This window comes from Colletotrichum tamarilloi, assembly GCF_030869305.1.
Source record: "Colletotrichum tamarilloi strain Tom-12 chromosome Unknown Scaffold_51.1, whole genome shotgun sequence".
Lineage (NCBI taxonomy): Eukaryota > Fungi > Ascomycota > Sordariomycetes > Glomerellales > Glomerellaceae > Colletotrichum > Colletotrichum tamarilloi.
This window is the reverse complement of record NW_026849434.1, coordinates 1-232,951: the sequence shown is the minus strand read 5'-3', so window position 1 is coordinate 232,951 and position 232,951 is coordinate 1. Positions and strand designations below refer to the sequence as shown.

At 52.9% G+C, this 232,951-nt stretch overlaps 85 protein-coding genes across 85 annotated transcripts, besides 1 other annotated feature; 35 read left to right on the top strand and 50 right to left on the bottom strand.

Moving 5' to 3' along the window:
* Positions 1–1,306: 1,306 nt before the first annotated feature.
* CTAM01_10737 (HypE protein) lies at positions 1,307–1,690 on the bottom strand (the record flags this gene model as incomplete). The annotated part of the gene is made up of 1 exon (XM_060526751.1): positions 1,307–1,690. One exon carries the CDS (start codon positions 1,688–1,690, stop codon positions 1,307–1,309), a length of 384 nt encoding a protein of 127 aa, XP_060378691.1.
* A 715-nt stretch (positions 1,691–2,405) lies between these two features.
* Positions 2,406–3,773, bottom strand: CTAM01_10736 (peroxidase; the record flags this gene model as incomplete). The annotated part of the gene is made up of 3 exons (XM_060526750.1): positions 2,406–2,645; positions 2,711–3,118; positions 3,195–3,773. 3 exons carry the CDS (start codon positions 3,771–3,773, stop codon positions 2,406–2,408), a joined length of 1,227 nt encoding a protein of 408 aa, XP_060378690.1.
* Positions 3,774–7,006: 3,233 nt separating this feature from the next.
* CTAM01_10735 (S1 RNA binding domain-containing protein) lies at positions 7,007–12,436 on the bottom strand (the record flags this gene model as incomplete). The annotated part of the gene is made up of 3 exons (XM_060526749.1): positions 7,007–7,540; positions 7,595–11,977; positions 12,029–12,436. The coding sequence occupies 3 exons, from the start codon at positions 12,434–12,436 to the stop codon at positions 7,007–7,009; spliced, it is 5,325 nt and encodes a 1,774-aa protein (XP_060378689.1).
* A 614-nt stretch (positions 12,437–13,050) lies between these two features.
* CTAM01_10734 (uncharacterized protein) lies at positions 13,051–15,896 on the top strand (the record flags this gene model as incomplete). The annotated part of the gene is made up of 4 exons (XM_060526748.1): positions 13,051–13,263; positions 13,327–15,061; positions 15,123–15,402; positions 15,458–15,896. The coding sequence occupies 4 exons, from the start codon at positions 13,051–13,053 to the stop codon at positions 15,894–15,896; spliced, it is 2,667 nt and encodes an 888-aa protein (XP_060378688.1).
* Positions 15,897–16,559: 663 nt separating this feature from the next.
* Positions 16,560–18,305, bottom strand: CTAM01_10733 (insulinase; the record flags this gene model as incomplete). Its single annotated transcript, XM_060526747.1, has 1 exon — positions 16,560–18,305. The coding sequence occupies one exon, from the start codon at positions 18,303–18,305 to the stop codon at positions 16,560–16,562; it is 1,746 nt and encodes a 581-aa protein (XP_060378687.1).
* An 892-nt stretch (positions 18,306–19,197) lies between these two features.
* Positions 19,198–21,186, bottom strand: CTAM01_10732 (FHA domain-containing protein; the record flags this gene model as incomplete). Its single annotated transcript, XM_060526746.1, has 3 exons — positions 19,198–19,845; positions 19,912–20,005; positions 20,057–21,186. The coding sequence occupies 3 exons, from the start codon at positions 21,184–21,186 to the stop codon at positions 19,198–19,200; spliced, it is 1,872 nt and encodes a 623-aa protein (XP_060378686.1).
* A 3,383-nt stretch (positions 21,187–24,569) lies between these two features.
* On the top strand, positions 24,570–25,277 carry CTAM01_10731 (uncharacterized protein; the record flags this gene model as incomplete). The annotated part of the gene is made up of 3 exons (XM_060526745.1): positions 24,570–24,646; positions 24,840–24,926; positions 25,061–25,277. The coding sequence occupies 3 exons, from the start codon at positions 24,570–24,572 to the stop codon at positions 25,275–25,277; spliced, it is 381 nt and encodes a 126-aa protein (XP_060378685.1).
* Positions 25,278–25,587: 310 nt separating this feature from the next.
* On the top strand, positions 25,588–26,112 carry CTAM01_10730 (uncharacterized protein; the record flags this gene model as incomplete). The annotated part of the gene is made up of 1 exon (XM_060526744.1): positions 25,588–26,112. The coding sequence occupies one exon, from the start codon at positions 25,588–25,590 to the stop codon at positions 26,110–26,112; it is 525 nt and encodes a 174-aa protein (XP_060378684.1).
* A 1,458-nt stretch (positions 26,113–27,570) lies between these two features.
* On the bottom strand, positions 27,571–30,460 carry CTAM01_10729 (uncharacterized protein; the record flags this gene model as incomplete). Its single annotated transcript, XM_060526743.1, has 4 exons — positions 27,571–27,822; positions 27,979–28,060; positions 28,197–29,439; positions 29,500–30,460. 4 exons carry the CDS (start codon positions 30,458–30,460, stop codon positions 27,571–27,573), a joined length of 2,538 nt encoding a protein of 845 aa, XP_060378683.1.
* A 687-nt stretch (positions 30,461–31,147) lies between these two features.
* Positions 31,148–31,940, top strand: CTAM01_10728 (autophagy protein 16; the record flags this gene model as incomplete). The annotated part of the gene is made up of 3 exons (XM_060526742.1): positions 31,148–31,232; positions 31,309–31,703; positions 31,785–31,940. 3 exons carry the CDS (start codon positions 31,148–31,150, stop codon positions 31,938–31,940), a joined length of 636 nt encoding a protein of 211 aa, XP_060378682.1.
* Positions 31,941–32,295: 355 nt separating this feature from the next.
* CTAM01_10727 (histone methylation protein DOT1) lies at positions 32,296–33,855 on the bottom strand (the record flags this gene model as incomplete). Its single annotated transcript, XM_060526741.1, has 2 exons — positions 32,296–33,229; positions 33,287–33,855. The coding sequence occupies 2 exons, from the start codon at positions 33,853–33,855 to the stop codon at positions 32,296–32,298; spliced, it is 1,503 nt and encodes a 500-aa protein (XP_060378681.1).
* A 1,711-nt stretch (positions 33,856–35,566) lies between these two features.
* On the bottom strand, positions 35,567–36,646 carry CTAM01_10726 (F-box domain-containing protein; the record flags this gene model as incomplete). The annotated part of the gene is made up of 1 exon (XM_060526740.1): positions 35,567–36,646. One exon carries the CDS (start codon positions 36,644–36,646, stop codon positions 35,567–35,569), a length of 1,080 nt encoding a protein of 359 aa, XP_060378680.1.
* A 1,130-nt stretch (positions 36,647–37,776) lies between these two features.
* On the bottom strand, positions 37,777–39,064 carry CTAM01_10725 (uncharacterized protein; the record flags this gene model as incomplete). Its single annotated transcript, XM_060526739.1, has 2 exons — positions 37,777–38,149; positions 38,295–39,064. The coding sequence occupies 2 exons, from the start codon at positions 39,062–39,064 to the stop codon at positions 37,777–37,779; spliced, it is 1,143 nt and encodes a 380-aa protein (XP_060378679.1).
* Positions 39,065–40,541: 1,477 nt separating this feature from the next.
* On the top strand, positions 40,542–41,472 carry CTAM01_10724 (alkaline phytoceramidase; the record flags this gene model as incomplete). Its single annotated transcript, XM_060526738.1, has 3 exons — positions 40,542–40,627; positions 40,691–40,764; positions 40,823–41,472. The coding sequence occupies 3 exons, from the start codon at positions 40,542–40,544 to the stop codon at positions 41,470–41,472; spliced, it is 810 nt and encodes a 269-aa protein (XP_060378678.1).
* A 256-nt stretch (positions 41,473–41,728) lies between these two features.
* On the bottom strand, positions 41,729–41,961 carry CTAM01_10723 (uncharacterized protein; the record flags this gene model as incomplete). Its single annotated transcript, XM_060526737.1, has 2 exons — positions 41,729–41,835; positions 41,907–41,961. 2 exons carry the CDS (start codon positions 41,959–41,961, stop codon positions 41,729–41,731), a joined length of 162 nt encoding a protein of 53 aa, XP_060378677.1.
* A 1,368-nt stretch (positions 41,962–43,329) lies between these two features.
* Positions 43,330–44,816, bottom strand: CTAM01_10722 (glycosyltransferase family 2; the record flags this gene model as incomplete). The annotated part of the gene is made up of 5 exons (XM_060526736.1): positions 43,330–43,513; positions 43,573–43,683; positions 43,759–44,190; positions 44,273–44,719; positions 44,788–44,816. The coding sequence occupies 5 exons, from the start codon at positions 44,814–44,816 to the stop codon at positions 43,330–43,332; spliced, it is 1,203 nt and encodes a 400-aa protein (XP_060378676.1).
* An 884-nt stretch (positions 44,817–45,700) lies between these two features.
* Positions 45,701–46,270, bottom strand: CTAM01_10721 (uncharacterized protein; the record flags this gene model as incomplete). Its single annotated transcript, XM_060526735.1, has 1 exon — positions 45,701–46,270. The coding sequence occupies one exon, from the start codon at positions 46,268–46,270 to the stop codon at positions 45,701–45,703; it is 570 nt and encodes a 189-aa protein (XP_060378675.1).
* A 1,622-nt stretch (positions 46,271–47,892) lies between these two features.
* Positions 47,893–48,957, bottom strand: CTAM01_10720 (parallel beta-helix repeat protein; the record flags this gene model as incomplete). The annotated part of the gene is made up of 1 exon (XM_060526734.1): positions 47,893–48,957. One exon carries the CDS (start codon positions 48,955–48,957, stop codon positions 47,893–47,895), a length of 1,065 nt encoding a protein of 354 aa, XP_060378674.1.
* Positions 48,958–52,873: 3,916 nt separating this feature from the next.
* CTAM01_10719 (uncharacterized protein) lies at positions 52,874–53,207 on the bottom strand (the record flags this gene model as incomplete). Its single annotated transcript, XM_060526733.1, has 3 exons — positions 52,874–52,945; positions 52,993–53,101; positions 53,161–53,207. The coding sequence occupies 3 exons, from the start codon at positions 53,205–53,207 to the stop codon at positions 52,874–52,876; spliced, it is 228 nt and encodes a 75-aa protein (XP_060378673.1).
* Positions 53,208–54,154: 947 nt separating this feature from the next.
* On the top strand, positions 54,155–54,646 carry CTAM01_10718 (uncharacterized protein; the record flags this gene model as incomplete). Its single annotated transcript, XM_060526732.1, has 1 exon — positions 54,155–54,646. One exon carries the CDS (start codon positions 54,155–54,157, stop codon positions 54,644–54,646), a length of 492 nt encoding a protein of 163 aa, XP_060378672.1.
* Positions 54,647–56,095: 1,449 nt separating this feature from the next.
* On the top strand, positions 56,096–56,644 carry CTAM01_10717 (uncharacterized protein; the record flags this gene model as incomplete). The annotated part of the gene is made up of 4 exons (XM_060526731.1): positions 56,096–56,296; positions 56,371–56,384; positions 56,439–56,542; positions 56,601–56,644. The coding sequence occupies 4 exons, from the start codon at positions 56,096–56,098 to the stop codon at positions 56,642–56,644; spliced, it is 363 nt and encodes a 120-aa protein (XP_060378671.1).
* Positions 56,645–59,274: 2,630 nt separating this feature from the next.
* CTAM01_10716 (uncharacterized protein) lies at positions 59,275–59,451 on the top strand (the record flags this gene model as incomplete). Its single annotated transcript, XM_060526730.1, has 1 exon — positions 59,275–59,451. The coding sequence occupies one exon, from the start codon at positions 59,275–59,277 to the stop codon at positions 59,449–59,451; it is 177 nt and encodes a 58-aa protein (XP_060378670.1).
* A 713-nt stretch (positions 59,452–60,164) lies between these two features.
* Positions 60,165–60,755, top strand: CTAM01_10715 (Mpv17/PMP22 family protein; the record flags this gene model as incomplete). Its single annotated transcript, XM_060526729.1, has 1 exon — positions 60,165–60,755. The coding sequence occupies one exon, from the start codon at positions 60,165–60,167 to the stop codon at positions 60,753–60,755; it is 591 nt and encodes a 196-aa protein (XP_060378669.1).
* Positions 60,756–60,934: 179 nt separating this feature from the next.
* On the bottom strand, positions 60,935–63,742 carry CTAM01_10714 (uncharacterized protein; the record flags this gene model as incomplete). The annotated part of the gene is made up of 4 exons (XM_060526728.1): positions 60,935–62,353; positions 62,434–62,635; positions 63,400–63,653; positions 63,725–63,742. 4 exons carry the CDS (start codon positions 63,740–63,742, stop codon positions 60,935–60,937), a joined length of 1,893 nt encoding a protein of 630 aa, XP_060378668.1.
* Positions 63,743–65,871: 2,129 nt separating this feature from the next.
* On the bottom strand, positions 65,872–67,387 carry CTAM01_10713 (uncharacterized protein; the record flags this gene model as incomplete). Its single annotated transcript, XM_060526727.1, has 7 exons — positions 65,872–66,235; positions 66,298–66,393; positions 66,453–66,829; positions 66,882–66,955; positions 67,014–67,047; positions 67,127–67,146; positions 67,204–67,387. 7 exons carry the CDS (start codon positions 67,385–67,387, stop codon positions 65,872–65,874), a joined length of 1,149 nt encoding a protein of 382 aa, XP_060378667.1.
* A 2,520-nt stretch (positions 67,388–69,907) lies between these two features.
* Positions 69,908–71,727, top strand: CTAM01_10712 (FAD binding domain-containing protein; the record flags this gene model as incomplete). Its single annotated transcript, XM_060526726.1, has 6 exons — positions 69,908–69,991; positions 70,063–70,327; positions 70,394–70,557; positions 70,638–70,809; positions 70,862–71,174; positions 71,229–71,727. 6 exons carry the CDS (start codon positions 69,908–69,910, stop codon positions 71,725–71,727), a joined length of 1,497 nt encoding a protein of 498 aa, XP_060378666.1.
* Positions 71,728–72,439: 712 nt separating this feature from the next.
* Positions 72,440–74,073, bottom strand: CTAM01_10711 (uncharacterized protein; the record flags this gene model as incomplete). Its single annotated transcript, XM_060526725.1, has 3 exons — positions 72,440–73,252; positions 73,289–73,913; positions 74,018–74,073. The coding sequence occupies 3 exons, from the start codon at positions 74,071–74,073 to the stop codon at positions 72,440–72,442; spliced, it is 1,494 nt and encodes a 497-aa protein (XP_060378665.1).
* Positions 74,074–75,109: 1,036 nt separating this feature from the next.
* CTAM01_10710 (uncharacterized protein) lies at positions 75,110–76,099 on the bottom strand (the record flags this gene model as incomplete). The annotated part of the gene is made up of 1 exon (XM_060526724.1): positions 75,110–76,099. One exon carries the CDS (start codon positions 76,097–76,099, stop codon positions 75,110–75,112), a length of 990 nt encoding a protein of 329 aa, XP_060378664.1.
* Positions 76,100–76,947: 848 nt separating this feature from the next.
* Positions 76,948–77,358, bottom strand: CTAM01_10709 (uncharacterized protein; the record flags this gene model as incomplete). Its single annotated transcript, XM_060526723.1, has 1 exon — positions 76,948–77,358. The coding sequence occupies one exon, from the start codon at positions 77,356–77,358 to the stop codon at positions 76,948–76,950; it is 411 nt and encodes a 136-aa protein (XP_060378663.1).
* Positions 77,359–78,148: 790 nt separating this feature from the next.
* On the top strand, positions 78,149–78,654 carry CTAM01_10708 (uncharacterized protein; the record flags this gene model as incomplete). The annotated part of the gene is made up of 3 exons (XM_060526722.1): positions 78,149–78,304; positions 78,365–78,538; positions 78,595–78,654. The coding sequence occupies 3 exons, from the start codon at positions 78,149–78,151 to the stop codon at positions 78,652–78,654; spliced, it is 390 nt and encodes a 129-aa protein (XP_060378662.1).
* A 251-nt stretch (positions 78,655–78,905) lies between these two features.
* On the bottom strand, positions 78,906–79,631 carry CTAM01_10707 (uncharacterized protein; the record flags this gene model as incomplete). Its single annotated transcript, XM_060526721.1, has 4 exons — positions 78,906–79,053; positions 79,169–79,328; positions 79,400–79,493; positions 79,557–79,631. The coding sequence occupies 4 exons, from the start codon at positions 79,629–79,631 to the stop codon at positions 78,906–78,908; spliced, it is 477 nt and encodes a 158-aa protein (XP_060378661.1).
* A 2,429-nt stretch (positions 79,632–82,060) lies between these two features.
* On the top strand, positions 82,061–83,994 carry CTAM01_10706 (FAD dependent oxidoreductase; the record flags this gene model as incomplete). Its single annotated transcript, XM_060526720.1, has 8 exons — positions 82,061–82,208; positions 82,263–82,307; positions 82,367–82,470; positions 82,527–83,076; positions 83,133–83,380; positions 83,434–83,649; positions 83,701–83,793; positions 83,848–83,994. Coding segments are annotated over 8 exons (1,551 nt in total), but the record flags the coding sequence as incomplete, so codon positions are not given.
* Positions 83,995–84,815: 821 nt separating this feature from the next.
* CTAM01_10705 (uncharacterized protein) lies at positions 84,816–86,683 on the top strand (the record flags this gene model as incomplete). Its single annotated transcript, XM_060526719.1, has 5 exons — positions 84,816–85,370; positions 85,436–85,845; positions 85,906–86,137; positions 86,185–86,366; positions 86,422–86,683. The coding sequence occupies 5 exons, from the start codon at positions 84,816–84,818 to the stop codon at positions 86,681–86,683; spliced, it is 1,641 nt and encodes a 546-aa protein (XP_060378659.1).
* A 953-nt stretch (positions 86,684–87,636) lies between these two features.
* Positions 87,637–89,566, top strand: CTAM01_10704 (tannase and feruloyl esterase; the record flags this gene model as incomplete). The annotated part of the gene is made up of 4 exons (XM_060526718.1): positions 87,637–88,102; positions 88,156–88,565; positions 88,668–89,268; positions 89,340–89,566. 4 exons carry the CDS (start codon positions 87,637–87,639, stop codon positions 89,564–89,566), a joined length of 1,704 nt encoding a protein of 567 aa, XP_060378658.1.
* A 2,261-nt stretch (positions 89,567–91,827) lies between these two features.
* Positions 91,828–92,661, top strand: CTAM01_10703 (fungal cellulose binding domain-containing protein; the record flags this gene model as incomplete). The annotated part of the gene is made up of 1 exon (XM_060526717.1): positions 91,828–92,661. One exon carries the CDS (start codon positions 91,828–91,830, stop codon positions 92,659–92,661), a length of 834 nt encoding a protein of 277 aa, XP_060378657.1.
* Positions 92,662–93,385: 724 nt separating this feature from the next.
* Positions 93,386–99,035, top strand: CTAM01_10702 (uncharacterized protein; the record flags this gene model as incomplete). Its single annotated transcript, XM_060526716.1, has 8 exons — positions 93,386–93,576; positions 93,647–94,517; positions 94,590–96,280; positions 96,344–96,733; positions 96,787–97,101; positions 97,493–98,408; positions 98,498–98,840; positions 98,929–99,035. 8 exons carry the CDS (start codon positions 93,386–93,388, stop codon positions 99,033–99,035), a joined length of 4,824 nt encoding a protein of 1,607 aa, XP_060378656.1.
* Positions 99,036–99,231: 196 nt separating this feature from the next.
* CTAM01_10701 (heterokaryon incompatibility protein) lies at positions 99,232–101,435 on the bottom strand (the record flags this gene model as incomplete). Its single annotated transcript, XM_060526715.1, has 2 exons — positions 99,232–100,931; positions 100,991–101,435. The coding sequence occupies 2 exons, from the start codon at positions 101,433–101,435 to the stop codon at positions 99,232–99,234; spliced, it is 2,145 nt and encodes a 714-aa protein (XP_060378655.1).
* Positions 101,436–101,622: 187 nt separating this feature from the next.
* On the bottom strand, positions 101,623–101,886 carry CTAM01_10700 (uncharacterized protein; the record flags this gene model as incomplete). The annotated part of the gene is made up of 1 exon (XM_060526714.1): positions 101,623–101,886. A coding segment is annotated over one exon (264 nt), but the record flags the coding sequence as incomplete, so codon positions are not given.
* Positions 101,887–105,315: 3,429 nt separating this feature from the next.
* On the top strand, positions 105,316–106,958 carry CTAM01_10699 (major facilitator superfamily transporter; the record flags this gene model as incomplete). Its single annotated transcript, XM_060526713.1, has 3 exons — positions 105,316–105,469; positions 105,543–106,546; positions 106,611–106,958. 3 exons carry the CDS (start codon positions 105,316–105,318, stop codon positions 106,956–106,958), a joined length of 1,506 nt encoding a protein of 501 aa, XP_060378653.1.
* A 1,309-nt stretch (positions 106,959–108,267) lies between these two features.
* CTAM01_10698 (uncharacterized protein) lies at positions 108,268–109,328 on the bottom strand (the record flags this gene model as incomplete). The annotated part of the gene is made up of 4 exons (XM_060526712.1): positions 108,268–108,461; positions 108,541–108,774; positions 108,830–108,955; positions 109,010–109,328. The coding sequence occupies 4 exons, from the start codon at positions 109,326–109,328 to the stop codon at positions 108,268–108,270; spliced, it is 873 nt and encodes a 290-aa protein (XP_060378652.1).
* Positions 109,329–111,914: 2,586 nt separating this feature from the next.
* Positions 111,915–113,243, top strand: CTAM01_10697 (uncharacterized protein; the record flags this gene model as incomplete). The annotated part of the gene is made up of 3 exons (XM_060526711.1): positions 111,915–112,022; positions 112,088–112,156; positions 112,224–113,243. 3 exons carry the CDS (start codon positions 111,915–111,917, stop codon positions 113,241–113,243), a joined length of 1,197 nt encoding a protein of 398 aa, XP_060378651.1.
* Positions 113,244–114,014: 771 nt separating this feature from the next.
* On the bottom strand, positions 114,015–114,266 carry CTAM01_10696 (uncharacterized protein; the record flags this gene model as incomplete). The annotated part of the gene is made up of 1 exon (XM_060526710.1): positions 114,015–114,266. The coding sequence occupies one exon, from the start codon at positions 114,264–114,266 to the stop codon at positions 114,015–114,017; it is 252 nt and encodes an 83-aa protein (XP_060378650.1).
* A 527-nt stretch (positions 114,267–114,793) lies between these two features.
* CTAM01_10695 (Mov34/MPN/PAD-1 family protein) lies at positions 114,794–115,894 on the top strand (the record flags this gene model as incomplete). The annotated part of the gene is made up of 2 exons (XM_060526709.1): positions 114,794–114,818; positions 114,885–115,894. 2 exons carry the CDS (start codon positions 114,794–114,796, stop codon positions 115,892–115,894), a joined length of 1,035 nt encoding a protein of 344 aa, XP_060378649.1.
* Positions 115,895–116,697: 803 nt separating this feature from the next.
* Positions 116,698–116,907, bottom strand: CTAM01_10694 (uncharacterized protein; the record flags this gene model as incomplete). The annotated part of the gene is made up of 1 exon (XM_060526708.1): positions 116,698–116,907. The coding sequence occupies one exon, from the start codon at positions 116,905–116,907 to the stop codon at positions 116,698–116,700; it is 210 nt and encodes a 69-aa protein (XP_060378648.1).
* Positions 116,908–117,347: 440 nt separating this feature from the next.
* Positions 117,348–118,211, top strand: CTAM01_10693 (uncharacterized protein; the record flags this gene model as incomplete). Its single annotated transcript, XM_060526707.1, has 3 exons — positions 117,348–117,375; positions 117,612–117,636; positions 117,908–118,211. The coding sequence occupies 3 exons, from the start codon at positions 117,348–117,350 to the stop codon at positions 118,209–118,211; spliced, it is 357 nt and encodes a 118-aa protein (XP_060378647.1).
* A 2,733-nt stretch (positions 118,212–120,944) lies between these two features.
* CTAM01_10692 (uncharacterized protein) lies at positions 120,945–121,490 on the bottom strand (the record flags this gene model as incomplete). Its single annotated transcript, XM_060526706.1, has 1 exon — positions 120,945–121,490. The coding sequence occupies one exon, from the start codon at positions 121,488–121,490 to the stop codon at positions 120,945–120,947; it is 546 nt and encodes a 181-aa protein (XP_060378646.1).
* A 961-nt stretch (positions 121,491–122,451) lies between these two features.
* Positions 122,452–123,078, top strand: CTAM01_10691 (uncharacterized protein; the record flags this gene model as incomplete). The annotated part of the gene is made up of 2 exons (XM_060526705.1): positions 122,452–122,526; positions 122,593–123,078. The coding sequence occupies 2 exons, from the start codon at positions 122,452–122,454 to the stop codon at positions 123,076–123,078; spliced, it is 561 nt and encodes a 186-aa protein (XP_060378645.1).
* A 484-nt stretch (positions 123,079–123,562) lies between these two features.
* Positions 123,563–124,039, bottom strand: CTAM01_10690 (uncharacterized protein; the record flags this gene model as incomplete). The annotated part of the gene is made up of 1 exon (XM_060526704.1): positions 123,563–124,039. One exon carries the CDS (start codon positions 124,037–124,039, stop codon positions 123,563–123,565), a length of 477 nt encoding a protein of 158 aa, XP_060378644.1.
* A 255-nt stretch (positions 124,040–124,294) lies between these two features.
* Positions 124,295–126,019, bottom strand: CTAM01_10689 (uncharacterized protein; the record flags this gene model as incomplete). Its single annotated transcript, XM_060526703.1, has 1 exon — positions 124,295–126,019. The coding sequence occupies one exon, from the start codon at positions 126,017–126,019 to the stop codon at positions 124,295–124,297; it is 1,725 nt and encodes a 574-aa protein (XP_060378643.1).
* Positions 126,020–130,168: 4,149 nt separating this feature from the next.
* CTAM01_10687 (uncharacterized protein) lies at positions 130,169–131,189 on the bottom strand (the record flags this gene model as incomplete). The annotated part of the gene is made up of 3 exons (XM_060526701.1): positions 130,169–130,261; positions 130,506–130,711; positions 131,105–131,189. Coding segments are annotated over 3 exons (384 nt in total), but the record flags the coding sequence as incomplete, so codon positions are not given.
* Positions 130,551–130,778, top strand: CTAM01_10688 (uncharacterized protein; the record flags this gene model as incomplete). The annotated part of the gene is made up of 1 exon (XM_060526702.1): positions 130,551–130,778. The coding sequence occupies one exon, from the start codon at positions 130,551–130,553 to the stop codon at positions 130,776–130,778; it is 228 nt and encodes a 75-aa protein (XP_060378642.1).
* Positions 131,190–134,345: 3,156 nt separating the features above from the next.
* CTAM01_10686 (uncharacterized protein) lies at positions 134,346–143,303 on the bottom strand (the record flags this gene model as incomplete). Its single annotated transcript, XM_060526700.1, has 1 exon — positions 134,346–143,303. The coding sequence occupies one exon, from the start codon at positions 143,301–143,303 to the stop codon at positions 134,346–134,348; it is 8,958 nt and encodes a 2,985-aa protein (XP_060378640.1).
* Positions 143,304–146,085: 2,782 nt separating this feature from the next.
* Positions 146,086–149,181, bottom strand: CTAM01_10685 (uncharacterized protein; the record flags this gene model as incomplete). The annotated part of the gene is made up of 5 exons (XM_060526699.1): positions 146,086–148,008; positions 148,382–148,614; positions 148,666–148,782; positions 148,840–148,953; positions 149,058–149,181. The coding sequence occupies 5 exons, from the start codon at positions 149,179–149,181 to the stop codon at positions 146,086–146,088; spliced, it is 2,511 nt and encodes an 836-aa protein (XP_060378639.1).
* A 1,101-nt stretch (positions 149,182–150,282) lies between these two features.
* Positions 150,283–152,378, top strand: CTAM01_10684 (RNA recognition domain-containing protein; the record flags this gene model as incomplete). Its single annotated transcript, XM_060526698.1, has 6 exons — positions 150,283–150,286; positions 150,364–150,420; positions 150,540–150,581; positions 150,713–150,811; positions 150,863–151,159; positions 151,213–152,378. The coding sequence occupies 6 exons, from the start codon at positions 150,283–150,285 to the stop codon at positions 152,376–152,378; spliced, it is 1,665 nt and encodes a 554-aa protein (XP_060378638.1).
* A 1,430-nt stretch (positions 152,379–153,808) lies between these two features.
* Positions 153,809–157,116, bottom strand: CTAM01_10683 (elongation factor Tu GTP binding domain-containing protein; the record flags this gene model as incomplete). The annotated part of the gene is made up of 2 exons (XM_060526697.1): positions 153,809–156,997; positions 157,054–157,116. 2 exons carry the CDS (start codon positions 157,114–157,116, stop codon positions 153,809–153,811), a joined length of 3,252 nt encoding a protein of 1,083 aa, XP_060378637.1.
* A 1,135-nt stretch (positions 157,117–158,251) lies between these two features.
* Positions 158,252–159,869, top strand: CTAM01_10682 (eukaryotic translation initiation factor 3 subunit L; the record flags this gene model as incomplete). The annotated part of the gene is made up of 3 exons (XM_060526696.1): positions 158,252–158,563; positions 158,667–159,707; positions 159,786–159,869. The coding sequence occupies 3 exons, from the start codon at positions 158,252–158,254 to the stop codon at positions 159,867–159,869; spliced, it is 1,437 nt and encodes a 478-aa protein (XP_060378636.1).
* Positions 159,870–160,996: 1,127 nt separating this feature from the next.
* CTAM01_10681 (uncharacterized protein) lies at positions 160,997–161,245 on the bottom strand (the record flags this gene model as incomplete). Its single annotated transcript, XM_060526695.1, has 1 exon — positions 160,997–161,245. The coding sequence occupies one exon, from the start codon at positions 161,243–161,245 to the stop codon at positions 160,997–160,999; it is 249 nt and encodes an 82-aa protein (XP_060378635.1).
* A 791-nt stretch (positions 161,246–162,036) lies between these two features.
* On the bottom strand, positions 162,037–162,533 carry CTAM01_10680 (uncharacterized protein; the record flags this gene model as incomplete). The annotated part of the gene is made up of 2 exons (XM_060526694.1): positions 162,037–162,253; positions 162,301–162,533. The coding sequence occupies 2 exons, from the start codon at positions 162,531–162,533 to the stop codon at positions 162,037–162,039; spliced, it is 450 nt and encodes a 149-aa protein (XP_060378634.1).
* A 175-nt stretch (positions 162,534–162,708) lies between these two features.
* Positions 162,709–162,786: a sequence feature (Short protein (CTAM01_10679, KAK1490390.1) was converted to a misc_feature.).
* Positions 162,787–165,141: 2,355 nt separating this feature from the next.
* Positions 165,142–165,891, top strand: CTAM01_10678 (uncharacterized protein; the record flags this gene model as incomplete). Its single annotated transcript, XM_060526693.1, has 2 exons — positions 165,142–165,250; positions 165,287–165,891. Coding segments are annotated over 2 exons (714 nt in total), but the record flags the coding sequence as incomplete, so codon positions are not given.
* A 1,014-nt stretch (positions 165,892–166,905) lies between these two features.
* CTAM01_10677 (uncharacterized protein) lies at positions 166,906–168,339 on the top strand (the record flags this gene model as incomplete). Its single annotated transcript, XM_060526692.1, has 4 exons — positions 166,906–167,501; positions 167,787–167,852; positions 167,981–168,085; positions 168,141–168,339. 4 exons carry the CDS (start codon positions 166,906–166,908, stop codon positions 168,337–168,339), a joined length of 966 nt encoding a protein of 321 aa, XP_060378632.1.
* A 441-nt stretch (positions 168,340–168,780) lies between these two features.
* On the top strand, positions 168,781–169,961 carry CTAM01_10676 (universal stress protein family; the record flags this gene model as incomplete). The annotated part of the gene is made up of 2 exons (XM_060526691.1): positions 168,781–169,197; positions 169,272–169,961. 2 exons carry the CDS (start codon positions 168,781–168,783, stop codon positions 169,959–169,961), a joined length of 1,107 nt encoding a protein of 368 aa, XP_060378631.1.
* A 907-nt stretch (positions 169,962–170,868) lies between these two features.
* CTAM01_10675 (uncharacterized protein) lies at positions 170,869–172,515 on the top strand (the record flags this gene model as incomplete). Its single annotated transcript, XM_060526690.1, has 1 exon — positions 170,869–172,515. The coding sequence occupies one exon, from the start codon at positions 170,869–170,871 to the stop codon at positions 172,513–172,515; it is 1,647 nt and encodes a 548-aa protein (XP_060378630.1).
* Positions 172,516–173,284: 769 nt separating this feature from the next.
* Positions 173,285–174,477, bottom strand: CTAM01_10674 (amidohydrolase; the record flags this gene model as incomplete). The annotated part of the gene is made up of 2 exons (XM_060526689.1): positions 173,285–174,306; positions 174,435–174,477. 2 exons carry the CDS (start codon positions 174,475–174,477, stop codon positions 173,285–173,287), a joined length of 1,065 nt encoding a protein of 354 aa, XP_060378629.1.
* Positions 174,478–175,497: 1,020 nt separating this feature from the next.
* CTAM01_10673 (uncharacterized protein) lies at positions 175,498–175,770 on the bottom strand (the record flags this gene model as incomplete). Its single annotated transcript, XM_060526688.1, has 1 exon — positions 175,498–175,770. The coding sequence occupies one exon, from the start codon at positions 175,768–175,770 to the stop codon at positions 175,498–175,500; it is 273 nt and encodes a 90-aa protein (XP_060378628.1).
* Positions 175,771–176,087: 317 nt separating this feature from the next.
* On the top strand, positions 176,088–176,648 carry CTAM01_10672 (uncharacterized protein; the record flags this gene model as incomplete). Its single annotated transcript, XM_060526687.1, has 1 exon — positions 176,088–176,648. The coding sequence occupies one exon, from the start codon at positions 176,088–176,090 to the stop codon at positions 176,646–176,648; it is 561 nt and encodes a 186-aa protein (XP_060378627.1).
* A 230-nt stretch (positions 176,649–176,878) lies between these two features.
* CTAM01_10671 (major facilitator superfamily transporter) lies at positions 176,879–178,556 on the top strand (the record flags this gene model as incomplete). The annotated part of the gene is made up of 3 exons (XM_060526686.1): positions 176,879–177,997; positions 178,049–178,477; positions 178,533–178,556. 3 exons carry the CDS (start codon positions 176,879–176,881, stop codon positions 178,554–178,556), a joined length of 1,572 nt encoding a protein of 523 aa, XP_060378626.1.
* A 196-nt stretch (positions 178,557–178,752) lies between these two features.
* On the bottom strand, positions 178,753–179,480 carry CTAM01_10670 (GDSL-like Lipase/Acylhydrolase; the record flags this gene model as incomplete). The annotated part of the gene is made up of 2 exons (XM_060526685.1): positions 178,753–179,298; positions 179,361–179,480. The coding sequence occupies 2 exons, from the start codon at positions 179,478–179,480 to the stop codon at positions 178,753–178,755; spliced, it is 666 nt and encodes a 221-aa protein (XP_060378625.1).
* A 2,602-nt stretch (positions 179,481–182,082) lies between these two features.
* CTAM01_10669 (uncharacterized protein) lies at positions 182,083–183,837 on the top strand (the record flags this gene model as incomplete). The annotated part of the gene is made up of 5 exons (XM_060526684.1): positions 182,083–182,320; positions 182,402–182,472; positions 182,538–182,719; positions 182,787–183,253; positions 183,539–183,837. The coding sequence occupies 5 exons, from the start codon at positions 182,083–182,085 to the stop codon at positions 183,835–183,837; spliced, it is 1,257 nt and encodes a 418-aa protein (XP_060378624.1).
* A 3,582-nt stretch (positions 183,838–187,419) lies between these two features.
* On the bottom strand, positions 187,420–187,998 carry CTAM01_10668 (uncharacterized protein; the record flags this gene model as incomplete). The annotated part of the gene is made up of 2 exons (XM_060526683.1): positions 187,420–187,544; positions 187,599–187,998. 2 exons carry the CDS (start codon positions 187,996–187,998, stop codon positions 187,420–187,422), a joined length of 525 nt encoding a protein of 174 aa, XP_060378623.1.
* Positions 187,999–188,688: 690 nt separating this feature from the next.
* On the top strand, positions 188,689–191,252 carry CTAM01_10667 (uncharacterized protein; the record flags this gene model as incomplete). Its single annotated transcript, XM_060526682.1, has 3 exons — positions 188,689–188,712; positions 188,892–188,995; positions 189,251–191,252. 3 exons carry the CDS (start codon positions 188,689–188,691, stop codon positions 191,250–191,252), a joined length of 2,130 nt encoding a protein of 709 aa, XP_060378622.1.
* A 1,724-nt stretch (positions 191,253–192,976) lies between these two features.
* Positions 192,977–193,747, bottom strand: CTAM01_10666 (uncharacterized protein; the record flags this gene model as incomplete). Its single annotated transcript, XM_060526681.1, has 1 exon — positions 192,977–193,747. One exon carries the CDS (start codon positions 193,745–193,747, stop codon positions 192,977–192,979), a length of 771 nt encoding a protein of 256 aa, XP_060378621.1.
* A 1,410-nt stretch (positions 193,748–195,157) lies between these two features.
* CTAM01_10665 (uncharacterized protein) lies at positions 195,158–195,902 on the bottom strand (the record flags this gene model as incomplete). The annotated part of the gene is made up of 2 exons (XM_060526680.1): positions 195,158–195,552; positions 195,689–195,902. The coding sequence occupies 2 exons, from the start codon at positions 195,900–195,902 to the stop codon at positions 195,158–195,160; spliced, it is 609 nt and encodes a 202-aa protein (XP_060378620.1).
* Positions 195,903–196,713: 811 nt separating this feature from the next.
* Positions 196,714–197,385, bottom strand: CTAM01_10664 (uncharacterized protein; the record flags this gene model as incomplete). The annotated part of the gene is made up of 1 exon (XM_060526679.1): positions 196,714–197,385. One exon carries the CDS (start codon positions 197,383–197,385, stop codon positions 196,714–196,716), a length of 672 nt encoding a protein of 223 aa, XP_060378619.1.
* Positions 197,386–197,995: 610 nt separating this feature from the next.
* CTAM01_10663 (1-aminocyclopropane-1-carboxylate deaminase) lies at positions 197,996–199,123 on the bottom strand (the record flags this gene model as incomplete). The annotated part of the gene is made up of 2 exons (XM_060526678.1): positions 197,996–198,848; positions 198,939–199,123. 2 exons carry the CDS (start codon positions 199,121–199,123, stop codon positions 197,996–197,998), a joined length of 1,038 nt encoding a protein of 345 aa, XP_060378618.1.
* A 1,138-nt stretch (positions 199,124–200,261) lies between these two features.
* CTAM01_10662 (TfdA family Taurine catabolism dioxygenase TauD) lies at positions 200,262–201,569 on the bottom strand (the record flags this gene model as incomplete). Its single annotated transcript, XM_060526677.1, has 2 exons — positions 200,262–201,152; positions 201,252–201,569. The coding sequence occupies 2 exons, from the start codon at positions 201,567–201,569 to the stop codon at positions 200,262–200,264; spliced, it is 1,209 nt and encodes a 402-aa protein (XP_060378617.1).
* A 1,269-nt stretch (positions 201,570–202,838) lies between these two features.
* On the bottom strand, positions 202,839–206,260 carry CTAM01_10661 (uncharacterized protein; the record flags this gene model as incomplete). Its single annotated transcript, XM_060526676.1, has 6 exons — positions 202,839–203,087; positions 203,167–203,607; positions 203,723–203,978; positions 204,052–204,509; positions 204,570–206,103; positions 206,220–206,260. 6 exons carry the CDS (start codon positions 206,258–206,260, stop codon positions 202,839–202,841), a joined length of 2,979 nt encoding a protein of 992 aa, XP_060378616.1.
* A 914-nt stretch (positions 206,261–207,174) lies between these two features.
* CTAM01_10660 (NCS1 nucleoside transporter) lies at positions 207,175–208,996 on the top strand (the record flags this gene model as incomplete). Its single annotated transcript, XM_060526675.1, has 5 exons — positions 207,175–207,335; positions 207,415–207,668; positions 207,744–207,768; positions 207,829–208,361; positions 208,470–208,996. The coding sequence occupies 5 exons, from the start codon at positions 207,175–207,177 to the stop codon at positions 208,994–208,996; spliced, it is 1,500 nt and encodes a 499-aa protein (XP_060378615.1).
* Positions 208,997–209,553: 557 nt separating this feature from the next.
* CTAM01_10659 (uncharacterized protein) lies at positions 209,554–212,312 on the bottom strand (the record flags this gene model as incomplete). Its single annotated transcript, XM_060526674.1, has 4 exons — positions 209,554–210,600; positions 210,667–211,566; positions 211,621–211,688; positions 211,868–212,312. The coding sequence occupies 4 exons, from the start codon at positions 212,310–212,312 to the stop codon at positions 209,554–209,556; spliced, it is 2,460 nt and encodes an 819-aa protein (XP_060378614.1).
* Positions 212,313–213,386: 1,074 nt separating this feature from the next.
* CTAM01_10658 (uncharacterized protein) lies at positions 213,387–216,023 on the top strand (the record flags this gene model as incomplete). Its single annotated transcript, XM_060526673.1, has 6 exons — positions 213,387–213,397; positions 213,599–214,570; positions 214,673–215,056; positions 215,133–215,359; positions 215,479–215,715; positions 215,836–216,023. The coding sequence occupies 6 exons, from the start codon at positions 213,387–213,389 to the stop codon at positions 216,021–216,023; spliced, it is 2,019 nt and encodes a 672-aa protein (XP_060378613.1).
* Positions 216,024–216,404: 381 nt separating this feature from the next.
* Positions 216,405–217,472, bottom strand: CTAM01_10657 (2,3-dihydroxybenzoic acid decarboxylase; the record flags this gene model as incomplete). Its single annotated transcript, XM_060526672.1, has 1 exon — positions 216,405–217,472. One exon carries the CDS (start codon positions 217,470–217,472, stop codon positions 216,405–216,407), a length of 1,068 nt encoding a protein of 355 aa, XP_060378612.1.
* Positions 217,473–219,709: 2,237 nt separating this feature from the next.
* CTAM01_10656 (C-x8-C-x5-C-x3-H type zinc finger protein) lies at positions 219,710–221,537 on the bottom strand (the record flags this gene model as incomplete). The annotated part of the gene is made up of 4 exons (XM_060526671.1): positions 219,710–219,898; positions 219,980–221,056; positions 221,177–221,320; positions 221,451–221,537. The coding sequence occupies 4 exons, from the start codon at positions 221,535–221,537 to the stop codon at positions 219,710–219,712; spliced, it is 1,497 nt and encodes a 498-aa protein (XP_060378611.1).
* A 2,077-nt stretch (positions 221,538–223,614) lies between these two features.
* Positions 223,615–224,919, bottom strand: CTAM01_10655 (uncharacterized protein; the record flags this gene model as incomplete). Its single annotated transcript, XM_060526670.1, has 4 exons — positions 223,615–223,988; positions 224,045–224,112; positions 224,188–224,305; positions 224,364–224,919. 4 exons carry the CDS (start codon positions 224,917–224,919, stop codon positions 223,615–223,617), a joined length of 1,116 nt encoding a protein of 371 aa, XP_060378610.1.
* A 1,324-nt stretch (positions 224,920–226,243) lies between these two features.
* CTAM01_10654 (FAD binding domain-containing protein) lies at positions 226,244–227,977 on the top strand (the record flags this gene model as incomplete). Its single annotated transcript, XM_060526669.1, has 4 exons — positions 226,244–226,345; positions 226,441–226,749; positions 226,804–227,420; positions 227,479–227,977. The coding sequence occupies 4 exons, from the start codon at positions 226,244–226,246 to the stop codon at positions 227,975–227,977; spliced, it is 1,527 nt and encodes a 508-aa protein (XP_060378609.1).
* Positions 227,978–228,924: 947 nt separating this feature from the next.
* On the bottom strand, positions 228,925–229,901 carry CTAM01_10653 (metalloprotease; the record flags this gene model as incomplete). The annotated part of the gene is made up of 2 exons (XM_060526668.1): positions 228,925–228,994; positions 229,051–229,901. 2 exons carry the CDS (start codon positions 229,899–229,901, stop codon positions 228,925–228,927), a joined length of 921 nt encoding a protein of 306 aa, XP_060378608.1.
* A 512-nt stretch (positions 229,902–230,413) lies between these two features.
* CTAM01_10652 (FAD binding domain-containing protein) lies at positions 230,414–232,719 on the bottom strand (the record flags this gene model as incomplete). The annotated part of the gene is made up of 4 exons (XM_060526667.1): positions 230,414–231,853; positions 231,929–232,299; positions 232,352–232,623; positions 232,679–232,719. 4 exons carry the CDS (start codon positions 232,717–232,719, stop codon positions 230,414–230,416), a joined length of 2,124 nt encoding a protein of 707 aa, XP_060378607.1.
* Positions 232,720–232,951: the final 232 nt, after the last annotated feature.

Genomic DNA, 232,951 nt, shown 5'->3' with positions numbered 1-232,951 from the left:
CGATCCCAATACGAAGTTCGCGAACATCAGGGATATCCATCGGGCTCAAATCGAAGCGGGTGAAAAGGAGGTTATCACGGCTGAATCCAGCGACTCTGAATGCCCTAGTGAGGCTGGCAGCTGTATTGTAGTGGGTGTGGTTGAGGATCAATAGTTAATAGTAATGAGGAGGTTGGGTTGTGATCCCATCGTTTTTGTGGTGCCAGAAACAGGGGGGTGCCAGGAAGTGGGTATGTTGACTTATAAGAGGTTTGATTAAGGTGGAGTGAAGTTTGCTGTAAGTTGCATGAAGGCTTTCTTGTCCCAACTTACGGGAGAATGCTTTCTATTTATGACGATTCTATTAGTCTTGTGTCAATCCGAAATTGATATTGCCACCTACAATGTTATGAAGGAGGATCATCGTGAGCTTGCACAGCCATCTAGCAAGTTGGGATCTGCGCCCTGGACTGGTGAGCTAATCGCTCAAAAGGTCGTGATGATATATTGGCGCTATGAGTAGCCTTAGAGGAAAGATATGCTTTGATGCTTTCGAAATACCTCGACAAGCATCATATTCAAGTTATGTGTAGAAGTGCATTTTTACGCGTAATTTTGTTACTAGCTCACAACTAGCTCTTACTGCCACGTGTATTTAGGCTACATAGGCTTGAGGCTTTGTGCAGATCAAGAGAACTGAAGACTATTAAAGCTTACGTGCATCATCTAGTCTGCGGACTAACGTGTAGTTTACTCATCGTAGGCTCTTTCTACGACTATGATGCCAAGCTAGCTTTTCTTGAAGCCTGTAGTACTACAGGGTCTAGACGCAATCCTTCAGGATCCAAGAACGCCCCACGCCAAGCCTGCGAATTTACGCGTATTTCTAGAAGAGCACTTCACGAACCATTGCCAACGTCCGAAACACATAGAGAGAAAGAAATATTTCCTGATATCGAATATCGATAGAATGAGCTTCGGAATGTCTTCATATATAGAAAATTACCAACGTGCCCGCGTTATATGTAGAACTCGGCACTAGGCTATGGTGAGGCTTAACGAAATACGCGTATTTTTGTACACTCAATCCATCGTATTGGAGAGACGTTCAGCAGAAGTAGTCAAGTCAAGACTGCTCCCCCAGTCTCGGAACTAAAACCTCTTTAGAAAAAAAAAGAGGCAACAAGAATAGGATTAATGGAGCTGTTGCGGAGGATCCAGTAGCTGCGTCGACATAAGCGGCCGAACAAATTGCCGACATCATCCATTTATGATTTGTGACCTCATAAAAAGTACAAAGTCCTCACATGGATGGACTTTATTCGCCTTAGTCCTCCCTACGCGTCTCAAAAACGTCCCCGATCCTCATAATCTTCAGCCTTTCCCAGTCCAGAAATTGCGCATTATCCTTCCGCAACCTCTCCTCGACCTCCCCAGAGTTGGTCACATCGAAAAACGCTTGCGCCGCCTCCTCGTTCTTGAACCCAATTTCTACCACTGCGTCAGGCTCCTCTCCGGTGCTTTTCCCGATGAGGACAGTTGGCTCGTCCTTTGGCGATCGTTCAATGTACCGTCTCGAGTGCAGGGAGGGGAAACGGGAGCCGGTGAGTTCTCGGGTGAGGGGTATGTGTATGTACTCGTAGTGATCTCTGAACTCAGCGTGTGTAATATCCTTTTTGCGGTAGAGAAAGAGGACCAGGCGATAATCCATTTTTTCGATGGTGGTAGAAGAACAAATGGGCTGGGTGTGACGATCTCTAGGATTGATGTACCATGGGAATTGTATCCTATGCGACGTTGAGGTCTAAGGAAGATGTTGTTCAGTCAAAGGCTAGTTAGGCGGGACGAGAGGTCACTTGAGGACAGCGCTGAAGTTTAAAATAACGTCGATGTCACACAGTACACTCAAGGGTCCAGCTTGTTCTCGGTCCGAACACTGTCAGGTCCGAAGAACCACCAGGGCCTGTCGACACGTAGCTGAGAAGAGAATTTTCAACATCCAGGACCACAACTTTTTGGACAATAATTCAGATTCTCCTTACTCATTTGTCTTTCCAAAAGCTTGATTCTATCTGACGCCTCATCCAGCCGGCAAATATATACACCGTGGTCACTGCTTTGCCACGAGTCGCTCAAGGAATAAGCTTTCCAGGCATGCCGTGATCCGAGTCAGTGGCCGACACACATTCTCGACATTGTAGTTTTGCTATCAAACATATCCACATCGTATGAAAAAGACTGTATCGTAGTTACTATCGAGTTTGAAGTATTATATGACATATGAGGTCATTGGACGCTTAATTTATACAATTGGTCAACAAGGACCTGGTACCGTAACTCCGAACCTGGTAATATGCAACGCCCTCATTAATCTTCCAAGCCAGATCTATACCAACGCCATTACTTTAAAGACAAGCCACAAAGATTTAGTTACGGTTGTTGACAGGAGGAACCTCAACGGAGGCGGGGTCGCCCTTCTCGATATCCTCGGCAACCTTCTTAGCAGAACCCTTGTTGCCGACGCTGTTGAGCCACTTGTCGAGCTTGTACTGATCGACGGCGCGGAAGCCGTTCACAGCAGGGGGCAGGACCTTGGTGCACTCGGTGAGCTGGTTGATATTGTTGACTCCCAGAAGAGAGAGGCGGATGTATTCACGAGCGTAGTCCTATCAGGCAAGCCATGTTAATACCCTACTTCTAGCGCACAAGTCACAGGGGGAGATCATCGTACCTCGTTCCAGTGGTGCTGTCCGCCGGGGCCAGCAAACTCCTTGAACTCCTTGGCCGTCTCGGGGTGCTGGGAGATGGCAATGTCGCTGGGGAACTTGAACACGCGAGGCGGCGAGTTGGAGCTGAGCGTCTCCTTGTAGTAGAGCACGTCCCAGACGCCGGGTGTGCTGTCCTGGGGGTCACCAGCGCGGGTGGTGTTGACAAAGTTCTGCTGACTGGTGGTGTGCGCGCCGAGCAGGGCGACGAGACCGTGCGGGCCGATGGTCTTGTCGCGGAAGAGCTGGTCGGCCGGCTGGAAGGGGCTCGGGAGAAGGCCGTCGGGGGAGCCGTTGGCGCTGTCCTTGCGGCCGACGTAGGACTTGATGCGCGGGCCGAGAGGGCAGACTACTGTTGCGACATTTGCACCCATCTATTTGTATGCTTGGTTAGCAATGATCTGCTTCACAGTAAGGAAGTATGTTGTTGATCAGTGTCTGGGAACGTACCTGGATGAAGTCGCCCATGCCAATGTCCCAGCCCATGCCCTTATACTTGCCGTATAACTCCTTGAACTTGACAGCAACATCCTGCAGACCGCGGTTCTCGAAGCGGTCAATCTCTCCAGGGGCAAGAAGGATACTGCCATCAGCGCCCCCACCCTGTGACGCCGTAGCCTTGGACCACGTTCCGGCGTCGTGGAAGCCGAGGCGGACGGCGGCGCGGGCCAGACCCGTGCAGCGGCCCGACTTGCCGGCCATGAACTGGTACATGTCGTCGGCTACGTAGCGCCAGACGCAGCAGGTATCCTTTTTGCACTTGTCCGAAGTCAGGTCGGGGACCTTGCTGTATCTGTCGTTGGACTCTGGGTCGCCTTTGCCCTGAAGCATCCTCTTGATGTCCTTGCCGACGGGGGTGAGGTCCTTGTCTTTGAGGGTGACGAGGTCACCGAGGAGCTCGTTGGAGTCGCCGGCGTCGCTTTTGCGGGCCATGATTTCGGCCATTTGCTCGCCCATGCCTGGGTAGCCCATGGTCCCTGGGAGAGACACTAGGGCTAGGGAGGTGGCGAGGACGGATGTGAGATGCATGATGATGATGATGAAAGTTTCTTGGATATCGACGGAAGCGAATGTGCTGAATTAGAGAATGGAATTGAAGTTGAAATAGCGAATGACAATGACACTAACGGTCGTTGGAAAGAAGGGAAAGGGATAGAGAGGAAATGACTTGATGGAGAGGAGATGATGCTGGAGATGGAAGCCGGACATCATGGCCTTATATCATCTTCGTTCGTTTCTTGGCAAGGAGCCATTCATCATAGCATGGTCTGCCAGAACTAGGCTTGTCCAGCTTTCTTCCATGAGGCTCCCGGACGTTTACTCTCTCCAAAAGAGGGCTCGCCTTCTTAGCGTGCATGGCTCCTTCGGGACAAGCCCTCTGGTGTGAGAGTCTAAACAGATACCGACAACCTCTAGTCAGATCTCACGACACGAGTAGCTCGATGCCTCGGATCCCGGGTACCTGTCGTCAACTCTCCAGACGCCTGCGCTGCTGTGCCAGCTTGGTCCTGTAGCGTGTGATACTCAGCCCTTTGGGAGGAGGATCGAGGGACCAGAAAAGCATGCCACCCCGGACTTGAAGACGGGACAACGAAGGAACAAGAAACGCGATGCCTAGCATTTCTTAGGCCTAGCCTTGGGCCTCGGACGGCCCATCAGTGATCACCACCGCACCGTCCGCCACCGGCATCAGCAGATATTCCTCGATAATCATTCGCCGAAAAGGTGGTCGGTCTGACGGCACAGGGGAGGGAACCAGAGGACTGGAATAAGGACACCCACCCATGCACCGGAGCTGTAATGCACGCTAAGCCGGCTCTAACAATAGACTCACATACATGTGGCATATGGAAAAAGCATCTACAAGTACAGATGCGGTGCGCCCCACCCCGAGGTGTAAGTCCGTGGTCCCCGCGTCCACCGGCCGTGTCACGGTGCGCAGACTCGCCGGTGACAGGGGGCGTTGACCTCTCGTATCGCATGGCACTAGACACAATGGGAAACGCCATGCCAAGAACGGTGTGGGATTGGATGGTGAGCGTTTAAGCTTCTTGTGTTGGTACACGGCGCCAAAACAGAAAGACGGAGCTAGATCGCCAGGGCAAAAGGGGCCTTTCCTTGTACTGTGTACTCTGGAAGAGCTAAGAGAAGGAAGAACAAGCTTGAAGAGAAAGAAGGTTGTTCGTGAAAGCCGTCAGACCATGGCAGAAACAAGCTAGGCACTACAGTAACAGACAGACCCGAGAGGCCGTTGCCTAGGCTGCGATGGGCGGTGCGTCGCGACTCGCGTGGCGCCGTCCGCTGAGCCAAGATCAACAGCTTGCTGGACTTGATTTCCCAAGGCCGCTCGGTGTTGTCGTCTCGCTCTCACCCATTCATTGCTTCTCCTTTCCCGCTTGACGCTATTGAGCGCCGCAAATGCGCTGGCAGGTCGGTCTGCGGTTCTTCGATCCTTACCTTTACCTTTCTCCTGATTGGGGCGAGGTCCCTGAAGAGGCGATATCCGATGTTGGTCGGTGAACCGACCGCTCGGATGAAAATGTCAGTTCTGCACATATACGAGCATCTGCAAGTCGCCCATCGTCATATGCTCAATACCCCTCTCTCCCTCCCCCACTGGCTGGGTGAGAGGGATTGAGCACTGAGCAGAATGAGGCACCTGAGAGTCTGTGTTTCTTCCCTTCTCGTCAGTCGCCCGAGTTGTTGGCCTGGTGCTACCGCGCCACGAGGGAATCGATGCCTCCCATCCATCAAATCCAGCACAGAAGCTTCCAGAGCACGGTGCCTCATGCCTGTTCAACCACTGCTGCGGCCCTGCGAAGGATCAAGCACGATTTCGGACGAGCCTTCATGCCCCCCCCCCCCCCCCCCCCCCCTCCCCCCCCCCTCCCCCCCCCCCCCCGCTCCGCACCCGCCCCCCCCCCCTTCTACCCCCCCCGCGGGCCCCCGCGAAAACCCACCACAGGCCCCCTCCACCCCCCCCCCCCCCCCCCTCCCTTCCATCATATCGCGAGCCTTGTCGATGCAGGTACCGCTGCTGGCTTGAGTTCAGCTTGTTTGACTGGCGTTCGTTTCTATGCCGACCCGGTCTCGAGTTTGTTTTCACTTCAATCCAACCAGGTACGAGAGAGCTGTGTTCGTCTCTGAAGGATTCGTTTACGAGGGAACTCTCAAACGCAGTAGCGATGAAATTCAGCATTCATGCGAACCATGGGATTCTGAGTTGTTCGGATGAATGAAGTCTGGCCATGTTCATCAGAAGACATGAGAGGAGGGGAAAGAAAGGAAGTTTTGGTCAACTGGAAGAATGTGTCCCAATCGGGCCTGACCTATTTTCAGCTGTGGCGCACGGCAGTCCAGCCGCACCGTTTCCTGCTGACTTTGCCTTCATCTCATTACATAAGGTAAGCAAAAGGTCACTCACTCATCTTGAGTCGCCGCCCTCATCTGGACTCATTCGCTCACAACTTCTCTCCCATCTTCAGCCCACTGAGTGAGATAAGCTTACTTTTTTGACCCCAAGAATTAATCCTGCAGAGTGCTGCATATGCTGAGATGCGCTGGGAACCTAGCTATTGGGACGCATTGGCTTGGCTGCAGACGCAGCATCTCGAGCTGCGTCGCCGGACCATGAAGACTAACTAAGCCCCCCTTTTCTCACTGCCAAGCCCGCTACTATTGATCTTGCTAACTCGTTAGAGAGAATGGATGAGTTCAGCTGTCTACAAGTCTCATGACAGACAGTTGACACTTGGGAGATCAGAGGCAAAATCTTTTACTGGAATGGCGACTGGAAAGTTTTGGGATACATTAGACTTCTAGACTTGGAGACTTTCTTTGGGGTCGCATTCATCGGCATCTGGAGAATGAAGCAAAAACACACCTCAACCCCGGCGTCGATCACGGGCAGGTTACATCCTTCTTTCACCCAACCCATGAAGCTAGGCTGCATTTGGTCAATGCAAAGTAGGTGAGTTACAGGTGGCGGTCAGCATCGGTGTCAGGGGCCAAGCAGGCCGGGCCATAAATGCAATATTGGGTTGGGAGCTTTCAGGTCAGGTCGGGTCAGGAAATATTCGTATTATCCCATTCGTACCGTTATTGACACATAGAAGAAGAAGAGCTGCTCAGTCTAGCCCAAGTACAAACAAGGGGAGGCGGCCAATGAGTTGGACCCCCCATGCCAAAAACAAAATTCATTACCAACCAAAAACTTTTCCTTTTTTTGCGGTTCGATGACAATCCGGGAATCTTCAGCTTCTTCACTCCTCATCGTCCTCCTCAACAGCAGCCCCCTTCTTGGCCTTCGCCGCGGCAACCCACTCCTGCGCCTTGGCCATCACCTTGTCCCGGCCCTTGGGGCTGATCTTCTCCTCCCAGTCGGCCCACCTCTTGAACCACTTCATCGCCTTCTTGGGCTTCAGGCCCTTGGCCTTGGTACCCCTCTCAAACACATCCCGGATCGCCGTGGCGTCCGGCTCCGCGGCCGCGATCTCGAGGTCCGCCAGCTGGTTCCACAGGTCGAACCGCTTCGGCCACGTCGCCAGGATTGTCTCGAACGTTGTGCGGCCGCGCTCCGCGTCGCCGTTAGGCGACTTGAACTCGAGGGCGCCAAAAGAGGCCATCAGCTGCGCTGTGTGACGCTCCTCGAGGGCTTGAGTCGCGCGGGGCAGGAGGGCACGCGCGCGGTCGGGCTCGTTCATCGTCACGTGGAGGAAGTGGGCGTAGTTCTCCCACACCTTTGGTGACTTCGACTTGAACTTGGCGACCAGTGATTGGAAGACATCATCCGCTTGCTGTATGGATGTGTTAGTAACGTTTGACTTGAATGGGCTATTGGCACTGCTTACCTTGAGCTTTCCGGACTGAATGTAGATGCTGGCCAAACGCTCGTGAACCTCCTGCTCGTCGTTGTACTGGCAGGCGCGCTTGAAGACCTCCTCGGTGGAAGCCTTGGTGCCGTAAGCAACCTCCAAGTTGAGGTAGGCGATCCAGACGTTGAGCTTCTCAGTCTGCTCCCGGATGTTGATCGTTTTGATGGCACGTTCAGCAGTCTCGCGAGCCTTCGACAGCTCGCTGACCTTCATCTGCAGAGCCATATACTCGATCCACAGCTGGGATGAGTCGGGCTGACCCAGCAGGAGACGCTCGTAGTCGGTGGCGGTTTGCGGTCCGTGGGCATCAAGATCGGCTGTACGATCAATCTGGATTTCGCCACCCTTCTTCTTCTCCTTCTTTTCCGTCGTCTTTGACTTCTTTGATTTGGCCTTTGGCTCGTTTTCTGAGTCGTCAAACGCGTCGCCAGTCCAGTCGTACTTGCCAGAGCTGAGACCCTTGCTAGCCGTTGCGTCTTCGTCCATATCCACGTCGCTGTCCTCATCCTCCTCTTCGTCGCCGTCTTCGTACTCTTCGTCTTCCTCATCGGACTCCTCAGAGTTGTCGGTACCGCGGATGGCAAGTTGAGCGCCGCCATCTCCCATCTCAACGTCAGAGTCCTCATCGCTCTCGAGATCAGCACCTCCGTCGACGTCCTCCATGTCGCTGTCCTCGTCGAAATAGCTAGGCTTCAAACCGAATGTGATGCGTCTCTTCTCCTCATCTATTGAGAGAATCTTGGCCTTTACCACATCGCCCTCGTTGTAAAGCTTGCGGGCATCCTCAACGGGCTTCTCAGCCATCTGACTGCGATGGCATAGGCCGCTGACGTTGAGAGAGTTATCCACCACGATGAACGCACCAAACTCCTCGACCTTGCGAACCTTTCCGGTGACGACCTGGCCTTCCTTGACGTCCTTGTACGTCACCGGGGGCGTGTAGTCGTTCTCAACCACAGAGGCCTTGAGACTAAGCTCGACTTGGCTGGTAGCGGCGTCGACGTTGATCACTCGGCCCTTCACCAGTTGATCAACTTGGAAGTTGCCCTTCCAGTCTTTGATGTAACGATCAGACAAGTTGCCGATCTTGACCAAAGCAGAGACGGTACCTCCAAGTTGCACAAAGACACCCTTGTCAGTCACGTTTTTCACAAAACCACGGATAATGTCTCCAGAGGCGATCTGAGACACCCGGGTGATTTCACGATCCGCGATAGGAGATGTGGAACTGAGGATGCGGGAGGGTCTGGTTGACAATCTTAGTCTCTTGTCGCTCTTGTCGACCTCCACCACGGAGACGCGGATGATTTCGCCCTTGTTGTACTTGAGCGTGTTGGCTTGGTCGTAGTCATCACAAAGATCGACCAAGTGAACCGGTCCAGAAACAGACTCGCTAAGCTTGATCATGACGGAGCGATCGTTGATCTTGGTCACTCTTCCGGGAAGAGCCACGTTCCTCTTGAGGGAGTCCCAAGTGACCTCAGTGGAGCCGGTGGATGATCGAGCTGACAGGTCCAGGTGTCCCTTCTCAGCATCGACCGAGACTACGCGCACCTTGAGAGCAGAACCAATGGGGAAGTGCTTCTCAAGATTGCCAGCATGAGAGAGGTCGTCAGAAACGTCCATGATGCCGATTCTGCCGCGAACCGTGGGTGAGATGTTTACCCACAAGCAGTTCTTGCCGTGGTTGTTGACAAAGGCGACGTGGGAAGAGCCAACCTTGATCGTGTCGTAGGAAAGAAGTTCGACGTCCTCGGTCTCCAGGTCGCTCTTCTTGGCGGAGAATTCGATGACGGAGTGTGTGGAACGGTGTGAGAAAGGCAGGAAACGGTAGTTCTTGGAATCGTGAATACCGATAGCACGCACCCGGATGATCTCGTTCGCCTTGACCTTTTGCAGAGGGTTCTTGCGATTGGTGATGTCCTCCCACTTGTCAAAGAACTGTGAAACGTCGATACGGCCCTGAATGTTGTCGGCAACCCTGACGTTCAGCTGCGTGTTCTTGACGGACGTGACCTGGGCATTGAGAATAGTGCCGAGTGCGACATCGTCGACTGTCTTGATGCTGTCGTCGACAGAGTTAATGGCTGACTCTGATACCGTGGGAGCAGGCCCATCCGCCGAGGCTGGTGCAACAATGATGCGGTTCTGCTCGGGGTTGGAGGACACAATCTTGACCTCGATGCTCTGGTGCTTGCGCATGCCGAATGCCTCCTTGTCTTGCACATCCTTTGGCAACTTGCTCTTGGGGAGGATGGCGGTGACATTGCCACCAAATTGAACGTAAACGGCGTGAGGACCAATCTCCCGGACATAGGCGGGCGCAACGGCACCGGAAGTCGCATCCTCAACGCTTGTCAGAAGCTTGCCGTTCTTACTGGCTTCAATGAAGCTGGGCTTCTGGGTAAGGATAACAGCACGTCTCAGCTCGTTCTTGTCCAAAACCATGAGATCCGTAAGAGTGTTGCCGACATTGATGCGCTTAAGAGCGGCCTGGGTCTTGCTAGCAGACTTATCCGAGAGGTGACCAGTGCGGATGATGGCCTTGAGACCACTCTCCTCAAGATCGACGTAGACCTCATCTTCCGTCTTCTGGCTGACCTTGGCAGAGACGATGTCGCCGACCTTCAGTGCCTTGAGCGCTGCCTGCTTATCGAGACCGAAAGCCGAAGGGTCCTTGCATGAAACAATCATCCTGCGGTCCTCGGGGGTCACGCTGAGGACGTGAACACTGACAACCTGGCCGGTGCGGAAGTGATCTCTAGGGTCCTTGATGTAGGCCTCGCTCATCTGTGACACTGGCAGGAACCCTCTGACACCGCCAAAGAACTCGAGCTGGGCACCGGCGGAGCCAATCTCAGTGATCGTTCCCGGAGTCTGCAGACCGACCTGAACCTCCTCGAGGTTCTTAATGATCGGTGCATCTGAGTTGACCAAAGTCTTCTTTAAGGTAAGGCGAAGCTGGCGCTTTCGTGGACGCACTGAAAGCACTCTCGCCTTGACAGTGGCCCCCTCCCTGAACTTCTTCTCGGGGTGCTGGAGCTTAACATCGGCGAAATGTGATTCATGCACGTAACCACTGATGCCCTCAGCCAGCTTCACGATCAAGCCACTAATGCCGTTCTCGCCGATAATGACCTTCTCGATCTTGCCAGAAACGACCTCTCCAACGGGAACATCCTCAAGGCGGATGAAAGGCTGGTCAAGGATGGTTTGCTCAAATGACAGCAAGAACATGGCATCCAGAGGGCTGTATCCGACGACTCTGCCGCGGTGTGTTGAGCCAACCTTGTGAGGGCCACTGCCTTCGTACAGTGCGTCGACCTTGCCATCCTTGACGCGAGAAATGTGAACGAAACCGGAAATGCCAGGAACCCCAGTGTCAACGTAGAGACCGATCTCAGGCTCGACATGGCGCACAGTGCACTCCTCCACAAATGAAGCAATGGGAAGTAGGTCAAGAGGAGCCTTGGCTCTGCTGCCTTTGCCGGACAACTTGGGCTGTAGAGAGACGATGTGCGGTAGTAGAGACATACCGAGCTTGGGCTCTCGCGCAGCAGGGAAGTTGCAAATAATTCTGGCCTTGACGCGGCTGCCCACTTTGTACTTGGCTTCCAAGTCAACTCCATCGGGACCAACACCTGAGTGAATCAAATCGGCGGTAACTGGCAAGTGGCCAAGGAGCTTTCCCTGCAGACCTCTGCTAGTCACCTCGGTGAGCAGAACATCGGCCAAGGAACCAGGCAAGAAGGAGTTGATTGTCGGAGCGCTCGACGCCACGAGGGAGGTGTTGCCCAGCTTCAGAGGATCGGTTGAGAGCTGGACAATGATGCCTGTAACGGCCTTCACGACGCACAGGCAGACGGCGCCTGGTCGCAAGCTTGCCTCATCCATGTCGGGACCGACTTCCTTCTTAGCCAAGAAACCCTTCAGATCACCCTCAATACCCAAGTCCATCTCGTAACCGTGATCCTGAACGCTGGTGACTGATGCCATGAGGGTTGTGTATCCGACGACCTCGTCACTAGAAATGCCAGTGTTGGCATCGGTAGGCCGAAGGGAGAGCTCGATGCGGCGTTTGGGCTTGCCGGTGCCGGACTCGTCTGCGGTCGACTGAACTTGTGCGCGAACGTACTGGCCGACCTTGAACATGGACTTGAGGTCAATGCCCTCATCGTCTTCGTCCTCCTCGTCGTCTTCGCTTTCGTCGGCAGCGTCTTTCTCGAGCTTGGAGTTAATTGTGTCCGAGATCGCAGCGATCGAGACGGTTCCTGTAAGGTTGTTCGGCAGCGCGATTGTCAGTTGAACCGGGTCGATATGGTTAATCTGACCAAGCACCAAAGAGCCCTTCACCAATCGCTTTTTACTGTGTTAGCTACGTTTGCTCCAATGGGGACAGAAATGCCATACCTTGAAGTTGAGACCCTCAATCTTGACTGCATCCTCATCTCTTGCAGGTTTTGTATCCTTGGTATCCTTTGCTTTCCTCCTCTTCTCTTTCTTTGCCTTTCCCTTGACATTCGTGTCGAACAATTCGGCCTCTTCCTTTGCGGCGTCTGCCTTTGCCTCCATGGTGATCTGCTTCTGCTCGAGGGGCGTAAGAACACTTCCGCCTCCACGGGGGAACAAAGGCTCTTCGTCCTTGAGCAGTGCTGAGACTGCGGGAGCCCGGGGTGCAGGAGCATCTTCAGTCGTCTTCCTGTCCTTCTTGTCCTTGCTGGGCGTATCGCGCTTCGACGGCCGAGAGACCTTGGAGGCCTTTGCTGCTTTTGACGGAGGAGTACCGCCGGGGGCATCCTTTCGCTTGAGAGAGCTCATGGTTGTGGTTGTGCCCGAAAGTCAGTTGCAATCGCTTGCAACAGTCCTGGACTCGATATTGAGATCGGAGAGGAAAGAAAAAAAAAAAAAAGGCACAGGGACCTTTCTTTGCGAATACTCCACTCAAAACATTTTTTTCGCCTTTGGGCGCGGGATGCAAGGCGATAACGATAACGATAAGATGGAATGGCTTATCGGGCCCTCCACCAAAAAGCGGGCGACTGCAGGTGGGTGCTAGGGGGAATGATCATCAACAAAATGGAAGCCGAGGTGGCGGCCACCAGCGGGACAGGTACCTACCTTAATGTGCCTTATCTAATCAGCTGGGTGTCATTTGGAGGGGTTGGCCGCCTGCACCCGCCGCCAGACCACCCGACCCAAAGTACCATACTGTAAAGAGTACCTGAGTAGCGCCAGGTTCCGCCTGGACAGTGATCCCAGGTCGACCGCCAAACATGGGCGCCACCATCCCAGGCAACTCATTCAACAACAACGGCCAGTTGCTGTCATCTTCCTACCAGCCTCCGACACTGATTTCTCAAAACGAATATGCGGCAGATTGACTTTCAATCTGTTCGCCCGAATTTCCCCCACGACTAAACCTTTCCTCCGCCATGTCTCCTCGAAAGCGCCAGCGTACCACTCCATCTGCGCCGAGCTCATCGAGCCCACCGCCTGCGGCAATTGCCCCTGCGATTCCAACGTCGGCTACGTCACAGGTCACGGCCGTCTCAGAACCCGCGAACCGCCCGACGCGAGAGATGCCTCTGATGAGGGATAGAAGCGGCAGCGAGACGAAGAACACACCACAGAACTCACAGAAACAGGTAGGTTTTCTATTACAGTGCACTGCAGGTTGTTGGGGCGCAAAGACTAAATTCAAGATGCAGGTCCGCAAAGCGCGCAGTTGGTACGGCTCTTGGCCACGCGTCCCAAAGACTTCCGCATCGACTCAACTGGCACGAGAAACCATTTTCGGAGGCACTTCGAAGCCCTCCAGTACTCCCGATTTTCGAAGATTTGACACCAAGAAGAGCATTGACTCGGCGAGTTTCGACGGCCCAGCCGATTCATCAGCATCATTACCACAGATACCCGAGGACGGCGCTGCGACGCCGGAAGGAGACGCAACGATCAAGAAGGACGGTGGTAGTGCTGCTAAAGCGCAGGCTCCATCGACAGAGACTAGTAAGGCAGTAGAGGGAATACCAGCGAAAGTCGACGATACGAGCAAGGCGATAGAAGAACCGCAAGCGCAAGGCGTCGAGCCACCGGCAGCAGCATCAAGTTGGTTTGGGTGGCTAGCACGGGCCCCAGTAATAGAAACACAGTCGTTCACTCCCGTCGAAGAGACACCAAAGGAAGCAGATCCTTTACCACAGCCAGAGTCCCAGCAAGCACCACCAGCCGAGACACCATCCGCTGAGGCTTTCGCCGAAAACGCAGGGCCGAACCCGCCATCATCGACAAACTCTTGGTTTGGCTTCTGGTACTCAAACGCTCCTGTGACAGAGAACCCTCCAGACTCAGATATCCCGAAGCCAACCGAAAGCACCGAGATGCCAAAGGCACCCGAGGAGCCGGCGAAGCAGCCCGAAGACGTTGTCATGGAGGACGCACCACCACCAAAGCCAGAACCTGCTAAGACACCCTCAGCCGGTTCCACCTGGGCGTTCTGGTCTAGAGACACTCGCCCGAAAGCCGAAGGGAGCAAAAGCCAGACAGCACAGCCAGAATCAGGCGAGCTTGCGATCATTGGTCAGGGATCAGAAGCGCACCCAGAGCACACGGGAATCAGCGTCGAACAAGCACAATCAGACCAAGCAACGAAAGACGGGAAAAATGCCAAGAGCTCCAAAGATGCAAAGTCATCCAAAAGTATCAAGGCGGGTACCGCGTCAGCACCATCAACGTTTGGAAGAAAAAGTAAAAGAAACCGGCCTCAATCGATGGACCTAGACATACCATCTAGACCGGGGACACCGAATCGGCCGGAATCTGTGGCCTCATCGAAGGCTTCTTTGGCGGAAACGACACCCAAAGAACCACCCCTTAAACCAGGCACACCAAAGGCTAGCCCAAGCCAAGAAACACTTTCGAAAGCGACCCCTCCGAATCTGCTCTTGCCATCATTTGGGAGTACCTATCGGATGAAAGACAACCCATCCATCATAAAACAAATCACCTCCCTGTTGCTTCGCACGCAGCAGCCCCCGGCGAATCATGTTTATAAGGTAAAGGAAACGCCAAAGATCAAGAAAGCTATCGCGATTGGCGTACACGGACTTTTCCCAGCGATGTACCTGAGACCCATGGTCGGCCAACCGACAGGAACATCATTACGATTTGCAAACCTCGGCGCTGAAGCCATCAGGAGATGGACTGATGCCCACGGATGTCCCGACTGCGAAATTGAAAAGGTCGCTTTGGAGGGTGACGGCAAGATTGCGGACAGAGTAGACAACTTGTGGAAGCTTCTTCTTAACTGGATCGAGCACATTCGCAACGCTGATCTCATTTTGGTCGCCAGTCACTCTCAAGGTGTGCCAGTAGGAGTCATGCTCTTGGCGAAGTTGATAGATCTGGGTATTATAACGAATGCCAAAATCGGCGTATGCGCAATGGGTGAGTCCTTGACAGTACTTTTCAGACACCCCGATCTAAGAATGATAACTGACGTGCGCAGCCGGAGTCTCGCTGGGTCCGTTCCCCGACTACAAGTCAAGTATGGGAATCCTTATGGGAGCCGCCAATGAGTTGTGGGAATTCTCAAACCCGGACAGCGAAATTTCGAAGAGATACGAGCACTCGCTCAAAGAAGTCCTCCAGTACGGTGCAAGAATCACATATATCGGCAGCATTGACGACCAGCTCGTGCCGATGGAGTCAGCAATCTACTCACCGGCATCTCATCCTTACATCTACCGCGCTGTGTTCATCGACGGCCGCATCCACGCGCCAGACTTGTGAGTGAATTTGCTGCCCTGCCATTTCATGCACACCACTAACACATTCACACAGCATCGCCCACCTTGTTGGTTTCGCCCTCAAACTCCGCAACCTAGGCGTGTCAGACCACGGACTGATAAGAGAACTCTCGACGCCGCTCGCAGGCAGCCTCTACTCGGGGGAAGGCCACTCGCGCCTCTACTACGACAACCAAGTCTACGACCTCGCACTCACCCACGCACTCGAGACGTCCGACGTCCGACCCAACGTGCCCGCCACCGTCGCCCATCGTCGCGACTCAACAGGTGCCGGAGCCGGGGCCTCTGTCGCGAACCCAAACCCTTACCATCTGCCCTGGATCATGCGCGGCCTGCTGGAGGAGGACTTTGTCCGTACGGAGCTGTCGTCTGAGACGGAGGAGCTGCTGAGGCAGTTTGATGACTGGAAGCCTGTTACGAAGGCACTCAAGGATGTCAAGTATCGGCTTGAGGCGATTCGATCGAAGCTTTGAAGACGATGGCGCGACTTGAGCATACACCTTGGGACTGAGATAGAACCCCTGATCTCAACACGATTGTCCATCCCTCACTTTCTTTTTCTTTGTCTTTTTTTGGGAGGAGTTTAGCGGCTACGTCCTGATTATATGGATTCATCGGCGTTTCTTGCCTTGCTTTGAGGGAAAGAAAGACGTATACCTACTTAGACTTAACACACATCTACGATTATTACACGGTGGGTGGGTGTCCTTACAATACGACAACACAAATACAGATCTTACAATGTACACAAATTCAATACACTATTCAAAAATTCAGTTCCCGTTTTCATTCCCAATATTATTTTAAGGTATTATATGATGTTTTACTAGATAATCAACTTTGTCACTAGATTCTAGTCACCGAGCGGAATAAGACTTTTCTGTTTGATGAAAAAAAAAAGGGGGATACTTTTTCTACACTACTGCTGAGAGAACACATCCTGTTGTCCTTGAGGATAGCCAGCCATTAAATATTTTTTACACTTCAGCCCAACAATCCTTCCAAACTTGTCGAGTATTCTTCTGTCTCTTTCTCTTCTATGATACAAATCATGGCCACTTTCTATGCCATCTCCCTATCCCAACACAGCCCACATTCGCTACAATCTATCGAGACAAAACATCCTCTAGGACCGTTTACCGCTTGCCCAATTGCCAATCGTAAATCGTATTCTGAATCGCCTCCCACTCGATAGTATGCGTACTGACACCATGCGCCTGGGCCTCCTGCAACACGACCGTCGGCGCACCGCTGCCCTTGCCGGGGTTCTCGACCAGCCCGCCGACGACAATACGCGCAACGCGCCGGAGGTCCTCGACCGTCAACGCCTCAATCTTGCGACACATGTCCGTGACGGGAATCTTGCGCCCGTGGACCTGCACCTGCCTGCCGAGATCCTCGAGCTCCACCATACGGCTCTCGAGATTCATGAGCAGGCTCGAGCGGAGCTGGTTCTTGGCGCGGTTGACTTCCGCTGCCTTGAGGGCGGAGAAGCCCGTGTCGAGGGTGAGGGCGCGGAGCTCGCGGCACATGACGTCGAGCATGCTCGCCGTCCGGCCGGGGATGCAGCTGGCGGAGATGCCAAAGAGGCCGGAGTCGGTGTAGGAGTGGTTGAAGGCGACGCAGGATTCCACCCAGCCGTGCTGGTTGAGGACGTTTGTGTAGAGACGGGAGTACATTCCCTTTCCAGGGCCGCCGGCCGAGAAGGAACCGCCGCCGCCGAGGAGGGTCTGCAGGGTCGCGAGGGCGTAGATGTCGTCTGAGGAGATGGGGAGACCCTCGAAGGCGAGGTGGATGTGGGTGAAGGTCGGGAGGTTCGGGTTCAGGGACGGGGGTTGGGGCGGGAGGGAGAGGAAGCCGCCGGTGTAGTGGGCTGGCGAGTTGATGCCGTAGAGCTGCGATGCGCCGCCGATCTGGACGGAGGCGTTGGTTGGTGCTGAAGTGGAGAGGTTCTTGAAGAAGGGTACTTTGGAAAGGAGTTTTGAAGGTTGTTGGACGGGGGAGGAAGAGGCTGAAGTGGAGGCGGAAGCGTCTGTAGATTCTAAGGCCGCGGAGCCGATGGAGGTCTCTGAGCCTGTCCTTGAGAGCGTGGGTTCTTGGTAGGAGGGCTGCATGTCGCCAAAGTAGTGCTCCGCCAACTTGACCGCCTCTGTGTGCTCGACACCCGCAAACGCAACGACGATACGTTCAGGACGGTAGAACAAATCTCTGTACCGCTTGATCGTCTCCCTCGAGATGCTGCCGAGGCGCTCCTCCGGGCACAGCAGGGGGTTGCCGAGGGTGTTGTCCTTGAAGGCTGCCGTATGGACGAGCTCGGGCAGAATAAGCTCCGGCTTGCTCCAAATCTCCTTGATCTCGTACTCTGCGGTGCCGAGCTGTTCGAGCACTTCGTCCTCAGTGAGCTTCGGGTCGCGAATCGTTTCGGCGAGCAGCCCAATCGTTGTCGGCACGGCGCCGTTGAACGTCGCCGCCTGGTACATCATGCTCTCTCTTGAGCTCGCGCACTGGATGTTGCCGCCGAGGGCCTCGACCGACTCGAGCATGTCGTCTGCGCTGCGGCTGCCCGTTGACTTAAAGGCCAACCTGTCCATGATGTGGCTGACGCCCCGCAGGCCGGCATCCTCGTACCGGGAGCCAGCATCAACGTAAACGCCTACGCCGGAGAAGGAACCCGGTAAAGCTTCAGAAGCAACGCGCAGGCCATTTGGGAGGGTAGTGATGGCATCGAGTTCTGTCGGCTCTTTAGGGATGGCTTCGATGATCGTCGCGAGTCCCCGGCGGGAGGAGGGCGTAGAGGTAGAGGGGCGGAAACCGGCAGTAAGACGGGGGGTTGTCGAAGCGACCGCGCGCCGCGGGAGGCGCGTCGCTAATGATCGAAGCATCGTGTGTGAGGTCTTTGATGTGTACACCGGGTGATCGGTCGGCTTATGTGCGATCAATGGTGGTCCCTGGCGGTCGTTGGTTGATGGTGCACGATGGCGAGGCTATGGAAAAGTTCGGTGCTCACGGGAGTTGACGCATCCAATTCTTGGTGCTCCTTATCGCCTTATCGTCCCGGTACAGTCGGTCTTTGTGGGGTATCGCACTTGGCCAATTAAATTGCAGACGATGCATCTAGCAAGGAGACGTCATTTGGGAGCCGCGCCGCTCGTATTCCGCGAATTGCGTCTCATGGCTCGGAGATCTCGTAAGCACTGCTCAACACACAATCCAATCCACTGAAAAAGATTTGCACACGTTGGCTAGTAAGCCATTAAGATACGGCAGATGCGAAGTTGTAATTTCTCAGAGGATCGTAACCCAGTCGCTCATTTTCACGTCTTGTGCTAATCAGGCGAGTATTAAACGCTCGTCAACTCTGTATTAGAAGAATGCTATGAATCCGTCTCCTGGCTTGCGAATCTCCCTGATTCATGTAGAAGCCGCTGTCGTAACTGAAGTAGAAAATGCCAGCCTTTCCATTGAGCCCGCCTCCGTAAACCGGGTCGAGAAATAACACCATAGCTCTGCTTCGCTGTGGCTAGCATACAGCGACCCACAATGCATTCAAACGCCATACACCGTTCCACGCCTTCGCTCATGCAACTTATTCACTGAATCCTGCGCAACTTATAACGCGTTTCTCCTCTCCGTCTCTTGCCGTCTTCGTATTTGACGCATGCGTTTCCGTGAGGGTGCGTCACTCTATGCCTGGGAGACAGAACTTGACCTGTGCTTCAGGCCGGTAGTTCGATCTCTCCCTGCCATGCCTCTGCGTAAACGTCTGTACCGGCTCTACCGGTCAACTTCCATCTCGGCGGCAGCATCAAGGCTTAGCATTCCACTCGATGCCTCGGCAGCACGACGCCCTGCACTGCCGTCAAAGACCCATGGCCCAGCATCATTACGCGGGGTAATAGGACCTTCAGTAGCGTTGACCAAGTGGTTACCAATGGGTGAGGGAGTGCGTGTATCTCGACCGCTTCGCGGTGCAGTTGTCTGGGCTATGCCGACTGCTGGGATCGGAACAGGTGGGATGGATGTATGGGGTGCCACAGTTCTTGGCGCTGCTTCTGGAGCTTCGGCGACGGTTCTGGCGCGGTCCAAGGCCACCGTGAAGTCGTCCATGGCATCATCATCGGTGCCAATTTCGGGGAGCTGAGGTCTCGAGCTTACCACGGCTGCGGGAGCTGCCAGGGGCGCGGTCGGGACAGTCGGAGGAGTCTCCTTCTCCTCCTGCTTCTGTTGTTTTTGTTCGGGCTCCTCATCTTCCTCCATCTGCTCCCAATCCTCCTCAGGGTCCTCAATATCCGCTTCGAGGTCGGCAGCCATACGGCAGTTTGGACAGACAAAGATGGGGTATTGGGGAGAATTCAGTAGAGACCGGATGCACTTGAAGTGCCAGGTATGCGAGCAAGGCGCCACGAACAAGCACTGGCACGGCTACAAGACAATTAGCTTGCTTGCCCGCAAGGAATGTGGGGATCCGTTCACACGGCGGCTACATACCGCGATAGAGTTGAGACAAATTGAGCAGTCCTGCGTCGAAGAATTCGCCGAGTTGGCTGCAGTCATGTTCCGCAAGCGCTTGTGCGTCGCCATGCTGCATGATGTAAGCGTAAGGACGGATACGGTCGAAATTGGTTCAACTTACTTGAACGTGTTCAACTTGTTCTGCCAGCCTCTGTTCAGCTCTAGCCTCATCTTCACGCAGCGGAAGATCATTTCCTCGCCGCCTTTGAAATCTATGCCGAGCTGCACAATGTCTCCATCGTTGACGGGAAATGGCTTTGATTCCGTTCCCGGGGGGCTAAGTCGAATGTGGTTGAGGAAGGTGCCGGACGAGCTCTTGACATCCTTGATGTACCATTTGCCTTCGTCGTACCAAAATTCGCAATGACGGCGGCTGACAACTTTGCTCTTGAACCCAACGGGCGCGGCCGAAGGGGTGTTGTTGGGGATGCTAGGCTGGTTATCCCGCTCAGAGTAGCGGCCGACCCTGATGATGTCGCCGTTCGAGGGCAGCGTTCTCGAGACTGGAGGGAAGGTCAGGCTGGGACGTGTCGCGCGCGGGTCATAGTAGGCAGAAAATCGGATCGAAGGTAGATTTTCGGGCGCGGGGGTGGCTGCGACAGGGGCATCACCCGTGGTAGAGGCGCGTGCTCTCGTCATGTTCGCGGCTTCAGCGTCGTTGGTCGACTGCGGCTGCTGGTCAGATTGCTGCCGTATGTGGCTGCTGGTGCTGCCGCTGGCAATGACGTCGTCGAGAATAGAGGGGAGTGCATCCACCGGCGGGCGCTCGATGGCAGGCGAAGAGGGCGTGGTGGAAGCCCTGTTGGCGGAGGAAGTTGACGATGATGGTGACTCCTGTAGTGAGGCGACGAGCGACAGAGGGTTCAAATGGGCGTCGGTGTCGGAGCGACGAGGGGTTGAAGTAGGCGAATAGCTGAGAGAACGCTGCAGACCGGGGGTTGGGCGACTAGAACCTGAACGACTGCTGTGGTGGTTTTGATTTTGAGTTTGAGTTTGGGTCTGAGAGTGCGGGCTGGTGCCGGTGTTGTGGTGAAAGTGGGAGTGGGCGGCGACGTGAGAATGCGAGTTTGATGTTGGAGAGTTAGAGCCCTGGCTACTATGTTCTCGGGACAAAATATGATTTTGAGTGTAGCTGCGGAGATAACTGAGGCCTCTCAAGCGACTGGATCGTGTCGAGGGTGAAGCGGGATTGGTGACAGACGTCGGCACGGGGCCCACGGTCGGTGGCGATGCGACTGGTTGTGTAAACATTTGCGCCTCGAGGGGGGAGGGGGAGCCTGGGAGGATAGAAGAATGGGTTGGTGTTTGTTAGGCTGTACTGTTTTTGGCGGTGGGTGCAATAAGCAGTAGTGGCCGCCGCAGGGTTAGAATCCGTCTGGAAATCAGGCGGTAGTGTCGCAATGGTGCCGACTCTCGACTCGTGGGTTTCGGCTGGCGGTCTGGCTGACTAGCTGGCTGAATCACTGGGCGTCGGCGGACTTGTCTGAGTGACCTATTTTGCTTGGTTTTTTTGTCTTTTGCCTGTCCCTTGGAGAACGGGATTGTGGACTGCCTTGTTGGGGGTGTCTCTCTTGGGGTGCAAATAGAGAGTGAAGGCGTCAAAGAAGCTATGGGAAGAATGTGGTGAAGGGGTGGAATAAGAGAAAGAGAGAGGGATGGGAGAGGGAGTGGAGGACGTCTAGACGGCTTGTGTTTGCTTGGAATGTCGCTGGATCCTGTCTGGAAAGCAATCTACGGTGCTCTCTTCTACTCCGTACTCTGTATTCCGAGTTCCTATCTGTCAAGGCGTGAACCAGCGAGGCAAGGCGAGGTTGGACAGAGGGACCAAAGGGACGAAAAGGACCAAGGAGGAATCGTCAAGACGGGAGGGAGATGGGAGGTAAGGTCCGAGGGTAAGAGATGAGAGAGATGAATGGTATTATGGACCAAGAATAAGCAGATTACGCCCGAGATCAGAAAATGGACCTGGGGAAGACGGTTTTTTTAGTCTGGACGACAAGCGGCAAGGCCTTGGAAAGTTGGACCTGGGAGAAAGTTGCAAGTGAAGGATGCTTGAATGTCTGTGGTGCTCGGCTGGATTGGGGAAAGGGTCAGTATTTCGGCTTTGGAGCCAAGAAGGACGGGCGTCGACTTCTTCTTGTTGCTCGTCGTAATCGTCAGTGTCAGTCCCAGTTGGGTCAAGTGGCTAAAGGAAGAGCCCGGACAGCCAGATGGACTAGGCGTGAAAGCAGTGCGCCGCGGCCGTGGACGGTGAGGTTGGACGAAAGAAAGTGGCCAGGCCAAAGAAAAGGTACTTGTGGTGGTCCTTGATGGAAGTACCTGGGCAGGGCACGATGGGGGGGCGGGAGACACGAGACGACTAGCTTTAGGTGTACCCGTACTGTAGACTACAGATAGAGTGCTTCGTACAGAGGACCGTACCTTAGTTGGGACGCAAGCCAAAGAAGAGAAGAATTGGTCTCGATGCTGGGCCTGGCGATGAAGCAAGGGCCTCAAGAACAGGGCAGCTGGGCAGTGGGAACTGGAACTGGTACGAAGTGTAATCGTCCAGGTCGGCTACTTGGACGTAAAGAGAACAAGTCGGGGTCCAGCCCAGTCGGTCAGCTTTTCGTTGGCGCGCGTGCCACTATTTTTTTTCTCTCTCTCCTCCCGACTGCCTCTGCTTAAAGGGTAAGGGGGGCGATTATGGGGATAATGACGACGTCTGGGCTCTCTGGCAAGCAACAGCAACAGACACACGACCAGGGCGAGGGGGTCCGTATTAGGTACCTAGTGTGGCAGTTACCGTGCGGTAGGGGTTGAGCCTTGAGATGTGCGTGTGTCCTCGTCTTTCTGGGCCGGGAAGAGCAGGGGATGTTGTTGTTGCGGCGTTGCCTTTGGTTTAGGGCCGGACAGAAGACTGGCTAGAGGAGTGAGGGGACGTAAAGGCGAACCGGGGCCAGGGGTGCAATGGAGAGGATTCAACGCGCCTGGATATGCTTGCTGCAAGCGTGTGGGTTGGCCGGGATATCCAGTGGATGCGGACGGGTACGCAGTACCTGAGTGTAGGTACGCTATTATTCGTGCCTACGAATACAGATGGACGTCGGTGTGGCACACATGGAGTTGCTCATGGGAAGAAATGCCGTGACCGACAACGTCGATGATGTCTAATGATGATACAGCAATGAGGCCGCGTTGCTGCCACTACCATGACCCCGTGTCTCTCTCCCGCCGGTTGAGTGTTCAAGTTGCAACAGATCGAAAAGCACATGGGCGCTGCTACCGGAGGGATGGGTGTCGAAAGAGCCGTCTCGGATTCTGCATGCGCCTGGAGGCGGGCAGTCAAGTCAATTCTTTGAAGCGGGAGATGCGCGACTGCCATGTACAGAATGGTTAGAAGAAGCAACGAGAACGGCGGAGCACAGACACATGGCAGGGTCATTTGGGTTGGGGGGTCTCAGTGTCAAGCCCAGCGGCAGCCAGCTCCGCGAAGCTGGATCAAAGCTGGATCAAAGTTCCGTCATCGGAGGGGAATACCTTCGGTAGCCGGAGAAGATAGACCGGATGCGTCGCCAGTACTGTGGAAGGTTGAGTATCAGTAAAGTGAGATGGATGTTGAGGCATTTGGAGTTGGGTGGGAAGCTTGAATGGAAGAGACGGAAAGAAGATTAACGAAGCGTCGGAGATACACCGGCCGCATTGGTGAAGGGCGGCGGAAAGATCTGGGAATCTGAGATGAAGTGGTGGAAAGTCCGCCCAAGTGCACCTGCCTTCACTTACCTCAGGTAGCACGAAACGCACTCGCACCTTCTTCATCCCAAGTTGCATTTTGGCTTTCTCCATCGTCAACCACCGGGACCACTCAAAGTTGGACAAGGCAGGTGCTCTGTCTCGCCTTCTTTCCGCGGAAGCACGGGGCTGCAACACGAGACGAGAGACACTTTGGCACTCAATGGAAGGTGCTATCCGTACACGCCATAGGTTAGGTACTAAAATGAGGAAGTCGGGTAGGTACCGGTGTGAAGGCAGGAAGGAGCACAGGAGGTGTCTGCATCTGCGAGATGGCCAATGCTTCAGATCGCGCGAAGTGAGGCAGGCACGATCATCTCAAAAGAGCATCGGCGACCAAAGTGCACGGGTTGGCACTGGCCAGGCTGAATCACCATCTGCAATGCCTCTCCCAATTTTCTCTCTGCCTCGTTGCTGCTCATCAAGATCAGGGCATCTCACGATCTTTCCTCCGAGCTTGTCATCATCTATGGAGACCTCTATGCAAGGCAAACATAATGGCATTTATAATGCTAGGTGATTACTCCGTAGGGTAATTACATAGTCAAAGAGTGAGCGAAAAAGGGGGTCGGCAACGTCCGAGCAGTTACTAAGACCGCATTACGACACCTTCCCGCAATGCTCCATGAACATGATCCATCGTGACTTGTACCTGCCTTGGTCCAATACGACGGCAACTCCCACCCATAGCCTACCAGCAACAGTGCTGTTAGACGTCTTTCCAAGTTTCTCCATCAAATGCAGACATCAGAGCAGACATCGGCAGAGAAAAGAACGCGCCATGTTATTTCCGGCCTTCCCGTCGCCTACCGTCATCTCTCCACCAAAAAAGAGGGAGTGAAAACACCGTCTCCATCAACACCATGCCCTTCAACCTTGGAATAACGGCACAACAGGGCCACCACCAGCCTCCTGAACCGCGAGCACTGGACATGACAAGGTCAGCTCGCCTCTTCACCTTGCTCCCACTCACATTCCTCGCGGCCTAACCTACGGATATCTCCCCCATGGAAGATAGCTGCAGTCTTTGGATACCTCATAATCCACTTTGCCCACTTCCTTAAACCCCCGCCGCCCACGGCACCACTGCACCGCTGTCATGGACGGGAGTGATTTGACATGCAGCCGACCAGCATACCGCCGGCCCATTCGCTGGGTTTCTCTGCAGTCTGCACCTGCGTCCGCAGACTCTCGAGTGACCTCTCCACCAAGAGCGCCGCGTGAGTGGTTTGAAGCCCTATGGCCTCCCCCGTCGTCTTCAAGCTCCAGGTTTTCCATGGTTAGATACGCCGCACGCGAGAGACAATGGCGAACCATATTCTCAGGGGGCTGTTCACGCTAACGCAATCACCAGATTAGCGGCCTTCCACCTCCCTAGCTCCCTGAATAGACCCTTCGACCCTCCGTTGAGGGTTGCGTCCGAAGAGCCCAAGACCATCGACTTTGCCAAGGTTACCTTACCTAACCGAGAAGATCAAGGTACTTTGCTCGTTTTGCACTGCAAGTACCTCCTTCGCCCACGATCAAGGGCAGGGAACCTCAGGCCCACCGACTGGCACCGAGGCGTGTGACCGAGAACCCCCGCCACCTCCGTCCGTCACTCTCTTCTTCCCATGCCGTCCCTTCACTTGGATCGCTATCGTGATTGGGTCCAGGAAATCTTCCCCCGCCGGAAGTCCATCAGAAGGCTGGGAATCCCACCTCGCAGGCTCGACTCTGTGGCGCCTTCGTGCACAAGGATCCTACTGTTCCCAAGGCAAATCATACACGTAAACTTCACGAAACCACGGCTCCCTGTCTGTCTTGATCGATGGTCGTTTCATCACAGACTTTCTCCAGCATGGATGAAAGCTGAATGACGATGTGGGAGTTAAACCCGCCATGCTCAGGAATGCGGTCTCTCTGCCACTGACTCGTCCGGTCCGTCATCCGCCGTCCCGAGCCTCATCCGATTCACCACCACCACAACGCTTGCGACACTGCGAAAACAAAAGCAAACTCTGGGACATGTCCATTCCGTTCCGCTATACCTCTCGACACCAGATGTCAACTGTCTTGGCGGAACTAGAACCACAATTAAGAAATTTTCTAGAAGGCCGAGAGCTCATCAGAAACACGGATCCGAACCCGATACTGCCTGCTGAACCAACGAGCGAATTTTTGCTGGCCGCCTCGCTTTGCCTCGCCACCTCGAGTCGGCTTCCTCCTTGTCGTGAGGAGGCCTTGCCAAGATCATCCACTGGCGGCACACGCCTCAGCTCATGCAACCTCCGATTCTTCTCCGGCGCCGAGCCCGCTGTGGACCCTAATTCCGTCCGTCTTTGCCTACAGCTCGCTCTTTGTGGGAACCTACTCCCGGACGGCTGCTTTCAGCACTATGACTGTTTTGCAGTTTCCATTGTCTAATTGCCTTCGTCTCATCTTGGTCAAATGCAGGCTTAACGCACGCCCAGAGATGAGGATCTAGATCCGCCTTTCCCGGCAACTCGGTCACAGTGATCAGCACTTGACATCGCTTGCTCAAGGAGACGCCACCCGCCAGTGACCGATTGCAATCAGCACGTCTTACGTCCCTGGGCAGACGTAGTGTACTAAGGTGGACCACTAACACCGCTGATAGCCCAAGGAGTCGGCCAAAGGTGACTCGGGGTTGTTTCTCCTTGCCCTCCATCACAAGTCACTAGGGCGTCACAGAACGAAACTCAGTATTCACTGTCAGCCACCCACTTGCATCCGTACTGACCATCTCTGCGTAAAGACGAACCTGCTTCAACCGATTTTCGCTCATGCTTTGTCACTCCCGAGCAGACATGTTCAAAAAAAAAAAACCTTTTGCGCATAGCAAGGCATATTGGACCGTCGTCGCCCCCATGCTCCTTCAATCCTCCGAGATGGTGCCCCCGCAAACCTAATACCTGATTCATGAAGACCTCCCGCCAGAGCCGCCCTAGGTTCAACCTGGAATCTTGCTCTCTGCATTGCTCCCTGGTGTCCCATCTGAGACCATGGCCCCTGGCTCGTCGCTTTGTTCCACATACGCACTCTCACTACCAAAAGGGGCGTTTGTTCCTGGACCATAATCCGATTGTTTGCCCTTCGACAAACTGGCATTCAAAAGCAAAAAGCATCAAACCTCATCCGCAGCGCTATCTTCTCTCACAAGAACCCGCCGTCGAACACTGGGGCCCGTGTCGGCGTGGCGGCGCGCCCGTCTCCCGTGGTTAGCCCACGTGTAGATCAATCTGTCACGCGACCTCTTCATGCCCTCTCTTCACTTCCTCTTGTAAAACCTGCCGGGCAAATTAGGCTTACTGACAGTCTCAAGACTCCAGACTGTGTTAGACATCTGCCAAGCCAAGCTGTATCCGGAAGCAGCCGTCAAAGAACCGATGTAAGCCTGTCAGACAGCTAGACGATCCGGCACATCTAGCAGACCTAGGGCTTGGCATGGCCTGAGTTTTCCCTTTGGCATGATCGGTCGTGAAGACTTCGACAAAGCTAGAAACTACGTTACGCGCACGCACGTCCTGGACCTGGGGAAATCCTAGTTCCCGACCAGCTGGTGGGCAAGCTTACCCCGGATCGAAGACGGCGCCCATTCCCATTTGTACATCGCCTCAAACGTAACCCCTCAAGGAAGCGGCTCTTCCTCTTCGACAGCAGCCATAGAGCATCACCTTAATTCTGCTCAGATTACATATGGTATGGTAAGGAGGAAGATTAAAACACCGACAACAACCCCCTTTAACCTTGACCACCCCCCGCCCCTTCGTCTTCGTCTGATCTCATCATCATCTTCGTCCCTCGAATAAAGCGCCACATGCTTCGCCTACCTCGCCTTCGCAAAAAAAACAATCGCCAGCCTCACTTCTTGAAAACCGCAGCCCCGAGCTTCTCAATCTCCCGGCCCTCCTGCGTTCCCCGTCCCGCCGCCTCGAGGAGCCTACCCCACGCCTCAGCGTCCTTGAGCTTCACCGCCTCCTCCGCAGCCTTAACCCGCATCCCGCACTTTTCGTACATGGTAATCGTCGTTCCCGGTTCCAGACCCGTGCACTTTGGCACAAAGACCGCCGCCAGCCGCGGGTTGCCCGCCTGCAGCGTGAGGTTGTAAAACGGCTGCGCTCGGAGGTTAGCTTATATCCTTTCCGTCGTCCGGTTTGCAGTAGAGTGTAATTCCGACGTGGTTCACGGATAACAGCGGTACGTCGAACACACGGATTCCTTCACGGTTTTGTGACGGTGTGTAGTAGATTGTTTGTGAAGAAAGCTTACCTCCCACCCGATCGGGCTTTTTCTCGTCTTTGCGAGCTCTTCAATCTCGTTCCAGTCTCGCTTTGCAACGAGGGCGCGTAGCCTATTGTAAAGAAGAAGGTAGGGGTTAGCAATTGTGTAATGCCTCTGTCCGTCTTGGCAAGGGAATAGAGAGGGGTAGCCGAATAGACTGAAGCCGTGGAAGAGCAAGTACATGGAGAAAGAAAGAAACCACTAACCTGAGCCACCAAGCAACCTTCTCCGGGACCTTGAACTCGCTCTGAATCTTTGTCGCGCGCTTGTGGTACCCGAGCCGAATAAGCTTAAACATGGTCTCGTTGACGCTGAGCCCCGTAAAGGTATCGGTCAGATCGCGGTCAAACGCCTCCTGCATCTTGAGCAGCGTCTGCGCCTCCTTGAGAGCGTGCACCTCGAACGACGCCTCGCGGGAGTCGGAGAGCAGCTTGGCGGCGAGGGCGAGCTTGTCGGATGCCGTGCGGGCGTCAACCTGGGCGAGGGACTCGCGGATGAAGACGCTCGCGCCGTCGACGCGGCGGTCGTCTTGGTAGTACAGGTCCTTGAGGAGTGCGTTGTCGCCCTCGCGCGCGGCCGAGGACTCGACGAGCGCGGTGGCCGCGGGACGGGCGTTGATGACGCGGAAGAAGGCTGCCAGCGGGAGCTTCTTCTTGAGCTGGAGGAGGACGGTGTATATGAGGTCCGTGTCGCCGCTCTCGATTGCTTTATCGAGGGCGAGCTCGTCTTCTTCCATGCTGAGGAGGAGGGGGACCTGCCGGCCGCCGCGGGGTTCGTGGTTGAGGAGCTCGGTGGCGAGGCGGCCTCGTCCTTCGTCGTAGGCTGCACGGGCGATTTCTTCAAAGGAGATGCCTGGTTTGCCCGAGAGGCGCTCGACGACGAGGCGGCATATCGTGTCGTCGTCTTCGGTGCCGGAGCGGACTTTGGCGGAGGCCCAGTGGACGTAGATGCGGTCTGTGGGGAGGCGGAGGTAGCCCGCGATTTTGAGGGCGAGGAGGTACTCGTGTCGGTTGATGAGTCTCTTTATCAATCCTTCGGGAGTAAGGCGCTGGTACTGGTCGAAAGACAGGGGCAGGCCGACCTCAAAGAACCGTACGGCGTTGAGGACGCGAAGGATCTCGCACATGTCGACGAACTCGTCGCTGTTGTAGATGTCGAGGACGGACTTGCCAAAGGAGGCGGCTTTCAGGAGCTGCTTCTGCCAGTGGACGCTGAACTCGCGGCCGGCGGCGTTGACGCACGTGTCGACGGCCTCGGTGAGGTTGGCGCGGATGAGCTGGATGTAGTCATCTGCCTTGGGGGACTGGAGCTCCAGCTGGCCGACAGCGTCGAGAAGGATGGAGGCCGCTGACGACTCTGCGCGGGTGCCGAAGACGTCTTCTGTGGCGTGGGGGACGCGTTCGAGAAAGTCGCATACGTCGTTTGTAATGAGCCTTGCGCCATCGTTTTCTTGGTGTTATTGTTAGATGGTTTTGAAACTAGAAGTAGTTGTTCAAGAGGTGAACTTACCAGAGATGACGTGAACCCGCCCATCGTAAAAGAATTCGGCCGTCGCGCTGTCAGGCCCGATAATGTGCACCTCATCCTCCCACGCAATCAGGGCATCGGAACCGCACCACTCCACATACTTTGGCGGAATCCTCGACTGCGAATCGTGCTCCACCAACCGCTCCTGGAAATCGCTTGATATAACATGCGCCTTCCCCGTCTTGGTATACAACACAATCAGCCTCCCATCAGGTGAGACGCTGATGTGGCTAAACGGTCCAATATCCAGAAACCGATCCTCGCACTCAGCCGCGTCGGCAACATATACAGTCTCCCCGATACTCAGCAGCACCTCAACTGACCGCGAAAGCGTGTGATCAGGCGAGACCACAGCCCACGCGTGGATCTCGCCCTGGTCCTGCGGCGGCGCAGCGAGCAACTTGGGCCGCGGCTCCGCGTACGACGTGACGGAGACGAGCGCGTTGCCACCGAGCAGAGCAACCATACCCGTCTCGTAAAACCGGCACCCGACGACGCCGACCTCGTCCGCGCCGTTGCCGAGTGAGAACTGCGTGAACTCGCCTTGGAGATCATACACCCTCACCGTCCCGTCCGCCGTGACGACGAGCAGCTTCTCCTCGCCGCCCTGGACGCTCGCCCATCCGAGCCCCTTGATCGCGCCGGAGCCTTGGTCCCACGGGATCCTGCGGAGGAGTTTGCCGGCGTACGAGTAGATGTCGATGCCGGGCTTATTGCTGTTTGACGAGCCGCCACCGGTTTTGCTGTTGCTCGGGGCGGCGCGAACGGCCTGGATCTTGGTGTCGTCCCGTAGGAGGGCGAGGGCGCCGCCGTAGGGGGCGCCGGCGACGATGTAGTTGTCGAGGTCGAGGTCTTGGTCGAATACTTCGGTGTAGAGCTGGACTTTACGGTACCATTTTTCGCCGACGTTCTCCCATCCTGCCGCGGGGTGGGATGCTTCCATCATGTCATCTTCCTCGGTCGCCTTGGGCCTGGTCCCTTTCACAATCCGCGGGTTGGACTTTGTCCTGCTTGATCACGCGTCGTCTTGCGATTCGAAGCTCCTGGGAGATCTCCTAGATGAAGGTCGTGGATTTGTGGGTTTCCGGTTCTAATGTTTGGTTTGAGACCGAGGTATGAGATGAATGAGAGGTGAGGTTGAAGGTATGAGCTTCCCAACACCACCCAAGCTCTCAATGAGCTAGAGGTACCCCCAGCCCCAGGCACAGGTTGATGGAGCTTGCGCCACGAATCACAGGGGAGCAGCCTCAATTCACCGCTGGGACCGGCTAATCACCGGCTTCAGGGAGCTGCGTCATTTCGCCGGGGGCAGGACAGGCAGGCAACCCCACCAAAAGCTGCAGCGCGCCGATAAGACAAAGCCCAAGACCCCAGGCGTCCCAGGACAGGTGACGAACTGCGGACGACCATGCGCTGCGACCCGCGAAGGAGCTATTGCTGTCTGGAATGCAAAACGCATGCGCCATTCCGCCAACATAGCCCAACCTCGAAAAGCACCTCTCACACAAAGCTGTTCCCAGGGTCTGTACCAAAATTCGATGGGAAGTTATAGACAGCTACTCATCTAAATGTAACCCCCGACACAGCAAACCCAAGCTCTCCCCGCCTCCCCCACCAAAAACCGCCCATCATGGCCGACTGGCGCTCCGAATACCTAGCCTCCATCAGGGAGCAAGAGAAGAACAACCCCGTAAACCTCGAAATCGTACAACTCTGTAAGACCTCCCCTCCAGCTCCTCTTCTCAGATCCCCGAGACCAGCAAACTAAACCACCACTCCCTCCTCCATCAGGCTCCCAGCTTTCCGACCACGTAGCAGCCCTCGAAGCCGAAAACCAAGTCCTCAAATCCCAAACCGCGCCCGGAAAGAAGAACAAACTCACCACCTCCGAGAAATCAAACAACATCCTACCCACCCCGACAACAGAAACAACAAACTCCTCCCCCTCCTCCTCCTCCTCCGACCCGACCATCGCGCAGCTCCAGCTCCAACTCGCCGAAGCCCTCCGCTCAAACGGCACCCTCAAAGACCGCGCAAAGCAAGCCGAAGACGAAGCCCAGACCCTACGAACAAAACACAAAGACGACGCGAAGAAAGTCCGCAGCCTGACGGCGGAGAATACCGTCCTAACGACGAAACTACGAGATCGGGAACACGAGCTGCGGGAGAAGCGTAAGCTGGTCGAGGTATACACATCATAAGAGAGGCTTGACAAAAGGTGCCCAAGACATAGAGGGGAGAATGCTGACTCGCGCGTGTGTCCGCAGAACGTACAAGACGAGATGATCGCGATGAACCTACAAGTGACCATGGCCGAGAAGGAACGGGACAGGGTTAAGACGGAGAATAAGGAGCTCGTCGACCGGTGGATGAAGAGGATGGCCCAGGAGGCCGATGCTATGAACCTCGCAAACGAGCGCTGATTATGCGGTCTATTTCGTGTATAACCTCCCTCAACCCACACACGCCATGCTCCTCTCTCTCTCTCTCTCTCTGTCTCTCGCTGGCTGTCTGCCCGGCTGACATGCTCTATGGGGAGTTGTAAGAATTTCTACAGGTAAATGAACTCAACGCTATTTCCTCTCCTATGCCAGTATTCCTTTCTTTCCTTTTTTCTTTCTTTTTCTTCATCCATCATTCTGTGTTTTCCATGCTCAATGTACAACACACATTGCAGCCATGCTCTCTAGCGAGTGCTGCATGCATCATCAGCACAAGTCCCGTAGGACATCATGCAGTGTAACGACAGACGCAGATGCTGAAGGGACGCATAGCCGCCTACTTCCTTGTCGATATGCAATAGTTACCGCCAGCGTTGGTCCAGCTGACATAGTTACCACCAGGGTCACCTTCAGGATAGGTCAGGTGCTCGACCTCCAAGATGTTGCTCGCAATGTCGTTGGCGTTGCGCGTCCCCTGGTCGTTGACGAACGACTTGAGCGACACAATCTTGCAGCCTGACTTGAGATCGAGGAACATGTTGACCAGCTCGGCGTTGAGCTGCGGTGTGAAGGCTTGGTTGTTGACGAGGACGACGTCAGCACGCTTCATGGCTTCGTGGATGCGGGTGCACTTCGTAAAGTCGCCTCGCTCGAGGTTGACTCGGCCGGGCAGCAGGCCCCACATCTTGCACCGGGCACCAAACTCCTTCTCTTGCGCTTCCGCAAAGTCGCACGGGTTCTCCATCATTTCGCAGCCCCAGCTCTCACAGCCGATCTCGAGCGCGGCCTGGAACACGACGTTGCCTACGCCGGAGCCGAGATCGACAAAGACTTGGTCTGACGTCATCCGGGTTTTTTCCTGTAAGATATCGGAGATGAGCCGATACGCTAGCTCGCCATAGACATTGTCGGTGCCGTTTTTGTACTGTTTCAACTTTTCCACGTCTGGTGATACTGTGCGGTCGTACACCTGGGTGAGGATGAACTCGACCAAACCCCTGGGCAAGCCGTGTATCTTGTCCAAATTCTTGCGTATTGTGCCGTCCGCCGCAAGAGTGCGAATTCTCTTATTCGCGTCGTTGAGTGCCGACACGAAACCGTGGAAGTCGTTTGTGTTTGATGCTTTCCTGAGCCGCCGTAGAAACCCGTTTTGCTGCTCTGTGAACTCTTCGGCCTGCTCTTCGGTGAGGTATACGTTGGCGACAAAACCGACCACCGTCTTGATATCCTCGATTGCGTTGATGATGCCCTTGTCGTTAATGAGTTCGTACCTAGGGAGAGGGTTAGCGATGCTGTACCACAGTCGCAGACTAGATATAGAAACCTACTCTTCCGCACCGTAATTGCTCGGATATTGCAGTCGCACTCTGACGTTGTCATCTGCAGTCGCACCGAGCGAGCGCGTGGCCTTGGGACACTTCTTGAGGTTGGAAATTTGCGCGGCGTGGATCAGTCGGCTGAGGGGCTTCGCATTGTCCCTGAATGCGCTCGACCGGGTCAACACGCGCTGGGTATCTACAAATTGCCCATCTTGCGTGCGCTGCCGCTTGCTAGGCTCATGCTTGAGGAACTCTTCGTAGTTGTCGTCGCCGTCAGAGTCGTTATCGAATTTGGGCTGCGACGGCCCCGCGCTGCCGACCTTGCGCTTGCGCTCGCCGCCGCCGCTGCGCTTCTCGTCCGAGGAAGAGGAAGGGTATGGCGAGGCGCTCTGCTTGCGTGAGAGGAGGGACTTGGCGTTTGGCTTTGGCGATGCGCGCGGGGAGGCTTTGGCGGAGGATGTGGAGGATGTCGCGTGGGCGAGCTTCGGGCGCGGCTTCGGGGCAGCGACTTGGACTTTTTCGACGCGGATTGCTGCCGGCTTGGTGTTGAACTTATTCTTCCCGCCGAGGATCGGCATGGTGGGCGACTGGCGACGACCGTAAGAGGTCGGGTTGAGGTGGTGGGAGGATGAGGAAGAGGTAAGGCGCTGCGCGCGTGACTCGTCAATCCTTGAGGTTCTCTATAGCTTCGGTGGGCTTCCGCGGGTCAGGGCGGGGCGGGTGTCCGTGGGCATGAATGAACGGGATTTATTGATAGAAAATCAATATGCGTATAGCGAATGGTAGAAGAATGAGCGTGTCGTCAGCAAGACTTTTCGCTTCGTGACATGGGTTGTCTCAGTTGCACGACGGAAAGACGTGGTCGTCGGAGGGAGGGGTGGAGGATCGGGAGGACGGAGGGAGAAGAAGTGAGGTTTGGGGTGAGACGAGACGGGACACGAGGCGATTTTTCGGAAGAGGACGTGGGAATGGGGCCGGGACGTGACTGGGAAAAAAATGGAGTGGGCCTTTCCTGCCTGCCTGACCCAGGACCCCGAAAGTTGAAATTCCCCGGCCCAAGAGGGGCGGAATGAACGGGCAGGAAACAACTTCAGCATCCGGGCAGCCCACCGAGGATTATGATGACTAAGGTAGGTGCCTTCAGGTAGGGTGAAGTACCAGTTTACTGGGAAGTGCCCAGATGGCAAGTCAAGTGAGGTGTGCGCAGGCAACCCAGAGTCAGGCCAGCACGTGAGGCAGGTAGGTGCAGGCGAACTACTGTAGATTGTTCAACTCGGTGTTCCCATACCCAGTTGATGAAGCACCCTTTCTCTCTGTGCAGACGTAAGGTGCACTTTATCTCAGGCTTGGGCGGCACAGCGCATCCAGCTCGCCTCGATGCAGCCTCGAAGCATGTCGTCGCAAGAGGGAACGAGAGGTGCAGCCAAACTCCCCAGAATGCGCAGGTGCTCCATTTCGCCCTGCACCTTCCTCTGCGCCGAACAGCTGGTTCCGTTTGGTAGGTACGTAGAGTTCCACTTTAAAAGATCCACTGCGGATGCCGCGTCAGCCGACCTCGACTTGCAGGACCAATCGAACTGGACGAGTCTGATTGGCTGCTTGTCGGGGGAACACTTCCCGCGCCGCTACACAGTACTGTACTTCCCCCAAAGCTTTCAATGTTTCCAGGAGGTCACAGCGTGGCTGTCATCCAGTGTCACATTTTCTCCAGGTTCTTTGCTGTCATTTTCCGCTTTGGGGAAGCCGTTGGGTGCATCGCCAAAGTCTCACGTTTAAGCTTGTCTCAAAGTGACATCCAAGAAGCAAGGAGTGTGCGTGAGCATCATTGACGTCATCAGTCATTGAGCATTGAGCCACCCGCCTTCGTTCATCAATACCTTACTCATGCATGGGAATACGTGACATTGCTATCACAGATATGTCTGTTTGCCGGTATGAACAAGTAAGTACAATGCATGATGGGAGTATAGAAACAATACTTAGAAACATGCTGCGCGAGTCCCAGTCGCTATTTGAGAGAGAACAATGGTAAGTACACTGCTATGCCAGAAACAGATCCGAGTGCCCTCCCTCTTCATCAGCCTTCATGGTCGTGTTTTCAAAAGAATGAGGGAATGTAGCGCAAGCCAGGTATGTGTACGAAAGAATTCCTGGAAACTTGTAAGTGAATAGTGAAACGAATGAAGATACATGAGAGACCTGTGGTCCTCAAAGAGGAAGTATGTGACGCAACTATTCACATTGACAGAAAATAATACAGACAACCCGTCAGACTCCATCAAACATGGGCTATTCAACCTCCATCAACTTCCAATGCCAAACGACATACCGCGGATGAAAGTGAGGAAACTCCACAGCCTCCCCCCACGTATGCTCCGTCTCAAACTTTACCTCGCGATGCTCCTCGCACCGGAAAGCAGCATCAAAAACGCCCACATCCGACGGGTCCTGCGGGTGATTCGGGAGAGACGTATCGTCTGCGTGCATCAACTCCACGACGACGCTCGTCCGCGCCATCAACCTCTCAAACACATCCTTGACGTGCGAAAAGGCAAAGTGCGTCGTCGGCTTGCCCCAGAGGACCCTGAACCAGAGTGAGTGCCGCCCGTGGTGTCCCGCCGCGTGCTGAACGATGTCGTAGAGCTCTCCCATTCGCACACCGGTGCATGGTGCTTGTTCTGATCCCGCAGCATCTCCCTTCAATGCTGAGGGGGGCACCGGCTGCTGGATCAGGGAACCCGCGACCTTTTGCTCTTCCAGCGCGAGACTGCAGACGTCGAAGCGCATGTATCCCAACGACGACGGCGGCGGCTGCGAGACGAGCATGCGGCGCCAACTTGCGCCGCGGCGCGTGAACCGCCTCCTAACTTCGTCTTGATATCGTGCTGCCTCTTCGTCGAGCTCGGCCGGCTTGACCTGGCTCCAGCCGCCCCAGTATTCTTGGACCGTCTGGATCGGTTCCGGGGTTTTGGACCAGGGGAGCTCGTAAAAGGAGTTGGCCCGGCGCTGGCACGAGTACGTCGGTCCAAAGTCGAAGAAGCATTTGTCAAATTTCTCTGCTAGGAGGGGGTTGATTAAGCGGTCACCGGTCGTGTGAGATGGCATGGCGCCTTGCTCCGGTATGCTCGGGAACACACCGTCCTCGAGGCCGTGGATCACAGCCCGTGAGATATCCATAGGGACTGGCTTGAAGAACAACGCCTGCTGGACGGCTGGTGATCCATCCATGAAGGCCTTCCATGTCCTGCTCACCCGCGACGCTGAGACTAGCAGCGTCCTCATGTCGACTTGCACTAATATGGACTCCAGGAGCTCCGGGATGGCGAGGACCGTCTCCACGGCACGGAGGGACGGCTGGATTTCTGACATGGTGGCTTCCCTTTTCTTCTTTTCTCTTTCTTCACAAAATTTCGGGATGAACTGGTGAAGAAATGCACGCTAGACGAGTATGAAGAAGATGAGGAGAACAACCGCGCTTGGCTAACTTGCCGGCTCGCGCGGGGTTGTCGCTCTAGAGCCTCCCATCGTCGCCGCGGGTAAGAAGAACCGTGTAAATCGATTGGAGATGATGACTAAGCCTTATCGACTACATATGATGATGCATGTGATGCTGCGTTGGAGTACGTTAGTCTTGGGACTAACCCATCTCACCAGGCTAGCGTACCACTCAGACGGAAATATTCTTTGTTGTTCTTGAGGCAATCACGATTCATGAACATTAGGCGAGTCAAGATAAGCCTGCGCGCAAAAGGGCCATGTTATCCGTTTGACACATCTAAATAAGTACCGAAAAATACGAAATCGCAATACCTCGGACTTGTCTTTCATCACAAAAGTCGGAAGCTTCATGACCAGGACGGATTGAAATGACGACGAACATGATTGGATGCCACGTCTCGCAGTGGGGGTTACATCATGGCTACAAAAAATAGTATGAGGATGCATAATGTCTCCAAGGAGGAGGCATTTGTGTGGCAGGTAATACCATATTCCATTGATGACTGAGTTGAACTTCCTCCTCCTTTAAGACTACCAGAGATGATACAGTACCCGACTTTTTACATAACTTTGCCAGCTTCCATCCCAGATCACAGCCTTGCTAGGCCCTTCGATTCCTAACAGGTGCTCCACTACTTCTCCTATCTGGATCGCTGTATTGCGAGTGACTTTGAGTGAAACCTCGCCCCTCCAGCCTCGAGCCCCAAGATTCACGTTTCTATCGTCAAGTTGAAAGGCGAAAAACGCTGTGAATATCGTAGGAGTACTTAAATGTGCGTTTCTTCTTATTCTTCCCCCGGACCTATGAGCGAAGTCTGAGGCTACCTAGATTATCTAAGACAGTGCTGTCGACTATTCAGCTGTGCCCGACAAGTTATTAAGCCATGCAACCCTTGAATCATCCTCTTTGCTCCACATCCCCCCGCACCCATGGCTCACATCTGCATTCTGTCATGCCAGTTGAACACCAGACTGATTTGTATTCATCATCCCAAAAGGGCTCAGCTGTTGACGCCGCGGAAAGGCGTGCTGGATGAGATTACTGAGAAAAAGTCGTACTTTTCCAAGCGTTCTTGGTCCCAAAACACGTATGCCCGCTCCCTGAGGCCTTCCAATCCGATTTCCATCACATGATGAGGCGCGATACAGTCTAGCGCCTTTCGAGGTCCTTCATCACCGTCGATATCCGATAAGTTCAGCTCTTGCCATGATGCATCCAGCTTGGTGTTATGCCGAGCCTCGCTCTTATGAACATGATGCAGCAGCCGGAGTTCCAGGTACAAATAAGATAGGAACATACGTGGTTCGCTGTGTAGGAGATCACTCTTCTCAACGTATGACTTCTTTTCGAGACTTCGAAGGTATACCAAGCCTCTGCAAAGCTATTCGAGCATCAGTAGAGCATAAGAAACAAGGGGTAACCAAAGCAAGATGCGTAGACTCTCACCCATTGACCTGATTGACAGTCAGCTTTGGAACAAGCAATGTATATAATTCAGGCTTGCCTGTGTTGATGTACCGATGCTCGACAACGTCGTTGGCTAAAGCTCCTGCTGCAGCTGCCACGAATCGATCGCCCAGATACTCCATCGCTGCACCTAGCTGCTCGACCTCCCAGAGTGCAAGATCAGCCAGCATGCATGCCTCAAGGTTCAATCGGCCTCTGTTCTTGAACTGAACTCCTGACTCTAATGACACATCCCCTTGAGTCATATGGACATTCCTAGCTTCGTCAGAACCGTACATGGTGAAGAGGCCATGATAAAGCTCCACTCGATAAAAGCACCGGCAGAAGCGGAGCCACTCTTTCTGGGATAGATCCAGGTGACTCGGCATCGAATTCGTGGACGTCGTGTCGTTCAATGTGTCCGATACGGCGGTCCAGGCTTTTTCGGCAAAATGGGATGCGAATTCGGCAATGAGCTCGTGGGCTGCTTCCATAGCCAACAGGTGAGGAAGCGAGAATGTCTGGAAACATCTTGTCGATGCAACAGCGCCTTCAAACGTGGAGCTGAAGACCAACGTATCTGCATCCTCACGTGTCAAGTTGAGGGCATTGAAAGTAAGTGCAAATTTACGAGCTCGCGGTGCATAGATCAATGCGACTGCATATGGTAGCAGCTGCGTGGGTATCTGTTTCCGAACGATTTGCTGGGCGAGACGAGGCCGTTGCGTGTATGCATTGTAGAACAACCGACAAGACAGCAGAGGAGCTTTAAGGTCCTGTATCTTGTCGAGCTGGCCAAGAATTTCCACGACAATCTCGCATGGTAAGTTGGTAATCTTCATGATATACGCAGCGTAGTTCCGAAGGTCAACTTATGCCGTATGATTGCTGGTACGAGACCGTTGGCGAGGGCGAAAACCACTAGGCGTGTGAGGGAGTGGCAAATCTTGAAGGTTTGCCTCACGCGGCGAAGGCCAGAAGGGCGTGAGAAAGTTCGATCTTTTCGTTGGGAAGGAGTAAAAGGAGTGATTGGCCAAGGGGTGAAAGTCGCCAAGCGGCAGGAGGTAGGTATTATCTTGAGGTACCTTACCTACCTGGATACCTACCTTAAGTAGCTAAGTAAGGAAGGCGAGAGGTACAATTCGTAGTTGTCAGGGAAGCTAGCTAGGTACCTTAGCTAGGTACCTTACCTAAGGTATCTCTCTTCTCAAATTGTCTTAGGTAGGTGCGTGAAGGTTCAGCTCTTATGAGGAAGGAACTGAGAGGGAACCTACTAAGAAGGTGAAGTTGGAGCGGACACTGTCACACACCCAAAACTTTGGATGCCTTAGGAGGACCGGAAGCGGCTGATCGACCCTGATTACTCATGCTCTTTTCCAGGCCCGCGATGCATTCCGTATATATGGTAGTCCCGCAGCCTGACATTGAAGAAGGCCTTCATATCAAGTCGCCCTCATCAGAATGGAAGGCCCACTCGTAAGCTGTCACCGGAAGTCAGAAGAAAGTGGCAACCGTTGAATGCTGGACAAAAACTTAAGAACCCTCAATCACTCACGAAGCGGAGTCGGAAAACTTAACTGATTGTACAAAGAAGTAAGAACAGATTCAAAATGAGCCGCGAGAAGAAGATATCAACTCATGATAGAAAACTCTAGGAACCCGCACACGCGCAGTAGTCCTTCACAGAACTCGTTTTTGTTCAACACACTCGACTACCAACTGAGGCGCCATTGAGATTTCCCCTGTCTCGGGCCTGTCTCGGGGCTGCTAGTCTTCTGAAGGAGAACTGTCAGACGTACCTTAATGAAAGAGAAAATGTTGTTGACTCCAGGGGAGTAGACGGTGGAGCCGAGACCCGCACCCGCACCCGCCCCGGCTCCGGGTCTCCGCGGGTATGCGGACCGACCCCAGAAAGTGGACCCAACGGCGCATCGGGTGAGGCGCTCTGCAGGTTACGTGATCCACATCGCAGTCGTGTTACTTTCCCATTCCTCCCGAGGCTCCATTTCTTTTTTCTCGCTTCGGATCGCTGGCAACTTCCCCTGAGCTTTAAATGAAGGATCGGACGAACGACTGAAGAAAAGTAGTGCGGAATTGTGACGTGCTGACGCTTCCAAACCCAACTTGAGATCTTCTCTAAAGACCTGCAACGATTTCAAGCTCCGCAATTGGTCGTTACCACTCTGGGTAATCGATAGTTTTTTAGCACGAGGGAAATCTCAGTCGCGTCAAAATCACGCGCTTTTCTTACTCCGCCAGCAGAGCCAACGTAGCTTCCAGCAGTAGGATCGACAACCCGCGAGAAAAGGTGTCGCCGAAATGAGTCACAAGCATCAGACCCTCCGCTTCGCGAGCGACGCAACGGCGGGCGATGGTATCTGGGGCTATCCAACAAGCAAGGCAAAGTGAGCAAGGCTCCAAGATACCGAGTCGTCGTGATCACATGCTGACGTAGCACGTCTTTTCAGCTTCTGCGAAGAAGACTACATCTTTACGCGCTACATCGCAGAGTTCATCAATTGTTTATCCAATGCCACGTACAGTAAGTGACAGCCCTGCCACATCCATCCCTGTGCTCATCATGCTGAACCCTTCAACAGTCTACCTCGCCCTGAAGTACCCCAGGGCCAACTCCAAGGCCGCGGTGCCATGGTACCGAACCCTCGACATCCAATCCATCGGCCTCCTCGCTGTCGGTATCTTCTCTGGCGTTTTCCACGGCACCATGCACCAGGAGACACAGCTCCTCGATGACCTCTCTATGCTGGTCCTCGCCGGCTCGCTCGTACAGCCCCTGTACGCCTTCCGCCAGTCGCGCGCCGCGGGGGCCGCGATCACCACCATCCTCTGGCTCGGCATCGCCACCATGGCCGTCATCTACGTCCGCTCGGGAGACATCGCCATCCACGTCGCGACCTTTACCGGGCTGTTGACATTTGTCTGGCCGCGCACGCTGTTCATCGTCTACTGGACTGGTCGTTACTCGAAAGAGCAGCAGAAGAGACTGATGAAACAGTTCTGGAAGGCTTGTATCATTTTGATCGTGGGGTTCACGTTGTGGCATATCGACTTGGAGTACTGCGCTGAGCTGAGAGCCGCAAGGAAGAGCCTTGGATTGCCTGCCGCGTGGCTGCTGGAACTACATGGATGGTGGCACATCTTCACCGCTCTGGGCGCGAGCTGGTACATGAGGTTGATTCGGGAGCTGACCTCAGTCGAACAGGCTGAGACCGGGAAGAAGGCGCAGTAAATACTAGCGTGGCGAACTTCCCGCATCACTTCCTTCGACCCCAGCACCAATCCTCCATCATGCAATGCGGCTTGAGTTACGCCCGTGGGTGAAAGCATCCCCCAATCAGCCTGGAAAGGTGTCAATATTGATAGACATCATGCAGAACTTAGCGTTTAGAGGGCAGCGTTTGAAAGTCAGGACATTAGTCTATTGGAATCAAACAAAAGATAATTCTTCTCAACCCAGAGCATGACTGCTGAAGGATCTAAAACATCTAGCTCTTGCATTCCTCCCTGAAAACACACTGGAAGCCATCCGCCGCGCAACAAAAGTTGGGTGGTTTGCACACTCCCTTGTTTCCTTGTGCGTCATCGCAAGCGACTTTTGAGGAGCAACATGTCAGCAACGGTCCGTCCAAATCCATGGTAACGCAAGGTGTGGCTTCAACTTACACGTGAGGGAGAGAAGTCCCGCTAGAATGACAAGTGCGCTTTGTTTGAACTGCATTGTGGCTGATGGAGAAAATGGTGTAAAGACTTGCTATAGTAGAGAGTTTAGTTATTTGACACTGGTGGTTGTACTTCCAAAGTCAAGTTCTAGATGAATGAGTCCATGCTTTTATACTGTCACAAAGGCTAGCAATTCGAAATTGCAGGATCAAGCCGAGTTTACCGAAGTTATCGTCTTGTCGGTATCGCCGGCGTACGCGTATAAGGACGAAGCCACAGTTCCACACAATGCGACTCGCCTAGATGAAAGCTCGCCAGGACGGTGGAGCTGAGTTTCAAGGCACAAGCGAGTATGAACTGCAAACTAATCGATAGCATGTTCTTCCTGTTCATAAGAACCGCCAGACTCCGCGTTTCAGCCCCCAGTAAGGCTGATGTACCAAGTGGCTGGGTTCGATCAGCTGAGTCCCGTGAGCGCGCAGGTTTTCATGCAGCAGTGTCAGAAAGGCCGGGGTCCCTGACTCTTTGCACCAAAGCATTAGAAATTGACAGCCGCCCCCGATGGTAACAATACAGTAAAGTCGTGCTGTCAATGAGGTTGATGAAATCACTGCATAACGTGGTCATCCTGGTTAAGCTCCAAACACAAAATGGTGGGAAAACTCCCGGATATTCGATTGAACATATTTAATCGAAAGTCAGGTATGGACCGTTGACCCATCGTAGGTCCACGGTCAGCAATAAGGTTTGGCTTCGCGTGCGGTAAAAGTGCTTTCGCAGCTGACAAAGACGGCGAGATAAGTTTCAGATATCTCCGCGTATAGGGCTGATCCAGAACCATATGGCTTCTCGAACGGTAGTGGTAAACTCTATTCTATTCTTGGACTTGCCCAAGATCCTGGGAACACACCAGATACTAGGATGAGCTCTATACTAGTTACATGACAACTGAGAGGGACCTGCAATGCCGACAGACCTGCTACCCTCATAGGACTCGTTGTGGAGTCAAGGAAACCGATCGATGTGACGCGGAGTATTCTTTTCTGCGCTATATGTTGCGTACTTTGAGTATCACTCGGTGGGTAATGTTACATGTCAACACGATCGATGCAATCTATGCAAGGATCATGCCGCCTTTTGCAGATACCTATGCCTACATTATTCACCATGATGTCGACCCTGCACCATGCAGTCTGCTCGCAGCGTCTGTATGTATTGTCGCCGAAAGCGTTTTGTCTACCGGTCTATGGATGGCCTTTGTCTCGAGCTCCAGTGTTTCTCGTGAGAGACCTATCTATTTAACCCCGAAACCCCAATTGTCAAAAAATGTCCCCTAGCCTTAGGGTTGAAAGAAGTCTTGTAGCCATGAAATGTTTCGCTATCGCCTCAGCAACTACGATCCTCGTCGTGGCTAATTTGCCTTCGTTCAGGTGTCACGGGTGCCCCAGGCCTCGGTGCTCAGAGTGAGCCAAGCGTAGACGTCGAGAATGGGATGAGCGTTGTCCAGGAGGAAGCAGGCCCACATCTGGCGAGAAGTGAAGGGGAAGCGACGCGCAAAGGCGTTGTAGGTGCGAAACCAGCCCCAGATGTAGTAGCCCGCAACGAAGTAGCTGTCAGAGACAAGGTCAGTCATAGTCTATCAGAATAGGTCAGAGGGAGAAGAACCTACGCAATGGGAGACTTCTTGGCAAGGCACATCAAGAAGGCGATGATATGAACCCAGGCGATGACAGGGCGAAGAAGACGCTCAATGATCTTGCGAGCCATGTAGGGGTGCTTCCTATTTGATTGTTAGCTTTTTGAAGCCTCATCTTGAAGAGAGCATGGGAAGGAAGTCAAGGTAGCGTCAACTTACTGCTTGATCTTGCGGATGCCAGGCTGGTAGATCACAGTCGTGAGGAAGGACTGGATGGCGTTGCGCTGCCAGCGGATCATCTGGTACAGCAGACCAGAGTCACGCATAACGAGGGTGGTAATCTCAGCCTGGGGGGCATTCTGAACAGCAATGTCCCAGCCCTCGGTCTGGAGCCAGCGAGTGAGGAAGACATCGTCGCCAGTGTTCATTAGCTGACCATTCCATCTATCATTGGTGATGGCCTCCATGAAGCGAGGGTCCTGGGCAATATCGGTGCGGACCATCATGGTGCGACCGACCATGCACCAGCAGCCGCCATCAGCAGCAGAGCGAACGGCCTGGATATTGTTCTGGTTGTCGAGAGAGCGGAGGGAGGCAACCTCCCAGGGAGTGATGACGGCCGGGTTGCGGCGGTCAGAGCTGATGAGAGCGCTGTGAAAGTCAGCACAACGCCGCGAGAAGAATTAACTCTTTCAAAGGAAAGAACAGAGGGAAAGACAAGAGTTTCACATACCTCTGCTTGCCAGTGACACCGCCAACCTTGGGGTCTTCAAAACCAGCCAGGAGGTAGGGCAGCGTCTCCAGAGTGCCCCAGAAGGCATCATCGTCGACGAGGGCAAGAATCTTGCCCTGGGCCTCCTTGATGCCAACGACCATCTGATAACGCTTGCTGGCGTACTCTGCAGTCATAACGCTGATGCGATCATCACCCTCAATGATGACGGGCTTGACCAAGTCATGGACACGCTGGAGGTCACGGTCAATGGTGACAATAATGATCTCCTTGGGCTTGTTGGCAAGCCACAGACGAAGGCAGTCGGTGAAAGTGTCGGGAGTATTGATAGTAGCGACGATGATGCTGACATCAGTGGTCTTGAAGCTGGGCTCCTGGGGAAGGGGAATGGGCTTGGCCTTCTGCATGAGCTTCTTGGTCAGAACCTCATCGTAGGCATACCAGGCCCTGTGGAAAAACAAGTCAGCCTGTCATTCTAATTTTCAATGTGAACGAGAGAGAAAGAAAAGACTTACCACATGGCACCAAGAATGTATTCAGACATTCCGAGTATCTTAATTGCGTGTTGCTTGGTATGTGAAAGGGTTTGTGTGATTGAAGAAGAAACAGCGCGGGTAGGAGTTCCTTTGTCGCGAGGGACTGGGTTGATTATTTGTGAGAGAAGGAGAGTTCCTGGGAGGGAAGTGAGAGGAAGGATTTTATCGAGGGAAGAAGGCCGTCAAAAGGAAGGCGCGCGTGGATATTCACTGGATTGACAGATGAATAAGATGAGTGGGTGGTGATTCACTTTAAAGAGGCCGTAGGTGAAGTTTGAGGGTGAAGTTCAGATTGTTGTCCCAATTTTGGAAGGTGCCAGCCTTCACCTTTGGAAGGAGCGAGACGGTAGGCCAGATCAAAGGTAGTCTCTTCTGGTGAAAAGAGCTTCGAGGGCTCGAAGTCCCTAGGTGACTGCTGTTGTTTGGTGTGGATTGCCTGATCGATTATGTAGGGAATGGCAAGCCGAGTGTTATTGGAGTATGTGACACTTATATGATGAGATTGTGATTTTGAGATCGACTGAGTACTCAACACAACATTCTACTCATGGTAGGTATTTTATCATGACAAATCGTTGTGTCTGAGAGACCAGTAAACACGGACAAGGCAAACGGGATGAACAAGACCAAACATCATTTCCTTTGCTGCTCAATTTCATCATAATGCACTTCAAGTCTTGCAAAGCAATTTTTTTCAACCTACAGAACTGATTGGCAATGTCAAGTCCTTTGGGACTGACGCGACATAGAGCCTTGTTGATGATGAATGGAATACTTATTCATACGCTCAAAGCTGTTTCGTTGTATTTCCAGTACACAGACCAATATCCACCCGCAACCTGTAAACATGAAAGCCAATTTTTGGTAGGCTATGTCCTTAATTATGCCTTCCTCAAGCGACCCGCATGCGAAAGGCCTGAGCCACAACCGCCGCTTGCTCATCTCTCACCAACTCCCTCTGACGACGACGAACCCTCCTCCACTTCCATACAACAGCAGCTACAATAGGGATGAGAAAGACACCAAACACCTTGAGTCCATTCTCATTCATGTGGCGGCGACTCTCATGAAGCTCAGCCTCCTGCAGACCAAAAACGCCGCTCACCCATTTGCAAACGGTCTTGTCTCTCAGCTGCTGCGGAATGGCGAACATCTCGAACTCTTCCGCAGGATACACTGGGAGAAGTATCTGCATGAGCTGAATGAGAACTAGAAGTTCGGTGAAGGCGATGATGGCAACTTCGTCGGGGATGGGGATGACGGCGTCCGAGATCTTAGCGCTGAGGCCGTAGAGGGTGATTACGAGATCGAGGGCGAGGAGACCAACGGCCAAGCACTCCCAGGTTCTTATAGTGTGATTGATAGGCCGCATGAGCTTGATCATGGCGGTTTCGCATTGCTCTAAGGTGCAGATGCCGTACCACGCGTCCCGAAGCGCGCTGCGGAGGAGGGTTTCTGTCATCTTCTCGCACCGTGAATTCTCTAGAGAGAGTCTATGTTCCGGGAATTGTGGCCGAATGGTGAGTGCTTTGTTTTTGCTTCAGTCGCTTTTAGGCTTTGCTGAGATGTGTTTCAAATCTTCGCCTTTTTGCAGGCTGATGGGGCTGTGGGAACCTGAGGATCGTAGCCGATGAGCACAGGAATTGAGAGAGAGAGGGGAAATCAAACTCACACTCAGAGGCTGCAACTGGCCGTGGTTGCTGGGGTGAGTGTCGAGGGTGGAGCCGTACACATAAGTCCAAAGGTGCAGTATGTCCCCTTCACTTCAACTGAGCAAGGCGCCAGGGAGGTGTCCGTGTATGGTTCCAATATCGTGTGGATAATACGCGCTCTCAGGTTTTCACGTGATGCGTAGCTGAGGATGGCATCGGTAGTCCAGTAACATGGCGAAGCCTGAGCCTGGACAACATCTGGAATAAACAAAGGACGCGGACGCGTAGTTTTAGATGCATACCGGATTGAAATAGAGATAGGGGCTTCCCCCCTCAGTTGTTACCAAGGCCTTTGCTTCCTTGACGTTCTGAGTGGTTATCGGGTTGTCAAACCACATGCTTCCGTCTTCGAATGGTACAGGTAGAACGGCGACGACCGATCTTGCGAAATGTCAGGAAAGTGATGATGTGGACAGCGAAGCTGCAGTCAGTCATCATAGAATTCGTCCGTAGGGGATCCGGGAAGCCGAGCTGCTGCGTGAAAGCAACAATGAGGTTCTGGATGAAAGACACGCCTTGAGCCTGTTAGAGTATTGGAATACCCATAGCGATGACGACGGTTCGACGGAGGTTAATTCCTCTGAAGCAGTCTTTGAACGAGCTCGCTTCATACAGTTCTCTTTGCTCCTCACTTGAGCTTTGAGAAGTTGCACTTCTTGTGGGATGGTTTATGGGCGGATTGAGAGTCTCTTGAGCACTCTCTCTGCCTCTCCGTATTTCCCGCGGTAGATGAGGTACCGATGAAGCCTTGGAAGGAACGGGAACATAGTTGCGTATCTAATGGGGACGAATAGCTGGCACATGATTACGATCCTGTTCAGTAGCATGTAAGCGGCTCCTTGTACCCATAGCTGCCCGGAATCCTTACAGATACTGCCATTGATGATTCCGACAGGGAAGTTGCAACTCGGCCGATGTTCTGCTCTGTCTGTGCGGGGCAGAATCTCTCTACGGAGATCCCTCCGGCGTTTTGGACGGGATAAGCTTATTGCGACGATCTCGAGAGATGACAGGGGTAGCCAGCTTGCCTGTATCATCTTTTAAAAGGGGCAAAGAGTGGCCCTCGCTTCCTTCTTCGCAAAAGATCCTCCATGGGAGCCGAGTGACCAACGCACGATCATGCAGATACGAGCCGAGCAAAATTACGCAGCCGAGGAGCCAGGGTGGTATTCAGGGTTGGGGACGAAAAGATCTTGTTTCCAGCCCGCACGTCACGTTGTCAGTTACTCGATAAACTTGTGTCGGCATGAAGAGATTTGTAAATAGTATATGCACATTGACTAACTAGAGCCATAATGAAGAATAATGTACTGTCGAAAAGGAAAACACGCTATGTTCAGAGAGCACCATCCACCACTGACAAACTTCACGCTTAGCAGATGTTGCGAGCGCCGTTGCCGGAAAGGTTCCACTTGATATTCGTGCCGCAAGGAGACTCGCGGACGGTGGTGCCGTCGACCTTTGCGGTGATGCTGATGTCGCGGGTGATGGGGAACTCGGAGCGGGCAGAGAGACGGACCTCACCGCCGCCGTTGACGGTACCGCCCTTGATGGTGACGCCGTAGCAATTCTCAATGAGGATGGCGTTGTTGCCGTTGTTCGCGAGATCGATGCTGCCAATCTCGGCGCCGCCAGACTGAGAGACGCAGAAGATGCTACGACCACCGCCGCGGGAGACGACCTTTGTGACGTAGACGTTCGTGGTGTAGGCGCCGCTGGTAAGCTGGCCATTGTTGTTGGCGAAGCGGAGGGTTCCGTAACCGGTGCCGGCACCAACATTGTTGCCATCGACGAGACCGACCTTTGCGTTAGTCGTCTTTTGGAGCAGCAGTCCCGACTCGCCGCAATTCTTGGCAATGACTTGGTCAATGGTCAGGCCGTCAATGTTCCAGGTCTCGACGGCGTGGCTGCCGGCGCCGTTGACAGTGATGACTCCCATCTTGACGTTGGTGTTGGCGGCTTGGTCGCGGTCGAAGCGGATGCCGATGCCGCCGCTGAGGTTCATGTTGATAGCGCCGAGGGTGAGGTCCTTCGTACCGTAGAAGCGGAGACCAAAGTACGGGTTTCCGGTCATGGAGAGGTAGGGGATCTTAACGCCCGAGGCGTTGGTGACCTCGATGGCGCCGCGGCCGGATCGGAGGGCGACATTGATGGTTCCGCAGCCCTCGAAGGTCTTCCCGCTCTGAATGGCGATGGTGTTGGCACCGATGGAGCCGGAGGCGATGACGGAGACGCGTTGGCCGCTGCTGATGGAGTCGACGGCGGCCTGGATGGCAGCACGGTAGTCGGAGCCGGAGTAGACCTGGCTGGAGCCCTTGGTGGCCACGAAAGAACTTCCAGATCCAGTGACCTTTGCGTCGGGCGTGCCGGAACCGCACTGGGCGGCAGCCGAGGAGGCGAGCGCCAGCACTGCCGTGAGGAAGGATGACTTGACCATGATTGCGGGCTAGATACACGGGTATCAATAGAGAGGAAGAAGAAGTAGAGTGTAAGGTACCTCAAGGCCATCTTCTTTAGAGAACTTCGGCACGGCGACACGTTTATATCTGATGGCCCCCAACGACTCAACCAGGTGGATACTGCGATGCTCCAGATGCGCGCCACTCCGGTAGATACTCATATGGGGCAAGCACGTTCGTTGGAGGACGAAATTGGCCCGGCCCCTAGACCGGGAATGCATCCTCCGCATTCATTTACCACGAGCTTGGAGGCGGCTCGGCATGGCTACGGAGTGGCTACGGTTGAGCCGGGGGTGAGCGCCGGTTGGACAGAAATTGGGAAATAGGGTCGCCAGTTCGGTTAAGAGCTACACGAATGGCACCCTAAAGAAGCAAAATGGAAGAGCGGATGGCTTGCTCTGAGAAAACAGACCTTCCCGATTCATGCTTTTGAAACTTCCGTCCCTTGGCTCACACGTTGGACCTTGGCACGACGCTGTCTTCGCTTGGCGTCACCTGTGAGATGATCGACAGAGCTGCTCTAAGAACCTCTTAAGACCACAATTGATGGAAGTTGAATGGGAGGAGTTAATATTCCGCTTGAGCTAAGCACAACGTTATTGCTGATTGACTGGCTTTCAGTATTTTGGTATTAATCTCCAGTTCGTAATTTTATATGCTCAGAGTATTCACTTGGCAACGCCTAAAGTCAAGTCTTGATGCATAGCACTATATTCAACGAAATGTCAAGCCTTGGCAGTACAGCGTACATGCTGGCGCAAGGGGGAGCGTCTCATATTGACAATACTTTTTACTTCGGGCCACAGCCGCTTCCTGGTGTGAGCTTGACTGTCTCACGAACGCTAGGTCCCTCAGTTGATCCACTGAGTGAATAACGTCATCTGAAGCTGTTTCTTGGGTGCTCTTGGAGATGAGACTGGTAGAGTGCGGTTATAACACCTACAGTTATTGGGCAGCGAAAACGGGAATTTCGAGACGGGTTCTTCGGCTCGCACTTAGATGCCCCGGTAGGAAGCAATTAAACATTGGCCAGTGGCATGGTCTTCTGGGCAGATTGGTAGGCTTTATTTAGTGGGCTCATGCACGATCCTCTCCCCCCCGCCTTTTTGACTGATTACTTCGCGCCTCTGCCGACACTCTGCAGATTCTCGTAGAATTTCCCTTCAGCTCCTGTAACTCGCAGAGCCAAGCGTGGCTTTCATAGAGCGATGCTTGACAGCCACGGTATATGCTCAAACGCTTCTGTTCCTTTTTAGGGGGAAGACAAGTGTGGGGAGAGCTGGTCCTGACAAGAAAAGGTCGAATTAGTCCGTCTTGGCGCGCTACAACCCCTCAGCCGGCAGATACGAGCTCGATTCGTGACCGGTGCAGGGGGCTTTGGGTGAATACTTTAGTGGCTGCTCATGCTGTCGCCTAGTGCCAAGCAACGTTGAGATTGGGTTCAAGGCGAAGAACCAAGTCTAGCCGGAACCTACTCTAGTGAGAATTACAGGCGATCCTTTACGATCTTCCTGGGCCATCAGGTGACCATGATGACTCGGCATTCGGCCAAAACGGGGCCGATCTAGGACCCGAGGGAAAGAAAGAGGCTCTTAATCCTCAAAGGGCTGGCTGCTGCGAGAACTCTGTTCCCACGAGAGCAAGGAGAGCAAGGATCAGATCGTAGGCTTCACATTCGTTATGTTCAAAGTATGGCAAAAGGTCTTCTCCTTCAGGTAACAAAAACAAATCAACATCCATGCGCGCACTGCCGTCGTCCCCGTCTACCGGCCCTTGTTTCTGGCCGTCGCGATGGGTAAGAAAAGTTGGACTTGCAAATACTATGCTTGGGGCCCTCAACTTTGACTTTTCCGGCTTGAGTCCTTCTCCGAATTCCGTATTCGTCGATCTTGTGAGATACATTCACGGTTTATCTCAGACTCATTCTGTCGCGTGAAGTTAGTCAGCGAGGATTCCCTCCAGATACTCCTCGAAGCTTCCCTTCTTTTCACTGTATAGTAGAACATTAGCCGTCAATAATCCGTGGTTGTGAACTTTGCAGGAGGGAAAGTTAGAAAGGAGGAAAGGTGGAAAATCTGAAAGTAGTCTATTGAGACAGTAAGAGCATCAATTAATACTGTGTATTAATACTATGTAAACGATATCGAGAACCGCCCGAGCAGCCAGCAAAGGCAGAATATAAAAACAAATAGTAGAACATTAAATCAAATTGAATTGAGTCAAATCATATAGTGCGCTATAGCGGCCAGGTGCCAGTGGGGCACATCCTAATTCCTTGTTGGGCCGTAACACTTTACTAGAATGAGCCTATAAGGATGGCCGCAGGTGCGGTTTGTATGGCTGTGCTTCTAAACTAGCAGTGGAATCGCTGTCCTCTTTGTTCTGGCTAACCTCAGCCGCCGGGCTGTTGAATGGAGTTATTGAATGACCGGGGCTTGGGGCCGGTAGAGATGTCGCTCCTAAGGGCGCATGAGATCGGTGGTACGCATTGGTGAGTGGGTAAGCTTGAAGGATAGTCTGCCACCAGATAGGCACAGGCTAATTGGTTCGAACCGTGGGTTGACGAAGATGTCAGTTGCACTATAATATCTTCTGCGTAAGTGTATAAAGGAGGTTCCAACCGTAGGTTGGGCAGGCCGCGATTATCGTAAGTAGTGGCCGTAGTTGGCCCCTGCGCGGGCGCCCTGACGTCGAGGTCGAATTGGACTTCCAATCCGACAGTCTCACTTGGCTATTGGTGATATTTCCCACCATAGCCTCTACGTAGCACAGGGGCCCGAATCAGAAGCCGAATACTGGGGGATCAATGTGATCGTAGCTTACGTATCAAATGAAAAACCTTGGTCAGTTGGAGAGGTCGCTTGTAGCGTGTTGTATTACGATATCATGACCTTTGTAGAACGTATCACTAGAAAGCCCTCGAGACTTTCCCAAATCGGCAGACATTTATTGATGTACGTAAGACTATCCGCTTGCACAAAACACTTAGTCACTGTAATCAGTACGCTCTAAGTGTGCTCTTCTCCATAACCCATTACTCAGGTCCCAAAACTAGGTACGAACTCGAAGTTGTCGGTCCCACAGTAAGGTATACATGGGCAAATCCCAAGTCTGCAAGTCACTCGTTCTCGCTACTTCCTTCGGATTGGTATTCGTATGTCATCCAACTGGCTGGTTGGTATTACTATTGATGAGTCTTCATAGGTGGACGCTCCTGATTCTATACGGCTCCCGTCCACAAACAACACCTTGGCCTCGGCCCACACTTCACTATTCCTGATTCAATTATCCGGAGCAGGATACAAGTACTTGGTAGGACTGAGCACAGTACCCACAAATATGCGACGGCAAATGTGTTGAATGATTTACATGTTATTTGGACCCTTAACATGGCAATTCCTATGAAGCAAAGGAACAACTGTTCAACCTTAAGGTTTGCTATCTGCATCCTCCAATTTCTCCGTGCTTTTGTTGGTTGTCAGTGGACGTACGAAAGGTAGTTCTAAGGTACGTCCTGGTCGTATGTTGATTTAGTTATCATGCGTGGTTGCTATCTTGAAACTGAGGACTGAGAAGGTTTGACCTTTTTTAAACTATCTGACAAAGCAGGATTTGCACCTGACCTATTACTTGCTTTGAATGTGAAGATGTGGCTGGAAAAATCTATTGAGCATGATCCCAACACCCATGACGGAAGGTAGATTACACCTAGGATACATCGCAATAGATGGCGGTATTGACGTTGTGCCACTTAGAGCAATCGAAGCATGTAGAGTCCCCACCTCCAAAGTTTCTGCAGAGATTATAGAAGGCTCTGCCATCGATCCATCCATAGGCAGCTTCCAACTAAGATACGAACTTTAGTATAGGAAGACAAGAGGCCTGGCTGGGGTCTTACAAATGCGCCTGCAAATCGGGGTCCGGGACCCTTGTCATGGGCAACCCAATAATCTCCTTCAGCCTGACCTATAGGACTGTGAGAAACTTGAAGCCCATTAGTGCGAGCTACGTACCCAAAGGTATTCAGTGCTGTGAAGACTGCGAACCTGTGCGGTAGCATCAATGTTGATGCTTCCATCAGTAGCAGACTGACAGGCACAGAACTGGTGATTTTTCGCTAGCCTATAATCCGGTTAGTACCCCCATATGCGACATGATAAGTGGCAAAAGGGGAAATTTACACTATGCTGCAAAGAGCAAGCATGGAGGAGGCGGAGAGGATATGCATCGTCGTAGTAGGTCGTTGATTGAATACAACAAAAGGTCTTCGCCGGATTGGTATGGTAAATACAGGAAAGGGGTAAGCGAGTGGTGGAATGCCGCCAGTTTAAATAGGTTTTCCTGTCTTCTAGCAAACGGCTTCTGGTCAAAGATTGCGTTCCAGCCAGCGTTCAAAAGTGGAAAGGGTTAGGCTAGGGAGGTAAACCGCAAATTAGCATTGCAAAGTCAAGCGGTTGAGATTTGCCGGTCACGAATCATTCAACATGTTTTTTCCTGTCTAAATCGCTTCCATTTCAAGCTGGCTAAAAGGTAAATTAAATGATGCTTCAGCAAGCCTTCACCAGATGAAATCGCCATGAACGTTGTTTGATCATCAAGAGCCAAGATGCGAGTAGACTAATGATATTCCGTATAGCAAGCCACAGTGTGGATTTCCCTCGCTGTAAATGCCGGATGAAGATATCTGTTGGCTATATTGTGTTGTGAAGGCTTCTTTGTCACTGGCAAAGGTCAATGATAACTAAGGTAAGGTACGAATCCCAGTGTTGCGACCAGTGCGATCACTCACTCCCTTACTCCGCCGTATAGCTGAAGAATAAAGAAAAAGGTACAAGTGATAGAGTTCTCATTCAGTTGGAAAGCAGCCTCGTATTCTAATTTGACAAAGGCGACTAATAGATGACTCCGTAATGAAGGTTCAGGTTCCAAGTGTATATCCCACATGAGCCGTTGATATGCAGCGGTCGCAGTGAAGATCTTGACTTCAAAATGAACCTTATGGACCGGTTAATGGTAGAAGACATGTTCAAGCATCTGAACTACATTTTACACTCGGTGTGTTGCGCCGGACTGCCCGAGTCTCAGAGAAGTGTTGAGAGTATAAGTAGGCAGAGCCATCACCCGCCATTTAGCCTGGTATCAACCACCACACGTCCTTCATTAATAACCGCCAGTATGCGCTATCTTCTCTTTTTTGCTCTGGCTGTCTCGTGGGTATGCTCGGTCATCGGGCTACCTACTGACAACGGCAATCCGCCGCCTCAGTTGCAGGAACGGGGACTCCCATATTGCCTTTCCCCCTCCCGCCGCCCGGCCTCCACATCGTTCACTAGATCTTTTACAAGCGATCCCATCAGCAGACGTCGCGGGCATTTTGGTCCCAATGCCTACGAGAGCGCTGGTAATTCGCGGCTCAACTACCGCATTTGGGAGGACCCTGTTGGTCTCACTGGTTTGTATACCGTCATTGACGTCGCTGCACCAGACGGGCATCCAGCCCTCGCCAACTACGAAATCGAGGTCCGTCGGATTCCGATTGCGACACCTAACGCGGCTGGAGAGTGCTTTCAGACCATGACCCTCCGATCCGGTCAGAGAGGCGCAGCCACAGTCCGGTGGAGGCTGGACGCGAGCTACACGTACTATCTAACCATCTCGGAGGTTTGAGACTGTATTACCTACAAGAGAAAAGAAACCTGTAGATTCTATGGTACTTGCCGCAAATTTTCGAGATTTGGTCCAGTCTGCTAACCCTGTCTAGAACCCAGACCATCTTACTGGGGATCGCCTAACGCAAAACACACTACACAACATTTCAGGGGCTATTCGGCACAGCCTCTTGACTGGGATTTCGATGAGCAGAAGCTGAGGCTGATACTCAACAGTAGTTTTGGGGTCGTTTGAATAGTTCTGTCGGTTTTTGTGGGATATGGTTCAGTATGATCAGTAAGAGACTTATTCAATAGATGGGCAGTGGAGTTTCATTCAATGCTTAAAGCGGATGTAAACCTTGAAGAAGTACGTTGAATAGTAATGGAAGTCCGGCTCTCAAGCCCAGCTCGGGACCATTACATATGAGCCCTGGAGATTCTTTGAACAGTTGTCGCCTTGTCCTATTCTTGGTGCTTACCGTGTTAAAGAGGAGCGCTCATTTGTATTGCCCACGAAGTGCGCATGATACATGATAATGACCTCTCATTTTGCATATTTTTCAATTCCCATGGCCTGTTGCCTTGTATAATATCCTACGCTGATGCCCACGGAAAAGATCCCACTAGGATTTCCTCTTTGGCCGAAGCATACGAGGAGTCGTCACCCACATCTACCCGTACCGGAAAGGATAATAAGCCTTGCCGCATATGCTACTACGATGCTGCGAGTTTTGGCAGTCCCGACACCAAAAACTTGGAGTGTTTCTAGAATGATTTTTAACGCCGTGACGGCCGGACCGAAGGCCTCCGCAGACCTCCCGAAGGATACATGGTCTGGAGGGCCGTGGGCCGAGGTTATCTACTCTACAGTACATTGTCTCTGTACATATTCTTCCAAATCAGGCCTTGAGATCACCAAGTGTTCTATCTTCTATAATTCCGAGGAGAGTGCTTTGCGTACGATCAATATCGACCAAAGCTTATGTCATCCTGGAAAGACTCAGAGTTTGTAGTAAGGTATTGATCATTCGCGCGTTTGTTAGTGCTGTTACTATCTAATACACCCACGGGCTCACTTGGATGTGTAACATGGCATATGTACGCGGCTGTGTTGTACCCGATGTCAAAAGAGTCATGAGCATCCCACCGCTCATTGATTAATCTCAGGAAGGACAATCAAGGCGTGCACTCGCCCTGTTGTTGGTTAGCGGCCGATGGGATAACTCAAAACAGTATGAACAGCTGAAACTCACGCAATCTTCAGCTATCGTAACCTCCGTGCTTCGTACTTTTCCCAGCCATTAAGGTTCTGGTTGCCGAGATGAACACCTTAGGCTGAAAACATCTTGGATAAAATTGTAGTCAGTCATTAAATATATATTCCTGCGGGCCACTGCTTCCACTCAAACATGCTACCTACTAACTTTCACTCCACCAACTTCTCCTGCCCACTCTCTGATTCACTATGCACATCACTGTTGTGCTTTCTCTCCTGGCCGCCGCTGCGGTCCAGGTTGCCGCCAAGGACTTTTCTGCTACTTGCTTTGACACGTACTACGAGTCGACCACGGTTACATCTTCCTGCTTCCGGACTGGTGGGGATAGTGGTTACACGACCCGGTTGGATATGACCAAGTGCCTTGCCAACGTCGGTGGCAAGCTTGTTGTGCGTCATTTTCCAAGTCTGCTGCGACTATTTAATTACTACGAATGCTAACTCAAATTTCTTCACAATTGCAGTGTCGTCCCTCAAAGTAAGTTGAAAAAGCATCTGTCTACGATTCCTCCTATCTAACGTAGCTGGCTAGTCCTTCTTTCAAGTACTGCGACTGTGGCATTGCAGACAAGAAGATCCTCAACTGCCGCTGTACCGATTCAAAGGGGATAAAGCAGCAGACATCTATCGACCTCGGTAATTTCCTGAAGAAAACCTCGCGCTGTAGAGGCGACCAGAAGCTAACATGCGCTAGACACGTGCTTGAGTAATAATGACTCTGAGTTAGAATGCAAGTGAATGCATTGCACGCGGAGGAAGGGATAGGAAGTGTGATGCGGTTGTTGTTACTAAGGTGTCTAGAAGCTAACATTCCTGATGGACTTGGGTACTTATTTGTATTACCTTGAGGACTGTGATAATCTTCGAGCTAAAAAGGCTTCAAGCGTAAGAACTGCTCAAAACATCCTTGTTTACGATGTCGACTGTGAGGAGGTTGCCCAAAACAACTGGTGAATCTTGGTAGTTTGGTTTGGTCCCCTTGATCTCGGGGGTCGCGACATGCTCAAACTATTCCCTGATAGTCTCAGCAAAAGCTCCCTTAACACGTCTTGAATCAATAGGGCGGCGTCTCTGGACCTTGATAGAGTGGTTCATTTTTACAAGGCTTATGAACAACCTTTTCCCACGTTTTTAAATCGTTAGAGGCCCGTAGCACGCGTTCTACGAATTTCTTCGTTTGTTGATGCGTTAAATCAACGCCTAGAATATGTTGTACGCGTTTTTCAACATCCAAATGCCTCTCCTGGGTTTGGGATAACCTTTGGAGGTCAGCGATTCCCTTTGCCCTAGATTAGTGCCTTCTATGCGATATCTAAGTGTTGGTCTGGGAATTCCTACGTTGATGGAGGCTCTGTTGACTCATTCTCCGTATGCAAAATCCGCGAGTGCGTGATCAAGCTCGTGTTCGATGGATTAGACCACTCCCTGCAAATGAAAGTATTCTCAGAGCAGAAGAAAAGTGAGAGCATTCGGACCAAAGTTCTTAATGTTGTGATTGATTGAACTGGGAGTAATAAGGTAGCCGGGCATGATATCAGGGGGTTTTTAGGGAGAAATGTCAGAGGTAGCTACTTAGACCCGGCAACAGACGAGCCGGCGCTTCCCTATGATCCATAGTAGGGATTCTCAATTTATTACGCTAGGACAATTGAAACGTAAGCCTGAGTCATTCCATCTCACTACCGAAGTTAAATAAATAACGTGATAATAGAGTGTAATCCGTTGTACTTTGCTTATATAGTCTCGTGAGGACGATGAATTGGCCGGCCAGGTCAACCTCGTCATACTCATCCCATCTTGTCATAAATCTCTATCTCTACTACAACTCCCACTCTGGTTGCTATGACGCCACTCTCTTCACTCATTATACTTGCTGGATTTGTCGTAGCAGCACTAGGCCTGCCGACAGACCAGACTACTGGAGGAGATTCCAAAGTCCTTGAAGCACGGGTATGCGATCTCAACCCCACCCCCCCTGAGAATTTCTAATAACAAACGTGGGGATTTTCAGAGATACTGCCCTTTCTTCAACATGAATTGCTTCCCCAGCGGAAACACGAACGATCGTACGGGATGCCGACAGCATTGGTGCTCGCACAGCTGTTCTTGCCCGTCCGGCTGGGCCCGAGAATGCACCCATATTACCGACCTCACCTGCGGCGGATTCTAGTCGAGTTGCGTCAAGCACGAGAGAAGTACTGCATAGGTAGATCCTGGGGCGAATTCTTGCCAGAACGATCTGCGTGGTGTTGGTATGTAGTGTTGATACAAGGTTGCAGCATCAACGTTCTGGTGTTTGTATATCACTTGATGAACGGCTGGACAAATGCATAACTCTTTTGAAATAGCTTTAGAATACCTTATGTCTATTAAAATGAACGGACCATAACGCCACAATGCGCAGTATTCTTGTCTTCTTATAGTCTAACGAGCGCAACTTATCTACTCCCATAGTGATAACCTAAATCCCGCTTCCTTGCAAATTGCCTGGAAAGATAGGAGACTTAATCTCGTTCATAGTCCGAAGCAAAAATGAGGGTGTCAGCGGTCTTTGCGAGCAGAGTCGTGTGAAAGATAAGGCTCTTGGGGTCGAGAATGCTGCTGCTCAAGCACGTGATGCCCATAGGCCAGGTTTTATGTTACTACTCAATGATACTGAAGAGTCAGCTGGAATGGCGAGGAGACGCTCCCCGATCCAGTTGAAGAGATATTGGTACTTGAAGATGCCATCCCTGTCACACCAGCATATGTAACGAATATTAATGATCAAGTCAATCTTTTACTCTATCGATGGGGCAGAACCCTACCGATCCGATTCCGCTGAAACTGTTGCAAGATCTGAACTCAAAGATATCGAAGTTCAAGCGCCGAAGAAAAGAGAGCTCTGGATACCAATGATGCTGAGATATTCATTCAACAGTGTTGTATCCCTCTACCACTTTTTTGGGGTTCTATCATGGCTAAGTCCTGGAAAATGACAATCTTCGGCACATCACTTGGCTAAAGCGCCCTTTCACCCCTTTACGGAGCATGAAAATAATAGAATACGCTTCAACAAACGTCATATAGCCTCAATAACCAGTCTTTACGAAATTCTCAGTGTGCCTTAGGTATGCCACTCTCTTATGCTGGAATGATCCAGTTGCACCGCCTCTCCTTCCAAAAATTTCCAAGTTGACGGCGAAAAACGTCGACTTGCGAACAACCCTTGCTTGAGATCCGTATACGCAACATTAGTGTTTTTGTAAGCCTAAGTATCGAGAATATAGACTGCTTTGTGGTTATTGTCCCAGCCCTCACTTTATACTTGTCTATATATTTATGGCGAGTTTTTGTAATACCTAGCTGTTGCGCCTTATCATAAGTTAATGCGAGCTTTGATAACTACACTGGACTTTCTAGTATGGCTGGCTTCTCACCCCCAATATGTGCGCAGGTTGTCTGGAAATTTACGAAACTTTCCTTCGACTTGGTCGATAAAACCTATCAACTCCGCAGGTTTCTGGGAGATCTGGGTTGAGATAGAGAACGCTCGACTTGATTGAAGCACATTTGAAGCCTAACTTTCATTCGCCCCTGATGTGAGATTATGATCACAGCTATTTGATATGTGGAGAGGAATTCCCAAACGGTCGTCTGCATTCAAACTGATTGAGGCGGCGGAATTAACCTCTTGGCTTCGGTACATATCTCGTTCATTGCTTCTTGTAGCTTTGCGAATGATGACTTTCTAGGCTGCTGGTCGATGCATTTAGGGTCACTGAACTTGGTCAGCTTGGGAAACAACGCCTACAGTCCACGCTCACTTCTGTTCAAGCAATTGGAGAGAATCGGAGCGTTTGATGCTCCTTGTGATCTCGTCAGCTTTGTAGTCTCGTCAACCAACATCTCTAAGCATTCCATCCTTGGGCAAGAGTGGTTATTCTTTCCTGTTTCATCTGTGGAGCGGCAGGGCGTACCGAGATTGGGCACGCTCTCGGCGCTGATATTGGCCGACCGAGCACAAGGGGCTCTGTGCTCCAACTCCCCCCCTCTGGAATGTACAACGTGGTCCCAATTAAATGGGACACACCGCAACTTTCAAACACCCAGCTAGGCCCCCGACTTAACCACAAGCTAAGCCTCCAGCTCACATGTGAGATTCGGCCTTAATGCGCCATCCCTAACGCTCTGCCGCCCTTCCAATAGACGTCAAAGACGACCAACGTATCTGTACTTCGTGGAGGGACGTTTGCACGCACATTCAGAGACGCCCATAATGCCCTCCATTCTCGCCACGGCGATCCAGTCTTCTTTACTCAAGGGCACCGCAAACTTCACGGCACAGATCGTCAACCAGCACAGGCAGGCCGGCGGCAGTGCCGGGGCCCCGCTCGACGTCCGTCGCGTCCTCGAGTTCGCGACCTTTGGCTTCATACAGGGCCACATCAACTACTGGTGGCAGCACTTTCTCGAAGACCAGTTTCCCAACTCGGCGTCGTCGGCCCGCGGCAGGGGAAGGAAGGCGTCCATTGTTGAGCCCAAGATCGAGAAGCCCGAGAAACCCGAGAAGGCGGCCTCCAAGAACTATTTCAATGTCGCCCGCAAGGTGCTTGTCGATCAGACCGTCGGCCTGTTCATGATGAACTCGGCCTTTCTTCTCATCACGTCCGCCCTGCGCTTCGGTTTCTCTCCGATCGTCTACCAGATCTGGAGCGAGAGGATATTCGACCTCATCAAGGCTGCGTGGAAGTTTTGGCCTCTGGTGGCTATGCTCAATTTCGCCCTCGTGCCCGTGGGCTATCGGGCGCTGGTAGGCATGTGTGTTGGATTTATATGGAACATGTTTCTCACGTTTTTCCTTTTGTAACTTGCATGCCGGAAGGCCTTTCATTCTTTCTCTTTGTGCACATCACGGGTTGCATCAAAAAGCGTGGAGTTTTTTTCGGGTTCGAAATGGTTGATCCATGTATTCTTGCCTGCCACCTGGCTAGTCTTGGGGAGAAGACGGGCCGCACGGGGTTATTCTCGTCATAATCAATTGACTGCTCACAGCTCATCATGAACGGCTTGCTCAGCCGCCTTTCGGGCTGAAGACTTTTCATCCCCTGTCTTACTCATAGGTCCGAGTATGGTGAAAATGACCCGACGATAGGAAACCAGTGTACCATCAGAGACTTCAAGGATGAGATGCATATGCTTGTCGTCATTCGGGTGACGATTTCTGCCTGGGGCACGGAGAGCCTCCTCTGAAGGCATTGTGACTGTGATAATGGGAGCGTCGGTATCACTCAGCTCCAGTCTGCCGACGTCTCGTCCTGGATTATTGTTGTTTGATGATGGCTCCAAGTACTGCCACCACTTGTACGTCAACTCTCCTCCGTCCGGGTCGCAAGACTCTCGCGCATCGAGCCCGATGACGTCCTCCTCCTTGACGACCATTTTCACAATCTTGCGAGACGTGTCTCCATTCAGCACCACGACAGGGGCATGGTGAGCATCACCGAATTCAGGACTGGCGGACCACTTGATACGGGCAGCAAAGTCGTTCTGGAACGCCTCCCTCCATCTCCACACGGTCGCCTGCGAACTCATGATCGTCCGTCCCGAAACCCCTTTCAGGACGTCCACCGTATCCGCGTAATGACCCTCACCGTAGGTGACGGGTCCATATCGGCCGCCCCAAGATCCCCATTCCGGATATTCGGGGTCGGAGAGCCCGTTGGGGATCAGGTAGAGAAGCGAAGGTGTATCGCCCTCGACAATGAAGTCAGCGTCAGGATACTTCGCCCCCAACGGCCCGACACTCTGGATATTCTGCCTGATCCAATCTGGCGATATGACCTCCTGGTTTGAGAAGCTCGGAAAGTTGTAGTACTCCTCACCCGAGATGCCGCCCCACGCGGCAACGGCGTAGCGGTTGAAGTGATGGACACTGGCAATGTAAAAGAGTTGCGGCCAGTTTCGACGGATCCACGAGCCGGTATTGTCCTGATCAGAAATCGCATAAACGCGGAGCTTGGAGACGAAAGTTTCGATCTCGGAGGACGATCGCGTCGCGTTGACGTGCCACAACGCCTGCGCCAGGACGGACGCCCCTCCCCATACCGGGACCCAGAGCGGCTCGTCCGAGGCGTCGACTGCCTTTACAAGCTTGTCGGAGCCCTCGCTGTCCTTCTCTTCGCCGACGCCATCCATGCCGTAGACCGGCAAGCCGGTAGCAATTAGGCCTTTGAGATAGGATGCTTCAGGCCAGCCGGGAGCATGTTTCTTTAGGTTTAGCAGTGCTTCGCCGTATGCGTCAACAATATCGTGCATCTGGTCTGGACGGGTGGTGTCATTCAGCCAAACACTCGTCGTCGCCACTAGACCTTCAATCTGAAGATCATTAGCATAGACTAGAAGTCGCACGAGCGACTGCGCATCATCGGGCTCGTTGGCGATGTCGCTCAAGAGGAATACGCGGGGCTTTTCAGGGGTTGAGGGCGTGCATTGTGACGCGAGAGATGGTACGATGCAAGAAAGGAGCAAGGTGGCTCTTGAAAGACTTGATGAGCAATGCATTGTGAAGCAATACCAGCAAAAACGAAGGTCGGAAGATTAAACAACTTCAAGATACTGACTAGTGAGCTTTCCGTGAGGGGAAGTATTTGTGGTACTCCAAGCTTGCGCTTGAAGCTGGTGACTGCTGCGACGCTTCTGGTTGCCTTATTGGGAATGAACAAACATGGGTCAAAAGTCACCGCCAACCTGAACACTGCGCCAGTCAAGCACTCTCGGACTTCTATCCGTGTGCCGAACACCAGTCTCATTCAATTCCATGACGTTTTCCAGACGGAGGATGCCTGACTTAGAAGCCGAGTATATCAAACAACCTCACGATAGCCCTTGGTGCTTAGCTTGTTCGCATGAAAACTTATCGGATAGATATGCAACTATAAATCATCGCTTGGCGCTTAGTTGATTCTGCCCGGTAAGACCACCTATCCCCCCCCCCCCCCAGGTATTTCGCGACTCCCTAGATATCTCAGACAAGAAGTTTCCCTCACCTCAATACCTGACAGAAATCGTTGCACAAATTACCCAGCCACTTTAGAACAGGCTTTCTACTACGGCATATCCTTCACAGCAGATTTCCAGGCCGAGCGGCCCGAAACAAGCTTCCACAAATCTTCAACATGTGGTCTCGCGGTAACTTCTTCGTACAAGCCTAGCAAGTGGATGTAAGGCATCCAGGTGAAGATATATATGTCAGTAAGGCTGAAGTTCTATCGCACGGTTAGAGGAAGCCTCGAGCCTAGCAACGTAGCCCGGATAGCAAGAGGTGCATTTGATCTTACATTCCCAGCTAGGTAAGCATTGGAGCCCAGGAAGTCTTCGTAATAGTCAAGTGCAGTTTTGAACATTTCAGTTGCTTTTTCCACTTGAGAAGGATACGCCCGCTCAGCTGGGCTTAGGTAGGTCGCGTTGTCAGTAGAGAATTACTACTTAAGAGTCGAGCAGTTTGGCCTTACTTCTTCCACATCTTCTCGTTGCACAACGTCCTGACGGATGGGTCAAAGTAGGAGTAGTCAATACTGAGAGCCTTCTCAAAGTTCCCAATCTTGACTGGATCACCGCTCATGACGGCATCAAGAGAGCTAAAGGGACCGCCAAACTCGGTGACGAGGTAGCGGCAAATGGCTCGGGATTCAAAGAGTTGAAAATCTGCATCTTGGATGACAGGCATGCGACCAAAGGGGTGTTGTTCCTTGACGTATGCGGGATTCTGATGCTGATTGTCAGAGATTCATGGGTGGAGATGTGTGAATGAACTTTGAGCAGGCCACAGCTACGAACCTTTTGTTCTTCCTTCATGAGGTTAACTTGAGTCAAATCGTACTCGAGCCCAAGTTCATTGAGAGTAATCAGCACTCTGTGGACACAGGAAGGAAGATGTCACGGAGCCCCAAAGTTTGATCGACATTGTGAGTTGGTAAGCCTTGAATTTGACGAAGTATTTATCCAAGAGAGATTGAAGATTCTTTGCTTATGAGGAAAGTAACTGTGAAGGGTGGATCACTGTATGACAAGGAGACACGATGTTCGAAACATGGCGACTTGACGTCTATCATCTCAAACCAAGAGAGAAGTCAGAAGGAAAATGTACAACCCAGCCGACGGCACGAGTTTGTCAAAGCATAGGAGCTCATCGCAAGTGCCGAAGCGTTACTTTGCTTCATAATCAATCGCGGTCGCTTCTAGACTCCTTCTTCAGAACTCCTGACCTCTGGCGAGGCTCGATAACTCATAGCAGTTCTGGCCGGCCTGTTACGCGTTTTTTGCGGTTGTTCAGAGTTGCAGCAGCTCACTGGAGGCGTGAGCTGACTGTGGAGGTGCAATCACTCGGAGGAATCTGCATATTGGTGTCCGTGACCGACCGGCTGCACGCTCATAGATTTATAAGCCCCCTTCAGGAACATATCATCCAGACCAGTGCCTTTGTTTCCAGTTCTGATTTCTAAGCACTTATCGTTTGTGTTTGTTCTGTGGTTACTGGGGATGCAGTTCGCCTTCGATGGCTTGCACCGCAGGGCGGACTCCGGAAAACAATACATTGAACAGGCCGAATTGTAAGCTGAGGTAATTCATCAGACGCACCCGCAAAGACACATTATGATTTTCAGCTCGATATACCACCGAGAAAATTCGATAATCAGGTCTTCCAATGATTCAAAATTGTCGCTTCGTGGAAAAGATGGTTTGAAAAATATAGCAGCACAATGACTTTGCTGACATTCGCGCCAACGAAACGGAATATAAATGCTGATGCAAATACTCAATGTTCTGGGCATGCATATCCCACCAAGATGAATTTTACCGTCCGAATGCTAACATAACGACTCCAAGTTATAACTTGAAGACCTAAAGAGAGGAGAGGTAAGTTAATAGAGACACAATTCTTACTCCGTACTTCCAAAGAACCTGTCATTGACGGCGTACCCATTAGACCATAGTAGACTAGCCTGAGCCACTGTGGCTGAGGAAGCCTTAGGTAATGCGCTGCTGCTACAGTACATACTATGTAGAACCCTTGAACATCCTCGGCTTAGACCCGCCGTCGGCCCTGCCCCACTCGAAGCCAATAACGGGGAAAGGGAGTCACGACTCGCCAAGAGATTTGCTCGGCTGATTCCGAACCATCACCACCGTAATCTGCAGACAAGGGGCTCCATGTCAACGATGCCCGCGAAAACAGCCGCTGTAATCTAGTCAGAACCCAGATTGATGGAAGTCCCAGTCTTTCTGTTAGAGTTTGGAAGTTTTTATGAAACTCTCAGAGGGCATCTGGAAGAGCAGTGTCCTGAATCCTCTCGGCTTTAGCCGGAATGACCTAGAAAGTGAGTACTTTATCAACCCCTATCCCACCTGATTGCTGACGGGAAAATATTTGCGGTCCGCCACTTCCGGCATACGAGATACGGGAAACGCTTGTACGGACACTTCAATCTTCAGGACCATGGCGACAAGGCTCGTGCAGGTGATTTACAGAGCTGTCGTACGATCGAGTCACAAATCCTGAACTTAGACCTATAATCGAGGCCGACAGAAACGGAGTCAAGACGTCAAACGGGAACTTTACAGGGCAGTTCGGAACACAGCTTACTAGCGCTCTGGATTTGTTGCACTTTAGCCCGGCTACGGTAGTCGAGACAGCGCGATTGTATTGCTTCTAGTGCCGCCAAAGTATATGAATTCTGTGGGAATTCTGGAGTTACAAATGCTTACTCTTGGTCTAGGTCCACACTGAGGGCAAGCCGCAGCGGTTGTACAATATAATTTGATGCATTATCTTTTACAATGTGTGTGCAGTCCTGCCTTTATCATACGATAACGTCGCTCAAAACAATTTTCCCAGTACAACCCCGCCCAAACTCCAGCCCGATGCGAATTTTGTGTCCTCTAAATCCCGGCCCGAATCATTAGACATTACGAATATGTGCCCCTCAATCACGCTGTATCGTGACGGTTTTGGTCTGTAGAATCGCCTTGTCGCTCATATCGTCGGCGCTCTCCCTCCCACCGGCAACTACTACGGATGAGAAGCCGGGGTCTTCTTCGTTCATCCTCTTGCGATCGGAGTGGAAGGTATGCATTTCGTTCTCGTCCGGAAACTGTTCGTATTGTTTTCTTTGACGGCTTTTCATGGCATTCGTTGATCTTTGATGCGCGTATGACATTCGATAACCGCCGACTGCGTAAGATGATGGGTTCGTGGAGGAGCCCATGAGCTTTGGCGCGAAATGCTTGAAGAACTTTCGTAGGGTGGGCATCGAGCCGCAAATCACAAAGAGGTTGGCTTCAACGAAACTATGCAGAGTAGGGGTTAGGACAATGAAGTGGCAAAGAAAGCAGTGGTCAGGAGCACTTACGTCCAGATATTCGCAGGGGCAGCATCCCATGACGGATCTACACTGACGAGTAGTGGGGGTAGGTAGGTCAATCTAACGATGGAAGTCGCCACGGTCCTTTTCATGAAGTCAGTGGGAAATACTTGATTGAGCTTTGAGGGATAAGTGCCGCCTACATTGATCCAATAGCAAAGATTATAACGGCGCCGATCTTTGATGCCATCTTCATGCGAAGACTGAAGATCATAGGCATCGGAAGAATGAACAGCATGACATCAGTGATGATATTAGACACAGCCGTGGCCATGTACAGAATGCCAACGTCGAGGCACTTTCCGCCGGTGATGGTGAAGTCAAAAGCTTTCCTGACGGGATTGCAGTGGAACAGCATCAGGATAGTGATGCATGCTGTATACAGCGAAACCACAGCAATACCCGTCCATACTGCTACTCTAAACCACTTCTGGGGTGAAAGATGAAGATAAAATGTCAAAAGAGACAATTTTGTAAAGCCATTGCACAGCATGAAGACGGGCGCTGTTACGTAGGTTGTCTGTATCATGTCAGCATCCTATGGCAATTAGGGGCTTTTGTGATAGACTCACGATGGAGTAGCGCACGAATCTTGACATTGGCATCTCCCAGGCATGAGCGCACATGCCACCTTCAGCAATAGAAGCTGCAGAACTCTGGTCAGCTTCAAGTGACCTACAGCATGCAAGATGGGCTAGACATACCAACAAGCATTGCTTGAGTGACCACGGAGGCACCCTGAGTGAAGGAAGGTTAGACAATGATCTGGTAGCCAAGGAGCTGAACAGCGATCAGTGGATCGTCGAGCCGAACTTACCCATCCCAGAAACATGAAAGCTTTCAATAGTCAGTTTTTTGGCGAAATACTAGGTCGATCAACCAAGGTAAACTCACCATCGTCAACTTGCAGCCCTTTTGAAAGGAATAATTTGGTGTAAAATCTTTGGCACAGGGCAATGAAGGCAATAGTGCCACCAACACCAAAGAGCAAGTAATGCTCCAGCACCTTTTGCTGCCTCGGGTGGTCAAAGTCGACCGTGACGCCCGGCGGGGCTGGGATCACAGAGACTTCAGACATGTTGCCAGTAAAATGGTTCAGATTCGCAAGCAACCGAAATCTTGGGTCTAATGGGGGAAAAAAAGAGCAGCACCCGATCTAGCGTATATACATGTTATCGTACTGAGTTCTGACGGAATTCACCTGCCATAGTCCGTGACCACATTCGGGTGTACCGAGGGTGTAAAGGACCAGGGTCCAACGTAGAAAATTCGGGCCTCCCCCTTCGACGAAATTGCATGCTTCAAGCACTTTCTCCCACATCTTCTCTTTTAACGGGATGAACTCTGTACGGTGCCGTGGAGGGAGCATGGATCACTCAAGGTCCCTTTGAGAACTCCTGGAGTCTCGATAAGTGTGATCTGGCGCGACTCATGTAATTGGTATCCATCTCAACGGTCAAATACTTATGAGGTCTATGCTTCAGCGCCAGGATAGGCTTTCTTTGGTGTAGTGCACTCGATTTCCTGTTAAAACTATACTCGCTGTGCTTATTGCTCGAGATCTGGACCTGGTTGTTGCGCAACCGAGCAGCTTCTCATTCGTGGGATCGCTGCCCTTCCAAAACTAATAAGAGGCACAGTGTTTGCTGTACGATCGACGCCCCGATCGAGAAGTTTGGTCCGAACTCATAATAAGGTTCCGTTGTTGGAGAGTGTTGGAAGTTGTCTCTATGGACTGGGATTGCTGGTCCAGCCCCGGTAGTTGGGCTGGTGTAAGGTATGGTAGAAGAGGAGAATGACCAGTCACAAAGCGGGCCGCCGAAACTGGGGTCGACAAGGGGTTGGGACAGCCCTGACAAAAGGACCGATGGCTCCAATCTCCAAGATAGGGAAACGTCATGCCCATTGGGTCCCGGCTACCAGTTACCCTCGCTCTCGCAGCCACCCATCATTGTGCTTGGGATCAGGGGTGGTGAAGACTCGAGAGATTTGCTGCGGTACAGAGTAATCCGCGACCGAGCCTTTCCGTCAGATCTTGGTCAAAGCTGATAGAATAAGACAACGACCCCAACACACGTACCTGAATGGAACCCATGGTGCGGCACAGGAATAACCCACTCCTTGCTGATACACGTATGGATCTAATATCCTGGAGGCGTATCCATGAAAAGGCGGAATGGATTAGAAGGACCTCCGTCATACGGGCAACATCATCCTCCTTTCCTTGAGAGGACAGTCACGGAGCAGAGCTTCTGCTTCCTCGGAGGCGATCGTTATAATATACTTTGCATGCCCATTTTTGGCCTATAAAAACCACCAGCGGTTCCCGCGTTTGCCATGGATAGGGCAAGTAAATCTGCCCAAGCTTCACCAGCATGACTCGCCTTCCACAATTTGAAAAGGGAGAATGAGGAGGCGGCTGTTCAAAGATTCGGAGATGAGCTTGTTGGAATTGATGTCGCGGCAGAGGATTATCCCTCATCGACCAACAACATGTTCGAGGTCGTTCAGGAAGCGAGGCCCACCGGATGCAACTTTGGCTCTTGGCGAAGCAAACAATGTTTGTGGGAATCCTTCGTAGAATCCAAAAAATCCCGCGGCTGAGCGGCAGAGCAGCAGAGCAGCATGTCATTGTTTGCTTCGATAAAAGTGGTTTTGTGGTTGATAGCGGGAGGCGAGTATGGTTGTCGATTAACTTGGTATGCAACGGGGAGGCGGGCACGAGATGGGATCGAGCCAAGTTCACCGGCGTTGTATTGTCTACAGCCCTATTCCCTGCTCTCCGAGACAGGGAAGACCAGACTGCCAAGTCGGAACGTCTGAATTTTGTCAGCACTTATTGCCTAGCAGCTCTTGGTCCCGAAACCTCGAGGAAATCATCCCGGAAAAGGTCGCACTGCATGTTGGACATATTGTAGAAATGGGGGCGGAACAACGCTTTGCAGGTCAGCTCTCCGCCCCCCAGACACAGTCGTGACGAGAATGAAGTTGCTGGCTCTAGATCTTCCGCCTGATTGCGTTCTGTTGGCTAATGTAACCTGATTCCAACACGTCTTGCCACAACCTGGCCGGGTGCTGACCGATTGCAAAGGCAATACACGACCCAAACGAGGATTGAAGCTCCGAGAAGCAGCAAACATGATCCTTCGGCCCCATTAACAAGCTGAAGATTACTCCTCTTTTTCTTTGCAACTTTCCACTTGACTTACCGGATTCATGCGGGTATTCATCGGTCCCTGTGTGGACGGCGGCTTGCGGGATTGAACATGCCCGCTAGTTGCATTAGATCAAATTACATCGACTCATGCTGGTCTTCCAACGAGGGCACTAGCTCGCGGTGGAGGCGAGGTCGGTCTGAACTTAAAACTGCGGACTCGGAAGGCACTGGAGATTTGATCGCTCATTCAGAATACAACGGCAATAGATATTCGCTAGAACACCTCGAGAGTTTCTAGTCTTTCTCATCCTCTCACCTGGTCTTGCTGCCGTCCAGTCAACAACCCCGATCCTCCCATCAGATCACCCCCACGCAACGACGACGGGAGCTCGTGCGCAGACACACACTCACACACACAGAGTCAAACAAACTCTGGTAATCATGAGGTTCTCAACGGGTTTGTCGATCTTGGCCTTGGCTACCTCGACTGTCTCAGCAAGGGGTCGCAGTCCTCACTGCGTGTGTGTACGTCACCCTCCCTTCCCCCCTCTCATCCACTCCCACTGGTGATCATTTCTAACTTTGGCCCCATACAGTGCTCTGCTCTTGCCCAAGATCAAGACCTTCAAGGCAAGGTCTACTCAAAGGACAACTCATTCTACGATGCGCGGTTAGAGACATATTACTCTGCCAATGCTGCTCAAGCTCCTTGGTGCATGGTGTTGCCCGAGAGCACCTCGGACGTGACGAAGATCGCAAAGATCTTGAATAGAAACCAATGTCCTTTTGGCATCCGCAGTGGTGCTCACTCGGCTTTCACTGGATCCAATGGTGTCAAGAAGGGTGTCACCATCGACTTTGGTAAGCACTCCTACTGATAATCCATGACATGGGACGCATCATGTGTTGACAAACGCTTTTCTCTAGGTTACATGAACACCACGACATACGATGAAGGAACAAAGATTGCTTCAATCCAGCCTGGCTCAGACTGGGAAAGGGTCTTCTCTACCCTTGATCCCTATGGCGTTGCTGCTGTTGGTGGAAGAGCGTCAGTTGTCGGTGTTGGCGGTTTCACAACGGGTGGCGGTGTAAGTGAACCCAATTTGGCGTCTCATAAACCGTCGCCGTCTCAAATATCTCGAAGATTTACTAATACTTAAGATCTTAGTACTCCTTCCACACCAACTCTCATGGCTTTGCTTGCGATTCGGTTACCAATTTTGAGGTTGTGCTTGGGGATGGTTCCGTTGTGAACGCCAATGCAAACGAGAACGCAGATCTCTGGAAGGCCCTGAAGGGAGGTTCAGGAAACTTTGGTTTCGTCACTAGAATCGATGCTCGTAAGTTGCTCATACTATAATATGGTGTTCTTCACTAATACATCCCCTATAGGTACTGTTGACTCGACACAAATGTCAGGTGGCTTCGTGAGCTACAACCTCACAGAGAGAGACAACGTCTTCAACGCCTACCTGAAATTTGCCAACAACATGGACAATGACCCCTATAGCCAAAACATTGTCGCTCTATACTACGATAAGACCGGCTTCAGCTTGCGATCTATCCTGACCAACGTCCAAGCCAACATGGACGCGCCTGCTTTCGACGACTACTACGCGATCCCCAACATCTCCAGCACTGTCCGTGTTGGTACTGTCGCCGAGCTCGTTCCGGAGTTCACTGGTCCCACTCCCTTGGGCCTGTAGTAAGTTGTTCTTCGTAGCAAGACCCACGAGGCGGTTCTGACACTATGTAACAGCGCAAATTGGATGGTTGGCCAGACCACCAATGATTTCCGTATCATGGACTTCATCGACACCAAGCTGAAAGAATACTCAGCCAAGATGAAGGAAGCCGCGCCCGAGTCCGACTTCAACGTCCTTGTCCAGTTCCAGCCCGTCACCCAGTCCATCGTCAAGCACGGCCTCGATAACGGCGGAAACTCACTCGGCCTGGAGAGTGTTGTTGCGGATGGCCCTACCATCATGTGGCTCATTGCCTTGACTGTCGATACCCCTGCGAACCAGAAGTTGATCCTCCCTTTTGCCCTCGAGTTCCGTGCCGCCATCGATGAGTACGCCAAGGAGATTGAGGCGTACAAGGAATGGAAGTACCTCAACTACGCATGGAAGGACCAAGACCCGCTCTCGACCCATGGCCAGGAGACCATTGATTTCCTCAAGTCAGTCTCAGAGGAGTACGATCCCGAGCATGTCTTCCAGAACCTCCGCAAGACCGGCTTCAAGCTTCCTGCTTAAGAGTCCTTCTGAGTTTGGCTGGAACTTTGGAGATTAAATTCTACAAGGGCCATACAAAACGATTCGCGTAAATCACGGCACATGCAGGTTACGGGGAGCTGCAAAGATGGACATGATCTTTGATCTTTAATCCTATTCTACTATTCATTGTAACTAATTGGCGCCTCATCAATATCCTGTATCAATACCCTGCATTCAGACGAGTATCTTCTTATCTTAGTACATAACCCTATTTTCTCTTTTGTACTTATAGACTACAACCCTAGGTATTCTTTAGATAGTTGATACAATATGCCTACATCGTCTTTACACTTATTTATCCCATCGACTGCGAGATAACGCCAGTACATGCACCTCCAGTTTTCTCCAACGGGGAGCTTCTTGGTTGGTTGCACCGGGCGGAATTGAGACGGGTTCTAGACGGATAATCATGGAATAATATACGATTTGCCACTTCCCCTCACGAGAAGTAAGTACTCATTTACTGACGTTATCTCGCAGTCGATGGGATAAAAGATTACTTCAAATGTCGATGATTGGTTTTCTATCGAGTCGTAATTAAAATAGGCCCATGAATCTAATGTGCCATTTTCTTTGTTGACTTGGGCTATGCTGCTCATCCAGACCTAGGCTACCAAGTTTTCAACCAAGCTCGCCAGCTATCTGATATTTAATGGCCAAAAGCTTGGTATGCACTCGAGAGTCGCGTTCGCTAAGTGAGCTCGTCCATTAATTGCCAAAGACTGTCGGGAAATGCTTCCCCGTAATTCTCAGCTTCAGTAATGGTTATCTCTTGCCACTCAGCAGGAAAGATCTTTCCAAGTAACAGGTCCTGGGAGACGAAGTCGTATGGTGATTGTTGCATTGTTGCGTCGTTTGAATTCTGCTCAAGACTTGAGGCGACTTGTGCAGCGTGATTCCGAGGCAGCGCCTCCACAGCTCTGAACTGGCTTTCAGGCTCATTGTTTCCCAGAGAAGTAGGGTCTGGGGAGGAGAATCCGTTCATCATTTTTCGAAAGAGCGCCAGTACGACATCATAAGCGAATCCTGCCATGGCATTCCGCGGCCTCATTGCATCTAGCCTTGCCAAGCCCCATTCCAAGCGGTTCACCGATTCTGCCAGAAGATGTTGCGCATCATCCGGGGCTCGAATGTAGGTTGCTGCCACTAGAACCATGGCATCGAATATAGAGAAGACAAGAGCGAATCCCCTATAAAGTAAAGCCCCCGCGTGTTCGAACAGCCTGCTTTGTGACGCAAGCATCTTCAGCGCGGCCGTGTGTGCCTCTACTCGACTTGCAGACAGTGTGGTTATGAAAGGGCGATGCAGTGCGAGCAGGACAAAATAGACCTCAGTAATGAGTGTCTCGCGAGCCGCAGGGAGCCAAGGGTATCTGCCGTCGAGTACCGGAGTTGCAGAGGTTGCCCATGCCGGGAGTTTGGAAATATTGCTGATCACGGCGTTGTGTATTTTCTGAACGGTCTCTTGCGCATCCTTGTTCTCAACCCCAAGATCGTGGATATCCTGTAGATACCTGTAAGCAGCATGATAGCCACATACCATGAAGTCGAATGGGGATATCGTTACGTCGTCTAAGTCTGACGGATGCGGCGCAACTGTCAGGCTCGTCACCTTGGGCACGCAGCTCGAGTCCAATCTGGTCGTCATGGGCCTCCCGAGAACAACAGCCATGTGCGCGTCCCAGAGATGCAACATAAACCACAATTTCTTCTCCAGTGGAAATACCGGATTTTGTATATCGTGTTCGGCAGGCGGACTTGTCTCCCAAACACTACGTGTGTGCAAGCCAAGTTCTTGGGCGTCTCGGATCGTTCTTCCAAGTGTGTGCCAGGCTTCGATAACTGAGCCATTGCTCTTCTCGAAAAATGCCTCCATCAGTCCAGCCCGAATTCTGTTGAGAGAGATGTCTTTATTCCCAAGCATCACCATGATTTGATGGCCCACACTGCTATAATCTGCCGCCAGGTCGGCAAAGTCGATATCAGGTGCGTACTTGAGGCCCTGCAGTGCTTCGTCGTTTTCATCAGGGTGGAATTGCAATGCGAGTGCAAGAACCTGAAGGAGTAAAGCAGGGAAGGCCCGGATGCTGACAGACAAGTTCTCGGGGCCCAGATTCAACGTTGCGGAGGAGATGTGATTCCAGTTTGATAGCTCGTCCCGGAACCTTGAGTAATCAATAACATCGTATTGCCATGCAACATTGTTGAAGAACGATTCCACAAGGATATTAATGTGCTCCCTTTGTGGTATCTTCCTTACGAGTTTCACATAGTGAACTGCCGCATCATGGTTCCGTGGCCTTCCACCACGGGAGGCTGAGTCATGGCTCAATGCCCCGAGTTGGGAAACAATCTCAAGGGTCCCTTTGACATTGACAGAGTAACCGAGTCGTTTGGATAGCTCATGAGCAGTGACGGACGTCTCCTCTCCACCAGGCGTGTTGTCGGATGACGACTGGGATGGACTTGTTGACAGATCTGGGGCTGTTCTGGGTTGAGTTGCCAATTTCTCAGCACCCACGTATTTTTGCTCGGTATACTCATAACGGCAAAGTCCCTAAATTTTGTAAGTGTAGTTCAACACACTCGTGGGGGAAAGGGCCATACAGGCTTGCCTCGTCGAGAGCAATGAAAACACGGATGCTGTCGATCGCACTGGTGCTAATCAGACCAAGGTAAGCTACCTGCCAACCAAAAAGCTTACTTTCTGTTTGCGTCTGTGACATTCTGAACATGAGATCACCAGGCGCTTCTGCCTGTGCGATGGGCGGGCGCTGGAAGTATCAACTCCCCAGCTATACATCATGAAAAGCCTAGCTCAGCATGTGAAGAGAGTTGAGGGGTTGATCGACACATCGCTGGCGCTGAGGGGATTTGTATGAGGACCGATCCCTGTTTACATAATCGCAGCACAGGCCACTCGGCCAAACTTAAAGCCAGTCCCCCCTTCCGGTAATTGGTAAGGGAGACCGCGAGCGGCTTGCACAGGACGTCGGCAGCTTTGCCCGGATGGAAGGATTTTGCCATCGGCTGATCGGCTGGTTTTGCGCTTACTACAACAACTATCATCGTCCACAAAGTTCGGATACCGCGCGAAAGGGAAATTCCGGTAACATTAGTGGCGCCTATTGCTGCCGTTCAACGCCCCATGGCAACGCAATCTCTTATTTTTGGTGCCTTTGCTGATTGTTCACAGGATTATGAGTAGAAGCTTACGATGAACACGGTGCTAATACGTACTCTCACTATTTTAATTAAGTATCACGAGTTTGTCACCAATTTGAAGGTTTTGCCTGCATCATCAACTGCAGATGGCAAGATCAAGATCAGTTAGTTTAATTGAAGACTTAGACTCGTTGATTTACACCTTTGTCTGTCCAAACCAAGCCGCGATCTCACCAACGTTCCTATCCACAATATCCGGCTGCTCGTAGTGCTGGAAGTGCGAGATATCAGCGTCCCAAATCAGCTTCTTCTCCTTCGTCGGAATCGACTCATAATGTCTCTTGGCTGCAGCGGCATTCATGCAATTATCACCATGAATTACCAAAGCTGGCTTAGTGAGCTTGGACACACCATCGACCGTGGAATAGCCAAAATGGTCCAAATCGCTCATGACCGCATACCGATTCTCGAAACCCTTCAAGGTCCAGGGGCCATACCACGACCATACGATCGGTCCTGGAAGCCCGGCAAGAGAGCCAACGTTCGGGTCCGCAGCTTTGGGATCGACGAGAGGTTGGTAGATGACTTCCCCGGTCTTTTCGTACAGGGCTTTGGCCTCTTTGGCTCGTTTGATGCGCGCATCGTAGAGGGCTTCTCCTTGCTCAGGTGTAGGCATCTTCAAAGCTCCTACGTCAACACCTGGCTCGACATTGACACACCCCGAGCAGATCATCCAGATATCCGTTTCGCGGTCGCGGTAGTATCCCGTGACGGAAGCAACAGCGACAACGCGGTCGTCGTAGGACGCCACATCAAGACACTCGGGGCCTCCCTGACAGACGCCTACGAGGAATAGTCTCTTTGCATCCACGTCGCCCCTACCAGCGAGATAATCGAGACCGGAGACCACGTCTTCGTTCTTCATCACAGGGTTTTCCAAGCGGCGTGGCTGGCCGGTGCTCTCTCCGACAGTGCGTGGGTCGAAGATCAAGGCCGCGTAGCCTTCGTCAGCCAGTCGTGTGGCATACTGCAACGGAGCTTGCTCTTTGACAAACGAATAGGGGCCTAGGACCACGATTCCGGGCGGGTTGGTGATGCCTTGAGGCTTGTAGAGAACACCAGCGATAGTCTCTCCATGAGACGGGTAGGTAACCTTCTCAGTAGTGTAGCGGCCGTGGACACCCATTGTGATCTGTAAAGATGATGGATTGGTGAGATGGAGTATTTGAATAATAGAGTGGGAAATTGATGTGTAGATGCTTATGATTTTGCAACAGATAAGCTCTCTGCAGAATCAAGTGGTAAAGGTAGTTTTTATATGCGTATCTCAGAACTTCAAGGCCTGTATTCATGTTGCGTTACATGCCATGTTTCTGTGTTTTCGGCGAAGAGACCCACTATTCTCGGTGTCGGTATCCACTATTTTCGGCGATGGCTGATGAAAATCACCGACAGCCAAGCCTTGCTTGGTTGCATCCGTTGAGCTGATCGACGCTATGGGGATACGACGAGCCTATGTCCGAGACATTCGGTCCAGACAAACTGTGCTGGAGCGCTTAGTACAACTTTGCGCAACTGCTGTGAAAGGCTCAGCTGTTGAGGTTTCCATCGACCCGACGCAAATGGCGTTATGTGATGTAGGGCGGAACCTACTACTTTAGGTTGACAATTCCATAACGAGTAAGGCCACCTCTGTGCCATCTAGATAATCCTACCTAGCGAGAGCTGGATGAGGGCACTGCTTTTGTCAATGGTGATCAGCGAATACCTGATGTTCTCCATTTTTGAACATTTGCTGGGCTCATGGAGTCCGTGAATGTCTGTAGACAGGAACAGGCGATAGCCTGGAATTCTGTTCACTAATACGCTTCCGAATACTGGCACAAGCCAGACGATGAAGACCGTGGATGGGACTGATAAGGTGGCAACCGATGTGTCTGCCAAGAATACAATTAAGAAACACAGTATACATGCCTTACCAAGCTCGCGGCATTCACTCTTTGCTCAATCTTCAGACAACGACGCCTGCAATTTTCAACCACCAACCCCACCGCTAATTACCCGACCGCCGTAGTATGGCACGAATACACCACCGCGATAGCCTCCACCAACACCGCCAACTCGACACGCGCGTTTTCCAAAGCCATCGGATTCGAATTCTTGTAATGGAATATCGGCCGGGAACAGTTCGTGCCGCTTTTCGAAAGCGTCGGCGCTATCGTATACTTGTGCGTTCTTTAAGTCGACTTTCGAGCCGATGGCGTGTTCTTCTTGGCTGTTGAACATGTAATACGTTCCGGGAGTCGCTTGGCCGTCGCAGTTGGCTTCGGCTACAACTTTCTCTTGTACGTCGGCACAGTAAACCTTGCCAGCGCTGGCACCTTGTACAAATAGAAAAGCTGCCGCTGCAGCTCGTAGGCCGTTGAGATCTGTATGGTGTTTCATGATAGTCGGACTTGAATGCACGATGAAGACTTGATTTAGGACTGTCGGGACTCGTCGCGGCGTGCGAATTTCTTGAATGCGTGCTGCCCTTATTATATTTCGCTGCCAAGCTGCTCACGAGTTGACACTCGTAATAATGAGATGTGTGCAGACTGATACCCGGCGCTGTTCGTATTCAGCGATGTAATCTGCGACAAATAAACTATAACATAGACTGGACTCAATCATGCGCTCAGCTAAAGATGAGTTAAAAAGAAAAGACCTCTATGATTTCTACTCAACAGGATTTAATTTCGAATCTGGCGCTGAGTCAAGCCTAAAGAGCAATCAAGTAAGGTTCTGTCAGTGCCAAATCGCATGTAGGGATAGCGGGGAACAAGTACAGTGGTCTCACTGGTTCGTTATGGGATGTCGGGTTGCCCGCTCCCCTAAGATGTGCTAAGGCTATCAAAACCTACTACAAAGTACCTGGTTTCATGCACCGATGGTCTTCATTTCCCCGACTCAGTAGACCTGGGCAGCTTTAAGCAAAGTGACTTCCCTCTTCAAATATCCCCCTCTATCTCCCCGCGACGCTCACAATGGGGCGAACTACCATGAGGTTAATTATACGAGTCCATCAAACCTTGCGACCAGAGACATCGCAGTGCGTCGGTAGCCCTCCCGGACTCGCGGCGGAAAGATAAATACATTGGCATGTCCTAAATGACACCAGAGCCAAGTCCCACTTGCTTGTCATCTCTTTGTGATCACTCCTTCTGAGACACTTGTTCTCTTACATTCGTTGAAAATGCGCTTCTTTTGTTTGCTTCCACTCTTCGCTTCGGCGGCAATTGCTGCTGATCAAGGCAAAGGTTGCGGAACAGTAGATGCTATAGATTGTTCGGGGAATAATATTGTAAAGTGCTACACTTTTCCGGGGAGAAGTGGACTGACCTGGAACTATGTAAGTTTTTGTTTCTAAAACCTTCATCCACCAGAACTATTGGAGCTGACTTCAATCAAGGTCGACTCATGCGCGGACAGAGGACAAGTGTGTAGATCTGGCGCTTGCGACACAATTCCAATTAGTGCCAACCAAGGCAAGGGCTGCGATTTGAAGAACGCCTTTGGTTGTTCTGGGAACAACATTGTGCAGTGCTACACTTTCCCTGGCAGGAATGAAATGACCTGGAACTATGTGCGCAATCAGGCCTTCCATCGAATCGTTCCAGTTAAGCTAACTAGGCTTTGTAGTATCAATCATGTGCGGATAAAGGCCAAATTTGTAGCGGCAATGTTTGCCAAGCTTGCTAAATATCTTGCGATTGGGTAATTATTGCTTCAGGATATCAACATACTAGCGATCAACTTGTTGTGAAGAGAAAACATCAAACCAAGAGAGTATTGTCCATGATCCAATTCAGTCTACCAGCCTCGACCAGGCTTTGGCTTTCAATGCCTTGATGTTTCTTCGGATCATGCAGTCCTGTATCGGATGAAGACTACGTCCTCCTCCTTGGGCAATGTCCGACGAGGCTACGCGTCAGCTGATTACCTTAGGCTGGTTATCCTGTGTTCATGTTTTCGCCCAAGGGAGTTGAGTTGGATGGTTTCCTACGTGGCCTTGAAATTACAAATTCCCATACTGACCTTGACCCTCTGGCATCTAATGTCGTAATCGACGCTTCAAGACTTCCACCTGGACCGTCTTGTCCAAGAGATCGGCAAGGAACCTTCTAGGGTAGGCAGCGCGGTCGTAACCCCAGGAAAGTTCAGTTCCTTTTCACTGGAGACTTGGAACTTTGACCGAGCTTCGTTCGATTCTTGTCTCTCCTTGTAGAATCGTAAATCATCGAACTCAGAGGGAATATCGGAGAGTTCCACATCCGCGTTGATGGCGCCACTAGCAACTTCGTTTCTTGCACTTTTGGTGATGAAAAACCCATTAGAGAGTGTGACTGAGGCAGAAGGGTTGTGGTGGAAAGTTGCTGTGATGAAAGTGTTTATTAGACTAGGCTTGCGGTTCGAGGGGATGGCCTCGAGAAGGATGACGACTTACTCAGATCAGGAAAGCAAGAACTTTGTGCTTCCTTGACAAAGCTGCTCAATCTCTCCAAGTTGGAAGCAGGACGTCTATTGATTACATCTCCATGCTATTCGATAACCTCCTGCATTTCCAGAAGCAGTTCTAGCTTGTGTTGCGGGTGACTGGCTACCTGGGTCATACAGATATTGTACGATGGTCGTTGTGGTAGTGTGGATGCTTGCAGCGCACAAAGACATCTGATCATGATTCATCCATCTGAAGTCGTAAATTGTCGAGGTACCGGCCGTCGTCTTTGACGTAGTCCAAAACGCTCGGCGGATCAGACAGAGGTATGAGGTCATTGGCCTTTTTGTTGTTCATCTGCCTTACAACCACGTTCTCGCCATTTTCTGTACTGTTCGACAAGATCCGAAAAGTCTGAGAAGGCTGAGAGTTATTCGTACAAAACCAGGAAGGAAAGAGTGACATTGCTTTGCACCTACGGCGTAGACGATTTGACTAATGATAAACGTGCCCGCTATGTCAAGAAAGCGTTCATCTTCGGTAGCATCGCGACCAAGAAAGCCTTGGACGCTAAATGATGGCAGATCACATGTTGATAGTTACTCAAACCAAGTCGACGCAGCTGCTGAGGTTGCCTCTGGATCCATGTCGAAATCTCCAAGATTTGAGTTCTATGATGGATTAGCAGTCAATGATTAACATATGACCGCAATGAGTGAGTGTTCAGTGTGACTCGTGGGAGGGACTACTACGTTATCTGTCCGACAGGCATAATGATGTCGGAAGCCCAACTTATTGTTAAGATACAATTTGAAGGAAATCCTCGCGGCGTCAGTAGCCCGGCAGTGCACGTATCTCTAAAGATATCTTTTGGCGTTCAGGGAACGCGCATAATCGAATAATTCGAGCAAGACACAGAATTGCGACACTTAATTTTGTAGTTGAACCGCCCCATGAGATGATGGTTGTTCCTGGTGTCATTCCTGATGGTAGATGAGGAAGCATCGTCGAGCGCCCAACGCTGTCTTGGCGCGGGGTTTATGTCAGGCAATTAGGCGGTCCATGTTCGCCGACGCGTATTTACGAGGTTCTTCGGGTCAACACCGGTCACATTCATGGTGCAACCTTGACGGCCCAGGTCAGGTGGTACCTTGATAGATACAAAGTTGAGCGATGAAGACATGGAACAAGGGTAACTTGCATTAGCCTCGGGCATGTTGCAACCATACAATTCTTGCCTCGCTTCATTCAAGCGAACGCAGGATCGTAGGCTCCTATGAGCAGATTTCATTCGGCAAGAAACAAGCTGTGGCCACGTTCCCAGAAGTATGCAGTGCTGTCAACGTCTTAACTCATAGCTCACAAATTTGTTCATGATCAAGAGCTCTTCCAGGAAAGAGAGATTCTACATCAGGATTCCGACAGTACCACGATATATTCTGCAGGCTGCAAATCGGCCAAGCCAAGTGTAGGAGCTCACTTTATTCGGAATAAGGCCTGCAATCACCAGACTCATTTGGCAACAAAAGCTATCAAGATGATGGGTGCTTCAAGGATAATTGTAAGACTACTCAAGGAACGCAATGGTGAATGGTCTTCTCAGCAGTGAATTGTAAATAGGTGACGCCTCCGGGCATAATGTGTTCTATCTTGACCTGATTAACGTTTTCTTTCCTTCGCTGGACAAACCTTCTCGGTCTCGACCTGCATCTTTGACGCAGAAAGTTGAGTAATGATGGTTTCTATCCGGCTTAAAAGCTATCTTTTCTTAACTCTCGGTCATCACGCCTCGAGCCGAGCCGCGCCTCAGCACCAATGGCTAAGAAGAGCATCTACGGATCAGCGCCTGTTCCATCAATCCGACCCAAATGGCGCCTGGTTTGATCAAGTCGCAGCTCTGACGGAAGCTCCGAATCATCCAAGAACACCAATATCTCCATTGCCATTGTTGGAGCCGGTATTTCTGGTCTGGCTATAGGCCTAATGCTGGATAGTGTCGGCGTTCACAACTGGGAGCTCATCAAGGCTAGCGACCGCGTCGGAGGAAGATTCCGAACTATCTTCGTTGGCGATATATCCCGGCATACCATTGAAAGGAGCACAATACCATCTTTATTGGTGAGCACACAGCTCCGACTCATGCTTGGATCAGCTTGTCTCTGCACTCCTCTGTAAGAGGTTCAGTACAAGCTACTATTGGAGTTGGCATTGGTCAATAAAGCAAAAGAACTCAATGCAAAATGGATGGGTAAATGGATCAAACGAGGCAAATGGGTCTCATTTTTTGAGGGTTGCAAATGGTGTGGCCTGCGGCCCCCAGAGAATTACTTAGTGACCGCTCCGAGTGGGAGCCGGCAGTCCGATAAATCAGATGGTTCTTCACTGATTTCTCCTGATCAAGTTCGTCTGCCAAGGGCTTGCTAGCATTGAAACCGGATTTTGTCTACTTTCATGTTCCCTAGAATTCGTAAATTAGACTCATTCATAATCTTGAACAAGTTATATTTCTCAACGAGAACAGTGTTTGCTTTTGAAGTAACATATTCTCAACTGCTTGCTATCTTGGCCGCGACGGAGAGCTGTGGGCCTATTCCTACGTCGTGCGGCAAATCATCCGATTCTTGATGGCGTGCCAGCTCCAACCGACTAGGTATCTCCGCACCTTGATAGGCATGGATCAGCGATTTCGGAAGCATTAAAGTATATCGCTCCCCGCCTCTCGCAGCGTCGCGGCGCTCCGCATCTTCTGGGTTGACAGGAAAAGCAAGCGAGAAGCAGAGCATCATGTCTGAACCCAAATCAGTCGCCATCGTGGGCGGTACGTGCAGAACGCAGAGTGAGAATTTGCAAACAATTGATTGATTTCTGTCAGCTGGCATTTTTGGCCTCTCTTTGGCCGTTGCTCTGAGCAAACGTGGTAAGCGCGCCTTGCTACCATACCCGGATGTGGCCCTCGAGCTAATCCTCATTTCTCAGCGTACCGCGTAACAGTGTTGGACAGATACTGTTATGATGAGACGCACTATGAGCCCGACTTGAATGGAAATACGCAGGCTGCCTCGGTAGATCACAACAAGATCGTAAGTTTGGGGAGATTGAGTGTACATTCCAAGCTATGCTCATGTAATGTCTCCAGTTTCGAGCTTCTTACGGGAGCAAGCTTCATTACCAGCGTCTAGCATTTGAAAGTCGTGCTGCATGGGAGAAGATCAACGAGAAGAGGCACCAAGAAGATCATGAATCAGATCTCTTCAGCGGGAGTGGCATGCTCCGAGTTCAGCCCACCGCCGAACTCGATCCACTTGAGCGTGAGACACTGAGCAACTTTGAACGAGACGGCCTCAGAGATACTCAATTCGTCAAGAGCGACCCGACTGATCGAGCTCGAGCAGCTGAGCGTGGATGGGAAGGAAAGCTTCTGGATTTCGAAATTCCACAAGCCTTGCCTACTCAGACTTACGAAGCTGTTCTGGACTCAACTGCAGGATTCACAAAATGCAGCGAAGCCTGTGCCTATTTCTACAAGTTGGCTCTCAAACAGGGCGTTGAGTTTCACTTTGGCCCCGGGAAAGGTACCTTTGACAGTATTATCGAAGAAGTTGACTCACCATCACACCTGAAGAAGGCAGTCGGGGTCAAGACCAAAGACGGAGTCCTTCATAAAGCGGACGTGGTTGCCATTTGCGGTATGCATACTCTCCTTTACCACTACCTGCGAGGTTGCGCGACTAATAGTCAACAGCTGGATCCTTCTCAACGCAGCTATTGCCTGATTTGTCCTACCACCTTGAGTCGTCTGCAGGAAGCGTAGTCACCTTCAAGGTGGACAAGAACAGCGCAGATTTGTGGGACAAGTACTCCCCTGAACGCTTCCCGGTCATCACTTGGAAAAGTGCACCACGCAATCCGAGCGGTAAAGACACCGGCAGTGTTTACGTTTTTCCTCGGACTGCCGATGGTCTCATCAAAATCGGGTTCCGAGGCATCAAGGTACTTATGCGTCGTCGTGTTCGCTCGTATCAGGCTAACAAGACAACCCCCAGTTTACCAACTTCCAACATGCGCCTTCAGAGGCGGGCTTCACTCAGGACGGCCAGTGGAGCGTGCCTCTCCCGCCCGCTGATTGCAGCATAGTCCCAGACCCTGCGAGGGAGGCCATTCGAAAGTTCGTCTCCATCTTCCTCCCGGAGTTCGCCGACAAGGACTTCAATTCGACTAAGCTATGCTGGTACACCGACTCATTGGACAACTCTTTCGTTGTGAGTCAGCTCTTACCTGTTTTAAACCTTTTCACTTACTGATCATTTCAGATCGACCATGTGCCTACTTATTCCGAAGGATCTGTCTTCGTCGCGACTGGAGGCAGTGGACACGGTGCCAAGTTCCTTCCCGTGCTTGGCGAGGTGGGTATCAAAAGCTTCGACTCTTCTTGGCGTATCGTCTGACAATGTTTACAGCACGCAGCCGACATTTTGATGCATGGTGATCAGAGTACTTCCTTCATGAGGCAGCACTGGCGCTGGAGGGACAACATTCGCAGGGGCAACGGCCTAGAGGAGGGCCCTGAGGGTCCGAGAAATATTGGAGGATCAAAGGAGGCTTAGCCATTAGGATCGCATGCGACTGTGCCTATTCTCGCAAGTCCAACTACTAATTTGATTACTGTCAATCCTTGAATACAAAAATCAAGGATTCTGTTGGTCTTGAGGATGCACGCCATACTTACTTCTAAGGGTTTGGGAATTTAATTCACAAAGCGAATGATCGACGAGCCGTATTACTCGATCCTTTCTCAGGTATCAGTGACCGACATTACATTCCTATGAGACGCGTCAGTTCCCACTAACCAAGGCCACAATGCTTCGGGCCGTCGCCAAGAAGGCTTGTTCTCCGAGAGCCAAGAGTCTGACATGGGTATTACGACCTGAAAGTATGATATGTTACGTCTTCACAGGGGTGAATTTGTCGGTTGCACAGAGATCTGCGCAAGACGCAGGGGCTGTGAGCAACCTTGATGTCCTCGCTTTCGCCCCTTGCCTTTCTCACGCATTACCAAAGCAGCTCATTGGTGTCGTCTTCATCTGCTGCTTATTTTTGCCATTTGCCTGTTTAGGATCAAAAGCCTCATCTTGATTTCACCGGTGTCAGTCCAGCCGGTCAGGGACGATTCCAATCCTGGTCCCAGGCTACCTCTATGGTTGATGCTCTGGAAATACAGACTTGGAAAATCAGAAGAGCCAACGCCAAGACAATCGGTTGATAATGGATGAATCGATGAGGATCTGGGGCTTCTAGGATGATATTTAAGCCGTCCAAGACTCAGTCCTCTTCCGAAAGCTTCTGAATCTGGATTGTTTGACTCTTAACAGCACATTCTGTTGCGAGCATTATTTAACTCGATCGGTTGCGAAATCGAAGCCTTAAAATGTCGAGCGAAACAGATTTCGAGAAAAAGGTCGTTGAGAGCGAACCTATCTCTCATTCCCCACCTGATCACACACCTATCGTAACTGGAAAAGCGACGTCTCCAGGAACGCCTGCGGGACAACGACAGCAACATGCCGTCACCAAAGGCGAAGTCGACGATACAACAGTCTTCTACAATCTCAACAAAGACAAGGTCGGAATTCTGTCACCTGAGGTTGAGAAGCGACTTGTTCGAAAGAACTTTTGGTTTCTTCTAGGACAGACATGGTGGATCGCCTTCCTCATCCATTTGGATAAGTCGACTCTGTCGCAAGCCAGTACGATGGGCATTTTCAAGGATGTCGAGATGACCAAAAAGCAGTACAACGATCTTTTTGTGGTGTTCTATACTGGCTACCTCATCGCCCTCTGGCCTGGTGCTTGGTTATCTCAGCGGACTGGTCAAAAGCAATTCATCGTCGGCTCCTTACTACTTTGGGCCTTCTTGCTCGGCATGCACCCGCTTGCAAAGACGGGCAAGGAGCTTATGGCCCTCAGATTCATCCTAGGCATGGTATGTGGGCTTCTATATATTTCCACGATGTGAACTTTATCTTCTGACCTTTACAAAATGTTCAGACCGAGTCCCAGATCGTTCCGAGTACCACAATCCTTCACCAGGCATTCTTCCCTCCCAAGAAGAGTCCATGGGTCCAACTTCTATGGTGGGCTTCTGGAAGCTTGGCTAACGTCTTGCTTACCATGGTTGCCTACAAGCTTATTCTCCTCGATGATAGTCACGCTCTTGTTGGTGGGTTGTCATCATGGAAATGGCTGCATATCATCTGTGTCATTCTTACGTTCATCGTCTGCGTGCCTCTCGTGTTCTTCTTGCCCAACTCTCCGGTGGAAGCAAAGTGGCTTTCAACAGAAGAGAAGATACACACCATCTCAGCCATTCGCGAAGCCCAATCTGGCATCAAAAACTCTTCCTGGAAGTGGTCGCATGTTCGTGAGGCTTTCTCAGATCCCAAGAGTTGGCTATTCATGTTGGTCTCCTCGCGAAATCGGTACCTCTAAAATCTCTGAACAGTCTAACGCTGCGATAGTTTTCACATGTTCTTCAACGAACTTCCGAACAACACATCGCAGCAACTGCCGCTGATCATCGTCGGGTTTGGATTTACAGCCGCTGAAAGCGCTTTATTCAACATTGCCAAGCCTCTCATCGGCTCACTCCTTATCCTTGTTTCAGCTGCTATGCTCTATGGAACTCGACTAGGCACCGGCTACACGTGTGCGATCTCTTACATACCATGCTTTGTTGGGGGTATTATCGAGGTGAGCTTCCTATGCCGCGAGGCCATTCTAGTACTGAACCTTTTCAGCTGGCATCGCCCTGGTCCAACAAAATCGCTCTCGTCGTTGGCACACAGATTTCTACCTTCAAGCCCTCTTATCTTCTCGGTCTGTCTTGGGCTGGGACGGCAACAACCGGCTACACTAAGAAGCTAACAGTGATGTCCACATGTGTTGTTGCCGCAGCAGTCGCAAACATGATCTCCCCTGAGTAAGCTCTCTCCGCGGCCGCCATGCTTGGTTCATTGACTGATGCGCTTTCTCAGATTCTGGCAGCCCAAGTACAAGCCGCGCTACCGACTTCCCTGGGCCTTCATGACTGCCTTCTGGTTCATTTCTCCAGCAATGTGCCTGATCATCCGATGGTATCTGATCCGCGAGAATCGTCGGCGTCAGCTGATCTTGGAGAACGACGAAAGCCGTGAGGAGCATGAAGTTCTGGACACGGGCGAGGAAGTCATCCAGGTCCACAACGAAGATCTTGATCTGACTGATCGTCAGAATCTCAAGTTTATCTACCCCTTGTAGACCTGCGATGGGGATTTGACGCAAAAAAGAAGGGGAACTCTGGGAAACTCTGGGGCTACGACAAATGGTGCCCTCGAAATTGAAGGTCTTTGAGGCGCACACGTACCACGTCAACCAGAAGTTCCACATCGAAGACAATGGAGTTCCTCTTTGTTCCCATTCCCTCCCTTTACGTTGAGATTCCCATCGTCTGCCCACCTCGACCAATTCAGGAAAGGTGAAAGACAGCACTTTACTTTGTTGTCTTGGGAGAGTCGGGTGGCGGCGGTATCGCACGAAAAGTTGACTACTGAGGCACTCGACCCAGTAGCTGGATTTAGCTAAATGATTCAGGGTGATACATACTCATGACGACTTCCGTGGAGAGCGGTGTCTTCTGGTTGCATACGTATTCTCCACGGGAGAATCCCTTTATCAACTGTAGTTCCTGTATCCTGAACTCATCAGTCACAAGTCGGCTCAATGAGTTTCAAAGTCAATAAGTATGCTGCAGCGATCGAGGCTACGTGTCTTTCTTTGCCATCTAACGCAACGACGTCCCCAATACGCGAGGTCTGGGGGCAAAATGCCTCCACAACCTCTAATATTGCTAGAAAGTGCGGGATAAAACCGTTTTCACCCCTTGTACATGTCATGTGCGATTGACGAGATCGCGGGTCGTATTCGATTGCCCTCGAGTCTCGACTCTCAGGGAGCTCGGACTTCGGCGCCGCCGGCCGAGTGCTGCAGAGATTCCCCTCATTGTAACCCTCACAGTTCTTCCCCGTGGGGTATGCCTCAGCCATTCTGACTGGTCAGTCAACATCTTTTGGTACAGATTTCCATCACAGCCCCTCTCGTCCTCGTTCATAGTCCCTCACCAACTTCGGCGCCGAGGCCGAAAGAGGTCCCAGATACTCGGTCGAGTTGATACTTTCTTCGATGAAGAGATGGATCCATGTCCCGATCAGCGGATGAAGATGCCGGCAAATGAGTCTGGCAGCTCCACATGCAGTGACGATGGCAAAGTACCGCCGCCGCCCTGGCGCGTTGTCATATCTTTAAAAGATGCACATGGTCTTTCAAGGTGTTCCAGACCGACTGTCCGTAGAGAACAACGGGACAGTAAATTCATAATTGGCATCATGCTATCCGCAATGACTTTGGCGTTATGGCTTCTGCCTACTACGAGCGTGGCAAAGGCGAATTTTAGCACACAATGCGACTCATTACCGAGCTTGATCGCATCTCTCGCTAGCAACATCGGAGTAATTACGACAAGTTCCATACCGACTCACTCGCTCAACGTATCTGGAACTTTCAACCAAGTCGCATTCTGTCGTGTCAACGGCAGCGTTCCATACCCGGAAAACAATAATGTCTTTTTCGAAGTCTGGCTTCCAGAAAGCATCGCGTATAATGACAGGTTCCTAGCTGTCGGTAGGTTGCAAGATCATTCAGTAGATCCGGGATCTTAGTTAATAAGTGGACAGGGAATGGCGGCTTGGCTGGCCGAATCGACTATGCCTCAATGCTAGAAAATGTCAACAAGGGCTTCGCAACTTCGGGAGGGGACAGCGGTCATCTTGCTTCAGATAATAACGACGGCGATGCATACCCAGGTGGCATCTACTTGCCGTTCCTTCACGACCAGAATCAAGTCCTTGCATGGATCCGCAATTCTATCGCGCTCTTCACGCCTGTAGCGAAAGAAATCGCAACGTTTTACTATGAAAAGTCTCCGCAACATACCTATTACAAGGGATGTTCGACCGGTGGAGCCCAAGGCTTTGCACTTGCTCAGTATCACCCTCAGCTATTCGACGGCATTGTTGCCGGCTGTCCGGGTAATTGGTACTCGCATCTGGCGCTGTCCTTTCTGTGGAACCAGCAGGTGACTCTGGTAAGTTCATGCTGTTCTAAGTCTATGCCTGCTCTTGAAGGGCATGATGTTATATCTCTCAGCCCAGGATGAAATTCAGTAGTTACTGCTAACACCTGTCAGGGTGCTTCGTTCTTGCCACAAAAATCACTCGACTTGATCGCAAATGCCGTGTTAGACAAGTGCGACACGCTAGACGGTGTTGAGGACCGAGTCCTCGAGAATCCACTTGCATGCACATTTGACTTGGACAAGCTCGCTTGCACGACGCCCGCTACTAACTCGTCACATTGTTTGACATCTGAACAACTCACAGCTGCCAAGAATATATACGCGGGACCCCGTCATTCCCTGAGCAATACCAGCATCTACCCTGGGTTTGGTCTGGGCAGTGAGTCGGAATGGATGATGCAGGAGGGTCGTTTGTCCCTTTCGTTCTCTCTTCCTCTCCTGCAAAACATGGTATTCGACGACTTGAATTACAATGGCAGCACATTCGACTGGGCTAGCGATGTGGATGCGCTGGATCTCAAGGTTGGAAGCTTAATTGACTCCGTCAGTCCCAACCTGACTTCCTTCAAGGACAGGGGAGGAAAGCTTCTTGTAACGCAAGGATGGGCCGACCCTTTCAATGCGGCAACCTGGCCCATTGATCATTTGAATGAGATCAGTCAGGTGACAGGTGGCGATCGAGATGAGTGGTTATCTTTATTTATGGTTCCAGGTAAGTTGAGATTGGTAGCCGCCATTATGTGGCTTTCCTTGAGCGCGCGATTAATGAGGTTCTTTATGTAGGTGGTGGCCATTGCGGAGGTGCCTCGAGTTATACTCACGTTCCCGGGAAACAAAACTCCCTCGAAGCCTTAGTCGAGTGGGTGGAGCAGAAGAAGGATCCTGAAGCCCTTTTGGGAACATCGCCCGCAGATGGAAGCGATAGAACCAAAAGGCTATGCCGATGGCCTCGTACGGCCAAGCTTGTAGGGTCAGATGTTGACAGTTGGGAGTCATTTGTTTGCGAATAAAACCCTGGTGCGTCAAGCGGTTTCTAGATTGAGCTGCATGCTCTGAATACCTTATAGAGTCCCTATGAGGATGCTAGCGGCTTGGATGCAACGATTGGAAATCGCCAAAGTTGGCAGCGCCATCTCAAGTGATCTGGGGTTCTTCTCTGTTTCCAGATGCTTTGGGAGTATGCTCTACTGCATTCTCAATGCCAACCATCAAGCTGATCACAATTAGCCAAAGAATCTAGCGGCTTAAGCAGGAACAAAACTTTACATCGCATGCCGAAACTAGAAAAACATGTGGTCTCAACTAAAATGCTACATTGACTAATTCTGACATAATAAGCGCTGGAAAACAATATATGGTGGCCTGGCACCGCTACCCTGTCGCACTCGGCATGGCCTTGAAGGGATTAAAACATTGGTCACGTATTAGAACAGCCATGTCGTCAAATCACAACTGCTACTAAATCTGCTAGAGGCATTAGGTGGTTCGATTTCAAGCCCCAGGTTTCACCTATAGAGCGGATCATGCCGACTCCTTACTTTGTGGATAGGTGCCGAGGATTGACGAGCCTTTACGAATAGTCCGAACCGTTCGCGACTTTTAACGGCTTTCCCTAAGTCCCCGCTAACATCAGATACTTAGGGTCTTCCGAGCACTTTAGCCGCTTTTAACAGCCCTGGAGCGGCTTCCATCCTGCGTCTCTCCCGCAGAGCCCTCCGTCCTCTGTGAACTTCTCAGCCGTGCCACCCGTTTCCGTATTCGAGGCTCTGGCATAGAAGCGGACCTATCACTGGGCTTAGTTCCAAATGAAAGGTCCTCGCTTGGTCAGACACGCCTTGTAAGATCCTATCGACTCCCGTTAACAAACCATCATCTGTGTTTCCCACTCCCCGAACTTCAGGCTGTTCCGAGGCGCGAGAGGTTCGCATGCGCGATGACTCTTTTCCGCATCAACTAAGGGTTACATTCATTAAATTATTTGAGCTTCAAACGTTTCATAAGGGTCAAAGAATTTGATCAAGAAATTTGATCGCTATGGTTTGAGATACGAGCCCGATTTTCAACTCAAAGGTCAACGCCGTGGCCCATCATAAATGTACTCCGTTTACCATTCGCGCCCAGCAACTCCAATCGCATGACCGGATATTATGATTCAATTTGCAGATTCGATGATACATGAGCTAGCGCTCGGTTCCGGGCAGGAGACTTCCCTCGTTTATCTGGAGTCTCTAGAACTTTTAGCTTGCGTACAATACATATCATCTGGCATCAACTCCAATAGATGCTTGTCGCCGTCAAGTTGCTCTAGATGACGGAGGAAAATACAGCAAGGCGCTGAAAGTAGCCGCCATTCGCTTGCCATTTGTGTATCGAGGTACGGTATATGACCCTCTTCCAATCGCAAGGATCAGAAGCATAGGACGGGAATGGCCACCTAGGTATTTTAGGGGGCGTCACCAAGAATTCTGTCCAGGCCTAATTTCTGGATGGGAAGTGGACTCCATAACGTCCCTTCCAGCTCGTCAGTGACCGTAGCACTGTCTCTGAACCTTTGGGGATTGAATCACTGGGGGCTTGGCCATTATGTTATCGCCAGGGTCACATCAAAGCTGCGATGAAACTTTTTTTCCAAGTTTACAGTCCTGCGCGTTCTGGACGCAGCGATAGTGGTTTCCATGTCATCCTACAAAGTGAATCCTATGGGCGCTTGCTGATTTCCGCCGTTCTCGTGTGTCCGATGACGAAGTGACTGAATCACAAGTCCCTTCGCCAGTGCTATAGATGCAATCTCAACCAACCCATGTTGAAGGCCACACCGGCGCTCAGGGGTTTCCCTCGCTTTCTCCACAAAATCGATCCCGAGCAGGTCGTTTATGCTTACCGTAGCGTGTTTGGAGGATTTTGCTAGAGCTTTTGTCTAAAGCAGGGATTTCATCCGAGCTCTAGCGTTTGCCGCTTTCTGTTGGCAATCTAAACCGAACTCTTGGCTCGGAATGGGCGCCTACATCCTGCTGCTAAGCTCCACAAGCATGTCTAGGCTCAACTTCGTAAACCAACTTTTGATTTACTTGTGCGTGTGTGTGTGCTATGGTCAACACTTCTACTCAACATTATATAAGGCATGTGCTGATCGCATCTACAGGCTTCTCAATCCAGCTCAGCACACCAACGTGACTATCCTATCATTCTTCTTCTTACTCTCTCTTTATCATTCACTCTTTACCTGACTTGAAGTCATTCCATTCTTTTCCGCGTATCTCCAATCGCAAATATGAAGGCCACTGTTATTCTCTCCGCCGTCCTTGGCTTGGTCTCCTCGGCCTCTGCTCACTACACGTTTGACAAGCTCCTCGTCAACGGTGCTCAACAGGGTGGTGACAACACCTACATCCGCAAGCATCAAAACAGCTACATGCCCACCAAGTTCAAAAATATCCCTTCGGGCTCTATTTCGCCGACTGATGCCGATTTCTCTTGCAATAAGGGGGCCACTGCGGCCGCAAAGGTCTTCACCGTCAAGGCTGGCGACAAGGTTGGCCTCAAGCAGGCCTTCGGTGGCACCGGCATGCTTCACCCCGGCCCCACCCAGGTCTACATGAGTCCGGTCAGCAATGCCGCCTCCGATAAGGGCACCGGGACCTGGTATAAGGTCTCCCAGTCCCTGCTCTGCAAGGCCGGCAACGCCGAGTCTCTCCGTACTGGCGCGTGGTGCAGCTACGGCGAGGACAACGTCCACTTCACCGTCCCTTCGACCATCCCTAACGGCCAGTACCTCGTCCGTGGCGAGCACATTGGTCTTCACGGCGCTCACAACGGTGAGGCTGAGTTCTACTATGCCTGCGCCCAGCTTGAGGTTACTGGAAACACTGCTACGACCATGCCTGGCACTGGTGCCAAGATTCCCGGCGTCTACAAGCAAGCTGATGCGGCCGTTAACTTCAGTCTTTGGGGCAGCTCAACCTCCTACAACACCATCCCTGGCCCCGATGTTATCCCTGGCGGCACCACCCGCGGCAGCGCCGACGGATCTTCTGGCGATAATTCCGTTACCGTCGCTGGACCCAGCTCCGCCTCGTCGGATGTTGGCGCCAAGGCCGACTGCTGAGCGACAGCGTTGACTCAATAGTCAAGCGTCGGGCGACACAACCATCAAAAACGTTTTTGGCTTTTGAGGTGTCGTGATAGCCGAATGACTCTCCGGTCCATCACATGGAGGAGCTAGAGGCCACCCTTCTTGAGGACTCCTCCGGAGTGTACGTATTTTATTCCATGCATTCATATATCCAGTACATACTTGGCAGTCGGTGATTGCGGGTAAATAAAAAGAATCGAATTGCATTCGTCAATCTAAGCTCCATTTCTTCCTGAGGATGCCATCGATGCTCTTATCATCACATTGGTATTAAACCCCAATGCGTAATGTCCGGACCAATTGAGGTCCTCATCGACAAGAGTTTTCCGCGCAGAACCGAATTCTCAGGCTTTGTTGTGAGACGCATGAGTGGTCTGACTCTGCATGTATTGAGTGGAAGCCTGGTGAATCACTTGATTTGTTTCTATGAGTGAACTGCCGCATTGGTGAAAATTAAGTCAGCCACAGTCTGGGCGCATGCGAGTTGCTAGGTTTATTTCAATATTGTTTTCTGGTGTTGCCTGTGGTTGGTCCAAAATGACTTGGTGGCGTCAAGTCCGCGGCAAGAGATCTTGGCGGGGAAATGACTTGATTCAAACATTTCTCGACTCGCATTTCACTTTTAGTCCTTCGGATTTCAACGACGACGATTGAGACTCTGCGACTTGCTTCGTGAAGACGACCACTAACGTACGACATGGCAGCTGCGCCAGGGCGTACTGCCCACCAACCTACCGCAAGGGAACTCGTGGAAGGGATTGCCGAGGAGCATGGCATTGTTTCTGAGAGCGACTTGACGGAGATTGGAGCCATGAATCAACGCATTCGATCAGTCGTAGAAAAGGCTCTATTACAGAAAGATCAACTGATCGGTTCCTCGATTTTGACGTATGCTACAACCGCTCATCAATTAGGTCTGCTCAGTTGCAACTTCGACAGCTGCTAATCGTGACTGAAGCTTGGCAAAGAATCTCAACACTAGTCATGCCCGCTTTGTCTTCGAACTTCTTCAAAACGCCGATGATAATAAGTTCGTTGCAGCAAACAGTCGGGGTGTTGAGCCTTTTGTAAAGTTTAGTGTGTACCGAGAACGTATCAAAATTGAGTGCAACGAGGATGGTTTCACCTATCACGACCTCAAAGCCATCTGTGCGATTGGCCAGAGCTCAAAGAATCGCAGTCATGGTTACATCGGGGAAAAAGGTATCGGCTTCAAATCCGTCTTCATGGCTGCCTACAAAGTCAACATACTCTCGAACGACTTTTCCTTCAGCTTCACCCATCGGAAGGGCGACAGCGGGTTGGGAATGGTTACCCCTATCTGGGAACCAGACTTTATCCCGCAGTGTGAACAAGCTTCAAGTTCCATCACACTTCATCTTCATCAGTACGATGACACTTCTCTCTCAGAGGCGGCGCGGCAGAGGGAGGAAATTAACAGAGAGTTCGAAAACCTTCCAATCACCGTTTTGCTTTTTCTGAGGAATCTGCGACGCATCGAAATCCAGTTTCACGACGACAATGACACGGAAACAAAACGAGTGGAGTATTCCTTCTCAACTTCAAGTTCGAGCACTCTCATAGAGAGAGTATGGCTATCCGACCGTGAGTCTTCTTCTGGCGAGACTGTCCAAAGAAAGCATCACGTCACACGTCAAGTGATTCAAGATGCTCCTCCAAACGAAAATAGGGAGCTTTCTGAAGGCAATGGCCGTGCGGATGCTGAGACTGAAGTTATCCTGGCTTTCCCACTTACCGATGACTACACCCCCATCATTGATAACCAGCCAGTTTTCGCGTTCCTTCCAATGATGCCCTTGGGCTTCAAGGTAAGTAGGCCTTTGCAGCACAGAATTTTCCATCCACAACATTGCTTCAAGCCTGTGCTGATTTACAAGCAGTTCATCATCCAAGCTGATTTCGTCACCAACTCGTCTCGCGAAGGAATTGTGATTTCATCTGCACGTAACTTGGCAATCAGAAATGGTATCGCGACTTGTTTCCTCAAAGCCGTGGAGGAGATGTGCCAACATCCCATGTTGCAATTTCAATGGATGAGGTGGCTTCCACAGAGACATTCATACCCTTGGGATAGCTTCTGGAGTGGCTTGCTCGAAGACATTGTAAGCCGTATCAAGACGAGCAAGATTCTTCGCACAAGGGGGAGCGGTCACCTGGGCGGCATTCACTCGCTGCGTCGCCTACAGTCCAATTGGCTCGACGAAGCTGGGACTCCTTTATTTGACGACCTTGATGCTGAGATCTATGTTGCCGAAGAATACCAGGTCAAGGATCTAAGCTTGCTAGAGCCGTACGGTCTAAAATGGCTGTCTGCAGACGACAGACTAGCTCGGATCGAATATGACCTTGGCCAACCGATCGATAAATCAAGAATGAAGAATCTATCCACCAGTCCTCAGTGGCATTCACGAGCTGCCAGTATGATTCAGAGACTCGTGGCTACGGCATCCTCACAGGGCTTAGCGAGGATTCGGACTTTGGACATCATACCTCTGAGAGATGGCAGTTGGACCTCGATTAATCGCAACAAGCGACCCATTTACTTCCCCTACAGTGGGGATGATCTCGAAATCCCCGCAGACCTTCCTTTGTCTCTCGTCAGTCCTGAGGCATCTGCTGTGGACGATCGATACAAGCTCTTTGAACTGCTTGGTGTTCAAACAGCAACGGTTGAAGAGATCCAACAACTAATCTTTGAGGCTCCAATACCGATCCTTAAGACCGAGGCAACTCTGCTGGCATCTGTCAGTAATTTGAAGTTTTTATATTCGTCTCATCACGACACTTCTCATGACGTAGAGAGCTCGACCGCAATCGCCAATCTCTTTGTCTTTGATCACACAATGGAGGTTCAACTACCTCATCGCCAAGATATTTACCTGGCAACAAGCGGCCCCTACGAGCCTCGCCGTCTTTTGCAGCCTACGGCAACTCATCCAGACGGGTGCTTTGTGTCATTTCTTCACGATCAGTATTCCGAATGTCCTCCAGAGACACCGGCAGGGTTGGAGCAGACATGGTCTGATTGGCTTCAGCGCGTCCTGCAAGTACGCCGTCGTTTGAGACTAACCTCTTCTACATCTCCGGAAAGTCTTTCTCCCGAGCTCAACTACGTCCGCCTTTTTCGTCCCGAAAGCTTCATCGAAGCACTTCAACATCATTGGATGCTGCTGAATCATGATGACTCGAGTACCCCGAAGTTCCTTCGCAACCTTCGAGACCTCAACATCACATGCAAGGACGGCAGGGACTACCCACTCGCAGAGACAACTTTGCCACTGTTAGAGCTCCAGGCTGTTGTTTCCTCCTACCTTGGAGATTCGACAATCAGCTTCCTTCAAATCGATGAAGCCGCTCATTCTGTTTCATATCATTCAAAATGGGGCTTCTTAGTCAACGAGCTTGGTGTTCGAGCTCGAGATGACGTGAATTTGTATTTGTCAATTCTTGAAAAGGTCATTGAAAGTCAGCCACAACTAGGGAACTACAGGAAGATTTTGGGTCTTTACGAAATGATACAGCTTCGGTATGAGGAGTCTGCATCCAAAGACCAAGTTGCCACAGTTGTGAGGTAAGGAGCTACGCCCCAGCATGCAAAGAAGTTGACAAGCGACAAGTGACTGATGAGGAGTAGAAACTTTTGCCGTCAGAGACATTGCATCTTAGTTCCCATATACAATAATCAAGGAGAACAAAGAAGGGCCACTCTTGGAATCACTGCAGCCGAGGACAGCACACTGACCTGGAGAAGGCCGGATACCTGTGTCTGGGCAGCCCCAGGTGTCCCATATGCTTACACCGCTCTTGAGGGGCAACTCACGAATGATTGCTCCGAAGATCAAGCGGCTTCTCTGGAAAGGTTTATGAAATTGACCCTGGGAGTAGGAGACTGGGACGAAGACTGCTGCATACAGGAACTAAAGCACATGAAGGGTGCGAATCGCGATGATTTTGACTGGGTTGTGGAGATTTACGACTTTCTTCACAACTGTGACATGTTGGAAAGTCAATTGAAGGACTTCAGGTATGTTTCATAGCTTATTTACAACGAGAAATTTCTGACTTTCTCAAATTTAGGATCCTTTTCAGGACAACGCCCCTCATATTCGTTCCCAATGGCGAGACGTTCAGATGGTGTACAACAGCCGAGTGCTTATGGTCAAGCGGGGCTAAGATTCAGGGACGAACGACTCTCAGCTCCATCTACGAAGACTTGGAAGACTTCTTCGTCGAAACACTCGGGGTACAAAGACTAACTCTTGCAATGGCATGCGATGAGCTTCTGAAGAAGGGGACTGAGCAAACAGCCGCCACCATTGCCGAAGTTAAAGAAACAATATGGGCGGTGAACACCCTTCTTCAGACTGCAACGTTGTACCCTGACCCAGAGCAGTTACTGGAGAGTGCCATATTTCCCGTTGAATATCCAAATGGGCAGGTCTGTCTCGAGACTTTTCGCACACATTTCGTTATTAGGGACCGCAAACCCTTAGCCGCGATATTTGCTTCTAAAGTCAAGTTTCTGGACTTTTCTCTTGATGAAGTTCATAGGCTCAGTAACTTCTTTTCTTGGTTAGGTTTGGATTCCCGATATCTCTCCTCTTCCGTAAAGGAAATCTCTACTGTTGCCAGCGATTCTCAAATCAGAGTGCAACGTCCTGATAGAGATATTAGAAGGAGAGCAGGTGGAATCTCTAGGTATTTAATAACAGACTTCCCTGCCTGAATTCTCATTCAGGTGGTTCTCAAGCTGGAAGTTTCACTGACCTGATAACGACACTAGGGTTGCGTCTCACTTCAACAGTCCTCGTTCGGACGACGTCCATGGTCTATATCACACACTCCGTGCCACCGAAGTATTCGAAACGCATGGAATCTCATCTGAGATTCACCTTGTTCAGGATGGTAAAGCACACATCCATGCCAAGTCATCAAGCGAGCTTCACATCCGAGAGGCGGCTGGCCGCTTACAGATATACGTCCCTCTGAGCAAAGAGAGGCAGGATTTCTGTTATCACTCGAGTCTTCCAAGGCGTCTTCTGGAGTGGGTCATGACAGAACCCGAGACACAAATTTGTGGTGCAATACCACACCGAGCCATCAGTGCAATGAGCTCAGCTCTCAACGCACCGATCCAAAGCGTGTCACAGATCCTAGAGGCAGAAGGGATTATTGACTTGGGCGGTATTAATGAAGACGATCAAGGCCAAGAGTTCGAAGAGAGATCTGATGCCTCGCCTCCACCGGTGGCAGACTCTCAACGCCAAGGTTTCGCGGCTGAGATGCCCATAAGACCCTTCTCTTTGACGGGGCCCCGTTTCGTTTCAGGACCTGCTGTTACTCATCCTACATTTACGCAGCAGACAAGTACTCCCGCTTCACCTGATAGCAACAGAAGTTATCGCTTGCAGCCGAACTCACCTGTCGATGCAGCCGCCGCAAGCCTACCACCAGACATCTTTCATTTTGGGGAAACTTCCACGACACCCACTGCTACGGCCTTGCCTAGATTCGATGCGTTCAGCGCAGAGTATCTGAGAATACTCAACAACGTCATCTTTTCTGCGCGGCGTAGATCTTTTCCTGACCTTGGTCCTACAAGAACAGGACAGTCAGCAGAATGTGTCTCGACTCCTACTTCCAGTCCGTGGATACCTCCAGGAAGTGACAAGAAGATCGGCGCCGCCGGCGAGCTCTTTGTGAGTACAGATAATCTAAAACGTGTCTACTTTCTTTGACACAGTCCTCGATGACTACTCGAGACTCTTTACTCATTGGCTTCTTCCAGGTTTATGAACTGCTCTCGCATCTCAAACCTCCACTTCCAGGCTTTGGCATGGACGATTGGCAAAGTACGATGCGAAAACATGTGGCAGTTCATCCCGAATACTCCTACGTGACTCCTTGGGAAGGTCAAGAGACTGCCGACATCGTCTACGACGACAGGTTTGGAGTTCTAACTGAGATTCTTATCGGAAAGGGGTATTTGGAGCGGACCAAGTGGATCGGCAAGAAGCCTCAATACTTAATCGAAGTTAAGACCACGCCCGGAGATGCTGCAAGGCCGTTCTTTGTAAGCAAGTATCAGTACAACAGGGTAGGGCTTCAAAAACTTTCGCAATGGATGCATCGTTCAATTTGGCTGACCAACGTTTTATGGAAATGCATAGATGAGGTCTTGCACAGATGCGTCAACGTCCCCGGGAGGATCTTGCACAGTTTACATGCTGCTTCGAGTCTTCAACCTTACTACGTCGGACATCGATTTCAACGTCTACATGGACCCGTATGCTTTACAGCAGGACGGCACACTGATCTTCACGTAACATACTTGGCAGGTGGTCCCAATGCAAGGCAATAGAGCTGCTTGATAACTTTGAGTTTCCTGGTGTTTGGAGTGTCTGAGGCTAGAGTTCGTAATTGACAGGGTCTGATTGAGAGCATTGCTGATGCCTTGCTTTGGTCGCCCCCGTCTTCTATCAACCAGATAGTTTACTAGATTTTACTAGCCACTTCTCGCATTCAGATGATTCGTATGGTTCTAATTCCATCAAGACCACAATTGTTCGATAAGCTTCCATCGGCATTATGTGTCCCATTCTGCAGCATCTCAATCTCTTCTGCATCGTTGGTTACTGCCAGCCCAATCCTCTTGAAGACCTTCCTCTTCTCATCTACGGCCATCAGCAGAAGGCACCTCACAAAGCCACCAGGTTCATCCTGCTTCTGTGCGACAATGTAGTATAGCGATCCTGTGGTATTCTCGTCGTTGAAGCTTTCCTGGCCAATGTCCATGTGTACCAGAGGACCAATATTCCGTTGCGGATCTTTCCTCGATGCTATGACAATGACACCGTTGACTTTCAGAGAAAGGAACCGGCGTTGGCTGCCGGACTTCACAAACATTTCGAAGGGCAGCACACAACATCTAAGATCGACATGGCCTCCTTTTACCAGACCCGTCTTGTTTTTCGACACGTACTCGATTCGGACGTCTTCCACCTCTATGAGCAGTTTCGATTGATCAATCAGGGGTCCAGTTATGATTTTGCCATCGACTGAGGCCCAAGAGAATGATGGGGCCCTGTACACCTCGGGCCGAATAGATGGAGAGCCGTCGACCTGCGTCTCCTGATCAACATGCCATAGTAAATTGCTGGCTAAATGCTTCCGCCACATCCCCACGACATAGGTGTCGTCAACGAGAGTTTCGAAATGCTGAGCTATGCCTGAAAGAGCCAACAATTTGTCGGAGGCCATAGTCAAGCGGGTGCTTCCATACGCTCTCACGATTAAATCCCAAATTCGATGGTAGAACGTGGGGTCGTCCGGCTCTCTCTCTTGCGACATTGCATCAGGGCCGTAAGCTTCTTTACTGAGTCTCTTGAATTTTGTCGGAACGCTGTTTGCCAAGATTTCCGGCATCTTCTCTGGATAACACTCGGCCGCCACCTGCTCTCTACATTCCCAGAAGAGTTGATCGCGGCCAAAATGAAGAACACGTGGTGAAAGCAGACGCTCCTGTAGAACCCAGCCGCGCTTATTAAGATGACACTGCCCAACGGCATGGCCCCAAAATGACATGTCGATAATGCTGCAGTCGACGTATTCCGTTTCCAGTCCAAACCCCTCCGCATTGAGGCACATGTCGGTAGTAAGGCTCACTCTCGGATCCCGCTTGAAGAAAAGGCCCTTGGAACTATCGCGTGCTCCCGCTGCAGAGATGTTGCAAAATGAGTTTGAATACACTTTGTGCATCAAACCCGCTTCGACCAGCCAGTCGGAGAGATCGTCTCGATCCTGGAATATGCACAGCGAGTCGATCCAGAGGTACCGCACGCCTAGTTGTCGAGTGACTTGCACGGCTTCACGGAATGTCTTTGGAAGCTTGGAGAGCTCGATGCCTCTTTTGAAATCGTCGCACGTGGCTTTCTTCAGTTGCAGAAACTGGGCTGAACCCCAGCAATGACTCAGGGTCGCATAACGATCATTGTGCGAAGGCCGGTGTTCTGCCGTGATTACCAGACGGACAACATCTGTTCCCTCGCAACCAGCCTTGAGGTCAAGCAATCGAGTTGGATACCACGGATCCGCTTTCAGCTCAACGTTGCAAGCCGTGTGAGTAGACAAACAGGTTTGCATCCATAAGTTTGCTTTAGCCCACGCTTCCTCGGAGTCCGTGTTGTTACTGGAGAACGGTATCATCTTTCCGGCATCCTTGTCTGGTGGCCGATCACATTAGAAAAAGCTGACGGCTCATCAACCCGGCAGTGTTACTTACAATCACCTCTCTGTACCACATAAGTACCAGAAATATTTTTTTGATCAAAATGAATTTCATCCGTGAATCCCGACTCGAATGAAATGGATATCATCAAGTCAGACCCAATGGCTTTTAGACTCGGTTCCTCGAGAAGGACAACTGCGCCCATAGTCACTAGACCATCAAACTCGTCCAACCGTTGCCCAGGTGTCCAGGACTTTGCACCGCCTGCCCTAGGGCGTGAGGTCCAAGTGGCGTCGAACTCTCTCAGTCTAATCTGGTCCTCCTCGCTGATCTGGAGCCAGAACGGACGACATGTCTCGCAAGCGTCGAGGGCTGAAGCTTCAAGGCTCGCGACCGATTCGTGATGAGCAAGTAAAATGGTGGGCTCGGAGCCCTCGTCGGTATCGCGAACCCAACCCTTCCGGTGTTGGAATGCCCCAACGCAAACTTGACATAACATTCTGATAGACTGTGCAGATAGCAAGAAATCTGTACGACAGACCTGGTATGAAGACAGTTGAACACTTGTTGTTGTCTTTGAAGATGAGGCTGCCAGCATGCTTTGGGTGCCGCGCCATGTGGTCCAGTCAGGCCCATCTTGTTCGTGCGCGGGGTTAACACATACGGCTGAACTTCAGCTCGGTTGACTACACCGCAGAATTAAAGCTGATCATTGTGATAGGTGATGGTTCATGCATAAAAGCTGGGGTTGATAGGCAGGACAAAGATAAAGCCAGTCTGGGGCTGGGTGCCAAGACAGCCACAGCGCCAATGACCCTAGCCCATTGGATTGACTTCTTCGCACATAATTGTGGCCGACTGGGTTGCTTTGCAGAGAGAAATGGCAACGAGGGCGCGAATGGCTTCAGGTTTTTCTCACAGTCAACTTGACTAGAGTCAGAGCAGCATTTCTCAAGACTCCGATTTAACCCAGGAGAGGTAGCCCTCAACCCTCTCAAGTGTCTCCAGACTGATCAGAATTCTGATGCAGAGAAATTTGAGGCTGAATCGCGAGCGCAAAATGATAACGTTCGACGTTCGAGGAGGAATCGGTTCCGATGGTGTCTCGGCCTGGCTTGTACCGCTCTTGTACATCGTTAGGTGTGCGACCGCCGCGACAAAGACTGAATCAGGATGCTTGACTTACATACAAATGATGATTTAGTACTGGGCAAACTGCGCCATGATTGCCTCGAGAGGACTTTACAACTCGAATTCACCGCAACAACGACTTGGGCCCGGATCTGTTCTGTATCCACTGCCTTACCCACTTACACCGAGAAGCAATTACGCTTTCGGAATCAGAACCAATGTGTTTTCGCTTCTGCTGAGTTTGCGATCAGTGTGCGATAGAGGCTAAAAGCTACGCGCTTTGGATATGTTCTTTGGGTGGCGGGCTGCTATTCCGAATACTTGATGGGCCTCACCCGGTGCTCAAGCTTGAGTTGATAAGTTGGCGTTCGGTTGTAGCAAAGGGACATCATTTTGGGAAAGTGAAGTTTCTGAATCGCTTCAACTTGAGGTTTCAAAGAGAAGGAGAAAAAAGAGAAGATGCAGGGATGGAAGGGAGAAGGGGTTTGTCCACAACCCCCCTCACAGAAAGTTGGCTTTCTCCCTACAAGACTCTGACAAAGTAAGCCAAAATGACTGAGCATGGAAACAAATGATGCGGATGCCTTGATCGGTTTCGGACTTGAGCATCGAGACTATCGATTCATCGACGTCCTCAAAAACTCGGATGATATCGGAGAGAAAGCGAATCAATAATTGGGCATCACATTTAGTTGAACCTTTTTTCCCACAAGGTTGCAACACGAGTTCCGAAGCTCCGGGGGCCGCTCGAATCAGAACGGAGCAGTTGTCAACCTCCACGTGTGAATGTTGCAGAGATATTGCAAAATGACACTCCGGTGTTACGGCTCGAACGGTCCAGCTGCAAGCCTCAACTCCCTCACAACCACGCGCCTTTGCCGATCGGCTCGGGGCGGACCCACTGATGCCCGCCGGGCGGCGGGTCCAGGCCATGCAGCCACTTAGAAGCAGCCCGCCGGCGCGCGCAGGCGGCCAAACACTAAACAGTCATAGAGTTGACGCTTCTCTCGGCCGCCCACAGACGCACACACACTCGCAGAACACCATCTTCAGCCCATGGAACACACTATCGTCATTCCGGTCCCCGGAGTCGAAGATCAAGACCACAGACATGCCGCGCACTAGGTGAGAACTAGCGGAGACGCCGTGCGACATCCCGCGCTGTCGGTTTATACGGCCATGTGCGCCTAGCATTGGCATGGAGCTGATCTATTGCTGTCAGCCTGTCACTGTCGATGTGGTGTAGGTGTCAGACAGTCAGATAGATCTAGTCTTTAGGTGCCGGCGGGCGGATAACATCTATCACAAGCCTAGACAGCTCTGGCTTATTGCCTATCGTGACATTTTGCAACCATTTTCAGACAACACCAAACGAGCCTTCGGTCATACTACACGCTACTATGGGTTAGGTGAACGGCTCCCCCTTCCACGGGGCCACTGCCGAAGAATGGAGCTTTAGGACTTCCGCCCCGGTCGCGGATGGCGGAGGATGCGTGGATGGGCCCATATTGATCAAATCGCTTCGTGTAATCCCACGCAGTCAATTACACTGACATCAACAGACACACACGAGGGCGTTTTTGGATCAGTAACGCTTGGAGTTGCCGTCGGCCGTGGCGTTTTCTCAACCTCGTCTGCCAGAGACCGTTATCAGCAAGCAACGCCTCCAACATTACGCCGCGACGCGGCAGCGTAGATACACGAGTCAGATCCCCGACGTCAGCGAGATGAGACGAACAGGTTTTTTGGGTATGTCTTTTGCGTCCCTTCATTTCGAGATTGAGTGAGAACACTCCCAAAAAGGAGAGTACCCGAGAGGCACAGCTCTGAAAAGGAGACGCAGAGAGTAAACCATACAAGGAACAACCCTCAGCTGTCAGGTCTGATTCGGGTCCACGGCGATAGGAATGGGGACTCATGGGAAGATGGAGAATGAAATCGTTGTTGCATTTGGGGGTGGGCTTGCCATCATGCACGAGCCCGCTGCCGCCGCCGCCCACCTTCAAGCGTTGAAGGGTGAAAGGCCGGCCCCCTTTCGGAGACCCACGAAGAGGTCTTGAATAATATCCTCATGTCTTTGCATCTGCAGTCTTGGCAAGCGACAGGCTGACAGACGATCCGAAGAACGGGGTTCAATATCATCTTGAGTATTAGCCTCCATTACAGGCTTACAAGCGTACGTAGACCTCGTGTTTTCTGCACTTGCTATTGATCGGACCCGGAAATGCGGCAATTTGTGACAGGCTTCTAGTTCCCAGGCTGTCTTCAGCTGGCATGTGTGATTGTCTCAGTCTCTTACTCCCTCTGTCCCTCTCTCTCTCTCTCTCTTCCTCTCACAAATCAAGCCTGATTAATCTTCTTCTTCTTTGTGGTGTTTTGCAGGCCGAAAATTTTGCAAGCCACCCCGAGAACCGGACGCACGGCAGTACGCCGAACATTGCCCAACTGAACCTGAACTAGGCATGGATTATTCGCAGGCTTGCAGGAATCTAATCGCCTTCTGGGAAATGGTTCACGCGGTGCTAGCTTCCGAGTCCGGGGTTGCCCCCGGGTCGGACGAGAGCAGCCCAAGACGGAGGAGAACACTGACACAGGCCAGAACTTTTTTGACTTGGTCGTTATCTAGGGCGTTTCCGCTCTTGTGATTGGATGGAACGTTATCTCCCCCGCCGGCATTTACATATTGAATTTGACTTCAGTCTTTTGCAAGACGGTTAGCTTTGGGAGGGGGGGGGCGTGGTCGACGACTCGACACTAAGACTGGAGACCCCGAACAGTCGGGACATTTCCCACGCCACCGCGCCCATCCTATCACAGCTCTCAATTGGGTTCTTTGAGAGAGATAAGGCAACATTTTAGTTGTACGAATACCGTTTCTAAAACCAGATTGTCGCGGGGTCGCAGTGAATTCTATGGGGATTTCGAAGTCGGGATGGATCGAACCATGTGGGCGGGAACCCAAATGCAGTAGACGCTAGGAGGCCACGGGAGCTAAGCATCGACTTATAACAACTCGACTTCCCTCCTCGTCCGAACTGAATCCTGAGAGTGTGTCCGAACCACAAGTCCATCAACAACTTCGTCGACTCTTCACCTCGCCGCCCTCACCAAGCCGGCTTTCACAGGGCAACCCACCCAAACGGTGTCTCAGCGGTCGTTGAATCTAGAGTTCAACACCAATCCCGCGATCGAACACCCTTCACCGAGGCCTCACCGAAATCTCCACAGTTCATCCCAGAACCGCAACGATGCCCGACTGGAAGGCCATGTTCGCCCCGGCGCCGTCCCTGGACGTGCCCGGCCTCGAGACCGTCGACCTTGCCGACAAGGAGATGGAACGCCGCATCGTCCGCAAGCAGGATCTCAGAATCCTTCCCTGGATTTGCATCACCTACCTCCTGAGTACGTTTTCTCCAGCATCACGAGAAAAGACGAGAAAGTTGCCATCAAACATCCACTAACACGAGAATCACAGACTACCTCGACAGAGTCAACCTCGGCAACGCCCGCACCCTCAACAACGACAAGCCCGAAGACAACATCGTCACCATGCTCAACCTCACCGGCCAGCGCTACAACGTCGCCGTCGCCCTCTTCTTCGTCCCCTACGTCCTCATGGAGTTCCCCTCCAACATCATGCTCAAGTACTTCTCCCCCTCAAAGTGGATCTCCCGCATCATGGTCTCCTGGGGCATCGTCACCATCTGCACCGCCGCCTGCACAACCTACGGCGGCCTCCTCGCCGTCCGCATCATGCTCGGCCTCGCCGAGGCCGGCTTCTTCCCGGGTATCATGATGTACCTCTGCTTCTGGTACAAGCCCGAGGAGCGCGCCACCCGCATGGCCATCTTCGCCTCCTCCGTCGCCGTCGCCGGCGCCTTTGGCGGTCTCCTCGCCACCGGCATCTCCTTCCTCAACCGCAAGGGCGGCCTCACGGGCTGGCAGTGGCTCTTCATCCTCGAGGGCATCCCCGCCGTCATCGTCGGCGTCATGGTCTGGTTCATGCTCCCCGACTACCCCCAGACCGCCGCCTGGCTCACCCCCGAGGAGCGCGCCTTCGCCGTCAAGCGCCTCGGCCCCTTTGCCCCGTCCATGTCCGACAAGCACTGGGACAGCAAGGTCGCCAAGAAGACCATCATCGACCCGTACTTCTGGCTCTTCGCCATCATGTACTTCCTCATGACAAACTCCCTCAACGCCTTCGGCTACTTCGCGCCCACCATCGTCTCCTCGCTCGGCTTCAAGGGATACAACGCCCAGCTGCTCACCGTCCCGCCCAACGTCTTTGCCATGTTCATCATTATCGGCAACTGTCTGCACAGCGATAGGACCAAGGAGCGCTCTCGCCACGTCATTGGTGCCTTGATCTTCGTCGCGACGGGATACCTCCTCCTGGCCATCGTCAAGCACTGGGGTGTGCGCTATTTTGCTGTGTGCATTATTGCTTGCACCAACGCCGCCGTCCTCCCTTTCGTTGCTGTAAGTTCACGAATCTCCATTGAGGCATTGAAAAGAAGAAAAAGTAGACTAATAAGTAAAATAGCACCGCACCGCAACCGTCCAGGGCTCCACCGCCACCGCGCTCGCGACCGGCGGCATGATCGCCATCGCCAACACGGGCGGTATCTCCGCCCCCTTCCTCTTCCCCAGCACCGACTCCCCCATGTACAGCATGGGTAACTGGACCATCTTCGCCTTCCTCGCCACAACCGCCATCCTCACCGGCTACGTGTGGTACGTCTTTGGCAGCCACTCGGGCTACCGGACCGGCACCAAGGACGCCGCGGGCAACCTCGAGGTCCTGGACGCCGGCGCCGGCGACCCCGATGAGCTCATGAACAAGAAGATGGGCATCGTCACCGACCAGGACAAGAAGGATGAGGAGGCTTAGACGAGTCCTTTCTTGCCTTGGTAGAGAGAGAACGGAGTAATTTGGAAAAAGGGATAGACTTTTTGCGCGCGTTGGTTGTATGGATATAGAAACTGTTGATACCCCCGCTAGACAGCGGTCGCCTCAAAAGGCACAATGAAAGCTTATGTTGGATGATTTACGTCGACTCGCGGTCCACGGATGTGTTTCTGTGATTCACTTACCTCGCTACATCACCGGGAACATCATTAAACGGGCGCGGAAAACACTTGCCGACGGGGCAGGGATGATGAACTACTAAACGAGGGGATCACGACTCTTAAGGAAACAAAGTTTTGTACCACGGAACGGAAGAAGAAACGAACCGCCAAGGCAAACGTGCTCCTGGGGTTCCCGCAGTCTTGTGTAACTTCCATGACGTGAACCGCGAGTGCCACGGGACATGCCTAAAGGTTGTGTTGCCTGCCTCATGTAAGCCAAGCCTGTCAGAGTTCCGGGCGCACACGAGACTTTCGGCAACGACATGCGCCGCGGCTCTTCTGTCTTGCACCCATATTCTACGGCTGTCTCAGAAGCTTCGGCGCAGGAACAAGGCAAAAAGTATATCGCGAAGCTGGCCAGTCGTATCACGAGTTATACCGTGTACTAGGTATAGGGATTGACTCGCAGGCTGCAGCCGTGGAGAGAGATGTTTTGTAATCGGGAGTTGTCAGTGCGCCCACCACCACAATTAGCCCGCGGATGTCGCAGACATCACGAAATTGTCAGAGGCAAAAATACAGCACACGAAGCGCCTATCGCCAGTGTTCAGAACCGCAAAATGCAAAAGAAGTGGGCCCTAACCAGGATTCGAACCTGGGACCTCTCCCATGCGTGTCGTGAAGACCCTAAGGGAGAATCATACCGCTAGACCATCAGGGCTAATCGGTTGTTCAACTGTTGCCAGGTGGCGCTCGTTCATAGGGGGGAAGGCCAAAAGTTGTAATATATTTGGCTCTCAATAGACAGCGGGAGCTAATGCAACTCAGTGAGAGATTAAGTCTGGCACCTCCAAACTCATTCCAACCTTTAATTCCAAACAAGAGCAAACTCGAGAACCTTCTGCATCCTCCCCGACAACATTTAAGGCGTATGCGAACAGGAAACTTTGCTGAGGCTTTATTTGTTCTCTGGGGAAAATGTTATCCGTTCGCGGACTGCATTGCCGCTGTTATGCTTTTTAATATGTATGAAGGTCAACCCTTGCTGTGTTACCCTGCCTTGCCCACCACCTTTCCGTAACTCAAAACTCATTTTCGATTCCTTCCACCTGGGGTTGTGCCGAAAAAGCCTATTCCTCATTCTCAAACGTCACCGAATGTGTCAGCGCCCAGTCCCGAATGTCGTTGAAGTTGCGGCAGGTGTGCAGCGTGCTGAAGTCGGGCCAGTGGCCCTCGAGCGGGAGATCCGGGTACATCTTGAATGTGAAGACGCCAATGTCGGCTTCGCACATCAGGTTCAATCTCAGGGCTTCGATGCAATGGTCTAGTGAGCTCGTTAGCAATGCGGTTTTCTCTGCATTCTTGCCACTCATGCTCATGGCTCATGAATCGTGGTGACTTACTCAGGTGTCCTCTCAAGTCCTTGTGCTCAACGGCCACGTCGCCGCCGACCTCTTTCCTTGAGTAGTACTCCGGGTACGTAGCTTGACGGAGCAGGTTCAGGCAGTGAAGCTGGTGGAACACCTCAAGGCCGACACGGTAACCTTCCTCACCCGTGACGGCATTGGTGGTCTTGATTGACTTGGGATCGAGACCGAGCTTGTCGAGCTCGGCGCGCGAGATCATCTGGTCGCCGACTACGCCTCATTAGCTTCTATCATCACGTCACCAGCCATTGGGTCGTCTTCTTACTATTGTTTGTGATGTGATCCCATGCTCTGTCGATCTCGTATCCAGCACCGACAAAGGGTGACCAGTCCATAATGGGCGTCAGGTTGTACCTTTCGGTGTGGTACTTGATGATTCCTGCAGCAGGGGCTATGAACTGTCAGCCATGATGAAGGATGATAGTCATTGGGCGATGATTCTTACACCATGACGAGTACTTCTCCGTCACCCAAGTATCGTCCTTATTGGTGTTGCCATAGCGAAGGCAGAATGATGCAGCAAACAGCGTGACAGACGTCGTCAAAAGCACGGCGTGAAGAGCCCAAGGCCAATACCGCAGAAGCCGCCGCGCCTTCTCTTTGCACGGGTGTTCATCGCCGAGCCTCATCCGCCTCCATGTCGCTTCGTTTCCTCCTGTGGCGGCCTCTACGTTCTCCGTGCTCTCCGTGTTGAGGCTTCCGGCGAGACTCTCGACTTCCTCCTCCTCGTGGGGTACGGACCGGTAGACCTTTTCTGAAGACATAATTATTAAAGAGAGAGGGACCCTCTTCGGCAGGCAAGGTAGTAGCACCGGAAGGTTAAGTTGGAGCACGCCAGGTGCCTTAATTAAGAAAGAATAGAAGGCGAAAGAAGGGATGCTGTCACGAATTTGACTGCAAGGGAATAGTACAACGACGTCAAGTCGGGTATAGAAACGGATGATGGGAATTGAAAGTGACCAAACAAGAAAGAGACAAGAAGGGAGAATAATAGAGTGGTAAGCACAGAACGGGGAGAAGGGGAGGGGAAACAGTTCGGAGGCAAGGCCAGCAGCTCTCTGAGAAGGTAAGAAGAGACGAGTGCCAAGACGATCGCTTCGGGCGCGGAAAATCAGATTACCAAACTAATGGGTGATCACAGACCGTCCAAGTCGATTAGTCGATGGGTGTGGGAAGAGGAGACTCGGTAGGGAGAGAGGGAGAGAGAGGGCACGGGCAAGAGGCGGCGTCAGCGAGAGGCTACGCGCCGCAACTATGTCCCAACTCGAACAATGACAGGACTCGACTTTGGAAGGGGACCCAGTTCGCTCAAGACCGAGGGAGGAAAAGTCGCCGTCTGGCAGGTGTGTGCAATGCAACCTCGCCCCGTTGGGATACTTGGGATCCATGGACCATAGTGGCATAGGCTCTGGATAGTCGGATGGAAATTGCCAGCTAGCGAGATGTCATCCAGCCACCAGAAACGTTTGGGCTGTTTGATCTTCGTTGCGAAGTTGCGGCACAGGCCAAGAAGCCGATCATCCCAAGCAAGAATAGACGAGACAGAAAAGAGGTCGAGTCCGTCACAGCCGGGGGCGCGACTGGGAATGTAAGTCGACTCGGTCAAGTTGCAAGGCTTGGTTCAAGTGGTCATGGGCAATACTGCGTGCTACGTGCGCCGTGCAGTGAGGGATGATAATAGATGGTCGGAAATAATTAGCCGCTCTCGTCCAATAACCACGGCGATGATTGGGCTGGCCCTTGTTGATGAACAATCCCATGAACGGGATTTCGTGCAGTCTTGGTAACATCTGCAGGGCTACTCATGTCAGGTTTAGTCAGGCCCAAGCCCTGGCTCTTGTATCCTTGCCTCCGTCCCTGCAGCAGGCTTTTTGCCTCGAGAATGTGATAGAGAGCTGAGAACCTTCTTCCCATAGTCAAGAGTTGAAGAGACTCAAAGAGAGAGAAAGAAGCAAAGAAAAAGGGGCCCCTGGTAATGGCACAGCTGAGGCGTTGGTGCGGTGTCTCAGAACAGGGGTGTGTCGAAACGCGGAGTTTGGTGCGACAGGGTATGGCTTGCGGGGGAGATCCCACGACCAGTCACCACGTTCCAGCGCCTCCAGCCCATCCCACAGGGGATGCACCGACCACTCACGAACGCCGCAAGGCGCCAGGGAAGAGCCCGGGCCGCCTATGAGGCTCAAAACCCGGCAACTTGATGCCGCATTGCTCATGGAATATCCACCACCACAGGACACCAACAGTGGTCGGTTTTGAGTCGGTACACCTTTTTAATCTTGACCCAGGTTCGGTTGCTGTCAGGTCTTGGCATTCTGGGACTGTGGCTGTATCAGAGGTCCCTTGTGCGGCTCATCCTCTCTAGCGTACGAGTAACAGTACGACAGGAGATGGCTGATGGATCATCACCGGGCCACCCTACCAGCGTATTTCCCCGACACACTGCGGCGTCGCGAAGACCTTCCGTAACGTCCTGTCGATCAGGCTTAGCATCAGATCGTGTTGGGGTCTGTCGAACGAGACGCCAGGCACAACGAGAGAACACCCTCGCTTTCCCCTGTGTGCTCCCCGTCTGCTGACCGCCCAGGGTAGTCTTGGAACTTCTTGGAACTGAAACTGCAAGCGAGTCCAGTACCACATCCATGTTCATGTCTAAAGGGAATAAGGTAGTATGCTTGTTGTCTTCTCATTGCTTGGTACGAGGAGTGCTCCGTATACGAGCTTTCGAAGTGGAGGACGACAACCATCGTCGATACCGCAAGCGCGGGATTCGGCTCACATCCTAGTCCAGGAACCTCCCTTCCAGCCTCCCCGCGTCCAGCATCTTGGTGCTGTTCGACATCATCAGCGTAGCCCCGACGAGTTTTGAACGAGTCCCATCTTTTGCGGCTAGCTCAGTCCGAGCAACTATCGCAAGCCGTCATAGCCCATGGCCCTGTCTCTCCACCCCCTTTCAGACCCTTTCCATCTGGTATCCCGACTCTGAGACGTTTCTGGTCCTACGCGGCAGGCCGATCAGAGTTTGACGCCTTCTAGTCGAGGCCCTTTTCGTCCAAACTTGGGGCTTCAACCCATGCCTTCGTCACTTAGTCGAATGGAGACTCGGGAATGGACCAAGTGCCGTGCCAAAAGGGGGGGTGCCTTGTCAATTCGCTGTGGAGGGACGAAAACGCAGAGGTCGTTGAGCAAGATATAATATCTTCTCAAACCCGCTCATCAGCCCACCATTGCCTGACCATCCGTACATCTCATTCCACTGTTGGCCCCTGATCGCTTGACGCGACCCTTCATTCCTTTCTCTTGTAATCCAGTTGCTGTCATTTGCTGCCGGTCAGCCAATCATTCTTTTCAAGATGCACTACCCATCCTTTGGCCACTTCCTCTTGGCGAGCATCCTTGCCGTCCAAGGTGTTCAGTCGTTGAACCTCATCCCCACGGGTCAGGTCGCCAGACGCTATGTAGTAAGTTTGCCTTCCACGATGAGTCTAAAGTGTGGGAACGCGAGGACTAATATGAGGTTAAATAGGCTCCCGCCTTGGCACTCGCCATGCCTGCCCTGGCTGCGCCCCAGGCTGCCAGCATCGAGGCTCGTGAGGTAAAATCCAATCTTCTCAAATGTGCTCAGATCAAAGAGTTATATATATACTAACACCTCCTCTCAGCCTCACCACCGCGGCAAGAAGACCAAGAAGGCCAAGGCCGCTAAGCGCGAGGAGTCTGCTGTCGATGAAGCCTTTGAGGCTCACGACATCGAGGCCCGCGAGCCCCACCACCGCGGCAAGAAGACCAAGAAGGCCAAGGCTGCGAAGCGTGAGGAGTCTGCTGTCGATGAAGCCTTTGAGGCTCACGACATCGAGGCCCGCGAGCCCCACCACCGTGGTAAGAAGACCAAGAAGGCTAAGGCCGCCAAGCGCGAGGAGTCTGCCGTCGACGAGGCTCTCGAGGCTCGTGATATTGAGGCTCGTGAGCCCCACCACCGCGGCAAGAAGACCAAGAAGGCTAAGGCCGCCAAGCGTGAGGAGTCTGCTGTCGACGAGGCCCTCGAGGCCCGCGATGTCGAATCCCGCGAGCCTCACCACCGCGGCAAGAAGACTAAGAAGGCCAAGGCTGCTAAGCGCGACGAGTCTGCCTCCGACGAAGCCATCGAGTCTGCCGAGCACGAGATTGAGGCTCGCGAGCCCCACCACCGTGGAAAGAAGACCAAGAAGGCGAAGGCCGCCAAGCGTGACGAATTTGTCTCTGAGGAGGCCGTCGAGTCTGCTGAGCACGAGATCGAGGCCCGTGAACCCCACCACCGCGGCAAGAAGACTAAGAAGGCGAAGGCCGCCAAGCGCGATGAGTCCGCCTCCGACGAAGCCATCGAGTCTGCCGAGCACGAGATTGAGGCTCGCGAACCCCACCACCGTGGCAAGAAGACCAAGAAGGCGAAGGCTGCTAAGCGTGACGAGTCCGCCTCCGACGACGCCGCTGAGCACTCCGTCGAGACGCGCGAGCCCCACCACCGCGGCAAGAAGACCAAGAAGGCGAAGGCTGCCAAGCGCGACGAGTTCGCTTCTGAGGACGCTGCCGAGCACGCCGTTGAGGCTCGTGAGCCCCATCACCGCGGCAAGAAGACCAAGAAGGCCAAGGCCGCTAAGCGCGACGAGTACGCCGCCGTTGAGGCTCGCGCTTTCACCGCTTAAGGGGGGTTGTCCAACTTTGTGGCAGACATGGGGGCCAACAACTTAATGCTCTGACCCGGGCAACCCTTGAGTTGAGACGACCGCCAGTTCTTCCTTGTATCTAGAGTCCGAAATTCACAGCAAATTACATCAAGTTCGGATTCGGTTGACAGGTTCGCGTTCGCAAACCAACTTGGCCAATGCTGTGTTGTGTAGACTAGAAAATCAGCTTCTCATTTTTCCATATATTTTTAACAGTAATAATGACAGTACCAAAGTGCATTTTCTCTTGGCCCAAACATGTCCTTGGTCGTGCGTCGTTGACCGTGAAACTCTACTGCCGTCGCAAGGCCGGCAGACTTCGGTCTGATTCTTTTTTCTCCTTTGCTGCTTGCATGAACCGCAACGTGTTGCGACGAAATTAGTGTTTCGCCTCAAAGTCATTCCTGACGTTGGGACGATATCGAAACATCTCGGAGCCGGACCGGCCGCCCATTGCGGAGGCGGGGTGACTAGGACACCCCTCGTTATCGCGCTCGTAACGTCCGTATGGTGGATGCGAAAGCAGCGGAGACCCCGATCAAGATCCCAAAGACCAGTTGACGGACATCCATGGTGGAAGTACGCGAATAATTGACCCGGGACTAGCGATATCCGAAAATGCCATGACGTGTGTCGTTTGTTGGAGCCACTTGACCCAGCAACTTGGAGGCTCACGGATTTCCACATTGCCAAGAGTTGCTGTTCGAACGTGATCTACCAGGGACGCCCAGTGATTCGTTTCGGAAAGGATCATTGCCAGGAACTGCGAGCCTTGGGTCGTAGCAACTCGTCGAGATCGCTTTCGGTCCTTTCCCCAAGAACCCCCGTGGTCTTTTGCTCATCTCCCGCTGATTTGTACCATCGATTGAACCGTGGATCATGGACGGCCATCTCCCGAACTAGTTCCACTTGGCAGTTCTCAACTTCATCACAATTCCAGTATGTAGCCACATGGAAATAGCAGACGAGACGGGAGGCCTGAGCATAGCCGAACATTCGCATCTTCCATTCCAATTGGTATGGCTCGCGACCGTAGGCTGATTCTTTTTTTGACTTTGCTCGAATTTCCAAGGGTCAAAGCGAACTTCCGTCATCTTGTCTGTTACATTAAAGACCGCAAAGTCCGGCTGGACCAATGCCAGCTCGTCGAGACCGAAGCTAGAATGTTGACTAACATCTTTTTCATCGTTCTCTTTCATTAAATGTGAATACCGTGTTTCTTGAGCTTGATGTGATCGAATGCTTGATTGGCGTTCACCGTGTTGATGATGTGCATGATGGGTGGTCGTGGAGCTCTCAGGTCGCGATTAGAATAAGGTAGCGAATGCCTGACGAGGCTTATGTAATGCACCCACGCTCCGCCTCGAAGTGATAGCTTTATCTTATCGATAAGATACGGCTGAGGCAGCTGGATGGTGGGGTAAGTCCTTCCATTGTCACCAGCATCTCCAACCTTCCTGTGAGCCTAAGCCGTCCCTCAACGTCATCTCCTGCAAACACAACTGCTCACGCGGAAACGAGCAGTCAAGATGGAGACAGCTCTCAAGTCGTGGGGTATGTCGTGAAATCTTTTACACTGTCGCCATTGCCGCGCCCAATACAGCTGACCACTTGCTCTAGAGCTCGACAACAACGTAAAGTTGGTTGACACCAAGCGCGACGCTCTCTACAACCTCGACCACGATGCCCAGAAGGAACAGATGAACGCCCGCCCGTGGGCCGCGAACCCGAACCACTTCAAAAATGTCCGCATAAGCGCCGTGGCTCTCATCAAGATGGTGATGCACGCCCGTTCCGGCGGCAACCTCGAGGTGATGGGTCTCATGCAGGGCTATGTCAATGGCGACACTTTCATCGTTACGGATGCCTTCCGATTACCCGTGGAGGGAACCGAGACGCGCGTCAACGCCCAGGGCGACGCCGAAGAATACATGGTCGAATACCTCAGCCTCTGCCGTGAGCAGGGCAGAATGGAGAACGTCGTCGGGTGGTATCACTCACATCCGGGCTACGGCTGCTGGCTGTCCGGCATCGACGTCGGCACCCAGGCGCTGCAGCAGCAATTCCAGGAGCCCTTCCTCGCCGTCGTCATCGACCCTGACCGCACCATCAACGCAGGCAAGGTGGAGATTGGAGCTTTCCGAACGTACCCCGAGAACTACATCAAGGAGAAGGAGGGCGGGGCCAGCGGCAGTGGCGTTACCAGCGACGGATGGCAGGAAGTCCCTCTGGCGAAGGCGGCAGAGTTCGGCGCTCACGCGAACAAGTACTACAGCCTCGAGGTGTCCCATTTCAAGAGCACGCTTGAGTCCCAGATGCTGGAGCTGCTGTGGCACAAGTACTGGGTACAGACGCTGAGCCAAAGCCCGCTCATTACGAATCGCGACTACGGAAACAAACAGATGCTTGATCTCGCATCCAAGATCAAGGAGACTACGACACAAGTCGCCCGTCAGGGACGGAGTGCTCCGGGAACGGGTGGTGTCGGCGCGGCCAGCAAAAAGGTCGACGGACTGCTCGAGAAGCTCGTGAAGGACAGCAATACTGTGGCGATGCAGGAGCGGACTGGTCTCGTTGCGATGGAGGTGAAGAAGAAGATCTTCAATGACGTGAGCACGAATGCGTCGTGAGTCTGGTAGAAGTTTCGCTTTGTTGCTTGGCCTCGATACAGGTCTTCGCGAGGTCCTGGGCATGATAGATGGCGTTCAGAGGATAGGGTGGGCTTTGGCCCCGAAATGATGACATGATTTTGAGCCGTAATCGCTGCTGTAAAATGATGTTTTACCTGATTGAAGTGCCTCCGCTGATATCCCACTAAGTCTTTCAAGCCCTCTAGCCTTATTGTGACTGTTTGAGCTGCCCACGTGAGGCTTGAGCTTGACCACGATCTTGAATCGTAAGCTGTTTTCCGGGTGAAAAGTACACACCTAGTATCCCGCGAATACATTGCACCTAAAAAGCTCAGCCTCAACATACGATGACCTTCAGATGACACGTTCCAAGGGGCCGAGACGGTTCATTTCAAGCTGGCATCGAATACTCAGCAGACGAAAGCAGCCTCTGTGCCGATGAAGTCCCTTCCTTTCTTCGGTTCTCTGCCAAAGGAAGGAAATGATTTTCGCAGCCACATCTGACCTTGTTACATTTGCATGCCTTCCTACTAATTCTTTCGGTCCAGACACAGGCTTTCGGACTAAATATTTGCTGTGTTACACAGATCACTCTGAACTTGCAATTATCGAATGCATCAGACCGGTGAGAGCTCCTAAGTAACTTCGCCGACCAAGTGATGTCAACTTTTCCCAATCATGCTCATTCACGAATATTTCATCTCTCTTATAACGCTTGCAAAAGGTTCCCTTCCTGGGCGAACCAACGCCGTTTCCCATCGTCAGTGACCAAAACATAGCTAACATCACCTGACGGCGGGTCCTCAGTGAAGCTTCTCGGCTTTCCCTTGCTCCAGCACTATATCACACTCTACGTCTATGCCTTGTCTAGTGAGAAATACATACAGATGCACAATCATGTTTGTTTGCGCTAGGATGAGACCCAGGAAGACCGGCTCAAGTTGCGCGTCGCCGGTCCTCAGCAAGAAAACCATGTTCAGAGCCAATGCCATCCAGTATTTCAATACTGTCATCCAGAAACGAGTAGCTCATTTCTTGTCAAAGAGTTTTTGCCTTCAGCCCTTATCGAGTAGTAGGTTCATCGCTCAACACATCCGTCCAGGAAACGACCATCTGGCGCGATGTACGACCTTAGATGTGGCATTTCCCAAGCACACTGGCTTATGGAGTGTACTTCCCGAATGTCACCACGTTCATGTCGAGCTTAAGCCAACATCACTACTGTAGAGAATGATTCAATGATCATGGCTATTAGGTGGCGATCTCCTGGTAAAATCGCACCGATGGAGTGCTTGTCCCGCCACATATGAAGACAAACCTCTCAGACATCACCAGCTCTCTGGACTCAATGGAAGGTTCTTCAGAGAGAGTGGATGAGCGACGGCTTTCAAAGACTGGCTATATGTATCAAGGAAGTGATTATTTCTCCAGGGTCGCAAACGAGGCAGAGGTAATGCAGAGGACCACTCAGGCATTGCGACGTAAGCGGATGTGCTGGGCTCACATTCCCGAGCTCTATGATGTCTCCTTTGCTTGCGGTTCTGGAAAGAAATACTGTCGCCGACCGATTCGAGACCGCAAACCTAAAGCTTTGGCTCCTGACCTCCAGAGTAGTAGCCTAGATGAGAGCATTGGATCCTAGACTGGAACCACGTGGCCCATCTTAGCCTCCACGGCCAAGGGCAGAATACCTGGGCGCTTTAGGCTTCTACGATAGACGGGCCCCTCGATATGGGCATTAGGTACATGGCGGCGCGAACACGGGCATATTCACATCCCTTCAAGCTCCGGCTATTTGCCTGATATCATCCTTTGGCTCCCTTTGCTATATTTTTCATGTACTCATAGATCCGCATTTAACTTATGAGATGAAGATTCAGAGCATGGCGGTTAAGCGTCTGTCATGTTCGTATTATCGGATACAGTTATATGATTCGCTGTGTCACATTGGAGATAACATAAGAGTCTTTTGAGGTATGTTTCATCGTATCATCAAGATGATTGCATATTCAGATGCATACATAGACGAGTTGGTATGCTGAGCTTCAAAGGTCAAAACATCGCCCTATTTCAAGATGAGACTTACGTCCGCTCCTCATCCACCTCGTCATCAGTCCTCTCGAAACGGTGCACAATATGCCAGAGATCGTCCAGCGACGTTTTCCGGACGAGGCTCAGACGTAGCATCTCGCCAACTCGACCACGAGGCAAACTGCGTCAACTCTTACGAATCTACCGAGGCCGAGAGGAACACTTCCTAATCTACCACTCACTTAGTCTCACTGTTCCCGCAGGCTTTTACCTTCCACCATCATAACCGCCTCATGCCGGTCGGCGAAATATCAACAATAGTCCAGGCCCCGGAAACCGATTCTCAACGTATGTATCCAAATGGCCTCTTTCCTTCTAGACCTACCGTAACCTGTCATGGTACGTCCTCTTCCATCGGCACCCTTCCCTAGAAAGGACGGCTGAATACCACTAAAGACTTTGTCCATCATTCATCGCTTAGGCCATTTCCGCATCGAATCCTCTGATATCGAACACATGTCGATGCCTGTCCAAGCAGCAACAAGCTACATGGCTCAAGTAACCCCCCTAAAACTGACCCGTTCTCAGAAAACATCGTCACGACCAACGTCCCAATTTCAGCCTTGTCCAATCCCAGGGTTCGTCGTCCGAGGTCGATCGAGTTCTTCGAAATAAAAGTCGTCCGCCTCGCTCCAATCGTATACCCTCACCATATCCCTCCTCTTGTTGACACCTCAAACCTCTGCCCTTCCCAGTCGGCCAACAGCATCCATCATACTTTGCACGAGTCAAAGCCAGTCTCCCATGCCATCCACTCAACCTCAATCCCGGCCCGTATATCCAATTGCCTGTTGTCGTCGTCGTCGTCTTCGTGCTGACCGTATGATCCTCATTCATCCCGGGGCGATGGAAATGCCTGGTCCTTCATCGCGATTCATATAGCAGCCAACGCAATCGATCTCAATCACCTCTCATAACCCCCAAGCACAACCTCAGCCCCAGACCCTCAACCAAATATTCCGCGAGAAACCTGTAAAGCAAGCCATCAAGCAAACGAGCAAGAAAAGTAAAAGGCAAGTCCAAGAGAGTCCAAGGGGGAAAATACCCTCCCCCTAAATACACGCTCCTTCCCCTCCTTCTCCAAGTACACCACCCATCCCCAAAATGTCGCCATCCAAGAGAACAACACGTAAACACCATATCCGCATCACCTCACGCAATCCACGCCACTGAACTTTCACACTCTCACATTCTGTATAGCCTCTGCTGTACAATCTCTGTAACTCGTTGTAACAGTGTACCACCAACACAAGTCTCTCGATACATCATCCCCAGACCCATCACGCAACCAGACTCGAATCTACGTGTCACCCAACGCCTCAATCGAAACTCGATCAACCGTTTCGCCCAACACGAAGCTTCACACCATCACCATAACCATCACCATCGCCGCTACCGTCCCGTCCCCTCCCACCCCCCCCCCCCCGGCAGTCCCATCACCACCGCACACACCAAACGATCCAACCACCCATCTCGCATCCTCCCTCACCGCCTCACAGCCTCACCGATCGCGCCAAGCACATCAAGTCCCTACATACCTTATCTGCTGTCCGCAAACTACATCCATCGAAACAAGGTACCCTGACTAGCCAACCCCATCGCCCAGTATGCCCCCCGAAACTCAAAAATCATCCTCTTGACTCTTGCAGTCCATACAACTCGCACAAAGTCCTTGCCATCCACCTTTCTTCACAATCACATCCACAACAACTTCCATACATAGGCCGTCCTTACCAATCCCACTGTGACTGTAGTCTGTAGACCCCTCCTCCTCCTCCTCCTCCTCCCCTGTAAACTTTGTTCCCGATTACCCTACGCACATATCTAGCGTGGACGGAAATGTCATGAAATCACAACGTGTATGTCAACAAAGTCCCAAGGATCCTTTTCTGTATTCACAAACGTATAACCATTGTGTAATATTTCCCAGCCTCGAAGGGCAGAATGTCTTCTCACGTGTCAGTACAGAATACTCTTGAAATGGCAGGTGGATATCCGTAAGGGCAACAAACTCATTTCCGTTGAGCCTCAATCCAAAAGCAAGTTGCATCTCACGCGAGAAATCCAACGACTTCACTTTACACCGTCTATAGCCGCCCATGACCCGAAAATCCTCGTCGATCAACACATCACCACATGCTAAATCGCAACACCTCATCGTTTCGAAACATTCCTCTAGTCTACCTGTGGAAGGTAATCCAAGATTTCCCATGGTCAAATTTCACAACACGAACAAAAAAAAAACAAAGGTTCCCCGCGGTCCTAGCAGATCCCAAAAGTTCCCTCAACGTCCAACATCCTTACCGCCTTCCGAATACCCCTTCCAACGCCCGACGCTGAAACCCTCAAGGCTCGTAGGTCCCAAAGCCTTTCTACACCTCCTTCTTAAAAAGGCAGTCGGCAAACACGAACCGAAAGGAACGATAAGAAGGGTGCCCCAGTCCAGCCAAGGAACATCCCAACCTCCTTCTAGAAGGCCACGATGGACGGTTGGGCTCCATACCGTCGTGGCCGTGTACGAATAGAAAATCAGCAGGAGGGGCCGGAAGAGAAAAAAAGAATGAGCAGGACTCCGCTAAAGAAGTGGGCAGCACGCAAGGAAATAAGATATCACCCGCGGATCCCTGCAACGTAGTGTAGACTTACACCCACCGGAGCCCCGTGCAAAGTTCAACTTCAAGTCCTTGCTCTTCTGAACCTCACACCCCTAGGATTGGCCCTAGGGCTCTCCATATCCATACGATGTTGACCGTATTCTTTGGTTGTCAACAACTGGCTTTTCTAAGGCGCCGTAAGGACCTGCAAGGATACTCCTCATCTCCCCTCTTCGGAGCGCCCGCAGACAGGACCCCTAATTAAGTCGAACTGCTCTGGTCGACTGGTTCTCCCTGGAACACCACATGGGAGATTCTGGGACCCCTTAAATTGTCCCTGGACACGTAACAATATCCATAAAACCCTAGAAAATGAAGGCCACAGGTGCAGAGCAGCGCAGATACCAATAGTCGTTGCCACAGCCATGTGCAAACGGGCGCACCATCGCGTAACGCGCGACGTCCCGAGCGGATCCCGACGATTTGGTAACATCATCTGCAAGGAGGTGGCGAACTTTTTCCCGCACTGGGCTGCAGCCAGTGAGCCACAGAAGAACATGCTCACTCTGTGCAAAGCATTCGTACGAATACAGGATGCTCTGGAGACTGGAGAATGCTCTAGAGTCGGGAGACTGGAGCTCTATCCGCGAACCGCGTAACCGATCGGACGAGAGTGGGAATTTCCGCATTCCGCATCTTCTTGGGGCAAAGTTTGGTGGGATCGATGGCTGCCAACTGCCGAGGCGTGGCGGCCCCCGAGCGCACAAGCGCACAAAGTGGAATTGTCGACCTGGCGATTTTCGCGTCTGTCCAGTATCTACGGATTCAGCCTGCGACCTGCCTCTGCACTCCCGAATCCCGTAGGCTGGCGGCGGCTGGTCCAACACGGGCTTCGCTCGTCTCTCGGACATGGAACTGTCAAAATGTCAGTGATTCCGGCCCGTGTGGATGCCACTACTGCAGAAAATGAGGACTAGGTAATTCCGAAAGTGTGAATCAAAATGGCCCCCACCACCAGGTAGCCGTAGCGTAGGGCATCGTCTCCCGACAAGTCCGATAATATGTCAGTCCGCCGACTTGAAGCGAGCGCGACATTGCAGGAGAAGGCAAAGAAGGCATGCCAGTCGTGAGCCACGTCTTCGGCTTGGCCGCATCTGTCCTTCTACTGCGGTGAGTGGTGGTCCGCAGCCCAACCTCAATTTCTCGAGACTTCTGCCACCTGTGACTCGTGAGTGTGACTTGACCGCCTGTCTGCCCACCCCGGTCATATTGTCGCAATTTCGCACGCTCTATCCGAACATTTGCTCCATCGGTATCAGCAGCAGCCGGTCTTTTGAAGGCGGTCAGCATTTCATGTCTAGAAGTTGCTCTGCATCCACCTAGCATTGCACCAAATATCAATGGACATTCGAGTTAGGCCTCCATGCATCAGTGCGTTTTGTGACCCCTGTTCGCGCAACGTGTTCCTGGGCTTTGCTGCTTGCCCTGCATAAAGTATGTGGGAAACTCAACACTCCAACCTGCGCTAGTAGATGCTAGTAAGAATATTTGTTCAATATGTGATGTGAGATTGGGCTCTTCAACTAAAAACAATATGCCCCAGTAGGGCGCGCCTATGCTCTTCATACGGATTCTGATGCCGTATTGTTTGATTCCCATGTCCCCATCCACGCATGCTGGGAATCGTCGCTGCGCCGTGACAAATCAACCTTGACGGCAGCACCTTGCTAATCCAAAAACTCCGGCTCTCCTGCGTCGTCGCTATGTCCTCTCGCATTTCGCATGCATAGATCAGAAAGGGAAGAAAAAAAAAGACCCCCCCCCCCCAGCCCTGTTCCTGTCTTGCTGTGTGTGGTGCGCTATCCCTGAGTCATGTCGCTGCATCCCCGTTTGGTCATTTTGGCGTCACAACTTGGCCTGCATTTCACATGCGAGGGTCGAGTCAATGTCCCGCCAGGAGATGGGCTGTTGGCGTGGGGGGAACTTCTTGCTGGAGCCGGATCCGATGAAGAGTCCCCACAGGTTGCGCCCTCCGAGTTCTTCCCGCGTGTGAGGTGTGGATTTGTCCTCCGAGTGGATATCGACGAACCTACGGGTTTCGGGTCCTTGGCCGAGTCCAGTGTCGAAGGAAATAACCGGAGGAGCGGAGTAAAATCGAGAAGGATGGGAAGAAAGTTGACAGGAAAAGTGATAAACATGCATGCGCCTCAAATGCTCATGGTCCCAGTCCGTCGCTATGCATGTGGTGTCGAATCAAATAAAAATCAAAAGTGCTGTGAGTGGTGGCCTGGTCCTTTGGCTCACCCGTGTGAGAGAGAATGTGTGTTGTGCCGGAGGCTTTGCAGCGTGCGTTGTGCTGAGTTGGAGGTGAAATGTGACCCCACGTCGCTGGCCAGTCTTAGCCCCGCATCTCCCAAGCTCACTCGCTATGAGGAAACTCGGAGGTGCTCGTCGCATGTCGCTGGCATCAGGCCATGCTCTCGGAACCGGGCCGTGTAGGTACGGACGCTTGGCTGTATATGCTGTGTGCGCTTGTGCGCGAAGGGTGTGTCGGACGTGTGTCCACCAATTCTGTCGTTCGAGAAAGCCCCCTTTCCAAATCCAATTCTTTCGTAGGGCAAATTCTTGCCAGCGCATCTCGCGTCCGTCGTTTTTTCTTGGATTGCTCCGTCCTTCCCCTGTTTCTTTGGTACGCCTCGGGTGACTCACCCAGACTGCTCCAGCTCTCATCGGGCCTCGCGGTCCGCTCTCCTCAGTCGGCGATACTCGCTTCTAAGAAAAGTCGACAAACACAGCAGGTAGTGCTGACCCGCAAAAAAGGTGAGCGTGCTCATTTCGAAGAAAAGGCGTGCCGTCGGCCGTCGGCCATCAAAAAGTTCCTCGCCCGTAGGCGGCAGGCGGTAGGCGAAATGCAAAAGTGCCTCTAGCTATTACCAAACAGTAAGGTAAGAGCATGTAAAAAAGGCCCGCAGATCGACTCCTTCTAGAAGCGCAAGAAGGAACCGTAGAGAGAGAAAAAAAAAAAAAATCCTTGGGGGGCGCTAGCCAGTCGTGCCAGTTCCAGCGTAACAGCGTCTCTCTTTTCGTCTTGGGTGCCCCAGACGGCGTCTTGGACGCTTCGGGCAGAAAATGGAGCCCTCGTCTCGGTACTCTGACCAAAGACCGACAGGGAAATCACAGTGCCAGACGTGCGATGATGCTGACCATTCCGCGATATCGGATAAGGCAGGCACTTAATGTCTGGCCCCTTGTTGCGTGGGAATGCGGGCCCCAACGCTTCCCCGTAAATTAGCGCCTCGGGGGGCCCTGCTGAATGACGATTCCACCCGGCAGTGACGGTGCAATCAGGGCAAGCCCACAACATTTCGCAGAACCCCGACCCTCCCACTTCTTGCTTTCTGCCCTTCTCCGCGGACAACACCGTCGTAGTGCAGCACGTTGCGGGAGGGGGATGCGCCATGCCATGGAACAAGCCACACCCATTGCAAGAGAGAGGGAAAAAAAAACAAGCTTGCCGTCGACCATGGGTGTTGGAACCTCAACCCTCGTAGGATTGTGACGTGCTTAAGCCGTGGAGACTGTCCACGCTGCGGCATCGGTGCGCAGTGTTGCATCTCTCTTTTTTCCTTCCTCTCGTAGTGGACTATGTCGGGTTGATGCGATAGAGGCTGGATAGATAGTCGCTTGATGTACCAAGCTCGCATGACACTTTTCTTCAATGCGACACTGGAATCCATCGTGCTGGGACGCCGTCGCTACCAACATCGTAAGGGCGTACGCTGGCCTTTCGCGGCGGTAACGCCCAGCGAGCGCGGCCCGGCCGTTGGTCGTCGAGTTTGCCCTGCTTGCGCATCGCCATCTCCATGACTGCGATACGAATGAAGTCCGAGTTCTCCCGCATCTCTCGCTGACGCATGCCTCCTGGAGGATACGTGAATGCGGTCTGGGTCGGAGATTGTGCTGGGGGCTGATAAGGTGTTGACTGAGTCGTGACCGCCGATGTCGCCGGGGAGGGGCTCCGAGTTGATGTGGGTGGTGCACTCCGGCTTTTCTGAACCTTGTATGTTTGCATCTGGATAGACGCAGTAAAGCTTCGCGTGCCCGTCGGCGTAGTGGCCGCTACAGGGTGGGGCTCAATTCGAGCGTTTGTCGTGGGGTTCAGGTACCGGCGCAACGCAGCCGACGGCTCCTCCTCGAGTACTGGTGGCCTTCGCTCATCCGTGTAAGGCACCTTGGGGTCGATGGTGAGAATGGATCTCGTGAGGAAATCGTCGGGCGGGATAGACGAAAAGTTAATGGCTGAGATAGATCGTGCAGCCGAGCGCAGGGCGCGGAGTGATGCAGTCAGATTGGACTTGAACGCTGACTTGAGAGGGCGCAGCGGGAAAGTGTAGTCAGAAAATGAGAACTCTGACTTGGTGTCCTCTTCATCTTGAGACTCGTCGAACACTCTAAAGTCAATCTCGTCGACGCTGACCCGATCGCGGGACAGTGGGTGGTCCTCGGGCTGACCGAGAGGAGATGAGATGGGTTCCAGCGAACGCCTGGGTTGGCGGGAGCGCTTCCTCCGCGGGCTGGATCCATAAGGTGACTCGACCGACGACAGTGTGTCGGTGGAAAAAGAATCGCCTAGTGAAGGAACCGATTCCACAGAAACAGTTCTGGTAGATAACACGGAACCAAGACCGCTATCGCTAACTGACATATCATCGTCTGTCAGGTCGTCGGGTGGCGATAACAGCAAGTCTAGGGGGCTCTTGCCGAAAGTGAGACTAAGTTCCTTTTCGCAGACTTGCTGTCTCTCGATAACAGCTTCCAGAGTCATTGCCTGGTCCCTGGATAGCCTCTGCCTCAAGCTGCGTCGAGGTCTAGGAATATCAGTGACGGCCAGCAAGGCCAGCATGGCAGGCGGGACGGCGTCCGGTGAGTGAACATCCCTCGGCCGGGAGGGCTTCCGATGCGCATGGCGGCTAGAGGTGTAAAACGGGGTGGCCTTTGATTTTGAGGGAATCTGAACAGGCGTAGTCGGGGTCGTCGGTCTGGTGTTTACGCTTGTTGTTGTCCGAGGAGGGCTCGAAGGCGCCAACTTAGAAGTTTCGCGGCGAGCATCCTTCCTTTTGGCCATGGTAGCTGAGGTGGTAATGGAAGAAGTAGGGATAGGCGTGAGGGTGACGGACACGTTCTGAGCATCCTTTTTCCGATCCAGTAGGGCAGAAGGCAAAGCCGTTCTGGGGATGTTGACGGGAGTGGTTGTTGTCGTCGTCTTCGTGGTAGCAGCAGCAGCAGTCGTAGTAGTAGCAATGGATGATCTCGGGCTGGCGGCGTAGCTGTTGTTGATCGGTTTGCGCGTGAGATTCGAAGGGGAGGGAGAAGATGGTGGAGTGGTGGTCGAGGCCGAGGGCTGCCTATTGTAGTAAAGGAAACTCCTTGGGGACATCATGGCGGCGTCTGGACATGCCCTGGTGCGCCAGTGGCTCGGCGGGGCAAGCCGGACCCGACAGGCAAGACAGGTTGACAGGGAAGGGGTGTGGAAGGGGACCAGACCAGGCACGAGTGCGCACGAGCACAACCACAACCACAACCAGCTCGGTGCCGCAGTGCGTTGGGCAGGGGAGGAGGGTGTAACTCGGGGTGTGGTGCTGTAACCGGGACTGGGCCTGGCAAGGCAGGTCAAGAGCAAAAGCAAGCGGGCTACTGCGGGCTCAGTCTTGACTGTTCAGCATAAAACCCCAGCGGGCCAGGCTAAGCAGGAGATGGGTTGGGTTGACCAGTGGAGTTGCGTGGGCACGGCGGGCTGGTGGTTCAGACACCACAGACCAAACCAGTGGATTCACTGAACTGATGTATTCCGTACAGGCCACACAGTGTTGGTGCCAGCAAGGGCGAGAGTACTGTGCTATGGACGAAGTAGGTAGGGATACCTGCACGATTAGGGGACCAGTTCGGTCAGAATTTTGGCGTCGAACGGACGTGCTCGTCTGGCCTTTGGCTTTCTGCCTTTTTCTCCAGCGCGTGTACTGTATCCTCTTTCGGTCGCTGTTTGAGTGTGTCGTGTGCCGGGGGCAGGGGTCGTCGATGTTTTGGTAACGTAAAGTTAACCGTCTCGCAGCTAATCAGCGTTGAGGCTTTGTATAGTCCTTCTCCAGCAGGAATCGCGACGGAACTTTCAAGGGCAATGATTGCTGGGACGTGACGCAGCGGAGCACGGGGCCGAAAGGCTTGTATCGTATAATGCGATGTGATGCGTGGTTCCTGGTGGTATTCGGACCCGGCTTTTGACGGGAGCTGCAGACGAGGCGAGGGATCGAGGAGCAAGGAGGCGGGTTGGGAGAATGTTGCTTGCTGCCCTTGCAGATAGGTACTGACAGCGTCGAATTTGGGTTGGGTTTGTGTGTACCAGTGTACCAGTAATGTCGGTGCAAAGCGCGGTTTGTCACTTGTCTTGTGCTTGAATAGAGTGTGGAGAGCCAAGTGCGCGCGAGTCGGGTACTTCGTCAGAGGTTAAGAGGTGACAATGATCGACTGTGTGGAGGATGCTATTGTCGATTTGCACCACAGGGAAAGGCCTGACAGCGACTTGGGGTATTGATGCTTTCGTCCTTGTGAGATGGAAGGATAGGTTGTCGTGGACTGTCACGAGGAGAAATTCGAGACTCGAGATGACGATGTTGTCTATTAGTATTAGGTACGATTAGTCGGATGTTCGTCTCGGAAAGGCTGGACCTGGAGTTCTGTGATGGTCGGAATCCGGTGTTATCGGGGTAGATGATGGGCTTGCGAGAGAAAGGGTACTGATTAGCTATTGGTATCGTATCCGTTGCGCAGTGCCTTGGTCGAGAAGGAGAGATGACGACAGTCGGCGAGTTGAGGAGTGGCGAAGTGAGGAAGCGAGAGAGAGAGCGACTCGCGTACTTGGCGGCACAGTCGCAGTTGGGAGGTCGAGAATGGCTTCCTAACAAGAAGCAGGCACAAGATGGGAGGCTCTCTGGTTTTAGGTGGCCAAGCACAGAAAGGTTATCAGACTGGATCGAGGTTGCCCTGACTGATTACGGATGATACAGATATGTCACTTCATCGAGGCAATCGAAGCACAGAGAACTTGGAAAGGCAGCGAGCGAACAGCAGATGGGCCGTGGACTGGGGCAAGCACTGATGCTCTGACACTGATAACCCTGATACGGGGGGGCCAAGATGGGAGGCCAGAGATAAGGAATCGAAGGGCAAGGTGTCGAGGGTGTGTCGACGGTCGTGGAGCGTGGTGTGGTGTCCCATCTCCCCTGCCCGCCCGGGCTGGACAGCTCAGCATGGGGCAGTCGCCAGTCACTCACTCTCTCAGTCTCGGCAGAGAAGGAAGTCAATCGTAAAAATGGCTGAATGACTAGAGGCACGGGGGGCAAGAGGCAAAGCAAGGCAGAGCGAGGCACGCCGCATCTCTGGGAAAGAACAACCTCACTCCACGGTCTCAGCTGAGAAAGGACATTGCCATCCATGAGGTAGGTAGGTACCCGTAGACATGTTCTTTCCTTCTTGTCCCATTTTCTCTTTCCCTCCCTTCCCCCTACTTGCCTTCCTGCTGCGTGAGGGTAGGTATCTGTAAAAAGTGGAAGGTACGTAGGTACGTGGTGACTTGGCAACTTGGGAAGGCAGCATGGAAGTCAACCTGGTATTGGATGGAGGTACTTGTAATATCGGCCCAACCTGAAGGAAGAAGGAAGGAGGTGCGCCTACCTCGTTTGCTCCCCCCCGTCTGTCTGCCTGCCCGATTTGGAGATGTTTCTGTTCGTACCCGGTCACCAAAGGCAGCAAGACCGAACGACAAACGAAGGATGGGCGCACCGCCGCACAGGCCCGGCTGAGTACCTACACCACTACACCTAGGTCCCTAGGTAAGGTATGGAAGGAAAGCAACAGACAGACTTGGGGAGGGTTCACTTTCCAATTCTATTGTCACCGTGTCACGTTTTGGTTGCGCAGGAAGCAAAGTCACTGATAAGAACCTCGAAAGCCTCCAATCCCCTTGCCCCCATGTCCTTTCCTCACCCTTCCCACCGGCTACTGGCACAGCGTCACCTCTCACCCGCATGTTTTGGGCTTAGAGTTTGGGGTGACATGAGATTTTGGGGGTCCAAGACGGCCAAGGGCTCAAGGGGGAACACGGGGAATGGAGACCACGGGGGTCACTTTCTCTCTCTTCCGTTCCTATGTCTCTCCATCAGAGTCTCACTCCGATACCTGAATCCAAAGGTCACGCGCCAGAGTTCCAAGCCCTGAGTCCAACCCCAGTCCAAGATGCTCCGTATTACTCTCCAACATCAACCTAGAAATTCCGTCTATGAATACCTTCTTGTTAATCACAGATTATAAATACACACTCCGGGCAACGCCCGAGTTCCATCTCACTGTAACAATTAAAGGACACGACCGACGGCCACTGGCAAGCACGGAGCCCTCCTCCCTCCATGCGCTAAATGACACTCTCCACAGGCTTGAATTAACCCCTTTGCGCCCATCAGTGGCTCTGGAACAGTGGCTCTGGAACAGTGGCAGATGGAAACCAGCCCGTCATAATAGTGGACTCATTTGATGAGTCTAGCGGGCATGGCCCAAGACAATCAAGACAATCAAGACAATCCCACGACTCTTCAGCAGGGTCTCACCGTGAGAGTGCCCGGCTGACCCGATCATAGGTGGCCCCCGTCGACGATTGTGGAAATGGCGGACCGCCACTTGTTATTTGGTTGTGGGCCAATGAGAGCGATGGGATTGTTTCGGGGATAAGAAAGCAATCGACCACCTTATGTAAGACGCATAACTATCCGTAAGATACTTTAGGTATGTTCAATCAATGGGAGTCTGGGAGATGTGGATGTGAAGCTCAAGGCAGTGGGCGGTGACGATGGTACCTACTTTGCAGACCCGTTTATTTCCCACTCCCTGGCACGCTGTTCTTGCTGCATTGCACCTATCAATCTGTCCGCCTCCACACTGCGTGACTGCCTGCCTCTAAAAGGCCTCCAAAAGCTGGCCACTGGTTGGAAGGCGCAGTCTGGCAGTTCAGCTGAGGTGGAAGGTCCAGCCTTGTTATGCAACGTGCACAAGCTTCCATTCTCCTGTCAATTTATGCGCATCGGCTCGTTTATGCGAGTCCAATCAGTGGATATCTAATCATGTACCTAGGTGCCTTGCATTTGACTTCAACCTGTCGTGTGCCTCGTGCTTCTCCTTCTTATCAGCGTCCACCAAACACCGCAAGCCACCCCCTTCGACACTTTCGTCCCATCAATGATCCCTCCCCCATCTTGTCCGACCATCTCAGGCGCCAATTGCACATCTTTCCGAAAGCCCTCCGTGGCACCTCCATCTGGATCGCAGGTCCCGGCCGACCGAACCAGTGTGAATAATCTACACAGTAGCGTGCCTAGCAGCTGCTGTGTGTGTTGCTGCCCTGAGCTGACCAGAACCCTAGATATCAAGCACTGATCGTCTGTAGAGGTTGCTAATTCTTGTGGCCATTCTCAGATCTCGGCCCTCGACTCCGAACAACGCTGAGGAAACAAGACGCACCGGAACTTCCGTTCTATTGTGAACACTAATATCCGTATCGCGCCTGGAATTTCGGACGCAGCTCAGCCCGAGAGCCAATGCCCATATCATCGGCCCCGTTGTCGGAGTCTTCATCTTTCTAGTTGCAGGCCTCCGCAACGTCCGGTCCTTGGCTTCCTTATCGGCCTTCTCCGACCCCAGGTTATTGCTAAGCCGTGCGACGGTGCGTAGCTTTCTCGCTCCTCCGCCAGCTTGCAGACATCCATTTCTCCAACCCCTGTCAACCTCTACCATTCGCTCTCATCGACGAGACAGGTAGGCGAACGGAGAGCAGCCTTCGACCATCTGCCACCAGGCTAGTCTTAGCGCCATTTCCAACTCACTTTCCGTCCCATCCGCTCTGATGGTCGCCCAATTGCCCAGGCCCCATGTCGCTCGTTCGTCTGCTTGATCCAATAGCACTTGGCCGGAGCTTGTCGATGGTCCTCGGGAAACCGATACGGGATCCCACCCGTGCGACGGCCTACGTCGATCCTCTGGGCGCCTCTCCCGCTTTCAGCACCGTCGGCGGTGTCATCACCATCTTCACCTGGGCAACAAGAGCAATACGTCTGCGCCAGGTTAAGCAAATGACGGATGGGATGCATTTCCGATGACTGTGAACTCGCTCGCTCGTCCGTCCGTGAAGCCACATCCCGGGCAAAGCGCTTCAACATTGGCATCCATAAAGTCCGAATCAGCCTGACCTACTATAGTCCTCGCCTCGGCCACAAGAGCCAAGGCTTGGGCAACAAGCCAGAAATTTGCCTGATACGAATCGTCAGTCCTGGATAGTATTTAGGTTGTCACGTTGTGCCCCGAGGTGTGCCTCGCTAGCAAGCGCAACTTTCATAAAGCCCGGAAGCCACGCGGCTACGGTGGTATTCATGGAAGAACTGCCTCTAAATGATATTGAGGACTGTCTCAGTGGGCGTTGTCTCACCCGTCTCGTCCGCCTTACCCCGCCATCTTGGCCGCCCATCACTTCCATCCCTATCAATACCGCAAACATCCAGCCACCGATTCGGTCTTTTGCATCAGTTATAGATGCCTGAATGCGACGCATCGGGCCAGTAGCAACCGCCCAGATAAAGCTCGCAAAGCAGGCAGCACATTATCTCACCCGTCATTTGTCGCATATATGACGGACCAATCGTCAAATGCAGCCATGTGTAGCAACATGAGACGACTCTGGTATATCCGTACCCTCCGAACAGTGTATGGAATTACAAAAGACGACATTCAAACACCGGGCCAGCCAGCCGCTTACACACACCTGTGTGTGGTCAAAAACCGATCAGACTGGAAAGTTACCTAGCGCATGGCCAGGCGCGAGCAAGAGTCATCATCTGCACCACCCTAAATCTAGCGACGCCATCCCACACCCTCACGAGGGTCTCAGATGCTGCCTTATCGCTCTCTTCTGATTCGCTTATTTCTTCCCCAACTCTGCGTCATACAACGCCGGCATCGTCGACTGGGCTCTGGCGCGGGTGTGGGTGGAAACGGGGATGGTCGTTGTGGGTTCTTGGAGGTTCAGCAAAGAACTGAGTCGGAGCCATGTCAAGACATGGCTGACTTCTCCATGGTTTGCGGGGTAAAGCCAGGTGAGTACCTACCTCTGCCCGGCCGTCGGTATCCATCGCTTGTCCAAAGTTCGACGTCACGAATGTCTGTGGATATTACTCGTTTCTCCATTGCGACGGCGCGTCTCGCAGCTCGACAGCATCGGGCCAAGAACACGCATAGTATTGCTGCCGCGTACGAAATGGGGGCACGAACATTGGCGGGCCGCACACGCTTCCTTTCTATGCAAGTTTCGATATTGATCCGTTGGCCAAGTTACGGCGACCTCTAAGGTAGGCGACTGACTGCGCGGACTCCAACACCAACATCAGCGCCAAGACCCCAAAACACGGCTCCGGATCTCAACGGCGTCCTGTACTTCCGCACGGCCCTTCATTCTCTAAACTCAAACCCGCCAAATGCGCGATAGCCCGATACCTCACTATTCGTAGTCTTGTGGCCGCTTATTCCGGTACCACCCCTTCGAGACTCTGTGCGTCTTGTGCATGGCTGCAGACCTCACGTGCTCCCCGTCTGCTACTATTCGTGACCACACTTTGACAGCCATGTGCTCCAGCAGCAGTTGCTCACAGTATGGGTGGTCCTGGTAGGAGACATTCGAGCGGGCTGTCACGTTCTTGTCTTGACGACGCGGCCTGCCACCATCAGGCACATAGGTAGAGCTACAGTAAACAGGAGACGTGGTTGGTACTGACGAGGTGTCTTTCCAACTGAACCTCTCCTTCAGGTCTAGACCTTTCAGTCAGCTCGTGGCTTATTCTTGAGGCGCTCCCTGCTGCTTGCCTCACGGGTTCACTTTCGTTTGGTGAAGCTTTCCCCGCATTGGCGCTGTCGATTATGGTGACTGGAGCTATGAGACAAGCCTCTCGTGGGGAACGGTGTAAACCATGTAGACCCAAATGCCTACCTCGGGTCGCTCATACTGTTCCACAAGGCCGTTTCCCTTATGCTCATGTGCGATTAAGGTGCCCGCAAAGGGCAAACCATCACGAGCTCGGGGAAGAGAGAAGGTGCTAAGCAGTCTCTTGCAAATAGTGTTGGCGAGCTTAGGCTCATGATACTCCTGCAGACCAATGACCCTTGGCCATGTCCCTGTAACCAGGCTGAACTTCTGTCCCGGTATATCGTGCATCTACTTGGGTATAATGTGGTACATTGATGCGACATGCCAGTGTAATGTCTTTATGTGAAATGGACAACACCAATCCTCCTTTTCCAGCCTTTGATCCCGCCAATTCCACAGGCGTATCCCTAGGAGAAACACCCAATACCAGCATGTTCCGTTCCGTTCCGTTTCGGGGAAAGGGAAGGGAGGAGAATGGTCATCATGATCTCCCGACGACACCAGTTGATTGATATGCCTGAACTGAGCAACGCCGGCCGTGGTGTTTATGGAGAAACAAACTTGGATTTCTTTTGGATGGAGCATACTCATGTCAAAGGAGATGGTCAGATAACGAGTGAAATTTCTCCGAGCCCACTTTCCAAGCTGGCACTGTCTGCCTCTTTCGAGTTGTGCGTTCTTATTCTGCGTTTCCATCCGGGCAAACTCACTCTCGGAACAAATTACAGAGACGGCTTGCTGGATTAATATCAAACAAGTCACTTTTGTTTTATTTCACTCACGGGTATTCATCAAGATTCTTCGTTTGTAAACAGGCCTGGTGACGACTTGCCCACTCGAGCAAAAATCTACCTTTATACTTCCTTTCCCCATCCGTTAGTATCTAAAACCCCTTACCACGACGACGCCAAATATAGAACTTGCATTGCCGCCAGTTGGATTATTTGCATCACACACCTTTGTAATCCACTAGACCATTCATTCATGAAGGAGAGGCGAGTGAAGGCAATGATCGCGATTGAGATGTCGTAATGAATAGGTAGAATCACGATATCGAATTTGGAAATTCAAATGGCTTCAATTCACAGTCAGAAGGATCCCGCGTACCCAAAACAGCTTTCCAGCTCTCTTATTCAAGGCCTCAACTGATACCATCCCCTGTCGTCCGAGGGGTTATCATCCCTCATTCAATGTTGAGCTTGGTCTACCTTTTTATTTTCTTTACCTCTTCCTCCCAGTCCCGTGTACCAGGCGTATGAACTCTCAACATCGCAAAGTGGACTACATCTTCGGAAGGAAAGCATATCAAGGGTCTAGATAGTAACTCTTAAAAAGAATAATACACTCCCACTTGCTAGCCCTACCTTATACTTGAACTATCTACATCTCCTTCCTCTCCTTCCTCTTTCTCTACATCTCCCCTCTCGCCTCACCAATCCCCCAAAAACATCACATCGAAAGCACACAAGACCAAAAAGCAGAATAATGCAGTTATACTATCAGCATCAGAAATAGAACGTAGTTTGAATTTGAATATTTCCACAGCCAACGCCGGGTATTTAATCCCCTCTCCCTTCATCCTTCCACACAAAAAAACAAATCTAGTAGTTTGTCCCTCCCATCCCGCTCTTCCAACCCCGAGTCTACCCTTCCATTTGTTGAAACATAATTCTTTCCTTCCACCTTTTTTACTGTGCTCCAAAGGCAAGCAACTTCCATTTAGATTACAACCGCAGAAATCAGTTGGACCGCCTTATGACCCAGTCTTGACCCGGCTCAAACCAGGAAACCTCTTCGTGCCCTTGGGACTCTCAGGCGCAGCATTCGCGTCCTCGTCCTCCCGCTCAGGCGTATCTTCCCTCTGCCCCTGGCCCTGACTACCGCCAGCCTCCTTCTGATTCCCATCACGCTTCCGATGCGTCAGCGCACTAAGTTTATCCCTCAAAAACCCGCTCCCGGCAGACCTCCTCCGATCACTCGACTCCGCGCCCGTCGCAGACCGTGAAAGCGAGCGAATCGTGCCCCCGCCAGCCTGGTCAAACGGCGCCAGACTACTCCTACTAGAAGGCCTCAACAGCTCGAACCCCAACCCTTGCGTCGGCGCCCGGCTATCGAGCGGCGTCGGCGGCGTCATCATGAGGAAACTGGGGACGGCGGGCTGCTGTTGCTGTGATTGCTGCGTTTGGAGACTTGACTCGCCCATCCGACGGGACCGCCCGCTTGCGACGCTGGAACTCCGACTCGTCGACCGCGGGATGGGAATGCTGCTCGCCGAGCTGCCGTGGTGCGAGCGCGGCGGCGAGCGGGAGTAGTCGACAGGCGAGTTACCGTATAAGCTCGACGAGTCGTCGCTGTTGTTGATGCTCTCCGCGTCATGCTGGGACGACGACGAGGGCGTGGGTGCGATGAGCGAGGACCCGCTGGCGAGTTCCCGAAGCTTGCTGGCTTGCGTGTTACTTGGGCGATGCTTGAACTTGTTGCCGATGATGGCACCGGTGTGCGAGATGAGAGCCTTGATAACTGCCTTCTTGAGCGCGAGAGCCAGGTCGAGGTTCGACCACGTCTTGTTGCGCCACTCGACCGCCGGCATGCGGAATACAAAGTCGTGCACGTCCTCCACGTTGCGGTTGTCTTTGCCCTTGTAGCTGAGGCAGAGCACCACCGAGGGCATCTTGATTTGCGCAAAGGTCATGTAGTTGCTGGCGCGTGACATCATCTTGGTGAGGTCATCCGAAGGTTTGGAATCCTCCGCTTTTGATTCCTTGCGCCGACCAAAGCGCGACTTCTTGTCACCGGGAAGTGTGCTCTCCTTTGACGAGAAGCCGGTCGAGGTACGACCGATTCCTGGGCGAGGCTCTTTCGTTGACTTGAGTGACTCGTACGAAGGCTTCTTGGTCGGGACCTTGCCTGTACCGACGGAGCGGAAGAGACGGAACGTATGGCCCTGGCCCTCGCCTGTGTTGACCGTGAGTGACTTTTTGCTGTTTATTGACTTGGTCGGAGAGTCTGAGTTCAGTGTTGGTTGCAGACGCAGTTCAAGCGAACCCGGTCGTGTGCTGAATCCGTCCTTATCGCTAGCAGTCAGACGACCAGAGCCAGACATCGAGTCGTCATCTTCATCGTCGTCCTCGGTGGGCTGGTGCTTGAGCATAAAGGGAGAATCGTTCTTGTTCTTGTTGTCGCCGTCGATGCCTGGGAAGATGTACTCAAACACCCTCTTGCCAATCTCACGTTCCAGTTGGATCTTCATGGGGAACAAGTTGACCTCGAAATGATCCATAACGGGGATACCGGCGATGGCTTCAAGCATGTACCAGTATACGCGAATCATTTCTTGATTGCCCATGTCCTTGTCGCCTTCGGCGTAGGGCGCAATGATCTCCGGGTACATGGCGTCAGGGAGTAAGTTCAGTCCAAAGACCTTGCCAACCCTGATCAAGTTGATATGTGACCCGTCTGCGTTATCAGTACGATCATACTCCACATCCTTGAGCTGCAGCTCGACGAGCGGTTCCTTGTTGTCTCGAAGCATGTGCCAAACCGTGTCGCGTGCTGTGATGCTCCACCGGAGTAGAGCATTGCTTTCCGAGTTCGTTTCGTATCTCCGCTGTGAAGACGTAATGGCCTTCATCATGAAGAAAAGTTCGTCCTCGCATGCTGCTAGGTCTCGTTCAAGAAGAAGCCTGTCCTCCCAGCCGCGCTGGTCCATGTACTTGGAATATATCTGGAAGTGGGACTTGATGTCCTGAAGTTGACGAATGCGCTCTTGCAACTTCTCAACCATCTCAGGCGTACCGCTGAGGTCGCTGAAGTCTGAGGCGAGCATGATCTTCTCAAGGCGCTCCGTCCGTGTCTTTTCGAGAGGCTCATTGTACATGAGCAGATCCAGTACAATAACGTACATGGCGTAGTAGTCACCAGAATTGCAGAGTGCTCTGGCTTGCGGGAACTCTACCCAGAGATTATCCATCTTCCTTTCGTTGCTGGGCTGGGATGGATCGCCAGCGCCCTCAGTGTTGACCTCATCATTGTACTTGAGACGCAAAGTATTGTACTTTTCGTAACGAAGCATCGCGGACGTCTTCTGCACCACTCTATTAAAACCGAAAGGATCCGTCTCAAAGTCGAACATGACTTCCATGGGAACCCAAGGAGGCCATGACGACGTGGCAGGAGTGCCGTACCGACTGCCGGCGTATGTGGTGACGATTTCGGAAAAGTACGACTGATGAGTAACGAAAAACTGTGTGCTGTCCATGTTGACGAGGAATCTTCTCTGCACGAGACCGCTGACGTTGTCGGCAAGTCTCTTCTTGTCCATGACCTCGACAACCTTCAGTTCCATGCCCTTCGATGTGAGAATGACGACATTCTTCTTGTTCTTGTCGCTTTGCAGTTGAATCTGCGGGGCAATGAGTCGCACGTGGTAACTGTTCTGCGGCGTGAATTCATCCGAGATACCGCTCGATAGGTCATCAATCGGCACGTTGGGCACGTCTTCGCCACTCTTTCCATCAGCGTTGACATACTTCTTGCCGTCCTTGAGGATATTTTTGATGCGATCTTCAATATCCTGTTTGAACTCGCGTTCTGCGGCATCGAGGTCGGGAGAAGCGCCAGCTGTAGCACCCCCGGTCGGCGTCCTATTCTTGCTCGCAGGCTTCGGATTCTGCTTCGCTTTGTACTGCTCTTCGACAATGTCGAGGATGAACTTGACGGCAGGGCGAGACAGGTAGTAGACAAAACCTCTGCGCTGGCTGACTTGGTGAATATAACGAAGCACAACATTTCGGAGAGTGTTGTTCCACTTAAAATGAAGGTTGTGGATGACGAATCGGTTGTTGAAATCACTCTCGAATTCTGCTCCCGAGGGTATCGTAAGAGAGTCGTCTTCTTTATCCAGTCCAACCGATTCGTCAAACGCGTTGCTTTCGCTCTCTCTCATGAAGGGGTTGCTGCCGTTGATTGGCGATTTGCTGTTCATTTGACGAAGCATGTTCTGGAGGTACGCCTTCTTTTTCTGCAAGATGCCACCCTGCTGCTGGAGGCTCTCAAACGCTGTTACCAATTTCGGATCCTTGCCGTCGTCACGCACAACCTTCAATTCGGCTTCTCCGAGGCTGCGTCCGTAGTTCTCAATTTGAGCATCCAACTGAACCAACCGCTCTTGGATGAGTTGTGCTTGTACTCTTCTGGGATCGTCATCGTGGCTCATGATACAGAAGTGAGTCGGCTCATCGCCGAACGGGCTTTTGCGGTCCGGATCACCTGCAATGACGCCGCCAATATCAGTTTGTCGGAAGTACGTCAGACGCGGCGCAAAAGCGAGTGGAAGGATTTTGGTGTCCGGGTTAGGCTCTGTAGGCAGGATCCAATCCAGCTCCACGAAATCGTCCATATCGATCCAACTGAGGTCATTATCAGGAATGGTAAAGCGGGACAGGTCTGTGCTATCGTCGCGTTGATTCGTTATTAGGTCGCCCATCGTTCCCTTCTTGATGGCTTCTGTCGTTGATCCTCGTATACTGGCCGAAACAGCACGAACATCGGCTGCTGCAAGGTCAAGCTGGGCCGCGTGAAGCTTGATTCCGCTCGTCTTTCCCTTAGTCTTGCGACCGCGGTCTCGGGTATTGAACTCCTCACGTCTCTGGTGCAGATCCAGCATGAAGCTGTCGAATCTGACCTTGAGACCCGTTGCCGACACCCCACTGTCCGAAGCATCTTCAACATCCTTATGCTTGTAGATGTGACTGAGGAACAGCGGTGCCAAGAGGAGATTGTACTTGATCGTGGAGAGGTGTTTACCGAACTTTTTGCTGTTCCTCTCCCGACCCGGCCAGAGCGGACCTTGGCGGATGGGCAATGCCATAGCACCACCGAACAACGACCACCACGCAAAGAAGTGAGTGAAGAAGCGAGGTGTACAATGAACCGTGTTGTAGCTCCTAGACGGTTCGACGTTGTTCGCCATCCAGTCACGGTCGACCGGAGCTCGGACAGCAATCGACAAGTGAATATGCTGGCTCCGGAAACCGCGGAAAGCATCGTATGGTTGGTCCTCGGGTTTGACATGGTGAGGAGCGCGCAACATAATGTCGTAGTGCGGTCTGAACTCGAAGCTACGCTTCCCGTCCTGAATCGCGCGTTCAAAGACGAGGCCAGCCATCCACTGTACCTTGCCCGACAGCTTCATCACCACCTTTTTGAAGGACGCTCCGGACTTATAGCTGTCTTCGCTCATGAGGCTGTCGTCTTCTCCAGTGCGTCTCGCAGCTTCGCGGACTTGATGGCTGTAGTCGGGTATGGCAAGAACGTACTCCCCAGAGTCGACCGTCATGAACCGCTTCGGATCGTCGTCGGCATTGATATTCCACTTGACTTCGTTGCGCCAACACATCAGGAATCCTGCGCCGTTGCCTGTCACACAGTAAGGATCACGAGTTCCCTTGAGTGCGAGATGCATATCACCATCGCCTCTCCACGCCACGTGTATTCTGGAGTGGAAGTTGAGACGAATCTTGTCCCAGAAGCCGACTCTTTCTGATGGGTCAATCTGAGGCTTAGTAAAGGACTCGATACCCATCATCATGTCTTGAATGGCTGGCTGGTATGCTGGACCCCAAGTGATCCTTGTCGGCAGAGCTGTGTTGATTTCGACGCGCATGTTGGAGTAGGACTTGACTGGTCCAATGGTGCGCCGAACGTCGATCGCGAAGCCACCCTCGTTGCTACCGCCAGGTTCGTGGATCCGAGGAGGAACAATGTTGACTTTGATACGGCGGGTAGACTCCATACCTCGGAACTCCTCCGCTATGACGAAGTTTGTCTTGAGCGACATAGCTGGTAGCCTTGTCGACTGGCCTGCCTTCAAACTGGGGATATGAATCAGGGGGAGCGGATAGTCGCGTAATGATATCCTCGCCTCACTAAGGTCAATCGAGACATGCATTGGGACGAGCAATCCGTACTTCATGTCCTTTGGCATTCCCTTGCCGACGGAGTTGATAAAGTCTGGCAAATCCTTCATTGCGAATGTAGGCTTGTCAATGACGAACTGGAGATCGGTGATGAGTGCAGACGCGAGCGCGGGTCGCTGTGGCACTTCGAGGATGTTCTCCGTATCCTCCAGATCGTCAGGAAGCTGATCAGGGCCCCAGAACAGACCTCGAATCTCCTTCATGCCGTTCTTGGCCATGACGTAGAACCGATCGATCCGCTTCTTCCAACTTTGTGCGTTGTATGCATCCAGTCTCGCCCGTGCTTCTTGTTCGGCAACCTTGGAGGATCCAGTAAGGCCGACTCCTTCGCCATCGGGGTCGTATCGCGGCGCTCTGCCCCTTGAGCGTTCGTCTCTGCTGCTAGGCCGTCGTCCATCTGCACTTTGGCTCCTGGCCCATGACGCACCATTCTGCTGTCGTCCCCTGTTGAAAAGCGAGCGAGCACGCAGCTTGCCTGACTCTTTTCTCGACTCTTCTTCACGGACCTTTTTACTCTTGACTTCGAAGGCTTCTTCACGGGCGAGTCGTTGCATCTGCTCCACTCTACCCGCGCGGTAGATCATTCCGAGTTTCCACTCAAAGGCTCCATCTTCCATCTCAAAGAGTAGCGAGCGTGTCCGAACAGATACCTTTGGAACGTTCTTTGGTCCACCGGGGACCTTGTCGAGGATGTACTCATTCGTACCCGTTTTGAAGCGGTGGTGAAGCTGCTTGATCGACTTGAGGGTATTAATGATATTGTCGGAAATCTTATTGACCTGAACCTCGTGGGGCACGGCAAATCTAATAGCGTCGGAGTTGACGTCGATCATCTTGTCTTCTTGGAATTCACCACCTGTCAGCTTGCGCCGCGACTTGCGATAGTCGACACGTCCTCCTTTGATGCTGACCATTCTGGCCCAAGTGCCTCGCATCCTAGGTGGTTGTACGTAGATCCGAACAAGCTTGGACGCAATGTACGGCGAAGACCATCTGTGCCGGCCAGCCTCGACGCCATAGACCTGGACCATCAACTGAGGATCATTCGGCAACTCGGCTTTGATTTGCACCAAGGCAGCTTTGAGGTCGATGGCTACAAGCTCAGGCGTCAAGGTGGAGTAGTCGCTCATGTCGATAAAGGGAGAGCCTGGTGACATGGGAGGAGCCAGGAAATCGGCATTGCCGTCTTTCCGTGGCGTCGTCGGCGACATTGGCGGCGACGCAACATCTTGGCCTGACCTCATGAAGGCTTTTCGCAAAATCATGATGGCAACACCGACCGAGTAGTGGCGGAAGAGAGAGTACTGCAAAAGAACAGTCCGTATCGCGGCATGAATGTGGAAGATCGGCCCCTGCTGGTCACTCATGGCCTGGAAGGCCACCTCAAACCGCGGCATATTGACAAACGGCTCCAGCTCGACCCTGTCCTCTGATTCAACAATGTAAGCCTCGAGGCCACGGACGTGGAAAGTGACCCTTCGTCCATCACCATGGTTCTGCTGCTTCTTCCTCGGCGGTGGTGAGATTGGACTTTTGAGCAGGTCCGAGTCAGGGGCCACTGTACGGCTATTAGCCCTACGCCGCGATGGCCGCCGTTGAAGCCCCTCGAGTCTTTGCGCGCGGTACTCTGCGGAAAATTCGTCGAGCTGGAGGGACACCCCGCGGGTATCGTCCGAGATGTCCTCGTCAATGCCCGCAATTTCGATGCTGAAGTCTGATGCTTGGAGTTGAAACTGCAACAACCAAGAAGGCATTGCGCGAAGGAAGTTTTGCTTCTTGGTGGACGTGTGTGAATTTGAACGCTTCTCGGGCTCGACGTTTAGCCTCAGCTGTCGCACGATCTGTCTAAGACCATCGGTGATCTCGGGGCGCACCATCTTGATCGAGAAGGTCTGCAGATTGCTCGAGGCAACGACATGGACGTCTGGCGTAGCACTGAGTTGCACCTTAAGCTCGAAGGACTCGGTCTGAATCAAGTCGAATCGGTTACTCGATGACGTCTGATAGTACAGTTCGTGCGACTGGATCCTCATGGTTGACGCGAGCGAGTAGTGCAAGTCCTCCACCGTGGAATGGAACGATTCCATGTCGAGTGATATTGACGAAATGGAGGATATGATGAGATCAAAGTCGTCGGCTGCCGCGTGCTGGTCGACTGCGGGCAAGGCGACTCGGAGAACGGGCTCGTGCATGGTGAACTTGATATTAGCCTTGGGCAGGAGTCGTGATATGAGCACATGCCGCGGTTGACGGCTAGATCGTGACCTCTTGGAGGACTTTGGCTTCAGCATGGCGACGAGGAGCGGCAGATGGCGAGGGTCGAGATCCACCGAGGGGGAAGTTACTACGGAATTAGCGAACAGTATGTTTGCGTTTCTCTCCTCGGCTCCCACATCCTGCGCCATCTCGACCGTCTTGGACGGCAGCGTCGTCTTGACAGTAGTTGTCGCCATGGGGATGTAAAGCAGCCTCTCGGGTTTCCCGTCGCCGTCGTCGACACCGACGGAGATGGACAGGGCCGCGGCGAGAGCCTCGTGGGCGATGTCCTTGGACGGGAAGTACATCCTATGTGACGGTGACTTGGGGTCCAAACGGTGCAAGTCTATACCGACTTCCTTCATCGACGCATTCAACAAGACGGGCTTGGCACTAGGTTTGACGGACTCCACCCTCTTGGTCATGCCAACAAAACTGACTGCAAACTGGACCTCCTTAACGCCCCTCAAGATGGAACTGACAAACTCCTTGGAATCGGACACGGTCTGGATTAGATCCTGGTTGGTGCTGCCAGGCTGGGCGACCTCGTGTATGACCTTGTCCATGAAAACGTCGGCTGGCTCGTCGGACAGGGTGGACGAGCGCGCGGCCAACTTGCACTTTTTGAAGCGATCGGCGCACACGCGCACGTCGTCGTAGGGTATATGAACACGGCCCAGCTTGAGGGCAATCGCAGCGTCCCGCAGGCCATCCAGCGCCTCGTACAAGAATCCATGGATATTCAGCGTCGCATTGTCGAGAATCTCGAGGGACTCCTTGCCCTCGGGCGTGAACAGGACACTGCGCAGTGTCATGATCCACTCCGCCTGCCGCTGCTTCTGCTTGTTCTTGTCGTTGCGAGCCTGAAAGAAGAAGCGAGCGCGGTCCACCATCTTGCGCCGCGTGTCGACGGCGACGGTCAAGCTTCCAAACTGGACGTCGCCGACGTCGACGACCTTAATCGTGGAGTTTGTGGCGACGACGTCTACCATCCGCAGCCAGTTGAGCTTGCGGTGCGCCCTCTTCATCCGGTCCTTGAGCTTCATCAAGTGCTTCCATGTCTCGCTCCGGGGCGGGGGTCCGCCGTTTCGACGTATGAGTGGCACCTTGGGCTGTTGATCGGCGGCCGGCACCTCCGGCTCTTCCTCCGCGTCGGTGCTGCTGTCGGAATCGGTTGAGCTGTCCTCGCCCTTCTTGCCGTCCAGTTCGCGGATGTCGACCGTGACGGTGAGCTCGCTGATGACGACGCTCAGCCAGGTGGGCTGGGCAAATGTTGGGCGGTGGACGTTGAGCCCGAGGCCGCGTACCTCAATCTTGAATCCATCTCGTGGGGTGTAGGCGAGTCTCCGGAGGGAAAAGTAGCCGATTCGCTGGATCGATACGCCGGTGAGGATTCGAATGACGGCGAAGAGTATAAAGGAGGACAGGTAGAGGAGGACGACGACGCCGAAGAGGAAGGTCGGATTGAGCAGAGCCATAGTGAGTCGGCAGAACGACTCGGGCGATCGGTGGCTCGCTTCGGTATCTGTATCACCACCACCATTAAGACAACGTCAGCTTCCCAACATTTCCAGCGCAAGTAGCGTGAATGCGAATAGTACACGGAGAAAGAAGACCATGTAGTTGAAATGGAGACGCAGAGACCAGGCCGGCCGTACCTGGAAAAGACCCAGATCTCTATGGTATCCCGCACGTTTATCTCCGTTTCCTACAATCCGAGCGCGCCATATCGTCGATCAACGGTGCTTGGGGGTGTAGGTTCGTGGGTGTGGAGAGGTAACACTCGGCTTTGGGACAGCAGAGTTTCGGCGCCTTCGCGGTTACAGTTGTCGACGGAAATGTGCAGTTTAGCTAGCTAGTGCGGTTGGTCGATCGCGAGTGTTCAAAAAATCGACGCGCAGACGGTTGCAGGTGCGGATGGTGGCGGGTGAGACTGATGATCGGATCCCTTGGCTGGCCCGGAAGGGAGGATGGAAATATGGTGGGATCGGAAATGGGGATGTTGGTGGGAGGTTTTGGGGTAAAGCTGGCTGCGATGTGGTGCAGGGCGGAGATAGAGAGACCGAGAGAGAGCTCGTTTCGTTGGGGGCGGCGGGCGGAACCAAGATGAATCGAAAGAGGCTTAGGTTGGACGCGTAGGATTTTGCCTATGGTAGAGAACGAAAGTATAAAGAGAGAGCAAAGCAAAGAGGAGGGCAAAGGTGCGGATCGGAGGTGCTGGTGGAGGATGATGCAGGTCTCGCTCGTCTTGTCTTGCAGAAGAGTGACGCAGTCCAGGTCGTCGCTACGGAGTGCCTAGGTATGAGCCAGGAATTGGCGGAGGAATTGGGACTCGCGGTTGAGATTTGCGGTTGGCGAAATGCGAGAAGACGTCGTTCGTCTAAGCCCTTGTCGTTTTCTTATTGCTCGGCACGAGGCGGCGGCTGTCCACACGGAACCCTGCTGCCGGTTCTGGATGACAAGAGTAATAGTAGATTGCTCCTATTCCCGAGGTGCTCCAGTTTCCAGTCTCCAGTCTCCAGTCTTCTTCCCTTCAGATAATGGGGTACTGCCGACTCCTGGGCACCGGAGCTGCGGTGCAGTATTCGTACTTGTCTCGTCCGTGTGTGGGTGTGTGTGAGGAGTGGCCCGGATGATCGGATAGCTCAAATAATGATAAGATGCAATGGGGCTTGTGGGCGATAAACAGCGCGATGGCGTACCTCAGCTAAGGTACCTAGGTAAATATCGGTACCTTAAGCTTGCTGAGGTACCTAGTCAAGCTCAGAGCAATAACTACCCATTTGGAAAGAGTACGGATACACACAAATGAATTCCAATAGCCACAATTATTACTGGTAATTAGTGCGATGACCAGAGACAGGAACGATTGGTAAGACTCGGGTCTAGACAGAATGGGGACAAGCACGGTTCGGTCTGAGCTTGGCTTGGGATTGCACAGGGACGGACGGGGGCGGCGGAATCCAGGAACAGGGCTGTTGGGGAATCTGGCGGGTGGAAATGAAGTCATGGTCAGCATTTCATCCACTCTCATTGATGGCCATTGAAACATGATGGTAGGTAGTCATGTAGTCTCTCTCTAAGTTAGTTATTTTATGACAGGAAATATGTCATGGTGCATATCGAGGGAAGAGACGTGGTGGAGTGGGAATGCGTCCGATTGTCAAACAAATACTTTGCTTAGCTAAGGAAGGGTACGTAGACGTATAAGTACAAAGGCCCGGAGTTATGGCTCCTTCACTCCCGAGTCCCCGTCCAATCGATGCAGATCCCACCCTCGGCCACTTCCGGCCTTGCCCAATCTCCATTGGCTCCTCCGTCTCTTAAAGTGGGACATCCCGCTCGCCTGGTATCCACCTTACCTGCCAGCCACCTCGTGGTACCAGCCGCCCAGGTGCAAATGCAGCTCATCGGAGATCCTCTTCCATCAACCTTGAATTCAACAATTACTTGCATCACTAACACTAAACACTTGCATCAATGAGGGGCCGAGCTCAAAGTTCAACCATCAATGCGCCGCTGCATCGGACGGTACCATCGCATTACGCCTCAAACTATTGAGCCTGTGCCTGTACCTGATTGTCCGCCCCTTGCCCTTGATATCGCCGAAGCTAAGGGCTGCTCCAAGAATCTAGCACGTGCAGCAAGTGCGCCTCCCCAGTATCGTTCCTCCCTGAACGTGCTATTATGATGTAAGCCATCGGACTTACGAGGAACTCATATGCAGAGACTTGTATCGCAGACCGAGATATGGCCTCGATGAGTGAGATCTGGTGAGCACGACAGGGCGCATAGATACGTGCAAGGACCAGGACCCTTTCCTACCCGCATTGTGAATTTCAGCCTCCCCTCACCCAGATCTAGCCAAGCTCGAACGTGCCTTGGGACAATCTCTGGGTCGCATTCAAGGGACCAGGATTATGGATCAAAGTCTGACCCCAGGGTCTGTGACTGTCTCCCGGGACATCATTTACATGTAGAATCTCGAAACATATGTTTTCCTCCTAATTACCAAATATCCAGCCCGTCAAGCAAACCCGACCGTTGGAACATCGGGAGCTACCAAGGGACTAAGCTAGCCAACGTCGAAGCTACATGACAAGTCCATGGCGAACCCAAAAACGAGTCATGCCCGACGGTATTCTAGCTCCAGCGGCATGACATCTCTATCCGTCGTCGTAGCTACCTACTCATATTAGCTAGCTGAACGTCCAGTCTTCTTTTCCCCGTCTTCACATCAACGCGGTTGAATCGATCTAATTAACGGTCTTTATCAAAATACAATGGCACGACCGGACAATACCCATCCCGCGGAGGATCATGCTTCATCCCGACCTCAACCTTTAACCCATCACACGTCGCAGTATCCCCATGCAACGCAAACCACGACGTCTCGAGCAGAAAGTCCATGAACCGCTTCCTCACGTGCGGCGGCGAAAGATTCTTACCCTTGTCCTCCCGGAAGAATACCCTCTTCCACCCGGACGCCTCGCACCACATGATGATGAGACACCATCGCCGCGGCCTGCTGAGCCCGGCGCCGTTGCCGTTACGGCCGCCATTACTACTGCTACTAGTGCTGCTGCTGCCGCCGCCGTGGTTGATGAGATTCACACAGAACGCGTGCACCTCCTTATTCGCAAACGTCTTGCTCGCGTGCGCCGCCGTCTGTAAGTACTCCTGCGGATCAGCCTCCGCGTCGTCGCCCACCTGCCACGACTCCAGCGCGTCGTTAGAGGAAAACAGTTGGAAGAGTAACTCTGGTGGCTTGTCGGGCTTAGCATCGTACACTGGTAGAACCTGTTTGTGAAAGGATCTTGACATCTTGAAGCCCGGCAGCTCCGAGAAGCGAGGGAAGTATGACACCGAGGCTGAAGAACCGCGACCGGATTGCTGCTGCTGTTGGCGGCGAGCAGCATACCGGGTGGGCATCGATACGTTAGCCAGCGGGATCGGCAGGTTTGCCTGCGGTCTCGACCTGTGCCGTCCAAACGTCGACGTGAAGGACGTGGTCCAGAGCGGGATACAGATGACCGTGTCGTCGTGGTCCTTGATATCGTGCCTGCAGTTGATGGCCGCGTACACCGTTGTCGAGGATGCCGTCTTGATGAGTGGCAGCGTCATGCTCAAACCCAAGTTCGTCATTGTGAATTCCTTTCCGACGGACCAGTTGTCGTCCGCGGCGGTCCTGCACTTGACGACCTGCCCACACCCGGAGAACGCAGAGGGATGCGGCGCCAGTAGAGTGACCCAGAGGTCGCGGCGGGGGTCCATCGTCTTCTCGGTCCAGTCCCACGCAAAGAGGCTCTGGTCCGTCGAGACCTTCATAATTTCTTCCTGTAGTCTGCGAAAGGCCTCGTGGCTCTCGCCGTAGAGAAGAGGCATATGAATCTGGAAAATGCCGAGAAGGCAGTACGCCGTGTCCTCGGTCCGTGTCGTCTGCCGGCTGGACGCCCACGACATCCTCTTGGCGACGCAGGCGGAGGAGAGGGTCTGCGGGTAGATGAGGACGTCGACGTCGATGCCCGTGATGGAAGCGATGGGGTACGCCAGTGTCTCCTTGGTCCCGATGGGCTCCCACGTGCCATCGTAAAAGGTCATGTCCGCGGGCGCCAGCAGCTCCTGTAGCGTCCAGCCCCTCGTGAACCACCGGCACTGACGCAGATCGGCCCTCGCTGCCCCGCCAGGCTCGAGGTCTTCCAGGTAGACGTAGCAGATGGATGCGCCGCGGTACCAGGCGAACATGGAGTTGATGGCCTCGGAGAGCTCGGCGCTGCTCTTCTTGTCGATGCAGTTGGTATCGACCCAGACGTGGCTGATGCCCTCCTGACGGGCGATGCGGCACGTGTTTGCAATCTTTTGGAACCCGCGCTTGGAGTTTGTGCGCTTGCGGGAGCCGAGGTCGTCTTCTTGCCATAGCAGCCACTCTTGAAAGGTGACCTCTTCGGGGCCCCAGGTGTGTGAGAGGATGGCGTATTTGGGGAGATCCGAGTCGAAGAAGTCTTCGAGTTGCAGTGTTGAGGTGTTAATTAGCCTCATAGCGTGCCGTTTATGTATACATCGATTGACGACAAAGTTCCTGACATCTGGAAATGCTTGTTGCGTAGCGGCTCCGTTGCTGATGTGAGAGAAGCGTTTGAGCCGCGGCTGCTCACTCTGGAAGACGTATCCAATAGCGTGAGGCTAGGTTGCATGCATGTCTGGCCAATCAACGTCAGCATGATCATGATGCCAGGGGTACTCTTGAATTGGGTGCAACTCCATCTGACACTCCTCAAGATCTTCATCTGGTGTTACGCGATGAACGAAATGGATGCAGCACGGATGTCAGTGCATTTGGGAAGGGTTGGCTCCTCAATACAAGTCTGGAAACGCTCGTCTGTGAAAAAAGAATAAATGCGGTCTTGCTTGTTGGTACAATTTACAGTTGTAATGCTGACAGAGTTATACATGGTGATTAAACAGACGCAATGCTCGACTATCGAGCATCTGGTGGTTGCGGTGCGTCATTTGGGGGCGGCTGAGGAGCTGCTGCTTTTGCCGCGCGAAGCTCTACAATCTTTTCGTCAATGAGAGCAATCTCGGCGTCTATCCTGAGCATCTTTTCATCAATCATTTCGCGGTAGTCGTCGTCTGAAAGCTTCTTCAGGGGGCTCCAACTTGATTCGAAGATGCTCTTCCTCGTTTCCGTGACCTCGGGTCTTCCTTGCGATGCGTTCACAAAGGCCTGGCCCGTTCCGCCGATGAGGGAGAACACGATGACTCCGGGGATAATGTTTTTCGGGCCACCTAATGAGCGCGTTAGAGACTTTCAATATCTCAGCAAAAAGAAATGCTCACGAATCAGTCCTCCGACCATTCCTGCCGTGCCTCCCGCAAGGGCACTTGCTCGAATCTTGGATGAGTTGGAGAGCTTCTCTTCGCCACCCCACGCGGCCATCACCACAGATCTCGAGACTGTCGCAAATTTGTCAACACGACTTCATGAGGAAGATGAGAATTACGGCAACATACGCCAGTAACTTGAACCGAGGGCGAACCACTGGATACCAGATGCTACCGCGAACAGAGCTGGTGTGGAGTCCCGGATAATGCCGGCGGCAATGCCGCTGAACACACCGATGGTACCTGTCGGAGATGTTAGCCATAGAAGTGCAACCTGAATCGAGACGGGACAGACAGCCCTCAGATGATCAATCTGATGGGTTCCCATCTCCGATGTCCTTACTTACCAGTCATGGCACCAACTTTCAGGGGCGGACCCAAGAGGTCGACCAACGCTGGTGGCAGCAAACCTCGAGGCTGCCGCCTTGGTCTGGGCTCCTCTGAGTCATCCCTCCTCGCCTCATCTGACATGATGAAGGACTAAAAGATCGTTCTGCAGCGGAACAAGATGATAATGAGGTGGCTTATAGTCGATGGGCCCGATCAGATATGTCGGTTGTTCTGGAAGCTTTGGGCAAGGGTGCAATACATGCATTAAACGGGGGAGTACTGGTCAAGCGAGTTGGCGACGTTGTTCAAATGTTTCGTGCGGCTCAAAACGAGAATGGACCGTGCAGACCCGATAGATGCAAGAAAGGCGGGGGTGATTGTCAACTGCAGGCGCACATCATTCACTTTTTTTTCTCCTTCCAGGTTGATGATCTCAAGCTTGTACCTTGTATACGTACTCTCGTAGCTAACTTACCTAAGGTGCTGAGGTACCAACAGCAGTGAAGGGGCCACCTGTGGCACATCACAGCACAGCTAAGCACAGGGCGGTGGGCAGGGGAAATGATGAATGGATGGTGCTGCACGGGAGGGATAGAGGGGGAAACACAGGCGGGAAAAACGCTGAGGCCTCAAGGCTCACCCCGCTGAAGTCACTGGAAGCACTGGGCTCAGAAAGAGGGAAAAAACAGCTGTGAGCCCCTCTTTCATAATGGGAATTGTTCAATCACGGGTTTTCCCGGTGGTCCTGGCCCGTGCGTCTTTGGCGGGGCGCTAGGTTGAAAAAGTAAGCTAAGCCGCGGCGGGGCTAGTGCCTCCCACTCCTGGCCACCTCGAGAAAATTGTCCAACCCTCACAAACTTTCAATCACCCTCTGCCTCTCTGCTGCGCGGGTAAAACTTCGACCCTTTCCTTCCCCCCCAAAAGACCACCAGCCCCAGCAAATCACCGCAAGCTGGGCCGTTTTTCACAAAAGTCTACTACGTCTCCGATACCCTCTGACGTATCGTCTGAAAAAGACTTCTTCCATCTCCGGTGTCAAGAGATATCCCTTTCCTTAGGCGACGTCTCCCTACCCCACGACACTGTGAAATATCCCTCGGACATTTCCAATCCTCTCCGCACCAACACTCCCACCAAACCCGCATCTTCAACCAACAGCCGTACCGTTCGGCTCTTACTACATACTCCCCGCATCGCGCATCGAACATAGTCGACGCGCGAAGCCGCCTCAACACCGCAATCATGGGTTCGTCCTACCCTGCTCGCTGTCGCAAGCTGCTGCGACGTCTCTCGCCCGCACCAAGACTAACTGTGTCATCATAGCGCCCAAGAAGAAGGAGCAGGTCAAGATGGCCCTTGGCGACTTCCTGCAGGACTCCAGTCAGTCGCACCCCCTCCGATACCTCCTTATACAAACGCTCCCTCGACAACTGCCACTGCCCACTTCATCTGTTGCTCGACTACCGGATTAGTACATCATCGACTGACACTTTATATAGGCTACGGCGGATCATGGGCTGATGAGGTCGAGGATACGTACAGTAAGTTAATGCTGCCTCAGAAACATCTTATTGGAAGAGGATGCTAACATCTTGTAGCCGGTATGCCACACTTCCACGAGCCAGCCTGGCGCCGCATGTATTTCGTTTTTTGCCTACTGACACCTTCACAGGCACTCAGGCACTCCCCGCTCCCGAGCGCGCTGGCTACCGTCCTAGCCAAGGTGGCTGGGGTAGCGGCGGCGGTGACCGTGGTGACCGTTCCGAGCGCAGTAAGTCTATCTCGAATAGTTGGAAATGAAATAACTCTAATCAGTGTATAGGAGACTACGGTGGTTACTCTTCCATCCGCGAGAACCTTCCCCAGCAGCTCCCTGAGAGACCCCCCTACACCGCCCACCTTGGCAACCTGTCCTACGATGCCACCGAGGAGACCGTCAACGAGTTCTTCGAGGGCTGCGACATCATTAGCGTCCGCATCATCGAGGACCGCGAGCAGCAGCGCCCCAAGGGCTTCGCCTACGCCGAGTTCAAGGATCTCGAGGGACTGAAGCAGGCTCTGACTCTGGATGGCCAGACTTTCCAGGGACGTGCTATCAGAATCAAGGTTGCCGATCCTCGTGAGTACATATCCAGAGGCCATCCTCAAGTTGACTGCTGACACTTTTTACAGCCCGTGGTGGTAACCGTGACGGCGAATCCAACCGCGACTTCAGCGACTGGTCTCGCAAGGGTCCCCTGCCCGACTTGCCTGGACGTGGTGGAAACGATCGTCGCCCCTCCGACTTTGGCGAGCGCCGTGGCCCCCGTGAGCCTCGCGAGCCCCGTGAGGACGACGGAAAGGTCCGCGACTTTGGCAACTGGGAGCGCAGAGGCCCCCTTTCCCCCGTTGCTCCCAAGGAGGGCTCTGGCTCCCGCGATGGCAGCCGTCCCCGTACCAACGATGGACCCCGCGAGTTCCGCGACCGCCGCCAGTCCCCCGCCGCCTGGGGTGAGGGCCAGGGACCCCGCCAAGACTCCCGTCCTCCCCGCCCCGAGAGAGTCCCCACTGCCGCCGAAACCGACAGCCAGTGGAGAACCAAGATGCGTCCCGATGCTGCCCAGTCCCGCGACGGCAGCGAGGCGCCTTCTTCCCCTTCAGCCGCCCCCGCCGCTCCCGTCGGCCGTCCCAAGTTGAACTTGGCGAAGCGCACCGTTTCCGAGGCTCCCGACGTCACGTCTCCCTCCGGATCTGACTCCAAGGCCAGCCCCTTCGGTGCTGCCCGTCCCATCGACACTGCCGCAAAGGAGCGCCTGATTGAGGAGAAGAAGCAGCAACAGGCCAAGGAGAAGCGCGAGGCCGAGGAGAAGGCCAAGGAGGAGCGTCGCCTTGCCAAGGAGGCCGCTGCTAAGGAAGCCGAGGAGAAGGCCGAGCAAGAGGCCGCTGCCAAGGAGAAGGCTGAGAAGGAGGCCGCTGAGGCTCCTAAGGAGGAGGTCGCCCAGGAGACTGCTGCCGACAAGGAGAATGGCACATCTGAGGAGCAGAAGATTCCTGTCAGAGCCAAGGAGCCAAGAGAGCCCAAGGAAGCCCCCAAGTCTCGCGCTGCTGAGGCCAACAGCTGGAGATCATCTGGTGCCTCCCGTGGTGCCCCTACCGGACCCAGAGGTGGACGTGGTGGACCCCGTGGTGGTGGCCGATTCGAGGGAGGCCGCCCTCCTCGTTCCAACGGCCCTGCCGAGAAGCAGGCTCCGGCTGCCGCTGGCAGTGAGTCTGGCGATGCTGCCCCCGTGGAGGACGATGGTTGGACCACGGTCCCCAACAAGGGCCGTCGCAATGTTGGACCCCGTGGCACTGCCTAGGAGGTGGGCGTGCACAGTCCGTTCATCCTTCAGCGTCCGGTTCGACCCAGTGCGGTCAAGGCCGCAGTTGAGTCGGCAATTATCGCCGAGAAGATGCTCCCACGTGTTTGCTTGCGGGGCCTAGACGATATTTCTCGTCATCACATATACCCAGACGACTCCGAATACGATTCTGACGAACGACTTTACGCCACGAACCGCTTACTTGGGGCTTGAAGGGCATGGATTCTCTATTTCGATACTTTGCTTTTCGACACGACAATAACTGGCTCACTATGGATCTGCTGAAGGAAACAAAAGCTTTCCTATTTTACTCAGCACCCTCTGCGGTCTTTGGCTCAGGTGGCTTGCCATCATCCCAGGGCAAGATAGGTCTCCTCGGCTCAACGACTGGAGAAGGCGCGCACTTTCGCACGCATTCATCGGAGTTTGCGAAGTGGTTACTAAAAAAAGGGCTCATGGAAGTTGGAAGAAAAAGGGGGCTCATGACCATGTTGTTTTTTTATTCTCGCTCACTTTTCCTTTGTTTCCTCTCTCCTCTGCTGTATCCCCGAGACCCTTCATTGCCCAAGGGGTTCTTGGGGATCCAGCGAAGTAACAGTCCTACCTACCATACCGATCCGCCAGGATTCAACTCAGCTCTTAGTCACAACAAGGAGCTTCAAAGGAATCCAAACACAAAAATTCTCAACCAAAGTTCTACTTTCTATTTTTCCTCCTTTTTCTCCCCTCCTTGTTTTGCGTGCAACGATAGATGATTCGCCCTGAGTCATGAAATTCCTCCTCCATACGGATGGCTTGTTCACGTTTCCTTGATGATTATTCACGCTCGTAAACTGTTCTTCCGCAAGTCCGCTTCCTTCCTTTTCTCCCCTTGGTCGTGCTCTCCCTCTCAACTCATCTACCACGACCCCCATTCGATACCAAAAAATGATGGCGAGCTGGCTCATATTCTTTTCTTCTTTGCTATCAAGGGTGTGTGGTGGTTTAAAATGAACGTATGATGGGTCTGACGATTGACATGGTTTTGACTGCTGTCGTGGAGTGGGTGATGGAAGATGTTGACATTGGACCTCCCCCTGATGAAGCGTGTGAGGCGGGCAAAATAGATGATAAGTAAGGGAATTGAAATACAAAAGTATGCAATATGTGATTGTTTCTCTAGTCGCGGCTGTAGGTGTCAGTGGTAGGTGATGTTCTCACGACGTTTGCTGCTGTCTTGATGGGTGAGGTGATGCCTCATTACAAGGCACCCACTCTGAGGGGAGCAACGGAGAGTGAGGAGATTCACAAGAATAGGCATGGTTAAAAGAAGTGAGTGACAAGTATTTCATATCCTCTTGTTTCCCCAATTATCCACACGCTGCCTCTACCAAAACCAACATCCATGCTAAACCACCAACCACATTCCCCGAACCCACGACAACACACTACCTCTTGAGAGTCTTCTGCTTCTCCGCATCCCTAGCAACGTTCCTACCCTCAACCAACAACCCCTTCTTCCTCCTCACACCGTCCATATACCTCTTGGCCACATTCTCCTTATCCGCCAACTCGCCCAAATCCTCCAAATCGTCTTCCGTAAACGGCACCCAAAAGGGATCTTGGTCAAGCACCTCGTACCCCGCAAAAATAAGCTGCGGCTGCGCCGCGCCCGACGTACGTTTCCGCATCTCGTCCGCGAAGCCAAACGACTCGGCCACCGGTAGCACAGAGTTGATGCTGAAGAAGGGCGTGCCTTCCTTCATCGCCTCGGAGAGAACGCGCCCGCGGCGGCGGGTGAGCACGTCGTAGACGCGGCCTAGGACCTCCGTCGAGGCTTGGATTTCGACGGTGTACATTGCGAGCATCAGGCGCGGGGACCAGTCGAGCATGCCGGAGCGGAGGGAGGACGTGAAGGTCTTTATGATTTCGCCCGTCAGGCGGGGGAGGCGGTCGCGGGCGGAGGATTCGTCTTCGGTGGGGTTGATGACGACGTCTTCGAGGAAGACGGCGATGCCGCGGACGGGTTCGTGGCAGAGGGGGCCCTGGGCCGTGGCGAGCTGGAAGGCGTAGGGGATTTTGTCGGCTACGTGGGCCGGGTGGAGGGCATCGTCTGCTTGGGGTGCTGCTGAGCCCTCGCGTTCCGAGGAGGCTGTCTGGGAGAAGAGCTTTGCGAGGAGGCCTTCTTTTGTGGCGTCGATGAGGATGTTAGGGCCGGTGCGGCGGGGGCCAAAGGCGGCGATGCGGTCGATGGCGGATTTGAAGTGTTCGCGGCCGCCGCGGGAAGATTCGAGGGCGGATTGGAGGCCGGTTTTGAAGTCGTCGAGGGACATTGTCTTTGCGGCTGTCAGGTCTGTATCGACGTCGATCTTTTCTTCGCCGGGGGCGGTGGCGCCTGTGCCTTCAGTACCCTGGGTTTCTTCGGCCGTGGTGTTGTTGGTGGCGGGTGTGCGATCAGAGTACATGCGTTTGATGACGTCGCCGTTCTTGAGGAGGAAGTCCGTGGCGTCGGACGGCAGAGGACGGACCTGGAGGCGGATGGAGACCTGCTTGGACGAGGTGGTGCCGACGACGACGCCGCGGCCGAGGTCCTTATTCGCGGGGGGCCGCATCTCCTCGGCGCGGACGATGGTCTCGCGGTAGGGCACGATGGGGGCGCCGGCCTGGATGTCGCAGCGGGCGAAGCGCTCCTTGAGATCCGTGAGGCAGCGCTCGAGGTGCAGCTCGCCGGCGGTGAGAAGGACGTGCTCGCCGCTGCTGAACTGCTCGTACTCTGCGCAGGGGTCGGACTGGACGAGGAGGCGGAGGCCGTGGATCATCTTGTCGAGATCGGCCGGGTTGACGGGCTCGAGGGCGACGCGGACGATGGGTTTGCCCAATGTACCTGCCACGCCGGCGAGGTTGACGGCGCCGTCGAGGCGGCTGCAGAGGGTGCCGTTTTTGAGGAGGTGGCCCTCGAGGCCACCGATGCCGAAGACGACGCCTGCCGGGACGGAGTCTAGGGACTCGAGGTTGCGGCCCATGAGCATGTAGAGCGCCGTAACGGTGACTTGCTTCGGCGAGGGCTGGGCGTTAGGGTTGGCGGGAGACCATTTGGGAGGGATGACCCAGAGGCTGTCGCCGACGGAGAGAGTGCCCGAGTACATGCGGGCGAAGCCGATGAGGTGCTCGGGGTCGACTTCCTTCTCTTCGTGCTCAGGAGCGTAGCCGTCCAGGTTGACCTCCTCGAGCGCCGTCGTAAGGTCGTTGATTCCGTTTCCGCTGGTAGGTGCCGCGGCTTGGGCGCGAGCCGCTTCCGCTCTCTTCTTACGGGCGAGTTCTCTCGCCTCGTCGGCGGTCAACTGGCCTGGCTTGCGCTTGTTGTGGGGAAGTTCGCTTTCGGGGACAGAAACCATTTTACTAACGTAGGCCACGACGGGGTCCGACGGGCCGGTTTTGAAGGAGATCATGGCGTTCTTGATCTCTTCGTTGATAGCATCTGAGCCGGGGACGTCTTCCAGCATCTCGGGCAGTCTCTCGGCTTGCGCGACTGGGGGTGACGGCAGGGACTCAATGACGGAGACGAGCATGGCCGTCGAGAGCGGAAGCCAGGACGCAAAGACTGTGGTCAGAAGCAGGCGGGGGTCCCGGGAGCGCATGATGTGTGGCGGGATCGTCAGTCCGAGGGACTTTGTAATCTTCTCCAGCAACGCTGGGTCGCCCCTATTGTTGTCGCCGCCAACGGTGGCTTGGTAGACGGTCCAGATAGGCTCTAGCACCAGCTGCACAAACATGGGCTTTAGGTTTCTCCCCTTGAGATGCTTCTGGCCTAGAATCTTCTTGGTCTTGGGGTCGAGGTAGAAGCTGCCCCATAGCACCTTTTCCATGACATCTCTCTTGATGCCGAGCTTCTTTTGATATAAGCCGGCAAATTGGCGCACGGTAAACGCCCAACCGTCAATGGCGCTACTAAAGATGACGTTGTTCTTCTCCGGTGCAAAGTAGAGATCCTCGTCATCGCGCTCCTCAAACTGGAGCTCTCCAGACTCGGTCATAGAATCCAGGCCAGCCTCCTTGGCGGCAGCCGCCTGGACGCGCTCCTCCATCCGCTCGCGCCAGTTGAGATCCTCCTCCATACGCTCGCCCTGGAAAAAACTTCCCAGCACGGCGTTGACCTGCTCGAGAATCTTGCTGAGATGAGTGTAGGCCTCGGCAGGCGTCATCTTGAGCTCGGTAATGAGTCGGTCAATCTTGTTGATGACGAGCAAGGGCTTGAGCTTCTCGGTCCATGTCTGGCGCAGGACGGTCACGGTCTGGCTGCACACGCCCTCGACGGCGTCGACGAGCACAACGGCGCCGTCGCACAGGCGTGAGGCGGTGGAGACCTCACTGCTAAAGTCAATGTGGCCGGGCGAGTCGATGAGGTTGATGAGGTACTCCTTGGCTTCGGGCTCGGCGTCGGGTGCGGATCTCCTCAGCATGGAGAAGTAGAGGGAGATGGCGGAGGATTCCATGGTGATGCCTCGGAGCTGCTCATCAGGTCTAGAGTCGAGGTACCGGATCTTGCCGGCGAGTTTGGGTGAGATGATGCCGTTTGTTGCCAAAAGGGCGTCTGTCAGTGATGTTTTGCCATGATCAACGTGGGCCAGGATGCAGATCTGGTTGCGGTCAGTCACTGAGAGAATTGTGTGATGACGATGAGGTGAGAACTTACGTTGCGCACATCCACGGCATGCCTTTGCAGGCTAGCCAGCTTGTCGGGAGTTACAACAGGCATGATGGGCGGATATGTGATGAAGGAAGAGTGGCAGATGAGGGGTTCAAGGGGGTATCAAAAGATCTATGGACAGAAAGCAATGCCAGATGAAAGAAGCAGAGTGAATGAGAAAGCAGGTCTGAGGGTCTGTGTGATACCTCCCTCCCTTGGCTGGTATATGAAAGCCAGTGCTGCACTGCTGAGTATCGTTGTTTGCCCGAGGCAGATGATGTCGTTATTGACTGGGGGGGGGGGGGGTCTTTGGCAGAAGTAGCGAGTACCTGAGTGAGTTGATGATGATGATTCGGCGACTAAACTGGCCCTGGTCTGTGACTAATAGGCCGACCCAAACTGGAAGTTCAGGTCAGAAGCAGGACGTAAAGACGGCTCTGATTCGCCACTCTGCTGTAAGAAGTTTTGCACGGACGAGGGTAACTCTGACTCTTGTCCTTGGTATTGCCTGAGTCTGAGTGTGTATTGGGAGGTTGAATTATTCCACAGAATATGAGGTGGATGCACCGAGCAGACTGGTGCAGTGATGAGTAATGTTGTATAGCGTGTGTGTCTATGCAACTCTTTTTCTTCCTTCGTCTCTTGGGGAAGGAGGGGGGAATGTCCTCCAGGGCAGGCACAGGCAACCTTGGAGTTACCTCAGCGGACTAACCCCGCCAAAAGATACATTCAACCCCTCCAACGACGCATCGACCAAAAAAAAAAAGGCCACCAGAACCCCTCTACAACCGTATAGTTGCATTAACTCCGTTACCTACAACCTAAGGCTAGCCATCGGCTTCATCCCCACACATCGCTCTACCGAGGGTGCAACAAACCCTAACTCGCCAAAAATTCACTGGCCCCTCTCTCCCAAACCCAAACGGTGCCTGTGATAACCTCAGCAAAAGCCCCCGCGGGATTAGCCAGCGAAAAGGAAATTTTCGACTCGTCCGCCCGAAAACCCCACACCTCTCGAGCGAACCCCCTCCGACCCGACCGCCCATCTGTCCTCCCAACTCCCCTTCGAAGGTTGAAGACATCGCCAACTTTTCGCGCGCCCTTCCTCTTTCGGAACCTTCGTCAATTTTTTTTTCTATTTTTCAATTTCTATTCCTAACACATCTTCGTGTGGGAATAGTCTTCACCGAAAAATCCACCCACCATGAGCGGCTATCAAAACGGAGAGCGGCCCGTCCGCGTCGACGACGACAGCGACGTCGAGGAGGAGGCCCTCGTCAACGACTACAAGGAGCAGGTCCAGTATGAGGACAACATTGGCGAGGACCTCGAGCAGGTCAACTCCCTGACCATGGCCCAGCAGACCGACGACATCCAGTCGCGCCTCGCCGCCGCCGCCCAGCCCCTCGACTTCTCCGCGCCCCTCGAGGTCAAGTTCCAGAGCTACGACTCCTACTGCAGCCTGTTCCACTTCATCCTCAACAGCGAGGGTCCCGTCGACCTCGAGCCCCCTTCGGTAAGCTTCCCATAGACTCCTTGCTTCTGTCTCCACCCGAAGCTATGCCGTCGCGATAGCATCACCACACGTGGACTAGGCAAGCTAACATGTCTTCAAATAGTACTACTGGGCCTGGGACGTCATCGACGAGTTCATCTACCAGTTCAACTCCTTCTCGTCCTACCGCATGCGCATCGCCCGCCAGGGCAACAACGAGGAGGAGATGCAGGTCCTCAAGGAGAACCCAAACACCTGGGGCTGCTACTCGGTCCTCAACGTCCTCTACTCCCTCATCCAGCGCTCCCAAATCACCGAGCAGCTGGCCGCCATGCGCCGCAACGAGGACCCCATGGCCGTCGCGGGCGAGTACGGCTCCAAGAACCTCTACCGCATGCTGGGCTACTTCTCCATCATCGGTCTCCTCCGCGTCCACTGCCTCCTCGGCGACTTCAGCCTCGCCCTCAAGACCCTCGACGACATTGAGCTCAACAAGAAGGCCATGTTCGCCCGCGTCATGGCCGCCCACTTCACCACCTACTACTACGTCGGCTTCTCCTACATGATGATGCACCGCTACGCCGACGCCATCAAGATGTTCTCCCACATCCTCGTCTACGTCTCCCGCACAAAGAACTTCCAAAAGAACGCCCAGTACGACTCCATCACCAAGAAGAACGACCAGATGTACGCCCTCATCGCCATCTGCGTCGCCTTCCATCCCACCCGCCTCGACGACACCATCCACTCAGCCCTCCGCGAGAAGTATGGCGACCAGCTCCTCAAGCTCCAGCGCGGCGGCCCCGAGTCCCTCCCCATCTTTGAGGAGCTCTTCCGCTCCGCCTGCCCCAAGTTCATCTCCCCCGTGCCCCCAGACTTTGAGAACCCCGAGTCCAACATCGACCCCGTCGAGCACCACCTCGCCGTCTTCATGGAGGAGGTCAAGATCAACATGATGAGCCCCACCGTCAAGTCCTACCTCCGCCTCTACACCACCATGGACCTCAACAAGCTGGCCGGTTTCCTCGAGGTCAAGCCCGATGAGCTCCGCTCCTGGCTCCTCGTCAACAAGCAGCGCACCAAGCAGTTACGCTGGACTGACCACCCCAGCCTGTTGGACGGCGACCTCATCAACGTCAGCGACCTGGACTACGCTATGCAGGGTGTAAGTAATTCCGAGAAACTGCAGCTTCCAATACGAGCTGCTTGTTACCATAACAACATGCTAATCATCACATCGTAGGATCTGATCCACATCTCGGAAGCCAAGGTTGGCCGCAAGCTGGTCGACTGGTACCTCCGCAACCTGTCCCGCACGTACGCTTGAGCGATCGTAAAGGATATGCTTCGGGCCCTATAAAACCAGCAAGGCAAGATGGACGACCAGCTGGCCGAGAGGAAGACAAAAGGAAACGGGCTGGTAGCAAACTACCAGGGGGCGGGGGGTGTTTGTGTGCATGTTGGTAAAATGGCAATATGCGAATGCGTGTAGTTCCCAGGAATCTGCCAACGAGAGGTGGTGGAAACTCCCACCCTCATCCACTTGACGTTACCTGTGGATTCGAGGTCGGAGGGTGTGACGAGGATGAAAAAAGACAAAAGGGCAGAGAGAAGTGGCCAAAAAAGCACTTGGGAAGAAATGGGAGGGCCCGATAGAGGGATGCTCGCATTGTTATGGCGTTCAGGCGTCTTTGCTTCCTGGAACACCTGGACCTGGTTGGCTGGGCGGGATGAAGTGAACCAAGGGGAATAATTAGAATTCAAAGTACAAACGTCCATCCGAAGCTCTTCGAGGCCAGTGTACTCGCGACAGCAGCCCGTGTGCTAACGGATCCAAAGTCGGTAGCAGATGATCTAAATAACATAGTCAAATTACTAGGACTTCTCCCCGTTGAAGGGAGCCAGGTCAGCCAGTGTCGTTGAGACCCGAGCCGCCCAGATCATCGCCCGGTGGTCAAAGGCAGGGTTCCCCAGCAAATAGCAATGGCAACAAAAAGAGCTCTTCAGTATGCGCCGATTCTCTTGACAAGTATCGAGACGCTGCGGATATGCAAAGTTGATGATCGTCATTTTCAATGTTTCCCGCGATACGCCTGCAGCGACCTGCCCGCTTCCCCGCTAGGCTTGCGGGAGTCAAACCTGATAGGAAGCTGGACAAGGTGTATGCCAAGGGCAGGTTGTCCGGGGAAGGTTGCAACGTTGCCCGCACAAAACTGGTCGGGGGAAACCACTATCGAGAGGAATCTCTTTGCCGAAGTGGAGTAAATTCTTCGAAACGCGAATGGGGCAGCATCGCATCTCTCACTATAGCACTTGCCTCGGAGGCATGAAACACTTCCCGACGAGCTGTTGAGGGCAGTAGTTGATAATACGGTGCTGACGGAAAGTGAAAAGCATGAGGCGATGAGAAAGTCTCGTAGTTCATAGCATGCATCGAAAACGAGATATGGTTGTTCAATCAAACTGGAGCGACCGATGGATACCCCTCCCCTCCCGAGGAAAGGATACCTCAACGATGACGCCCAGATGTGGGATACAAGCACTCTGCGAGCCTGCCGGGGAGTATAGTCCAATATAGGTAGTGCCTCCGTACCGAAGCCGCGTCGGTAGACCGGGGAAATTATCGGTCGGGACGGGGACGGGATGGTCCGCAAGGAAACTGGAGCTTGATTCCCGTTTCCCTAGTGGCTGGTAGTCAAGCATGTGCCACCTACTAGAGCTATACGTTTAATCTTGGACGGTGTCTCACGTTTTTTCCCTCTAGCTGCCCTAAACTTGTGCTCTAGTGTCTTGGCTGTGTCCTCTGCGAGTCAGATTTCGCCTTGTGTGCGTGCTTGTGCGGGTGTGGGTGCGTGATGCTGGCTGTCCTAGGGTTGCCAAGATTGTTGGGGTCTTACGGATGTGAGTCCGGAGCAGCGAGTAGTTGGGATCACGAGTCGCGCTTGACGTCGTCTTTTTTGGACCGTCTTGCAGCACCCTCCGAACCAGTGACTGGGATACTGGGACAAACGGGCACGAGAACATGGAAGATGAACGTTTGGAGCTCGGTTATTGCAGGCCGATCGGCATGCATGTCAGTCAGTACGCAGCATTACGTTTGAACTTACGCAAGCAATCGTGGAATTCTGCGTGGGTTTCTGCGGTGAGGTTGCCAAATTGTACACTCGATGGGCTTGGCCGGCATGAGGCGCTCTGCCTGGTTGGTGTCGGTTGAACGTCAGATAGGGATGCTGCACAACGCAAGCAGGACGCCGTGCTGGACGAGATGTTTCATTGCGGCATGCGTGCCGTCGCAAGTCATTGGCATTTGCCGCAGGCAAGCGATCCTGTCAGACCTTACAATCCATCCAATGTAGGTCAAAATCGACATGCGACAATGCGGGATATCGAGACGCATCGATAAATTCAGTACATTGAGCTGCCTCTGGCGAGCTGTTGGAAACCTGTTATCTCTCGGAATTTCCGGCTGATTCCTCCGTTGACTGACGGCGATGTCAGCGGGAGTATGCCATGTTTTCGACCTTACTAGATGGTCCATGATCTCCGTGCCGTGCAACATTGACGAGTTGATATTTGATAGATAGCGAGCATACACCTTCCCCTGCCTGCCCCGTGGCTTGACATAGTGATTTGGGTGGTCCATCAGCTCGCGCCAGATAGGGGACCTTGCCCGTCTGCTTCGGTGAGACTGCAGGTTGCATATGGCGATTCCTGTTTTAGCGGGGACCATGTCGGTGAGAAGTGGTATGGATACATGAACAAGAGCGGAGAGGCTATCGATTTCAAGGCCAAACCGCAAAAGCAACACCGGAAGATCGGGACGGAATTCTGGGCAGGAGAATGGGCTGCGAATGGCATCATTGCAGCCTGCAATGGGTGCCGAATGGCGTGGAAAGGCAAAATAGTGGACGTTGTCTTCGTTTCGCCTTGGCATGGGCTCCCTCTTTTCCCGACCGCTTGTGCCTGCCGGCTTGGTGTCTTGGGAGTGCATCCCCTTTTGTTCTCTATTTCCTTCCCAAGGCTTGCGTCGTTGTCTCGTCTGCAGCGTGTATCCGCAGTGTGGTCTAGCTGACCCCTCAAATTGTATCCCTGCGACCTAGACGGCTTCCTGCGACATTGATGGGTCCTGGCCAAGAGATTTGAGCGCCGAAAGAGAGGTTACGGGAATGAGCCGCTGTCCCCATTTCCAATACGGGATCGAGCCAGGCGTCGGACTAATAATTTGGGCTGTCTTACAAACGTGAAAGAGAAACGAAAGGGTTGCGGAAGAAAGGCAAAGAGATACGCTTGGCTTGGCTCTCGCTTGGCGTCTGGTTGGGCACGAAGTGTGGGTTGAATTGGATGGGTCGAATCATTGTAAAGTCGCGGACCGGGGCCCAGAGACGAAGCATGCCATCTCATTAACGAGAAGAAATGAGAAGAAGCAAGGTTCGCAGGCGAGTTAGCAGTTTTGAGCGGCGCGCGCACACCGACTCGAATGCTTGTTCTGATTCTCTTCTTTCGCTTTTGCCAGGAATCGGGGGAAGAATCAAGATTGGCCGACGTGCCTTAGTGGTTTGCCAAGAGCTTGTTGGAGGTGGACGAGTGGCCGAGAGGGCGGGAGAGAGGGGTGAAGTTGCAAAGAGTCGAGTGAAGGCGGCGAAGGCTACAGTCTTAGCACACGGAGGGCCGGCTGGGCAGACGTGAGAGTGCATCGACAACGATGAAGGAAGCGTATGATTCTTGGTTCCGTTGCTTGGTGTGAACCCAACCCGTATGCGACGGGGTATCTGCAGACTGAGCTTGGAGGATGTTGCCGCCGGAGCTGATAGAGGATTGATGAGCACCCTTGGGAACTACCGCCAGATGCGTTAGATAGCTTGGCGCAGTACCTTCAGCTATCGCCTGGCGCCATCCACGTTGGTGGGATTTCTGGACTTTTAGAGGGTTGTGACACGGAGGCGTGGTATGATATGAACATGACGGAGGCAACGATGAGCTTTGCGTATGGAGTAGTGAGTACAGTCGTAGACTTCGTCTCCGAAAATTGCTCCCTGATCCCTAGGCCAGGCACCGCAGGGGATCGAGACGTAGGTAGGTGGTGCTGGTCGAATAAGAAGTCTCCAAGTACCCAGGAAAGAAGTCTAAAGGTAAATTGGACTTTCTATCCGACTACAGCACGTCAAAATGTTTGGGTAGGACTATCATGGTGCTTGGAAAGTCTAGACGGAGATGATGCACACCCACCGGCTGCGTGCGAGGGGAAAGGCCATGTCGTGTTACTGCAGGTCATTACAGCGACGGACGGGCAGACGGCGAGCGAGCCAGCGAGCAGTAATGTGGCAAGAGAGCGCAAACAGCGGCGGCGGCCAGTTCGTCTGTTCAAGATGGGATACCCGTAAAGGCGACTCATCCAGAGTCTGTCTCGTTGTGTTTGTGCTGGACGGTATTGGAGGGAGAGTCTCTGGTGGATAGGGACTACTGTACAGAGTAAGCCGTAGTGACTTGCCTTGGGAGCCAGGGAGCCTACTGTGTAAGAGTCAAGACAGCCAGCAGGGGTGGGCGTTACGGCGGGTGCTTGGAAAAGGGAGCCGAGAAGCTTGAAAGCGAAGCTGGAAGTCTTGATGTGTAATTAGAGCCAGCTCAGGCATTAGAGGCGCCGTGGAGCGGAGAGGATGATTGGGTTCGGTACTTGGGGTAGTCTTGGCGAGTTTGGGGTGGTGTTCCCAGTGTTATTTTGGGTCCGGTGGTGCTGGTGCTGGTGCTTGTGCTTGTGCTTGTGTAGGTGTTGGAAGACGGCGTGATAGGAAATTTCGGAGGCCGCGGTCTTGAGGCTGTCGTATTCCGTCCAAGGCATCTGTAGCCTGTCGTGGGGATGTGAATCTCGCCGTCTGATTACGAAGCGAAGAAATCGTCACAGGCCTGATGGTTGAAGAAGAAGAGCAAGTCCAATATGCATTACTAAGGCAAGGTATTAAGGCTTGCAATCATGCGAATAAGGAAAAAAGGCATGCACTTTGTCACTTTGGCACTTTCCTACTATTCAAGACTCAGCCTGGGGAACCTGGCAACTGGGAAGGAACAAGATGCACCGGGGGCTCTTTCCAAGATGGATGGAAGCTGCAACCCATCGAGTTGACATCAGGTGCAGCAAGTGCAGCAGGTGCAGCGCTGATGCAGCTGGTGCCTGTGGGTGACCCTAGCTCCTGCACTCTCCTTTTCCGAGGAAGGTTCAGCTGAGTGAGATAGGCATGCCGAGGAAGTCACGTCTCTGCCTTCCATCTTTCCCCTTCATCCAAAGTACCTTTCTTCCTGCCTTACATGTCTAAAGTACCTACGTCCATCAGCGGCGTCCATTCCGTCGATCGGATCAAATCAACCTTCCATTGTAACTCAAGTACCTCAATACCTTATGTATACATCTTCTCGGGTCAGATAGGCAGGAGCAACCTGGAAGGTACCTTAGTAAGGTAGTAAACGTCAAAGGAAGGAAGACGTTGACCGTAACTGTGAGAGTGGGAGGAGAGGGGTACATAACCCACCGGCAAATCTCGGTGCACACACAAGTCGCGACTCTCTCTGGGCCTGGCCAACGGCATCAAACAAACTCGAAATCTCCAGCCATCTCATCCCTGCGCACTTGCACCGCATTGCACCAGCTTCCCGAGCCCCTCTCCTCCCCTCCTCCACCTTTCCGTCCAGCTGTACTCCGTAGCCTCGTAGCAGTGGGTGTGAAAGCAGAAAGACTCAGATTCGACTCGAGTGCCTCTCCTCTCCGCCTGAGGTGTGCGCATTTACCTGGCCCACCGTCCACCATCTCAACCGCGAAAGAGAACCCCCAGCCGAGACGACCCTGGCCGACCAGGGTATCAACCATCGCCAACCCCTGTTTTTGGTGCCCATTGCTGCTCTTCTCCCTCCAAAACTCTCACTGGAGCTGTGCGTCACGCCGTCACCCTCTCGAGAATTTGCACAAGCTCGAGAGCTACCTTGCCAGGACGAAGAGAGGAACACGGAAGAACAGAGCAAACACGACAAGCGGAGCGTCTCGCATTCAGGCCCAGACCGTACTTAGACTACTCCAGTCCTCCACAACCTCGAGCCTCCTTCTTCTACCTTGCTCTACTCTCCGAATTGCTGCTACGAATATCGACAGAGTACCGAAACAGTCTGTTTGTTCCACCACAACCCACGCATGCCCAGACTTTTCCAACCCCATTCCTGAGCTTCTTTTCGAGCTGCATTGTCTCATTCTCTGCCCATTCCATGCCAGTCTCGGTCTCAAGGATATACTTTGTCCACCCCCGCATCCAGCCGCCTGGACTGCAACGGGTCTACCAACTTCTCACGGATGCCTTACCGTTAGGTAGCTCTCTACCTACCTACTCGAGTCACCTCAAGCCCGTCGTCGTGTCCAAAGAGTCAGAGACCGAGATAAAGTCCTTCCTCGGCTTTCCCTCTACTCTACTGCTACCACCCGCTAGCCAAGCTCTCAGCTCTGTTGCCCCGGCCGCTTTCCCGCCCCATTTCCCACACACCTGAGCGGCACCAGCAACAGCTGTCATCCTGGTCAACTAACAACATCACCTGCTCACCGACCCGGTCTGTCATCACTTAGACTCCAGACCCTCGACCCTCGACTCGTACCGGTTGCGCTACCGTCTACGCCACACCCCGTTCTTCGGCTTCCCATCCAACAGCAACACCATCCTCGCGCTTCCCTGTGCCTTGTGAGGCCCCGCAGGTCTTGGCGGAACTGCCTCCTACGCTGTGCTTCCTCGCCATAAGAGAGAGCTCCGTCTCTTCAAAGACCACGGCGTGCGGCTGCAAACATAACTTCCTTGGCATTGTTGGACACACATATCATCTTGTCGGAACATCTTTTTCGTCAATCCCCTTTTTACTTTCAGGAACAACCGATGAAGAAACATACAAACCTCAAACAACTCAACTAAGCAGCATACGTACCCAGAGCCGAATCCTGTCGTGAACAAGAGCTCATCCAATTTCCATCGATAAGGTCACCCTCACCACTTACGCATACCTACCTACCTCTCCACGCATATTCGACGACGAGACGCTCTGACCTGACTGTCACCGTTCGACCTCCACGTTCCAACTATCAGTCGACAGACGCTCCTTTCCATTTTCAGACGCTGTGGTCAGTCCACCATCAGCCACTCACCTCGGCGCAAATTACCTTCTGATCTTCTACACGTTGCCCTTTTGTCCCTTCCAAGACAGGCTCGTTGCACATATCCCGTCCGAGGCTTTGAGCGACTCTGTTCAACCTAGCGCATCTGCCCGATTCCTTCCCAACGGGACGACTGCTTTGCCGCTGCGCTCATGCTGACATTGATTACACAGCAGCTGTACAGTCTTCAATGAAACCATCAGAAAATTGGCGTAGCGTATTCTTGCTTCCGCAAAGCACCAAAAAGAAAAAGAAGAATAGCAAAGGCAACTCCTCGCCATCTTCACCGAGACTTCACTTTCCAGAACTCCAGTGGGAGCCCAAGACAACAACGACGACGGCGGCACCGACGACGGCGGCAGAACGGCGGCACACCATGTCTGGGCCAACCCCCCGTTCGATGCTCAACGTCCAAAGCCCCGATTCCGATGTCTCGCCAAAGACTCCGATACAACCCTCTGACCAAACAAAGACGGACTACTTCTCCATTGAGTCTTCGTCGCAGGCGCAGTCGCAAAAGAAAGACGAGGAAACCAAGGCCAACGATGCAGAGCCATTGAGCCGTGCGACCACACTTTCGAGCTTCGCAAGCCCTTCCCCCCTCGAAAGCGCAACAGGAAGCTTCTCTGCCGAGTCGTCACGGACCGAATCGTATGGAGGAAGGCCGAGAGGATCATCAATAGCGTCGCTGAGCTTTGCGCCATTGCGGAACCCGTCGCTGCCGCAGGGCAACCAGAAGAAGACGAACAAGGAGCGTATCAGGGCCTCATCGCCTCCACCTGAGAGGTAAGCGTATCACTCCCCATTCCTATCGTTTAGCCATTTCTTTGCCCCCATATTCGCGACCCCTTTACAACCAAGTGTTTGCAAGTGGCAGCTTTGGTCGTGACGCTTTTTGGTTCGGTGTCTGTATCCGATGTCGTGGAGCTGGACAGATAACATCTGGGTCAACTCGACGTAAGTACGTCGGTGGCAGATGCAGTTGGGTCAGATGCAGTGTGGCTTCGGGGCCAACTTATATGCTGGCGTTGGTTTCGCCTTACATGCGTGGATTCTGCAGTCCTCCACTAGGCCGGAAGCCTCGGATCAAGAGTTCAATACGACGGCCACCTTCTCCGCAGCCATGCCGCAGTTCCGGTCGCTTCGCTCGCCCGTGGATGAACGATTCGTCGGCCGCAGCCGTCTTGGTCTCCACTCCGTTTCTCAGCTTCCGTCCCAGATACTCCCTGCGCCTAGGATGCATGGGCATAGCCGTCGCTACTTAGGAAGCCTCCTCCGGGCGCCGACTCCAGCGTCAGGATCGGGATGGCGGGGCCGGACCAGTCGGCCATCGGCGGCCTCGTGCCTGTTATGGCACCCCATATTTTCCAGTTTCCGAGTAATCCCGCCGGCATCACTACAATGAGCAAGTACTGTCACCAACAGGCATCCCCTGAGCATTTCAACCTTGAGGTCAGACGAACTTTTCAAGCGTCTCGCGGCAACTCCAGCAAACGCATCTGTTTTTTACTCTGAGTCCATGTCGCGTTGCGGTCCATATCTTGCCTCACTCATCGGGCTGCAATATGCCATCAGGAGGATCACACGACACCTCATTGAAAGCGACCTTGCCGGTTCTGGATGACGCATTGGTTACTGTTATTCGCTAGAATCACTCGTCTTTGCCCCACTACCCCGCTGTAGCGCCTGTAGCTGTTTCTTTACGGTGTTCTTGGGTTCACAAAGAGAAGGGGAAATGGCGGAGGTGGGCGCTCATCGACTCATCCTCCACAGCCACCCTTAGCCTGGCGCAACCGTGACGTCCCCCGCAGGAGGACCTGACAGGAGGGAAAGCAGCTGTCATTGTCGCATTTCCGCCCAGTCCTTGTCCTGGATCCCGGCTGCCTCTTACCAAATCGCGACCTCTCGACCCTTTTTCATTTCCACCCCTCTTGACTCTGGCCAGTGGTCTCGTCGCTTTTCCACACTTCATCATCCCCAGATCTCAACGTTTTCTTAGCACACTTCATCTCATCCGCCCTTTTGCGTCTTTTCGTTTACCAATTGCTCGGAACAACGTTACCTAATGGCGACACTAACTCAACCCTCTTTGCCTGACAGGTTCCAGTCACATGTCGCATTCGACAACCTTCCTTTGGGCGAGGCGACTAAGAACAACACGCTTTCGCTGACGTTGAATGTCCGTCACCGGGGGTACCAAGCGCAACGACGATCGCGCACCTTCATGGTCGGCGTCGACGAGCATGCTTACTCCGACTATGCGTTGCAGTGGCTACTCGACGAGCTAGTCGACGACGGAGATGAGGTTGTCTGTGTGCGCGTTATTGAGAAGGAGCTACGAGCCGCCGAAACGAACAAAATATACCAGGAAGAGGCGAAGAAGGTCATGGATGGCATCCTGAAGCGCAACGGCCTGAACCGAGCCATCAGTATTGTACTGGAGTACGCGAGTGGAAAACTCCATGCGACATTCCAGCGACTGGTGAGTAGAAAGATGTGACGCGGCAGTCTTGGCGCACGGCAGTGGAGTAGGCGCTAATTATTATCATGTCCCAGATCCAAATTCACCAGCCTGCAATGCTCATCGTTGGCACGAGGGGCCGGTCGCTCGGTGGCCTCCAAGGCCTGGTCAATACGCGCAATTCCTTTTCGAAGTACTGTTTGCAGTACTCGCCTGTTCCTGTTGTCGTCGTCCGCCCGACGGAGAAGCGGGAGAAGAAGAAGAATAAGAGAAAGAACGATACGGAACGGCAGACTTATGTCAGGATGCTGTCAGCGACAGGCGGAAAACACGAGGCCGACAGCGAGAGAAGCAGCATGTATGAAGTGGAAGTTCACAACACGGCGGACGAAGAGGCACATCAAGTCGCCAAAGCGCTAGGATTGCCTGCGGCATTTGACCCAACTATCAAGCCAGTCGACCTCAATGCTCTTCTGCATCCGAGACACCAATCAGCGCCATCCAATCTCGCACAAACGAGTAGCGCGGGCACGGGTAGATCATCCGCCCCGCCTAGTGCAGCGGGCGACAGCGATGAGGAAGATGACGATGATGAGGACGAGTTCGAGACGTTCTCTGGCGACCAGCTTATCAACTCGTCGCAGATGGACAAGCTCCACAAGATGGAGGCCAACGAGGCGGCAGCCCTCAAGCAACGAAAGTCGAGTTTGGACTCTAGCGCCAGCGGAGTAGATGATGACGAAGACGAGGAGTCCAAAGCCTCGCGACACAGCAGCAACAGCTGATACAGCAGCCCCACGGCTTCGAATGGAGAGGCAGGTAGGGTTACGAACTAGCATGTGTGGGATTAGACGGCGTTTGGTCGATAGCGTGGGCATTTTCAGTTTGCTGGGACGACATATCCCGTAGTTGTGGTGTGTGTGCGGAGACGAAGGGAAGTGTCAAGGGAGGATTGTCTAGGTAGTCGGCGTAGCTGTTAAAACCTCCTGCTCTGCATGGAGCCCGTGGATTGATACCCATAAGAGACTGAAATGATCAAAACTGGCCGAAATTCTATTGCGTTATCCGTACAGCTTCTGGTGGTGTGACGTACATCTTTTTGTGACAGCGTCTGTTGTTCATGGGGCTGTTGAGTCTTGAGTGAGTCTTTGCCTGGTGTCCATTGGCCGCTCCGTCGCATCTTGCGGGGCTGCTCTTGACGAAGGTGGGCGAGTTCCAATGTTCCAGACTTCTGAGGTTCCAAAGTTAACCAGGAGGTACAAAGTGTGGCGCAAAGACATGTGGCTGAAGCTCAAATAAAAAAAGTCCCCGGAGCTTCATAGTGGAGAGCTGAGGCCAGGTTGTCGTGTGGCTGAAGGCCCCCCCCCCCCCCCCAAGTCCGACACAAAGGTTACGAATCCAATGTCGCCCTTATTTTCTCGTCACAGCCGTCGCACTGTAACGGTTGTCCGAAGCCAGCCAACGCATACCAAACAATGTCGAAGACAGCCATGCTAATTCCTCGCTAAGGACACCAGTCTGTTTTCTTTTCTGCCACACCTGCTTTCATCCTACTCAACAATCGAGAAGCAGACATAGGATGAATCTTGCTCTGCTCGGCTACGGATACATATCGCACATGTCCCTTTGCTCGCGCGCAAACGCAGACGACGCCCCACTACCGACGATACCACCACCATCACCACCAACAAGATGCCCTGGTTCTGGTCCACCGCCTCCTGCGACGAGTCCGCTTGCGCCGCCGTAGACCCCAACGCACCGTCGACCGTCGGCCTGCTCTTCTCGCTGCTGCCCTTCCTCCTCACCTTCGCCGCCGTCGCCGTCTTCGCGAGCCAGACCATCTTCCCCAAACTCGCCAGGGTCCACGACGCCCACGATGGGGAAGACCACTACCTCCCCTCCCACGCCCCGCCGAGCCTGCGCCAGGCCCACGCCGAACACGGACAAAAGAGCGCGCGGCGGCGCGTCGCGGCCGCTGTGTTTAGTGTTACGATTGCGCTGGCGACGGTGCTGGGCGAGTTGATACTGAGCGAGATTTCGGATTTGGTGAGCAGGCGCGCGAGGGAGGTCGGGTTGAGGGTTACGGTGCCGACGTTGCTTGTGCTGCTTGTGGGTGTTATTCCGTTTCTCGAGATCCAGAGCGTGGTCTCGGGCGCCGGGTGGAAGTTTCAGCGGAATAATAAGGGGAGGATACCGAGGTTCGCGTGGGCTGTGCAGATGCTCGTTTTCGGGGGGTGGGTGTTTGCGTTTTGGAGCTTGGGCGGGTTGGTTGGGCTTGATAAGACGGCGACGGCGGGCGGCGGGGTGCTGCGCGCTTGTCTGGAGAGGATCGGCGTTATCGGGATCTCGCTGATGGCGATGCTGAGCGGGTTCGCGGCGGTGTCGAGCCCGTGGCATACCCTCGGCGCGGTGTCGGAACGGAGAAAGAGGCCCGTTACGGAGGCGGATGTTTCGAGAAAGGAGGCCGGGCTGGATGCCACCAACGAGATGCTCCTCACGAAACGACACCGGCTTCAGGCGCTGGAGCGGAAGGCGGCCGAGGCGCAGTCGGGCGGGTCTTCGAGTTCGGGGGCCGGCGGCGGCGGGTTCATGGGCAAGATGCTCGGCGCCGTGAGGGGCATGGGCGGCGGCGACGAGGCCGAGATGCGCGCCCTGCGGCTGGAGATTACGGGCCTCGAGACGATGGAGGCGAACTTGCATTCCTCGCTGGGGGTGATGCGCTCGCGCCGGGCAGCGGACGCGCGCGCGGCGACGACGATTGGGAAAGTGCTCGCCGTGCCGCACTACGTCTTTTCGCTGTACTGCCTATACCGCATCCTGGCGACGACGCTGGCGACGCTGCGGAGGGCGTATTACCCTTCTTCGAGCTTCAGTTCCTCGGACCCGATCAACCGGTTCCTCGGCCTGCTGGCGCGGCACTGGGACCCTTCGCTGGACCAGATTGCATGGGCGCGGCAGATTAGTTTCCTGTTGTCGGGTGTCATGCTCGCGGCGAGCGCCAACAGCGTGCTGCAGACGTTCCACCTGTTCTCCAAGTGGATGCCGGGGTTGCTGTACCAGGCGCAGGCGAACTTGGCGCTCATGATTGGGCAGATCACGGCCGTGTATGTGATTTCGGCGGCGCTGTTGTTGAGGAGCAATTTGCCGCGGGAGATGGGCAGCGCGGTGGGGGATGCGTTGGCGGGCGCGCTGGAGCCGCGGTTTGTGGATTGGTGGTTTGAGGGGTGGTTTTTGGCGAGTTGTGGTGTTACTGGGCTGGGGGTGTGGATTTCGAGGAGGATCGGGAGGGAGGAGTGGGATGAGTTTGGGGCGGAGGAGATGGGTGCCAAGAGGATGTAGGGACGACGGTCTGAAGGTCTGAGGTTGTCTGTCCCTCTAGGTCTACCCAGGAATGGGATGGATGGAGGAAGAGAAGCAGTTGGTATGACTATGAGATATGTTTTGATATCGGAGTGTCTTGACTATGATGGGGAGTTTTGGGCGTGTATTATTATACCTACGGGTTGGGATGTACTAGGACCTTGTACAATCATGATTTTTCCACCTTGATCATTTACTACACACAAGAAGATGTGCTGATGCTTTGCGTGGGGGCTTGAAACTTGTGATGATGTGTGAGTAAAGGAGAGGCTGAAAGATATGATACAGGCGAGTAGATGGATATACACCTTTGTGTGTGTACGCTATGATACGAGGACAACTTTCCAGAAGCTTGCCCACAAATCTCACTTGTGTGATCGTGGAAAGAGGATCAGACATCATCTCAGAAAGTAAGAAAGCAAAATATGAAAAAAAGAATGGACCGATCGAGGGTTCGAACATGGACCCCGAAATAGATGGGAGTCTTCACCATGTAACCGGGGCCTCTACAGCCCTACCCCTCGACCAAGTGGTCCGGTGTTTGTTGTTGAATCATGAGGACATGAGGTCATGAATAAAGGCTAGAGGATGATTCGATCTGATATTGGGTTAGGTATGTAAGGTGAGTGCTCAGAAGTACGCACACGAATATATTTTCAAACAACCTCGGTATATACCACAGAACCTCAGCTGTATACCTTAGCTACTCCTTTTCGCTATTCTCCTTCCATCTCAAAGACTCCCCCCATCATACCCCCATATCCCTCCTCCAAGCAGCCTTCACCTCGTCCACCATACCCTCCTTGGTCAAAACCTCAACCGCAACACCAGCCAGCCCCTTTCCAACGCGCAAACTCCTCTCAAACGCAACCTTCGTCCCCGCCGCCTCCGCAAACTCTGGGTTATGCGGGCCCTGACCTCCCTTCCCAGGCGGAATCGCGAAGCCGACGCTGAGGGAGGGCATGGCGTAGCTGATATCCCCCTGATCCGTACTCGCCATCGTCCGTCCGCGAATCTCATCCACGTCTTCGTCCGTCGGGATCGGAGCGTCGTCGTCACCGTCTCCGTCGCCGCCAGAGCCCAGTAACGCGTTGAAGTATCGCGTATACGAACGCCCCAGCACACGATTCGGCACATGATCTTTATACGCCCCCGTAAACGTAACTTTGAACGTCGCCCCCGTGGCCTCCGCCCCCGCAGCGAAGCATTTCTGCACCTTTTTCAAAAGCTCAGAGAGCCGCGGCTGCGTATCCGACCTCACCACGAAATTCGCCGCCGCGTACGCGTGGATGATGTTTGGCCGCGCGCCGCCGTCGGAGATGTTACACTGGATCACGTCCCCCGGCCTCGTCTGCTGTCTCAGCACAGAAATCGAGGTATACGCCACCACCAGCGCGTCGAGCGCGTTGATGCCGAGCCACGGGTTCGCTGCGGCGTGGGCCTCGCGGCCGAAATATTCGAGGCGGAGGGAGGTGTAGGCCGAGGTGCGCATCAGGGCCGTGGAGGTGACGATGCCAGGGTGGGAGATGAGGTTGATGTCTGGTGCGCGGGAGGGGGAGCCGGTGCCGGGACAGGTGGAGGGGTTGTAGGCGCCGGCTTTGAGGAGGGCGATTTTGCCGCCGCCGCCTTCTTCTGCGGGGGTGCCGTAGAGGATGAGTTTGCCGGGGAGGGCGTGGCGGGCGAGGAGGGTTGAGGTTGCGAGGGCTCCTGTTAGGGAGGCTGTTGCTATTAGGTTGTGGCCGCAGGCGTGGCCTATTCCTGGGAGGCAGTCTGTCGGGAGGTGTTAGTTAGGGAGCAGAAGAAGGAGGAGGAGGAGGAGGAGGAGGGGGAGAGGTCTTGCCCATCTCGACATTAAACGACACAACTGGCCCCTTCTTTCCGCTTTCCCAGACGGCAACCCAGGCAGTTTTCATGCCGTAGGCTGAGGGGGTGACTTTCCATCCTGGCTGGGTGCGCATGAAGGCCACTAGGGTGTCGTGGGCAATGAACTCGCGGTAGCCGAGTTCCGGGTTATCGTGAATGGTTTTGTTAACGGGCCATAGTGCGTCGGCGAGGTCTGTTACGATGGAGGAGATTTCATCGAGGAAAGGCGGTGGTGGTGGTGGTGTTGAGGAGGATGGGGAGGATGAGGCTGGGGCTAATGAGCAAGGTGAGGTTGAGGTGCATGTGGGGTGGGTGTCTGCGTGGGAGACGAGAACGAAGTCGTCTTCTGATGAATCCATTTTGAAAGAGTTGATGTGAGTTTCACTGTAGCTGATGAGTATGAGGTCGATCAAGCCGGTGGTTGAAGTGCCCCTTGATTGGGGTGAGAGGCGTCGTAGTTGGGTTGAGCCTGCACTGTTCCTGATGGGAGTGAGGTAGGTGAGTGAGTGAGTTCCGGCGAGAGGAGGTTGCGTAGTGAGGGCCGTCTGAAGAGACGGTTCCGAACGGCGGCGTGTCTCCGACCACCGGCCGGGTTTCGATTGATGTTATCTGTACCGAGGCCGCGGATGCCATGCGATGCAAGTTGCCTATTCCAGCTAGCGTATTCGCTGTGTTATGCTTGTCTGGAAGCTGGTCGTGCATAAATCAACGCATTTCACAGTACCTCAGAACAGGTAAGGGATAAGAGGAGAATGAATACGCTCATGCATCGAAGCTATTGCGAGGTACATGAAATCTCGCTCAAATATAGGTGTCTTGGTGTTTCTAATGTACTTGGTGAACTCTGCTGGATTGTATGTCTCAGACGGTCGCTTGGTTCTCCGTTATGACTTTGCTTCAGAGAAGCTCATAATAAGACGAGTTTGCTTCCATTAAGTATTGGCAGTTCCGATGCCTCCATCTTAAAGCCCCGAAATTCTCAAACCTCTTTTCAACCGGAATGAGTGCGCAGTTTCCTGCTGACCGCAGAGTTCTTCAACCCACTTCCATGAAACCCAGCAACCTAACCCGGCATCTCTTCATCCCCTGAATCAAGAATCATCTCTGGCCAGTCAACGTCCGTATCATCCTAATCAATTTCGCCGACGTCTCGATCCAGTGCGTGAGCAGGAACGGGGTGATGTAGAAGATTAGGGCGACAAATATGAGGCGGCGCGCCCAAGGAGGGGGCATGAGAAGCGCTAGTATCCTCTCCGCCGGCGATGTTTCCGCGACCTGCGCCTGCTGCGAGGTCTGCGAGGTTTGCGATGCCTCATCTACTTGCGCTCCTGCGGCGGGCGAGGCGACTGGCGTTGACTTTTGCTTGGCCATTTTGGTTGTGGTTGGGGTCTGAGAGAGGTGGTTAGATAGACTCGAAGATCGACCTGCTTGAGCGATGCTAGGGTACACTCACCTTTCTTCGTGAGATTGGATGAATGGGTGATGCGCTCGCTGATCCGCAAACGTGAATGAATTTGGATGAAGACGACGATAAAGACACGCGGTCCTCTTGAGATGAGGCTGACAAGACCAACCGTCTTGCCAAGGCGCTTGGCCGTCTAACGCCTCATGGCTCACCAGTGATGGTCTTTTGGGAGCTTCCTCATTTGGTCTGTTGGGAGGGATTATGCATCGTTGTGCAAACTGGCATGGTGCGCCGGGTAAAGGCGGCGACTGCTTGGAGTCTGGAAGTGGAGGACCGGCTGTTCCCCGCAGGAGATAGCTACCCGTTGGCCGGACCCATGTTCTTATCGACCCAGTGTTATCGGCTGTCTTGGTCCCGTAGTGTGCGCCGGTTGCGCTTTGGATACTCCGTATGGAGAGGTTCAAGTTTTCCGAGGGAAGAAAGCATTACGACCACAAATCAGACACGGACGAAAGGCCGTTGGGAAAAGACGAGCATCTCGCATCTTAAGGTGTATCTCGTAGGGTATACGTTATTAAGTGTGTCTTTTCCAGCAAGCTGGCGAACCAGTGTTCCACTCGAAGGAGTTGAGTTCACATTGGGGCTCAAGCTGCAAAGGGGCGATCAAAGTCCGACAAGACCTTATCCATGTCAGCAGATACATGAACCATTCTGCAACCATTCTGCCGCTGGCATCACACTACGTGAAGGTGAGGGGCTGGCGAGTGGAAGAAATCACCCAAGCGAGATAAGACCATTGGAAAAAATAACATGGAATTGCCGATTGTCGGATCTACCCCGATGAACAGGACCCACACGCTCCAATGACTCCAGCCCGCGGCCTTCGTTCAACGTTCCATTGATAAAAGAAGTCGTGGGCTCCCAAGAACCTCAAAAAGGAGGAGAAAACTCTCTTTTCCGGATCCTCGTGCCAATACACTATACGACCCAGGAACCTGGGACTCGGTAAACCCACAAGTTCTCTCTAGTCCCTGACAAACTCCCCCTCCTCCTTACAGTGTAAGGCACTCCGCAATGGCACCCACCGAAACCCCGGGCTCCGACCCGGAGAAGCGGGTCCTCGCGGATATCGTCCCCGCCACCACCGGCCCCCTAGATGAAGACGCCATCCCCTCAAAGCACCACATCACCGACGAAACCGGCGCCCTCGCCGCCTCAGCCCTCGACTCCGCGCCCCTCGACGCCGCCGAGTCCCGCTCCATCCTCGCCAAGCTCGACAGGCGCATCCTCCCCTTCCTCTGCATCACCTACGCCCTGCAGTTCATCGACAAGACTTCTTTGGGGTACAGCTCCGTCTACGGCATCATCAAGGACAACAAGCTCGTCGGGCAGCAGTACAGCTGGGCCAGCTCCATCTTCTACTTTGGGTATCTTGTCGCGGAGTACCCCGGCGTCGCCATCCTCCAACGGTTCCCCGTCGCCAAGTTCCTGGGCGTGAATATCGTCCTCTGGGGTATGATTCTCATGACCACTGCGGCGTGTAGTTCCTTTGCGGGGCTGGCGTCGGTTCGGTTCCTGCTGGGTGTCACGGAGGCGACCATATCGCCTGGCTTCGTGGCCGTCACGGGAATGTGGTGGACGAGACAGGAGCAGGCCGGCCGCTCGGCGCTGTGGGTTTCGTTCCTGGGTGTCGGAAGCTTTGTGGGCACGTTGCTCGCGTACGGCATCGGGCACATCACGGGCTCGCTGTCGCCGTGGAAGTACATCTTCCTGATCCTGGGCGCCATGACCGTCGTCTGGGGCGTCGTGTTTACGATTTTCGTGCCGGACGGGCCCGCAAAGGTGACGTGGCTGACGGAGAGGGAGAAGGTCGTTGCTGTGCAGCGCGTGGCGGAGAATCAGACTGGTACGGGACGGAGCAGGACGTTTGTCAAGGCGCAGGTGCTTGAAGCGGCGAAGGACCCGGCAGTTATTATTTTGGGGCTGATTTCGTTTGTGAATGCGATTGCGTCGGGCGGATTGGCGTTTGGGTCGTTGATTATTCAGGGGCTTGGATTCAGTCCCCTCAACACGACGCTTATGAACCTGCCGCTTTCTACCGTACAGGTTGTCACGCAGCTTGGAGCCGGGTTTTTGAGCAGCAAGATTAAGAGTTCGAGACTGCACGTCGGCACCGTCGCCATGATCCCTCCGGTATGCTCTGGCCGGTCCTATTGGTTGATATTTCGCTGACTTTTGAACCAGATCATCGGAACCTGCCTCATCAACCAGCTCCACGCAGACAACAAATGGGGCCGCCTCGTCGGCGTCTGGCTACTTGGCTCCTACCCCGTCGGCTTCATGGTCATCCTCGGCCTGCTCTCGACCAATATCGCCGGCAGCACGAAGAGATCTGTTGCCTCGGGCTGGGTCTTTGTGTGCTACTGCGTCGGGCAGATTGCCGGCCCGCAGTTCTTCAAGAGCACCGAGGCACCCGCGTACCACAGCGGCATCGTGGCTATGCTGTGCGGGTTTATTCTCAACCTAGTCCTGAACCAGATTCTGCGCTTCATCTACGTGTTGGAGAATAAGAAGCGTGATCGGATGCTGGAGGGTAAGTCTGAGGAGGAGGTCAAGGAGATGCAGAGAGAGGGCGAGGTGCTTGGGTTCGAAGACGTGACGGATAAAGCTAATGTGAGTATGCCTGGTGTTTGGATCGATTGCTGAGTGACTTGCTAACTAAGCGTAGCCCATGTTCCGATATGTTCTTTGAATAAGGACGAACAACTAGGCATTAGTGATTGAGGGGATCCCATGTTGAAGTGACGCACAAGGAGACTGCTCGGTGTGATTCATGAGTATTGAAGCTGAGTTTGTCGTAGTCTAATGTCAAAGTCTTCTTGTTTAAATCTTCTGAACGAATTCCATATGGAGAGACTTCTCTGGTACTACTGCGCCCCTCTACCACTTCAACCCAAACTACCAGGGTTAAGAATCTTCCAGTCCGGATGCCGGTAATCCTCTCTCGACTCGTCAAACGGCCCAATGTGAGGCTTCACCAACTCAAACAGCACTCTATATCCTTCACCCCCCAAATGCAGCCCATCCGGCACCAAAACCTCCAGCCCACCCCGCTCACCTCCGGGGCTCCCAAGTGGGAGACTACTCCGACCAAACCCGATCGTCATCTGCTCAGCCCGCCGCATGACGGCGCCGTAGAGGTCGATCGGCACGACACCGGGCACCTCGGATGCCACGGCGAGCGCCGCGTCCGAGTACGTCTTGCTCACGGCCGCGTTGCGCGACGCCTGGCCGTGGCCCTTTTCGAGATCGCGCTCGAGCATGCGGATCTCGTCGAGGGGAGGGGGGTTCACGAGCAGGATCTTGGGGCTGTGAGCTTGGATGGTGGGGTGGGTGAGGATGGCTTTGAGGTTTTGTTTGTATTGGTCTAGGGCGATTTGCTGGCTGTTTGTGGGGATTGGGAGGCAGGCGTCGTTGGCGCCGAGGAGGATTAGCTGAAAGAGATTAATATCGCTGATGGAGATGTCTGGGAGGCTCAAAGATTGTTTTGACGCACGATGTAGTCTATCTTAGGCGTTGTTGTCGAAGGTGGTGGGAAGAGGTATGGGAGAATTTCTAGAGCGTTGGCCGTGTTGTAGCCTGAGAAGCCTCTATTGATGACATCGAGACGCCTCATACAGACTGCTCGTTGTGTATTTCAGCATTGGACTACCCGCCAGCTTGAAAAATGAATGATGAAAGGCCACCTTACGGTCTTGAAGGGCAGCCTGAAAGGAGAAACCATCTTGAGGCGTACAGGACAATTGGAAGAGTGAATCTCCAAAAAGGACGACTTGATTGTAAAGCTGTGTGAGTGAGGCTATGTTAGCATTGCGGGGGCTGGTCGTGAAAGATGAGCATTGTAGTGAGGACTCGCCGGCATATTGGGGTGCTCAGAGCCGGTAGACGGAATCAGCTGTTGAGAGGGAGTGAACAATCACAGATATCAGCCTTTGTGAGGCTATCGTCACTTGAAGCAGACGCTGACCTTGGATGAGGAGGTGAAGCTGATGGGATGCCAAAAGGTGCCCGATTAAGTCGCTCAAGGTTTGTGGGGTAGAAACTCATATCCGTCCATTATGATTGGCCTAGTTGCGTTTGCTTTTTTGTTTGTTTCTTCCAGTGCACAGATTTCTGTACTCATGGCAAACACCACACATGGTTTTGGATTCCTCATTGCTCTTCGCTCCAGTATTGAGGGGGATGTATCACACTGAATGTGAGATTCTGTAGGACAAGAAAATGATCACAAGCACGTTTAATCGGTTGAACAATCAGTAGTTTGAGATGGAAAAAGTATCCCCCAGTCCGGGAAAACGCCACCAGGTGACGTGCCATGCATGGCCTGCATTACTTTGAGCACCTGGGTAGCCGAGCAATTTCTCCCTGACGTTCGGAGGAGGCTCCGAAGCATGGGGCCGACATTTCGGGGCCGAAGCCGAGACCAAGCCCAGTCTTGATCCGCCCTCTCAAGCCAAGCTTTTTGTGAGCCGTACTCCGTATGGATGCCATATATCCCCGTCGCCACTGATTGCGACCATCCGCGCTTGGACTTGCCTAGTTCCCTTATTATTCAACCGACCACGCGAAAGCAGACGTGAGTACCACTCTTCACTCATGTCTGGAATCGCGCAAGTTCCAGGGTGAGCTTTCTTGGGCCTAATGGGTTAGGCTGGGGTAATTAGTCAGTTGGACTTGATCCATCCTTCTGCCTGCCGGACCTCTGGGAATGTGGCGTCGCCGCGAAGGTCCAAATAGGACAGTTGATTCATTTCACATTTTCTTAGACAGGAGTAAGCTAGACGGTGGACCCAGCACGTCGGAATTAAAGCCGTTCCCAAGCTTGCCAGGCTCGACCAGACCCTGAAGTAGGCCGGGGAACCGGGAGCGCAATCGGTGTCTTGGAAAAGGAGAAGAATTTCTCCAAATCCTGAATTCTGCTCCTGCTCGAGATGGGGGAAGACTCTGTTGAGACCGCATCTTATGCTGCGGTACGTGGCACCACTCGACTCATCGGCCTCGACTCTCGAATACTCCAAAGAAGCGTATGTGAGATTCAAACCCCTCTAGTCACTAACGGGGAATGGAATTCGCCTGCGGCTTTTTCTATGACTGCCATAAAAATCAACAAGAAAAAGGTACTAGAGAATGATCTTCAACCCAAAACTTCGGGCAGGCACAAGGCTTTAGGGCTGCCAATAAAACCAGCGCGCTAGCTGCCAATAGTCTGGACCTAAGCGTCCGAGCTGCAAGTCATTACATGATGATCTTTGTCTGTGCCTCTCTTTTTCTCCACACGCGCGCGGGGATCTTCATCGAGCTTGGGGCACACAGGAGTCAGGAGCCGGGACATGGAGTGTTTGTCATTAGACTGGTGTTGTCGGTAGGGCTGCCACGCGGCGTAGAAGGTGATCCGATTCCTGGAGGATATGGGAGCACCTGGACATCAACAAGTTGATTGAGAAAGCCAACCCCATTACGTACACAACGAGCAAAGGACGGGCTGCTTTATCCCAATGTTTTGGAACCAAGTCAAGAGGAGCAAGTTCGAGAAGCCTTCGAGGCTAGCCCCGCCCGGTAGAAAGAAAGATTGAAGCGTGCCATTTGTCCGGGTCGACGCCCAGCGGCCGCCTTGTAGTCATTCTTTTGCGATGTGGGAGAGTCGAATGCGGCCGCGAAATTCTAGATTTCTAGATGTGGTCTAAGCACAGCCTAGGCTGGCAAGACTGGGCGTCACATCGAGAGCTAGCCCCCCTTATGATTGCATGATCTTCGGGTTTTCTGGAGGATTGCGCGACGCCCCATGTGTGGCGTCGACCCAAAACACATGGTTCGGACTGCCTAGTGCTGATCCTGTCGCGCCTTGTCGAAGATGCATCCGGCTGTCTGAGACACACTGTTTCTTTGACACCTTTTTCGCGGAGCCGCCCCGTAGCGTTATTACGCTGACAAGGCGAATGGTGTGCCCCTGAGAAGAGAAAAAAAAAACATTTCTCCAAGCGATGTGACAATGAAGGATAGCGCTGCGTGTTTGCTTGGCGAGGGGAGGTTTAATAGTATCAGCCATGGCCACTTCCCATGGAATAACCTTTGAACTACTAATCGTCGACTGATCTTCAACGGCGCTCTCAAGACTTACGGCCGAGGGGAAGGTTTTGAGGCCTTTTGCCTATGTCTCTCGACGACAATATCCAAAATCGCTAGGAAACGCCCGAGACAGGAACGGAGATTCTATCACGATGAGGATCCCACCCATCGATGTGCTCATCCATTGGCCGCGGCCAAACTACATCAACCCGGAGAATCGGGGGCCGGGGCTGCTCATCATCGAGATGGTCTTTTTGGGCATCGCCATGATATGCCTCTGCCTGCGGATGTACATCAGGATTGTCAAGATTCGACAGACCTGGTGGGATGACTGGCTTATGGTTGCTGGCATGGTATTCTGCATTGGCGTCACGATTTGCGTCATTCTCGGTATGGCTCGCCCTCATCTGAAGCTGTCAAAGGCAATGTCAAAGGCAATTAGGAACCTTGAGGCTAACAATCTGCGATTAGCCACTGAATTATACGGCTGGAACCTGCATGTATGGGATGTTCCGCTGTCACTGATCAAGCAAAGCCGACAGGTACGTTTTCTTTTCGGCGTGATATTGACTTTAGAGGCGTAGCTCTAACGGTTGATTTATGGTAGATCTCCATGGCTGCGCAGACTCTTTTCCTGTTCGCCTCTGGCTTGTCCAAGCTCTCGATTCTTGCCAGCTATCTGAGGCTCGCGGCACCGGGGACATGGTTCCAACGGCTTACTTGGGTGACTGGCGGTCTTGTCTTCACCCTCGTCTGGGTCTTTCTCATTGTGCTCTGGACGCAGTGCATGTAAGCAAACACTCTCACCCTGGACCCATTCAGATAGCAAAAAGACTGACAGACACTTCAACTACAGGCCGATATGGCACTACTGGACCCTCTTCGCCGACTGGGGAAACTGCATCCCCGAATGGCCGCCACTAGCAGGCCAAGGCATCACAAACGTCCTCACCGACGTCGCCGTGTACCTCCTCCCGATGCCGACCCTCTTCCGCCTCCAGATGCCCCTCAACCAGCGCATCAGCCTCATCATCCTCTTTGGCCTCGGCACCGTCGTCGTGCTCGCGGGCATCATGCGAACGTACTGGGTCATCCGCGTCGAAGTTTTGTATGTGGAGGACCCTTCTTACGACCTGACATGGGACGGCTTCAACATCTGGGTGTGGACCGCGCTCGAGGCGAATCTGGCGATTGTGTGCGGGTGCGCGCCGACGCTGAGGAGGCTGTTCACGGGCGGAGGTAAGGATCAGACGCCCAAGGTGCATAGTTCGATTCAGACGATTGGGAGCTCGGGGATGAAGAGGAAGAAGCATCGGTCGTTAGGTACGGGGGTGGGGCGGGAGGATGATATTGAGGAGCATGGATTGACGATGTTTGAGTCGAGGGGGACGGCTTCGGGGAATAAGTCGGTGGAGATCCATGAGCATACGCATTCAAGTCATTCATGAAGAGCAGAGCATGATGGCTTTACCACCCTAGGCTTGACATAGTCCAGGTTCAAGGTCTATTATTTCTTAATTGCGAACAGTTCTCAACGAATTCATGAAGACCATCGATCGCCTATGACTAAGTACGGGGCTGCGCGTGGTTGAAAAATCTGAGTATCAGCAACCCTGGAGAGCTTCCCTTCGAACCACCGACCACACACTTCTTCGAGGATCTTCCACCTGAACAACTTCAAGAAGCTGCGCGCTGTATTGGACCGTGTATCTTCATCGATGGCGTGGTGCAAGATCTCAATGTCGTCCAAGTTCTTGAACCGCCCAGCCATCAGCTCGCGGCACAACTCTGGCAGACTCGTTCTTATTAGCTCGTCGAAACAGTCTTCTGCGCGCGAGACCGTCAAACTCTCCAAGTTCTCGGTGCTTGATTCGTCAAGGTCATTGATAGTAATTCCCCCGCAGTAATTTCCCCACCCTGAGATCGAAGGTGTGACTGACAGCGGTCCGTAGAGCAGGATGAAGAGGTGACGGAGGTGTTCGAGACGAACATCCCTTGGAATTCGGAAGGAGAACGTTTCGTGAACGGGCAAGAAGGGGCACGATGTTGATTATGGTTGTGAATTGGCAAGCTCCGGTTCTCGATCGGCCCGAGACGGGTGATTGGGTGTTTGGTTTCGGTATGAAAGCTATGTTTAGTTTCGTTGGTCTTGAACGCTGGAAGGGCGGATTTCTATGGATGGATTAGACTGACGTTGAGGCTGGTCAAAATGGGGAGGTACCTTAGTCGAGGAGGAGGTGGGCAGTGAATGTAGAAATGCGGTCCTGCGGTCCGCATTCTAAGTTAAACGATAATTGTTCTAGTTGAGAAAGACAACGAGGCGGTTTGCGGCGTTGGTAGTCCATTCTTCGTCGAGGCTATTCATCCGATCAGTTCATGTCTGTAGTTACGTCGTTGTGAACGTCTACACGCATGCATAGCCTGTTCGCAATATCCAAACCTTTCAGAGTGGCAGCGATGTCCTTCTCTATATCTTTCAAGCTCTACCCAGGTAGCGGGTGATGACGAAAGAATCGTTCAGGGACTCGAATGTCCAACAAAAGACACAGGTCTGGGAAGACTGCTGCAGGTAACATGTCGTAGTAGCACGAGCAGAGTTCGTTGCCCGCCATCGAGTGCATGGCTCTGCACGTCCGCATCAGTCAAGCAAGGGGTGCATCGCACGCGAGGACTTTGGCCAGCTTTGGTCTTTGCATGACGCCGCTGCTGTAGATGGAGAAATAATACCAGTACAAGTGTTCTGAGGACGCGTCTTGCATCGGTGCTGCTAGGTGTTGACATATCTCCAGGAGTACTTCTGACGGCAGATTGAGGATCTCGATTTTCGGCATGGCTTTGTTGGTTCGTGGTTTGTGGTTCGTGGTTCATGTCGTTGTGTTAGAAAGGAAATCAGCAAGGAAGAGCTTGATGCATGTTAGTATGGAGTGAAGTGAAGTGTTCAAGTTTTGAGCAAGGAGTTTAGGTACCATCCCGATGGAGTCTCTTCTATATCTCTCGACGAAATAGGAAGCCTTAAGCTTCCATGTCTACCCATCTTCGTCCATGTTGAAGGCAGAGAGATGCCTGGGCTTCTTTAACCGACCAGCCATCGCTCTGGACGACCATGACGGAGAAGGTGGAAGACGAAAGATTGCGAGCCCCTTACTGCCAATGTGACGCGGAGAGGAGAATGTGTCGTGGAAAGAGATGAGTCTAGACACGTTGAAGAAAACACTGTTTTAATGAGATACTTTTTTCGCAGACCATGGAGAGAAGTTTCCAGCGAGCGCTTTGACTACATTATTCTTGCAGGCCTCGACTTGGCCATTCCACAGCAAGCTTCTAAATCTCCTGGTCTGTCAGCCGTTTTCGGGCTATCTAGATGAGATGGATGAGCATCGTGCAGAGACCAATCATTGCATCGATAGTTCGATACCCGTTTGGTTCTAAGTTCAAGGCCAACTTAGAGTTTCTCCAACTTTAGTTCAGACGAGTGGCGTGTGCATAAGTCAAAAGCCGTCAACGCAGAAGAGCCAAAAGCGTAAGGTCAAAAAGTCAAACAAAAGTGCCCGAAGCTCTGTCAATTTCGATACTTATGATCAAAACCATCAAAAGAAATGCCCGAAGAATGACTTGGTCAATCGCGGTGAGGATTTGAGCCTCACGCGGGGGTCGAACCCGCAACCTTGAGATTAAGAGTCTCACGCTCTACCGATTGAGCTAGCAAGGCGGGTCTTGGATTTTTGATTGTTGAAGACCGTCTCGAAATTGTGGGCTATGTTTGAAAAGGCTGTAGAGGGTAGTGGGCAGCGAATATCGCGGTTACGACTCGCGACGTCTAGGCTCCAACGTCTGGTGACAAAAGTCGAGATATCCCGCCGGCTATCCAGAGACAGCAAGGGGCTTGTTTCTATATGTACTTTTGGGTTTTCCCAATACCCATGCCAAGCCATTTTTGGCGTTAGACCGGTCGGTAAATGATATCTGGAATTGTCTCAAACATAGTGACGCTTGTGGCTTCGGCATGTTGACAAATTGCATTCCTTCCAACTCCCTCTTTGATGACTTGTACACTTGCAGCACGATCCATCAGTGTGCTTACGCAGTTACGAGCTGACGGATTCTTGCGAAAGGAATCAGGATTCGACCGTGGGAAATGGTTTCTCCTTTGTTTTGATTCTTTGGAAATTAATCGGGATGCAAAGGTGGCCTTTGCTCGAGTTTCTCTCTCACGTAATTCGCCTGCCTGGGCAGACTAAACCGGCTGCTGGGATCTTATTCATCAAAGTGCGAAGTTGCCTCGGCTCACCAGCCATTTCATTTACCAATTTCCGACACCGACACCACTCGGGTCAACCGAGAAACACAGACCAATGGTCCCCGGTGTGTCAAGTATTTTGAGAAGATGGGATTCGCGAGGATTGGACTATTTTGGGGGTGTGTGAGTCGGCGATTGAAGCTCAGATCGGCGGGTTTAGCTTAGGTCTTTTTTCATGTGGTTTCTTACCGAGCACTCCTATTTTGGAGGGGAGAAGCGCGCAGCTTGCGAGATACGCTATATCTATGGGCTACAGGCACAAAAACCGACCCTTGTCTGTTGTTTTCACAGCTGGTGCGAATGTCTATGGCTGAGCTTATTGGGTCAATTCTTTTGATTGGAGTGAAACATTCCCCAATGCTGATCCCATTCTATCAAGTTCCAAAGGCCGTTTTTTTCCTACTGTGTACCGAGTATGGCGGATCATCTGTAACTAGTCACGGTGTCACCCGAGACTAGACAAGACATGCCAGGTTTACGGCAGTTTCTCTGTCAGAGAAGAAACGATATTTCGACAAATGTTTCAAAAGGGAGGCGCTTGGGAAGTCATCTGCCAATGATCCGTCGCATTTGACTGCCCCTCCTACCTAGTCTCCCCTCTTCCCTGACAAGCCTGAAGCCCCCTCCCATCATCCATGAGTTTAGGCATGTTTGGTGTTCGGAAACGTGGTGTCTTCGCGAAATAGCTCGCCGGCACAGGCAACGCCGCCCAACGCCGCAACGCACCGGTGGACGGGTGGACGGGGGGGCCAGGGTTGGTTGCGCAGAATGCGAGCATTGTTTCTGCATTCATCTCCTTTTTCCATTGTCTCGGTTTAGAAACGTCTCATTGGTCAGCTGTCAGACGTAGCTGAAGCCCGACACCATGAAGCATGAGCCATTGACAGGGCCTAGAATCCAGACGAATCCAGAGACGCTAGTTGCTCATGTCATTATCCGAGCCCTAACAATTTAGCTCGTGACAATCAAATCGTCTGATTTGTTAGGCGGACGGCAACGGGCGGAGGTATTCTGTTCCCCCCAAAGTATCAATGTCAAGATTCGAGTGTCTGTACTTGACTCTCTCTATAACTTAGATGAGCAGAAAGAGTGAGACGATGGTGAAGAAGAAGAAGAGTTATCCGTAGAAATACGGCACAGTAAGAGGCACAAGAGATAATTATGAACCAAAGTCCTTTTTGCATAATCGTCATCATCCCACCCCCGTCCAACAGACACAACTTGAACATGGCACAGCCGCGCTCGCATTCCCTTCTTGGGTCATCAATCTCATCAACACCCGACGGTACACTACACGCCCCCCTCCCTCCCCCCGGTCTTCTCGACGCCAAGTCCAAGTGACCAAAAAAATTAGCGCCGTGTTGGATCGGCCATAGGAAGCACAGGCGTACCAGGTCCTCCTCAGGTGACAACTGCAGCTGTGCAGGGGAGGGGAGAAGCCCGAAGAATTCAATTTGGTAAAGAAACGCATCTTGTTGGTGGTGCGGCGGTGGTGGCCGCGGCGGCCCCCAAATTTGCACCCAAATTTGACCCAAATTGAGGACAAGTCACAAGCAGAGAAGAGCCAAAAAGAATACTTTGTAGGTAGTCGACTGGACGCAGGGAGAGACAGGGGAACAAGAGTGACACCGCAACCCGCGCCGCCCACCCACGCCGCCCACCCACGCCGCGCACTGCGCCTGCGCCTGTGCCTGTGCCTTGCGCGTAGGAAGCAGAACGGTGAAGCAGAACCAGAACCAGAATTACCTAGGTAGGTAAGAAACCAGACCATGCCAGACCAGGCAGTGCCGCAGGCAGGAATTTGCTGCTCAGTCACCTTTTAGTCGAGGGGGAGAGGGGCCGGAGGGCGGAGGGGAAGGGGGCGGGCAGACAAAAAGAGAAGAAGAAGAACGAGGAGGAGAACAAGAAAGAGGCAGAGGAGAGGAAAAACTAAGCAGGTAGCCTATAGACAGAGAGAGACAGACAAGACAGACACGAACCAATCTCACCCATCCTTCAGCCTCGGCCAGTTGCGTCCTTGCGACCTGCATCTTGCGTCTAGTCTGCCTGGCCTCATCGGCGCGGCTGATTTTCTGCCCCTCCGAAACTTGAAACGCAACAACTTGCTGCTCTCTTGGTTTTTTCCTCTGTCTCTTATCCCTTTTCCCTTCTAGATCTTCAGAAGAGAGTAGCCTTGCCTCCCGTCACCGTCGTTCTCCTCCTCCTCTTTTTTTTCCCGCCAGGCCCCCAGCCGCAGCCGCAGCCTCCGGGTCTTCGGAAACTTCCTGCACCACACGCGCACACACACACACCCAAATCCCGCACGCATTTGCCGCGAGCTGTCGAACGTGCTTTGTGCGGGTACTCGGACCTGGGTCCGGGTTTTTTTTTTACCTTCTCAACCTTCCCGCCTGCCAGCTGGAGCAAGCACACGCGGGACGGTAGAGTCCAGACCAGAGCAGAGCAAAGCGGAACAGGCATAATGACACGGAAGGGCCAGCCAAAGGTTCGCACAGGCTGTTTAACTTGCAAGTGAGTTTCTTTTCTCGTACTATATTTCCTCTTTTTTCACTTTGACTTTTTCTTTCTTGATCGGCGATCTGGAGGGTGGCTGCTGCGCGGCGCTGCCTTGGCTTCAGCCCGAAATCCCAGCCTCGGGCGGAACGTGTTATATCCCTCAAAAAGTCGGATGACTTCCGGCCGGTCTCCGGATTGTCTCCGGGGCTGGAACTTTCAACCGGGGCCGGCTGCCGAGACGAGACTGGCAGAGCGGCCCCGTCTCCGGCTGCGTATGTACGGTGGTATACATGTATATGGTGTGTGTAAGGTGTGCCGTACCGTGTGCGCGCGTTGTAGAATGTGTTGTATGTGAGAGTGTGTGATGTGCGTGTGTGACCAAGCGGCCACCGGGCCTCACCCTCCGTCTCCGTCTCCGTTCCCACATTCACAATCCCGTCCTCAAGAAGAAAAAGGAACATCTCCCTCCCTCCGTCATTCAGTCATTTTCGCCATTCTTACTTCTCTCTCTTCTCCCATTCAAATAGGTCACACAAGGTAAAGTGCGATGAAGCAAAACCGGCGTGCGCGCGCTGCACCAGCACCGGCCGCAAATGCGAGGGCTACGCCGTCGTCGTCCCCAGCAACCGGGCCATCGCCCGCGCCCGCTCGCGCACCACGAGGCTGAGAGACGCGCTCGCGCAGGCCAGGGCGGGCTGGGAATTCGAATCGGACCAGGCCACCGTGGAGTACTTTGCCCGGGACGTCGCCCCCAACCTGCCGCAGAACTTTGAAAACAAGTTCTGGTCCGACCTCGTGCCGCGCCTGAGTAAGTCGGAGCCCGCCGTGAGGCATGCCATGGCTGCCATTGGCAGTCTTTTCCCGCAGCGAGGACCCCCGAGTAACTCGATCCAAGGAGCGACGATAAAGTCGGCGACGACGACAGCGGCGACGGCAACGACTGCCGATGGAGGGAGAGGGAACCCGCAGGCCGACGAGCATTATGGCAAGGCGTTGCGGTTGATGGCCAACAAGGTCGCGCCGGAGAGGGGGTTTGAGGATGTCCAGACGACGTTAGGAACAACTACCACCACTAGGACGACTTCGACGACGACGACGATACGAAACGACAGTAGCAGGTCCTTCGGATCACCCAGCAACCGTTCATCCCCGAGCCTGTCCTCCGCCGGACCGTCATCAGCAATCCAATCCCCGGCAGCTATGACGCCAGGCATCTCGAGCATACCAGAGCTCGCAGAAACAGACCGGCAAGACACCCTCACGCCGACGAACCCCTTCACATCACCTCAAAGCCAAGCCGGCGGCGACGACCCCGACGACGACATGACGCAACCAAACGATGTGGACGTCGTCCTCTCCTGCTGCATCCTCTTCATCGCCACGGAATTCCTCCGCAAGAGCTTCGACGCCGCCATGCAGCACCTCGCCAGCGGCATCAACATCCTCAACAACGTAGACTACGACGAGCTGGAACAAGACACCCTCGACGAAATCGTCCCGAAATTCCACCGCCTCAGCATCATCCAGCTCTGCTACTACGACAAACCGGGCTTCCCCTCACTCAACCTCCAACACGGCGGCGGCACCGGCGGCGGCGGCGTAGGAAGCCTCGGCGGGCTGGGATCCAGGTACAACCTTGGCCCCTTTGACAAGAGCAGTAGCATCTACCTCCCCAAACGCGCCGTCGACCCGATCCTCCTCGACGCCATCCGCTACATCCGCTCCGCCGACCCCGGATCGCAGACCGACTCCCGCCTCGCCTCAAAGGGCCCCGTCATGTCCGAGGAGCAAAAACACATCTGCGTCTCGCTCGACCGCTGGCACGCCGCCTTCCTCGCCTTTGTCGAGAACCCCCGCAAAGACGCCGACGGCGACCGTCCCCTGCCGAAGCATCAGGGTCTCATCTGCGCCGAGACGGAGATGAAGTACCAGGCGGCCAAGATTTGCATCAGCGTCTGCCGGTCCCACGACGAGTCTGTGTACGACTGCTTCAAGGAGAATTTCGCGCGCATCGTCGTGCTCGCGCGGTTGATCCTTGACAGCTGCCCGGACGTGCCACCCGAGACGCCGGACGATTTCCAATTCGATTTTAAACCGAGTTTCCTCTCCCTTGTCGAGTTTGTAATTGTTAAATGCCGCTGGCTCGATATACGGTACCAGGCGTGGCTCATTGCGTGGGAACTCGCCATGGGAAGGCGGGAGCCCGTGACGCTGGGCGAGGGACATGAGCTGCACTACATCGGGAAGCGGATGATTGAGCGGGAACACAACGTCAGCATCGAGGAGGTGACGAGGCAGAACGCCAGCCTGTTTTCGTTGCCGGCCGAGGAGATGCGTGTCAAGGACTACCTTAGCGATGCCCGGTTCGCGGATTTGGTCCAGACGGACGGCAAAAAGAATACATCATCGTCGGCAGCCGCGGTACAGGTCCCGTACACCCAACGTCTGCTGCTGCGCTGCGGCAGCTGTGAATTGGATCAGCTTGCCGGCTGGATGGAGGGCTACGAGTTTTCAGGGAGGGAGCAGTGAAAGAGGGACGAGTCATGGGTTTGAAAAGAGTTCATGTTCGTGTTTCCCGCCGGTCCGAGAGGGCAAAGCGCAATGGCATCCCTCCCTTTCCCACCTTATTCTTCTTCTCTTCTTTTTTGCATATTATTACCATGAGCGTGGACTGCCCTGCTTCGATCATAGCGACGAGGATTAAGATTTTAGAAGACCCTACTTGGCCCAAGACTATAGGCATTTGTATCGTATCTGCTCGCTGGCGCGGAAACATGCTCGAGAAAAAACGACCGTTCTGGGTCAAAGTGTTAAATTGGCGCCATCACTGTTGGCATCAACAGATATTGACCTTACCTTACTCTACTTTATTCAAAAAAAAAATCACACAAGCCACAAACCGTTCATGTTCAAACTCATTATCTCGTTATTCTTTGTTTCCAGCCATGGCCAGTTTCTTAGCGCGCTTCAAGGTCAAAGAGGGCAGAGAACCGATGCGTTTGTTCACGTCAATAAGAACAAATAGCAGTATGTCAATCAACAAGGTTGACGGTACAGGTTCCATGACTCGAGTTGATCTACATTGCCACACTTTATACAATGAGCACATCCACTTCAAAACGAAGATCACTTGCCCGGTGGGGAGAAACAAGTGGAAACAGGGACTTATTGTCGGCCTCGGTCGCGCCTCCGCGACTCGATGCGCTGGAGAGAAGTGTGCTCTTGACTCTCAACCGACAAGTCTATCCTGAGATTCTCTCTCAATAGAAGTCTTGGACCATTACATCTCGTACAGCGTCTGTAAACGCACCATTTGTAATAGACTTCCCAGTCCCGCTCTCCCTCCCGCCTCCCCCCTCGTCTCGAGCGACATCGTAGTATCCTTGCGAAGCATAGCCCATCACTCCAGATCCAGCCGTCCGACTCGACATGATTGGCTCGACCCCGGGTTCTTTACCGCCTTCCCATCGAATCGGGTAATTGATGTAAAGACACAATGACTCGGCGAGTACTTGGAATCCCAGGTAATAGAGGGAGGGGATAAATCCGGGGAGCCGGAGTTGCCACTTCTCCAACTCCGGGGGGGGGCGCGGGAAGCTGTGGGTTCCTGGCCTCTGCTGGCCTGCGGCGTTGCTTGCTTCTCGAACTTTTTCAAAGTCTTGGCATCCCTACGTGACATGACGTTGATGAGATGCTCGTTTACCGTGCAACACTTCAACCTACTTTTGAGGGTTTGCTCGTGAGCAGCAACTGGGAGGCAAGTTGACTAAGAGATACGGCTCCTTGGCGACTCCTAACTCGCACTCACCCCAGGCTCCTGGCGATTCGGCCGCGATTGCCTAAGACTCTGTACTCGAGATTGCGTTTTTTTTTTAGCCATGTTGAATCAAGTTCAGCGGAAATCGGGGAACCGCGAAGACGGATTGTAACTCATCACGAACCGAACCGGGAGTTCATGCGATCAACGGGTATGCGGCAGGGAGATGCTGCCCCAAAGGGGGAATACAACGAGTCAGTTAATTCATATTCAACTGTATTGAGGGGTGAATTGAGAGTGGGTGAAGCTCGGATGAGTCCCGTCTCATTCATACGTGAGTTGAGATAAGCTTTTCGAGTCTGAACTCTATTACTCTTTCTTACGACACAAAGTTGCGTAAACCAGGGGTGCTCCTCTCCTATACCACCCAGATCATCTCTTACCCCATCCTTTTCGGTAGTTGAGCAGTGGCCATATCACCCGGTCCTATGGCTTCTCAGGCCACTTTCTTGGCCACGGATCGTGGATGATGTTTCCCACACCAGCTGGAATTTCTAGGCGAGCGCCTGTGACAGAACTCTTCTTTCTCTCTGTGAAGGCCTAATCTCACGTACTTCTCAGAGATGGTGCAGTATTCGTGGTCTGGAGGAAACCAGTCTCGGATGTGTCTCTGTAGTTCACAGCGCTCGAGCCCACACTTTGCGCAGCAGGAGGGTGGTCGCGGCTGCGGATGGGATATCGGTTGCTCGTTTGCCAGCGTGGCATCGTCCGTAGGGTCAGTCACAGTCATCGCCGTTGTTGCGTCGATGGACTTGAAGGCCGACAAAGCGGATGCTGATCTCCGTGCCCATTCTCGGTGGTTCGGCCTCGGACGTCTCGTGGCGAGCTGGACAGTGCCATGTCGTCGTCGATGAAGGGTATAGAAGTAGCGGCTTGCCAACCCGAGACACGTACTATCGATGGGGTCGAGAAAGTCGATGATGCTGTGGTGGAGTTCAGGTGGTAAGTCAGTGATTGTGAGCGTTTGCTGAGCTTCTTCTACACGTCGGGTGAATTGCTTTCTGAAATTCAGTTCTGCTGGCGAACGGAGTGGACTTGTTTCTTGTTGGTGTTGCAAGCAAACGCGAGATTTGCGAGTCGTGAGAGAAAGATGCCTGTTTTGTGTTGGACGAGCAGAGCGAGTGAGGCGTTGGAGCATCGGATATGAGCGTGATAATGAGATGAGTGGACGAACTTTGAGGAGTTCCATCTTGTCGTTCATGTCCATCGTGAGGTCTCGAGCTTCCTTGAGCTTCCGTTTTCTTTTCTTTTTTAAAGATGTGTTTGCTTCGTGCACTGAGGTCTACTAAATGAAACGTTTCGCAACAACCAAGCATGTGAGTTCGGGTAAGCGTGTTATAGAGGAATTCCGTCGCTGCTTAGAGAGATTGCAAGCAGGCTGTCACCTCTCACCACCTAACATGCATCCAACTGGACCATTCGGAGATGGCTAAACCCCGCATCGTGAGCCTCCTTATTCGCGCAACAGGGCGAGCGCTACGAACGAGGCAACATCAGCACGACCCAATGACAGTCGGAATCACGATGTGTAACATATCATCACATGTCGTGATTCTTGAGCCACTGAGCCCCCTTGTGCCGAGAAGAGGAGATCGCCTGGGGAATGAAACATGAGAAAGGCTGAGGTCCTGCCTCGTGACCACCATCGTGAGAAAGCCTCGTTTGTGATACGTGGAATGCGGCTGTATCCCCGAATGGGGTAATCTGTCATACAGGAGCCTATTTACCCCAGAATGGTAATGGGTGCGCCACCTCGGATGCATGGAAGACATGACGAACCTTGTCTCACCACACCATACAAGTTCACGATCGGTCTGAACCGGCACAGCCTCAGAGCCACACGCCACACAGCCTTGGCAATGATCACCAAGTTATCCTCAACGCCACTGACCGCTCTGTGGCTGGAGACAAGTCTAAATTTCACGCGGAATAGCTGGCCGTCCGCCTCATTCAAGTAATCAAATTGCCAAAACACCAAAAAGCAAAAGAGTTCACCCCCCCGGTGGCGAATGGGGGCTACATCTCTGGTGCTCAAGCTGGGACTCGAACCTAGATCCTAGCGTAGGCTAAGCCAGTTGAACAGGCTCGCCCGTAACCATCCCGCCAAACGGCAGTTTGACCTGACCTCACAGGCCTGTGAGGCGCCTGCTGCCGTTGGTGACAGGAATGGACCCGGCGGGGTATATGAAGGCCTGGCATCAGTCTCGAGGCAGGTGTGAAAGATGCGGGACCAGGACGCGCCTTCTCCTTCTAGGTTCTCGGCGTTGGTATCTCCATGAATCATCGGGATGTACCTTAGTTCCATGCCTACCTCATTCCACAGTCACGACGGCTCGGTTCACGCGAGGTCGATGTAGCATAGCAGCAGTACTTGAGTCCTCGAACACTAGGGAAGAACTTTTCACACAAAGCAAGCGACTTGAAAATTTCTTTTCCAGCCAGCCATTTCATATCTGCAAAGGGTATCACCACGTATGTATCACGCCAAACCCCAAAGACTGTTTCCTCGCTGAGGAGACAGACACCACCTGGCCCCAAAACAACATCCCGTCGTAGCCCAAACGCCTTCCACTCCAAAAGCTGACCGGAGAAACAAATCCGAGCAATTATTCCAAAGCTATCCCTCCCCGAAGTAGAACATTTCATTCTTCCGCTTACGAAAGTGATACCACATTCGGACCCCATCCAGCTTGATCTGGTGGCCCGGCTGAAACGAGACCTCGGCCCACGCGCGCCTGTTGGACGTCATGTAGCCAGGATACTCGACCATGGCCTCTTCGGGTTCGTAGCAGTAGTACGTGATCTCCAAGGGCTCTGAGAAACGAACGGTGGGCTTGGTAATGGTGTAGTTGCTCACGGGGACGTCCGCGTCTTTGCTGTTGCTTCTGGCAAGCTCTGCCTCGACGATCTCTGCGTGAACTCGGTCTCTGTATGCTGTCATCTGTCCCCTGTGGTGATATTTGCGAAAAAACTTTTTCACAAAGCCGATTTCTTCGTGCCAGGAGCCTTTGTCTGTGAAAGGGAAAGCGCAATTAGTCAACAGCCTTTTGATTCATGCAGCGAAACAAGTGGAGGATGGACAAAGTGAATGAGGCGTGCCGAAGAGCAAAAGCAGGGAAAGACGACTAAGGAATAGGAAGCAACAAACAGAAGTAGCCAGGGGAATCACTGCCAAGGTACTTGTGATTCGGGTCGGTTGACTTGTTCTTGAGGCAAGACCGCTTCGGCTTAGGTGCGGAAGACGACGATGATACGCTGCCGCCGCCGCCGCTGCCCCATTTGAACTCGACCAGCTCCATCGTGGGATCCGTTGCGAGCTCTAATGGGGGCGCTGTCGTTACTTCGATGATGACGGGATTCATGTTCATCTTCCAGTTACCTTCCTTTCACCTCTGTGGAGGAGCAGAAGCTGCAGGAAGGGTTCAGTGATCCCAAAAAGCAAAAAGCAAAAATGTCGGCAGGCCCAATAGCTGTACGATGCTGGTAGAGAAAAAATGATCAACTCGCTATTTGCCGTGTTTGGCGATCAAGGTAGCAAAGCTTGCGGAAAAGGTGTTGTATTGGGTGGGAAAGTGAATGGTAAGGTGCAGCGGGAGAAGTTGCGACGGCAAGTTGGAATTTTTGGGAGAGGGATGGAGGATGTGAAAGAAGGTGGGCCCAAAAGGTGAGGCTGAAGAGTCGTCGGGGTGAATTATTTTGGGAAGGTGAAGTTGAGAAATTTCCTGTCTCTGTCTTCCCTCTTTGTTGGCAATTGCATGGCCGATGGAAGTTGCCCTCCTCTCTCTCACCTGGTGTAAGACAAAGGCAGGTGCGATGGGGACTTGGGATAAACTTTGTATTTGATGTGATTGTGAATCCTCAATGCACTTGATTATTGCTTTGAGCAGACTTGGTATAGATCTTCTCGATGCCAAGGTTGACGTTCTGACCATCCTGAGTCCTGGCATCTTTTTTCTCACCATGTCTTTCTTCTCACCACGATGTTTGGGAGTCATTGTATCCAAAATATTTTCCTGGAGATACAAATTTCTCTTTCAATTCGTCTCTGTGGTAGTAAATTGGAAGGAAGAAGGGTTGTATTGGATACTAAGGAAGACAGATTATGTGGCCACCTTCTTCTTCTGTCTTGGATAATGGCGTTGCATGTGAGCCTCCCAAACCCTCCACCGCCTCTCACTGCAAGCCCAATGCCTCATAATCGACGGTTGCAAGTACACCCTCGACTGTCCAGTCGTGTGGGTCAAGTTCATCGGGCTTGGCCTGCTCGTCTTCCTTGTCCTGTTCGTGTTCCTCGACTTGCTCGTTTACCTCGGGCCGTCCATCAGCCTCGACTTGCTCATCAGCCTTGGCTCGTTCATCCCCAGTGCAAGGTCTATCCAGGACAGGTATCTGAACAATCAAGTCAACAAGAGACTTTGACTCCTCCTCCCTCTCCCTCTTCTCCTTCTCCTCTTTACTCTCGATGGTAGGTAGTAAGAGAGTCTTCCACATCTTCCTGTCATCCTCAGGGGTGAACACCCGATGCTGGAAGTAATCGCCGTGGTGATTTTCCTTGGCAATCTTCCGCTGTCTATGACACTGCAGATACTCGTGTCGCTGAGCGAGATCCATAAGTTTCTCGTAATTGGGGTGTCTCTCTACCGCGGGTTGCGGCTTCCATATGCCCCTGCCTGAGAGGAAAGCCTTGATGGCCATCCAGAGGTTAGATGCCATGATGTAGATCCCGAGTAGCTTGAGGAACAGGGGCGAAGGCTCTCGATCTGCAGGAGCGTCCGTGTTTGTGGCGGTATTCGCGGGAGTATCAACAGAGGCACCGAGGGCGAGAGGGCTACTACTCGTCGACATAGTGGACACGCTTCTTTGTAGAGAGTGTTTTGATCGTTATGAGCGAGTTGAGCAGTATCTCGATGGTGATGACGAGGCTGCAGAGGAAGGCGATATCCCAGACGACGGACATTAGCGGCGGATGAGGATGAACAAGTATTCGGTGGCAGGTGGTCTTTGCTGTTGCGGAAGTTTTGTTTATTCTGCAATGAATATTCGAAAAGCTAGAGTCGATGATGAATGGACGTTGTTTTCTGAAGAATGAAATGTTAGTTGTTATTCACAATACATTCTCTCCCTCCCCAGTCTCTTCAACCCGAGAGTCCAAGCGAGGAACAGGTGATCACATACAATTCTTTTTGCCGATCGATTTACGCTGCTCTACTCTAGGAGACAGTTGCGGCATCCGGCATTTTATACCCGTCTAGCCCTCTATTCGGAAATAGGTCGATGCTAGACCATCAAGGCATGGTAGCTGACTTGTACGAACCTTGGTCTCTCAGAACCTTGCTGCCATCTCCGATCAAACACCAAAAACAAAAGTCACGATGGATGCCAAGGTTGAACATGAAAGGGTATTGTGATTTTCTGTAAAACTCTAAAAACTTCATCATTAGACATCAAGAACCGTTTACATGCCAGAGTACGCGTTGAGCGCCAACTGGCCACCCAAGTGCGCGTACAAGACATTGCTACCCGCAGCAATCTCCTCATTCTTGATGAGCTGCATCATACCCGCCAAACTCTTACCCTCGTACACAGGGTCCGTGATGAAACCCTCCGTGCTGGCGCCAAACTTGATGGCGTCAATGGTGACCTGGTCGGGAATACCATAGACACCGCCGTGGAACCGGTCATCCAGAATGATATCCGCCTCGGTGATATCGCCCTCCTCGAGACCAATCTTGGCCCCCGTGTTCTTGGCGATACGCAGCACCTGGTCAAACGTCTGCTTCACTGTCGCAGAGGCATCAATACCGATAACCTTGCGCTTCTTGCCGCCCAACTTCTCCGCAAGCTTGAATCCCGCAACCATACCAGCCATGGTCGAGCCCGTCACCGCACACACAATAACCGTATCGAAGAACACGCCCAACTCCTTCTCCTGCGCCTGCACCTCGAAAGCCCAGCGCGCGAAGCCCAGGCCGCCGAGGGGGTGGTCTGATGCGCCGGCGGGGATGTAGTACGGCTTGCGTCCGGCGGCGAGGAGTTCTTCTTTCAGGTTGGCGAGGGTGTTCTTGTGCTCGATGCCAAAGGTGGAGGGGTCGAGGCGGACGTCGGCGCCCATGAGGCGCGAGAGCTGGAGGTTGCCGACCTTGTCGTAGACGGGGTCGGTCCAGTCTACCCACTTCTCCTGGACGAGGGCGGCCTTGAGGCCGAGCTTTGCGGCGACGGCGGTGACTTGGCGGGTGTGGTTTGATTGTACGCCGCCGATGGAGACGAGGGTGTCGCAGCCTTGGGCGAGGGCGTCTGAGGCGAGGTATCTGGGGTGTGTTAGTTTGGTCCTCTGGTATGATTCATCATGCCTTCATCAGGGTGCCATGATGAACTGGAGGCGGGAGAGGAGGACTCACTCAAGCTTGCGGGTCTTGTTACCGCCGTAGGCCAGACCAGAGTTGCAGTCCTCGCGCTTGGCGTAGACGTTGACCTTTCCGCCGAGGGCGGCGGAGATGCGGGGGAGGGGCTCAATAGGCGAGGGGCCAAAGAGGAAGTTCTCGCGAGGGATGCTCGCAAAGGGCTCGGGGAGGACTGCCGCCATCTTGGGTTCTTTGATGTGGTGTTGAGTGACGTAAATAAGTCTACTTGGAAAGGAAGGGGTATCAAGTGGCGAAAAGAAGCAATACCGAGCGAGGAATACGATACAAGAGAGACATTGTGAAGGAACGCGAGAACAAGGCTCGTTTTTAATAACAGAGTCGTTGTATGTGTAGTGTGTCGAGGAGCGACGTCGGATGGGATGAGGCCAAGAGGTGGGCTTGACTCGGGTGGGCGCAACGCGGGCGGGTGGATAAGGGGGACGGTGCAGTGGTCCACCTGCTATCTGCAACGGGATCGCGGGGCAATTTGGCGATAAGAGATGATGATTACGCTTGATTTGGGTGTACCTACTTGGGTCGATTGAGACAAATGTTATCCAATCATTCTTGTTTGAGGCAAATGAATGAGTGTAAGCTTCGATGACTTGCTCAGTTGAAGCCGGGCTCACTCTCACGATGAGTTTCTCACATCGCGGGAAGCTATGCATGAGCAGTGAGAAAGGAGTGAGACGGAAGCTGCCCCTCCATCCGTGGCGTTTAGGGGACCTCTCTCCCCTGCGATAAAGACGACTGCCCCGCGGCGGGGTCATTCTTAGGTCGCAGTGAGTGACAGGACGTGGAAGAACCCCGCCATCAGTGAGCGGAAAACTGCCGGGAAACTCGGGCAACGCACATTCCGCGGAAAACTTCGCCAAACTTCGCCGGACGCACCGCAGTCGCTCATCTCTCATTTCTTCACGTACAATCTCTCTCACAGCACAGCAATCACACCATTTCCCGCTGGATAGGTTGGGCGTTCCGGCAAACTGCTCTTCTCAGTCTCTCACATGCGGCATATTCAATCTCACTAGTCATAGTGAGTGTGTATGCGCGGTCACGACTCCAATCACTGCAGTGTGAGACGACTCACTTTATGATGGTGATCTCATTTTGTTTCTAATATTTTACTTTTTTTTCATTCATGTTGGCAGAGTTCTGTTTCCCGAGAATCTCTATCCAGGCTTTCCGCGAATCTCTCATGAAGCAGTCCATGACCGTCTGTCTCGTCACAGATGCTACACCAAATATTTTCTCTCATCCTCACAAGCGCTCTAAATACAATTTTCACAAAAAATGCTAACCAACCTCACCAGACAAACTTTACTCCGCATCCAACGGCGCGCGCGGAGGCACATTGTTCACCTGGATACCACCCCTCTTCAACTCCTTACTATCAGGGAAAGGCAGCACCCATCCGCCCTCGCTCTCGGGCGTCGAAAGCCACAACCGCAACAAGTGCCGGCGCGGCGCCGGGTGGGGATGGTCCGTATACGCCGTCCGCGCGTGGAGCAGGTGCGCGTTGCTCAGGAACTGGATATCGCCCACCTCGAGAATCATGTGCAGCGCCAGCTTCTGGCACGTATCCTCGAGCGTCTTGAGCGCGTGCAGCTGCTCCTCGCTCAGCGGCGGGATCACGCCCTTGTCGGAGAAGCGCGTCAGCGAGCGCACGTAGTAGGGGTCCCATTTGCAGTAGACGCGGCGCTGCCCTCCGTTCTCGATGTAGAAGACGGGCTGGCGCGTCCACTCCTCCTGGCCCTCGGAGACTTCGCCCTTGCGGTCAAAGTACCAGATCGGCTTGGTCAGGGTCTCCGCGACGTCCGGGTGGGAGCGCTGGAGCTCGTTCCAGACGGCGTGGATGCTGACGAGGTCGCTCTCGCCGCCCTCGGCGGAGCGCTGGACGCAGAGGAGGCCGACCAGGTCGCCGTCGTCGGCGTGGAAGAACTGGCGAGCGGTGGTGCGGTAGATGCGGACCTTATCGATCTGGGTCGGGTCGTCGCCGACGTCCTTGACGTGGCCCAGGACGTGGCCGCGACCATTTTGGGAGACAAAGTAGCCGAGGTAGGTGCCGAGGCCCATGTAGCCGACGGCGGTCTTGTGCGGGCCCCATTCGTTGGCGGGGAAGCCCTTGAAGAGGACGAAGCCTTTGCCGTCGATGAGGTCTTTGCGGAGGTCGGTGAGGCGCTTGCCTAGTGTTGGGAGGGGGAAGTTGGACTGTTGGTGGTAGTGTTAGTGCACTGTCATCTGGGTACGGGCTGAAGTCGTTCGAGTGAATCTCTTCATCTCTCCTTCGAGGAATAAAGTCAGACGTACCTTGGAGATACCCGTCAGAGGGGTGTTGCTGGCGATAAAGGCGTCAGAGGTGCGGCCGAGCTCCTCAACCTCCTCTGGGGTGAAGCGGTGCGTCCACTTCTCAGGCTGCTGCTCAAACTCCTCCTTGTGCCAGACCGTGGGGCCTGAGATTTCCTTGGGGAACTCGGCGTAGGGCTTGAGAGCGTCGTAGAGGGGGTTGTGCTGTCCTGAAGTGCGGATGCCGTCGGGGAAGATGTTTCTGGGAGCATCGTCGTTCTTGCCCTTCCAGGGGCCCTGAGAGGGCTGGACGGGCTCGTCAATGAGAGCACCTGGGGCCATTGTGATGAAGATTTAGGGGGTATCAATTGAGAGAAATGAAAATGTGTTGAGGCGAGGTATCGAAATGAGGTCTCAAAATGAGGGGAAGTGGCAGATGAGACGGACTTATATCACAAAGACTGAAATTGGAGAAGGGGCAAAAGGTTCTGCAACGGGGAGAGAGAGGTTTTATCTGATCTACCCCTCATTACATATAGTACTCACTCACTGCTACTTTACCTCACTCACTATCAATAATGACTACAATCGTAAAACCATCTGGCCGGGTTGATGGTGTCGAGCTCTCATCAACAGATTGCGTGCTTGGGCCCCCCCATATCGCAATGGCCGTCCGATGACGCGAGACACTCCTGCTGTGGGGCCCGCCGATCGGGGGTTCAACTTCCATCAACATGGACGACAACGTGGGACCCCGCGCCCCAAAACCTCCGGGCCTTTGACTGCCGACCGCTTGGAACCGGGACGCATTGTGTCTTTCCAGTGTAGCTGTTCTCCAAAACAAACTTTTCCTTCTCCGCTGTCATACCCTTGCTCTCCTCTTTAACCGACATTTTCTCTCTCGATTGCGTGATTGTCTCTTCTCTCGAGTACTTCCTAGACAATCAGGAGTCAGGACTCAACACCCTCGGTTTCCGGCTGCTCCCGCAGGAACCGACAACGGCGGCGTGGTTCACTGGCTCTCAGTTAACCCCTCTTCCTCTCCTCCGCCAACCTGGTAGAGTTTAGGCAACTTTGACGGTGCGGCGCTGAAAGTTCCGACGACTTGGGGACGACCCCAACACACCATCTTCCTCTGGCCCCTAGTTCGAGTTGCGTTATCACACCCCGGCGCGAAATGCAACGGTTTGATGATCGTATCCCTGTCGATTCTTTTGCCCATCATGATGACACACGTGCGGGTTCGCGCATATTCTGGGAGATTTACAGGTTGGAAGTGCGGTTAATGAGTCCAATTCGCTCTTAAGGACGGCAAGCCATGTAAGCATTGATGATCATTGAGGCTTTGTCTAGAAGTCTATTCATCCTACTGCTAAGCGGTTATTTCTAAATGCCAAGGAGCACTATTATAAACATAGCTTCCGGCAGTGTACATGCCACAACCTCTCGATTTACGTTTATCCAAGAATCAACCTCACATCCACCCGAAACCGGAGATGAAGAGGACATAGCTCGACACATAATGAACCCATCTTCACAAGCCGCATCGTACAAGCAGGATACTCGATCACTCGCAACATCAAGACCCCCTGAGTTCTTGACCAATCATGACTAGCCCTCAAACTCATCAATGACGCTCCGAGGCTTCGTAAACGTCCCAAGAGGCACATATTCCAGCCCGTCCATTCCGAACCCCTTGGGTCCGCCAATCTCGATGCCCCGCGCCGTGGAAGTCCACTTGTCCGACGCTGTGATGCCGAGCACCACCACAAGGAGACCGTAGCGGTACTCTTGTGTGCCGAGGGCCTCGCCGTTCTGCGCGTCGAGGACGCAGACTAGATCTGGGACGATTGCTAGGATCTGTTTGAGTGCGAGATGTGTCAGTTTCGTACTCTTCACTTTCCTCTCGTGATAGGGATGAGGGGTTGTCGGGACTCACATCTTCCTTCCCACTGGAATCAACTTTCTTCGCAAGAATATTCTCATTCTTAAACGGTATAACAAACCTCTCAACCGCCCCATAACCATCGTTCCTGCCGTCAGTATGCCCCTCAATGATAATCTCCCCATAGGCGTGCCCCATCCTTGTAATCCTCTCGACGCCTACAATCTTGCCCCTAAACAGCACCCTCGCCGACTCCTGCCCGCCAACCACGTCCAAAACGGCCTCGGCGACTGTGTCGATGGCATTCGTACACCGCGCCATCGCTACGGCGCGACCAATCCGCCAGGAGAGCGAGACGGTTTTCTCGACGACCCAGGACTTGGTATCGCGGCCGCTGACGGGGCCCTTTGCGCAGCCTACGTGAGAGCCCATTTGCGAGAGGGCGGCGCGGAAGGCGCGTTCTGCGTCGAGTTCTGTGCGGGCTTTTGTCATGAGCTATTGTTTGTCATCCACAGGTCAGTAAAGGGTGTCATCTTCATCACACGTGGACTTGTGAGAAATCGCGAAGGATGCTCGGCAGAAGGGGGGACGAGAGAAGAAGAGACTGTACCATGATTCTGCCGTTCCCGTCTGATATACACGACGGAATCATCGTCGCTTTCTTTTCGAAGACTACTGGCGTAGTTTGGTGGGAGATGGGATACGCGCGACCCATCCAGTCGCCGTCCACTGTCGGGATATCGAGGTTTGTACTGGCGCCGAGGATGAGGCCCTGCAGGCCGTTGCCACCTCCAATCTCGAGGGATATCACGGCCGTAGGCTTCGTTTTGAGGTATGAGTAGAGTTCTCTCTGCGACTCCATGATTCTACGAAACATAAGCATTAGAATTCGAAGTATTCCATCTTCAAAGGAAAATCGTGCAGATGAGGGAGACCCACTCATCTCCATACGGCTTCTCAATGGATACCTGCGGCGACCCCTTTCCGCCGCCACAGGCCACAATATCGTCGTCCTTGAGGTCAAAAGGGGAAATTATCTTGACGGTGGCGCCTGCGCGCATCATTTCGCGGAGGCGGAGCATGTGCTGGTAGGGGGAGCCGCCGCCTCCAGTGCCGAGGATGTAGCAGCCTGTCGTGATCCAGTCGAGGTCTGTTTCGGAGAGATGCCATTGGCGGTCGAGGACCTTTGGCTTGTAGCCCTCAATGTAGTCTTTTGTGTAGACCAAGGGTTGCGGTGATGGGATTCCCTCGCTTCGAGGCGGTGCCGGTGGTCTAGGTATTTCTTCGTCGTAGTTCTCGGTGTCGTCTGGGATCGTGGTTGTGTCCAGGGACGCTGTTCTGGAAAAGTCGAAATCTCCTACGGCTTTGATGTTGATTCGCGACTTGTTTGCAATATACTGCCAATCGAACATCCTGTCAGCTTTCATGGTCATACTCGTCATGTCACAGAAACATACCTGCAACGGAAAACTTTCCACCTCAGCAATAGTCACACTCTCCCTCAAAGCACCATTCTCAACAGCCCGATCAACAGCCCTCCGCGACAACGCCTCCACAACTTCAGACACAGTCTTCAGATTAGTACTCTCAATTGCGTCCACGACACCACTAACCCTTGCCGTCGCAGCCCCAATTGCATTCGCGACCCCAGACCACGCAGGTTTTATAACCCTACTCGCTCCCTTCAACTCATCCGGCGCAATAACCGCACCCCCACCGACGAGAACGACGGGAATGTCCTCGGGCGAGGTCTTCATCGTGTCCACGATCCGCTCCAGCATCGTCTTCACCTTGGCCTCGAACGCCGATAAGTCATCAGCGAGGCCGTTCACACCTTCAACGAGAGACCGGTCTCCGATATCAACGGTGTCTGGATCTGCGAGTACAGTATAATCCGTAGCCGTCGCAACATCGCCGCCGAAAACGAGAGCCTTTGTTTGGATTTGATATCCCACACTCTGTGGCCCGATCATCATCCCGCCGGTGCGCTCGTCTGTCTTGACGATAGATCCGCCGCCGAGACCGATGCTCTTGACGTCCGGGTACGAGAAGTTCGTCCGCACCCCCGCGATCTCGCTGTAGGCTGCCGCTTGCCTGGGGAACCCGTTGGCCAGTAACAAACCCACGTCCGTCGTTGTCCCTCCGATATCGACAACCATCATCGGGCCCGCACCCTCCTTTTCTCCCTCCAAATTCCTAGTGAGGAACGCCGCACCTCGCATGCTATTCGTCGGTCCGCTGGAGAATGTCCTGATGGGCAACCGCGCCGCCGCCGCCGCCGGCAGGATGGTCCCGTCGTTCTGCGTCACGAAGACGGGGCAGGTGAGGCCTAGCTGCGTAACGGCATCCTGGAAGGAGCGGATGGTTCGTCTAGCAAATGGAAGGATGGAAGCATTGAGAATAGCCGCGTTCTCACGCTCAAGGAACCCGATATTCGCCACATCCTTTGACATCACCACATCAGCTCCGGGATAAACATCACGAATAATCTCCGCCGCCCTCTCTTCTTGTCTGTACACGACGTCAATGGGACTGAAAACCCCCACAACGACAACACTCCTAATTCCCTTGGCGCGGATAACCTTCACCTCGCGCCGCACGGCATCTTCATCGAGCTCCGCAATCAAGTCACCGTCAATCTCCAGCCCGCCGTCCACCAGAGAGCGGTGGGCACAGATGATGTTGCGCAAGGCAGGAGGCCAGTCGACGCCGGCGGGGATGGATGCGGAGAAGGGACCGCAGAGGCGGATGACGGCGACGGGGGCGAGGCGGGAGGCGTCTTGTTCTACTACGGCGTTGATAAAGTGCGTTGTGCCGATGGTGACGCTTGCGATGCGGGAGGGGGGGATATTGGAGGTTGAGAACATGTGCGAGATTGCGGTTGTGATGCCGGTGCTTGGGTTGGGTGTTGTTGGGGTCTTTTGGGTGGCGAGGATGCCGAGGGAAGGGGAGGAGGAGGATGGATCGAGGATGACGCCATCTGTGTTTGTTCTGTTTGTTTTTGTCAGAAGTGAGTTGATGGTTTGGAGGTGGGAGTTTGGGGTTGGTGATGTGAAGTTTGTCAACGCAGAGGTGAGGTGAGGCGAAGTGAGAGGGGCATTACTCACCCGCCGACGTCGACGCCTATCCTCAAGATAGGGACTGTCATTTTTGCGGATGAGCTGGTGATGTTGGACTTGCTTCCCTAATGCTTGGAGGTTCAGATAATTTGCATTGCATGCAAAGAGAACTCTCTATAGGGATAGTGGTACGAGGTCCTGCAGTGAGGGCGTTTGCGATAATGATAGCAGGTGAGATGCAAGACATTTAACTGAAGTATCGCACCTTCTCCGACGCGGTGCTAGCATCGGGGTAGAGGCCGATGTTTCAACCCCGGATTCCGAGATAGTGGACCCCACTTCACCAACCTCACCTTACGGCGTCAATCCCATCAGGTACCAATGTGAAGGACTACTAGGTAAGGGAAGCTACTTACACAATTGAACATTTCCACCCTTGAGTTCAACACTGTCATTGGATTGGAATACTGGCAGACGAGTGAGTCCGAGACGATCGACCACCATTTCTTATCACCCAGCATGTCACCAGCGGGCAACACCCCACTGCTCCGCATCCTTATCATCGGCATCGAGGACCAGGTCGGCCGGGAGGGGGGGAGGGGGGTTACATCAAGGCCGCTTTGACAGCTGACAAGCTCGCGGGCACGTCGTCCGACGCTCGGAAAGTTGCCGACGTATGTCCTCTTTTCAGAAATAAAGAGGGCACGGAAATAGGGGCAAATGCAGACTTGCCCCGGAAAACTGCCTCCGAACATTGCCCGGCATGCAGGTCATACAAGGTCGCGATTAGCAGCGCATATCTCCCGACAACCTATGCTTCGCTCTCCTACAAAAATCCAGAACCATGAGAGAGAACGTGAGTGATGCAAGGATCTCGAGATAAGATGGTCCTATATATCCGTTAGTACACGCCCTTCCACGGGCTCGAAACGAAGCGTTCCCGAACAGTGCAAACGGAAATACAAACGTAAGAGCTTGCAGCGCCTAATCTGTCACGGCAACAATGGCGAACAAGACAGCGCGCAGAATTAAAGAAGCCCTGGCCATCAAGTCGGACAAGTCCCGCCACGAAGAAGTCAGCGCCTGGTCGAACCGCGACCTTATCCCCTTGCCGCCCTCCCGCCGCACCTGGGGCTGGTTCAACTTTTTCGGCTCCTGGTCGTTGTAAGTTTGACTCCTATTGTACTTTGAGAAAAAAAAGTCATCCTATGTCCGAATACTGAACCTCTGCCCATTCCAACAGATCGTCTCTCAATGTCGCAACATGGCAGACTCCCAACACGTTCCTTACTCAGGGGCTCTCAGTCGGCCAGACTATGGCCGTCATCGTCGTCTCGCGCGCCCTCTGCTGCTTCTTCGCCATTCTCGTGGCTTGGTGCGGTCTGACCTGGCACATCGGCTTCACCGTCCAGAATAGATACACATGGGGCTTCCGAGCGAGTTTCATACCGCTGCTACAGCGCATTCTCCTCAACTTTATCTGGACCGCTCTCCAGTGTAAGTGTCTCTAGTCTTTCCAAGACGCCATTCCCCTTCTACATACGACAAGATGACTGATCCAGGTTTGAACAGGCTGGAATGGAGGTAAACTAGTAACGTATGATTAACCTCCCCTCCTTGAACGAAGTCTCAAACACTAACAGTACACCTCTCGCAGCGTCTGCATAACCGCAATCTGGCCCTCCTTTGCAAAGATTCCCAACACCCTCAGCAAAACCACCCCAACAACAACCTACGAACTCCTAGGCTTCACAGTCTTCTGGATAGTTTCCCTTCCCTTCCTCTTCATCCGCCCCGAGCGCTTCAAAAAGCCGTTCTTCGTCTCCTCCGTCGCCTGCGGCGCCGCCATGGTCGCCTTACTCGCCTGGTCCGTAGTTGTCGCTCGCGGTGTTGGCCCCGTCTTCTACCAGGGCGAGAAAGTACCCACCTCGTCCCGGTGGAACGCTTCATGGCTGATGATGGCGGGGATTAACCAGGCTATCGGTGGGAAAGCGGCAGGCATGACGAATAGTAGTGACTTTTCGCGGTACGCGAAGAATAAGAGGGATTATATCGTTGGTACGGTGTCGGTGTACTGGGTTACTGGTGTGCTTGTGTGCCTGGGCGGGCTGGTAACTACCACGGCGTGTCAGAAGATCTACGGCCAGATTTATTGGAACCCGCCTGATTTGTTGATGGTTATGATGGACCGTGAGTCTTTCTCTCTTACCAATTACTTGTCGCCCCTTTCCTTTTTCTTCCTCTTCTTGTATCTCGTGAACCACCTTGAAGAATCTCCAATGACATGATCGCCTACAGACGGTCAAGGCTCCCCCGGCTCCCGCGCCGCAGTCTTCTTCCTCGCCCTCGCCTTCGCCTTCACCTCCATGTTCGAAAACGTCTGCTCCAACGCCGTGGCGGGCGGCATCGACCTCGCCGGCCTCTTCCCGCGCTACCTCGACATCCGCCGCGGTGCCCTCCTCACCTTCGCCGCCGCCTGGATCATCCAACCCTGGCAGCTCATCAGCCAGGCCGCCACCTTCGTCGCCGTCCTCAACTCGTTTGCCGTCTTCCTCGCGCCCATCATGGGCGTCATGGTCTGCGACTATTTCGTCCTGCGCCGTCGGCGTGTCCGGCTGACGCACCTGTTCAACCCGGAGGGATCCGATTATTGGTACCAGCACGGCATCAACTGGAGGGTGATCCCGTGCTGGGTTGCGGGTTGGGCGCCGACGGTGGGCGGGTTGATTGTGAGTGTGGGGGGTGTGGGCGGTGCGCCGGACGCGGTGTACGAGCTGTACTATGTTGCGTTTTTCATTGGGTTTGTGATTTCGTTTGTTCTGTGAATGGCTTGATTCCTGTTCAAGGTCTTGGGGAGTACGATGGGGTCGATGTGTATGGCACGTTTACGGCGAGTGAGGCGGCCAAGTTGGGGGTTACCCCTTGCGAAGAGGAGGCTGCTGTGTCAGGTTTCGGCAAGGAAGAAGGCATCGTGACTTTGGCGGGAGAGACTTCGGAGGATGCTCGTGGCGAAGAAAGACGATGGTGGAATCTGAGACGCCGCTGAGCAGACGATGGACCGGTAATTTATCGACGCGGTCTCTCGACTGTGTAAGCGGAGGCATCATCTCAAAGTTAGCTACTTGGTGGCTGAATAAATGTTTCCTGGCAATTTGCAATCTGCAAGGCCACGAAGCAAGACTATTGTCGAAAGAGGTCCGGATTGGCCGTTAGCAATAGCCAGAGAGTCACGAAGGTCAGAGGAGAGGGTGATGAAGTAATGACAACAATTAACTCGAAAATCCCCTCCGTCCCTCCAAGCAGCATAAAAATACATCAATTAGTCTACCCCTCCATCATCGCACTTCGTTCAGTTCCGTTGACCAATCCCAAGCGTCTCTTCTCAGACCTCTCGAGGACGCAGAGCCACCGAGAATTGGTGTCCTAAATCGCTTGGTGCGTTCTCGGGACCTTCAGACAGGAGCTCAGTGAGATTGCCCACGGACCGGCGCTTCTCAATCTGATCGGCAGAAGAGCGCTTCGTAAATTCGGCCTCAGACCGACGCTTGACGAGATGGCTCGCGGAAAAACGCTTTTTGGTCTTGTCCAAGGCCTGACCTGAACCGCCACTCTTGGAACGTTCATGACCTTGCGACTTCTGGGCTGTAACACTTGGTACACGCTCCTGCACTTCGGACAGAGGGTTGTGTGTTCTCTGGTAAGATTGCTGGCGCGAGCGCTCGTCGATGCCCGTGGCGACGTTCTCTTTGTCGCTGAAAGGGGTTTCACGGCCCGTCGCCGGTTCGTTGGGATAGACTCTGGTGGGAGTTCGGGTGCCCGACGTTCGCTCGGGAGTCTGGCGCTGCCGCTTTCCTTCCTTTTTGCCGCGCAAAGCCAAACTTGGATTGCGTACAAGGTTCTTGGTCTGGTTCTTGGCATTGCTCAATGAACGAGTAACATTCCGGCCCGCAGTCTTCACACCGGACATGATCGACGCACTCCTCTGAAGACTCGGAGGCGACGCAACGTTGGATTCTTCTTCGGCGTCGGGGGTCTGTTGGTCAGATACCAATGAAAGACCAAAGGCGCGGCCCACGGTCTTCATACCTGAGATGATCGAGGGTCTTCTCAGAGGAGGCGCCTTAACGTCGGGTCCTCCTACGATGCTGGGGAGCTGTTGACGAGATGCCGCTGTAGATGAATAGGAGCCTTGAAATTGAGGTGAAGAAACAACGGCAGATGGCTCGAAGTCTTGAGGACGAGATGAAGAAGCGACGGTAGACGGATCGAAGTCTTGAGGACGAGATGAAGAAGCGACGGTAGACGGATCGAAGTCTTGAGGACGAGATGAAGAAGCGACGGTAGACGGATCGAAGTCTTGATGATGAGATGAAGAAGCGACGGTAGGGAGATCGAAGCCTTGAGGGTCAGAAGAAGGAATGCTGACTTTCTAAGCCTGCATAGCCTCCCGAGCCTCCTGAATTTCCCGCGCCTCCCGAGCCTCATGTTCCCGGACAGCCTCTTCTTTTCCTGGCACGGGATCTGAAACAATTTCCCCATCTTCATCGTAGTACCAATCGGGGGCATAGATAATGGGGTCAGCCCTGCCGGACAGGGCCTGCATGCGGAAAACGTCGAACTGCAATTGCAGAATGTCGAAATCGGGGGCTTTGGCGTCTGCTGTATCGAAGATGTCGATGATCTGGCCGTCGTCAACGGGCCGGGCATCCTTGCGGTGAACAACGTAGTCTTCGTCCCACGGGCTCCAAGTCCGCCGTAACTCAGTCATGTTCGTTGGAAGATTGTCCGGCGTCAAGCACATCGTCTTTGGCAGCCAATTGAGTCGAACACGAATACCGATCGCCTCCCTTGCGCGCTCACCGTCCTCCTTCGTAGGCTTAATATCCTGCGGCAGCTCCACCTCCCTCTCCTTGCCCTTACCCTTGCCCTCTCTGGTTCTCTTGGACTTCTTGGAAGGCGTGATCTGTGAACTATCGCTGAGTCTCTTGGTACCAGATCTTGTAGACCTTGAGGAACCCGGCGCCCCACTCTCCTCATTGGGTCTCTCGCCAGCGACCTTTGAGGGAGTCGAGGGACCCGCAATGGCGGGTTCTTCCTTCTTGTCCTCTTCGTACAAGAGAGTGACGGGCTCTAAACCAAAAAGTCCATGGTCCCAAAACTTGTGAAGCATAGGGTGCAACGTGATCATATTTCGGGACGTATCGACAATGTTGGTCTTGGGGTTGACGAGCTTCTTGCGAAGCATTTGGATTCGTTCCCTTCCGAATACTGCGGATGCAGCGTCAAGTGCCTGGGAGCAGCGAGGCCTATTTAGAGTCCAGAACGGCAGGATGTGACACTTTTCACCGAGTAGGTGGCCCGTAAAGGCGCAAAGCCCGAGGTCTCTCTGGGCAGTCTAGCGCGAATGAGTTAGCCGAGTGCAGATTCCCATCACAAACAAGCGACATACCGCAATTCGCTCAGCATTGCTTCGCGAAATAGTACCCGTCTTGACCCATTCTGCCGCCGGGCCTCGGACTAATTATGAAAATGTTAGCCTGTAGGTACAAAATACGATGAAAAAGGTTGTTGTCATCCGCATTAAAGGAGCGTCTGCCAACTTGGATAGTTGAGATGACGGATAGTTGAGATGACGGATAGTTGAGATGACAGATATCTGACGATAGAAAAGAAAGACGATATAGAAATTTACTCACATAGCAGGATAAGGGCATTCATTGCGGGGAATGAAACATTGAGAGTGTAGACCAGGTTGTCGTTGTTCTGTACCTCGGCCAAGAAGGTTCGGAGACGAGGCAAGGGCAGGACCATGAGGTGCGCCCACACCTCTTTTGTCTCAAGTATTTTGATCTTGTCCTCCTCCTCTTTGATGTCATCGTGGTTGAGTATTGTGTCTCGAATTTGCTGCACAAGCTCGAATCGCTCGGTGAGGTCCCCTTCCCCATTGTCGCCGAGCCAGCCGTTGTTGTCGCGCGAGGCCATGCTACGTCGAATGTTCGATGTGAAAGATTTTGCCCAACTTCTGCAATCTCTGTAGGTGGGCCTGAGCTCTGGGTCCTCTCGGTCAAAGCATGATCTCATGAGAGGCACCAGCTTCTGAAATTCCGCCTCCAAGTCGAGGTTGGGAATGCGGCCCGCCATGTTGGGATCGAGGTGGCAGGTGCGATTATTGTACCTGCTAGTGTTAGTTTCGGAGAAAGATCACGTGGCCGGGAATACATATAGACTTACCTGACCAAAATCCCAACCTGGTGCTACAGACGAAAATAAAGTGCCACACGAAGTGGACTGTTTGGATGAAAACTCAGAAGTGAAGATGATAGAAATCTCGGCTGAAGTGGGAGGTATTGGTAGAATGATAATGGGATCTTGTGAGGAATTGAGAGGAGAATCAGAAAATCAGATTCCCTACCGAAAGTTAGCTATTAATACCTTGGCTGCTTGTTGCCTCTCCACATGAAATCAAAGGATGGAAGGCAGGCACCTTCCCCCGCGAGAATACGTATCGGCTTTACTAGAGGTGTCTTCCAAGGCTCCATGCTAGGCAAGTCACCTGAACCGAGACCTTTAATAGACGATTATCCAAGGTACTTACTTACCTTAAGTTCATTGCCTTATCTTTTCTCTTTAAAAATCATCTAAAGATCTTACCTAATCCAAAAAGACCTTTGGCAGATGAATTAGACTTCTTAGGATTTATTCATTAAAGAATGCACAGAGAGTTGATCACAATGACAACAGAAATAGCACCAAGAGAAACAACACCAAGAGTGATGACACCAAGAGTAATGACATCAAGAGTGACAATGATAGTGAAAGCAGTAAGAGAACCTTCCATGGAATACCTTAGGTAAGTTGAGTGTCGCCCGTTTGCCTAGGTTCCTTAGGTAGGCAGATACATACCTATGCACACATCAAACCTGCAGAGGCCCCGTCCTTCTCCCGCCTTCCATCTCCTCCAGCACCACAGGGTACCTAGGTACCTTGCGTGGGTACGTTACCTACCTTGAGGTGCCTTAGGGCACCTACGGTAGGTACGTTCCCGACGTCTCAGCGCTACCCCACCCACTTTAGGCAACTAGTCTTTCTAGACTCACCTCCGTTTGACGCGCATTAAGCATCGTGCCATCGACTCAACTACAACCTTATCATGCCCCCGACGTCGGTGTCGTTGCCGCCACGTAAACGGCGCAAAACGCAGCTTGCCTGCAACCCATGCCGCGCTCGTAAGTCTGGATGCGATGGAGCGCGTCCGGTGTGTTCTTCTTGTACATCCAAAGGTTGGCCGCAACGGTGCACATATCAAGAGTCCGTCTTGCATGCGTCATCAACACCGTACGTGCCGTGAACTTTCCGATCCTTCACCTCTAGCCAAAGAACAGAGATTGTCTTGCTGTCAATTGAAATTGGCTGATCAATCTTGGCAGATCAATTTCCCAACTGTCAAAGAGGCTGGAGCGTCTGGAAGAGCTACCCGCAGCTCAAGCTCGTAACGGACCGCCGCATCCGCCGCATCCCGATTCCGACCCAGAAAGAGACGTTTCTGGAGGAGCTCATAATGTCTTTCCCCTGACTACCAACGGATCAACCACTCCTATTGCCACCATCACTCCCCGGCCGCCCGCTCAACTCTCAGCGACAAACGCCGTACAATCTGCTTCACCATTGTCTCGCAACGAAGCCGATGGCGATGCCATGTACGGTCCTTCATCCAACAGCTCATTTCTACGACTGGTGACCGAAGCTGCGGGCCCCAGAAGCTCAAACACAAAGAGTCCAGAGGAGCTGGCTGGCCAGGATGCAGGAGAAGTCGCCCCTACAGTACTTGGGTTCGCGATAACAACGCAGCCAAAGAGTCCTGATATCCTACCGGACCCTGTAATGCTTCCCGAGAGGTGGCTCGCCGATAATCTCTTCCGCTGCTTTTGGGATTTTGTCCACCCCGTGTTTCCCATACTCCACCGGCCGTCGTTCACCGCGTCGTACGAAGCGGTTTGGCAGCCATCTCAAGGCCGGCCTCCCAATCGAGACTACAAGGACACTGTTTTCCATGCCACCTTGAGCATCGTGCTGGCTCTTGGGTGTCAGCGGACAGATCAGGTCTCGGTAACGGAGCAAGTTCGCCTAGCCAATAGGTTCTATAAGCAGTCTTTTAAGCTCGTGTCAGTCGATACGCTCGATCACTCCTCTCTGCAACTCGTCCAGCTATTGCTACTGAGGGGCGTTTACCTACACTACACGCAATACGCAGACCGATGTTGGAACACAACCGGAGTCGCACTGCGAGTTGCGCAGGGTCTCGGATTGCACTCCCGCGGTGATGGACCAACGTCCTCAAAGAGTCAGCTCAAGAGGGAGATGAGGCGACGTGTCTGGCACTGTTGCTTAACTTTAGACAGGTAGGCAGAAGATTCTCCACCAGCACCCGTGGCACCCGTGTCGCTGCCTTCGCTTGCTCGGATCCAGATGATTGCCACCCAGCTAACGTCAACGCTTCCAAGACTCACGGCAACCACCTTTGGGAGACCTGTCCTTGTGTCTCGGCAGTACTTCGTCCCTCCGCCGGAACCTATCGACGATGAGTATTTGTCTGAGAGTTCCGAAGGCCTACAACCGTCGGATCGCCCTTCGTACCTGGCCTTCTTTGTACACTCCGTTGCGCTGTTTGATGTGCTGAATGAGATACTAGCCAAATTCTACACCGAAGGCGAATCTGTCTCGGACAAGACACCCGATTCACTCAGTCATGTCCTGCAGCTCTCGTCAAAGCTCGACGAGTTGGGCCATTCAATCCCGCCCTACCTCAGAGAAGGCGCGGATTTGACACGGCTAGACGAAGAGTTGCGAGGGTGTCTGCAGATGCAGGCGAACATCCTCAAGTCGAGGTAAGGCGGCTTTCTCCCAAGCCTCTTCCTTCATTCTTCTCTTAGAGAAAGTCTGACTTATCGCTCTGTCACCCAGAGTCTTATGGATTCGGCTTCTCCTCCTTCGTCCGCTCCTCTTGGACGAAGCTAAGCACGGTAGTCGGCCCCAGAAATCATTCGCAACGGCCGCCACGCATACACTTCGAGACAGTCTAGGACACTCGGCGAACTTACTCTGCGTTTCGACGGCTCACAGCGTACTACAGGAGCTTTACGAAAAGCTGGGCAGCGTCAGGCAGAACTCGGCCTGGCATGTTCTACTCTGTACGCAAAGTTTTCCTTTTCGTCTCCTTCTGCCTGCTTGCCTCTTGCGTATTGCCCTTCCAGTCTTCAGTTCAGGTTTGGCGATTCAAGCTAAATCTTTGTTTACTCTCTCATCACAGTTACCTTTGCCGCAGCTTCCACTCTGGTAGTCGCGACCCTGTGCCCCGATCTCCACGTCAGCTTCGAAACAGAGCCGACAAAATCCTCGTGGGACAGAGCTTTGCGCATCTTTGATTTTCACAAGCAGCACGTCGCGTCTGCCAGCCGAGGCATCGAAGTCTTGGAAAGATTTCGCGCATCTGTCATGGCTGCCGCTTCGCAGCGAGACGCTCCCAGCGGGGCCCCCGCCACCAATGGTAAGAGAAGAATACACGTGGAGAGCACGAAAGGGGGTTTACTTTTCCTATTGATGAATGGGAATTAGTAGACTCAACAGAAGAGAAGCTAACCATTCTTTTGGCGCTCTTACATAGCAGAAACATACGATGCGCGACTTGAGCAACCAAGCGAGCAGGACGTCTTGATCCCGTTTGGCTCTGTGCCTGGTTTGAATCAGACGACCCTGGCGCAGGATTTTGGGGATTTCACAGACTCTGATTTGCTGAATGAAAGCTGGTTCAATATTCAGGGGATAGATCTAACCAACTGGGGAATCTTTCAATAAACGCAGCGATCATGAATGACAAGGGCACTAATCGATTCCACTAAGCCACCCCCGTCATCCACCTCCTGTATCTTATAGTGTACGACATTACCACATAAGATGACGGTCCTCTTTTGGCTGAAAAAATATAGACCCAAGATAACTGAGCTACGAGTCCACTCAGTTCGTGTCCCTACCAAGCATGGAAGAGTTCCAGTTCCAAATTGATGGACATATTCGACCGGAAACCGCTGGGGAGCGATTGAGATTCCTCGCCTCAGCGCTCATCTTGGTAGGGCAGACATGGAAGCCAACGGGAAAGCTGAGTTTCCAGAGTGGAATAAACCAGATATTCAGTGTGGGCTATTCAAGCTACTAATATGATACAAACAGAATCCTCTCTCAAGACACAGGCGCCTCAGAGTCATGGAACTCGCCCAGCTTGAGCAGCTTCTTCGCATTATCACGCCCAATCTTGCGATAATTCTCAACGCCGCCCACCGCCTCCTTCACCTCCTCGGCCTGGCCGTCCCACCAAGCAGAGCACATCTCAATTGTCTCGTACGGGTAATCCACCGAGAACAGCACGCGGTCGGCCCCAATCTCGTCCACCACATATTTCAGCGCGCGCGTGGAAAAGTTGCCCGACGTGGTGACGTAGATATTCTCCCTAAAGTAGTCGTACACGGTCCTCTTGCACATGCGGTCCGCGTTGCCCTCCGCCGCGGCGATCGGCTTCTTCACGTCCTCGAACCAGTGGTTGATGCGCCACAGGTCGATGGGGAGGTGCTCGCCCAGGTGGCCGACGATAATCTGCAGCTTCGGGAAGCGGTCAAAGACGCCGTTGGAGATGAGCCCCATGAGGTGCAGGTTCACGCCGTTGGCGAAGGACAGGGGCGGGCCGATGAGGTACTTTCGCTGCGCGTAGAGCTTCTCGAGGACGACGTCGGCGGGGGCGGCCGGGTGGATGTACACGGGCACGTCGAGCGCGCAGACGACCTCCCAGAAGGCGTCGTACTCGGGCTGGTCGTAGAACTTGTACGTCTCGCCGTTGGGGCCGGCGTGCTGGAAGTCACAGAGCAGGGCGCCGTGGAAGCCGAGGTCCGTTACGCAGCGGCGGAGTTCGCGGCCTGCTTGGACGGGGTCGTGCATCGAGAGGCAGGCGAAGGCGCCGAGCTTGGAGGGGTTGTGCTTGATTTGACCGTGGGCCCAGTTGTTTACTTCGGTGGCGCGGCGTTCGGCGACGGCTTGGTCGGCGATGCCTTGGATGCCGGGGACGGTGAGGGAGACGATGGTGTAGCCGATGCCGTGGGCGTCGGCGAGCTTTACGCGCTCCGAGTTGAGGTCGCTGATTTGGCGCATGTAGCGGGCGCGGTCGGAGGGATTGATGTAGAGGGAGGCTTCGTACTCTGACTTGGCTTCCATGCCTGTCATTTCGTAGGCTTCTTCGAGGGCGATCTTGCCGAGCATTTTGATGGTTGGTGGTGGTGGTTTTGGATGAAGTGTGGTGAGATTTACAGGGTGAGGGTAATCGAGCTCCTGTAAGAGATGTCTGGATTTGATTCTTGTGTTCTGATGAGCCAGGAACAGAAGCTCTTGGATATGAGCATCGTCGACCGGTTCTTATACGGAATCGAATCTCTCATTCCTCACCTCTCGAAGACTCACTAATCACAATGGTAACTCACTGCGAGGCGACACCCGCTCATCCCGAGAACTCCGGCCAACATGACGTCTGAGACACCCCATCTCACATTCCTATTGCGACTTCTAGACTCTGGAGGAGATAATGGAGTCGCTGAATCATGTTCATGGTCTGATGGCAGCATCTCCAGTTCTACAGCGGCATCCAATGTCCGCCAAGAGATCTACTGCCGTTCCCCAGGTGCTGTTCCGATATCCAATGGGAAGTGCGCGTTATCTCCGCGATGACCCCACCGGGTAGATGGTGCGCTTCCGACATCTGGCGTCATAGCGGAGGCTCCGATATGGGTCCTTACCGGCCCGGAAGACTTTGAATGTCTACCTAGGTCTCAGGACACGGGAGAGACTAAGTCCGTCCCATTCATCGGGTGATGACAAGTGTGCTCGCTCCACAATATGGACTTAGTCACCTTGCATGGGCGAAAATAATGAGCCTACACCGAGCTTCTGTGCATGACTCTAGCTTGCTACGTCAGACTAATCTCACTAATCAAATGCTTGAAAATGAGAGCAGAATCTGTCAGTTGCTTGACTAAATCTCACATGGAACGAGTCTCTATTCCTGAGCCAAACATGGACCTGATCCGATTTTGTCCCTTCGAAATAGTCGGGCATGGAGCACAAAGGCTAGAGCTGTTGGAACAGAATCTAGCACGCGTCTTCATAGCGCATCACAACCAAGTGATTCAATCATCACACAGACTCGGTATAAGAATGTGCCAGCTTTTCGAAGCCTTGTTTAGTCGTCTGATTGTCTTCGAGTTTCCAAAAACGCCGGGAAAATTGTGCAAAAGTCCATGCCAACATGAAGCATCAGCAGGCGCCTGGAGATGGCCTTGAAACGCCGATGGCGACATTTTTGAGAGAATCAATTTATCTGCCAGAAAATGCGCTGAGCGAAAGCCATTGTCCCAGTCAACAAAGGAATTCGGCTCGATATGCGAAAGTATGGCTTTGCCATGGAAGTATTTAAGGGGATTAAATCCAAATCGACAACTGACGCCTGCTACTCACTTTTGAATTTCCGATATAATCATTATTGATGCGTGAATTCACGCAAAGACTTGGCTTCTTGGATGATTTCTGCCAGCAGTCATTAAACCGCGCTCTTGTGCTTCGTAGGCGACAACAATCGAAGAACAATGGGAGACGGTTACATCCATTAACAGAGTACCCCTCTGGGATAGCGCAGGTACTTGTCATGCATGATGTTTGCTGACGCGCGCGCGTCAAGGGCTAAGGTGTAAGCTGCAGAAGCCCACCTACCATGTATACGCAATGTTCTCCTCCAAGACACCGCTCTCAACGAATCAGCCTCGAACTTGGAAAGAGGGGCTTTTTGTGGTACAAGGCCGCACATTGGGCATGAGCATTCGATTTAAACACGGGCGTTGCATATTAGGCAACAATTCGGACGAGTCTCTTGCTGCCTGCAGTTTCTTTCAAGATCGGGCGCCGTGTGTGTGTGTGTGTGTAATGGTTCTCTGCAGTGGGCTTCGGACCTCATTGAAATCAGAGTCCGACGCGCTTGTAGTCGGCGCACAGGGGCGTTGGTTGCAGGGTCAGTTGTCACCCATCCAGTTTCTCCTTTCCTTTCCTGGTTTTCTATTGCGCGTGGGAGAGAAATGATTATGGGGCACTGCAGTGAAGAAGTAAAAGGCCACGAGGACGATGCTTGTCCACAGTCCTGCGTCTTCAAATGTTAGTTCTCTGAACCTTTAATGGTTTTCTACACCGGTGGGTGCTGCTTGACGTGAACAAAGAGCGAGGCCATCCTCACATCCCCACTGCCTTTATATGATTTTCATCGTGCCAGATCGTGATATCCTCAATTGACGGGCACGATCTTCCCTGCGTCTGACATCAATCTTTTATGCCCCAAAGCACCAAGATCCGACCTCCCGGTTCTTGAGCTTGAACCCGCAGTGGTTATTATGCCCGTCTTGGCCATTTTCTTTTCCCTTTTCTTCTTTAGTTGAATGATGGATGAGCGGTAAATAATCTTAGAGCTTATCGATAATCTTCATACTGCCATCCTCGAAGCACTTGACTCTCGGTTTGGGGCTGATGTCGTGGTAGCCCTGGAAGCGGCAGTAGCTGTGGTTGCAGTCCTTGAGCCATCTGCAGTGATGGCCGAGTGTGCAGTTTACGTCGTCGCATTCGGAACCCAAGCTACAGGGGATACCGCGAGACTTTTGTCACAAATTAGCCTAATGCCCGAAAATGAAGAAAGACTACCCCATGAAATCACGAAGCGAACGAATGAAATTCACCTTTTGCTTCAATAGTACCATTTCGCTGGCGCTAAGCTTATCGCCGTGGATGTAGGAACAGACTGGATTCTTACACTCGCCGTGTAGGTGGTAATTGTTGCAGAACTTCTTGCCCGTCTCCGTCATGCGCGCGTTGAATCTCTTCTCTACCATAGGGTCGACCTTTGGCAGCGGCTCGTCGATGCGCTGGCTGTCGGCGTTCATGAGGTAGTATTTCGGCTGCGGCGCTTTTTTTGTAGAAAAGATGTCAATGGGCTTGGGCGCCGTCGAGACCCGCGTCATCGTAGACCAACTAGACGCGGGCGTCTGGGAGCCGCTGGACAGCGGACTGGTAACGCGAGGCGGCTCGACGGGGGCGCCGTTGTTTGCGGAGTTGGAGTTGGTGTGGTACGGGCCGGTGGGCGGTTTAGCGGCGGCGGAGATGGTGGCGGTCGGTGCGGAGGAGACGGGAGGAGGAAGCATACTCGGCATGCCCATAGTCTGTCGCTGGACTCTTTCGGGAAGCTTTTCCGACATAAAGACAGAGTTAAAGATAATTCTGTGAAACTTGAGCTGTTTAAAGCCCTCCTCGGCGGGGGTCGTCTCGATGAGGGTGAACTTTGAAGCCACCTTATCATCTAGCTTATACGGCTCCAGGACCGGGAGGTATCCGTTATCGTGGCAGGGGCCGAAGAAGATATGCTTGCACTGGCCGATGCGGACCATGACGCGGAGCATCTCGCGGATCTTGTGGTCGGCCGACTCCTTGCCTGAGCCGACGTCGATGAAGCTGAATAGAGGCTGAGCGCGGCCAAAGCCGCGTCCGAAATCGATGAGAGTTCGTTCTGAGGTGGTGAAGGGAATGATACCGGATGCGTGCAGCTTCTTTGCAAGGCCATCCATGTTAAGTACCACCTGTACGATTATGTTCCAGTCTTCGCTGGCAGCCTCAGGGTAGGCCTCGGTAACGTAATTCTTTATCTCTGTCGACAAAAGATACCCGGCTTCGGCACCTCCTTCTGCGCCCCTCTTCAATAAAGATTCCTGAAAGATGGCGCCGTCACCATCAATTATAACAAAGACGAATGGATTAGATTCCTGTCTCACAAGTCAGCACCTTCCCATGCTTGGCTCGGGCGTGACAGCTTGAGCTCAGCGCCGAGGGCTGGTCGATGAGTTGGTTGAATGGGCCACGAACGAGGGGAGAACCAGACGTACATTTGCCTTGTTAAGAGCCACTACGTCCTTTCCCAGATTATTGGCCTTGGTCTGCCACATCCGGCGCGATTCGCGCTCATTATTGTAGTCATCGCACTTTTCCCGGTAAGCTTGCTGAAGCTGGCCGTGGCGAGCAAGTAGATCCTAGACAATGCCTGTCAGTAAACCGCTCGTGAAATGAACGAAGCAAGATGGCAATAGCTATGGCGTATGCCATCATCAGGCAGTCGCGGGCGTTGCCATAGTCGGGGCTCCAGAAATCTCAAAATCTCACCTGGATCATCTGATCACGGGTGTAATCATTGCGGCGGAAAAGCTCCAGTTGTTGCACGTATGCCGATAAATCCTCCATTTCGTCCATGGTGTGCTAGAGCGGTAGCGATAAAATTTTCTCAAACGACCCCGCTCTCCGTAATACCTATTATTGACTGTTGTATTGATGAAAGAGTGATGCGGCGACGTCTATGAGTTGGTGGTGAGATTGGAGGGGGTGAGGTGAAGTTGATGAAGTTTTTGTGACCAGACCCGGGGAAACATGCCCTTACTTAAGCGTCTCAGGTGGGGTCAATCCAGGGTTGTCGTTGGAGCGTTCTAGGTTTCCTTCCCTTCAGGCCATTCAGATTGCCGGGCGGCGATTGTTTTGGGGCTAAGAAAAGCCCCATGTAAAAGGATCCCGCGCTAGGGGTCCCCTCTTGTACTGCCCCGAACATATTCAGATCATATGTTGAGCATGTTCTCGTCATGATTGAATAAGAGAATAAGTGTCCAACAATGCCAACCTTCATAAAATCTGCTGAAATATTTTGCGGGAAAAAAAAGAAAGGTAAAAAGATCAAGTGTGCGAACTGTTGACCGAGAATTTGTTTGTGCGTAAGCGGAGCGCTTGGTATGGAGGCGGCTGCTTGTGTTTGTTGTCTAAACGTGGCATGCCCTGTTTTGTCCCTGCTATCTTGCGTCTCCCACTTTGTCGAGTCGTCCGAGCTTTGTGACAAGTATCCCTAAAGCCTGGGCAAACTCACATGTAAAGAACGAGTTGGCTTATGACATTTGGCGCTTAACTTTGCGCATGACTAAGATTCTAGAATTTGCGAGATCATGTTTTGGGCTTTTTCTGGAACTAATCAAGCTGTCTGCTAGCATGACAGCTACGTACTTGAGTAATCGAGACTCAACCACCAACCAGTGGACAGTGATCGGATCTCGTTCCAACTCATCAACTGCTTGACTGGGCCTAGATTGGACGAACCAACGAATCGGAGCGGCAAATGAGAATGGCCATTCAAAAGTGATAACAATTGAGGAGTTGACGACACTGCGAGCTAAAGCTTCCTCAGGTTTCCTCGTCAATTGCAGATGAATTGCTGACATTCCCCAGCGCACGATATCAGTAGTTTGTAAGCAATTAGAACAGGTAGATTGACGGTTGAATACAAGTTTTTCTGTGTGTCTTTCAAGCTAGTTTCCCGTGCGGATGACTTGATGTCTCGTCAAACAAGCCTGTTCCAACAAGCTATGCCGGCACTTCAACTGCACGCATTGAGAACGCATATATACCACCATAAATGACTCCATGAACCGTCCCTACTTCCATGGAGCTTTAGGCTTCTTTGGATGGATGGAAATTCAGAAGCGGTTCAGGGGCGCAATCCAGATTGAAACAAGCGAAAACTATGAATCAGGAATGCAATTTAGGCAGATCGCAACGCAGCATGTGGACTATTGATAGGGCGAGTTTGTCATCATCGTCATCTCAGCAGGTGTGTTGCATTCACTACGCCTGGAGGAATTCACTGTTCTGGAGAGAAAGAGAACTACTTAGCAATAAATTGAATGCTAAGTACGCCCAAAGACAAGGCACCTCATACTAGCTTACCTACCTAAGTGTAAACAACACCGAAGTAACCGACAATCGACTCCTCCTCAGACCACATTACCTAAGGTACCCCACAGCAGGACACCCGACTACAAGATACAAAATCACAAAGACCAAGAAAGCAGACATAGCCAATTAAGATGTGTTTCGGATTCTCTGGCGGCGGTGGATCCCGTGGCAACTCTAGGCGGGCGACTCGACGACACCGGGAGCCACGATAGACATTCAAACCTGGTTTTAGGGGAGGAACTGCTCCGAAGATACAAAGCATTAGAAATTCATGGCTAGCAAGAGCATGGATAATGAATGAGGCGAGGAGGTTGAGGAATGGATAGTATAGTACCGATGAGCTCTGACCTTCAACAAAGCGTCACTGCTGGGCCTAATTCCGTTCTCATTCAACAAGGGCTCTCAATATTTTGCCAGGGTCATGTCATAAACCCATTGGGCACCGCAGTAAATCATCTCAGTTCACCATAACCGACTCCTCAAATCCACGAAATAACATTTGATGTCTCTCTTACGTGGACGCCTCATAATCGGCCGTAACTTTGGACACCAGTGATCATCGATTGGCAAGCTCGATGCCGTGCTCCTCCCGTGGTGCCTTCTTCCCGAACCGACGGCCTTGGCCATCATAGTTGATGGAGTCCACAGATACCTCCGTTGTTTTCATAATCCCACCTAAAATTTCCTGATCACTGTCATTGTCTCTCTTGTCGCGGTCCATATTTCTTGAGGAGCAAATAGCAGACATGCCGCGATTCTGAAACTTGCTGAGGTTATCCGATCGAATGTATGCGCCAGAGGGGTATCCTGAAGGTCGGCTACTCAGAGCGTTTCGGAAGAGCACTCGAAGAACGGGAATGGAGGCTGCAATGATGGTCGCATTTGGTTCTGCCATCGCCCAGACCCAAAAGATGCAGACCTTCCAAAAGTCTTGAACAATGGTCATCAGTGAACGTGAGGAGAAACTTATGGGGCCAGTTACTCACAATCAGGGCCAAGGAAGTCCATGATCGCGATGCTCTGGACAGCTTTCATTATTCCCATCACACCCGCTCTGGCCAGGCAGCTTCGGGTTAGCTGAAACTCTCCAGAAAAGGAGAAAGAAGGTGGAAAGTGGCGCCGTGCTTACAAGATCCCCATGCTCATGGCCATTCCAACGCCGATTTTTTCGTGCTTCCTCATTTGTAGGCTCAAAACGATCTTCCAAGGTAATAACGCGAGAACAAAATCTGAGACGGCGGAGTACACTATCAATAGTCAGAAAGCCGGAGTGCATAGAATAACTTCGCGGGAAAGAGGACATACATCCTCCAAATATTCCCAAGGTGATTGCGTCTTGCGCTGACCAGCATGAGCCTGGAAGGTGAGGAGTCGTATCTTCAGGTCTTCTAGGGCAAACAGCTCTCCAGGTGAGAATGATGTGGACGATGAACTGGATGTTCATGGTAATGACCAAGAACCAGATAATGTATTTCTGCCACCCAGAGGCAATTCGAAGCAACGTAACGGCAAACGAAGTTTTTGTCAGAGCCAAGGAGATCTTGTGGCAGTTGTCGGCGCAATACAACATCGTGCTCATGGCCGGCGTGACGCCGTAGGTTCTCGCGAACCCCAGCCTCATCATCTCGCTCAAGAAGGACTGCGAGGCAATCAGAAAGACCCATCCGGCGATCAAAAGCCAGTCGTCCAGCCACATCATCCACCTGACTCTGAAGCCTTTGCAGTAGATCCGGAGGGCTAGAAAGACTGTCGAGATTGCTACCATGGGCCATATTGAGCCATTGATCAGCGCTGCTGGATCACCTGGATTGACTGGGGTAGGCAGACTCTCAAACCGTGGGGTAATTTCCAATGGGATCATCGAGAAGGGTTGTTGACATTGACGGTTTGAACTGAAGTTTGAAATCACCGTTTATTTCTGCAGCCGCAGACTTAAGAGAACCTAGGTTGTGGAATTCAGCAGAAAGTAGAAGAAAAGCCTACAGACCAGTGCTGCTTCATGACAAAGTCCACACGGAGACACCAACTGTGTTCAGAAAATGGGTGGTTTGAATGGGTCAGCGAACCGGTTGGAACTTGTGAACTCCCGGTCTGGTGGCGTCTTGAGAACACCAGGGGTGAGATAACCCCCGAGAACTTTTGATACCAAGGACAAAATTTCCTGTTGCTGTAACAGAACGAGATCTTCCCAAGATTTCCCAATGTGCATAACGGCTTGTTGGTCCTTCGGTATACCCATGCTTACCTCCAATGTATGAGGTCAAGTCTGTCAGTTGAGCAAGGGACCCCTCCAGCAGTAAATCCCTTATGGAACCCGGAGATCAATCTTAGCATGATTTTGAAGCCATACTCTGGGAAAGAGCCTGTGAATCTTTGACTGAAAGCGGAGTTACAGATATTCCCTCGCATGGAAATACGTGCCCCGTTGGCGCGCCAATGTTTGTTGGACGCATGCAAGCGTAAGAAATCTGCAACCAACGAGCAGAGACAAGGATTCAAAATTTGCAAGGAGGATTTCGCACTTGGATTCCACCGCTTCAGATGACAAACGAACTTTCAAAGCTCGTTCAATACAAAGGGATGTTGAATTACTCTACTGATCCTTAGGATAGAGAAGTCCGGAGTACTTTGCGTATTGAGGAACTCATTTAATCTCAAGTGGGTTGTCTTGTTCTTCGCTGACCGTGTACCAAGTGTCTCAAACTGTTGGTTGCAACAATACTTTATTGCCAAGGCCACTTCGGGAGCCTTCCGGACCTCGCCACCTGTTGGAACCAACTGCAGGTTGGTGGCACAGCGTATCGGTTCTGCATCATTACATTACGCGCGATGCAGCTAAATATCCGCAATCTGGAACCGCAATCTGTGACGGCGTTATTTGCTAAATTCAGCATGTTATCGTTGCTTTTTGTCAGGGGCCCCTTTACTTTGCCACCATCGCTTGCCATAATAGTCTCTTTCTCAATTGCTCGGTTGCGACTCCATCTCGGATTCGCTTTCAGAGTGTACCTTTCTTCGTATCCTATCTCTCACCTCGAGCGACGCGGGCTTTGCTTAAGATGAAGCTGCACGCATTTTCTTCCAGAGCTGAGTCGTTCGTTGATATGTGATCTCCCACGAGGCCTGACGTTGAAGTCTGAAGAAGACCTCTTGTGTCCACCGCGACGCAGCCAACGTTCGGAACCATGGCTCTTCTTTCCATCTTTTCCGCCGCGCTTCTGCTTCTCGATTCTTCGACTGCTCAAATCATTGCAGGCTTCCAAACAAGCATCCGTCAAGTTCCGGACGTAAGTGGTTACTCAGGTGTAAGTGCGCTCCTTTCCCTGCAATTTGGCCTCCTGGAGGGTTCAACCCAAAAGATGCTGACACTGTTTCAACGCAGTGCGATGCTCTTATTGCAGCTGGACTAGTTAATCGGGTGTTCTTTCCGCCTGATTCGGAGTATAACTCCAGCATCGCATCATACTGGTCCGGAACCGTCCAGCAGCTTCACCCATGGTGCGTCGTCAAGCCCGAGACAACAGAGGAAGTCTCGTCCGCCCTTTCAGCTCTCGTGAAGACGAGCTCAGCTGGCAACTGGGATATTGCTGTTCGGGCTGGCGGTCACTCTCACTACCCTTCCAATAATGTGGCTCAAGGCGTGACAATTGACCTCAGCCGCATGAATGCAACAATCTACAAAAACTGCAGTGTATGTGTTTCCATCGTGTGACAACGTAATGGATCGTTTCTAACTGTTGAAAAGGGCACGGCATCAACCCAACCAGGTGCCAGGTGGGGATCGGTCTACAAGGAGATTGAGAAATACGGCCAATCAGTGACCGGAGGACGCGAGGGTAATGTTGGCGTCGGAGGTCTGACTCTCGGCGGCGGCGCCTCGTTCCATACCGGTACCAGAGGCTTTGCCTGCGACGATGTCAAAAACTACGAGGTGGTCTTGGCCAACGGGTCAATCGCGAACGCCAACGCGGGAGAGAACCCAGATCTGTTCAAGGCTCTGAAGGGTGGCAGCAGCAATTTTGGTATCGTGACTCGTTTCGACATGCAGACGTTCCCGGCGGCGCACGGAGGTCTCTATGGGGGCTTGTTGTTCATGAGTTATGACCAGAAGCAGGCTGTGATGGAGCAGTTTGTGAGGCTCATTGACATCAACGAGGATCATCCAGAAGACACCGAGGTCGTCACCTTTACGTATTCTGGGGAGGGGCCGCCCATGATTGCGATTAATGCCATCAACACGGCTGGCATCGCCAACTCAACCTCATTCGCTCCTCTTGCAAGTATTCCTGCCATTATCGATGACAGAAAGCGGAAAACGTACGGCACCCTCATCACGGACTATGCCACAGCTGGAGGCAAGAGGTATGAGACTAATCCACACTTATGATTCATCTCGTGTTTCCCTGCTGACATTACCCAGGAACGTATGGTTCTCTCTTTGTTTCCACAACGACATTGACATGATGACAAAGATGTCAGAGCTATATGATGAGCTACTTATACAACTTCAGGCCCTAATCCCCTCGCCTGATCTCGGTCTTTCTGTCGTCAGTCAGCCCCTACCCAGGCACTTTGCGACAAAGGGCAGCGGCAACAACGTCCTGGGTCTCGATACATCTTTGACACATAACTCGATTGTTTGGCTCGTACAAGCCCAGACTCGCACTGGAGAACAAGAGGCGCTGGCTCATGCCAAGCTGGCCGCTATGACCGCGAAGCTCGAGGCTTACGCCGAAGCCAATGGGAAGGCGACGGCATGGCGGTACCTCAACTACGTGAACCCTGCCCAAGATCCAATCAGCACGTATGGTGAGGATAATGTCAGGTTTCTGAAGGAGGTTGCTGCCAAGTACGATCCAACCGGGGTTTTCCAGACTAGGATCCCAGGAGGTTTTAAGATTTCTAAGGTGGTGCTATGAAACCCCGCTCGAAGTCTGGAGGCTGTATGTGCCAATAGACGCAAACCACTGCTCAATTAGTAATAGCTGAGGTTGATCAAGATGAAGTAATGTTTATCAGTGACTACCACGGGATTTCCGTGAGTAAGGCAGAAAAAGCATGCGTGCTCATTGCATGTGTCATAAGACCAATGCACCTGATAGAGGATTACATGTGCATTGATAGTGAAAGACAAAAAGACTAATGCGTTCCGTCAGTCCATGTTACATGAGTCTCAAATGTTGCCTTCACTGCTTGTGTTATCTTAAAAGACCGCCCCTGATACTGAATCAGCAACTATGAAAGATGGCGATAATATTGCTAACATTATTCACATTCTGGACTCTGAGCTCCCAGCTTTAGTCACCTATGCTACCGCCCAATGATTCACTACATGTTGAGGTCATGCTCCTATAAAAGTACGATCGGAACGCGCTGCCGAGGAATATAGAAACTTAAACAAAAGTTCAACGCCCTCCGAGAAGGCCACACGGCATAATGCAATCACAACAGCTCTCCTAAGCTACCAGAAGTCTATGCTCATCTGCCTTCAAAGCTTGACTCAGAACTTACACCGCACAACTCATCCTGCAGACGAAATGTGCTTCGTTTCGCTCGGACACCGCAAGAAAGAGCCCAAGAGGCGGTATAAGCCTAATCAATCACGTCTTGGGAAAATTGGAAACTTTTGAAAGGCAGAAGGGCAAGTTCGCCGTATAGGTGCCAGTTTCAAATCGGCATTGGAGGCTATCGCTTATCATCAAGATAGTCTATAATATAATTTCACGTTCTGCAATATCTGCAAACAGCTCAGGATGGGTATGCACGACAGGTTTTGGGCGTAATGCTTGTATTACAATACTTTTGAACAGTTTTTCAGTATGATACGACCTAGATATTTGAATCGAAGCATATTCGCAGCCTTTATCTATTTTCTGCGCCATCCAAAAAATGTTGAGAACATGCGCTCTTTCTGTCCAGGAGTGAACTCATTGGTACTAAAGACTCAGTCAGCAATAAAGCACCAAAGGCTGGACACAAAAAGCAAACTTACCAAGAGTCATCAGCGTAGCCCATGAAGTTGTGAACGGGATCTAGACCCGGTAGATCCGGGCACGTATCTGAGTTAGTAGGGCACCCGTACACCTCAGTTCTCTGTGCTGGCGTATCCGCAACAAAGTCGCCCGCCGTGTCAGAACATCCACCAGCAAAGGTATGGTTCAGACCAAACCAGTGGCCAGCCTCGTGAACAGCAAGGTGGCCGAGGTTCCAGTTTTCAAAGCCGCCCTGCTCGACAGTGAAGCCTGGCATCGTCATAGCGCTGAGCTGACACGAGTCCTTGGCGAAGGTCAAGCTGTCCGTACCCTCTGCGGGAAGAACGGTAGGGAACTGGCAGTACCCCGTAGCGCCGGGAGAGTAGCTGCTGAAGAAGTAGAGATTGAGGGCGTCGTAGCCGCCCTTGCGGGAGGCCTTGAGGTAGGCGTTGTACTCGGCTTCGTGGTAGACCCAGCCGGCGGAGCCGCCCTCATTGATGAGAAACGCCGAACCAGTGAGATTGTCGACAACGCGCTCGGTGGAGTTGAGCACGAGGTTGATGCTGTACTTTGCGAAGCTGTCGTGCAGAATTTTCCACTGCGCGTCGACGATGGCGTCGGTGATGAGGTCCGCCTGGGCTTCGGTGCTGGCGATGTGGAAGTTCACGTCGACGGTGAAGTTGCCGGGATAGGTCTGACGGCGGGCTGTTGCCGACTTGCCAGTGAGGTGGACGGCGGCAGCATCCCGGGCCTGAATGGCGCCATCGTCCGAGACCTGACAGCCCCGGCGGAACGATACGGGGGCCTGCTCGACGCGAGGAACGGCGCTGGCGAGGCCCAACGAGGCAAGTCCAAGAACAAGTCCCTTCATCGTAACGGAATTAGCAATTAGTCTTGTCGGTGATATTGTCTGCGATGTCGAGAACAACTCAATGTCTCATAAGCACGACATGATACGGCGACTCCGGCTTTTAACTTCAAAATTCCGCCTGTTGATTTTCTTGACTGGGCACGGCAATTTAGGAAATCAACTTGTACCCACTTTCCTCGTATTGCTCTCATGCCCACTTAGCTCTGAATGCAATTGGCTAATTAGGTCGGTTCATGCATCTATTTACAGTGCCAATGCCGGGATCCCTGTCCTCAACGGCCGGCTACCCCATCATCTGCCACACTTCCGGCAAATCAGTTGTTGATCCGTACAACTAGAAGACCACCTTCCACAATAAGCATAACTGATCCTTGATAGAAGCGGCATTACGAGTTGATACCGAATCGAGACTGAGTAGGTCGGTCTCGGATCTTGACACAGAGTACGCGACGATTGCGATGCTCAAAGAATCAGATGTCAACCTAATTGTTCATTGAACAACTCAGTCGAGCTTACTCAATCATCAAACCTGCAATGACGTTTTCTCTCCATGCCCAAAGTCCTGCATAGGTAGCTCCCGGACCGACTAATGCCTGACCCATCAAAGTGGCCGCCGCAGCCCCAATCGCGGCCTTTGTCGTCACGTATCCTAACCTACGGAGTTCAAAGACAGTGTACAGGCACCAGACCGCAACCGCACCGAAACAGAGGAGCATGTCGTACTTCCAGAATCCACCGATGTTGAGCCCCAGGCCCATGGACGCAATGCTCGGCAGGTCGAAAAAGGTCTCAAAGAGGGACACGGAGGGGTTGAAGCCAGCGTACACGAGAGCGCAGACATGTGTGATAGCGGTGACGGCGAACGTAAGTGTGTATCCGGTCTGAAGCGCGCTCTGGTCCTTCTTTTCAAAGATTTCCCAGTCCAGTGACTTGATAGGCGAGGCGACCGAAAGAATGCCGGAGAAGAGCCAGGTCAGAATCGAGACGTAGACAGGAGAGGGCTGCCAAAAGGCGATAGCGTTTTGCTGGGCCACGGAGTCACCATACTGGATGAACATGAGGGCGGTAGGAATGATGTATCCGAGACAGAGAGCTGGAACCAGCGCCTTCGCCACAGTTGATGGGATTGGTCGGCCTGTGGGACGAGTGTAGACTTCGCTACTGGTCGTATGCAGACTGATGAGGAAGTAGAGCGGTGCAATATTGCCGATACCAACTAGCTGGTATACTGTGAAGAGAGATGGCCAAGACACGAGAGAGAGCTGGTTGCCATTGCGATAACCTTCGATCGTCCAGATGTAAATGACGGGCGCGAGATTGATCAAGAAGTAGAGGCATTGAAGCTTCGTGTTCGGGTCAGGGCCCGAGGTCGCCTCGGAGAAGGCCCAGGAGAGGAGTGAGAGAACAGAATCGATCGCGGTATTACCGGTGTACTCCGTCTTCAAAGGCTTGCCCACAAAGCTGGCACCACTCGCCGCCTCGGGAGCGATGACGAGAACTTGCTGCGCGAGGAACAAGAGGCCTGCAAGAACAGCTCCCACCACAAGCTTAGGTAGCAAAGAGGAGTCGAGTCTCTGGCTCGGAAGCTCGTCAAGGTACGGTAGCGCACGTGGCCTCTTCGGGACGTCCAAGAAGTCGAGCTTGTGACCCGGCTCGAAGTTTGTGCTCCAGGGCCCTTCCTTCTCATCGATAGACAGGCTTGGGACGAGGTAGCGACCGGCGAACTCCAAGAAAGGGCTTTCCATGGCGGCGAAACGCTGTTCCTTGTGCGAATTGTGAACAAGGGGCCAGACGCGTGGTTCTCGCTTCTTCTGGGTCTCTAGGAAGACATTGTGGATTTGCTCCGTCGTGACGCCTGATGGGTTTTGCTTGAGGGCTTCTGTAAGGTTGTTTACCAGCACTGCGGCCGTTTCGATGGCGCTGTTGCCTCCTTGTCCGGCAATTGGTTCCAACTGAGACAGGTCAGATCTTCGATACTATGCTCACTGAGGTCTGTATGGCCTCTTTAGCAGTAGAGGTTCTCTTACCTTGTGTGCGGCGTCGCCAATGGTCATGATGCGGTTGAAGTGCCACTTCTTGAAGACGTACTCCGGCAGTGGGGTCAAAACTGAAGAGATCTTGGCAGCGTACAGATCTCTGAAGGTGAAGTTCTCATTGATTTTGTCCTCTTGGTGCTCCTTGACCAACTTGGCCTCGTCTTCCTTGGTGTAGTGGGGGAGATCGGGGCCGTAGTGAGTGTAGCCCATGTTGACGAAAAGGAACCAGTAGACCCTGTTGGAAGGGCCGGCAATTACGAGGTATGAGAAGTGCTTGTTGAAGTTGGTTTGCACCGTGCCGTTCTCCCAGTTCTTGATGATGGAAATGCCAAAGATGCACTTGTAAACCGTCGGCAGGCATTCTACCCTTCTGTCAGTCGACAATAGAGAGTAGAAAACGATTAGCTGTCTTACCCTTCTTTTCGGAAGCAGGTATATACCCGGGCTCCAGGCTATCCGCGAGCCGCCACATCTCGCTTCTGACTTTGCTGTGGATGCCATCGGCGCCGATCAAGATGTCGCCCGAGTAGGACTGGCCGTCGCTTGTCTCGACTCTCACCTTGGACGGCTCGATGGAGACTTGCATAACCTTCTTACTGACAAGGATCCTGTCCTTGTTCTTCAGATTCTTCCACAACACTTCCAGAATCATTTGACGATCCACGAAGACAACTTCGTAGCCGTGTCTGTATTCTGATATGAGAAAGCTTCTTGAGACTCCTTAAACATGCTTTTACTCACCGCTGCTTGATCTGCTGGCCTACGCCACAGTAAGTCAACATACCCACTTCCTGGCACCCCCCTGTTTCTGGCACCACAAAAACGATGGGATCACAACCCAACCTCCTCATTACTATTAACTATTGATCCTCAACCACACCCACTACAATACAGCTGCCAGCCTCACTAGGGCATTCAGAGTCGCTGGATTCAGCCGTGATAACCTCCTTTTCACCCGCTTCGATTTGAGCCCGATGGATATCCCTGATGTTCGCGAACTTCGTATTGGGATCG